The sequence below is a fragment of the Papio anubis genome, chromosome 4, assembly GCF_008728515.1.
Source record: "Papio anubis isolate 15944 chromosome 4, Panubis1.0, whole genome shotgun sequence".
Lineage (NCBI taxonomy): Eukaryota > Metazoa > Chordata > Mammalia > Primates > Cercopithecidae > Papio > Papio anubis.
Window position 1 is genome coordinate 94784912 of NC_044979.1, and position 288358 is coordinate 95073269.

General features: G+C 40.8%; 1 protein-coding gene and 1 long non-coding RNA gene across 10 annotated transcripts; one reads left to right on the forward strand and one right to left on the reverse strand.

Annotated features, from left to right (window-relative positions):
- The first annotated feature begins 18089 nt into the window (after positions 1–18089).
- Positions 18090–35731, forward strand: LOC103882970. Its single transcript, XR_644988.4, has 2 exons — positions 18090–19465; positions 35604–35731. It is a non-coding gene; the product is annotated as an uncharacterized LOC103882970 (long non-coding RNA).
- On the reverse strand, positions 34989–218911 carry OSBPL3 (oxysterol binding protein like 3). Of its 9 annotated transcripts, none has more exons than XM_017956846.3 (24): positions 218590–218889; positions 195567–195611; positions 130422–130666; positions 110009–110125; positions 109798–109851; positions 108797–108910; positions 104156–104323; positions 103438–103561; positions 101596–101699; positions 101300–101392; positions 100025–100181; positions 90980–91110; positions 87569–87676; positions 81117–81251; positions 79609–79702; positions 73410–73660; positions 69365–69502; positions 58524–58587; positions 54955–55033; positions 53407–53551; positions 48239–48383; positions 45252–45378; positions 42803–42925; positions 34989–38744 (listed from the first exon to the last, which is right to left on the reverse strand). In XM_017956846.3, exons 3-24 carry the CDS (start codon positions 130515–130517, stop codon positions 38648–38650), a joined length of 2664 nt encoding a protein of 887 aa, XP_017812335.3. In that variant the 5' UTR covers positions 130518–130666; positions 195567–195611; positions 218590–218889; the 3' UTR covers positions 34989–38647. The 9 variants fall into 9 exon arrangements, 8 of the variants coding, with proteins under 8 accessions (XP_017812335.3, XP_017812336.3, XP_003896233.3 ...); XM_017956847.3 differs by lacking the exon at positions 218590–218889 and adding an exon at positions 202692–203897; XM_003896184.4 differs by lacking the exon at positions 195567–195611 and having other exon boundaries at positions 218590–218911.
- Positions 218912–288358: the final 69447 nt, after the last annotated feature.

Below are 288358 nucleotides of genomic sequence, written 5' to 3' on the forward strand. Positions count from 1 at the left end.
AAAGTGCTTTTTAAACTGGAGACTGTATTGCCAATGCATATTACTAATTACTGCTTTAAAATAAAAAGCTTTATAGAGGGTTAAATATGGTCCAGAATTAAATCTGTTTCTCTTGGTGTCCCAACCTTTTCTTATTCAATTGCAAGGCACAGATACAGACAGGAGAAGAATTGAAATTATTTGGCAGCTAGCAAATGACCAACCAATATTGTCAAATTGAAAGTCTTAATGCAAATATTATTGGACAAACAAGGAAATGTGAAATAATTTGCTGTACCAATTATCAACTGCTGTATAACAAACTACCCCAAAACTTAGTGGCTTGAAACAACCACCACTTCATTATAGCTCACAATTTTGTAGTTTACGGCTTTGAGCAGGGCTCAGCTGAGTGACTCTTCTGTTCCATGTGCACTAACAGGGGTCACTCAGTGGAATTTAGCTGGTGAAGGTGAATGGTCTGGTTTGGAGAGTCTTGGATAACTTCACCCATGTCTTTGCCCATTCAGGATGCTGTAATGCTGTAAGAAAATACCATAGACTGAGTGACTTATAAACAACAAACCTTTATTTCTAACAGTTCTGGAGGCTGAGATGTCCAAGATGAAGGCATCAGCAGATTCGATGTCTGGTGAGATCCTACTTCCTAGTTCACAGATAGTGACTTCTCGATGTGTCCTCACCTGGTGGAAGGAAAGAACAAACAAAACAAGCTCCCTGGGTCTCTTATAAGGGCACTAATCCCATTGATGAGGGCTCCACCTCATGACTTAATCACATCCCAAAGGCTCCACCTCCTGATACTATCACATTGGTGATTAAGTTTCAACATGTGGCTTTGGGGAAACACAAACATTCAGACCATAGCATCTCACATCTAGTGCACTGGCAGGGATGCCTTGGGGGTGGGACTGAACTTGAGGGTTATCAACTAGAGCCCTACATTTGGCCTCTTCATTGCAGTGGTTTTTGGGAAGTCAGACTTCTTATAGCGGAGGCTCAGAGCTCCAAAAGCGAGTGTTCAAGAACAAGAAACAAGTCAGAAGCTACAAGTCTTGTGACTTAGTCTCTAAACACCCAGAACATAACTTACAAACAAGCCCAGATTCAAAGATAGGGGTGGTATATTCTACCCCTCACTCGGAGAAACAGCAAAGAATTTCCAGACATCTTCTATCTGCTGCACTTGTTTTCATGAAAGAAAGTGGCATTACAGGATAGGCGCAGTGGCTTCTGTCTGTATTCCCAACACTTTGAGAGGCTGAGGTGGGTGGATCACTTGAGCCCAGGAGTTAGAGAGCAGCCTGGCCAACATGGTGAAACCCCATCTGTACTAAAAATACAAAAAAGTAGCCGGTGTGGTGGTGCATACCTGTAGTCCCAGCTACTCGGGAGGCTGATGCAGGAGAATCACCTGAGCCCGGGAAGTTGAGGCTGCAGTGAGCTGTGATAGTGCCACTGTACCCCAGCCTGGGTGACAGAAACTGTGTGTCAGAAAAAAAAAAGCCATAAAAGAAAGTGGCATTACATAAACAAAGTTAGTAAAAACTTCTATATTGTTTACCCATTGTTCATGGAGAAACATACATTATTATCAGCATTAAGGAAATTTGTGATGAAGACCAGTAGTCAGCCACCAGATGTCCAATTTACAGAAATATTCAAAGTAATATAATCCAGAGATATACAAACTTTTTTCATCTCATTATCATTATTTTTAAATATTGTCCAGCATCCAAGAGAGCTTTACCCAGCATAGAGAAGTAAAGTCCATACACCCAACATCTTTTTAATGTAACAAATATTTATTAGTGACCTACTATGTGCTGGATGCTATATTAGGTATGAGGATATAAGGTGACCAAGGAGAATGTGCTTCATGCCCTCCAGGTCTGTGGGCTTTGTAGTATAGCAGGAAAGGCAGACAGATAAACAATAAGGATAGAGGATGAGAAGTACAATGATCAGCAGTCCTTGTTAGGGTAAGCTAACTGCTAAAATGAACCCCAAAATTATAATTGCTCAAATACAATAGTAGCTTATTTCCTACTTGGTAAACAATGTAACTAAGGTACTTCTAGGTTTTGGGTGGGGTAGGTGGGGCGGAAGAACCACAGTCCTCATTCCTTCAGGAACCAGGCTGGGGGAGGCTTAGCTCCAGGTTGCTGAGGTTGCCGTGAACATGGGCACCTCCAGAAGATAGATAAGGAAAGATCCTGGAGACTCCCTCATGGGAGATTTTTATGGGAGTGGCACTTTTGGGTACAGGATGCATTCCAACACTCCCAGTGGATGCCTGAAATGGAGGATGGCACCAAACCTGGCCAGGATCAACTGGAACACATTTCTGCTCATGTCTTCCAACCACAAATTCAATGCCTTTTTCATCTTAAGTAAGCACTTATCACACATGGTGGCCATAACATTTGCAGTTTGAGGTGAGATAGCAAAACTAGCACAAATTTCTTTTCCCTTCTTTAGCTTCACAGAGAGATTTGTTCTTGAAATAGATCTTAGCAACTTCGGCATACAATTTTTTTCTTTCCATATTGAGAACTTTCACTTTTTCACTTAAAGGAAGTACTTTACAGCTTCTCTTTGGAATATCCCAATTGGCCGCATCATTACTATTGCACAGAGGGGCCATTACTAGATAAAATAAGGGTGATTGAAATCAAGCACAGCAATGTCATGACAGCCAGTCTGATAACCTAGACGGCTACAAAGTGACCAGCAGGCAGGAGTGTCGACATGCTGGACAAGGGATGATTTGTGTCACTGGAGAGGACAGGGCAAGACAGCATGAGATTTCATCATACTACTCAGAATGGCACGAATTTAAAACTTATGAATTATTTATTTCTGGAAATTTCCATGTAATATTTTTGGACGGAGATTGATCATGGGTAACTGAAACCACAAAAAGAGAGACTGCAGATAAGGGGAGCCTACTGTACCTTCCTTTGGCCAGAAATCAGTCACAGAGTCTCTCCTAATTTCAAGACAGGCTGGAAAATGTAGTCTTTGTGCTCCGGAAAAAAAGGAACTGGGTTTCGAGAGCAGTGGCAGATTCAGCTTTGTACAAAATGATTTTAGAGGGCAAATAGGTGATGGCCAAGCCCGGAGCTTTTTATATAGAATCCCAACTAGGGTAAACCAGACGGCTGAACTGATTTAGTTTAAACAACATATTTTTGGATTGTATAATATATTCTATTTTTTAAAATGAGCCTTTCTTAATCCTACACCTGATTCCAAGAGTCATCTAAGAATACACGGAGAGACTGGTGATAGAGTGGGTGAAGGTGATGTTTTCATCTATAACAATTTATTAGTGATACAACTTCTTAGCTGAGTTATAATTGGAGGGGGAGTATGGGAATTGTATACACATTTGTTGTTTGGTAAGGTCCTTAAAAAGGCTAATTGCAATGGAAAAAGCAATTTGGCAAGGAAAATTATCCTGGCATCTGACTCAATCATGACTGATTGCTAAAAGCACCAGTGTAATAAATGTGTTGTTCTGAATGATGGAAAAGAAAACAGCTCTGGAAGTAGAGCTTCTGTCACCTTAAGCACCTGTGATATCATGAAAGCTTTTGTTTCAAACTGTTGGTAGAAATGGAATTTTTTTTCTAATACTATACGTTGAAACCTTCAAGCTTCTTTTTTTCTTCCCCAAAAAACTGTACCTGTCATTTCTCTCTGAGGCTCCATTTCTGTAAGGAATCTAGACATCCAGTGGGAATGGGCACACAGGGACTTCAGAAATCAAGTCGGCTTGCTTTCTGCAAGTAAATCCATCTTCTTTTGCTAACTTTCTTACATTAAAAAGCAATTTAAAAAAATCACCACCACCCCAAACCAAGCAAATCCCAGTGTCAGTGTGGGCAGCCGACTAAGACATGGCTGTTTGATGATTCTGGAGTTGGTGCAAATGCTACATTTGAGTTCCATCTCTGCCTCCTACTTGCTGTCACCACTTTTCCAAGCCTCCGTTTCCTTATCTGGAAAGTGGGAATAATCACGCCTAGCTCACTGAGTTACTGTGATTAGGTATACCAGCAGACACTTGATAAATGGTAGGTATCATTATTAGTTTCTGACTCCCTGGAATTCCATTCCATTTTACACATATTGGTGAGTGCCTAGTGTGTACCTGAATACATCTGGATTCCTGCCTTTAAGAAGCTTACAACCACTAGAGGAGTGACGTGATGAAAAAGCTTTAAAAGGTCCCAGCAATTCTGACTTGGGAGAGGGAGTTTTGGGAAAACGTACCATGGAAAGACCAGCCTTTGATTAGGGCCTTACAGAGAAGGCTGAGCAAGCATGCTTCAAAGTTCCCCAAATCCATTTCTCACCTCTCCTTCCTCACCAGAAAGCCTGGCCCTGGGTAACACTGGGCCTCCTCTCTAGGAATGATTAGCCTTACATCCCAGAATTAGAAATAGATTGGAGGTATAAATAGCCCCTAGAGGAGTCACAGTGCGATAAACAATACCATTAAGTTATAAATGTCGATGCAGATCCTTTCTTGTTGAAAATACACAAAACGTTTACAAAAATAAAATTAATATGAAATTATTCTACAGCCTTGCTATTTTTAGCTTAGTTAGAACAATGGGCACTGTTAAATTGTTTAGCCTAAAGCTCCCTCCTTAGTATTTCAAATTCAGCCTAAAGGTTGCTCTGAGTATAGTGCACTGTAACCTCACTGGATGTGTTAGGTTACAATTCAGCCAATCACAGGGCCAACTGCTCAACCCAGTGTTGAAATAAGGTGGATGCAGAGCTGAGCCCAAACCAGCTGTTTCTGAACCTCACTCCCCTTTTCTGTACGTCACTTATCTTTTTCTGTCCCTCAGTGTTATCCAGACATGTGGCAGCCCCAGAGCTGCTCCGAAGCTGTTCTGGTTCTAGGAGCTGCCTGAGGCAAGAATCATTCTTTGCTCAATTAAACTCTGTTAAAGTTCATTTATCTAAAGTTTTTCTTATAATAGCACCAAGTTAGATATCTATAATACGCACATTTTGGATTGCTTATTTTTGTCCAGCATGATCCTTTATATATATCATTTCATTGGATCTTTGTACAACTCTATAAATTATTACTGTCCCTATTTTACAGATGGAAAAAAACTGAATCCTAGAGAGGCAGCCTATAAACCTGGCACAATATATATGAGGATTTGAACTCAGATCTGAGTTCCACACTCTAACTTTTGACTACTGCCTAATGGGTAAATCTGGGGAAGATGTCAAACATTTAAACATAAACGTCAAAGTCCATATTTTTACCTTTAGGTAAATTAATATTCATTCACTCAAAACAGATTATTTCTTCTGTTCTTAAATGTTCTCTAGGTTAGTGACTCCTAAAACAACTGCTGTAGTTCAGTCTAGTGATTTCTATGGCCATGATATTGAATTACATTGTGTGTGTGTGCGTGTGCGTGTGTGTGTGTGTATGTTTGCATGTTTGCACAATCAACCTATACTCATTCATTTTGTTTTTAATAAAATCCAGATCCTGCACAACACTTTATTTATTTATTTATTTATTTATTTATTTATTATACTTTAAGTTCTGGGGTACATGTGCGGATGTGCAGGTTACACAGGTATACATGTGTCATGGTGGTTTGCTGCACCCATCAACCCATCATCTACATTAGGTATTTCTCCCAATGCTGTCTCTCCCCTAGAACCCCAGACCCTGACAGGCCTCAGTGTGTGATGTTCCCCTCCCTGTGTCCATGTGTTCTCACTGTTCAACTCCCACCTCTGAGTGAGAACATGCAGTGTTTGGTTTTCTGTTCCTGTGTTAGTTTGCTGAGAATGATGGTTTCCAGCTTCATCCATGTACCTGCAAAGGACATGAACTCATCCTTTTTTATGGCTGCATAGTATTCCATGGTGTATATGTGCCACATTTTCTTTATCCAGTCTATCATTGATGGGCATTTGGGTTGGTTCCAAGCCTTTGCTATTGTGAACAGTGCCACAGTAAACATACATGTGCATGTGTCTTTATAGTAGAATGATTTATAATCCTTTGGGTATACACCCAGTAATGGGATGGCTGGGTCAAATGGTATTTCTAGTTCTAGATCCTTGGGGAATTGCTACACTGTCTTCCACAAAGGTTGAACTAATTTACACTCCCACCAACAGTGTAAAAGCGTTCCTGTTTTTCCACATCCTCTCCAGCATCTGTTGTTTCCTGACTTTTTAATGATCACCATTCTAACTGGTGTGAAATGTTATTTTTAACATTTAAAAAATTATTATGGGCTGGGCACAGTGGCTCACACCTGTAATCCCAGCACTTTGGGAGGCCAAGGCGGGTGGATCACCTGAGGTCAGGAGTTCAAGACCAGCCTGACCAATATCGTGAAACCGCGTCTCTACTAAAAATACAAAAATTAGCCAGGCGTGCTGGTGGGCACCTGTAATCCTAGCTACTCAGGAGGCTGAGGCAGAAGAATCGCTTCAACCTAGGAGGCAGAGGTTTCAGTGAGCTGAGATCGCGCCACTGCACTCTGGCCTGGGTGACAAAGTTAGATCCCATCTAAAAAAAAAATTATGATGAAATATTTGTCTCATATAAAGGTATATAAGAATAACATAATGAACACATGTACCCACTACCCAGTTAAAAAATAAAACTATACAGAATGTACAGAAGTTTCTGTATATTCATGTCCAGTCTCATTATCCTCCCTCTCCCTCCCCCATCACTGCAAGAGGAAACCTCTATCTAGAATGTTTACGTTATTTTTATGAATTCTAGGGGTCTGTGTTTCTAAAAAAGTGAGAAGAGTTGGGTAGCATGACTTTGGTTGGATTTTCAAAGGAAAATGGAGTTGTAGAACTTTTTTTTTGTTTCTACTGAAGTTTTTGTCATTTCTTACAAACTTGTTATAAACCACAGTTGTTGTAGGGCTAAGAAATCTGGGATAAAGTTAAATTAAAAATTTTGTATTATCCAAAATATCTGCAAAAAACGTAAAGACATTTTCCTAGATCATAGTTTAGAGGCCAATTTCCCCTTTTATATCTTCTCTAATAATTCTCCATTATTAGAAAGTGCAGAAAAAATGCTTTTGATGGCTCTCGGGCATGTTTGTGTAATATTTTATTAAGTGCCATCTGCCTTTGCTTTATTAATGTTTTATTAAGAGTCATCTGGTTGTTGCTACTGATCATATAGACTCTGCAATGAATCAGTTCTCGCCCATTAATAAATTATCAAGTTTCATCATTAGCAAAAGAAATTAAACTGAGCAGAACAAAGAGCAGAGGGGCAGGACACCCATGTCCCAAGGCTGCCCCCATCTGGTTTTGTGGTCAGCACAGTTCCTCTACTTCTCTGATCCCCTGTGTTTCATCTGAAAATTAAAGATTAAACCCAGCCTCTGAGGTTACTCAAACTTTAAAATTTGGAGTAAAAAACTCAACTGCAGTGCTGTGGACCCAAAACTCTGGTGTGCAGGGGAGGGAATTCTGCTTAGGACGACTGAGAAACACCTGCTGGGCTGTGCCTGGAGCTAATAGAAGAACGATAAGATTTAGCATAGAGGGAGAGGGAACAGCGTAAGGGGAGCCAGGTGAAACGCCATGGAAGGTGTAAGGGAGGGAAGGGAACTGAGATTGTAAAGATCAGGTGAGACCAGACTGGGGAGGGCTCTGCATGTCAACGGGGAGGTGTCATTTAGAACTTTTATCTACACCATTTTCTCCCTTCTTGCCCTAAGCTCTCTTTAGTCCTTGGGACCCATTCAAATGGGCCTAGCCAAATGGATTGGTATCTTCAGTAAGTTAAGTGTTATCCTTAAAGCAGAGCTTCCCAAGTGGTACAGCACACAAGTGATAAGTGGAACTAGAGATTGAGGTGTCAACCCTTGAAACATGAGCCTCTGGCTGGTTGCTGAATGAACGCTTTTATTTTCTATGTGTGCCATGCTATGACAAAGATTGGGAGCACCACCTTAAAGCAATCTGGTTCACCAAATTAATTTGCTTATGAAATGGCTTTCATCAGCACTTCCAGCAGAAACGGCATTTATATTACATTGTATTATACTGTTTTATTCTGTCATACTGTGGTATGTTAGTTAAGTGAATGAGTGAAGATAAAGAGAGAAAATTCACTCAACACATTCACTGAGCCCCTGGTATGTGCTTGGCACTGTCCTAGGCACTGGAGATACAGCCGGGAACAACAGACACAAACAGACTTAAGTGACTGCTGTCATAAAGCTCGTTCTCTAATGGGCAAAAAATATACTTCTTGTTCCTGGTACAACCTGAAAGGGACCTGGAAGTCGTCACTCAATCCTAACAAGTTAAAAAGCTGGACAGACTCAGTCAACAACTCTTCTTAGAATTGTCAGAGAAATGAGATCATAAGAAAAACCACTGTCTTGGAGACAGACACAGATTCAGAGACTCACAACTTACCAAAGCAGAAACCATAGGAACCATTGCTTGAGTGGAAACCCTGAACTGTAACTGATGAACTGCTGGAAGCTCAGAGTGGACAAGTCTGAGAGTTAGAAACTCTCCACACTTCTGTGAGTTTTACCTCCAGGAGCTCTAACCAGGTTCTCACAGGGAATATCAGAAAAAAAACTCCCTTCATTCTTGCAGCGGGAGGCGGGGAACGTAGCCATTTTGAAACATGCCAGAGCATTCTGTTCTTAATGAGGCCTGTCTTCAAGAGAAACTGCTTCACCAAAGCCTAAACTATTGGGGTTTTATCAGAGCCTAACTCAACTCCAGTCCCCTCTAGCCATTCTGCCCCACATAAGGGGTGGAGGGAACTGAGTTTCACAGCCCAGGACATAGGCTCACTAAAGACTGATTAACAGGACTACAGAACGCCTCCCCCAGCCCTATACCTCACCACCACATCACTAAAAGCTTATTTTCCACAGTTCCTCTTTCTCAGTACATCATGTTCAGCTTTCAACAAAAAAATTACCAGGCGTGCTGAAAAGGAAAAAACAAAACAAAACAAAAACACACACACACAATTTGAAAAGACAAAGCAAGCATCAGCACCAGACACAGATATGGCAGGGATGTTGAAATTATCAGCCCAGGAATTTAAAACTCACTATAATTAATACGGGAAAAGGAGACAACATGCAAGAACAGATGGGTAATTTGGGCATAATAAAATAGATTTGGTCTACGTCCCTAGTTCCTGGCACAGAACTCCTAAAACTCTTGGAACTCCTGCATGATAAGTTTGTTTTTGGTGTTTAATGACATGGCTCTTGGCTAAGGGTCCATAGATGACTTCAGAATGGGACTTGTCCCAGAAAGACCAAACCGTGTGATTAGAGGGTTGGAACTTTCAGCCCTACACCCAAGCCCCAGGGAGGGAGAAGGGGCTGGAGACCGAATTCAATCATCAATGGCTGATGACTTAATCAACCATGCCTACATCATTGAACCTTCATAAACACTCCTAAATGATAAGGTTCACAGAGCTTCCACGTCGGTGAACACATTGAGGTACTGGGTGTGCCTGGAGAGGGCAGGGAAGCTTCATCTTCCTCCCTCCACCCATATCTTGCCCTTTGCATCTCTTTGGACTGTTCCTGAGTTGTATCCTTTAAGGTAAACTGGTAATAGTAAGTATAGCCCTTTCCTGAGTTCTGTGAGTCATTCTAGAGAATTATTGAACTTGAGGAGAAAGTCGTGAGAATCCCCACATTTGCAGCCCAGTTACACAGAAGTGTGGGTTCCTTGGAAACCTGATACTTGCAACTTGTAAAACTCAGCTCTTCACCTGTGGGGTCTATGCTAACTCTGGGAGTTGATGTCAGAATGGGATTGAATTGTTGGACGCCCAGCTGGTGTCAGAGAATTGCAGAATCAGAGAACTGGTTGGTGCCAGAAAACACCCCAGAAGGAACCTGAGAGTAATATAAGCAGAGAGATGAGAATTCTATGAAAGAAACAAAAAATGCGAGAGATCAAAAACACTGTAACAGAAATAAAGAATGACTTTGATGGGCTCATTTGTAGACTGGACACTGCTGAGAAAAGAAGAAATCCTCTGAGCTTGAGTATATATCAATAGAAACTTCAAAACCAAAAAGCAGAAAGAAAAAAGGCTGAAAAAAAAAAAAAAAAAAAACCCTCAATATTCCCAAACTGGGACAAGTGCAAAAGGTGTAACATTAGTGTAATGGAAATATAAGAAGAGAGAGAACCAGGAGCAATATTTGGAGCAATATTTAGAGCAACAATGACAGAATTTCCCCAAATTAACATCAGACAGCAAACCACAGACCCAGGAATCTCAGAGAACACCAAGCAGGATAAAGGATAAAAAACTAAAGCTAGGCGTATCGTATTGAAACTTCAGAAAGCCAAAGATAAAACCTCTTGAAAAAATCAAATACAAGGCATGTCAGGTAACTGTAAATGCTAAAAGGAACAAAATAAAGAAAAGGCCAAAGAGTTACAGGGGGCAACTTTTGGAATTTTTGATACAGTGGCCAAGGAAAGAGTCCCTGGAAAGGAAACCTTTCAGTTAGATTATTATGAGCTCTTGAATTTGTGGTGGACACATTAATGTTTTTGTTTGTTTTTCGTTTTTTGAGACGGAGTCTGGCTCCATCGCTCAGGCTGGAGTACAGTGGCTCGACCTCGGTTCACTGTAAGCTCTACCTCCCGGGTTCACGCTGTTCTCCTGCCTCAGCCTCTTCAGCAGCCCGGACTACAGGTGCCCGCCACCTCACCCGGCTAATTTTTTTTTTTTTTTTTTTTTTTTTTTTGGTATTGTTAGTAGAGACGGGGTTTCACCGTATTAGCCAGCATGGTCTCGATCTCCTGACCTCGTGGTCCTCCCACCTCAGCCTCCCAAAGTACTGGGATTACAGGCGTGAGCCACTGCGCCCAGCCATGTTTTTGTTTATTTAGAGTCTGAAATAGGTCCTTTGGTGCAGTAGGAGTGTAACCAGGCTTGCATCCTAGCTCTGCCACTTACTGGCTGTGTGACCTTGAGCAAGTTGCCTGAGTTTTGGGGCCTCTATTCTACTTCTACAGATTGTACCCCTAGTTGGTATTTATAGGTTACAAAAGGGTACCCTAGAGAGCTTGGAAAAGAGTGTCAAGACTGTACTGGGAGGGCTTACTTGGATGTTCCACACTCACTTGATGTGCAAAGGTCCCAGAGGGCTGCAAAACTGCTCCAGTGCCTGCCTGGCTGCAGGAACATTTCTAAAGAAAGGAAAGGCCAAGAGGAAGGGAGGCAAGGGACTCCTAAGAAGAATCTCTAAGTCCTGTCCCAGTCAATCCTGTTCCAGCTCCACTGGACAACCTGAGCGCATCCCTGATGCAAATGGAGGTAGTGGCCTGGCTATTGTCATCCCATTTGAAAAACTTCACCTGATGCAGTCCCCTCGTCTTCAGTTCACGCACAACAGCCCCTTGTTCATGAGGGCTGCCGGCAGACATAGAATGAGCTGGTGACACGAGCTTTGGGTATCCCATGCCTGGGATGGGAATTCTCCCATGGCTCCTAAATACAGAATCCAAGTCCTTGCATCCTCTGGCCTCTGTCCACCTCTCCCTTCACTCTGTGAGAAAGGTGCCTCGCTGGTCCACCCTGAGTTCCTCAGAAGTGCTGAGTGCCTTCCATAGAGGCTGAATCCGCAGGGACTATTTCTGTTCCCAGCTCTTCATGTGGCTGCCTCTTGCTTATCTTCACATCTCGGCTTAAACTTCTCTTTCTCTAGACAGCATTCTTTGACCCACAGGTTTAAGGTCTCATTTACTTATTCTCATAGCTTTCCTCATATAATTTTCTTAATTGTAATGAATGAACTAGTTGTGTGTTTGTTTACTGTCTGTTTTATGTAGGCTCCATAAAGGGTAGAGTGATGCCTGTCTTTGCTCACTGCTGTGTCCTCAGTGTCTCACACAATGTCTAGTACAGAGCCGGCACTCCACAGGTATCTGTTGAATGCATAAAGAATGAACAATCAACTGTGGCTGTGGGTTAGAGATAACTCTTGGTTCAGTCATTGGCATGGTACCTGGCATGCATTTGGTGCCTAATAAATGATAGCTGTTGATTTCATGGGCATATTTCTTGTCAGATTCTAGTAGTTTCCATCACTAACTTGGTTTTATATCTTTGCAAAGACTGTTGGGATTATAGGAACGGATTTCCATATAGTTCAGTAATATTTCAGAAATCTAGTTGTAGAACTTAGAAAGGTGTTTCTTTCTGACTGGTTCCCTCTTCCTCTGTGTGCTAATACATCTTTTATTTATAAAAGAGGCTGTTCAATGAGATTTGATCTTAACAGACTTTAATTGCTATGGACTTGGCAATTACAGCCAACGAGACACCCAATAGCATTCAAGGACCTATGGGGTTGGGGTGAGGTAGATGTAGTAGTTACTGATTATAGACAATGGGAATTGCATTGTTGTAGAATACCATGCTCTTAACCCAAGGTGGGCGATGCAAGCCAAAACTCAACAACAGGTAAACTTGTTCTTCTCACCTCCATCCCTGAAAAGTCTGTCTTTAGTCTCCTGGAAACTTGTCAGTGACAATAAAAAAATTTTTTTTCCATCTTCTTTTCTTTACAAACTCAATTCCATTAGGCACTTTAAGCCCTTGTATGTAAACCAATTCAGTATTTACTCTTACATGGCTGTTTAAATCATTTGGGCTCTAATTTCGTTTTACGATTTAGACATCTCATGTTATATACATCATCATCTGAAACACATTGAGAAACATTACTTCATAGCTTAGGATAAAGTGCTATTATTAATCTTTTACATTTTAGTGCAAATCATAAATCCAAATATTTGTAGCCTTCATTTTAATATGGTTTATGACTAATTCATTTTAATTGTATTCCTATTTGATGGCAATTCATATTCTTTCATCTACCAATTTGTTATCGGTTCTTATTTTTGTATGTTTTATGGAGACTCAGCTTCAGATACATTATGCAGATCTAACGAATTTTTAAGGCTAATTAACAGTCACAGTCATGTTGTAACTTGTCAGTATAGCTCCCCCTCTCCCCCACCTTTCTAAGAGCCTGTGTCTTCTAAAATAGTGATGCTATGGCCTCTTAGGTTTTGTCAAGTGAGGGAGCTTAAATAAATCTATGAACACATCCCCTGAAAGAATTCTCTCTAGAATCTGGTGCTCTCCTTCTTAGTGTAACTCCACTCGTCTGCTATGGAAAGCTCTTGACCCCTCCTTCCTGAGGTTACCAGAAAGCTCAAATGCTGCGACCACATCTTTCCTAGTTCCCAGCACAACCACATCCTTGCTTTTCCACAATTTCCAATTTCTTTTAAATTTTCCTGTGTTTACATAGAGGTGTGTCTCTTAGATGCACAAATGTCTTTTGAAGGTATGTGAAATCTAGACTGTACAAAAAATTATCCTGTTTCCTTTAGGAGGAGAAAATGCTGTCTTTCTAAGAGACTCCTGTATCAGTACAGTCTGAGCGATGAGGGACTCCCAGGCCCTGCTCGTCCTCCAACTCCTTTCTAACTCCATCGTGGCTGCTCCAAAGAAGTCATCTCTTTCCAAGTCATTTCCTGTTGGTGTCACTCATTTGCCCCTTAACACAAACAGTATCATATTCACTTTATTGGTCTGTCTTCCCTCTCTCCCTCCCTCCCTTCTTCCCTTCCTCCCTTTCTCCCTCGTTTCCTTCCTTCCTGTCCATCTTTTACCTAAAGCCCTCAAAGAAGGCCCACGACCTCCCAAAAGACATCATGCTTTTCCCACAACTTCAATGTTGTGCCCATTTCTGGCTTTAAGATCCCGGGTCTGCAAACTTACTCATGCTTACCAACTCCTTCCTTTTTTAAAAAAAATTTTTAAAAATTATTTATTTATTTATTTATTTATTTGAGATGGAATCTCAATCTGTCACCCAGGCTGGAGTGCAGTGGCACGATATCTGTTCACTGCAACCTCCGCCTCCCAGGTTCAAGCAATTTTCCTGCCTCAGCTTCCTGAGTAGCTGGGATTACAGGCGCGTGCCACCATGCCTGGCTAATTTTTGTATTTTTAGTAGAGACGAGGGTTCACCGTGTTGGTCAGGCTGGTCTTGAACTCCTGACCTTGTGATTCACCCACCTCGGCCTTCCAAAGTTTTGGGATTACAGGCGTGAGCCACCACACCCGGCCATAACACATTCCTTTCTTTAGAGTTGATCCAGATGTGAAACCCAGCCCCTGTCTTTCATTTACACAAATACTACCCACACAAGGCACTTGTATATGGAGGATGTTTCTGAATGCTGGGGGAAATGGAGTTTGCAAGGAAGCAAAACAAGCAACTAAATAATGCATAGTAGGTGGCCCTGGGATTTTGCCATCTCTGTGGTTTCTTTGTCTTCTGGTGATCCATACATACCTTTGGGGTGCCATATTTCACCCGCAGTGTTTCATCAAATTAAATTTCCCAACAAAAACAGTTCCTTTCCCGAGAGGAAGTCCAATACCAAGTCTTATGGTATATTTTTCTCATGCTGTTACAAAATATTATATGGACACATTATCTTCTGAACTCTACCATAAGTCTAGGAAAGCAAAGACCTTCTTTCAGATTTCTTAGTAACTCAGGAAACAGGAAGGTGATGAATGTTGATCATTTGCTATGTCTAGCACACTGCTAGATAATTTTTCAATATATGCTATTTTATTCATTCCTGTACTATAAAATCAGTGTGTGATATCCATTTAACTAATTAGGAAGCTAAAGCTCAGAGATGTTAACTCTAAAATTTGCCTAAAAATCATATTGTTTGGAATGCAAAATCAACACAAACGTGTGAAGTGACAGGATTTGATGATCCTTCAAGCTTGCAAGGAGCTGCTGGGGACACCTTGAGGTTGCTGTCCTTCTTCCCTTTTTTTCTGAGAGACCTGCCCTAAGCAGCCTCTCAGAATCTCTGCTAAGGGCCAGCGCAGTGGCTCATGCCTATAATCCCAGCACTTTGGGAGGTGGGAGGCCGGGGCTGGGCGGATTGCTTGAGGTCAGAAGTTCGAGACCAGCCTGGCTAACATGGTAAAACCCCATCTCTACTAAAAATACAAAAATTCGCTGGGCATGGTGGCGGGCACCTGTAATCCCAGCTACTTGGGAGGCTGAGGTGGGAGAATCACTTGAACCCAGAAGGTGCAAGTTGCAGTGAGCCAAGATCATGCCACTGCACTCCAGCCTGGGCGCAACAGAGCAGACCTCAAAAAAAAAAAAAAAAAAAAAAATGGCCAGGTGCGGTGGCTAACGCCTGTAATCCCAACACTTTGGGAGGCTGAGGCAGGCTGATTGCCTGAGGTCAGGAGTTCCAGACCAGCCTGACCAACATGGTGAAACCTCGTCTCTATTAAAAATACAAAAATTGCCGGGTGTGGTGGCGGGCGCCTGTAATCCCAGCTACTCGGAAGGCTGAGGCAGGATAATTGCTTGAACCCAGGAGGCAGAGGTTGCAGTGAGCTGAGACCAGGCCATTGTACTCTAGCCTAGGCAACAAAAGTGAAACTCCATCTCAAAAAAAAACACAAAAGAATCTCTGCTAAGAAGGAGTTGTGATAAAGAAGAGCTCCTGCGCTCCAGGCCACAGTGGACATGGTGGCGGTACTTCTAAGAAAAGAGAAGTCTTCAAAATGAGAAGATGCAGGGACCTGAGTCAGATTGTGTCTGTCACCAGGCCAGTTCTGGGTTTAACTGTCACTTGTTTTAACTTTTTATTTTGGAAAATTATCAAACCTATACAAAAAGATAGATCAGTATAATAAACTCCCCTGTGTCCACCATCCTGCTCGATAATTATCAACATATGAGCAATCTTGTTTCATCTGTACCCAGCTCCCCATTCCCAACTATTTTATTTTGAAGCAAATCCTAGGTTTTGTCTTATAACCAGGTCTTCGATATGTGATCAGAGTTTGTTTTTATGTCATTTAAAAATTCAATTAAAATTAAATTCTTAATGGATTGCCTTAATTAAAACTTCCTGCAGCAGGCAGAAGTTCTATTAAGCAAATGAGCCTGGTAATATGAAGATCAAGAGGGCACTCTGTCAGCCTCCTTCTCTTCTTTCTTAGGTCACTATTCCCACCTCCTGCTCTTAAGGTGATTTACTTTCTGAAGCAATTGGATGCAAATTATGTCCTTTCATTTCTTAAAAGACTGGAAATTCATTTATATGTGTGTGTACAGATAGTCATAGAAATGGTGCCAAAAAGTAAAAAACCGTGCACCAAAATATTAACAGTGTTTTCTTGGGGTGGTGTGAACCCAGGAAATTTTCATTTTATTCTTTTCTTTGAGCTTATAATTATTAACAATGTTTCTAGTTCTATAAATAATATGTCATATTCACTGTTTTCTATTTTAATAATTGTTTACATGTTCTCTATTTATAAAAGTAATGAATTACTTTTATGATTAAGAAAATGAACAAAAATGCCCACCATTAAAAATATATGAATTCGAAAGAAGCTTGTAGAGAAAATAACACCTTGGCTTCCTTTATACGGGTTGAACTCTTCAGTAAAAATGTAAAATGGGAGAAGTATTTTAATCAACACAATTTGGACACCCTGAAATTGTCCACATAGGCCATTCTCTAGTGTGCTTATGGATCAATCAAAATCTGGTCCCGTATATTATCCGAACCATAGACCACACCCATGGGCTGACCAAGGCTTTTAGGGATGCTTTGGGATGCAAGAAGAGGTGTAGGAAATGAAGGTTTGGAATCGAACCACTGGAAGTTTGGGGTTTGATAGATGGCTCTTAGGGGCAGAAAGGGTATTTGAAAGTAGAGCTCTTCTAGAAAAATGCAGACATACAGAAAGTCACTGGCTCTTTTCGGAGCCGACCCTGCAGGTGATGTCATTGAACAGCAAGCCCACACCTAAGTAAGACTGAGCCCGAATTCCTCTGCCTCCAAGAAGCGCCCCTCACCTAACCTCAGATCATTAGCTCAGCTCAAGTGTTCTTCCAGGCTCTGATGTGAGCGTAGTGTCTCACGGTGTGACAAAAGGAGATTAAATCCTAATGTCCTGTAGTTCCAATTTATTTTGCTTTTTAAAAAAAGTTGATGAAAGCCAGGCACAGTGGCACGCACCTGTAGTCCCAGTCCCAGCTACTCAGGAGTCAGAGGCAGGAGGATTGCTTGAGCCCAGGAGTTTGAGGCCAGCCTGAGCAACAGAGAGAGATCCCATCTCCAAAACAAAAGCAAAAACAAAGTTTATGAAACCATACTTCTTCTTCCAATTTTTCTGATAAGAACATGTATTGTGTGATTTAAAAAAGAAAAACAAATATATTGTACCCTTGAATCCACTCCAGCTTCCCATCTGTTTCCCATAAAGCCTCCCTCTAAAAGGCTGGGAATAGGAACAGAGAGAGAGAGACAGACAGAGAGAGAGAGAGAGACAGAGAGAAAATGGTGGGGCAGAGAGAGAGAGAGAGAGAGAGAGAGAGAGACTGTATGTGCATATGTGTCTGTAGTGGCATTAGAATGGATTATCAAAAGATTTCAAAAAGTCCCTTCTCGCTCAGAAAGGGAATGAGAGATCCAAGCAGAAGGACCAGGTCAGAGCTAGCAATCAGGTCTCAGCCTTCCCAGGGCCTTTGTAACAAAAGGCTGGAACTCAGACATGGAGAGACCAGACACTGGGGCCTAGAAGCCTGGTCAGGGAGCTTCAGACCTCAGCATCAGACCTGAGGCTGAGCAACAACAAAAAAGTAGTCATCAAAGATCTTTAGAACAAATGTATTTTTATTAAGAGACAGGCTAGTGTGAAGTAAACAAAGAAATCACAAATGGAAGACTGTTGCTTTATTTTGTTTTGTTGCACTCTTGTCCCAGTGTGTCCGAGGCTGAGGAGGTCCCTGGTTCACAGGACTTCCAATGCTAGAATCGGGCAAGTCCGGGACAAATTGGTTGTTCCAGGTGTTGGGCCCCAGGGCCCATCGACCTTGCTGGCTGGCGGACGTGCAGGTTCCATCTTGGGGCATGAGACAGCTGCTCCAGCTTCCATCCTTATGCCCATGGGCCAGCCAGCAGGAAAGGGGGGCGAGCACGGAGGGGTGGCCTCTTTCATTTTAAAGGGCCGACACAGAAGCTGCACATACCACTGCAGCTCCTGACTTTCTAGTCAGAATCTAGTTACGTGGCCACTCCTAGCAGGAATCTGGGAAATGCTGTCATTAGCTGGATAACCATGTAACCAGTCAAAGCTTCTCTATCTATTGTTTTGGATTAAAAAGAAAATTAATTTGGAGGGCATCTAGCAAGCTGCCACAGTACTGAACAGATAAACTTCACAACACCTGCCATACCCCACAACTCCCTCCTAAGTGGTCTCCCTGGATAATTGTCATGCTGGTCCCATGTGACCTCCACCTAAGCCTCAGCTGAGTGGACTGGAGCTCATCCCACAACTCAAGTGCAGCCAGCTTCCAGCAGCTGATGAGACAGCCTGATGCAACAGCCTTAACACACGAGGATGTGACTCTTTCCCAAAACAACTGAAAGGCAGATACGGGACACTGGTTAGTCAGCTGCAGAAGCTGAAAGATATCCAGAAAGAAATTAGGCAGCAGAAGCTGTGAGCAAGTAGAAGCCATGAGGTAGGGCAAAGACGTTCAGGTAAGAAAGTGGTTAGTAATTGCAGAATGGCAAAGGCAGAGGCAGCCAGGCCCTGTGGAGAGGATTAACTTGTCCTTGAGAAGGACAAGATAATCTTATTGATAGAAGTGGGTGGGTTCCTGAATAATCCTCCGGCTTCATAAATGTATTAGAGTCTCTGGAGGCCCAGGAGTATGGCTATTCCTACATTCTTACACCTTAATCTCAGTTCCCAGGGTGGGGAAGTGATACATGGTGTGTGTGTGTCTGTGTGTCTGTGTGTTGTGCCATCAATGTGCTTTCAGTAGGAAAAAAACCAGAAAACCCCACTAAAAATGGCCTAACCAGAAAAGACATACATCTGTCATTTCACGTATCAAGACATGCAGAGGAAGAGCAGTTCTGGGGTGAGTGGATTCGGAGGCTCGGCAACATTGCCAGCGGCCTGGGCTCTTTCCACCATCTCTCACTGCCATCCTCAGTGCCCTGAGGCTCGCCCCTTCTTGGCCTCAGGATGACTGCAGAACAGTCCACACAAACAGCATCCCGAGGCTGGAAAGGAGATGCTTCTCTCTTCGGCCCCTTTCTCAGATTGTGGAAAACATTTCCAAAGCTGCCAGCACATTTCACCCTCATCTCATTGGCCAGAACTGTATCCCGTGCGCATTCCGAAGGCAGCTGCTGGCAGGAGCAGGAGTGCTGTCCAGGCTCAGCCTGATCAGGGTCTTGGGGCTGGGAAGGGGCTCTGCCCTGCTTCAAGCACAAGGCTGCCCACATCCAAAGAGAATTAAAGTTCTGCTAATAAGTAAGTAAGAAGGGGGATGAATAAATGGCTGAGGCCGTCTCCAGGATCCCTGGCAGGACGTCCGAGAAGTTGGCTGGCCCCTCTGGCAGGCCCCATGCAAAGGCTCCCGCCTTGTGAAATCACAGCCAGGGCCTAGAGTTACATATTAGAAACTTAATTTTGCCATCTGACACACTGATTAAGTTCTGGGGTATTGATACACCCTAGCCAAAGGTCAGCTTATAAACCAGGATATCAGTTTATTGATTTGTAACATAGGATGTGCAAATCTCTCTCCAATGACTAGAAGACTCATGTTTATCATCTGGTACACAGCAGCTGAAAAACCAAATTAATATTCAGGAAGTTTCTTAGATGAGCATAACCAAGAAACATAACATCCAAGCAAAGGATTTCAGCTGTTTTCTGCCCTTCTCTGTTGGTGCCACACATTTTCACACTCCTACCCCTTCATACATACGCTTCTTGCCTGGATACCTTTGTGGCCCTGCTCTGCCTGAAAAACGCCCATTCAGACCAACTTGAATGTCATGTCTTCTGTGAAACCCTCCCTGAAATGGAACTAACTCCTCCCTTTGTTAAGTTTCCATGCGTTGTAAATATTCACGGGTGGTTACACCCTCTCCCAAACCGGTATAATTCTCCCAGAGAGCATGAACTCCGCAAGGGGCAGAGCAGGGTCTTAGTGACCTTTGTCTACCCAGTGGATGGCATGCTGCCTCTTCTGGAGCCTAGTAGGATCTAGAAGATTGGTTCTGAGTTTGGTGTGTGTAAGAATCACCCAATTGCCTCAAGAATTTGGTTTAAAAAATCCTATTTCCAGCCCCTACCCTCAGAAGGCCTAACTCACCCAGGACTCTGCATTTTAACATGCACGCAAGTGACCTTGACTCAGGGACTTAGGCCCCATTTTGGGAAACATTGGCCTGGTCCATGATGTTTCTTCAGCTCTTGCACACATTGGTCTACTGATGGGGAAATTGTTATGTACCATGAAAAGGGCATCTTTCTCAGATGCACTGAATGGGTAGTGACAAAATCTTCCTCTCTGGTCCCTTTCCAAGGAGATCAACATGACCTCCTGCCCAAGTCAGCGTGACTACAGACAGGCAGGAGAGGTGTACAGCCTAACTCCAGACAGGCATCTAGAAGGTGTGGGTGCTGGAGCTGAGTCTTAAGGGGAAGCAGATGTGGGAGGAGACACTTCTCAAAGAGGAACAGCATGCACAAAGGCATGGAGATCTGGGCTGAGAGTAGTTCAGTCTAACACAGAAGAGCAGTTCTTCCCCCACGGGGAAGCCGTGAGACGTGCAGCTTACAATACTCATAGCCGGTGAATTTATATTCATGACACAGCACCTCATAAAAGAGTAAAAACCACCTCATTCTCCACTAGGAGCATGATAAGCATTTTATGTATATTATGTACAGCTGAGGACTATACATTTCATATAGTATGTATAGGTTAGGTCTGTGTTTCTCGAACTATTTGATCTTAAGGCACCCTTATGCTTTCAAAAACTATTAAGAACCCCAAAGAGCGTTGTTTATGTGGGTTAAATCTATTGATATTTATCATTTTAGAAAATCAAACAGAAATTTAAAAATATTAATTCATGTAAAATATCAATAATAACATATTACATGTTAATGAAAAAACTCTTTTGGGGGGTAGGGGGTGGGGACAAGGCTTCACTCTGTTGTCCAGGCTGGAGTTCAGTGGCTTGATCATACATAGCTCACTATGGTCTTGAATCCCGGGCTCAAGCAATCCAACCACCTCAGCCTAGCAAGTAGTTGGAACTACAGGTGTGTGCCACCACACCTAGTTATTTTTTGTTTTCTGTAGAAATGACATCTTGCCGTGTTGCCCAGGCTGGTCTGAAACTCCTGGCCTCAAGCAATCCTCTCACTTTAGCCATCCAAATGGCTGGGGTTACAGAAATGAGCCACTGCACCCAGCCCAAAAACATACTTTTAATGAAATATAGCTAGAGTCACAAAAAAAAAAAAAAAAAAAAAAAGAGGGAAGAATAGCTTTGCTTTATATTTTCGCAAATCTAATTGATGTGTAGCTTAAAAGAAGACAGTGGGATTCTCACACTTGCTTCTGCATTAACCTGTTGTGCTCTCACATGTCATGTAGCTTCTGGAAAACTCCACTGTACACTCATGGAGAATGAAAGAGGAAAAGGTAAACAGTGTCTTAATATTTTTTATGAAAACACTTGAGGCTTTGCATACCTCATGCATGAGTCTTGAGATTTCCAAGGCCACCCTCTGAGAACTGCTGGCTTAGAGGCTCAGAGCATTCACATCCTGGCTTTATCAAGTACAAGATTGTAGCTGTAAGCAAGTTACCTAACCCAGGGCTCAATTTCTTCCAGTATAAAATGGGGACAGTAAGGGAGCCTTAGAACAGTGTCTCACACATTTATGGAGTGAATGCTCCAGAAATGGCAGCAACCAGTGATGCCTACAACTACCCTCGGGGGTTTGCCCCAGTTTAGAACTGAGGACATGGAGGCTCAGAACAGCTGAGCTGAGATTCCAATGCAATTTCTCTCATTCAAAGGCCAAGCTTGTGACTGCAGTATTATACACACATCACGCTGAAGTGTTTAGAGCAGAGAAGGATTATAAGCAGATTAATGATAAGACCTGATTTTAGAAAAATGACTCCGGTGGCAGCTAAGAGTATGAACGGGTGGGAGTTGGGACTGCAGATGGGGGCTCCATTCTAAAAGTTTGACCTGAGGAAGGGGTTCTGGGGCTGAGGAAGAGGAACTTCATAGGTAGGGTGGGCAGGACTTAGTCCCCATGAACCTGGGGATGAGGGAGGGGAGGAGTCTAGAATTACTCCCAGACTCCTTGTGTGAGCTTATGGATGGTGGTGACATTTGCTGAGACAGAGAAGAGAGGAATGGGTTGGGCATGGGGAAGATGATTTCATTCTTGGATGTGTTGAGTGTGAGATGCCCCAGGGGATTTCCACGGGCAAAGGGAATGTGGATGGTGAGGTCAGGAGAGGTCAGGCGTGCAGAGGCTGCAGCAGACACTGGCGTGCATTCTCTGTGGAGGAAAAGCCACAATTTTGGATAAGCCTGGCCAAGGTGTTTGCTTTTCCGGTGCTCTCATTGCCAAGATTCTATGAGCCTAAGATCCAAAGAGTAGTCTGCCTTTCTTTACTTTGGTTAAATTTCAGGTGTGTGTTTCTTGGAAATGTGACTTTCTTCTATGATGGCTTGAGAGAGGACTTATCCATGGGCGCTGTATTAGTCAGGGTTCTCCAGAGGGACAGCGCTAATAGGATATGTTATCAGAACTAATAGGCTATATATAAAAGGGAGTTTGTTAAGGAGAATTGACTCACGCGATCACAAGGTGAAGTCCCACGATAGGCCACCTACAAGCTGAGGAGCAAGGAAGCCAGCAGTTGCTCAGTCAGAGTCCCAAAGCCTCAAAAGTAGGGAAGCCAACAGTGCAGCCTTCAGTATGTGGCTGGAGATCTGAGATTCCCTGGCAAACCACTGGTCTAAGTCCAAGAGTCCAAAGGCTGCAGAACCTGGAATCTGAGGTTCAAGAGAAGGAAGCATTCAAGCATCCAGCACGAGAGAAAGATGAAAGTGGAAAGACTTAGCAAGCCAGTTGTTCCCACCCTCTTCCCCCTGCTTTTTCTTTTTCTTTCTTTCTTTCTTTCTTTCTTTTTTTTTTTTTTGAGACAGTCTCAAGTGATTCTCTTGCCTCAGCCTCTCGAGTAGCTGGGACTACAGGTGCCTGCCACCACTCCCGGCTAATTTTTGTATTTTTAGTAGAGATGGCATTTCACCATGTTGGCCAGGCTGGTCTTGAACTCCTGACCTAAAGTGATCCACCTGCCTTGGCCTCCAAAAGTGCTGGGCTTACAGGTGTGAGCCACTGCGCCCAGACTGCCTTTTTCTAGCCTCGCTGGCAGCCGATTGGATGGTGCCCACCCACACTGAGGGTGAGTCTTCCTCTCTCATTCCACTGACTCAAATGTTAATCTCCTCTGGCAACATCCTCACAGACACACGCAGGGACAATACTTTGCACCTTTCCATCCAATCAAGTTGACACTATTAACCATCACAGGCACTTATAGATGGTGCTTTGGGTGGAGTAGGTGTCAGCAAACTGTAGTCTGCAGTTTGAGTCTCGCCTGACGCCTGCGTTTTAAAAATAAACTTTTGTTGGAACACAGCTATGCCCATTCATGTACTTATTGCCTCTGGCTGCTTTGGGCTACAACAACAGAGTTCAGTGTAACAGAGACCATGTGGTCTGCAGAGCCTAAGATATGTACTACCTGACTTAAAAAAAATTGCAGATCCTTGGGATACAGCACTGTACCTTGAGTTGCAATTTCACTATTTATTTCATAATGTGCTAATAGCATAGTTCCTGACCAGAAAATACTAAAGAGATATCAACTAAATAATTATCACAATCTCTCTTTCAACATAAAGGGGTTTCAATATTTATTTAATCCATAATTCACTTGTTTTTTTTTTTTTTTTTGAGACAGAGTCTTGTTCTGTCACCAGGCTGGAGTGCAGTGGCACAATCTTGGCTCACTGCAACCTCCACCTCATGGGTTCAAGTGATTAACCTGCCTCAGCCTCCCGAGTAGCTGGGACTATAGGCGTGTGCCACCATGCCCAGTTAATTTTTTTGTATTTTAGCGGAGACGGGGTTTCACCACGTTGGCCAGGATGGTCTCGATCTCCTGACCTCATGATCCGCCTGCCTCGGCCTCCCAAAGTGCTGGGATTACAGGCGTGAGCCACCATGTCTGGCCAATTCACTTGTTTTAAACATGTCAAGCACCCTGTTTTTAGGCTGCCACTTCCTATCTTTCCAGTTCCTTCCTTCTAGCCCTCTGTCTCCAGCAATTCTTCAGCCCCAGGACTATCTGCAATCTATTGATTCTGCCATCTCACAATCCCTCAATATACATATACAATATAATTCTTCCAGATGGCCAAATAATTTCCCTTTTAGGATTAAAAAGAAAAGAATAATTGAGGGTAGATCTTGCAATCTGTAGGTAAGCTCCATGAGGGCAGGGCAGTGTCTGGCACATGTCTGGTGGTCACGAATAGTTGTTGATTGACTGCAGAACATTTCTACCTATTCTCAGTCATAGAGTGGCAGTCTAGAGCTTTAATGATAATCTGTACATCTGCTGTTGGGGTACATGAGATTTGCAGAGCTAAGTGGCCTACCCAAAGTCTCCCCACTAACTAGAGATAGGTTCCCCAAGTCCTATCCCGGGGTTCTTTTCTGTGCACCGGGTTGCCTGTGTCTACTTCAAAGACCCAAGGAAAACTTTGGAATTAAAGAACAAACATTTAAATTAAAGAACAAACATTTAAACTTGGAAGGGAAAGGGGTATTGGAATCATGCTGCTTATATCTTGTGTTGCAGCACAAGGAGGTACCCTTGGAAACACGCAGACACACTCACAGCCTTCACCACCAGCAATGAGTTGTGAGAGTTTGGTCAAGTTACTTAACTTCCAGTCCTTACTGAATGCTTCTGACAAACGGGGATTGTCTAAACGGGGTTGTTGTGAGGCTTTTGGAGTGGGGTTGCAAAACTCACACTACAACACAGAATTGAGAAAAATATTCTGTCATCTTGTCAGTGACCGACCTGGTCCTCACGAGCCCTTCACATATTGGTGAGCAAGAAAAAGTGAACTGAAGTTCGAACTTTGTTTAACATTTAGTCTAAATGGGTACAGAGTTTCAGTTTGGGGTGGTGAAAAAGTTTTGGAGGTGGACAGTGGTGATGGCTGCACGGCAATGTGAATGTGTTTAATGTTGCTGAACTGTACACTTAAAAATGGTTAAAATGGTAAATTTATGTATATTTCATCACAATAAAAAAGCAGCCTAATCTGATCATGTAGACAGTCGGCTGTGGTCATGCACAGTCGCTTCTGGAGAGATGACCTCTCTCTTAATTTCCTGGGTTCTGGCCTCATTGTTCCTCCCTAAGATTGTATTTGGATGTGGTGGGGGCACTGGAGGTGGTGGCTTATGTGATCTGTGGCACAGGGAAGAGCTGAGGGCCTTGGGCATGATTTCCTTGGCCTCCTCTGGTTCCCTTAACCAGCCAAGTACTGCTGGCATCTACTCTCCGACCTTTGTCTCATGCCTCTGGGTTGAGGAAACAACAGATATTGTGACACATCAAAAATTTCATTGTGACCTAAGTTGGGCAGCAGCGTTGTGGGTTATTTAGCATGGAGAGGAACCATGAGTCACACATGCCTCTTGTGTGTATCCACCAGGCATCACAGGGGAAGGAAGGAACATGGCCCCTACCCACATATTTCAAAGACAGTACAAAAGCAATAAATGAAACTCAATGAAAAGCAGCACATCGTTGTAAACTACATGCCATTTTTGAGCTCCTGGAACAATCATGAGATTAGAAGGTGGTGTCCCAGCTATGTGCTGATCAAATGCTGATCCACAAACCATATGGTGCTATCTGGGTCTGAACTACCTGGCGGGACTTGGTAGTACTGGTGGTGGCAGTGGTGATTAGCCAAATCTGAGAATCACTGTTTACATCGATATACCTTTCCTAGTCTAATATTTGTTTAAATTACGGCAGTTAATAAAGAAGACAGCATGCTCTTGGCTCATTAAAGCCATTACAACAGTAATAGTGTCATGGAGAACCAGAGAGGTTTTTTGTTTGTTTGTTTTTTGTGGGTTTATTTTTATTTATTTATTTTTTTGAGACGGAGTCTCGCTCTGTCACCCAGGCTGGGGTGCAGTGGCACAATCTCGGCTCACTGCAACCTCTGCCTCCTGGGTTCAAGCAATTCTCCTGCCTCAGCCTCCTGAGTAACTGGGATTACAGGCACATGCTACCATGCCTGGCTAATTTTCGTATTTTTAGTAGAGACGGAGTTTCACCATGTTAGCCAGGCTGGTCTCGAACTCCTGACCTCGTGATCTGCCCACCTCGGCCTCCCAAACTGCTGGGATTACAGGCGTGAGCCACCGTGCCCCACCCAAAGAGTTTTCTAAAAGCACAGTTGATCATAATTCGCCTTTGGTAAAATAAATGGGAGCCGAAAGCACTGAACAAATTCTATCCTCTCCAAGGCTCTTATGCGTATCTACTTATTGAAAATGCCTCCAAACACTCAGACATGAACTATTCTGGTGAATATAAAGAGCTTATTTTTCTATTTGCCCTGGCTCTTCCCCTGCCCCAGGGACTGAGCCCTAAGAATTGCATCCTGGGGCTCTGGAGCTCTCTCGGGTTCAGCCACTAGGGGGCACTGCAATAAGAGTGGTGCCCCGAGGAGACAGGGCCTGGGATAGTTCTTCCTCACTCTGGGCTGAATTTTTCTGGCAGACTCCACATGTCTCTCTACAGCTGCAGCTCCCGATGGCTGTCCCCTCCTCAGGAGCCCCAGCTACTGCTGGGCAGTACCCCTCCCTACTGTTGCTAATCTCTCGGTGACTTCAGCCTGCTCACAGCCTTATAAGTAGTCCCTTCATTTAAGTCTCTCAAACCATCTGAGTTGGATTCTGTTTCCTGCAGGGGCACCAACTAATAAGCCCATAAAAAGAAATCCTTTACTGCTATCATGTAAGGGGACAGTGATGTCCTGATGTGCTAATCACTGATGGACATTAACTGTGATAATGCTAGTATTTCACTGGTATGACTCAATTTCTAAACTAATGGTTTGGAACTTATACCTTCAAATTGTATTGCCTTCTCAAAGCTGACACCTTAGGATGTTTCAATACCATCATGTTAAAATATTCTGAGGCTGCCTTTAAAGACATTCTTTAGTGCCCACAACACATTATTTTGAATAATGGTGAAAAACAGTCCTCCTTTAATGGCAGATTTGATTCAGTTCAACAGGCAATATCACAATATGCATAGGAAAATTGGCAATAATTTCATTATGTTCATATGCAAATTCCACTGTTATCCAAATGTCTTTTATAGCTTGTTTTTCCTTTCCTTTTAAGCCAGGATCAAGGTTCATGAATTGCTTTTGGATGTCTCTTTTAAGTGTTTTCAGGGATGCAGAGATGTGACTTTATGTCAGTAACTCTGGGGTATAGTGCATTGTGTAACACCATTAATATATCAGTGGAAGCAAATGGAACTAAGGGTGTTTCTGGTATCGCAAAAGACACAACTCAGGTATGGGAGATGAGTTAATTATTTATAAGGGCGATTATGTTGGTTTGAGTAGTAAGCATTTTCCTTTTTCACATTAGGACACACACCTGTGAATGCAGCAGGACGAGCCGCAGACAAACCCCCTCAGACACCGAGTTGAGGAAGGAGGGGCTTTATTCAGCTGGGGGCATCGCCAGACTTGTGTCTCAAAAACCAAGCTCCCTGAGTGAGCAATTCCTGTCACTTTTAAGAGCTTACACCAGGGTTCGTGTGAGAGGGTCGAGATCAATTGAGCAAGTAGCGGGTACGTGACTGGGGGCTGCATGCAGCTATAATCAGAACGGAACAGAAGAGGCCAGGGATGTTCACAGTGCTTTCCCATACAGTGTCTGGAATCTATAGAAAACACAAGCAGTGAGGTCAGGGGTCGATCTTTAACTACCAGGCCCATGGTGCGCTCCGGTCTGTCTGCCTGTGGACTCCATTTCTGCCTTTTAGTTGTTGCTTCTTCTTTCTTTGGAGGCAGAAATTGGGCATAAGACAATATGAGGGGTGGTCTCCTCCATTATTTTCCCCTTTGAGAACTTCACTCGTTAGTGGGAGTTCTCACTTTCATCCTCACTACCCATGTCTTCTTGTAGGACAGATCAATAGTGATTCATATAGTACACTTGTGCTGAAGCATTTTGGTGAACTAAGGTAGCGATGAAGCTTTTTATCATTTGAAGAAGTACAGGTAGCAAACAAGGGAGTAGTAAGCAGGTTCTCCTAGTGCTGAGAACCATTTTCCAAATATGGTCCCAGAATCAAATCCATGCCACACTTTCACAGGCACATGTGCCAGTTTTGTCATATCTCTAACGATGTCTTCAACTACTTGCCCTTGATCATCTATGTGTAGACAGCAATTAGTAAGGTTAAATTTCCCACAGACCCCTCCCCCAGCTGCTAGCAAGTAGATGAGAGCCAATCTATTTTGATAGATAGCATTTCTCATCTGAGTTTCCTGGTGGGCCAGACTAGTCAAGGCTCTGCCAGTTTTATTAGTGATTATTTCTAAGACAGCTTGTAACCGTATGATTCAGGTGAGCATGTAAATGGGGGTCCCGTATCCCCACAAGCCATCTTGTGCCCAAGTAGCGGGCTCACAGTGCTGTATGACTCTCTCAGGGGGCCATTCATCATCTTTCCAATTTCCTATAGCTTTGCTTCTCTTTTCACAGGAAGCATAGACAGGAAAGCCCAGGAGTTCGCCTGTTTTTATGGGCAGTGGGAAGAAGGATGATTTAATAGTGCCAGTAACACAACTACCTGCCCACTGGTTGGGTAATCTGGTGTAAGCTCTATGCCCGCATATCCAGTATAATCCAGTGGGAGCTGTCCACTCCTGGTGGAACTCCGGGTGGGTCCACATGGTTTGCAACTTTGGGAATTTACTAAATGGATTCTTTTTAGTATGGTTTAAACCCCACCAGGTGACTGTTCTTAATTTTATTTTAAAAACTGTAACCACAGGGGGCTCAGCTCAGATGGGTTATAACACACATCAGGCTGGTCCCTTCCTGGGCTACATACCTTGTACTGGGTGGCATTATGCAAACCTGTCCCTTTTAGAGTTCCAGCACACTTATAATAACTATAGAACAAAAAGACAGTTTTAACTTTTTGCCCTACCTTAGTGACCTGATGTATATACACTGAGAACAGTCCTTAGTTTGAGGAAGGTCAGTTGAAGTCCCTACTGTACCAAGTCCAAAATTTAAGGAAAATAAGTCCCATGGTGCGTTTCTTCATGCTTCAGCCATACATGGACCAGTCAGCTTCCGGGTGTGACTGGACCAGGGCTTGTCGTCTTCTTCAGAGTCACTTTGCAGGGATTGTCCGGGCTTGGTCTCACCTCCCAGGTCTCAGGTGCTGCGGGTTTCACGCAGCGAGGGTGGATCCAGGCTGGGATTTCTTCTACTTTCACAGCTGTGGGAGTCGTCAAGACAACAGTCTGGGGTTCTTTTCACCGTGGCCACACGAGGGCTATGTTCTAATCCTTGATCTACACCTGATCACCCTTGCTGTCTTCTGTACCAAGGCAGCCACAAACGCCAGCCCATTGTCCAAGCCGATTCACAAGGGCAGTCCAAACCTAGGGATGAGATCTCCACATTTGGGCATCTTGGTGAAGTCTACTTGAAGATCTTCAAAGGGGGCTGCTCCATAAGCCTGTATGCCGGGCAGGACAGTTAGACCTTGCCTAGCATTGTGCTGCCAGGTGGTGACACACTGCTGTGCCACTGTTTTGGCAAGGGCTGACAGATGCGAGATGTAGAAGTACTGGCCTAACAACTTTTCAAGTGACTCTTGGCCTAGGTGGGTGGTCTCATGTACAGCCAGTATGACTGCAGCTCCTAGCAGTTGTGGCATAGCTACTCTTCCATCTGATAACCGGACCCATCCCTCTTCTATCACCTACCCCGCCTCTGGTTGATAAAATGCCAGGGTGAAAGGGATAGTCAATTGGACTAAAGCACACGTTCCACTCCAGTTATTTGGCAGAATGTCCAGTAAAGGTCCATCACAATACCACCACACACCTGCTTGGGGATGAACAAGGGCTGACTTACTGGTAAGCTCTTAAAAATTCTTAAGCTCACTGCATCCCTTCAGGTCTCCAAGGAACGCTAAGTTTCCTCCCTGTCGTGAGAGAGACGAAGTGAACTTAGTGTTGGAAGACGGAAGCTGGATGGCCCTCAGGGGCTGACCCGCAGGGTGCCTGACTTTGGGATACAGCAGAGAGAGTTTGGCACAACCTATTACTCCAGGCTATCGAATCCTGGAAAAGAGCTACCATGAAGTCCACGCCTGGTCGACTGAAGGACCACCTTAGTGGAAAGGGGATGATCTGGGCCTCTGGCCTGCCATGTGCACAAGCATAACAATTGCTTTTGTTTAACAGGCCAATGGTATATTTGATTCATTCTAACCAGGCATTTGCATCTTGGTATCCTGTCTTAATTGTCAATGTTTGTTTTAAGTCTTTAACTTCTATGATCCTCTAATAAAATGAATGTATGATTTTAGGAAATTACAAAAACTGGTTGGGGCGGTCCATCCTTGCTCTTTAGTGGCCCACAGAATGTTGGACCAACTACGGCATGAAAGCTCTACACTAGGGAGTGAGACTCCTGGTTGACACTGGGGTCTTTGTTGAAATCTCCTCAGATAAAATGGTCCTAATTTACTAATGCCTACTCTGAGGAGAGTCAGGAGGAACAGAGGTACTTTTCTGAAGTAGAGGGCTGTCTTTGACTTGGCAAGTCCCCACAAGGTATAACATAAGGCAAGCATTAAATGCGATAGTTTGAGGCGAAATTGACTTGGTTATGTTAATAACTAGATGGTCAGCAACAGAGCGAGGAAAGAAGATGAGTAATAGAATAGATGAAAGAGTTAAATTTTTCTTAGCTTTAGTTTGGTAGGGTTTTCCCCAGGACTATGGCCCATGACTCTTGAGCAGTGGCGCTTTCTTGACTCGGGTGTGATGAGTCCATCCCTTTTTTGCTGTACAAACAGCAGTCTCGGTGGTTAGCAGCACAAGGTAGGGTCCTTCCCAGGCTGGCTCAAGTTTTTCTTTTTTCCACCCTTCGATGAGAACGTAATTTTCAGGCTGGTGCTGGTTTAACAGAAATTCTAGGGGTGGTACATGTGCTAAAAGACTTTTAGTTTTGAGGGAAAGGAAAGTGCAAGATAAACCAAGTATATAATTTCTAAGAAATTGACCTTTGGTTTTAAATGTGGGGACATCAGCAGCGGACTTTATAGTACCTTGGTGTCATCTTACTGAGAAATTTCCTTTAGCAACTATTTTTATTAGTTTTTAGACCAAAGAAAGCCAAACACCATTTTATATTTGACAATGCTTTCTGTATGACTTTTATACCAGATAAGCTAAATTTCACCTTTATATTAGTGTGTTATTAATGTTAAACTTAGTTTTAATAAAACTTTGTAGACATATTTATTTAATTTTTAATGTCTGACCATAAGGTAAGATTTTTATAGACTCTTTTTAACCTTTTATAATTTTTGTAAAAGAGCAGGTTAGTGCTTTAAAAAAAACCCATTGTGTTTTAACTTTAATGTCCAGTTCACTGAGAAACTGGATGATACCGCTTTAACTTTAGCTCATGTTTACACACAGAATTTTCTTTATAGTTAATGTTTTAAAACTTGCTTAAACCTTCAAAAATTTTTTAACCTTTTAATGTAGGTAAAAATCCACATTTTTATGCCTCTTTATAATCCTTTTACTAAAAGTATATTTTACTTTTCTTATATACCTTGCATATAAACTGTTGCTTCAATAGTTTTACATTCAGGAGGCCTAATTACTTTTAAATTATACAACATTTCTTGCATAAATTCCTTTTTTATAACACACATTTTTTTTTCTTGTTTCACTACTTTCACAGACAATTCTTCGACATGTCTCAACTTTCTGACTTATGCAAACATCCCTTTCTTTAAACAACCAGTTAATTTATTTTAGGACAAGAATTTACTATATAACATTCTTTTTACATAAATTCTACCCCCCTTTTCTCTCTCTCTTTTTTTAACTTAGGATAGTTCTGAACTGGTGAGGTGTGCTCACAATGAGGTTTCCTTTAAAAGTTATTTTTCTACTTTTTTCTGTTAGCAAAGCTGTTGCTGCTACAGATTGAATGTATTTGGGCCATCCCAGGTTACTGGGTTAAGGAATTTTGATAGGAAGGCTATGGGTTGTCAGTGGCCTCAGTGCTATTGGGCTACGCCCTTGTTTACACTGACACAGAGTGGTATTGGGGTGTTATATGGTCATGGAGAAGACCTTTAATTATCAATTATAGGTTCTAAATTTACCTTGGCTTTTAAAGAAATAGCATACACTGTTTTTTTCTTAACTACTTGTATATCTTTCTCTTTCTTCTGTCTCTGTCTCTTCCTCTCTCTCCGTCTCTTTCTCTTTGACTCCCTCTTTGTCTCTTCCTCTCTCTTTTCTCTCTTTGCCTGTTTTCCTCTCTCTCTTTCCCCCTTTGCCTCCTTTCCTCTCTCTTTTCTCTCTCTGCTGGTCTTTCCTTGCCTCTGCCAGCCGCTTCTGCTGCTGTTCTCCTCTCTCCTTCCTCTTCCCCTAAGGGAGGGACCGGCAGGAGTGGAGCTAGTCTTTCTTCCTTGGCTGTCTGTCCCTTTGCCGCTAGTAGTACTGCTGCCTGTCCTCTTAACCACTGTGGGGGATCTAAAACTAGCTGCAACCAAGTATCTAGGTATGGAAACTGATCTGGGTGTCCTGATTTACCAGTTACTTTGTGCCATACCTTTGAAACTAGGGACCTGTCTAGGCTTCCTTCTGATGGCCATCCCAGCTCTAATGCCGGCCAATCTATCTCACACAAAGCCTTAAGCTTTCCAGGTGTCATAGTGATTCCATAGTTCCCACTGAATCCTTTCTTGAAATTCTTTAACATAGCCCCTAATGGGGTAGACTTACCTTGTGTTTTACTCATTTTCCTCTCTCAGGAGACAAAACAACACTCTTACCACAAAGAGGGAAGGGAAAAGGGGGCAAACAGTCACTCACTCCCCAAGCAATTCACACTAAAACCAAAGTCTGGATAAGGAGTTACTCATTCATCAAGCAATTTGAGCCAAGTCAGAACCAAAATCAAAGCCAAACAGTTCAAATCCAAAAGTCAATGCCGAAATCTAAACCAAAACAGTGCAAATCTAGTCAAAATCAAAACCAAAACCAAGGCGCCGATAAAGGCATGCCGTGGGTGATCAGGCCAGGCTTCCACTCAGATGGAGTGGGCAAGTTCCAAGACCGGTCTTACCTGTTGCAGATGTCTGGACTCCAAGCGCCAATTCCTTGCTGGTGTTCAGCTGCTGTGTTAATCCTCCGTGGGGGCCTACCGTGAGCTGCTGTGGCGAGGTGTTCCACCAGGGCAATTGTCCACCCAGGAGTGCTCTCAGGATTTGCGTCACTAAAGCTGGCTGGAGTCCCCTGCAGGGATGCTCCACAGCGCAGGCCTAAGCCACCTAAAGGGCTGCCTCGACCTCCTGCTAATCACCTCACTTGCCCATCAGGGAACCGAGAAATGTAGCAGGACAAGCCGCAGACAAAACCCCTCAGACACCGAGTTGAGGAAAGAAGGGGCTTTATTTGGCCAGGAGCATCAGCAGACTTACAAAACTGAGCTCCCCGAGTGAGTGATTCCTGTCCCTTTTAAGGGCTTACAACTCTAAGGGGGTCCGCATGGGAGGATAGAGACCAATTGAGCAAGTAGCGGGTACGTGACTGGGGGTTGCATGCAGCAATAATCAGAACGGAACACAAGAGGACAGGGGTGTTCACAGTGCTTTCCCATACAGTGTCTGGAATCTATAGAAAACACAAGCAGTGAGGTCAGGGGTCAATCTTTAACTACCAGGCCCAGGGCGCACGCCAGGCTGTCTGCCTGTGGATTTCATTTCTGCCTTTTAGTTTTTGCTGCTTCTTTCTTTGGAGGCAGAAATTGGGCATAAGACAATATGAGGGGTGGTCTCCTCCCTTATGAACAAGACAGGTTTGAGCTGTGTGGGTTCAATTATACTCAGATTTTCTCCTGCCTGTGCCACCCCTGAAACAGTAAGAGCAACCCCTCCTCTTCCTTCTCCTCAGCCTACTCAACGTGAAGCCGATGAAGACAAAGACCTTTATTGTGACCTTTATTCCACTTACTAACAGTATATTTATTTTCCCTCTAATGATTTTCTTCATAACATTTTCTTTTCTCTAGGTTAATTTATTATAAGAATACAGTCTATATTACATATATCGTACAACAGATCTGTTAATTATCTGTGTTGTTGGGAAGGCTTCTGGTCAACAGTAGGCTATTAGTAGGTAAGATCTGGGGGAGTCAAGTTATATGTGGATTTTAACTGCATGGGGTATTGGCACCCCAGCCCTGCGTTGTTCAAGAATCAACTGTAATATGTTCATAGCACTCTGGCATTGACAGAGGGGCTCCTGGGGCTGGAGGTGTCCTGTCTGGGGCTCCAGTTGCCTCAGCTCTCTCTTCCATGGGCTGAGGGGGATCTACAATTGTGGCATGCCTTGGGAATGTTAGGGGAAAGGTATGGTGACTCCATGGGTTCCAAGTGTTTTGTGTCCCAGGATAATCTTATCTCTAACCCCCATCACTTCCAGTAACCTGATGTGTTCCTCCTCGAAAGAGTTCAGGCAAGGGTCCTGTTCTGTTCCCTTTCAGCAGCCAAATAACCTTCCCATTAACCTGGAAAAACAAAGACAAAAGTGGCCTCTTTTCCATGTTATTTATTCACATTCAACTAGCTACATGAGGGGGATAAGCAAATTAACAGGAGCTTTTTGGGGAGGCACAGAGGTAAGGATGGAAGGGTGGGATTAAAACAAAATAATTTTCAGTGGTTAAGTGGAAGATTTACAAATATCTATTTAAAAAGTATCTTCTGGATAAAATAATCAGAAATAAAATAAATTAGCCACTTCTGATCACTGCATTTCCCAAGTCTCTGAAAATGGTTTGCACTTTAGACCGTCATGATTTGCAGATATTTACATGACACAGGTTTCCAACATAGAAAAATGAAGACTGAGTAACAGATTAGTACAATGCAGAGGAAAATAGAGCAAATAAAAATAGCTATCATCTGGTAACAAAAATAGATTTATGCCGGTGTTAATATCAAAATTAAAGACATTCAAACAAATTATGCCAATACATTGGAACCATTATTCCTAAGACTATAAGGACAACTTCTTATTGCTTCTACTCATAACCAAAAGGTCTGCAGAGATTCTGTGGTAGCCAGAAGGCATAACTTGTAGTGTATGTAGTAGGGGCTACATCAAGGATCAACAGCCAAATAAAAACTTTATTATTTTTATTTTAGGCTTGACATCTTTAACAGTAGAACAAGACCACTCATGATAAATCTGGAAGATGTAGATGGAGGACAGTGCTTGAAGCCCAAGCAAATGATTTACTGCAAGTAATTAAAAGCAGAATATGAGAAAAGCAGCAGCGTACATGAAGTAAACATTTTTTAAAAAATTAGTTTGTATATTTCCCCCAGAAGTCTCACAGGAAGCACAGGACACCTGTGTGGCTGTTTGGGCATCCTGGGTACCTCTTGCCCTCAAGCGAACTCCCATCTCTTTAGTTAGGAGCAGAATCCACCTGGCTTCTAGGAGAGGAACTACATGGAGAAGCTGCATTGAGGCTTTTATTATTAATACCTTTGACTCAAGGGAATACCAGCCTTGGGGTGCTTTGGGGCCTGGGGAGGGAACTGATTGGCTCTCCTGCTACACTGGAGACTGTTAGCTCATTTCTGAATGGATTTCCTGCAGCATGGGGTAGTCAACAGCTGTGACAGGAACATCACCTGAAGTGCAGGGTGGTTACCTACACAAAGTCCCATTTCCAAGAATTTCTGTGTAATTCACCAGAACTTTGGGATAGAATAATTAGGGGGTGGGGGGGAAAAAGAGGTTAAAACATGTAACTCAAATGGTACAGTGATTAGCATTATTTAACCAGGAGATTTAAAGTCCAGAAAATTAAATTCTACCTTGGTTCTTCCCAAATGATGCCATGTTTCTGTTTTCTTCCTCTTAAAACTATAAAATGTCCTAGAGACATAACATTCGGGGGAAAGATGCTTTTGAGAAAATGGACAGAAGGAAAAAAGAAGTCATTTTCCCCTCAAGATAGTTTTAAGCTTATAGTATCAGGATCATCACCAAGCTGTTTAAATTTCAGAAAAGCCCTTTATAGATGCTAGTACTGACTAGATTTAAAAATCTGCATATAATTCTGTATCATATTTTAATTCATTCCCACCCCCATCTCAAATAAGATGACTACAGAGGTGATGTTGCTTCCAGTTGTCCTTGGGACTCTAAAACAAAGCATGAGGGCAAGTGAAATAACAACATTAGGATAATTAAAGAATTTCCAAATGCTGCATGACAGTGCTACATCCATTCAGCCTGTACATTTTGCTTTCGTTGCTTCTTTCTTTTTTGAGCCAGTCTCTGGAGCAGGCCAGTTTAACAGCCAAGATTTCTAAGATTCTACATTTACCCTCACACTGTGGAAACTACATTTGTTTTCCCCTTGAGTGCCCTTAAATCTACAGCCTGCTTCCTCATGCCTGTGAGCAGAATTTGGATAAATGCTTGAAATGGAAAGAACAAAGCACACACCAAAGAATCTGACTGTGTCATTCAACTGCTTAGAAATGGAAATGATATTCACATTGTGTTCATCTTGGCATCTCGATAAAATGAATCCCATATTTAATGAGTTGTTTTAAAGTGCCAGTCACGTGCAGATTCCAGAAGGCTACAGATCCACTTTAAATAACTCTCCATTTTGAAAATGCAATATTGTCCAACTGGTTATTTGGTATGACAATGAAAAATCACGCATTCTTTTCCTGTAATTATTTTACTCTTCATTCATAACATTCGATATGCTCTGAATTTCTTTAAGTAAAAGTGTTTTCTGGAGAAATCTTTTTACTACATCATTATACTTGATATTCCATAGGATTGCTATGGACTTTAGAATAAAAGGCTTAACAATCAGGCTTTGGTTTTAATGTCAACTGGGCAGAAGTTGGAATTGCTTTGATAACACAATTCAACTACTACACATATTATTGTAATGTGAAATAACACATTTAAAAAGACAAAGGTTCCCCTTTCAGTAGTTATAATCTGTATTATTCAAGACTGCTGCAAAACTCACAAAAGAATGATACGGATAACAAGAAAGTATAGGAAAGGGGTGAGACACTTACTTAAAGCTTTACCAGAACACAACACAAAGCAAGAACATCAATTCTCTACATTTGTCTATAAGGCAGATGGCAAACTTTTTATACAAGATCTAAAATATGGTGCTTATTAAGAGGTAGAAAATACTAAAACAGCATTTAAGAAAAACGTGTTGAGTTATCCAAAACAATCAGTTACTTTAATAAACTTTTACAAAGTCAAACTGCTGTGTGGAATAAACTATATGTTTTATATTAAACTGGGACATTCCATACTCATAAGGGAGGTGATCAAATGGAGGGTCAAAAAACTAGGAGTAGGGTGGGAAGCAGGAAACAGTCTCTTAACTTCTCAAGGACTCAGCTCTCACTAAGAAGAAATTTCCTACTGTCTCTTTGGGATGCTACTGTGATATTTAATTAACTGGAATTTTTTCTCTTATTAATGATAATTTCTCTGAGCAAGAGGGTACAATTTTGCACACAAGGCAATAGAACTATAGGGAGAAACAAGTTCAAATGTTTCCTTTTCAAGAAGGTGCCATATTCATCTTATATAAAAATATACATTCCATTAATCTTATATACTCTCCCTAACCACTAAAATGCAAATGAAGATATTCTTCAGACTCCAGCACCAGCAGAATTGTTCTGTATGAGCAATTCAAGAGCTGTCTGAAGCAAAAAGATATCTCAGCTACCAAATTAAATGTGGGTGGCTTACGCGTGGGTGAGTAACCCTGGGTATTCTCACTTCTTAATGCACCTGGGAAAGGTTGATTTTTTTTTTTTTCTACAACATAATTTTATAAGGCATAAATTTAATTGGAATCTTCCCTAAACTTTGGAAAATTAGTGCTAAAGCTTCTTTTTTTAACCCACACATGAACATTCAATCTTTCACTTTTATTAAATAGTTTATATATAAAAAGAAATGTCAAGGTGTTCTACATTCATATAAACAATCAGGGTAACATTTGAAATTGTAAAGAAACGCACTGAGGAAAATATAGAATTAATGAGTTACAATGCTAAGCTAAGCACAAGTGATCATCCTAGAGTACTGTTTAAATATATAAACACAGGTTTGTGCCGCTTCAGAAAGCAAGCACGGGAGAAATACACTAACGTTATCTTTCTTCTTTACTTTTTCACCATAAGACAGGATGGTCCAGTTTGGAAAAACCAAGATCTTTTCTAAGTTCCAAATAGGTACCGTTGCTCAACCACGAGTCATCATCGGATTTCCTGTGAAAAAAGAAACAATTTCTTGCAGACTCTTGAAACCAGCGTCATGTCATGTTCTCAAGTCTTTTTCCTTCCTAACCTCCCTGCTTTCCCGATCCTCATTTGCACATGCATTCAGCGTCCCAGAGTGTTGGGACTGGGAATTCTGGGAATTAGAAGTCCAGAAATAATTTTGTTACTTTTTTTTTTTTTTTTTTGAGATGGAGTCTCCCTCTGTCATCCAGGCTGGAGTGTAGTGGCATGATCTCGGCTCACTGCAACCTCTGCTTCCCAGGTTCAATCGATTCTCCTGCCTCAGCCTCCTGAGTAGCTGGGACTGCAGCCATGTGCAACCACGCCCAACTAACTTTTGTATTTTTAGTAGAGACATGGTTTCACTATGTTGGCCAGGCTGGTCTCGAACTCCTGACCTCAGGTGATCCACCCGCCTCGGACTCCCAAAGTGCTGGGATTACAGGCATGAGCCACCACGCCAGCCCATTTTGTTACTCTTGACTTTAACTTCTCAAACTTAGAGGCTGTGATAAGTGGTGCTTCTGACAGAAGGAGGGTGCAGGGAGAGTCTGTCATATACAAAACATGACTTGTATGACTGTCAGCACCTTGGGAATGACTGCACAAAAGCTACACATCAACCAGGTTGTGCATAGGAAGTGGTTAACATTTATTTATTTATTTTTAAAGGAGGCTGGGTGTGGTGGCTCACGCCTGTAATCTCAGTACTTTAGGAGGCCGAAGCGGGCACATCACAAGGTCAGGAGTTTGAGACCAGCTTGACCAACATGGTGAAACCTCGTCCCTACTAAAAATACAAAAATTAGCTGGGCATAGTGGCGGACACCTGTAATCCCAGCTACTCAAGAGGTTGAGGCAGGAGAATCGCTTGAAACCAGAAGGCGGAGGTTGCAGTGAGCTGAGATCACAGCACTGCACTCCAACCTGGGCAACAAGAGCGAGACTCCATCTCAAAAAAAAAAAAAAAAAAAAAAGTAATTGGAAGCCATAAGAAAGTCTGGAAAGATTAGTCCTGATTTTTTATTCTTTGAATAGAGAATATATGACACAGACCAAAATTCAAAGGGCACAAAAGGGTATCCAGCTTCAAGTTTTTATCTTCCCCTCTCTGCCAGCCTCCTGATTCTTCTCCTCAGAGGTAGTGATGTTATCGGCTTCATTCTTTCAGGGAAATTCCGTGTGTGTGTGTGTGTGTGTGTGTGTGTGTGTGTGTGTGTGAGAACACGTACTCTATCCCCTCTCATTCTGACGTAATGTTGCACCAGACATTGTTCTACTCTTTCAGCTTTGACATAATGAAATATATTGGAGATCATTTCCGATTAGTACAATAAGGCAAGGGTCACCAAACTATGGCCCAAGGGTCGAATCCAGCCTTCTGCGTATCTCTGAAATCTGTTTTATTGGAACATGGCCATGTCCATTTGTTTAAATACTGTTTATGGCTGCTTTCAATGCTGAACAGCGGGGCTGCATAATTGCTACTAAATGAATTGAACCTGATGGCCCGTAAAACCAACAATATTTATCATTTGCTCTTTATAGGAAAAGTTTGGTGACTTCAGCAATAAAGGATTCCTCATTTTCTTTTTACACAGTTGTATGATATTCCATTGTATGGATGGACCACAATTTACCTAACAGGTACCCTACTGATGGGTACTTAGGTTATTTCCAAACTCTAGCTCAGCACATGTCATTTTGTATGTGTGTGCGTATAGTTACATTAACAATTCCTGTAATTAGCATGGCTGGGTCAAAGAGTATGTGCATTTGTGATTCTGACTGATATTACCATATGGTTTAGAAGCAAAGTGGAGCGTGCCTGTTTTCCCACACTCTCAGGAATGTAGATTTTTATCACACTTGTTGTCCTATTCCAGTAACACTATGTGTTTAAAAATGAGTCAATCTGTGTATCAGACAGTTCACTATTTTAAAACAAAGAGGCTCAGTTTGGTCTGAGCTACAGTTTCCACTTAGAATTTTCAGTGATTTTGTTGTTGTTCCTCAGTAAGTGTTAATGACAACATCCAAGTCCCCATATTCCTCTCCAAAATCTCTTTGCCAGGTTTCTAATTTGAACAGTCCCATGGAGGACTGCTACTGCTGAACAACTCTCGCTCCTTCTCCAATTTAAAAGTATTTCCCCATCTAATACTATGATAATTTTATAGACAGTCAAAAAGAGAGCGACGGCTGCCCAGCTGAAGCGGCTGCCCTTTTTCATTCCAGACATAATTCCTTCCTGATTGCAATGACAGCATAATCACATTCTGTATCTTGCATTTACATGGTAATGTGTTTCCAGCAGAGCTCCGCAGGCTTCCTAAGGTCATCCTTAATGTCTCATGTTGGATCGAGTTGGTGAATCTCCTTAACTAGTCCTTGAGACAGTTTGGTTACCTACCATTTTTAATGATCCTAAAAAGTACTGTAATGAACATCTTTATAATTGTAGTTTTTTAAAATGAAAACAGACAATGTATGAAAGAAAAAGAACCAACCTATTTAAGGGTGTAATGTGTTTATCTATTAACTGATCAGTAAATCAACTGATCAGTCTGTTAATCTATCCATTTTTCTATTTCTTGCCTTTTTCAAAAAAGAATGTAACATTTCCATCTTATTCTTTAAATGTTTAAATGAAGCCTGAATATTTCAGGATGAAATTTTGGCCAGTTGATTTTCAATCACTGATATTGTGAATTTGTGGAAATGATCAGAAGGGATCTAGTAGAATCTACATCAACTTTAGGGAAAAGAGCATCATATTCTTCGAGACAAAACCTTATTTGTTACTATTTTGATGTTTTGGAATACATATTTTATTACTGCTGCTGTTATTAATAACTAAATCCTCATAAAAGTACTTCTGTTGTCCACTAAAAACAAACAAAAACACAAAAAACATCCCCAAACGATGAAAAGACACTGGTGGCCCTGGAAGGACTTGGGCAGATGGAGCAGAGCAGGAACTTGCTGCTTTTTCACATATGCCTATTTAACTTTTTAAAAAAAAGAACAGAAAAACTAAAATGATATAGGCCCTGGCCTCGTAGTGAGGAGAGTCAGGCCCCATTCCGGGGTATTATACCAAGTCCTTCAACAGATCCCCTCCCTGCCTTAGGCTTTCTCTTCTACTCAGTTATAGGAGGACATGGGGAGGTGAAGGGTTGAAGATCTCTCATACCTCCTTTAAAAATTTAAATCTATTGGCCGGGCGCGGTGGCTCACACCTGTAATCCCAGCACTTTGGGAGGCTGAGACGGGTGGATCACGAGGTCAGGAGATTGAGACCATCTTGGCCAACATGGTGAAACCCGTCTCTACTAAAAATACAAAAATTAGCCGGGCATGGTGGCGTGCACCTGTAGTCCCAGCTACTTGGGAGGTTGAGGCAGGAGAATGGCTTGTACCCAGGAGGTGGAGGCTGCAGTGAGCCAAGATGGCACCACTGCACTCCAGCCTGGGCAACAGGGCAAGATTCTGTATTCAAAAAAAAAAAAAAAAAATTAAATCTATTTTAACAAGACCTTCTTGGCAAGTTATTTTAAAGATAACAGTAAATACAAGCCCAAGTGTATTGGAACTTCTACAATGCAAGAAACAGACTGCTTGGAATTTCCATACTGCTTACCTGTGGAGTGATCGTGAATGATCTCTGTCATGGTGTAAAATGTGCCTATGGGGGTGACCAACCTTAGCTGTGAATTTAATAAGCTGGCCTGGCACTGGCACCCAGCTCTGGCAGGCTCCCTGACTGAGGACCTCCTCTGAAAACTCATTGGTTGAGGCACTGGGAAAGCTCAAGGAATGCAAAAACACAGTCCCTCGTCCTGCCTGAAGTCAGAAAGAGGGAGGCCCTGAAGGCAAGCGCCAGGGAAGGGCCTGGCACAGAGGAGCAGTTCCCCCAGGCGGAAGCAGGAAAAGTCTGGAGAATGCTCTCATCTGGGGACAGCGCTGTTTACTTGCTGTGAACCAGAAGCATAACGTGCTGGCACCACCTATCAACCAAAAACCTACTCAATCCGGGCACGAACCTGAAAAACCGAGGCTGGTGCTCCACGTGATTTTCTTCTAAGACCCGCCGCCTTTCTCTCTGTAGTTGTTCAATCCTCTGCTTTTGTATTTCAGCTTCTTCTAAGTTCCCTTCTTCTAGAAACCTGAGGCATTGAGGAAAAAAAAAAAATGAGAGGATATGAATTCAAGAAAACAAAACAATCATTACTACTCAACTTGTATGTGTCCACAACTGGATATTCAAAATCCGTTCCTATACGTAAGACTCTGCCCCCAACCCTTTAATTAGTATCTTGAAGTAGTCAGAGAAGACATTTTTTGAATTGGTGATATTTACATAATTCAAAAATTATATCTACAAAAAAGAATTTGGGGCAAAGTCTTCCTTTCCTCCTGGTCTCTAATTCCAGCCACCTTCACCCTCCCACCCTAGAAAACCCACTTTATTATTTTCCTCTGCATCTTTCTAGAGATTCTTCATGTGTATATAAACAAATATTAATACATATTCTTACCCTTCCCTCCATTTAAAAAATATAAATGGTAGCATGCTATGTATTCCTTGATTTTTTGTTTTGGTTTACTTTTTATTTAACAATATATCTTAGAGATCTTTCCACGGACATACATAGACATCTTTATTTTTTAATAGCCACATAATATCCAGTTGTGTGGATGTATCTGAATTTAGACAATTTCCTATGGATAGACATTTGAATTGTTCCCAATTTTTTAATGTGACAATGCTGCAATAAATGACCTTGAATATCCACCATTTTACATGAGTAAGTAGGAAAAATCTGCAGGAGAAATTTCTAGAAGTGGGTGAAAGGGTGAGTGTGTAATTTATATATTACTGAACGGCACTTTGTGGGGATTATAGCAATTTTATATTCCCATCAGCAATGCTGAGAGTGCCCTTTTCTCCCATCACCTCAGAATGTATAAAACTTCTGAATTTTTGTCAGTCTGATAGGTTAAAAAATGGGATGTCGACATGATTTTTAAATTTGCATTTTTCTTATTATGACTAAGGTTGAGAATCTTTCCAGATGTTTAAGGGATAGCCACATTTCCTATTTTGTGGACTGTTCATTTTCCTATGTCCATTTTTTCTTTTTTTTTGTTAACACAAGCTTAAGATAAATTTAATTGAAAATGTTCATTATAGACATTAACAATGCTTACCATCCTTTAAATACCATATACGTTATTAATATATAGTGTATATTTCAAATTAACTCCATTCTTAGGTTTGATTTAAGAAACACAATTGTAACAGATTTTATACAAAAAAATACTTCCCGAAAAAAGTAGACAAACTGTATGAAACAGTACAAGCATAATGTGCATGGCAAGATAGCTTGAAGCATTCTGTGTGTGGCTTTCTTTAAAACAAATTAGGGGAATGGGCCCATTTGGGACCTACTGTTACAGCTGACATATGTAAATGGTTTCACATCTTTTTTAGGTGCTTGCTAACGAGTGTTCAATCCCTGCAAAATGAATTTACCTCCGATCTATTACTAGATTTCTAGAGGCAATTCATGATACGAGTTGCAGATATGGACTTCTCTGTTTATCATTTATCTTTTGACCTTATATAGTTTTATTTATTTTGCCATAAAGAAGGGCTTATGTTTGTTTGTTTTTTGGGGGGGGGTGGGTGGGGTCTCACTGAGACACCCAGGCTGGAGTGCAATGGCATGGTCTTGGCTCACTGTAACTTCCTCCTCTTGGATTCAAGCAATTCTCGTGCCTCAGCCTCCCAAGTAGTTGGGACTACAAGCACGTGCCACCATGCCTGGCTAATTTTTGTATTCTTAGTAGAGATGGAGTTTCATCACATTGGCCAGGCTGGTCTCAAACTCCTGACTTCTAGTGATTCACCCGCTTCGGCATCCCAAAGTGGTGTTTGTTTTTAATAAAGCCAAATGTAACAATCTTTTCTTTCCTTGGGCTTCTAGATTTTCAGTCTTAATTAGAAAGACCTTAGGGGAGACATTATTATTTCCATTTTACAGAGTAGGAAACTGAGGCTGGGAAAGATGAAAAGACCTACCATATATCACACACCCTGTAAGCAGCAACCTAGAAATCAGTAGTTAGATCTCAGTGTACCAAAATCATTTAAATCTGAGGGCTCGGGGAGCTGGATGTTGTTCACCCTTTCAAATACACACTAAGTTCTTTATGATTGCATGCAGTAAAACTCTTCAAAATAAACACCTTTTTTTGGCACTTCAATGGAAATGGGGCTTTACGGATAACAAAGGTCATGCCACACGTGGATTCGAGTTGGGCCCCAGCTCCTCTGTGACACAATTGCTTAAAGCGTCCCCACCTCTCAACTCCTGATGACATTTTCCACCTTTCTCAGGTGCCTCTGGTGGCCCGAGGATTGCTAATAAGACTTTTTGTAAAGGGTTTTACATCTCTGGAGAGAAAAATCTTTAAAAAAATCCTTACCTCTGGTCTGGCCTAAATCGAGTGTCAGTAGGTGGTAATAAAGACTTTGACGACGGATCCATTTCATTTAATTCCAGCGCAAACTGTGTGAAGCCATAGTATTGCTCATAGCCTTTCGGCATGGGATCTAAGAAGAAAATAAATCATTCAGCCCTAACTTGCATGTCGCTTATGTTACATTTTAATTCCTTCACCTTTTTCATCTCAGCCTCGCTACAATTTTTCTCTCTCAGCTCCCTTCCATTTCTGTTAAAATATTCTGACTAATGAACAGGCGCTGAACATTTCTCTACACATTTTCTTTTCTATAATTTTTCTTCTGTCTACAGGGATGTAGCCTCCTAAGTGTGTTCAGAAAGCAAATTTATACAATGCTGTGAAGTTTCTGTAGTGCTTAAGCTATGAAAATAATTTGATTTTAAAATAAATATGCTAGGCTGGGCGCAGTGGCTCACACCTGTAATCACAGCAGTTTGGGAGGCCAAGGCAGGCCGATCACCTGAGGTCAGGAGTTTGAGACCAGCCTGGCCAACATGGCAAAACACTGTCTCTACTAAAAATATAAAACTCAGCCAGGCATGGTGGCGGGTGCCTGTAATTCCAGCTACTTGGGAGGCTGAGGCAGGAGAATCACTTGAACCTGGGAGGCAGAGGCTGCAGTGAGCCAAGATTGCACCATTGCATTCCAGCCTGGGTGACAAGAGAGAAACTCTGTCTCAAAAATAAAATAAAAATATTAAATAAACATACTAATATAAGCTCTGGGTCCATTTTTCCTGATTCTCACTCTAGAGAATCTGTTTTTAAGTGATGTCAAATTATTCTGAAACTCTGTTTAGTACCTACAACAGTGCTGAACACATAGAAAGTGGTTAATAAATGTTATTCTTTTCTTCCATTCCTGCCCTTTTTACCAATTCTTGCCTCCCCCTAATCTTACATCTTTAAACCATTAGGTGCATTGCCCTAACTGGAATTCCAGCTTTTCAAGCTAAACATACTCAAATTTATATATTGAATAAATCCAATGTAGACTACTAAGATCTACTTATAGTCTAAGCTCTTCACACATAACAAGAGAAATGCTTTCCAAGAACTCTTCTGCAGACCTTTTCTTTTAAATTAAAGGGTCTCAGTCCACCCCGGTTGGAGTAGTGAAGGATCTCGGCTCACTGCAACCTCTACTTCCAGGGTTTCAGTGATTCTCATGCCTCACCCTCCCGAGTAGCTGGGACTACAGTAGATGCACAGCACCATGCCTGGCTAATCTTCGTATTTTTAGTAGAGATGAGATTTCGCCATGTTGTCCAGAGCGGTGTCGAACTCCTGGCCTTAAGCAATCTGCCGCCTTGGCTTCCCACAGCGCTGGGATTATAGCCTTGAGCCACCATGCCCAACCGGGACCAATTTTTTGAATCTTCAGAAGTCCTCCTTGTAACTAGTCTAATTCTCTGTGTATCCCTAAGCATAAAAATAGTAGCAAAGTTTCCTGTGGTGTCTTGGTCAGCAACCCAGTAACCAGGGAGTAAAGGTGCTTTTTCTTAAAGATGGGCCAGAGATGCTCATTGCCATTAGAGAGACATAAAGTCAAGGAATAATGACAGTAACAAAAATTTAAACCGTGTCACTTTATCAAGGTGGTACTTTAACATTGAGACAGGATGGTAGTTCTCATCTGTGATGCATACTTTAAGCAAAGGAGACAGATTGTGCCATTTGCAAAATCTCATGTGTGCCTCTGAAGCTAGGAAGGTTTCCACTGGTGCCAGTTCATTCTAACTTCATGGCAACCTCTGCAACGGTGGGAGATGTGGCAGCTACCCATCGAAAGAGCCACTGCTGGCTGCCTACTTGACCATCATTTCTCTTTCCTGCTTGCTAACAGGATACTGATTCTGTTCAAATGGCATTGTTCCCTTACTGGCGATTACTCCAAGACATCTAAATCTCTCTTGCCTACCCTGTTGCCCACGACTGGTTCATGGATGGGTCTGAACCCACTGCAGGCTGACATGATGTCAAGTCCTATTTGCTGGGGGATCCTAGGAAATGTTCCTGAGAAAAGAGAGGCACAAGAGAGAAAAGCTCTTTTGTCCTCTCAATACGTGCTTGGTACGCTGTCATGCAGGGGTATGACATTGAATGGTAACAACCATTTTGCATCCATTAGGGGAAACAGCACGGCACACTGGGAGTGGCAGAATGTATCCTCACTGATCCGTGTGCCCTTGACACAGGTAAGTTGCCTATGTAACAACCCTGGGGCCACCCACCGCCTCACTTACTGTTACGTAATAGCACATAGCCTAACAGTTGAAGCCACCAGTCAAATGGTTTTCTGTTTGCTTTTTACCAACCTAAAACATCCTAACAAACAATGGTTTAAAATATGGCTGTGACTTGGAAACAACATAATTTTTGGACTGAGAAGAGGGAGTAAGATGTTAAAGTGTGGTGGGGACATGCTGATGAAAGCTGGGGTTCCCTAGCTCTTCTGCCCATATCTGCTCCAAGAGCTCAGCACCCTCTGGAATCACAGGAGTGATGAGGATGGCTTCTGGGGTTAGGTCAGCCTGGGGATAGCTAACTTTTGTAGGTCTCCTGGGTCACTGCTTTTCCAGGAACACTTTCCTCTTTGTCCTTGCTGCAGAATGACTTCTTGCATCTCACTGATATTCTTTCATAATACCCAGTATAGTTACGCATGCGGACTGCAAGATTCCCTCGGAGAATGCCCACGGATTAGCAATGCTTGTTCTGGGGTTAAGAACCCGGGACCCAGCAGCCCAACAGAGGTGTTGCTATAAGTAAGCATGACAAGTAGGTAAAGACTGGATGAAGGAAGAGGGCCAACACCTCTAACCGAGTTCAAAGCAGAAGAGGCTGGAGATGCTGAACAGACACCGCTCCTGTCCTCTGTGGCTTCTTTTGCCATGGCCACTCACGCACCCACTCGCAGCCTGGGGTCCACAAACCCAGACACTCACTTGCTCTCCACACACAAGCAGAAGAGGAGGAGCCACCGCAGTAGATGCTTTCATGCCATTTCCCAAACAGCCGATGAACTGCGCTTCCACTCCTGTCAAACACTGTGCCTTCAATCTCATGGGCGTTAGTGCTCCAGTATTTTGCCTAGGATTCAAATGAGAGTTGTCGGCTTAGTCCTTTAGCATCAGCTTATTACAGATATTAAGGAAAGAAAAAGGGAAAAGCTAGAGAAAGAACTGTAAGAGTGGTTCCATACTACACATTAGTTTGCTAGCTCTGGGTTCTGTTATACTAACTGACAAATTAAAAATTTATATATTTATCATGTACAACATAGTGTCTTGAAACATGTATACATTGTTGAATGGCTAAATCAAGCTGATTAACATACGTATTACCTTACATACTTACTTATGATAACACTTAACTCTCTCAGTGGCCGGGTACGGTGGCTCACGCCTGTAATCCCAGTACCTTGGAGGCCGAGGCGGGTGGATCACCTGAGGTCGGAGTTCGAGACCAGCCTGACCAACATGGAGAAACTCCATCTCTACTAAAAATACAAAATTAGCTGATTGTGGTAGCACATGCCTGTAATCCCAGCTACTCGGGAGGCTGAGGCAGGAGAATCGTTTGAACCCAGGAGATGGAGGTTGTGGTGAGCCGAGATCACGCCATTGCACTCCAGCCTGGGCAACAAGAGTGAAACTCCATCTCAAAAAACAAAACAAAACAAAACAAAAACAAAAACAAAAACTCTCTCAGCAATTTTCAAGTATACAACACATTAACTATAGTCATCATGTTGTACAACAGATTTCTTGAACTAATTCTTCCCGTCTGAAATTTTGGATCCTTTGGCCAACATTTCTCAATCCTCCCCTCTGCCCCTGGCAAACCCATGTCAACCATCATTCTACCCTCTGCTTCTATGAGACTGACTCTTTTAGATTCCAAATAGAAGTAAGATTATGTGGCATCTGTCTGTGTCTGGCTTATTTCACTTATCCTCCAGGTTCATCTATGTTGTCACAAATGACAGGGTTTCCTTCTTTTTAAAGGCTGAACAGTATTCCACTGTTATATGTTATATGTACCATATTTTCTTTCTCCATTCATCCATTGTTGGACACTTAGGCTGTTTCCCTATCTTGGCCATTATGAATATTGCTGCAATGAACATGGAGATGCAGATATCTCTTTCACATACTGATTTCATTTCCTATGGATATACACCCAGTAGTGGGATTGCTAGATCATATGGTAATTCCATTTCTAATTTTTTTAGGAACTTCCATTCTGTTTTCCATAATAGCTGTGCTAATTTACATTTCCATGAATGGTGTGGGTTTCCTCTTCTCCATATCCTCCTGAACATGTTATTTTTCATCTTTTTGATACTAGCCATTCTAACAGATATGAGGTGATATCTCACTGTGGTTTTAATTTGCATTTCCCTGATGATTACTGATGTTCATCATTTTTTCCTCATATATCTATTGGCCACTTATATGTCTTCTTTTGAGAAACGTCTCTTCAGGTCCTTTGTCCATTTTTAAATCAGATTGTTTTCTTGCTGTTGAGCTCTCTATACATTTTTTATATCAACCTCTTAGGGGATGTATAGTTTACAAATATTTTCTCCTGTTCTATAGGTTGTTTCTTTACTGTATTGATTGTTTCCTTTGCTGTTTAGTTTGATATAATCCCATTTGTCTATGTTTGCTTTTGTTGTGCTTTTGGGGTCATATCCAAAAATAATAACTGCCCTGACCAACGTCATGAAGCTTTTCTCTTTTTGTTTTTGTTTTAGTAGTTCTACAGTTTCAGGTCTTGCTGCAAGTCTTTAGTCTTTTTCAGTTGATTTTTGTATACAGTATAAAGTTCTAATTTCATTCTTTAGCATGTGGATATTCAGGTTTTCCAGCACCATTTATTGAAGAGACTGTCCTTTCCCCATTGTGAGTTCCTGGCACCTTTGTCAAAAACCAATTAATTATAAATGCATGGATTTATTTCTGAGTTCTCTATTTGTTCCATTGGTCTATGTATTTGTTTTTATGCTTGGACTTTGGCTTTAAAAAACTCATACCTTTAGTTATTTAATAAAAATGAATGGTTACCTATCTGCAGTTTGTAACTCAACTTGTATTTGTGTAAGACACATTTGTATTACTACCTTTGCTACATACAATGTAAAAGAAGGCTCAGTTCTCGGCCGGGTCCAGTGCCTCATGCCTGTAATCCCAGCAGTTTGGGAGGCCGAAGTGGGTGGATCACTTGAGGGCAGGAGTTTGAGACCAGCCTATCCAACATGGTGAAACCCTATCTCTACTAAAAATACAAAATTAAGCCGGCTGTGGTAGTGGGTGCCTGTAATCTCAGCTACTTGGGAGGCTGAGGCACGAGAGTCACTTGAACCCGGGAGGTGGAGGTTGCTGTGAGCTCAGACTGCACCACTGCACTTCAGACTGGGTGAGAGTAAGACTCCATATCAAAACAAAACAAAAAAAGAACAAAACCAAGAAAAGAAAAGGTTCAGTTTCTATACATCAAGCGAGTAGCGTGGGTATTCTCACTATGTATTGGTCCTGGTCTGCGAGGCAACCTTGCACTCTATTCTGCTCAGTTCAGCTCAGCTCAGGCCAGCCCAGTCCAGAGGATTTTATACAGTTCCACACTGCAGCCACCAGAGGGAGCTCTAGCGCCCTAGAGTTGATTTTTTTTTTTCCAAATTACCTGGCTGCCCTAAAAGTTTCTATGAAAGAACGGCAAAGGCATTTCTCCATAAATCAAAAAACCCTAGTACTATTTTCAGCTTAAACAGAATCCGTATTTGGAAACCAATAATGTTGAATGGCATTTTCAGGTCAGATTCTGGTCGTTCAGCTTCTGCATTTCAAGGCTGCGGTAAAAATGGTGGGGCACGGAAGTGTCTCAGAGTTGAATTAAAAATTTAAAGTTAAGTTCTCCAGCCATGTAATAATGAGGGAAAAGCAAAAAGATCTTAAGTTTTTTAATTTATTTTTTGATGATACAGGGTCTTACTATGTTCCCCAGGATAGAGTGCAGTGGTGAAAACATAGCTCACTGCAGTCTCAAATTTCTGAGCTCAAGTGCTCCTTCTGCCTCAGCCTCTCCAGCAGCTGGGACTACAGGTGCATGCCACCATGTCTGGTTAATTTTTAAATTTCTTTATAGAGATAGGGTCTTGTCATGTTGCCCAGGCTGGTCTCAAATTTCAGGCCTCAAGTGAGCCTCCTGCTTTAGCCTCCCAAAGTGCTGGGATTACAGGTGTGAGCCATGGCACCCGGGCTCTTAATTTTATTATGAATCAGGTGTCAGATTTTCCCTTAGAGATATCTGCCAACAAATCCAGTGCTGAGAATTTGCTGGAAGCCACCAAGGGACACTGTCACCTTCCACAGGGGAGTGTGGCATCCGCTTGCAGCATCTCTTTCAGCACCAGACATGCCCAGTGTTCATCTCTCATGACTATACAACCCATTTTCTGCATGTAAGTGGATGAGAACCAGGTAGGTGGTAGATACGGGAGTGGAGCATGTGTCCTTGGAGAAAACGTTGAGAGCAATGTGGCTTTCACCTGGGACACAGGTAATATATCCCTGCTTCAGGCTGCCTTTTGTTTCTGTTTGCAGAGAGCTCAGACAAAGCTTTCAAGGTAGGGTCATTTTTATTTTGTCCCACATGTAAGGTCATTATGGGCTTTATGTCAGTCTATAAACCAGTTTGAGGTTATAATAAAGACCCCAATCCACCTCTTCCTAAGTATTCCCTATAGGTTACAGGTGGTGCAGAGAGGCATTGCATGAAGTTCCACAATAAAACCTCAACTCTCTGCTTATTATTTCCATCTTTGTTAAATGCAAATATTCCTTGAGGAGGATCATGTTTTAAAGCTATTTTAACTACATACAATTTTTAAGAGCATGAAGGAATCTAGGAGAGAGAGAAAGCAGGGAGGGCTGCCCAGCAAGGCTGTTAAAATGATAAAGAGACTATTCCATAGTTTTTGCCTCTGGTCAATCTTTCCATTTCTTCTCTGAATGTTTATGGGTCTCTCATGTGTGCCAGATACCATTTCAGGTATCAGGGCTACAGAAGTGAGCAAGATAGACTAGGTTTTGCTCTTCTGGAGTCAAGGATGAGGAGGAGGGTATGGAGAGCAGAAAATAAACACACACAGCAACGATGAGCAGGCTGACTTCAGATGGTGATAAGCACTCTGAAGAAAATGGGACAGGATAGGGAGCGAATGACAGGATGGGGCTAGTGATGGAAAGATCTGGGGACAGCTCCCCAAGCAGAAGGAAATGAAGAAAGAGAAAGAAGGCCGGTGTGGCCAGAGGACAGTGGGGAAAAAGAGGGAGGAAAAAGAGAAGTTCAGGTTGGAGGGGAACGAGGTGGTGTGTGTGTGTATCTGCAAGTGTGCAAGTATGTGTGTGAAAGGGTGGGGATGGGGAGTGTAGCCTGTGCAGGGCCTGGCAGGTCACCATAAGGATGCAGGTTTCAACTCTGAGAAAGACGGAAGCTGTTGGGGGATTTTGCTCAAAGGAATGATACAGCATGAGATTTTTTTTAAAAAAAAAGTCTGTGGTAAACCATACCTAATGTAACATTGACCATTTTAACCATTTCTAAGGGTACAATTCAGTGGCATTAAATACATTCACAATGCTGTGCAACCATCACCACTATCTATTTCTAGAACTTTTTCATCTTCCCAAACTGAAGTTCTATACCCATTCAACACTAATTCCCCCTTCCTCCCTCCTGCAGCCCCGGGTGACCACCATTCTGCTTTCTTTCTCTGTGAACTGGATTCCTCTGGGGATCTTGCAGAAGTGGAATCATGTAATATTCGTCCTTTTGGGGCTTCAAGGTGCATCCATACTGCAGCATGGTGATTTATGTTTTAAAAGGGTCTCTCTGGCTGCTGTACTGAGGACAGACCCTAGTGGCCCCCAGGAGGGGCCACTGCCCTGGTCTAGGTGACAGAGGTGCAGCTGGGACCAAGGAGTTCCAGCATTGCTTGCCTGCTGGCATAAAGGTGAAGGTGAAAAATCTCTCAAATGCCCTGTGCTCTGGGGCCCCGGCTCTGCCACAGCCTTTCCAGGGACAGAGCTCAGAGAGTCACTGGAGTTACCTTTATAAAATTCACTTTGCAGTAGCAGGAATCATCATTCAGATTCTTGATGACAATCTCTCCATAGTGCTCAATCCACCTCTGCCCGCTTAAGATGTTATGGATGCAAGAGGTCACTTTGTTCCACTCAAAATGATCCCCAAAACTAAAAAGAAGGAAAAAGTAGAAGTACCAATTTCCAGAAGAGCCAGCAGTAAATGCAAACAAACTCTGCTCTTTTATAAAATAAGTCATGTCATGCATTACTCATCCCTTTATTCACAGAAGCAACACTGGCTGAGTGTCCACGCCACGCTGGATGTTCTAGGAGCCTCCACTCTCCAAGGAGGCGTGCATACCACAGAGAATGACAGCATTCAGACTCTGCACTCTGGAAGCTACCAGAGGCTTCACTAGAAGCTGGTGGTCTCTTGGAACAGCCCACCCCCTCCTTTGACAGAGGAGGCAGTTCAGAGCCAGAGGGGCTTGTCTAATGTTGCTGAACTAGGAAAGGGAGGCTTGAGGAAGGGATGAAGATTTTATACAATTTGCTGAACATATATTGCCTGCATCCTTTATGATGAGAAAGTATTCAGATATTACTTATGGAATTCAATAATTATGAGGAAAATGGTATTAATAATATGACCAAATACTTACAAAACATATGCAGTGTGCTAAGTACTATTTTAGGTGTTTTATGTATATTATCGGTTTAATCTTCACAACAGCCCTAGGAAGTAGGTGGTTTATTATTCTCTCTCTCTAGACGGGGAAACTGGTGACGAGAAAGGTGAAGTAAACTGTCCAGCGATTTGCTGTCAGTAAGTACCAGAGTGAGCAGGTGAATCTGAGCAGTCCAGTTCCAGAGTCCCTGCTCAGAAGCATCTTGCTTAATAAATAAGTATCAATCACCCCTATCAGATCAAGGCCATACCTTTCTTAAAAGGGATTTTGACAGCAAAGCAGCACAATAAAGGAAAAACACTTTTTTTTTTTTTTTTTTTAAATTTGAGACAGGGTGTCACCCTGGCTGGAGTGCAGTGGCATGATCACAGCTCACTGTAGCCTCAACCTCCCCAGGCTCAAGGGATCCTCCCACCTCAGCTTCCTGAGTAGATGGGACTACAGGTGCGTGCCACCAGTATGCCTGGCTAATTTTTGTATTTTTTCTAGAGACAGGGTCTTGTCATGTTACCCATACTGGTCTCAAACTCCTGGACTTAAGCAATCCGCCCACCTTGGCCTCCCAAAGTGCAGGGATTACAGATGTGAGCCACCACGCCCAGCCAAAACCACCATTCTTAATCTTGTTAGGAAGTGGAAATGAGTTTTTAATAAGCATCTATTCGGGGAACTTTGGTCTCCAGGAGGCATTTCCATTTGAGGGAGAAACATTTTTTAAAAGTGAGCTTGCCAAAAGGAGGAACATTTAAACCTTCTGTCAGATAGATTACAAGAAAAAACACACACTCAGTGCAACTGACGGGGGGGTGGGCATCCGGTTCCCAAAGCAAAATCTCGGCCCTAAATTCCATAAAGTTCCTTAACCACAGAAGAAGAACTTACGCTGGCAGAGTCACATGGGTTGTGCCAATTGGAACGATTTCCATGGATTTGCCCCAGAATTTGTTTTTCCATCTCACATCTGAAATGAAATACCAAATATTACATTTTTAGCAGGAGAGTTAGGTAGATGAAATAGTTCCTAGGCTAGATAAATGATCAATCCCTATATAGTACAACCTCTTCACAACCAAGTCAACTATTATATAGGATAACTTTTCATAAAATATAAGTACCAACCCCATGGGCCCCTGGTGCAGACTCAGGGAAACTGAAATGATAAGATAACGTCCTTTCCATGAATGCGTTAATAGCATGACAGGCAGACAGAAGTGAAAACAAGTAGTTAGCACACAGAGAGGCCCAGGTCATAACTAAATGTATTATAAGGTAAAATGAAACCTGAGAAGAAGGAGTGACGAACATGCTTGGAGAAAGTATCAGAAGAGGCTTGTCAGAAAGGGCCATCTAAATGGGGCTTTGAGGAAAAAGCAGGAGTTCACTGGGCAGACAAAAAGCAATTTAAGGCTAAATAGCTTGTCCAAGAGGACAGAAGTATAGGAAAACATAGTCACGTAGTATGGTTCTATCCTACAGGTCTCAGACTGTCTTATCTAGAGAAGAGTAGAAAGGTTGAGAACAAAACCAGGTGCAGTGGCTCATGCCTGTAATCCCAGCACTTTGGGAGGCAGAGGTGGGTGGATCACTTGAGGTCAGGAGTTCGAGACCAGCAAGGCCAACATGTCGAAACCCTTCTCTACTAAAAATACAAAAATTAGTTGGGCATTGTGGTGGGTGCCTACAGTCCCAGCTGCTAGGGAGGCTGAGGCAGGAACCCAGGGTGGAGGTTGCAGTGAGCCAAGACTGTGCCATTGTACTCTAGCCTGGGTGACGGAGTGAGATTCTGTCTCAAAAACAAACAAACAAACAAAGAAAAAAAAACAAAACGAAAAACAATGGGCTCTCCAAGCCTGGCTAAGAGTCTGGTTTCTGTGCAATGAGTGGAAACAATCAGGCCACTGATGGGATTAGACATGGACCTTGCAAAGGCAATTGGAAGCCATACGGAACAGGAGTAGGAGAGAGGAGAAGCAAGGTGACAAGTTAAGAGGCTACTGCAGTTGCCCAGGGGATAACAAATGGGGATGAAGGGAACCAAGACAACAGACATGGGGAAGTGAGTGAGCCCAGAAATGCTAAAGAAGAAGAAATAGGCACAACTAGGTGACAAATTAGATACAGACCAAAAAAGAATTTATGAACAATGTCAGATTTCTCTAACTTGCATGAATGATGGTACCAACAGAGAAGCCAGGGAAAAGAACAGCAAGAGGATCCCATCTGGCTGCTGCACTGAGGATAGACAGACTACAGGGTGGGAGCAGAGGGGACAGTGGGGAGCCCTGGCTGGGGTCCAGGTGAGAGAGGTGGAGGGGGGGCTGGGACCAGCGAGCACAGTGGGCCTCATATTGTAAAATCGTATTTATATAAAATGCCCCAAACAGGCACATTTATAGGCTGGGGAATGTTGAGAGAAAAGGGGCAGGGTAATATTTGCTAAAGAGGATTCTTTCTGGAGTGATGAGAATGTTCTAAAATTAACTGTGCTGATAACTGCACAGTTTATAAAATTCATAATTCTGTGAATAAAAACCATTGAATTGTACACTTTACACGGGTGAATGATATGGTATACAAGTTGTATGTTCATAAAATCGTTACCAAGAGAAAAAAAAAAGATAGCTAACTGTTTAAAGCAAAAGTAGTAACAATGTACTACATGATTTATGGTATGCAGAAGTAAGATGTACGTCAAAAATGCTAGAGAGGTTGGGAGGGGAAAATGGAAGTATACTTCTGTAAATCTCACTATATGTGAAACTGGCATAATATTATTTGATGATATTAAAAATATATAACATAAATCCTAAAGTAACAACTTTAACAAGAAACAAAACGGGTAAGTATAGCTAATAAGCTAACAGGGGAGATGAAAGAGAACGATAGAAATTATTCAATCCAAAAGGCAGAGAAACAGGAAAAGGAGAACAAAGAACAGATGTGACAAACAGAAAAGAAACATCATGAGGGCAGATTTAAGCCCAGCTACATCTACAATCACAACAAACGGAAACGGTTTACACAACCTACATAAAAGGCAGAGAAATGTCAGGCTGGGTTACAAACCAAGATCTGGGAATCCTAGGCCCATGGAAATAGGTGGATTGCTCAGGAAAAGGCTGATGGGGAAGGATGGCCTAGGAGAAGGATGCTCAGGAAAGGGAAGGATGTAATGTAGGAAGCACACAGAACTACTTTGAGAAGACCCCTCTCATTTAAAAAAAAAAAAAAAAAATCCAACTTTTGGCTGGGCGAGGTGGCTCACGCCTATAATCTCAGCACTTTGGGAGGCCAAGGCAGACAGATCACAAGGTCAAGAGATCAAGACCATCCTGGCCAACATGGTGAAACCCCATCTCTACTAAAAATACAAAAACTAGCTGGGCATAGTGGCTCATGCCTGTAGTCCCCGCTACTTGGGAGGCTGAGGCAGGAGAATGATTGAACATGGGAGACAGAGGTTGCAGTGAGCCGAGATCACGCCATTGCACTCCAGCCTGGCAACAGACTGAGATTCCATCTCAAAAAAAAAAAAAAAAAAAAAAATCCAACTTTTGAAACAACAAAGAGGTGCTTATAGCATGAGTGAGATTTATCAATTAGGAGGCTAGGAACCTTATGAGAATATTTCCAGAGGGTTTTGGTGAGAGAGCAATTTCAATTTTAAACTTTAATAGCAAAGGTGAAGAAAGAACACCATGGTACTTGTCACTTTAAGCTGGAAATACTGATTGCCTCCAGGGAGAGAAACTGAGTGGCTGGGGAAGGGGGTTACAGTATACTGCTTCGTACTTTTAAAGTTTAATAGACTGCGTGTGTGTGTGTGTGTGTGTGTGTGTAAAGGCAACATGTGATATCAGTGGTAGCAGAGAAAAATATTTTTAAAATGTATATGTGCTTACTGTCTAAAAACTTAGGATGCTTATATTTTCCTTCTACAGTACACTTTTTTTTAAATAAATTGAGAGGTTAACAAAATTAATCCATCTAGGAAATGGCTATAGCCTTATTTATTCTTCAGAAGATTTACCCACCCACCCCCAACTCAAAATATAAACTGAACAAAATTTTAGGAACAATCATCTCAAAACTGAAAAGAAGTAAGCAATGTAAAACACGACTTCGGAAATAAAATTTAAGTCTGGCAAAAGCAGAAAACCCCTCTGCTGTCTACACTCTGATAAACGACTGTAAATATTTAGTGTCTCTTGAAATATGTGAGGCATTTCAAATGATTTTTAAATAAGATAAAGTTACAGAAATAAATGGAGGAGGCTCAGATAAACTAAGTGAGAGATGAGCGGCAAGAACAGGTGACGCAGATCCTTCCAACCAGGCCCAAATCCAGGAACCACTTTTGATCTCAGTAAGAATTGATAGCAATTCTTGGATAAAGTAAATAGATAACATATTACACAATATGATGGAAGTAAAATGTATTAGCACATTACCTTGCCAGAAAACAAAATTTCTAGACTCAGCATGGCATGCAGAGATAGGCGGATGGTGGCTGACCTGATGGAAACAAAGGACAGAAAAACAAAAAATGAACTTTTGCGTCTCATGAATTCCATTCTTTCTCCCCTGCACTGAGATGTAACACAGTGTGCAGTGCTGAACTGAAGGAAAAACTTTAGTTTCCCTCAACAAGTCTGTCCTCAAGAGGGCGCTCCTGATACAGTCAGCTCCCACTTGCTCAGGTTGGTCAAGGGTGAGGGGAAGGCCCTTGAATAGAAGCCACCAGAAGCCTCTGTGGGAGGGCGGCCAGGTGGTGAGTGATGAGGATAGAGGCGCATTTTGAAAGACATAAAAATAAAAACAGGGACATGTGAGGATTGCTCATCCATAACATATAATCTGACATTGGCTACCAATGTGTCAACATCTCTGTCAGCTGTTCTGAAAGTAGCTGCAGATGTTTTAATTAAGATATCAAGTAACAAGTATTCTAACATGCAACCCAAATGCTCTTCCTCAGGCTCAGCCAATTTAACTCTTGAAAACTCTGCCTAATAAAGGCCAGCCTCTTTTCAAATCACCTACAAGAAGACCGATGCAAGGTAATTTTTTTAAAAAGAATGTTTCTATTAAAAAAAAAAGGGCGGGGGACACACAATTGTTGAGGAAACGTTAGTCAACTGTTAAGAACATTTTATTTATTTTTTTGTCAAGATAAAAACTATCTTGAGCAAATAAGTAACCTCATTGCAGAAAAGAGAATTCCCTGGAGCAGAGACTGCTTTTTGGCAAGGAGTCATTACTCATTTTATTCATTAATGAAGAGGCTGAAGAGAAAATGGCTCCTCCCTCTATTTCCTCATTATCTCAGTTGCACTCAGGGAACCTTGAGAGGTGTACATGCTGTTATTCTAATTCAGTACTGGTGAAACCACAGTAATGCTTTCAGGGTTGTTTCCAGAAAGTTCTCTGATGTAGCTGATTCCTAGCAGAGGTGTCTTACATTGAGAGTATCTAGCTCAAAGCCTGCACTTTATAAACAAAGAGACTGAAACCAGAAAGATTAAGTAACGTTTCCCAAGCCACACTGATAGTCAGAGGAAAGACCCAGCAGTTTTGGTTTACCTCACTGGTTTTCAAACTTTGCAAAAAAAGGAAAAAAAATGTTTTGAGCAGCTGCACGGTTTTCAAACCCATCTTATCAAGAACCCAGAATACTGAGCCCTTGCTTGAGAAAACAGGTGGGGAGGAAGGGAGGGCAGTGGGTAACAAATCCACAGCTGTTCACCTTCCTAGGACTCTCGGCTGAGGAACATGGTTTGAAAACTACTTCTGTGAGCCAGGCCTCCAGCTGGAGGACTGCAGGGCTGGGAGGATGCGGTCACACACACCACACCCACATATGACTCATGGGATTACAGCCGTGTGGGCCAAAGAAAGGTAGAGACAAAGATGTAAATCATGTAGGTATCTTTCAGATTCCTCAATGAACATAAATGCCAGTTGCAATACAAAGCAGGAGACTCAGATTTGCTGCTCTTTGGTTTGTCTTAGTTCCCATGTGCCTCCTAAGAACGTGAGCCCTTCTGTGCCTGTGGGATTTTCAAGGGCAATTTTCACTTCAAGCACTGACTTAGAAACCTAATCCCATAATGTAACTCTCTGATATTTCCTTTGATGTTGTCTTTTTTCTTGAGACAGGGTCTCACTCTGCCACCCACGCTGGAGTGCAGTGGCACAATCAGCCCACTACAGCCTCGCCCTCCAGGGCTCAAGTGATCCTCCTGTCTCAGCCTCTCAAGTTGCTGGCACTAAAGGTGTGTGCCACCATGCCTGGCTAATTTTTTCACTTTTTGTAGGGATGCGGTCATGCTGTGTTGCCCAGATGGGTCTGGAACTCTTGGCCTCAAGTGATCTTCCCACCTCAGCCTCCCAAAGTGCTGGGATTACAGGTGTGAGCCACCATATCCAGTTGTCTTTTTTTAAAAAATCCTACCACTTGGAGATACTTTATATCAAAAAATGCTACATTCTTCTCCTTTTCTTCACTAGCTGTCTCTCAATGAAAACAGTGGAGCTAGCTTTGAAACCATGGGATCATATAAAACAAAATCAGGGTGCAGTGGCACAGCCCTGTAAGCTACTTGGGAGGCTGAGGCAGAAGGATCCCTTGAGCCCAGGGTCCAGGAATTCAAGATCAGCCTGGGCAACACAGTGAGACCCTATCTATAATAATAATAATAATTAAAAACAACCATAAATCAGCTCAAGACAATCCCCACTCCCCACTTCTCCACCCCACCTGGCATGACCCACTATGGAGTGGAAGGACAGCTATGAAATGTTCCTCTCCCTCATAATGGAGACATATTTTAAAGTGGATTATTATGAAGTAGATTATATTCATCCCACAAAAACAATGTAGCAATGTGGGAGAGGAGCACTACAGCTTTGATGAAGAATTTGGCATCTTTACAGGTATGGCCGAATGTAAACATCAAAGCCAAACACAGTATATAAAAACCATACACCTCTTTTGTAATAATTTTAAACACCATAAAACAGGGATAAATATCCTATCCATATGAACTATAAAAGAACCCCTACTGTATACACACATTTCATAAAAACGCAAACTTGATTTTTTAAACTATTGTGTTAGATAATGAATGAATGTTTAGCAGATTAAGTTTAGATGGGTTCAACACATTTTCTGAATTAAGTCTCAACCTTCAAATATCAGTAACTTTGCTTATTTCTTTATGGCTTACACAGGCTTTTGGGAATGGTTTATTTGGCCCACATTGCTTTTAAGAGTTTTACAAAGCTTTCTGGGGAAATTTACATTGATAGCTTATTATTATTATTATTATTTTGTATATTTCCTCGTATTTCTGGAGCACCTGCCATGTGCTGCACTAGTGTCCAGGAATGAGGGAAAGGTTTTTGTTGTTCCACGGACCTGAGCCCTGACTGCAACATCATCTGCTGGCTGTATGACCTTCACAGCTTTTCCAATCCCCTCAGCCTCTGTCACCTCATCTGTGAAATAAGGCTGATTCCACTGACTCGGCCAACTAAAAGAGAACACATACAAACTGTCCAGGATCGTACGCTGATGTGGATTAGGCAGAGACTATTCTTTGATTTTTTTTTAATGAGTGTATTTTCACTTGGTTCTTACTATCTTCGTTAACCTGATTTTATAAATTAGGAAATAGAGGTTCTGTCCAGCAAAGAGCTTCCCCAATGCCACACCATTAATGAGTGATAAAGGTAGCACTCCAAACCTACGTCATCCTCTTCCAGATCCAGGGCTTGTGTCCCTCCCCAAAGCCAGGACACATCATTAAGGTTCCTTCTCATGGACATTTAGAGAAAAAACCTTTTGAATTTGACCTTTCCAACCTGAGTCTCGCATATTTCTTTGTAAAATGAGGTGTGAGGATCCCTCTTGGCTTCAAAATGCTCTGATTCTAACATCTGATGTTAATGTCTTCTTCAAATCTTAGCATCAAAGGTGGCAGCGGATGCTGGCCAACTTGAAAATATTATACAAAGGCTTTGATTAACTTCAATGCCCATGGAAAAAAGTAATTCACACTTAATCACTAATCTTTGTTGATGGCAATCCTTCTAAAATCTATTAGAGTAGAGAATAATGAGCAGAATCTAACCTGTCTATGTTATTGTAGGATTTTGGTTGAGTCTGTATTCTCCTAACATTTTAACTTAGGCAAAAAAAGGCAGTAGATGCATTTGTCTGAACTGACCCAGCCCTGGAAGAGATGCTCTCTGTTAGCCTGTTGAATAAACCCAATTTAGACATTTTTTTTTAAGCATTCTTCCCTATCACTTCCTCTCCAATCAAAGAAGAGCAATTCTTGATTGGTAAGGATGCCCAAGCATTCAAGGAATTAGTACACATGGTTTTTATTATGCAAGTATTCATATGATAACACATGTATCTATCTTTCTTTCTACAAGTCCCAATACAGTTCCCCTGGCAGTTAAGAATTCTGGTAATTTATAATTTATTTATATATCTGAGGACTTTCTTTACCTTGACCTAATCATTTTTAATTTATGCTTTGAATGCACTTTATATAAGAGGTCAAGGGAGAAGCAGATAGGGAAAGGATGTATTTTCAGTATTTTTGTACTTTGTAAGCTTTTATTTTTCAGATTTAGAAAAGTAGCCCTTCAATACCATCAGTTCTCCCCTGCAACTGCTCCAAGGCATAGCTATCCAGTACTCCCAGGTCCTGACTTCCCTGTGGCAATACAGGGCAATAATGAAAAAGAGGGCAAGTGTCAGGTGAAGAAGTCATCCGGAGAGGGGGACCAAGTGGCCAATCTTTCCAGGTCACTCATCAAGCACTTACTGATTGCCTCCGATGTGTCAGGCACTGTCCTAGTCACCAAGGGTAAAATGATAAGCTAAAGAAACAAAAATTCTTACCCTGATGGAAGTTGTATTTTAGTATGGAAGTGGGTAAGACAAACGACACATAAGAAGCACATAATTTGTCAGTAGTAATGTGTGTTGAGGAAAATAAAGCAGGGCATGGTGATGTGGGGACAGTGAGTAGGAGGGCTGGTTAGACAGGGTGGCGGGGCAGGACTCTAATAATGGAAACCTGTGGGGCTGAGAGAAGTTCGGAAGTTAACCAAGCAGATATCTGAGAGAAGCACGTCCCAGGTAGAGGACACAGCCAAGGCCAATGGCTGGAAAATGCTTGGTACGAAGCAGAAGAAGCAAAGCCAGTGTGGCAGAGCTAAATGACCAGGCGGGGAAAGTAGAAGTGTCTGAGGGTGAGATTTTCGAGGGCGTTGTGGATCATGGCCATGACTTTGGATTTTATTCCAAGTGACTTGGGAAGTTGGTGGAGGGTTTAGAGCAGCTGCTACTTCTGTTTTAAGCAGTCACTCTGGCTGCTGGATAAGGAATTAACTGGCTCTGGAAACAGGAGACCAGTAGTGAGTCCAGCTGCAATAATCCCAGTCACTGATTTTAGTGGCCTGAGCTAGGTGACCAGCACCAAATGGGAGAGAGAGTGAAAATGGCTGGCTGTAGAAGGCAGGCTTCTGAAGGAAGACCCCAGGATTTGCTGATGAGAGGATGTGAGTTATTAGAGAAAGAGCTATTAAGGATGATGCCAAGAATTCTGACCTGATTCTGGGGAGAATGCAGATGTCAATTATTTTCCCTTCTCCCATGTTCAGAGTGAATCACTTATCTCATAAACACATGGCTTCTAGCAAAAAATTAAAAAACAAAAACACATTAAGTGCTGACTTGACCTAGAAATGTAGAAAACCACAAAGCAATGGTTTAGTTGTCTCATCTTTGATTTATTGCTGGTTTTATTTGAATGAATTTACCCTTTGACAGTGTCTTTAAGATGGTATTTACTTATTTAATAGGTAATAAATAACTGCTTACTAGTAGATACAAGGACTATTCAGAGAGGTTACATGAGTGTGCAAGGAGGAAGTGATGGGTGTGGCAAGTATAAGTCTGTCCAAGAATGTATGGACTCAGAGTCTTCCAATAAATAACAGAAAAGGAAGAAAAGCTGAGCCTGTAGAGCAAAGGAAAATATCTTCTTTTCAATCTCTTATATTTTAGTAACTTTTAATAACTGCACTCACCTTTTCTGACACTCTCAAGGGTATGCAGGTGGGTGGGTAAATGGTTAAAATAAACAATGATCTGGACATGTTTCATGTAATTAGGAAAAGCTACTTTTAGACTATAGCTTAATTGCATATCCTTTCAACAGCAAACCTTTCCCAAAGGTATGAGAAAAGGAATGTAGTCAACTGAAATAAGTTTCTGACCCATCTATTCCCTTGATGCAGCTCAAAAACAGTGTGTTAGCTCTGCCGGGCAGCAGGAGGACACAGCAAGCAGGGAATCACCTGCCAGAAGATACTCAGTCCCTGACCAATAAGGAAAGAAGGGAAGTCCTTCCTCTCTGAATTCCTCCTTTTGTGGGTTTGTGTAGAAAGCCAAGGTTGAATTGGATTTTTTGGCACAAAGGAAACCTCTGAGAAGGTGGAAGAGCCAGAGGGTCAGAAGCCAGGACAGGAATGTCTATGACTCACTCCTGATCGTTCCTCTTTCACAAAGGCCACACCCCAGTCTACCACGGGAGCTGAAAACAAAGTCCTATGTAAGTCTGGAGAGACTCTTCAGGGCAAGAATGAACAGCATACACGAAGGGCTGCTTTCACATCCACCGCAGACTCCAGTAGCTCTGAGCACAGTCACTGAGTCCACACGAGAGACCCCACAAAGGGTGAGGGGAAAAGGACGCAGGGATGGAAACAGAGGGGCTGGGTGAGATCTAGCATTTGCTGAGGGGCACTGGGAAGCTCAAATCCTCTAGGCCTTGGTTTCCTCGCCTGTAACTGATCCCTGCCTCACCTTCCACAGAGCGCCATTTTGGAGATCAAGTAAGATCATGAATGCACGGAGCACTCTACACATCTAATACTTGTTATAAGAAAAGTTTTTAACAAGAAATGCTTTCTCTGGTTTCTGACAACATGAGTCATTTTGATATTGTGGTTTTGGGTCTTTTCGACGAGAAACAATAGAGAGGCAAGTTTCAACGGAGTCGAACTCTCAAGCAGCAACGACTTCCACTTGCCTGGCTGCTCCCCACCTGGAACATCCACATACCCAGCAAATCCACAGGATAACAAAATCGAGGGGCTTTGAGGGAGAGACCGCCATCGCTTTCCAAATCAGACCGTTGTCTAGGAAACTCAGAAGAAAAGCCAAGTTGTTTCTTGCCAGGTCCTTAAGCTTGGAGATATAATTTCCATCAACATCCTCCTTAGAAAAAAAGTCCACCCAAAATATTAATTCAGGGGGCTTGCCCAGTTTATTATATTAGTCATCCAGAAACCTGTATTCACTGTAGAGAGGCGCAAGAAAACAAACCTCTAAGCCATGAGAGCTTAAGTATATCAATGACACATAATGGGCAAGGGCAGAGTCATGCTGCCTCCATCAACGTAGACTGTCTCCTGGGCTGGAGGCAGAAAGTGCCATACCAGGTACCAGTGGGAAACAGAATAAATGCTCTGGCACTCTCTTCAGACGTGTTAAATTAGAATAGACAAGGTCAGGAGAGGGAAAGAGGGGCACTGAGTTGATAGGTTCCTGTTGGCCAGGAAAAGGGAGGCTCCGACCCTATACCCTTCCCACTCCTAAGGCAGAGGGCTGCCTGGCGTACTGAATCACACAGGTGCATCTTCACACTGTATACTCACTTAGGATTCTCGGTGGTTTCCCAAGTAATCTGCCTATGGGAAAATCATACCTAGTCACACTGGACAATGCTTTCTGATCCCCAGAGCAGGTCTATTTTTCACAGTAAATGCATATAGTAGCATTCTAGTTTATACATCAGTCTCTTGTAAGCTTAGTGTGAATTTATCCCTGAGATACTCATCCATTCTTAGGTATATTAAAATAACCAACTATCTGTGGCCATCAGGCTAAATTCCAGACAGATGAAGCAGCTCCATGATGATCAGGACTGGTGGTATGACCATGGTGAAGCCAGCTGTGAGCACTCCTGGCTGCCTGATAGCCATCCTCCGTCAGAGACTCACCAGCGACATTAAGGCCCCTTCAAACCACTTGTACTAGAAGTGGAGATACAGCATATCTTATTTGAACATAAGAAAGTATGTATTATAGATACATGCCCTTCTAGTTTTCTTTCAAGTCATTCCTCAGGCTCCTCTCTGCCTTGTCAACACTCCTCTTACTATTCTTTTCCCTTTTTTGTGAAACGGAGTCTTGCTCTGTTGCCCAGGCTGGAGTGTAGTGGTGCGATCTTGGCTCACTGCATCCTCTGCCTCCCAGGTTCAAGTGATTCTCCTGCCTCAGTCTCCTGAGTAACTGGGATTATAGGCATGTGATACCATACCTGGCTAATTTTTTGGATTCTTAGTAGAGATGGGGTTTCACCATGTTAGCCAGGCTTGTCTGGAATTCCTGACCTCAAGTGATTCACCTACCTCAGTCTCCCAAACTCTTATTACTATTTGTTTTTTTTTTTTTTTGAGACGGAGTCTCGCTCTGTCGCCCAGGCTGGAGTGCAGTGGCGTGATCTCGGCTCACTGCAAGCTCCGCCTCCCAGGTGCGCACTATTCTCCTGCCTCAGCCTCCTGAGCAGCTGGGACTACAGTCGCCCGCTACCACGCCCAGCTAATTTTTTGTATTTTTAGTAAAGACAGGGTTTCACCGTGTTAGCCAATATGGACCTCGATCTCCTGACCTCGTGATCCACCCGCCTCAGCCTCCCAAAGTGCTGGGATTATAGGCGTGAGCCACCGCGCCCGGTCATTCTTACTATTCTTAACACTTTATATTAAAAGGCATTGTAGGCCAGGCGTGGTGGCTCAAGACTGTAATCCCAGCACTTTGGTAGGCCAAGACAGGCGGATCCCATGAAGTGAGTTTATGACCAGCCTGGCCAATATGGTGAAACACCATCTCTATTAAAAATACGAAACTTAGCTGGGCATGGTGGCACAAGCCTGTAGTCCCAGCTACTTGGGAGGCTGAGGTGCAAGGATCACTTGAACTGGGAGGCAGAGGTTGCAGTAAACTGAGATTGTGCCATTGTACTCCCGCCTGGGCGACAAAGTGAGACTCTGTCTCCAAAAAAAAAAAAAAAAAAGGCATTGTAGAAGTTCCCAGTAAATATAAGAGCAATAGCCATTTACTGAATATTTCCATCAGGGTATTATTTTGTTTAAGCCTTACTACAACCTATTAGTCAGACATTGTCATTCCTAATTTATAGATTAAAAAAAAAAGGGAGGCTCAGAAAGTTGAAGGAACTTACATAAGGTCACGCATGGAACAAACTGTGGAGTTAAGATTGGAAGCAGGCAGGTCTGCACATCCTACACCCAGCACATCCTAAACTACTAACAATAACCACTTCTCTTTCTTGCTTATTTCATGGAACTAAATGCTAAGTTATGTAACCCTCTTTCTGTCTTTGTGCACAGGTGCCCAGGAGCTCTGATTTCTCCCCACTGTGCCACCATGGGAAACACACAAACAGATCTTGTTTTGGGCCCTGTCCCACCAGGGCTCAGAGGACTGAAGCTCAACTTTACGCAGCTCACGTTACTATTCTTTTCTTATAGCTATTCATCCTGTCCTGATTGTCTGCTGTAGTTTGAGGCTATTTTTGGCCTTTATTTTTTCACAAGAGTGCATATGATACCATGGAAACCAAATTATATTTTCATTTATTCTCATTCTATTTTAGGTTCAGTATTTAAATAACCCAGATGAATTTTGAATCACACAGATTATCTTATCCCCTTTAACTACTGATTTAGCTCCCTACTTCCCCAGTATCAGTCCATGTTTAATTTCTTGTTTTAGCTTCTAACTGGCAAGCTACTGACAGTGTGCTTTGGGTTACTGTATATTCATTTTCCTTCAAGTTCCAGAGAACACTCCTTATCATTTACAGTTAAGATAAGCACTATCATCATAAGTCTCTCAGCCAACCCACGCTTCCCTTCCTCTCCCTGTAGTGCAAATCCATTGATAAAGAGAGCAGCAAGATAAAAGAATATTTTAGCAATCCACCCCCCCTTTCTCCTTAGTTCTCTAAGAACTGGGGGCTGAGAAATGTACAGAAACAATGATGTTTAATGTTCCTAGGGATTTAGGGATATACAGAGAGTGAACGTGTTTGATTGCTACCTTAACAAGGTGGGAGAGGGTATATTTTATTTTTTTAATTTGTTATAATTTTAAAAAAATTTCTTTCTGTGTATCTTAGTAAGAGAAGGTTTTTTAAAATTTTCAATATGTATACACTCTATTTTAGGTAAATAATTCCCTATTGACAAGTATTTTAGATGTTCCCACCCCATATTATTGATGCATGCTGGCATGCATCAATAATGACAGCAAACACTCATATAACATGTATCTTCATGTCTCAGATACTGCTCCAAGTGCTTTGCAGACAGTGTCTCACTGAATCATCACAAAACCATGTGAGGTACATACAACTGTCATCATCTCCACTCTCAAGAGCAAACTAAAGCACAGAGAAGCTATGTAACTTGCCCTGGGTTATAATGCTAGTAAGAGGTAGAAATGAGATAGGATGGATCCTAGGCTGTCTGATGTCTGAGTATTACTGTATGCTACTTCTATGGCAAGAGTGTGATGGAACTTTAGGCTGCATGAGTACAAGGTTGTGCATCCATCAGATGAGGGCAAGGACTCCTATCCGGATCCCTCACCCCCACCCCACTGTGATATCCTAGCACCTGGAACAGTGGCAGGCACATGGTATATATTCTAGAAATAATTTATTGATATGAATGAATAAATACATCAATGAATGATTCCTCTCAAATCAAAATTGAGAATAACACATTTATCTGGTGCTACCCATTCTGCTGGGGGCATTCATGCTCTGGAATAACGATGTCAGTGTGTTAGGGAGCAATGTTAAACCTCTAAATTGAAGGTTGGGCCAATGTTCATCCTTTCAAAATTCCTTGTGCTAACGATTTTAAAGAGAAAGGACACCGGCAATGCATGTAGCCAAGCAAGTGTGCAGAATTACTGGTGGTACCTTTATGCCCCTGGGTGGTGGCTTGGCTTCAGTGGAAGGGAAATCGATCCCTCCCTTTATGTTGAAAAGCACTGTAATTATCTCGGCTGCTTTGAAGCCAGTGAAAGGTAGGAAATAAATATTTCAGAAGCACATTGAATGGGAGACATAAGCAACCCCTCCCAACAAGCACAAAAGGGTGTATATACCTGTTCTGAAAAAAACTGGAAGCCCTTGTCCTCCCGAATACATTCATATGTTTCTCCAAGAACTGGATTAAATGGCTTGCTCCCAGCTCGGTAGTAGCTAGATGCATACGCTGATATGGCAAAGGCTGCCACATACACCTAAGGACAAGAGAAAAGAACGTTGTCACTTCTGTGTCACCAAGAGCTTTATTGTTCACAAAGAACTTAACAAAATAAAACCTCTATGATTTTCTTTCAGAAAGCCAAAGATTTGTCTTTGGTTGTTTAAAAACAACCAAACCAACATAGGTTTAAAATTGTAGGTTTAAATAATGTTTATTTGGGCCCCCAAACAAATTAATCCAATGTTTTCAAGCTGTCCGTTTATCTTGATGCCTAAAAGTTAGGAGATGCTATCAAGACGATGACATTTCTAAACTGGACTACACTGTTTCTGGAAACTGGTAAGCTGCGGCCAGTACTTTTAAGCCTGACAGTATCTGAGGATCTTGATAAGATGCTAAGGCTTTAGGGGTAGAGTGGGGAAAGACTATTAAAAAAGGAGTGTTAAAACATCCCTCCAAAACTCAGGAATCAGCATCATAAATTTAACCATTCAAAATGTGATATTATAGAAACCAAAACATTCATTTTGACCAAAGAAAATCTGAGTCATTTCCTAAGCCTGGGAAACAAGCCACAGGATATAGTGACTTTAAAGTTCTGCTTTTTTGGGAGGAAAAGTGAAACATAAAAAAAAAAAAAAAAAAAAAAAAATTAAAATAAAGAGCGGAAGGAAGAAAAACTTTACGTGAACACGAAGTGAACAAAGTCTCTGGGTGGCCCTCACTGTGAGGTCTTGGCATCTGCAGCGGTTCCCCGTCAGGGCACCAGGGAGGCACATTACCTTCTTTGTCTTTTTTTCCATGTGTGTGAAAACAGTTAAGCCTAAGCAGTGATGGCAAATTTTCCTTTCTAATGTCGGCTAGTAACAATCTCAAGATTTCTTCTTCCCAGCACATTTCATGCAGTTTCTTATACTGAAGAAGAGCTGAGTGCCTTTCATAAATGCTCACTAGTCACATAACCTTCCTTTATAACCTTCTGCTAAATTTTTGGTGCTGCCTATAATAGGGGCCACCTCACCACCTCATGCTATAGAATTCTCTAGAGCAGCTGGATGGCTTATAAAAATCAGCTATACTTGGCTGGGTGCAGTGACTCATGCCTGTAATCCCAGCACTTTGGGAGACCAAGGCAGGCAGATCCGCTTGAGTCCAGGAGCTCAAGACCAGCCTGGACAACATGGCGAAACCTCTTCTCTACAGAAAAGATACAACAGACGTAGCTGGGTGTGGTGGCACATGCTTGTGGTCCCAGCTACTTGGGAGGCAGAAGTGGGAGGATTGATTGAGCCCAGGAGGTCGAGGCTACAGTGAGCCGTGACTGCACCACTGCACTCACTCCAGCCTGGGTAACAGAGCAAGACCCTGTCTCAAAAAAAAAAAAAAAAGAAAAAAAGGCCGGGAACGGTGGCTCACACCTATAATCCCAGCACTTTGGGAGGCCAAGGTGGGTGGATCATGAGGTCAGGAGTTCGAGACCAGCCTAACCAACATGGTGAAACCCATCACTACTGGCCAGGCACGGTGGCTCAAGCCTGTAATCCCAGCACTTTGGGAGGCCGAGACGGGTGGATCACTAGGTCAGGAGATTGATACCATCCTGGCTAACACAGTGAAACCCCGTCTCTACTAAAAAATACAAAAAACTAGCCGGGCGAGGTGGCGGGTGCCTGTGGTCCCAGCTACTCCGGAGGCTGAGGCAGGAGAATGGGGTAAACCCGGGAGGCGGAGCTTGCAGTGAGCTGAGATCCAGCCACTGCGCTCCAGCCTGGGTGACAGAGCCAGACTCAGTCTCAAAAAAAAAAAAAAAACCCATCACTACTAAAGATACAAAAACAAGCCAGATGTGGTGGCACGCACCTGTAATCCCAGCTACTCAGGAGGCTTAGGTAGGAGAATTACTTGAATCTGGGAGGTAGAGGCTGCAGTGAGCCAAGATTGTGCCACTGCACTCCAGCCTGGTGACAGAGAGAGACTCTGTCTCAAAAAAAAAGAAGAAAAAATCAACTACACTCAAGTCAGTCCTACTTGTGACTGCCTGCGTTCTTGAAACCTGGGTGTGTGTTCCTCTCCCTGCTTCTCCACATTGGTAACCTGTGAAACAGTACAGCCACACCGTGTATGGAATGCTGAATCAACCCTTAGTCACCTTCACCATGTAAAATAGAACACAACCGATGAAAGAACCTAGTGCCATGCATGATGCTGTGGGGAAGAGAGACCCAAGGGGAGGCAGAAGGAAGCACTCTCCCTATGGGTTGGCAGCACGAGGGAGAGTCCAGGCAGGGGCATAAGCAGACCTGCAGGTTAGTAAACAAAACCCATGCAATAAGACTCCTGCTTAGTGGTTATGCTGGGGATGAGAAGCCTCTCCTCAAACCTCTGCTCAAGGGCAATTACACCAATCAATCATCTGAATATCCTAAGGGTCTCTAAATTGCCACAGGATGAAACATCTTTAAGAAACTTTCACCCTCAAAGCCAATCATTTCCTTTAAAGAAAAGAGCTGCCCACAAATGCTGACTTTTAACACTTGCCTTAGAAGCTATTTCCAGAAGCTTTGCCTTCCTTTTATTCAGCAAAAATTATCTGGGGACAAGTAACCAAGAACAGTTTAAAAAATACAGCTTGTTTTTGTCTCCTACCCTGATTATCAGTAACAAGAAAGAAAGTCTTTGGGCCAAGTACAGTGACTCATGCCTGTAATCCCGGCACTTTGGGCGCCAGGGCAGGAGGGTTGCTTGGGCCTAGGAGTTCCAGGTTGCAGTGAGGTAGAACTGCACCACTGTAATCCAGCCTGGGCGACAAAGACCCTGACTCAAAAAAAGGAAGTCTCTTTGATAGGGGAGGCCCTGGAGACTGGGCAGAATGACGATGGGATATCCCTCTCAGACAGCAGGTAAGATTTCCCCTTAATCTTCAAATCATAGAAGTAATAATGTTTTAATAAGCGCTAAGACTGCAGAATGCTTAGAATGTAGAAAAGAATAGCATCCTCCATCAATGGGGGGTGTCGGCAGGGCTAGGTCTGTGAAGCCGAGGGGGCACCCCAATTCCAGTGTAGCCAACTGGCAAACGCCCAGGAGAGAGACTCTGCATTTGGGGGACACTGATGTCCCAGCATCCCGTAGAGACAATGACCTTACTGCTCTAAGGGCACTGAATATGAAGAAGCAAAAAGAGGTACAGACACCCACGTTCAAGAACAAAGTCAGTCACAGTCATAGAGAAGGCTGATCTGCCCGAGTCTTGCCCTTTGAGTACTCCATTCCCAATCTCCCTACCCATGAGACGGGGGAAAGATGAGAAACACTTGGAAGCCCTTTTAAAAGCCAGCATGCTGTGACTGGAGCTGATGCCGAGTAGAGAAGATGGGCTTTTCTAAGATTTTTTTTTAAGTACTCTATAAAATAAGAGGGAGAGAGAAAAAAAGAATATTTCTGATGTGAAAACCTCCTCTAGTGAACTTTATTTTCCAAAAACCGAGGAGCCGATGGGACAATTCCAGAAATAAAAACAAACATTCTCAGGGGAAACTTACACTGGATGAGAAAAACAGCTCGAGAAATTAAATTCTGTCCACCCAGGGAAGTAAAAATAAACATGCAGACAGCCCTAAAGACATGTTTTCCAGCCGGGCACATTGGAACAATCAGCTAGAAGGCTTCTGGAGAAAGAGGAAGCACGAACCCACAGAACAGAACTACCCCAGGCACCGAGTGCCACAGAGAAGCACCCCAACCCTGTCTCCAAAACCTGACAAGATGACTGGAAACAGCCAGGCGGAGGAAGCCAGACAGCTCTGAGTAATGAACCTGTCTATAGAACAATCAAAATGAAACCGGAGGGAACAGGGGCTGTCTCTCTGATGGGCCCCGTGAATGGCCTCGTGGCTCGGGGATTGAGGCTGGACAGTGACAAGGGAAGGCTGACTCCTCACCATTCTTTCCAGGGGGCTGGGAATCTGTGCGGCCTTGTCCAGGAGCTCGCTGTACTCCAGCTCCTCGCAGAGCCTCTGCAGTGTGTTCAGGGGCTCGTTCAGTTCCACCGGCATGGCCACCTTGGACAGGTCCTTCCCGATGTTGTTCCTCAGGATGTTCCACAGGCTGATGTTACTGCTGCTCGGGCAGGGTGCCGGCAGGCACGTTCTTCTCCGGGACTTCGCTTCCCCACCACTTTCAAGGACAGGCCCTGAAAGGGAAAGAGGCCTGGTTGTCTCTATAAAGCTTTTCATTTTATTCTATTATTTTTAATCCACGAAAAAAACCTTACCTAGCAAGTACTCAATGTTACTATTAAACTCAGTTGTCCAGAGTATGAAAATCGGCAAAAGAATTCTGAGCAATTAAATACTCAAACTGACACACACTAAAACCCATCGACTTTATTCACAGGAAAGACCTTGAATTGCTCCTCAAAATCTAGTTCCTCGTAGCTCATACACACTTAGAATAAAACTGGAAATTGGATTTCTATGCCTATAGCTGCTTACTGTTTATCAAAACTTGTAAAGTTTTTAAAAAATCACTTTAAATTCTGGTAAAATAATTGTGTTTATTACAGGAAAGTAATACAGGAAATAACGGTCATTTCATTGCTCCACCATCCCAAAATAGCAGCCATTTATATATTAGAGTATCTTCATTTCATGTTTTCTCCATCTGTGTTGTTCATACTGTAAGCATATTTTATATTCTGCTTGTTCAGCTAACAGAGTATTTTTCCATATTATTTAAAATTTTTCTAAAACATCAGTTTTTGCTCAATATCACTAATCATTAGGGAAATGCAAATCAAAACCACAATGAAATATCATCTCATATCAGTCAGAATGGCAATTATTAAAAAGTCAAAAAATAACATGCTGGTGAGGTTGCAGAGAAAAGGGAACACTTATACGCTACTGGTGGGAATGTAAGTTAGCTCAGTCATTGTGGAAAGCAGTTTGGCGATTTCTCAAAGAACTTAAAACAGAACTGCCATTCAACTCAGCAATCCCATTACCGACTATATACCCAAAGGAACATATATTGTTCTACCATAAAGACACATGCACGTGTATGTTCATCACAGCACTATTCCCAACAGCAAAGACATGGAATCAGTTTCAATGTCCATCAACAGTAGACTAGGTAAAGAAAATGTGGTACATATACACCATGGAATATTGTGCAGCCATAAAAAAGAATGGGATCATATTCTTTGCAGCAACATAGATGGAGCTGGAGGCCGTTATCCTAAGCAAACTAACACAGGAAGAGAAAACCAAATGCATGTTCTCACTTGTTAAGGGGTGTTAAACGTTGGTTCACATGAATAAAGAAGGGAACCATAGACACCGGGCCTGCTGGAATGTGGAGGGTGGGTGGAGGGTGGATAGAGAGTGAGGATCAAAAACCTACCTATTTGGGTGCTATGCTTATGACCTTGGTGATGACATAATCTGTAGAGTAAACCACCGTGATATGCAGTTTACCTGCATAACAAACCTGCACATGTACCCCGGAACCTAAGAGTTTTCTTTTAACATCATTTTTAATGACGGTAAAAATATTTTTTGCCTGTATCTTTGATTATTTTCTTAGGATACAAAGAAGTGGGATTACTCTGTCAATAACTCTGAATGTTGTTAGGACTTTTGATTCACATAATCAGACTGCTTTTCAAAAAGGCTGCCCCCAACTTCCCCATTTATCAGTAGCAGATGTGAGCATCCATCTCCTGAGGACTCTTGAGGCTTGTCATTTTCATTTTTAATTTCTGTCAGATGGTCAGGTGGACGGTGTAACCTCCTTGTTTTAGCTTACATTTAAAAGATTTCCTGTGTGGTTTGGAGTGCTTTCACGAGCACTTTTGCTTTGCTGAATTGCCTGCCTTCCTATTTATGTATTAAGACCATACTCTTTTGTTTTTATATTTGTTTTACAATTTAATCCCCACTTGGCATTACCTTTAAATTTGCTCCATGGAGTATTTTGATGAATGACACCCATTTTAGGTATGTCAATCTATCAATCTTTTCCTTCGTTTCATGCACTGAATTTCCTATCCTCCATTGTACCTATTTTCAAATGAAATCTCTTGCATTTTGTTTTTTATTTATATATCAATAAACATACTTTATTGATATATATTTTATTAAACATACATATTTAACATTTACTAATTATAAAGCCAATCACTGAATAAAGGGGCTGCTCTGATGAACAGAAACACATGAAAACAGGGCCACACTGTGCATTTCATGTTAATCTAATCATCCAATTAGCTTTTGAATTTGTTTTGCTTTTTTAAAATTAAATTAAATGTTTTTTGAGACAGGGTTTTGGTCTGTTGCCCAGGCTGGAGTACAGTGGCATAATCTCAACTCACTGCAACCTCTGCCTCACCAGCTCAAGCAATCTTCCTGCCTCAGCCTCCCAAGTAGCTGGGACCACAGACGCATGCCAACATGCCTGGCTAATTTTTTGTATTTTTGTAGATACGAGATTTTACTATGTTGCCAAGGCTGATCTCAAACTCCTGAGCTCAAGTGATCCACCCACCTCAGCCTCCAAAGTCCTGGGATTACAGGCGTGAGCCACCATGCCCAGCCTGTTTTAGTTGCTTAATATGGGTAAATACAACATAGGTAAATAGCTGCAAATGGCAGTTTTAAAATTAATTAATTAATTATTGAGATAGGGTCCTTCTCAACAGGCTCACTCAGGCCGAAGTACAGTGGTGTGATCATAGCTCACTGTAACCTTGACCTCCTGGGCCACGTCAGTCTCCTGAGTAGCTTAGACTACAGACATGCTACATCACTCCTGGCTAGTTTTTGTATCTTTTTTAGAGATAGGATCTTGCTGTGTTGCGTAGGCTGGTCTCAAACTCCTGGCCTAAAGCAATCCTTCTGCCTCAGCCTCCCAAAGTGTTGGGATTATAGGTGTGAGCCACTGTGCCTTGCCTACAGTCATTTTTGAAAACAGTTTTTCATGTAGTCTCAAAAAATTTTCTTTGATTACACTAATCTAAATTTTGAAAGAGTGTTATTCCACCACCATCATAACCACCAATACTACAAACAGCTAACACGTATCTGGCATTTTATTCTGTGACAGGCAGTCTTCTAAGCATTTTACATGCATGATTCCCACTTATCCTTTGTAACTACCACTTGTGGTAAACAGTATTATTATCCCCATTTCACAGATGAAGAAAGTAAGGCATAGAGGAAGTAAGTATCTGGTCCCAGAACACACAACCACTGAGTGGCAGAGCTGGGGCTAACCAAGGAAGTCTGGTCCCTTAATCCACATTCTTAACCACTTAACTTCCCCAAAGTACCCAGCATAGAGACAGATCCTAATATGTGCCCAGCAGCATTGTGGGGAAGAAATTTATAGGAAATAGTCTAAAAATCTCATGTTTACTATAAACTCAAACAATAATAGTGTATCAAGACCTTGGTCCTAACGTAGGCAAAATGATGCTATGAAATGTAAAGGTTATTTCTGGATCCAATCTTTTCAGTAGAGTATTGATGCTTAGAAATATAATCTCCCCCAAACCCTGGGAATGTCTATAAAGAACTGGGGGACACACATTTCCAGTATTCAAACACTGACAAAGAAGAAAGCTGGGTTTTGCCCAGTGCTTGTTCAAGAAAGGCAATGTAGGCCAGGCATGGTGGCTCACACCTGTAATCCCAGCCATTTCAGAGGCTGAGGCGGGTGGATTACTTGAGGCCAGGAGTTCAAGACCAGCCTGGCCAACATGGTGAAACCCTATTTCTATTAAAATACAAAAAAATTAACTGGGCATGATGGTGTGTGCCTGTAATTCTAGCTACTCGGGATGCTGAGGCACGAGAATTGCTTGAACCCGGGAGACACAGGTTGCAGTAAACCGAGATCGCACCACTGCACTCCAGCCTGGGTGACAGAGTGAGAATCTGTCTTCACACACACAAAAAGGCAATGTTAGTTAGCATTCTAGCAACATGGCTGTAGAGCACGATAGAACCAGCTCTAACTTCTAAGCTTTTCCTGGCTGGTGTCAACACAGCATAGCTGTGGTCTTAGGTTCTGAACCATGTCCTCTCTTTATCTTTGACCTCTGAACACTCCATTAACTCTGTACTCCCTATGGCTCCCTCTCTATAAGACTCAAAGAAATGGAGGGCTTCCACATTTGTCAAACCTCCTCATCTACGGTGGGAGCACCACTTTAGTGTGCGTGCTGTTTGCCAAGGGAGTGATGTTTCTTCATTTCTCTTTCAACTTGCCTCCTTGTTTTTCTAGAAAAATAAGTAGCACACAAATTTGCTCTGGTGTTTTTGGCCTTCTTCTTCCAACCCACTGGTTCTTAGACTTTTCCACTAAGGGGTTCATCTGCCAAGAAACATTTCAAACAAAACACCAACCATGATGAGCATCTCACTTCTAGCAGGTGTGATACTGAAAGGATACTCTTCCAAAGCATGGTAAAACTACCTGCTTTCTTCCCCTATACTGCGGTCCCCCAAAAGGTGGCTCTTAAGCATTCAGATAACAATTCATCAGTTCACACATACACAATGAATTGAAGAACACTGAAATATCAAAAAGGTGCCTGGCATGGTCCCTCTCCTCCGTGTAGATATGAAAATAGGTGGTGCTTTGAGTATCCAATGCATAGTGCAGACAAACCTAGAGACTCCAAGGCAAACTGAGTACCAACACTGGTAAGTGTTTGATGCTACAAGGACCCACGCAGGGAACTGTCCAGGTGGGGAGATTCTTTTTAAGGGCACCTTCCTAAACAGGCCAGTCTGCTTACTGAAGTCCTAAATCAGAGCTGTTTAGGGGGCTAGCCAGACACTCCAGATATTCCACAGTTCGAACTAGCATTATGAAATATCTTTCCTGCCCATCATTTCCCTTCTTGGGATCAAGCAGTAATAAAGGGTCATCTTAGGATACCCTGAGGGGTCCGTCCAAGAGGTAGCCATTTGTTACTTTCAAATGTGTTGTTTTGAAGAATCTGAAGCTAAATGACGACTTGGATAATATCTTTTATTATATAAGTCCTATCACATTCCTAAATTATAAAACCTCCCTGATATCTAAGGGCAAAAAAATCATATTCTAACATGTCCACAGAGAGAACATTAGACTGCAAAAGGGATATCTGGGCCAGGCACGGTGACTCATGCCTGTAATCCCAGCAGTCTGGGAGGCCGAGGCAAGCAGATCACTTGAGGTCAGCAGTTCGGGACCAGCCTGGGTAACATGGTAAAACCTCATCTCCACCAAAAAATACAAAAATTAGCTAGGTATGGTGGTGCGTGCCTGTATTCTCCAGTTACTCCGGAGGCTGAGGCAGGAGAATCGCTTTAACCCGGGAGGCAGAGGTTGCAGTGAGCCAAGATCGTGCCATTGTACTCTCCAGCCTGGGTGACAGAGTGAGACTCCGTCTCAAAAAAAAAAAAAGTATCTGTTACGTTTTTTATATTCATATAATTGGCATACACTCACTTTATAAAAATAAAAATTTGTACAAGCAGACAAATTTATTTGAATTAATACATCTTTCACATGTGGGTGCTGTCTCCTCTCCTAGATTATAAAATCCTAGGGGGTGGGGTCCATGTCTTAGTTTTCTTACATAGTACTTGCTAGAGCTCTTTGCTTGTAGCAGGTCCTCTACACCGTTCACCCTTGAACAACACAGATTTGAACTGCATCAGTCCACTTGTATACAGGTGTTCTTCTGCCTCTGCCACCCCTGAGAAGGCAAGACCAACCCCTTCTCTTCTTCCTCCTCCTCAGCCTACTCAACATGAAGATGACCAGGATGATGACCTTTATGATGATCCCCTTAATGAATTGTAAGTATCTTTTCTGTTCCTAATGACTTTCTAAATAACATTTTTTTCCTCTAGCTTACTTTATTGTAAGAGTACAGTCTCAAATACACATAACACACAAAATATGTGTTAATTGAGTGTTAGTAGTTAAATCTTTGGGGAGTCAAAAGTTATACATGGATTTTCATCTGTGTGGGGTATCAGCATATACCCCTGAACCCCCATATTGTTCAAGAGTTAACTATACAACATATTAGTATCCTATGAAAATCCAAACATTTCAGAGATTAAATAATGTAAATCTTACCCAAGGTCTGTCTCTCATTATCTAAATCATTACTGAGATTATCTAAGGAAAGATTATCACTTATGTCGCTGACGTATGAGTCATCATCAGAAATCTATGGGAAAGAAGAAATAACATTCATTAGAGTTCGAATAAACAAGAGCCAGATTTTCATAAAACCCTTACTCCAAATGATCAAACATGATGAGTCCCACACTATAAATACTCTTAGGTACTGTTTTCATAAAGGTCCATATACCAATCTGCCAAGGAGGTGTTCACAACAAATACCTGTTCTTAAAATTCTTATACATTCTGAATTAGTTCTCACAAGAAAAACAGCAAGCAAGCTCAAGACTGTTATTATAAAGATTCTTATTAATTCTGACTGTATTTTTAGAATTTATTAGTGTTTGAGTAGAAGGAGTTACAATTTGTCTTTGAGCTATTTGTGTAAAAAGTATCTTCTATGGGAATTAATACATAAACAAGATGACTATGTCTATATTTAAGGGGTAACATTACTAGTACACACTGACACAAAGCAATATTAACTATAATACTATAATAACTGCTATTCAGGAAAGTATAATTGTTATGCATCAATTTAAAACAAATAATGCTATAAACCAATATTACAATAACCACATTATGAAAAAAATATAATTATTATATATTATAAATCAATGTAGGTTAAATTTCATGATTAAGAAACATACAGGAAGCTAATTTCCTTCTCTGCAGTAGACATATTACATTATTAAATAGGTAGAAGTCAAAATTATTAACCTGTACTTGAAAAGAAATATAGCACTTCGAGAGGCTGAGGCGGGTGGATCACTTAAGGCTAGGAGTTCGAGGCCAGCCTGGACAATATGAGGAAGCCCGTCTCTACTAAAAATACAAAAATTGGCTGGGCATGGGGCGCACTCCAGCCTGGCTAACAGAGTGAGACTGTCTCTCAAAAAAAAAAAAAAAAAAGAGGCCAAGCACAGTGGCTCACACCTGTAATCCCAGCACTTTGGGAGGCTGAGGCAGGCGGATCACCTGAGGTTAGGAGTATGAGTTTGAGACCAGCCTGGCCAACATGGTGAAACCCCAGTCTCTACTAAAAATACAAAAATTAGCCAGACGCAGTGGTGCATGCCTGTAGTCCCAGCTACTTGGGAGGCTGAGGCTGGAGAATCACTTGAACCCGGGAGGCGGAGGTTGCAGTGAGCTGAGATTGCGTCACTGCACTTCAGCCTGGGCAACAGAACAAGGCTCCGTTTAAAAAAAAAAAAAGTATAACAAATTTAACACATCAAGTTACAGAAATGAGAAAATATCCAATGCTCTCTACTTTTACTTTTTCTTCTCACATACAGTATCATTTTTGGGTATGAGTTATGATAGAACTCTCAGAATACAATGACTAAAAAGGGCCACTGAGTTTAGTGTTTCTGATTAAGGACTGTTTACTGAACAGATTAACCAGCAAAGCAACAAGAGAGATTTTTGAGGCACCTAACTGTAAACATTGCTCAAACCTCATTTTCTGAAGAGCTTGGAGATAACAGAACTTCCTGAGCATCAAAAAACTCGGAAAGGGAGTCAGTGATGGAGAGTCTACTTTCATTAGAAAGCTGATGAACTAGAGCTCGGTTTTCATCTCGGGAGTTTTCCTATTTGAAAAACAAAACCAAAAATGTATACATTTAGAAACATTCTCAAGAGAAAGAAAACAAGTGATTTAGTTGCACAATACACAAGGTCACAGGCCCATGCAAATAAGCAACTCAAAGCAGAGGTCAGCTCCAACACTGAAAAGTGAGCCTCATGCCAAACACAAAGTTCTCCCCCAATATGGGCACCTCACTTACAGGCACTATCACTTCTCACACACATGCAACAAATCACAAGGCAAAAAACAACTGTCCAGGTCACTCTGTTCCATTTAAAAAGGGAAAAATTCCAATGCTCTCTGAATCATATCCTCTTATTTGCTACCACTGCTGGATGTTTCTTTTTATACTAAAATCTCCTCTGCATTGCACTGAATGCATGTCCTTGCATGGCTGGTTCACAGCAACATTGCTTTCTTCTGCCTCTATGCTCTCTGAAGGAACAATATGCTGCTTTGGCTTTTGTCAAGGTGTCCCTTGACAAATACACAGTGTGTTTTGGTCCAGAAGCACCCTGGTAGCAGATAATTTATTATTCATGGATGAATGATATAAGTTCTCTTTGTCTGTCTCTTTCCACCCACAATGACTCTGCAAGGAAAGGAAGTCCCCAGTCCTCTTTATAAGCCTCTGTACAAATAACACAACAGAATATCATTGTTTTCTCATCTCGCATGACCCTCCATTCTCCACTCCGCTGGGTCTGGACTTTCCCTCTGGGGAGGACTAAAGTGCTGAGCTGGCCATGGCAGGATATAACAATGAACCAGACAACGTTTGTGGACTGAATGAGTGGTGAGAAAATGCATCCAACACATATCAGACCAGGCCTGTGGAATAGACAAAGTGCTGGCAAAGTGGAAAGATTGATTCTGATTAGGGAGATTTTGTTTGGGGAGGGCTTCACAGAGCTGGCAGTTGAGGAAAAAGAACAGATTCAGGACAGGATGATTTCTTTCAGAGTAGACAGGTAGTAGTAAAACCACTCACATTTTTTATTGGGATAACAAAGGAGTTGCTTCCATATCATCCAGAATAATTTGGGGAAAAGGCAGATTATATCTTGCCCAGAAATTGTCTGAATTCAGGATACACCCCTCAGTCTCATAGGGAGGGGATGCCACGCACAGGAGGGCCAGAGCAGATTTTCGTAATAAAAGGTCCCTTTACAAATTGGTTGCTTCTGTTTGTAAATATGTATCTACAAACTGTTGAAATATATATCCTTTTCCTAAATAAGGCATCTGCCCAAAGTATTAATGATCCTACCCATTTTGATACCCATGTAGCCTTCTGAAAACCTAGCCTCTTCTCTACCCTAACAAAGAGATCACTTTAGAATCTGTATCACAGCTGTTAACTTCAAGGAAAAGGTCTCTCTCCGCAAAAGAGCCAGGCATAAAGCTATCGAGTTTGAAAACATCATAAGGAACAGCTTCTGTAACACTCACTCAAACAACAGAATTGTCCTATGTCTTCTGTGTGCTACTGTCACAAGAGATGCTCATGATTTATTTACTTGTTCTACTCATTAATTTATTACTAGTCACTCCCGCTCTCTCTGTATCTTCCTCCTCCTAGACTGATGGGTCCGAAGGATTTCCTGGCTGACCAACACTGAAAATAATACTCCTAGCCCCTAGCCCTTTCTGGTGTCTTCCTGTATGTACTGAAAACTCATCAGCACTGCTGTAGCTCCAAGTCTCCAGCTTGGTGTCTTAAACAACTCAGGACCTCATTTGTTAAAATATTAACCCAGTCAGTTCAATTCAATAATTTCCTTTCACATATGTAATGCATGACTGGTTGCTTATCTATTGCTTACATTACAAAAAGTTAAATCAAGGATGTCCAACCCACAGCCCGGGGGCCACGTACGGCCCAGGACGGCTTTGAATGTGGCCCAACACAAATTTGTAAACTTTGTTAAAACATTATGAGATTTTTTTGTGAATTTTTTTTTCCTGGCTCATCAGCTGTTGTTAGTTAGTGTATCTTATGTGTAGCCCACGACAATTCTTCTTCTTCCAATGTGGCCTAGAGAAGCCAAAAGATTGGACACCACTAAGTTACAAAAACAGAGAGAAAGGAGGGAAAGGAACATTCACAGTTCACACTATAACAACCACTACAAGCATTTTGATACATTTTTCTTGTGAAATAATCATGCTATTTTCATATCTCTATATATGTAATTGTATAAAGTTTGCCCAAACAACATTGCAAGATAGTATATTTTCAAAATTAAAATGCATTCTGAAAACAAAAATATGTATTCAAAACAGAAAATTAAAAAATGCAAATAAATATCACTTCAAGTCCCATTGTATGAATGTGAGAGTGGATGTGGCCCCTATTAACTTGCTGGTATTTTCATATTAAAATATTTGTGTACAAATTTTATTTTGAAAAACTGGGATAGACAGTCTACATATTGTTTGCTTCATTCACTAACCATTATATTGTGAACATTTCCCAGACCATTCAAAATTCTTTGAGACAATGAACTTTAATTGATAAATATTTTATTATATATTTGTGTCACAGAGTAATAAAATCAGGGATGTTTACAGATTTACAAAAATGGTTTGGTATGTTTGTAAATATATCTTTGCTTGTATCATGTTATTTCTTAGAATCAAGTTTTGGAAGTAGAATTATTAATAACCTTTAAGGCAAAATATATATTACCTAATCACATCAACAAGTAAGGAAACCTCTGTTTTTTCTATATTAAAGGCACTACATACCATAATTTAGAAAACTTTTGAGCTAATCTGTTTTAATTTTCATTAAGCTGAATAGTTACTCCTTTTTAAAAAACAAGCTTGTAGAGATGTTAATGTAGGAAGAGGCTGGATGAAGGGTTCATGGGACCTCCCTCTGCATTTCTTCGTACTTCCCTGTGAATTTACAAATATTGCAAAATAAGTAAAAAAAAAAAAGAAAGAAAGAAAAAGAAAAAAAAGAAAACCCATACCTATCTCCCTCTCTCTCTCTCTCTCTCTCTCTCCCCCCCGCTCTGTGTGTGTGTGTGTGTGTGTGTGTGTGTGTGTGTGTGAGAGAGAGAGAGAGAGACAGAGAATTATGGCCTTTTTCCATTTACTTATTAAAGTTTTAAGTTACTTGATATTATTTGTTCATTGGTTACATATACATTGATTTAGCACTATCTCAGTCTGTCAATTTCACTGAAAATATTTTTCCCAGTCTATTATTTGTCTTTTTTTTTTGACACACATTACTTTTTCCTAAAAGACAGTCAGATCTAATCAACATTTCTTTTGCAATTTTTTTCTATTGTACCCCAATTTAGAAAATCTTCTCTATTCTAGCAGAATATTTACATTAATATTTTTCAGTTTGAATTTTTATATTTAACTTGAATTTGCTTTTGATTCATTTTAGCATGCAATGAAGATTTAAACTTCTTTTTAAATTGCTTTGAGCAGGGCATGGTGGGTGGTGAGTGCCTATAATCCCAGCTACTTGGGAGGCCAAGGCAGGAGGATTGCTTGAGTCCAAGAGTTCAAGGTCAGGCTGGGCAACTCCAAAATAATGGTAATTAATAATAATAATGTAATAAACTTCTTTGAGCTGTGCCAACCTAATTTATTAAATAATCCATCTCTTTGCCATTGGTTTTTGATGCCTTTTCGAACCATAATCTTTATTTCTTTTATATACAAAATAATGTTTATGCCTAAGAGAGTTACTCTGTCCCATTCTTACCCATCATCACCTTATTTTAACTGCTGGAGCTTCAATGAGTATTTTATTTTCTGGCTTGGCATACTGTTCTTCATTATCTAGCAGTGTATACTATTGAGAAAGGAATTGCTTTGGCCTCATTAGATGTGAATTTAAATCCCAGCTCTGTCTGTTACAAGCTGTGTGTCTGGAGGAAGTTATTTAACCTCTCTGAGTTTTAGTTCTGTTGTTTCTCAAATGAAACCACCACCACCCACCTCACAGAGTCATGGTTAGGATTCTGTGAGGTAATGCATTCAAGTGCATACTGATATAGCAAGCAGACAATTAAAAGAATTAAGTTCCCTTCTCTTCCAGACTTTTCTTTAAAAGTTTTGGCCTTTTTTAGTCTCTTAAATGGACATTGGATATAGTATGGTATTACCTCCCAAAGTCACTTGCCCTTTCATTTGGAATCTAAAATAATCTGAGAACTGATAACTTGATAATATTAAATCTTCACATTCAGGAATATAAAACAGGAGAAATTTGGAGGTTGTGGAGTAATTTGATTTTTAAAAAGGTGGGCATTTTAGAATTCAATTAGCCAGGCCCAATACCAAAGATGGGTAATATATGCGGCTAAAGAAAAGGTAACAAAGTGAGCAAAGAAAGTGAGAGTTCTAAAAAGAGAGCACCTTGGGCTGACCCCATTGCTGGAGACTGTCATTTCCCAATAGAGTATCAGAGGTAACAGAGTTACTGAAAAAAAGTTAACTGGAGTCAAGTTTTCAGTCTGGGAGGCCATTTTCACTTACTTTCCTACTTATGTCCTGAAGGCAACAATAACTTTACCTTTGCTGGGAAAGTTAGCCTGAGTCACTCCATGATAAAAGGGATAAAAATAAGGGAAACAGAAAATTTCTGAAAGAGGAAATAGATACAGATGACAACTGCATCTAGACTCAAGAAGGCTGTTTTGGAAGGTGTATTTTTGAAGAATGTTATTGTTACCTCTCAAGGACAGTGTACAGCATTTCAGTTCAGGTATGTTACTTTTAAGATCAGTTTTAAAATATGCATTGTAAATATATAGTTTAAAAACATGTATTTTAAAAGACTTGTGATTTTGGTTTCCTTTCCAAAACACAAACAGTTCCAAGTAGACATGCCAAGCATAAATTCATAAAAGAATAAATGAAGGTTATGTATTTAATTACCTGTTCAATAAGTAAATTGTGATAATACTATTAAAAAGGTAAATAACTGTCTGAAAACATGCACAAACTCCAGAGAATACTATAGTAAGTGGCAGCTGGTCAGTAATGGCTGATCCTGGCCATGACTGGGTCCTGCTTTTAGAAAATGTGCAGATTCAAAAGAGGGCCTGCCCAGGCCTAAAGTCAAGGCGCCGTAAGTAATGTTTAGGTGCTCAATGCTGCAGGTGACAGTTTAGGTCTGGGCTAAAATATCTGAAAAGTGACCTCTTGGGGGGTAGCATTTCTATAAAGGAATGTCATACTTAACCACTAGCATGTGCCTCAGAAGTAGTAGAGCCCCATGAGCTTCTGTCAGACAGAGGGTGAGGCTCATGAGAGCGGATGGGCCTGTTCACACATGGCACCATATGGTCTCCAAATGGGTTTGGTGCCCGGGGCCCTACAGTCCATATACTGACTGACTTCAGCCTCAACTCGCCTCACCACCCAGCACAATGGCTTCCCAAGGAGTGAAGGTGTGTGAAGGGTTTGTTTTTTTTCTGAGGACAGGAAAAGAAGGATGAAGGATTATGATTAAACATTACAAACTTCTTTTAAAAACTTATATAAACACACACCTCTTGTCTATTACCTGCCTTATATTTTTAATTTTAAGTGTACTCAGTCTAATTCATTTCTTAATAAAAATTTAGCATATCTGAAGCAGGCATATAATATAAAAAATAGCTTAAAAACAGTTTTTATTTTCATTACTCTTTCCTACTTATTTTTTGAGTAACCTACTTGTACTTTTCTGAAATTTCTCATTTTAAACATGCAAAGACTATTTTGGATAAACATCCCTAGTCTTGAGGAAAGAACTTTTTAACATACTTTTAACTGACCAAGAGACACTTTAATTGTAATGAAGTATTTTTTTCCCTCAGAGTGTACAGCCGCATTCTATAAAAGAAAAATAAAATTGCAGAAAAGGGAGACGGGAACAGCCACAGAGAAAGGGCTAGAGGGGGAGGAGGCTGGCAGGGAACCAAGATACTGCAGGTCAGAGTAATGTAGGTTTCTACAGTAGTAACAAGAGAAAATGTTTCTCTCTCTATAGTTCCCACTCCAGTACCACTCAGTGAAAGGAGTGACATTTAGGAGCGAAACAGGGTGAAGAAATACAAAAGAAAGAAGAGTTCAGGGGTAGGGAGCAGTTTAAAAATGCAATTAGCAGCATACGCTCAAGAAAGCGTTTGAGCCCAAGACCCCAGTCCATGAGACAGCTGCGGCCAGCACCCAGAGGAGGAGGGCAGAGAGGTGAACAGCACCCACGAGGGGAAGCAGGGAGGCCGTGCAACTGGACAGATGGTATCACAGGAGCGGGTGGCAGCTGAGGAGACATTACCAGACGAGAAACCTACCCACCTCTGCCAGATTGTCACCCGACTTGGCAACAGCGGGGGAGTCGAGGAGCAGAGACTCGGCATGGATTCTGCGTAAGCGTTCTTTAAGATCTGTGTTTTGTGCTAGGGCCTGGAACATGTTAAAATAGTGGGGCTCTGTTAATAAATGGGGATGTTTCAGAAAAGCACAGCAGTGGGCCCTGCAGGAGCAATCTCTAAGAGCTTGATGAAATTCCAGGTGATATGGTCTGAGAGCACACTTTCTGGACTTTTTCCTTGAATGCTCTCCAAGAGGATACTGGTTCTGAGATGCCTGGGAGATGACAAACTGGAGGTTCTGGAAATGATGCTCCTTCTCTTTTCTCATTCCAGACATGGAAGGAGGGTTGGTAAGCGTGACAGAGAGGGAAGTCACAGACACTGTCAGCTTCTGTTAAGACCGGTGGTCTGGAGTCTCTTTGGTCAAATCCCTTCCTAAGGAATCCAGGCTTCTATCAGCTTTGAAGAATACGCTGTCCCCACCCCTTATGATTGGACATATTTCAATGTTACTTAATTATCATACCCATTGAATCAGATATTAGAAAGTGTGCTGGAGGCCGGGCATGGTGGCTCACACTTGTAATCCCAGCACTTTGGGAGGTGGAGGCAGGCAGATTACTTGAGGTCGGGAGTTCGAGAACAGCCTGGCCAACATGGTGAAACCCCATCTCTACCAAAACATACAAAAATTAGCTGGGCGTAGTGGTGCATGCCTGCAGTCCCAGCTACTGGGGAGGCTGAGGTGGGAGAATTGCTTGAACCTGGGAGGCTCACAGACGTTGCAGTGAGCTGAGATCACAGCCTGGGTGACAGAGTGAGACCCTGTCTCAAAAAAAAAAAAAAAAGAAAGAAAGAAAGAAAGTGTGCTGTGTGCTGTGTGCTGGGAAGTAGGACTTTGTGAAAGATTTTTATTCTTTTCCAATATGAGTATTGATTGTTCTATTCATTCTTTAGGACCAAGGCAATTTATTTCAAAAAAGAAATGAGTAAACCTCACTTACCTGCATAAGGGCTTAAGGACCATGGCTCTGGGAATGGGTAAATGTGAGATAAAAAGCGCATCTGAGACTACCCCAGGTCTCCTTTGTATTTCCCTGGGCAGGCCCCATTCCTTATCTCAACCTCTCAACTAGGAGGAAAGTGACTGAAAGGTAAAGGAAGCTACTTCTTTCACGTTGATACTCCTGTGCACTTCATGACCAACTGTTCTCCAATGGTCTGTCTGTGGAAGGGGATAAGTTCTCCTGACTGTCTTCCCAGACACTCACAGGATCAGCTCCATGGGTGCTTGCACGCAGATTCAGCCTATGTGTCTGTGTTCCTGACTCTTTTCTAAGAAGCTCTGAGCCTTTTCCATCCACCAGGGCCTGCAGGACTGACCTGCTGAAAGCACAGAAGGATGTGGCACTGCCTAATCCTCTACCTGGATCTCCAGCAGGGATGCTGGCTTTATTTTTCAGTCCCCACAGAACATATGGGTTATTTGAAAATCCTTGAGGACCACTTAAGAAGCACTGTACAAGAGCTAAGATCACACAACCACATGTAACAATCTCTCTGGAGTACTCATTTTATTCTGGCCAATGTGTCAGTGGTACGGAGGCTAGAATCTTAGTACAGCCTGAAAATTGTGCTATTTTATTAGTTTTTCTTTCCTTTGTAAGCCACAGGCAGAAGAAGAAAACATAGCAACACTGTACATACAGCACCGACATACCCATTCTGATAGCTCTTATATGGTTCTAAAAGTTTTATTTTCAAAAAACAAGTCTTAAACCCAATTGTGAATCCAAGCCAAACAGGAAAGAAAGGATCATTCAGTTTTATCCAAGATTTCCAAAATCATGAATATGGGTGAGAATGAATTCCTTAGTGAGGGTGAGAACGGCCTTGGCCTAGGATACCACAGCCAAATAGGTCTCAGTGGCCAGACAGGCAGATTGACAAGATGAGGCCAGGCTTCTGTGGGAGGAAGCAGGGAGAGGAAGATCACGGGGAAAGGGGCCTTGGAAGCCCATCAGAGGTACCTTTTGTAAATACACTAAAAGCTAGCTTAATGGGAACAATAAGAAACTCAGGGAAAAAAAACAAAAACACTTTGCTTCTGCTTCTGTCAAACCAAAATGGCACCCAGTGTATGGCTGTCTGCTACAATAAAAAGGGGGCGATTCTATCTGTGACCTTAAGACAACATTAAGACTCTTTTTATATATGGAGCAAGCCAATGTTATTTTTAATTTCTTTTGAAGATAGCATACTTGGAATGGTCCATGAGTGAATATTCCTTACATATTCTACAACAACTATACGTGCTACTGGCAAAGGATTTATCACTAACATTATATCAAAAGCATCACTTTTCTTAGCAATACGATGAATAGAAAATATGAATCAACATTTTCTAGTTCTCTCAATGCCTGTGTTGGCTTCTGGTTACAAGATCCTAAAATTCATCTCCCCTACCTGACCTGAAATAGAAAATTCAGTATTGCTTCAGATGGTGATTTCATATGTGCACACATTCTTTCTTTTTCTAAAGTAGGAATACCAAAGTACAGGAAAAGAGTAAAACCAAATCAGTATGATATTTCAAAAGTTCTCTAGCCTCCTAATAGATGTAGGGTAAAAAAAAAAATCCAGATAACTTTATTCAAATCGAGGTAGGACATGGCACTTTAATAGAGCCTAACTATTCTGAAGAATTAATTGAAACTGATGAAAAAAAAAAGAGAGAATGAGTGACAGAATGGCTGAGAATCATTTGGGACCATGTCAGTGATTTTCCTGTTACTATGAAGGTATAGTGATTGCCTGACAGGCACTTTCATGTGACTCATCTCTTTGTAGCCACAGCAGGTGGGGCGGGGTGGGGAAGCTAAATGCCTTGTACTATCCAATCAAACAAAATAGCTCTCATGTCTTTCAAAGAGTAGTAAACAGGATCAGTGCTTTGCAATAGAGAAGGTAAGAGCATGATCTGGAAATTTCACTCTGCCACCTGTCATTTGGAAAGTAAGGCTAAACTTGTGGTGTCTCATGCCAATAAAATTTCCTCCAAACTGTCAGATTTTGTAAGCATTAACAGAAAAATGTCTGTAAGACATGCACACATACACACAAAAACGTACATAAAAATGTTAGAGAAACAAAAAAATTTAGATCAGTCAGAGGAAACCAAACTTAAAGAAGGTATCACTTAATAAAATACTAGCTATTAAGAATTGGATAGGTAAGTTTTGGTGTATAAACAGATTTGATGAAAGGTTACAATATAATTCAGATAATTTGGTTTACTCCTGAATTTTCAACACAACCATGGAAATAGAAATTACAAAACATTCATGAGCCTGGACACATCTCAGGCATTCCTGGATGCAGACATGTAACTTACAGATGACAGGGCATTCTTCAGACCAATGACCTGAGCAGATGGGGAGGAGGAGGCATCCTGCTCCATCAGCTGCTTCAGTTTCTCTCTCTCCGCTGACATGATATTAAAAGCTGACCTTAAAGTGAAGTAAACTATAGAGATATAATCATTATAAAAAGGAATAAGGAGGCATAATTAAAAACAAAATACCGTAAAAAAAACTATCTCTTAGAAATAAGCAAAGTAACAGCCCTGAATATTTTGAGTGTAGCAAATGCACACTCTACCTTGACTTTTAAAAAACACATTTGCCATGTAAAACACTCTAATGTAAATTAAGGCCTCTGGATGATGATGTGTCCACGTAGGTTCATCGACTGTAAGAGATGCAGTACTCTGGTGTGGGATGCTGATGGCAGGGGCACTGTGCCTACATGGGAGCAGGGGGCTATGAACTTTTGGTTCAATTTTGCTGTGGACCTAAAATTGCTCGAAAAAAATTAAGTCTATTAAAACTAACTCCCATTCACACACATCTGGCAATTCTAAGGCCCCTATCCACTATAACGTCTCATGACTTTATGACTTATCATCAGGATATTTTGACATTTGGACTTTGCTTCTGGATCGTCAATGATCTGTGTTTTGTTTTGTTTGTATCCCCAAAGACTGGAAAGGGTTAAAAACAAAGCTTATTGGTTTTTCAGGGGAAATGTTAACACTGCAGCAGAAAAATTAGCACCTTAATCAGGTGACTAATATTAACTATCGGTGAGACTCAGGTGGACCATGTGCCTCCAGGTAAAGTACGCTGAAAAAGATACAACATCTCCTTTGGTGCATACCAGCCAGGGCTATGTAATCCGAATTTGATCATGAGGAAACATCAGACAACCCCAGAATGAGAAGTGTTTTATTTTTAAAAGTTGGCCTATACTATTCAGAAGTGTCAATTTTATGAAACAGAAAGAAAGGCTGAGGAACTGTTCCCAATTAAAGGAGGCAAAAGAGGAATGACAATGAAATTGACTCAAGGGGCAACATGATACTAAAGGCATTATTGGGATAACTGACAGCATTTGAATATGGAAGGTAGAATAGATAAAATTGTTTCAATGCTGTATTTCCTGAATTTGATTACTATACTGTGGTTATATAACAGAGTATTCCTATTTTATATACTACAGTATAAAGCCATGAAGAACAACGTGGTGTATGAATCCTACTCTCAAATGGTTCCAAAAAGTGAAAGTGTGTATGTAGAGAGAGTGATAAAATAAATGTGGCAAATATTTAAAATGAAGTATTTGGGTAAAGGGTATACAGAAGTTCTCTGTATAATTCTTGCAACTTTTCTATAAGTTTGTCATTGTTTCAAAACAAGGTCTTATTGTCTACCTTCTTGCTTGTTAGCCCTTGCAGCTGCAGGACCCAGAATCCCCCAGCTCTAACCCTGGCATTCAGCTACTCTGTTCCTGAGTGAGCACTCAGGTACAATGAGGGCTTAGCCACTATGGCCTCCAATGCCTGAACTGAAGTTTTAAAAAACATTAACACATACAGCAAAAAAAAAAAAAAAAAAAAAAAAAAATCATTATTCATTAGGTTTTGATCACATCATGTACAAATTACTTCCTAGGGATGAGGAAGCTGTTATCTAAATTACTGATCGTGGCTATCACATTTCAATATTATCTTTCCAGTCTCCTTGATTATATTTTGTTTTAGAAGAGCAGGAAGACGGAAGAGACTCAGACACATGTCTTCTCAAATGACCTAGCACATTACTGAATTCCACAGGGCTGCATTTTTAGAGGTATTGTTATTCAAGAGTGGCCTATTTAGTAACACAGAAACTAAATAGGCATTATTGACTTACTTCATTTAATAGCAAAGAGGACAACTAAACCTCTCTATATGTTGTTGCTGAACTTGCCTGAGGTTGTGGCATTTAGTGATGGACATGAAACATCTTAACAAAGTCACAATTTGTGTACACACACACACACACACAATGGTGCTACCTCTGCCAAGAGAAGATGGGGGTCAAATGGAACTAAAATTTTCTAACAATGCCTATGAAACACACTTAGCTCTTTGCTTTAAACAATTTAATTGAGCAAAATAATAGGCAGGACAACAGAGTGACCAAAAGCTGGGGCTCCACCATCAGCCCTGGATTCTTCCCTACTCCCTCATCTATTCACTCCATGACCTTGGATGAGTAAATGATGTGCCTGAACTCCAGTTTCCACATTTGTAAATGGGGATAATAACTTTTACTTTAAATGGTTGTCATGAGGATTGAATGAGAGAGAGAATGCAGGTAAAGCACATAACACAATACATGGTATGTAATAAATAACAAGTGTTACTGTAATAATCATAGTGATACCAATGAAGGAGACACATGAGGATGAAAGTGATGGTGACTGCAGTCTCTTGAAATGTTGGCAGCAGCTCTAGAGGACGCTTTAATCTTTTGCCAGGACAAAGCTTATAAATAATTGCACACAGGGCAGAAATTCTAGGAATGAGGGGTTGGCCAGAATCCATGGAGTCGTAGGAGAACAGCCACAGGAGGAGCGCAGAAGCCACATAGTTACGGACTATATCCTGTGTCCTATTAGATAGGCACTATGCCCCTCCCCTGCCTGCCACACACACAGGATGCCCATGGCCATCTCAGCGGATCCCCCGGGGAGCTACCTCTCCACTGTCCTGTTTATTGCTCCAAATAAAATAAATGTGGCACTCAGCTGGCTGCCACTTCTCCAAATCAATTCCTCTGGCTTCCAGGTGACCCACAGAAAAGCAAGGCTTTCCACCAAATGAGAAGAGTCCTATATAAATTTTTAAAACTGGCAGAATATACAATATTTGGTTCAAAAGGTACAGCTGACAAGATTGCAGCAGGTGTAAGATAAGCAGAAAGAAACTCATATAGTCATAATATTTTATTGTGAGGTATAAAACGCTTCCTAAATCATCTGAAAAAAGGGTTTGGAAGACTAGATCCCCGTGTACTAAATTTCTTAAACGACTATTAAGGCCCACTCAGGACGTTAAAATAGTCATTCACAGCCACCTAACGATCCGCCACGCACAGGGCAACGATCAGAGGTTGCTCATGAGAGACCCCACATTTACATTAATTAAGACACCGGATCCCAAAAGTCAGGAACACTCTCTGTGACAGGAGTGTTTTCTTACTTATTTCTAACACAAATCTAAGCTTACTAAAGACAAATAAACAGCCTTAAAAAATAGAAGATTCAAATGAGTGCATCACATCTATGGTTACCTGACAATAAATAAAGCCACACAGAAAATCTTAGCTGCTCGGAGGTATGAAGGACCTCATAGATTATCAAAGCCACCTACCCACAACACGACCAACTCTTCACATCTCCAGCTTCCCTGCCAAATGGTCTGTTGGCTCATGCTTGTCAGAGTGCTTGCTATCTCCTAAAATGGTACATTGTGCTCTGGGACTTAGAAAGTCCTTCCTGCTGCTAAGACATTTGCCTCAGTGTCTCTTCACTGTCAAACAGGAGGTATTTCCTCTTTCATTGGGTGTTCAAATATCGGAAGGCAACTGTGGCATCTATGTTTATCTCTTTCCCAAATTGTCATTAGCCACTTCTCAGATACCCTTCCTGGACTACGAGAGGTAGGCACAGGTTGAGTCTTTGATTATAAGAAGTCTTGAGTTGCATCTACAGAATGGAACATCATAAGCATCGTACAAGTGACTCTTGGTGGTCACTACTTTTCTGTTTCTAAGGCTTCCAAGCTGTTCTTTTATTGAGTTAGTATGGTGAGACTATAATAGATGGAATGTTTGGATAGTGAGAGTCAATACTGAAGGACAGTTGGACTCAATTTATCTGAGCTCTACTTCTTAATATGCTCCTTCTTTAGCAGTTTCTCAGCATCAGGAAAGAATAGGATCTTGGAGAAAGCAGTTATGAATGTCATGGGCACTGCTCTAGAAAGCAGTGTGGTACAGGAGAAAGAAATTCTCTAATAAGGCCAGCCAGAAGTTAAATCCTACCTCTAACACTTAGTTGCAGCTGCCATTTATATTTTGGACAAATCCTTGGTTTCTACATCTGTACATGTAGATAATGGGCACATCTGAGGAGTGCTTTAAGCAAGGAGAAAACCTACTATCACAGAGCACCTAACAAACAGTGAGACTCATTTTCCCCCCTTTTTAATTGGAAACCAAATTTTAGGTGAATTTTCTTTAAAATGTTAACATTCCTAATATATCTGGGAAACTCTGATCTTCTGTAATCTGCAGAAGTTTCAAACCTCACAGGATGCCCATGATTTTACAATACTTTTCAACCCATATTCCATCCGAATTGATTTAGATACATTAGGTAACTTTACCAAATGGTCCTACTTATGAATCTAATTGCTCAGCACATTTATGCTGAATTCTAATTTATGAACAATAAATTATTTGGCTTTTTTTGTTGAGTCATATATCTGTTTTAGCTTTTTAATCTATGCAAGAGGTGTCATTGTAACACAATTGGCTTTTTATTCAATGCTTCCATAAGCTGAAAATGGCTCATAAAATGACCACTCAATAATTACTACTCAAACACAGAGAAAGAATCCAGGAAGAAAAGAATAGGTAAATACAATTGTGATTTTGTTCTATTTAGCTTTCACATTTGTGAATAATGATTTCCTTCACTTGTAGGAAAAGTGTCCCTAAAACATCATTTGCTTCCCTTCCAAGTCAGAGAACACAGATATCCGCTTCCATTTGGAACATCTGACCCTAGTCCTGTCTTGTTCCTTGCTTTGCCATCCTAAATCTACTCACCAAGTTTGGTCATTTCTGTTTCTGCTAACAGAGCACTCTCTCAGAAAACTTTCTGGTAACAATAAGCAATAGTATGGACTCTATTCAGTGTAAAATAATCAAAGAAAATAACTACAGAATTTGAGAATCAAAAGAGTCAGGACAACTAGTATATGACATTTAACAGGTTATCAAGGGCCAGAGAGGTTAATAAATGAAGTCGAAGTTCCACAGCTAGTCAGTAACAGAGGTAGCCTACTTAGCCAGTATAGAGGGAGCTCCAAAAAAGGCTTATTATTTACATTGTTTCTTAAAGTATGTTTCTCAGAAACTTAAATTCCAGGATGTTAATAGCTGTTGGGAATAGGGGGGAAGATTCCCAAATAACATTGGAAGTCACTGAGTTAAACAAAGCCAACAGATTTTTTTGTTGTTGTTGTTGTTTGCTGCAGGACTTCTCAGGGCCTTTATTATTTACTGTTCTTATGTAAATCCAAAAGGAGACCATAGTCAGCAGTGCTTTCCAAACATTTTTAATCATGAAGTTTTTGTTTCGTTTTTAGAAGTACTGTACGCGCAAAGCGATCCATAAAATGTATTTTGGGAAACGTAAAAACTAATATATGCAACAAAAATTACTTAAGACTTTTAGGTTTCAATACATTTCATTCTCTGCTTCTATGTGTGTGAACATCCACACAAAGACAGAAACATAAGTCAACAACTGGTTCAACAATATGCCATAAAAATCAAACTCTCAGTCTATAATATAGAATAAGGACTTCAAAACTAGGATGGGTGTATATTGGTTCCCTACCATTTGATCTACAAAACCAGGAGAATTCAGATGCATTTAACAAGTTGAAGGTCACAGAGACTATGTTACATCACTGGGATTCTTGCCTTTAGTTCAGCTGCTTTGGAGTTGTAGTCAACAGAATAGTGATGCAGTTGAGAAAGTACAACAGATACTGTCAGTAATAAAACGAGGTTTACACAAGAAGAAAGGTCAAGATGCTTCGAGTCTGAATGTATGGAAGTGAGAAGCCATGCAAGGTCACAGGACTTAGCACAAACCTGAGAGCTGTCTTTATTCTCTGAGGCCCCCACATTACCATCTGTGTAAGAGACTCCCTGAACCAGGAAAAGGAAGATCTTTCCATCTCTGCAAGTGTACTGTAAAACCACAGGAATGAAACAGCTTGTTAGGCTCCCTGCGGAATTTGCTGTCTGTAAGCCCACAGGGCTCAGACGACTGTTGAATAACTGTGTTGGACCTTTCTCCAGGACAAACCTTGGCCCAGGCTAGGTATGTGGCACTGCAGCCAGCAGGTTTTCACAAAGTGGGAAAGACAGAACTGCTGGCTGGGGACCATTACAGACTCTCAACAAGGTGGAGGCCTCTGCAGGAGGACTGGATCAATGGATCCACCCAATATGGCGACCTCTGTCCCACTGAGGAGGGAGCTTCTTCAATGTAGGTGAAACTCAGGACATTTCCTCTGTGTAGGGAGGCATTATCTTCTCATTTTTTTTAAAGTTCATATTATTAAAAAGTAACAATGTTTTATAGGAATTTCCTCCCACAAAATTTAAGATGCCCTAACTGCAGCTGATCATTTTAATTCTTCAAATTCTTTGAAGAGCCTTTAAGGGTGGGCCAGGTAACTCTTGCCATTTCACAGATGGACTGTACAATAGCACAGCAAAATACTGGCAACATTCTAACGGTAATTAGGACAAGTATTCAAGGTAGCAATCTGTATAAAGGATGAAATGACTTCCTTATAACCCACCTTATATCCAATATGTAAGGGAAGAGAGAGCTGAAATAATCAGTAATGTACGAAAGAAAAATATGAAGTAGGAAAGGAAGGCAATAGAGGGAATATCTTTTCTCTTCCCACATTACACACTGCCCTCCTACTGAAACATTTTAAATCCATTTTCTCTTTAAGAAATAATAGATGAAAATTGAAAACAAAGTTAAGCAGAAAGATAAATAAGAACTTATAACTCCAGCCTCCATCACTAAAATGTTGGTATATATCCTTCCAGACTTTTTAGTATACCTCTATGTGCCCGAAATAGAATCATATCTATATATTGCTTTGTAATCTTACATTTTTACTTTACATTTTATGCTGAGGACATCTTTCTATGTCTATAAAAAATAATCCTGGCCACTCCATCTGTAAGAGCAGAGAAATACCAGGTAAGGAATATGGACTCTGGGGTCAAACAGGTGAGAATTCAAGCCTCATGTTGGCTGCTTTATAACTATGTGACCCTCAGAAAGCTGTTATTTTGTCTAAGTCTCAAGTTTCTTATTTATGCAATAGAGATCACAATGATACCTACTTCACAGGCTACAGCTAGAATTAAAATAATGCATGTAAAGTAATTAGCAAATACCTGACATGACAGTTATGTGCTCGATGTTAAGTAGCTATCATTATTAGCAGTAGTGAATATTCTATTATATTACATTTTTGAAAAAACTCAATCTTCTATTGTTTGGCATTTAGATTATTTCTATTTTTTTAACCTTTTATTTTGAAATCATTATTGACTTACAGGTACTTGCAAAAACAGTAAAGTCCCACATACCCTATACCCAGTTTTTCCCAGTAGTTAACGTCTTACACATCTATGATACAATATAAAAATGTGGGAGTTGACATTAGTATAATCTACAGATTTTATTCAGATTTCACCAGATTTACATGCACTGATCCATTTATACGTGTGTGGGTATAAGTAAATGCAATTTTATCACATGTCCACATTCCTGTAACCAGCACCACAATCAGGGTATGGAACTTTTCATCACCACAAGATCCCCTGTGCTACCCCTTTATAATCACACTCCCCTTTACTTCCTCCATCTCCATAATTATATCATTTCAAAATGTTTATGTAAGTGGAAGCCTATGGATACGGTTTGGCTGTGTCCCCCCCGGGAATCTTATCTTGAATTGTAGCTCCCATAATTCCCATGTGTTACGGGAGGGACTCAGTGAAAGATAATTGAATCATGGGGGCGGTTTTCCCTATACTGTTCTTGTGGTAGTAAATACGTCTCATGAGATCTGATGGTTTTATAAGGGGTTTCTCTTTTCACTGAGCTTTAATTCTCTCTTGACTGCCACCATGTAAGACAAGCTTTTTGTCATCTGCCATGATTGTGAGGCCTCCCCAGTCACATGGAACTGTGAGTCCATTAAACCTCTTTTTCTTTATAAATTACCCAGTCTCGGGTATGTCTTTATCAGCAGCATGAACATGGAGTAATACACCTATACTATGTAATGTTTTGAGATTGGCTATTTTCTCTCAGCATAATGTCCTTGAGATCCATCCAAGTTGCTATGTATATCAATAGTTTGCACCTTGGTATTGCTGAGTAGCATTCAATTGTATGGATGTACCACAGTTTGTTTAACCATTCATCTGTTGAAAACCACTTGAGTTTGTTTCCAGTCTTTGGCCAATACAAATAAACTTGCTCTGAACATGGGTATAGATTTGTGTGTGGACATAAATTTTCATTTATCTGGAACAAATGCTCAGAAATGAGTGTTGGGTTGCATGGTAAATGCATGTTTAGTTTTATACAACACTGCCAAACTGTTTTCCAGAGTGGCTACACCATTTTACATAGCTACAAGAAATGTATGATAGATTAAATTCATATGCATTTTCACCGGCATTTGATACTATATTTTCTTTTAACTTTGGCTCTTCTAATAGGTGTGTAGTGATATCTCATCATGGCTTTAATTTGCATTTTCCTAATGGCTAATGATGTTGAATACCTATTTCTAATTTCTGATGTTACAATGCAAAATGGATACTTTGTTTGGATAAATCCTAAGTTAATTCCTACAATGAATTCTTCAAAGTGGAATTACTAGATAGGCAGATTTTTAAAATAGTGGGAAAATAATATCATATTGCCCTCCAGAAAATTACCAATTTACACTCCCATCAGCATCACATGAACTGCTCAGCTTTGAAAGTACTAACTCTCTCTCATTGTCTCCCCTACAAGGTTAAAAAGACAGTTCTTGCCAATACATTCTCCACTACCAGGGAAATAAAATAAAAATTAGGTTTCCCTAAATCTTAATAGAGCAGAAAATGAACCAACTAAGATACCCTCTCTAAGGACATCTCACATTCAGACATGCATTTAACATTTTCATCAAACACATTAGGAAGAAAGAAAACTCATTTACCTTTATGGGCAATATGACACAGATCTTCTTGCATTTTAGAAAACTCTGATGAGGTTTCAGAGCCATCAGAATAATTTTTCTCTTCTCCAAAATCTAGTGTTGACAAATTAGGATTGGAGGAGTGTAGTCTTACTGGGCCAGAAAAAGGTTTGGGGACCTGAAGTAACACCAAAGGGAGATATTTCTTTTCAGATGCAGATTGCTTAGAATATTTACTTGATTCTAAGATTGAAATACAGTAATATAAAACATTTTATAGGTAGGTCTTTCTACTGAGTGATAACTTATTTTTAAAAATGAGAACTCAAGACAACACTTTCCACAGCAACTTGCTTCTTGTGAGCTAAAAATGGGTGAGAAATCACATATTCTTTTGGAAATGATAGAAGCATTAAAGCTTTAGGTTGAAAATGACAGCTAAAGCTGCCAGGCTTTCTCATGTATACTCAATTCCTTCCTCCTGGCAATAATCATCCATGTACCCAGGCAGTTAGTAATGGATAGGTTTAAAATGCTTTCCTTTGCACCTAGGGTTTCTACAAAACAAATGACCTTCATTTGTACATGGAACATTCTTTACTTCCAAAGTGCTTATCTTCAGTCCATAAACTACTTTGAACCAAAGAGTATACAAGAGTGTATCAGGTGACCTAACCAGAAGCTTGAGATTTATGTTGATTCTAAAAGTGTTCCAATTTAATATGCAACAGTTAAGCTGCAAATCTTGGCCTGTGGCTTAGCTGTGCACTGGGAAAGCTCCTCGCATGCATGACACAGTGAATCCTGGATGAGGCATTGGGAGTTTGGAGATAAGAGGCCAAGGAGAATCTACACCATGTCCTGTGCCCAGAGAATCATGCCTGTGGGCTTAGATGGATGACAAATCCATGGAGCATGAGCAGAAGACATAGGTCAGAGCACACAGTAACTGCAGCCACAAAACAAGGCACAAACACAAGCAGGGAAGAGCACAGGCAGGCTCAACAGTGAAGATGGGGAAACCAAAAGCCCTAGAAATGGCAGCAGTCCCTGCAACCTCACACCCTTTTTCCCTTAGAAAATATTCTCTCCCTTGCCCACGATCCATTATGTGCATATCCTAGCACCCAGACAGTCTAAGCGATTCAATTCATCTATCTGCAGAGGACATTGGAAAGAACAACTACAGAATATTCACTCATCTATTCTCCTAGCTGAGTCAAGGCAGCTCCCGGCACATGGTATGCAGAGCAGGGCCAATGAAGAAACCAGTCTGTCGGGGGAAGCAATGGTTACCTGCAGCGTTCCTTTAGCATCTTTGCCAATAGCTCTGGACCGCCACCTCCTTTGTGATCTTTTTTCCTTTTTGGGACTTTCAAAAGCTCCACCCTTTGTTTCAAAACAGGAAAGAGAGCACAGACAGTAAAGTCCACCAAACCGATAAGGATAAATGCTTAGCAAGGTGACTACCTCCATCCCCTTGACTTTGGCTGAAGCAACTGACCACAGCATCCCACTGTTAGTGAAAGGCTGGGAGGAGAAAGGAAAGCAGAAGAGGGCCAGAATGTCAACAGAAGAGGGGTCAGGCTCACCTGGATGGCGTTGATAGCTGGTGCCGAGTATGTTCGATGCAGGACATCCATGCTTTGCAGGAGCTGGCTCATTTCTACCAGGTAGGCATGACAGTGCGCCAGGTCTGTGGGGGAAAAGAGGATAGTGCTCACAATGCTCCACCAGCAAGAGGGATCACTGCTGTCCCCATGCCAGCTACTTTTCCTTATTTATCTGTAGTTGATTTTTTTTTTTTTTTATCTGTAAGGATCGGAAATTTTACTTCCCTTTTTACAGGAAAGGCTGTAGACTCTAGTGGTTAAGGGCACAAATCTTGAGAACCAGGCTGCCTCAGTTTGAATCCACTTAATGAACTGTAACTATTGAGAAAATTGCAAAACTGCATGCCTCAGCTTCCTCATCACAAAGATGGGGATAATTATACACGTAGATCACAAGACAGTTGTGAGAATTAAATGAGTTGATGTTGCAGAGTTCTTAGAAGAGTGTTTGGCACAGAGTAAAAACTAAATAAATCAGCCAACATCATCATCATCATCAAGTTTAATCCTGTAGTAATATGCTGACGCTATCCACTTGTCAGGACCTAATGCACATTAATAAAACTAAAATGAAAGTTGTACCAGTCTCTAAGGAAAACTTTGTCAATCATGGACCTGCCTGAGGATCATAATGAGCCTCTGTAGATGGACCTGAGAGGACATAAGAGGACTCTCCAACCAGATCCCAGTTGCTAACTCAAAAGATAGTCCATAATTTGCCATTCGCTGGATGCTGATGGATGTTTCTGCTAAAGAATACAGGCCCAAATGCCTTAAGCTAGAGGCTCTCACACTTTGATATCATCGGGATCACCCGGAGACCTTGTTAAACCATAGCTCACTGGGCTCCACCCCTAGTTTCTGATTCAGTACATCCGGGTTGAGCCTGAAAATGTGCATTTCTGGTAAGTTCCCGGGTGGATGCTGCTGCTCCAGAGACAAGGCTCCAGGGACTGCTTTGACAAGCTGTCACTCAGTAAAGCTCAAAAGTGATGTTTATTGGAGGGGCAAAGCCTACATGGTCCCAAGGGTGATACTACCTACATTCAACAAGAGATAATGCAATTTTCAAGGCTGCCACCTGGTATCTTTCTCCAACATTGGCTCTCAATCATGGCTACACTTTTAAATCAATTGGAGAAATCTTCTAAATTATATATGCCTAAATCCCACCCCCAGACAATTCAATCAGAGCACTCCCAATCCCACTGTGGATCTTTTCGGTTTTTAGTTCCCTAAGTCAGTCTTAGCTAATTAAGGTTGAGAATGCTGAGTTTCCTTATGGCAGGCGCCTTATCAAAATCACTTGGGGAACTTTGGAAAATTAGTGATACCCGGGCCCTACCTCAGACCAATTTAAAGAGATCATTTGAGACAGAGGACTGGGAATGGGTATTACTGCATTTTAAAAGCCCTCTGGGTGATTCTAATGTGCAGTCAGGGTAGAGAACACCTAAGTCGTGAAGATCTCCATCTGATCACCCCCTCACCTCCAGCACAATGATTCTCAATCTTGGATGTGTGTCAGACTCTGCCCTTGGAGACTGACTTAGAGGCCCATGTGGAAATCAGGCATCAGTATCAGGCATCAATACTGAAGGAACAGAAGAAGAAACCTGTCTGCATGTACAGCCAGGTGAAGATGCAAAGATCTGCAAGGAGAGTGTCTCTTGTTGATGATGGGTGCAACTTTTACAAGCAAAATATGGAAGGGAATGTGGACAAGCAAAGGGGAAGGACACAAATGCACCTGAAGTGTAAACATCAAACCAGTATCATCTAACAGCCACGACAGAAAGCAGAGGTTTCAAGTCACTCTACCTTTGGAGCATTTTTCCATGTCCTCTGAAGACTGTAACCATAATGGAACTCGTGTCTCTCCACCGCAAGAAAATGATACATTGCTTCCAGTTTGAAATAAATTCTGCTTTGATATACTGCTACGCTGTTCCACAGATGACAAAAGCACATTGTAAACGGAAACAGAGCCCAGCAGGGACATGTTAAGGTAAAGGATAACAGAATGAGTTAGTCACTAATGGACACCATTTGCCTATAACAAGGAAGAAGCTTCTAGCTAAGTACTAAAACCTCTGACTATCACCCTGGCTTGGCCATACCATGCTATGATATGGCATGCTTGAATGGTGGACCTTATTTTCTTCTTTTATCACATATTAATAATAACACCAAAATAATAAATGTTTGGAACTATTTTGCAATCCTGCACAGCTATATGCATACCTACTGTAGTTTACAACCAGAAAAGGAAACCAAACTCAAACCAGTCAGGACAAAGCTAGTTCATTCAGAGATGCTAAATTCCTCCTCATTCTTCAGTCACTGTCCCCCGCAAATAATAGATGCTCGTCTGGTCTTGCTTCTGACTCAGTGGGCAAACAGACTAATTAAATACCACCCCAAGCCTACCTGCTTGTCCCTGAAAACCTCTCCTTCTTCGGACTCAGCTCCCAAGATAGGACTCCATGAAAAAAAGCCACCCCGTTCTCAGATTCATTATTGGCAAAACACTCATTACCTTCCTACTTGAAATGGAGTCAAACACCCCAGATGTAGAGTCTGTGACGGTGGACCCTGAGAAAAAGTGATTAACTTCATGTGGAAACATGGCAATTTCATTCTGACGATACATTCTGTGATGGCGAAGTTTCGATACCCACTCATCAAAGACTTCTTCTGATTTGACCTATGATGTATTCAATTGAAAAAAGGAAAAAAGAGAATCACTCACGGGAAGGAACAATTACTCATCAAATTGAGGCCACTCCCGAAATCCGCTTTTTCAGTTGGCACATAATTTCAACAGCCAGGCGCAGTGGCTGATGCCTGTAATCCCAGCAATTTGGAAGGCCGAGGAGGTAGGACCACTTGAGCCCAGGAGTTTGACACCACTCTGGGCAACATGGTGAAACCCTGTGTCTACAAAAAATACCAAAAAAATTAGCCAGACATGGTGGCACAAGCCTGTGATCTGAGCTACTCGGGAGGCTGAGGTGGGAGGATCACTTGGGCCTGGGAGGTTGAGGCTGCAGTGAACCGAGATTGAGCCACTGCACTCCAGCCTGGGTGGCAGAGGGCGACCCTGCCTCAAAAAAAATACATAAATAAGAAAGAAAAGGAATGGAGAAGTAGCCTCTCATTGACTGTTTACATTGATGTGGTCTACAGGAACAAGTTTGAGAAAGAAATGCAGAGTAAAAATGATCTTTACAAAGTATGTATTTTGGCTTTCTATGAGTGAATCCAACTGTTATTTATTTATTTACTTATTTATTTGAGATGGAGTTTTGCCCTGTTGCCCAAGGCTGGAGTGCAATGGCCCGATCTTGGCTCACTGCAACCTCCACCTCCCAGGTTCAAGCAATTCTCCCACCTCAACCTCCCGAGTAGCTGGGATTACAGGCATGCAGCATCACGCCCAGCCAATTTTTTGTATCTTTAGTAAAGACAGGGTTTCATCATGTTGGCCAGGCTGGTCTCGAACTCCTGACCTTGTGATCTGCCTGCCTCGGCCTCCCAAAGTGCTGGGATTACAGGCGTGAGCCACCGCCTGTAATGCTATTTTTAAGAAACCAGAACACTGCCAATCATATTAAGCAACAAATAAATTGATATTTATATTTATCTGCCTCTTAAAGCATTTCTAAGTTCTCTAATCCCAGCTTCTCTATCCCTACTGAAAATATGAGCACCATTTTTCTTTTTAAACTCTTTTCTAATTCAGACTTTTCAGATCAATCTTTTCTGAACTGGAATGAATTAGTAAATTCTTCCTAAAATATTTAACCTTGTTCATCTCTCCAACAAAGAATACATTGCTGAGGAGTATATGTGATATGGTTTGGCTGTGTTCCGTGTCCCCACCCAAATCTCATCTTGAATTCCCACATTTTGTGGGAGGGACCTGGTCAGTGAGAGAGAACTGGATCATGGGGGCAGGTCTTTCCCATAGTGTTCTCGTGGTGGTAAGTGGGTCTCACAAGATCTGGGGGTATTATAAAGCGGGGTTTCCCTGCACAAACTCTTTCTTTTTGCCTGCCACCATCCACAGAAGATGTGACTTGCTCCTCCTTGCCTTCCGCCATGATTGTGAAACCTCCCTGGCCATGTGGAACTGTAAGTCTATTCACCTCTTTCTTTTGTAAATTGCCCAGTCTTGGGTATGTCTTTATCAGCAGTGTGAAAATGAACCAATACAATATGTTAATGAACGTGAAGGTTATTTAAAAGAACATTCCTCCCACTCTCAGAAATAAAGCACTGTACGGCAATATTATTTTTCCAACTTTTTTTACTCTCATACTCACAAACCTTTAGCCATTCTCTCCATAAATGAGCAATTATCAATTTCTAATTTCCATGAAGAATACTGTTTGTAACTAGTAGTTTTTATTTAAAGATATTTCAAACGTTTATAAAAATATATGTGATATATATAAAAAGAATATAACAAGCACCTATATACCACAGATATTTCTTAAAAGTCAATTTTGGCCGGGCACTGTGGCTCACGCCTGTAATCCCAGCACTTTAGGAGGCTAAGGAGGGTGGATCACGAGGTCAGGAGATCGAGACCATCCTGGCCAACATGGTGAAACCCCATCTCTACTAAAAATACAAAAATTAGCTGGGTGTGGTGGTATGCGCCTGTAGTCCCAGCTACTCAGGAGTCTGAGGCAGGAGAATCGCCTGAACCTGGGCGAGAGAGGTTGCAATAAGACGAGATCGCGCCACTATACTCCAGCCTGGGTGACACAGCGAGACTTGGTCTTAAAAAAAAAAAAAAAAAGTCAGTGTGTGTGTGTGTGTGTGTGTGTCAATGTATTGATATTTTCAAAGTAAAAAAATGATAGATACCCATATATTAGAACACTGAGACTTATGAAGCTGTAATTTAAGATAATCCAAAAGGATGCACAGTAGGATAACTTCCAAGATGAAAAGTTCAGGTCAAACTGTGAAAATCCTTACTAATGCCAGAGATGAGAGCTAGGATATGCAAATAAATGCCAGCAATATCACTCACTGAGGAACTGTTAGGTTGGCTCTAGTGTTGATTGTTAGAAGTACCTATAAGACTGGAAGCACTTGCAGGGGCTTTCTAATGTGTCATTTACAGGAAGAAGCAATACAAACAGACTCACACCTACTTGTCTCCCCTAAATTATGTTCTTGAAATGTATTTCATTTCCCAGATGTGGTTAAAAGGAATTTTACAGGAATCTTGTGTCATCCTTTGCTCTGATCTATTCTCAGAGGCCCTTATAAGTCAGTGCCCAAGCACTCATCTGGACTCACTTTTTTATCAGTTAAACAAGGTAGAAGAATAAGAGCACTTTATTAAATAACTGTCCAGGGTCCTGTTCCAGTCTCTCAAGTAGTTCTAGGGTCGTGGGTGAACAGCCGCTTAATCTCTCTGCTATCCAGGATCCCTTATCTATAAAATAAATGGGATCAAACAGCCCACAATTTAAAACTGCCTGACTGAGTCTATTAACTAGAACCCTCAAATAACTACACTTGCCTAAGCTAAGAATCAGAGCTGATGTTCAAAAGAACGAACAAGAAACCAAACAGAACTTAAAGCAAATCACAGAGAAATATTAAACTGCATTTATCACAATATTAGCATTCAATATATTTTAAGGTATTCTAACCCTTTAAAAATTATTAATTCATAATTACTTTTATTTTGTTAACCAGAATAGTGGGCAAATAAGAACCTATTAATTCCTGACCATGTCAAAATACAGAGCTAAGATTCATTGGAAGTACCTGAAGAAATAACCTAAACTATTCTAGTGGAGATCGATCACTGAAACAGAATAAAGGATAGTATTCTTTCTTAAATTTCTTTTTTCTCTTAAGATATAGGCTTTTCCCTCCCATACTTCACACCAGTCATTTGCAGCCAGGGGTGATTTTATTCTCTAGGGAACACCTGGCAATGTCTGGAGATATTTTTGGTTGTCATAACTGGAGAAGGATGCTATTGGCATCTAGAGAGAGGGCAGGGGGGCAGGGACACTGCTCAACATCCTGCTATACAAAGTCAGCCCCCCACAACAAAGCATTATCCAGCTCACAATGTCAATGGTGCTGAGGCTGAAAAACCTTGCTTTACACAATTAGCTACACCCAGAGATACAGTTAGGCTAGGAAATAGTGAAGATTTGACTGTCTTGCCCATTCAACCAACCACAGGTATGTGGTCCACATGGCTCAATCACCACACACATGCCATAGAGAGGACAGGGACACACTGAGACAAGGAGCTCATGATCTCATGCTTTCATTTTCCTAATCCTGGGGCCCCATTCCCAATATCTCAAGTAATTTTCCCAAGTAAGAAAACGGTCTTAGTATTTTCTCAATTAATTTCTAACATTCGGGTACCATCCAACAAGCACATACAATAACTACACTTCCTGAGTTTACACTGGGCCAGGCACTAGGCCAAGTTTTCTACATGCAGCCCGACAAGATGAGTGTTATAATAATTTTCATTTTGTTTTAGGTGAAAAAACTGAGACTTTCAGAGATAAGTAATTTGCCAAAGTTCAATAGCTAGTGAGTAGCCACATCAAGATCTGAACCAGATCTAGATCTCACGCTTCATGCTTTGACTATCTCTACCACCTGCAGGAGAGACAGCACAAGAGGGTAAGCAGCTTTGAAGTACTATTTGGGAATCCACGCTCTAGGGGAAAAATTCCTGACATTTCACTACAATATTAGAATTTTGGTGGGATTCCTATAAAATTAGCCAAAGTGATAAAACAGGGCTCCATGGCCTAAATGTTATATATATTTCAGGAACACATGTTAACCTATAGTAAATGGTTCTTCACTAAAGATGTTACTGCCTGAGTGGAGATGGTTTGCAAACAACATTTTTCATTGTTGACTGTTGTCACAATCACTGGGGGCAGGCTGGTATCTAGGGGATGAGGTGACCAGGAGGCTAAACCTTCAAGCAGTGCTGACAGTCCTGCACAATGACATCCCATTCAAACACCAACACTGTCCATGAGAAACACTTTGGTAACGAAGGTCTTCTACATGTTGGCTGAATACCCAAAAGGCATCACCAACAGTATAATAACTGACAATCCTTCCCCAACATAAGTCAACTCTGCACAGTGGGAAGCAGCCTCACCTTCAGATGGTAGATGTGCTCCTCGGTGTCAAGGTCTATGCATTTTGATGACTTCTTTACAGACATCACTGAGAGCCCCACGTCAATGCAGCCATGCAGCTTCTCTCTCTCTATCTGCAGAGGCACCAAGAGGGTCACTTGGGAACCATGCTGTTAAAAGCAGTAGTCACAACCCTGACACACCCTTCCACACCCACTGACAGTAAAATCACAACCACTGCGACTCCTCAAGCACTTAGCGTGAGCCAGTGCTGAGTTATGTGCTGGACATGCACTGTCTTCCTGAGTCTCTGAGGTAGGAAGTACTCTCCCCATTTTACAGATGAAGAAACTGGGGTACAGAGGGGTTAAGTAACAAGCAGTTTACATAGTCAGGATGTGAGGAAGCAAAAGAGTAAACACTGTGGGTTGACTCCCATAGCAGTGAATTCACCTGTCAACTGCACTGCCTCCCGCTGAATTAGTTTCTGGTGTCTACATTCATTTAGAAGTGATGTATTAATAAAAGAAGTGAGAGCAGGAAGCTGAGAGGACAGGAGAGGAAGAAGGGAGAAGAGCAGGACTCCTTCAAGGGGCAGAACAAATGGTCATTCAGAGCCCTCACACACCAACTGCCCGGGATTAATTTGAAAAGGAACTTCTTCACCCAGGGCCTTCTCCCCGAACCCCTTGGTAACAGTACAAGAGAGAGGGACGCCCTATGTTTTGTTCCTGTTATCTAGCTGCGAGGATGTATTCTCCCACCCGGGGAACTCCTTAGCACAACCTTAAGACCAGAACAGACCTTTGCATGCCCTGAGAGTGTTGGGGGAGCCCCTGCACCTGGACCTGGTGGAGGAACTGAGCCTGCCTGGAACCCAGAGCTCAGACAGAAGTGATTCCCCTCTATGATTTCCAGTTCTGAGAAGAGCTATCCTCAACTATACGCACTCTCATCTCTGAGCTGATGGTTACCCCTTTAGGATTCTCCAATACCACACTGGGCCCACGAAAAGACTTACATCATTTTGGCTCTTGGCATATTTCAAGATTCCTTTGTCCAGATAGAAGAATCTCTGTGGGGAAGAAAGTATTATTAATTAAGACATTCAATTTAGGTGCCCTTTTCTTGGTCTGAAATTACAACTAGAAATTAAATATGAGTGCCTAAGAAACAGGTGCTGAGTGGGGCAGTGTGAATGCAAATAAAGGGGAGGCCAAGAACAACCTTACCTTGTGCCAGCCCTTTAAGGGCCATTTCCTCTTTTTCAGCAAAAATCCTTTCTGAACTGGTGGCTCCTGGGTGTAATTCATCTCCCCTCTCAGTCCTTCCACCACTTCCCAGCTGTCCTGTTCCAACAAAAGAGTTGATGTTAAATGTCTACCTTTTTGAAAAATAATAATGGTAAAAAGCACTGCATCCTATCAGTAAATTTATTCTAGATGGGGAGGCTGGCTGGGTTTGTTGGGGAGAAGAAATCCAAATTTAATTTCCATACAGTCCCTGGGCTTCATAGATTTAATTCTATAATTTAGTGGCATCGAATTTCAGTTTTTTTAAAGCTCTTTTTTGAGAAGAGAATGTTTCTTTCGGTGTTTGAACCTTAATAGGCACAGTTAAATGTAAAGATTTTCCTGTAAGTTCTATTTTTGTTCACTTTGACATTACCATGCAATTACTGTTTGCTCAGCACTAGACTTCGGTCTGAATTTTAACCAAAAGAGAGAGTGTGTGTGTGGTGTGTTGTTGGGGGAAGGAAGTTGGTTTAAGAATTGGCTGAAAAGTATGAGACAATGGAAATCAGTAAATATGACAACTTGGTTGAAATAATTATTTTGTTGAAAATCAGCATCCACAAATTCTAGGTATTTAAATGTACTGGAAATGTAGATGCATTAAAAGTATATTTTTGCAACAAGAACTTTCACTCTTTTTTCCCAGAAATTTGTTTTTTCCATCTTTTTTTGTTTCAAAAACTTTTCTTTCTTTGGCCAATTATTACAAACAGTTTTTACAACTAGTCTTCTACTATTGGCTATTTAGGTTATTTCAACTAATTGAAAAAGAATTTTAAAAGAAATAAAAAAGAAAAACACTAAAAGTTCTGAAAATTTACTTTTAAATACTTAAAAATGAATACATCATTGCTAATCACCTGAAGATAAACCAAAAGTGGCAATAGCTCAGTGACTGGGAGAGTTTATTATTATTATTATTTTTAAATTTTTTATTGGGATATAATTTACATGAAATGCACGAATCTTAAAGAGTATGCCTTGATAAATTTATACATTTATACATATACTTAGTAACTGCCAGCCAGATCCAACAGAAAATATTTCCAACACAGAGTAATTAAGTTTTGACAAGCATGACACTTCAGCTAAGATTTCACCTGGACTAACTTGCTCTGAGTCAAATCTCCAGCCCACAAGCAGGTGCTACAGACAGAAGCCAAGGGCACTGGGAGATGGACAGTGAGTCTGAACCAGCACCAGGGAGCAGGAGGCAGTTAGATTCAAGTCCTGGGACACAAGTGGTCTAATAGGGAGGGCACAGAAACCACACAGGGTCCTGAGTGGCTCTGGCTCAGTTTCTGTGTTGTCCTCAAGTTCAATACATGGGACCCACCTGGTAATGAGAACCCTTTCCTACGTTAGCAACGGAACTCTTTACGTCACGATCGTGATGGGTCTGTCTTCTATCTGATGGCACTTTACTGTGAATCCAATTAAAGGTACATTCCAGAGTTTTAAAATATCACAGTGGTATTCCCAAGATCTGGAGTTGTGAAAGAGACTTCTTCAATGGAAAAAAGCAAAGCTTCGAAAAAAGATCCAGCTTTTAAATTAGATGATTTTTTTTTAAGGAAGGTAGCAATGTTGAATGAGATTTCTTCATAGCAATTATTACCAATTATTCCAAGTCACTTAATTACACTCAGACAATAAATGCATACAAATAAGTGATGGGAAGTCAGATTTCCTATTACTTAAAAACACCAAAAAAAAATCTTACTTGAATTTATTTTAGCTCAGAAAGTCATTCCTCAAAATTTAACACACTTTACCTGTCTAAATGTTAATGAACCTTTACGGTTGTCAAGTTAAAACTTCCACCTCAAATTTCACCCCCTCCAGTGGAAAATACCATTTAATCCCTAGAGACTCCATAAGGACTCCATCTTACTTTTCCGGAGGTTCACCACTTACTTATGATAATATGTACATGAGGTTATATCATCCCTGCTGGACAGTAGGCTCCTTGAGGGTATAAAGGGTCCAGAGTATTTCTGATTTCCCCACAACGCCTAACCTGCTGTCCTGTGAATAGTATGCATCTGATTGGCAAATGAATAAACTTAGTCTTGGAATAAGTCTGCAAACAGATTTATCTTCTTGGAATGTCATAAATTAGTATGCGTTTGAAGTATGCCCAGTATCTTTGAGCCGAATGACTATTTACAAATGAGATACAATGCATCCACATTTGTTAAAGAAGGGGGTGTGGGTGTTGTTGTCATTGTTAAATAAAAATCCAAGACTTAAAATCCTCTGGAAGTACTCTAAGTGGATCAAGTCCTTTTGATTTGTTTATTTTAAGATTCCCAGGCAGAAGCAACCTGCACAGCACTAATACTAAACAATCATGCACATCTGCTCAAAACATTTGATTGTGCACAATGCAAATACCAAGAGGAATCGGACGTTATGGCATCCTTTACAAAACTGAAAAAAAAAGGAGATAAGATCATACCTGTAAGTTTAAAGGAAAACAAGAATTAAATCTGAGAACTATTTCAAAAATTCCTGTTAGAACTGGATTGTTCCTCCTCCTGAGACAGAGTGCATTCCTATCAGTGAGCCACCAAAGAGGGCAGGGAATTAAAGCACATCTGTTGGCCCTTAACATAAATAAACAAACAAAAATAGGAGTTGATTTTTTTTTCCTACAAAATATTGTGTTTTCTTCATTTTATCTTCCACCTAGGGTCAGAACTTGAAACTGTTACCAGGTTGGAAAAGCCAGATTTGAAATATTTAAGAAAGTGAAGACTCTCCTTGGCTAAAAAAGCAATGCAACCAACTCCTTTTCTGGACTTGACATCCAAATCTGACCCCTGCCCCACCGCCAATTCCCCTGTCACCATCCATGAGTCATGAGGCCAACATCTAGCCTGGTGGTCCTCGGTGAGGTTGCGAGTGCTCCCTCCAGGCCACTGTGGAATCCTGGAACCACTTTTAGTTGTGACAATGATAAGGAGATGCCTCTGGCATGGAATGGCTGGGAGCCAGGAATGTTAGATGTCCCACAATGCCTTGGTCTTGCACAATGAAAACGCTGTCCCACACCCCAAAGACTTCCCAAAGTGCCATTAGCCATTTCTGTAGGTGAAATGTACTTAAAATCACTTTAGCATGGAACCGAACTCTGTTTCACATATACATCAACGTATTTTCGCATGGTTTTTATGCACTCTTGGGATGTAAGTGCTGAGTAACTGAGGGAAGACTGTATTTTGTTCTTGTTGGAACTTTACCAAGTGTCTCCCACTATTTTAGAGAACGACGTTGCTGAAGGCCATGCTATTTGAGCTATTAATACAGTATACCTGTATCCTCTCCATTTGCAGTGGTCCCTTTCTATGTATAGGTATATCTGATCACTTCATTATGTCTTCTGGTGTGGTCATGCCTGGGCTTTTACATATTGAAATGTATGTTTTAACATTAACCACATTCGTTGAATTTTCCTTTATATTACAGTAAAGCATGATGCTGACATTTTCAAAATTATGTATTCAAGTAGGTTACATTAATAATGAATTTCAGCTGGACATAGTGGCACATGCCTGTAATCCTAGGACTTTGGGAGGCTGAAGCAGGACGAACGCTTGAGCCCAGGAGTGTAAGGCTACAGAGAGCTATGAGCACACCACTGCACTCCAGCCCGGGTGAAAGAGTGAGACCCTGTCTCTTAAAAAAAGTGTGTGTGTGTGTGTGTATATATATGTAATTTTTAATACATAAAAATTATATACATTATATATATTTACATATATAAATTATATATATACACACACACACAAATTTATAGGAGAGTAAAGCAATCATTAAAATACTGGTCATAATAAGAGGACATTGGTTACGTGGATGACAGGGTAAGAACCACTAATGAACTTGGTGCAAATTCTGTGTGCCGCTGTAAGAAAGAATACTAAGCCAGGACACAGCATATGTGAAATCACTTTGAAAATTGTAAAGGCTTTAATATTTTCTTGTAAGTAAGTCCTGTTGGTTCCATCTTCAAAATGTGTATTTTCTACTTCCTTCCTCTCGATTCCCCAGCCACCATCCTAACCTCGGCTCTCATCCATTCCATTAATTCCTCACTTGTACTAAAGTCAACAACCACTTCTGGGGCCTCGTTGTGTCCTGTCCTTCATGCAATATAAAAATGAGTATGACAAAATGGTTGTCTTTATTTCCACTTTGGCGATTTACTTATATTTTGGCCTCCCAGAATCTTCTCTTGATCTTTACCAACCAACCAAACTCTTCAGGATTTTAGTTTGGTTTCTATCTCCTTCCATGAAATTCCTAAATTATCCAAACCACATCAGTCACATATTCCTGTAAATCACATTATTATTACTGTCCATTACCAAATAATTTAGCAATTAATTAACTTGTAAGGTTTTTTTTTCTTCCCTTTCATTTTTATCTCCAGTGCTTTCGTCTTTTCTTCCCACGCTATCGCAGTGACCATCTTTTCAACCTGCTTAGAATCCTAGTAAAGTACTAAGTATATATTTAGTAGGAACTAAAATATTTCTCCTGGTTTATTCATTGTTGGGGTCTCAAACTGAGAAAATAAGTTCTCAAACTAAGTAAATGGCACTGAGTAGCTGACTTACAAAGAAATATTAGGCTGTATCCACAATTCTGCACAGCATGCTATTTAAATATACAGTGGGGTTGGCTGAAATAATACATAAACATAACAATATAAGCAATAATAATATAAAATAATTGGAGAACACTTTCTAGCTCCATGAAAGTAGGAACCTTTTCTGTCTTGTTCACTACTTAAAATAGTACATAGTAGATATTAATAAATAAGCTGAAAGAATAGAGCAATTACAATAGCTAACACTTATTAAGCATCTTCTATATTTCAGATAATGTGCTAAACACCATACTTACATGATCATGTTTAATTCCTGCACAACCTTTGATATTGGATTTATTATTCTTTATTTTTTTGCATGTGGAAACTGAGGGAGAGAGAATTAGATAACTTCCCTGATGTTATAAAACCAAGTGATGAAGCCACCTGACTGCAGAACTTAAATTTTTAATCATTCTGTCACATATTATAGCATACTGGATTTTTACTGTAGTTTAAGTATGAAAATTCTGATGAAGAAAAAGGAGTAAATCCCATTGGGTAGAAGCACAGTGGAGGGTCGAGACCTTGAGACAATTGGAAGGAGTTAAGAAACAGTGCAGTATGGATGGAGGCAAGTTAGGTCTTCAACCCTGCTCAGAGCTACCATTTTCCCTATCCTGTAGTCCCACCAAACAGGGAAGGGAAATTAGCCTGTACATTTTAAGGCTGCTGAGTCTTTGCCATTCATTTTTTTCATATCTGGAAAGCCTGCCCCATCTACCTCTTAGCCTGGTAAATTCTCATTTAGGCCCAAACCTCCTCCCTGGATGACAGTCACCTTGCACTATCAGCCTCCCTAGCTAGAACATGGGTTCAGTGAGGACAGGGACTGTGTCTTATTTATTACAATACTACTACCTGGGAAATAGGGGCCGAAATAAATATTTACTGAATGAGTCTGCAAAGCAAGGGGGGTATCAAAAGAATCCCCGAGAACCTTCAGGACATGGGACTTTAATAATGTGTGCTGGATTAGAGTGAGTTGGCACTCAGGACAGAAAACAAGAGGGATGTTGATTTCTTTTGGCTAAAGGAACCAGGACTTAGGAGTGTCTCCTGGTGACCCAAGAGTAGGGCACGCATCTTGAGCTGCATATCCTGAGACACAGTACAGGGTAGACTTGGGCCCTTGGGGAAATCAAGGCCCTGCTGACTTAGCCCAACACGGCTGCACTGATGTCTCGTCCTGTGGGGTGTCAAGCTTAAAGGTCACCATGAAGACCAGATGGAGAGAGAAACATGGGAGGGGTTGGGGGATGTGGCCTCTTAAGGTTTTTGCTTGAGTTTCACTGAAGACAGTCTGGCGCTGTCATCTGGCACTAAATTTAGTCTGTTTTACTGAATGTCTGAAAAGTGCCAAAGATAGAAAGCTGCTTTGTGATTGCAAAGGCAGCTAAGCGTTTATTCATGCTCATGTGCTGGCCAAGTTAATTTCCATATTGCTGAGTGCACGAATTGAAAGCACTTCCCTCCAGCACAGCTGTTTCCACAGGCACCTTTCAAATGCTGAATCCTCAGTCACTACCCTTGCAGTGATGTCAGAAATAGAAAACAATTTAAACTTTTATTCTTCTTGCAGCTGAAGAGTGTTGGGGAAGAAAGTTTTGTGGTTGCCTCTCTCAGGCATGGTTGGAAAATGGGTGTCCTGATTACTTGTTTAATCTGTTTATCAGTTTTTTTAAAAATCACAAGGTAATACCCAGCCTTAAATCATATAATTTAATCTGTCTTTCATTCAGGATCTTCTATAGCCTATTAAGAAAGGCTAACGATCATCAGTATTACCTTTCATGATTGTTTTATGAACACTGACAATACTTGTCAATAGATTTTCAATTAATAGAATGACAGCTTTAACTGATGCTAGACCAAAACTGTACTCACATTTCAATCACTGAGAGCTGGAGTTGTTGTTTCTTGTTAGATGTTTCTCAGCTATGGTTGTTTGTTTATTTGTTTAGCACCAGCAGGTCTGATAGCAATGGCAATTTTTAAGAAAAGAAAAAATTAGTTGGGAGAAAGGTAGTGTATGAGCTCTCACTCAGTGCTTCTCAAACGGTAATTTGCATGTCAATCACTTGGAGATCTTGTTTAAAATGCAGATTTAAATTCAGTAGGTCTGGGGGAGGCCTGAGATTCTGCACTTGCACAGTTGAGGCTATCACTACTGCTGGACCATAAGCCCAACTTGAGTAGCCACATTCCAGGACACCAGGCTGTCTCGAAGAATTGGGATTTGACTTGATAGACTCTGAGGGCAAAACCAGGACTAATGGGTGGGAACTACAAAGCCCTGGATTCCAGCTCTGCCTAAAAGGATGGGTTGTCTTACTATCTAATGAGTGCTATGAAAAATAACAAAAACGCCATGGCTGCTCTATGAAAGTCTCTGGAGTGTTCCGTCAGAGGCTGTGGCCACTTGGCAGAGGCACCACAGAGAAGGTTCCAAGACTGGCAGGGAGTTTAGAACAAGTGAGCTATGAGATCCTTTCTAAATCTTCTATCATAAACTCATGTCGGACTAAACAGCAGCATTTGCGTTAGCCCTATAACCTCGGGTACAATTCCTGACTTTGGGATCTAAGTGAGAAGATTAAAGAAAGCAGGAGACTGAGCAATGAAGCTCCCACTTGGGTTCTGATGGCTACATGGGAGTAGCAGTCACTACCCGCCACTGTCACCGTCCCTTCTTTCCCTTCACACAGAGATGTAGCTCTCCAATCTCATGCCAGGGCTAGGGAAATGAATATCCAGATGATTCAGGCCCCAGAATGTTTCGAGTCTTATAACCTGGCTAGCCACAGACCAAAAACACTGGTGCCTGCATTACTTGGATAATGGGAGAATATTCACACAGTCTTTGTGGTGAACCCTTGAGAAAGCGAAGGAAAAGCAGTCCTTGCCAGCAGCTGATACTGCCAACAGGGAGACAAAACCCTGTGGGCTGCCAGTTCTGTCGGTGGCTCCACCTGAGGTCATTCCCATCCTGAGTTTCCAAAGAGAAAAACGCGTTCCAACTGTATTGACCACAGATGGATTTATAGTTAGAACAGCATTAATAAAAACACTTCAGTGCACATATGACTTTTCCACGCTGTTGATCACTCACTCAGCATTTATGGCTACAATTACTTTGGCATGTTTTTAGGCCCCTCAGATATATTTGGAAATCATTAATATTTGTTAAATATTCCCCTAATTGTATCAAGCCCCTTAAAGCTACAAACAGCATCTTCTATGCATTTTTCTCTCCTCCTAATGCTCTGTTCGGTAAGCAGGGTCTCTTGGACTATTAAAGATGAAAACACCCAGCCCATAAATGTCATTCCTCTCTGGCCATGCAGCCCACTGCGGTGGTGATGGGGTTTTTATAGTTGCTATTGTGGTAGTGATTATAGTTATAAAAGTGACAACTACTATTTTCTTAATATGATGTACCTTGTGGTGATTCTATAATGAAACTATTATTATCCTCGTTTCACAGACGAGAAAATTGAAACTCCAAATTAGTTTGTGCAAGATCACAAACTATTAAGAGGCAGAACCCATTTGCAGACTGAGTCTGGAGATCCCACGCAGAACCTCGCAGCTGAGTGTCCACTTTGGACAAGATCACCTAGAAGCACACTAGCACTTAGCTGAGTCCATCCAGGGCCACCTACTGACCCTCTCCTACCAGTCCTGCCTTTCACCCCCACTACTCTCTCCCCTAGCGGAACGAGTCTATCTTTTGCTCCAGGGGCATGTTTCTGCCCTCCATATGTTTGCGGCTTAGTCAATAAAGACAAGATAGCTCTGTCTACCCAAGTGACTCACGGGTCTCTTCTGGGCTTTTCTCTTCCCTTCAAAGTATACCATGACGATTGGCTTTCCTGTACCATCATGGAATACTTAGGTCTCAGCGTGTGACAAAGAATGAGGAAGTCATTTACCCAGCTCTTTCATTTAGAGATGAGGAATCTACGCTGAGTGATTTGTCTGGGGCCATAAAAATGAGTGAGGGGCTTCTGAGGACAAGGACCCAGGTCTTCTGACTCCAACTCATGAGCACATACCATGTGTGGAGGTGAGAAAAACTCCAAAGCAGGCTCCTGTGTGAATGGGACTGGGGCCAGAGGCGAGACATTTTTCCTTTTTGTATCACCCAGGACTGTTTTAATATTTTACCTTTATTATCTTTTAATTAAAAAAAACTTTCAGTAACATGTCACAGAGCCCTGTCCTTTGGTGTCTGAGCATAGAAGAGAATCACAGACTCTACACTTAGATATAATACTTTTGTATGCCAACTACAGGGCATTCACAACTCTTCAAGGAGACCCACTGCTTTGCTGGACAGCACCAGCGGAGAACAGTGTTCTCTCTCACAGAGTGCTCAAAACTATTTTTTCAGAGCTAATTGAAATTTGCAATCAAAGTAGAGATACATTCTGACTAATCAACACACACATGACTTAGAATCACAGGAGTAGGTGGCAGAAGTTTAGCACAATAAACTGTTCTTTATCTTGATCCTAATCAGAAGTGTATTATTTTCACAGTGCTATACAACTGGTTCTCATAACGAGAACCTAGAGACAACGCTAAGATCTCAGAGAACTTTACAAATCAAAGAAGGAATGACTTTAGTGCTAAGTATGTTATAGTCCAGTTTGTAATGGAGCTTCTCTTTAATAGGGTGGTCCCTGCTCAAAGGTCCAAAGCTCATTATCAGGAACTAGAGATACAAAGATGTAAAATCAAGTGCTGGCTCTCAAGAATCTAACTTACATTACAAATGTTAATAAAAGGGATACCACAATGTTGAAAATTTGCAAATGTCAAATGGGAGATTCACACAAACTTGCTGCAGGAGCTCAGACAGGCATAATCTCCAAGGCCTAGATCTACTTGAGCTGGGACTTCCAGAAAAATTGACACACAGTAAGCAGCAGGGTGTCTTAGATTCTTGAGGCCAACTTGATGAGCAGTCACAAACTTTCGTGGCTTAAATAAACAGATATTTATTTTCTAGCAGTTCTGGAGGCCAGAGGTCCAAGATCAAAGTGTTGGCAGGTCCACGCTCCCTCTGGAGGATCTCAGGGGGATTCATTCATTCCTTGCCTCTCCCAGTTTCTGGGGGCTGCCAGCATTCCGTGGCATACCTTGGCTTGTAGCTGCATCACTCCAATCTCTGCCTACACCATCACATCACCTTTTCCTCTATGTCTGTCTTCTCCCCAACGTGTTTCTTATAAGGACATCTGTCAGTGAATTTAGGGCCCACCTGGATAATCTGAGATGCTCTCCTCATCTCAAATCCTTAAATTACATCTGTAAAGATCCTTTTTCCAAATGTGGTAACATTCATAGGTTCCAGCATTAGGATGTGGACACATCTTGTTCTTTTAAAACAATGTACATATCTATAGGGTACATGTGCAATTTTCTTACATACACAGTTTGCATAGTGGTCAAGTCAGGGTTTTTAGGGTATCCATCACCATGTACATTGTATTCATTACCTAATTTCTCGTCCTCCTCCTCCCTCCCCCACCCTCACCCTCTGGGTCTCCGTTATCTAAGATCATTCCACTCTCTATGTCCACCCAAACACATTGTTTAGCATGCACTTATGAGAACATGTCATATTTGTCTTTCTGTGCCTGGCTTACTTCACTTAAGATAATGACCTGGTCCAGTTCCATCCGTGTTGCTGCAAAATACATGATTTCACTCTTTTTGATGGCTCAACAGTATTCCATTGTGTGTACATATCATATTTTCCTTATCCATTTATCCATTCAATCGTTGATGGAAACAGGTTAATTTTATATCTCTGATATTGTAAATACTGCTGCAATAAAAATATGAGTGCAGGTAACTTTTAGATATATTTATTTCTTTTCCTTTGGTTAGATACCCAGTAGATCATATGGTAGTTCTTCTTTCAGTTCTTTGAGAAATTTCCATACTGTTTTCTGATGAGGCTGTACTAATTTACATTCCCATTGACAATGTGAAAGAATTCCCTTTCTTCTGCATCTTCACCACCATGCTGTTCTTTGTCTTTGTATTAATAGTCATTTGACTGATACAAGATAGTATCTCATTGTGGTTTTGATTTGCATTTCTCTGATGATTATGTTGAACATTTTTTCATATACCTGTTGGCCACTTGTATGTCTTCTTTTGAAAAATGTCTACTCATGTTCTTTGCTTGTTTTTTAATGAGATTATTTGTTTTTTGTTGTTGTGGTTGAGCTGTTTGAGTTTCTTGTATATTTTGGATATTAGTTCCCTGTTGGATGCATAGTTTGCAAATATTTTCTCCCATTTTGCAGGTTGTCTGTTCACTGTTTATTATTTCTTTTGCTGTGCAGTAACTTTAGTTTAATTAAGTAGGAAGTGAACATGTTTTTTGATGATTCAACTCACTACACAGGGCACCAGGGACCACTGGGCCAAGATGTGCCAGGAATGTGATTCATCTGAAGTAGGAACAGAGAGGAGGTGATTTAGATGGTGATGTGGGCTTGTGTACAGATGCAGTGGAAAACACAGCTGAACTCGATGGTAGGGCCAGGGTGTAGGTTTTAGAGCGATGTCAGATGACACTAGCGAAGTATTCTGTTGTGCCTCTGTCCTACTTCTTACACTGTCACTTCTGGACCTTTAGTTTTTTCATAGTATCAAATTACTGAAGTAGACTTTCCCCTCCCCAGGAAAGAGCTGTTGAATCGGTCAGTTTAGTTTACATTTGCATCAACAGCTTCTTGAGAACATTCCATTACCTTGTACAGCTGCTACGCCGTGCTCTCAACCGGAGCATGTGGGCCAGGGTTCTGCCTTCCTGCATCTTAAATGTGCCCACTCCCAACCATGAATAAATATATTTATTTTCTTAAGGCATTCCATGTAGTTTTCATCAAAGTAATATTTCTAAATCTCACCCAAATATATTTGCTGTGATTATTCCAGAATTGCAGAATACAGACAGTTCAGCAACTTTCCAGAAGTGTTTTAAGAGTTCAGTTTCTCATGATCTTCAGAGTGTGGAATGCAGCTGACAGTCTGTCATCTGTGGGTGTGGAGAGGAACAAAGAAGTCCTGACAACTCAAATATGTCATTTGAGCCGATACTTTAACCTCTTCTGATATCAAATGTTTGTTTGTTTCTTATAAGACTTACTCTGAGTGGGAATATATTGAGAACTCAGTCTTATTTCTTCAGCCTTCCTACCTTTGAGGTATGTCATAACCATAGGGGTGGCTAAAAAGGTCAGCAGTAAGGAGGAGAAGTAAAAGGCCCAGAAAATGAGAATCTAGAAAACTATAAGAAATATACAGTTAATTATTTTTCTCAGTGGGGTCCACTAGAAAAAGAAAAAGAAAAAAAAAAAAAAAAAAAAAAAAAAACCAGCTCCAGGCAAACGGCGACCCTAAGGCTACTTCAATCATCCACGTTCCTCTTGGCCCTGCATTCATAAAGATGTGAGCTGATGGAGGCTTGTTTAAATAACAACCATTTGTACATAAGGCATGGAACTTGAATAAACTTCTAAAGAAGCCTTCTAGCATCTAAAGAAACCCAGTGTTCTCCAAATAGTTGGTTGCCTGGTCCCCTACCATTTATTAGCCATGGGACTCCAAACAAATCAGTTAATATCTCTGGGCCGTATTTCCTTTCCACAGTGGGGGAAACATTACAGACCTCACTGAGTTGTGCTGAGACTCCAAAGGGTAGCATGAAAGGATATTATGAGCTGTGAAGATGCTATTGGAGAGTTTTCACTTGGAGTGTCCCATGCTGAGTCTTCCTCTGAGAGCAGCCTAGACAAGCCAAGCTGCCTGCCCCTGTACTGTGCCACCCGCCTCCCAGCTGGAAAGAAGCAGGGAAGCAGCTGTGACACTGCCTAAGGGCTCCCAGGACTCCACTGCTCACAAAAGGCTATGTTTATTTGTCAAACACTTACATAGCACTTCCTACTACATGCTCTCCTCAAACTAAGCAATTTACACCTAATAAGAAAACAAGGCACAGAGAGGGTATTAACTTTGAGATCAAACAGCTTATAAACAGCTGGAGATTCAAACACTGGCCATCTGGCTCCAGAGTTCATGCTCACTGCCTCTCCTCTTCTATGATCATCACAGAACAATGTGAGACAACCACGATGCTTCCAAGGTCCCTCCTCCTTGACTGGACTGTCTTGTGGTGTTTATTCAGCCTGTACTGAATACTGAAATAAATTTAGAGATACTAAATCTTAGTATCTCTAAAGACATTATGAAATTAAAAGAAATAAATGGGGCCGGGCGCAGTAGCTCACACTTGTAATCCTAGCACTTTGGGAGGCCAAAGAGGGCGGATCACCTGAAGGCATGGTGGCACTACGGGAGCACACCTGTAGTCCCAGTTACTCAGGAGGGTGAGGCAGGAGAATCGCTTGAACCCAGGAGGCAGAGGTTGCAGTGAGCCGAGATTGCGGCACTGTATTCCACCATAGGCAACAGAGTGAGACTCCGTCTCAAAAAAAGAGAATGAAATGGGACTAAGCATTTTCAATACCCAGACAGCTGAAATAACACCTGGACATTAAAGTGTTAATTCTCTTTTCCCTCCTTGGCAAATTCTTCCCTATTCCACTCACCTGTTTTATGAGTTCTGGCCCTGAGCCCAGAGTGCAGCATAATCTAATACCCTGCATAAATAAGCTCTCATTGGGTGACCCTAGGAGAGTTCAAGTCACTGTAGATTAGCAGGGTGACACGAGTGAATTGCATAATTGTATGGAAACTTACCTAGCAATAGATCTCTCCATTTCAAAACCCCTGCAATCATGAGTGAAGCACTTGTCAATTATTTTGACAGGATTTACTCTCTACTGCTAACTTCTATGCCAAATGCTAACAATACACTTTAAAAATGAATAGAGGCTGTGCTCTCTTTACAACCCATAGTCTTTCCAGTCAGAGTTGATTTCTTATTTATGATGAACTGTTCAGCTGTCCTGTCCTTCATAGCTTCATATATCCCTGCTCAGGGCCTTTTAGTAACAGGCTCTCAATAGATATTGGTTGAAGAAATAAAATTCAAGGCTATAGGACTCTTTTGATAAAGACAAAGCATATTCAGTCATCTTTATCAAGCTAATCTGGTCTCTGGAATGTGTTACTTTGAAAGTTCTAGAAAGGAAATATAAGGGGGCAGTGGGAAAAAGATAAGAGGAAATTGCAATTACTCATATTTTACACATTTTAAAATAGCAATTCTCCCTCCCACTTAGATATTCCTTAACCCACTTAATGTATCTACAAGACTTTGTGAATGGTAATCTTTCTACTGAGCAACTGCATGAATGAATGATTAATTCTAACCCTAACCTAATTCTACTGAGCAACTGCATGAATGAATGATTAAATTCATTCATTAATTTAATCTACATTTACTGAATGTTTCCCATGTGCTAGTCTAGATACTTCTTATTTACTGTTTCATTTAGTTCTCAAAAGTAAGCAAAATTATCCAAACTTAACAGCTAAAAAGCTGAGACCCAGAATGTATTAAAAAACATGGCAAGGTTATCCAGCAGGCAAAAAGCAAAGCCGGTGAGAACACGCATCAGTTTCTAGAGCCAGCATCTTTACTTTTGTTCCAGACGTTCAATAGAGTAGTTCCTTCACAGACCGCAGGTATAGAAGAACATTTATGGATGCTATCATTTGCCAGAATAAATCAATGGGGAAGCCCTTCTTCATTTTATTATAGATCCTCACAACTGTCACTGGAGTAGGGAGCTTAAGAATCTGTGGGCTTTTTGCTCCCGCATGTTCTCCATGTATACCTGGCCATACATTCTCACCTGCCCCAATAGAAGGATATTTGTTGCTGGTTTTCAATAAATTCAGTCCGACGATTTGTATCTTCTACGTGCAAAGCCCTGTCCTAGGTGCTATGAGAAATAAAAGGATGTATACACAGGACCCAGTACTTAAAGAACCATACACTTTTTTAACCAATGAAGCAACTGAAGGAGGAGAGACAATGGCAGTGTTAAGCATGGTATTAGCCAAGCTCAAGGTTCCAAACCAGAACACGGTGAAGGCCTCTCTCAAATCCTGTCGAGGGGCCTGGTAGAACTGGGCTGTTCTACTCCTCTGTTCCTAGTCTCTCATGAATCAACACTAATCAGCCTTTCACCCCCAGGACTGCAAGGAAACCATCTGACAATGACACCAATGACCTCCACAAACCACGGTCATTTTCAGGCATTTTATGTGACCTATCAGCAGCCATTTAAAAATAAGTTAATTAAAGCATAGCAATTCACATTTACTTTGTAAATAATCTACAATGAGCAAATGTTGTTTTTATAAAAATCATTTAAAAATCTTAAAGCAATAAATAAAAATTATTGCTAAGGAAATGACATAATTCAAAAGGGTAGTAAGGTTTCATATGATCATTCTAGCTAAAGGAATAGTGGAGCCAAAACCTGGGATGAGGAAGAACATTGAAGATCCACTTAGAACTCTACAAATAATAGGGTATGATTAAGAAAGTCAGGAGGGACAAACAACCTTTTTTTTTTTTTTTCAAATAAGCAGGGTGCCTTTAGTTCCTACAAGAAAAGTAGATTCCTCTATAGTGAAGGCATGATATCTGAAAAGTGATCTACTTCAAAAGGAACCAATTCTGCAGAGTGTCAGGGTTCTTAAAACAAGGTCATGTGACTTCTGCTTCCAGAACTGGCCAAAGTAAAGGCAGCTTATCTGTAATTATACCAGTTTCTTGAATTTACAGAAGACTTTTCTCCAAAGACTTTCAATGTCTTTTAGCCACTGAAAACACTCAATGTTCTCTTACTGCATTCCAGGGGAAAAGGCGGGAAGAGAGTTTTTCCTCCTTTTTATGAATGGAGAACTGAGACAACCTACGGTTACCTGAAGTTCATCCAATAACACATTATAAAGATTGCAACAGAGAGCTCTTGATTTCAACTCTTCTCTGTCACTAAGGGGTGACAAACACAGGGCCCATGCTGTGCTCTCCCTGCCTTATGCCCAGAAGTCACAGCTAAAAATATGGTAATCTTTCCCCTGAACGCAGACTCAGCTGCAAAGTCCTTCTTAACACAATGCTCTGTGCAGCTACTACCAAGAGATAGACGCTGGCATAGGGGGCGAGAGGGGAAAATCACTTACCACCCAAGCAAGGGCACGGCTTAGCAGAATGGGGTAAGAATTCATCAACTGTTTTCACTTGTTTTAGGTATAGGTTATGCCTAAAGATGTCAAATGTAGCCCAATTATTAAACATTCTATTGTATTCTTCACAAAAGCATTTTGTTAATGCGTGGAGTAAGGCACTTTTTATTTTAAAAGTATATATTCACATGTACAGTGTATATTTTAGTGGGCTTTTGTATAACACTAAAAAGGTATGAGTGGATACATGTATGATCCTGTAAAAGTTCCTGGGAGAAAAAAAGCTAGAACTATTCACTATGAGCATTTAGGACTTTCACAAATAAGAATGAAGGTCAAATTAATGTTAACTATAATGATAAAAACATACGTTTACATTTACTCAGCACCTATTCTGAGTCTGACCCTGGAATAAGTACTTATTTTTCATCCTTACCACAATGCTATGAGAAAAGAACTATTATTATTCCAATTTTATTGATGAAAAAACTGAGGCTTGGAGAGTTTAAGGTCATAGAACCAATTAATGGGTAGATCCAAGATTGGAGAGTTAATGTTCTAATCACTATGCATACCTTTCTCCTCAAATTATCTTGAAGAGATTTTATTGACAGGTTGTTTTCGTACTGACAAAGTGAGGCTTACTGTTTTTAAAATCTCAGGAGCCCCAACATTTAAGTTAAAAGATGATAGAACCCTCCTCCTAGGGTTTTTATGGCCCTAAGTTGTACATTTTGTCTTAGGTCAGATGTAAAACTGAAAACACCTAGGTCTCAATCATTTTCTCCTTCAAGGAAGCAAGCTCTTTCAACATAGATATACAGGTAGGAGAGTATCAATACATAAACACATAGCTCCATGAGATTTTATATGAATAGGTCTGAGACAGGAAGACCAGGTTCAAGTTTAAGCTCAGTTCAAGAAACAAGGACAAGAGAAAATTCAGCTCCAGAAAGAGAAAGAAAGCTAGTGTGGCTGGAGTACAGACTCTCAAGGTCACCTGGCAATACTGGATGAGAATTTAAGTAAAAATGACTTTAAAAAACCATGTCTTCCAGCTAAGATGGTGTTTTAAGTTCATGCATTTAGTGCCCCTTCCCTATTGCCACTCTCCAAATACGGCAAAAACATACAAAATGCCACCCTCACTCCAAATATGGCAAAAATATACAAAATGCCACCCTTACTCCAAATATGGCAAAAATATACAAAGTTATAAACACGTAGGGCTCTTTTTTGTCTGTGCGATAAAAAACAAGATTAAATATTTCCAAAGAAAATGTGGTACATATACTTATGCAGTGGACTACTATTCAGCCTTAAAAAAGAAAGAAATCTTGTCATTTGCAATCACATGGATGAACCCGGAGGACATTATGCTAAGTGAAATAAACCAAGCACAGAAAGAAAAATACTGCATGATTTCACTTACATGTGGAATCTAAAAAAGTCAAACTTACAGAAACAGATAGAATGGTAAGTTCTGGGGATCTAATGTAACACCATGGCAACTATAGTTAATAATACTGCATTATTTACTTGAAACTGGCTATAAGAGTAGATCTTAAATGTTCTTACCACACATACACACAAAAATAACTATGGGGGGGTGATGGGTATGTTAATTAGCTTGATAATGGGTAATCACTTCCGAATGCGTACATGTATCAAAACATCACATTATACACCATAAATATATACAACTTTCTTTGTCATTTATTACCTCAACAAACCTGAAAAAAAAGAATAATGTGGCAAAAAAAGATTAAGTATCTCCATGGATCAGAACCAAACAGAAATGTAAAGTATACTGTAGACAGAGGTGTCCATTAGCCTGTTTCTGTGGGCTAATGGGGTGAAAAATGTCATCAGGAAAAGGCTGGGACTTGAGCCAGGCTCGCTGCTGGAAATCTGAAACTGTGGAGGGGGAAGCCCCCACACCACAATGAAAGAGAGCTTTAAAAATCTGCTTGCCCAGGGAGAGGTGAGGAGGGAGACATAGCCTCACAGCCAGGCACTGGGCTATGCTGTCTGGGGCTTGGTGCTGGGTCCCAGGTATTCCATCATCATCATGGATCAGCAGGCCCTTGCTGCAAATATTAGACTTGACTCTGCACTGGGGTCCTGAGAGGTGGAAAGTTGGCAATAGCAAATCCCTAGATGGGTCAGGGTGAGCGCAGAGAAAGAATACATGGGAAGCAATCTCTAGATGAAGCTCTAAGCTGCAATTCCAAAGCACATGAGAAAAATTAGCACTAAGAAAAATGACCAATAAAATCAACATCAGATGTATCCCCTTAAGATGAAAGGAAGAGAGCAATTTGAAAATGACTTTAAACTAGTGTTTGAAATACAAGTAGGTATTTGCACAGATTATCTTTAGTTATATTTCTTATTCCTCTAATTAAATTTCTTACTATGTAAATCTTGAAGTTTTAAGTGTTTAACTGGTACTCTTCAGTGACGTGACTGGAAACACAGTGTCATCCTTATATTTAGCAACCGACAGACCATCGGAGATGGCTGTGTGCCCTAAGGGAGGAGAGCTTCAAAGGTTCCTGCACCTCTGTAGCACCTTTAAAGACTGAAGCACAATCTTGGGCCAGTTTGCGAAGGCAGAGTGGGTATGGGGGGCCAAAGTGGACCACATGGATGGAAACACTAAGCATACCCTGGGACAGAACACCTTTTTTCGACAGAAGGATGAGAAAGCAGATGGACTAAGAAAATGACCTCTGGAAATAAAACACGGGCTTTATAACCACAGGCTGAAGTTGAAATAAACTTATTAAATTCTCCACCTTCTCTGCCACAGAGGAAATAGAAGTGTCTCCATTTATAAAGCCACATTATATGCATATTAAAGCAGGAGACCCTAAATATAAAAGATGACCATTTGATGAATGACTGACTGATTGACCAAGCATTCCAAGTCAGAAAAAAGTTGAGGCATGAAGCACATTCCTCTTACCCTTTATGATGTAACTTCCAAAAAAGCTTTGTGAAAACCCAGTCAATTCCAAATAACACACTGAAAACAGTTTCCGTAGTATTTGATCTGAGAATTTCATTGTACTGTTCCAATTCCTATGGTGTAATCACCACCTGCTACTTAAAGGAATCATGTTCTCCCCCTTTATCAAAGAAGGACATAACAATCCCTGGGTGTAAGGAAGATGGCACAGGTAGGGGATATACCACATGCTGTTTTAACCCCAACCAGAGTTTTGGCTTAGGGAGAAAAATACTCCTGTGGAAAGCTGACAAAGAGGACAAGCACAGTGAACCTCATGAAACAGAACTCCAGGGAGCCATGATGCATTAGCCAATGACTAATTTTAGTCTTTCCTTTTTTTTTTTTTAGTCCCAGAAGGAACTGATGACAGTGCTGACAAAATTCTCCTTCTTAACCCCTCAGGGGAGATCCTGGAAGGCTTCCCAAATGTCAGACCTGTGGCAAAATCTAATTTTCCTGGCATCACAGATTCATGGGTGGCAAAGCTCCTTATCCCAGGCAACGCTCAGTCTGAGAGACCCCAAATGTGTAGATGTGACTGAGGTGGGAGTTATTTAATTGCTGCTTCCAATTCTGGAACCAAAGACTCTGGGTGATTTCTCAGGCCAGCACTTCCCATGAGGAAAAGGAAATGCCAACAGAGCCAGCAGGTGCTGAAAAGGCTCACAGACCACTTTGGTCATAAATTCAGCTTTCTGACAGCTCATTCTCTCACTACCTAACTGCTGGGGGAAGAATTATAATGATTAATGTGCATTTACTGCCACTGATCTAAAACCAGCAAATTCTGCCAACAAAGATTCATTAGAAAGGAAACCAAGAAACAATATATAATTACCCGACAGTTATTTAGGAGTTAATTATTCAGTCCTTTGTTTCAATTCTTTCTTCCTCCTACTTAATTCCTTTGGACAATTTTTCTGTAGATTATGTTCCCTCATCCATTACAGATATTAAAGCAAGTGAGACTCAAAGCTACTAGCAGGGCAATCTGTGGTTACAAGCTGCCACAAAAGGTGTGATGAAGGGAAGAAAGTTGGGGTGGATATTTTAATTACTTGAAAAATGATGGATGGTTTTTTTGTTTTGCTTAGCAGGATATAAAGCAAAGTGTGGGCTCTGAAGCCAAACAGACTGAGCTTTGGTTCTTTCTTTGCTCCTTACTAGCTGTGTGTCCTTGGGCAAGTAACCTGGTCAGTCTGAGTCAGCTTCCTCATGGGGAAAATGGAGATGTTAATATCTACACTGGAGGACAGTTGCAAGAATTAAACAAAATTATATGAAGAACCAAATGCAGTTCTTCCCACCTGGTAGGCACACATTATTAAAATTATACAGAATTTACTCTCCTCACACAGTCAAGAGATAACCAAAAGTAAATGCTCTTAAACTGAGAAGTAGGATTTCCCAAGTAAATGTGTGCATTTTAACCAGCAAACTTGATGGCTTATATTTGCATATTAAAATTTGCATGAGTTAAACTTTACCTGTCGACTTCCTTGCTTGGAAGAGCAGCTACTTGTGCTCCTTGAAGGTGACACCAACTTTTGGGACACACCAAGGTTCTTCTCATCACTCATCATGGACAGCAAGTCACCTGGCCTCAAGACAGTCAAAATGCCATCAGATGATAAGGGAGCCGAGAGTATGGAAGTCCCCAGTGGCAGGTGGTTTAGCTCTTATCCAAAGTGTTTAAAAAACATTTCGGGTGACCCAAAGGAAACCCTAAAACCTAAAAAAGAGAAATTAGAAAGAAGGTCAGAGGCATCAGATATCATCTCTAATTTGCCACAAATTGTCTGCAAGTGGCTTAAACATACTACAGATTACAGAGTCATGATGTTTAGCTATAGCAGGGGCCAAGAAGGAAAAGAAGTTTTACACCATTCTCTTGTTCGGAATTTTGTATAGGTGGTTTTTCATGTAGCTTTGCAATATGGCAGGCTTAAGAACATCGATATAGAAATTTGAGTCCAGACACATACAAAATCAGTACTATAAAAAATCTTAAAACACAGTAAGACACCAGTTCACACCCACTGTGATAGCTATAATAATAATTTTTTTAATGGGAAATAACTAGTGTTGGAAAGAGTGCGGAGAAATTGGAACCCTCAGACATTGCTGGTGGAAATGTAAAATGGCATAGCCATGGTGGAAAACAGTTTGGTAGCTGTTCTATTTCTCAAAAATTTAAACACAGAATTATCATATGATCCAGTAATTCCAATCCTAGGTATAGATCCAAAAGAAGTGAAAACAGGTGCTCAAAAAGTTGTAGACCCATGTTCATAGCAATGTTATTCATGATAGTCAAAGGTGGAAAGAACCCAAATGTCCATCAACTGATGAATGGATAAACAAAATCTGGTATATACGTACAATGGAATATTATTCAGATATTAAAAGGAATAAAGTACTGATACATGCTATAACATCAATGAACCTTGACAACATTAGGCTAAGTCAAATAACCCAGACACAAAAAAAACAAACATTGTATGTTTCCATATGAAATATCCAAAGTTGGCAAATCCATAGAGACAGAAGGCCAGAATTAGTGGTTACTAGGAGGAGAGTAGGGCGATTGCTTAAGGGCTACAGAGTTTCTTTTTGGTGTGATAAGAATGTTCTGGAACTAGGCCAGGCTCAGGGGCTTATGCCTGTAATCCCAACGCTTTGGGAGGCTGAGGTGGGCGGATTACCTGAGGTCAGGATTTCGAAATCAGCCTGGCCAACATGGCGAAACTCTGTCTCTATTAAAAATACAAAAATTAGCCAGGCATGGTAGTGGGTGCCTATAATCCCAGCTACTCAGGAGGCTGAGGTAGGAGAATCGCTTGAACCTGGGTGGGTGGAGGCTGCAGTGAGCGAAAATCACGCCACTCCACTCCAGCCTGGGTGACAGAGGAACTCCTGACTCAAAAGAAAAAGAAAAAAAGAAGAAGAAAGTTCTGGAACCAGCTAGCAGTGATGGGTACAACACGGTGAATGTACTAAATGTCACTAAATTGTACATTTGAAGATGGTTAAAAATGTGAATTTTATGTATATTTTATCACAACTTTTTAAAAGTTCTTCCTGGTTTTTTGGGAGTGGGGTAGAGGATTTGTTCTCCCAAAGGTTTTTGGAAAAATCTTTAAAAACTACAACATGATATGACAAATAACCGTGGAGGGTAAAGTAGAATTTTCCATATCATCTATGAGCATATTTAAAGAAAAGGGATGATCATTCATTGAGTATATACAAATTACTGCCCAGCACTATAGTAAGGATTCCCACAAGCATTGTCTCATTTAATCAACAGCCTGATGGAAGTGGAGTATCATCACTATTTTATGGAGAAGAAAACTGAGTCTCTAAGAGGTTAGGGAACTTGCCCAATCACATAGCTGCCAAGAGGCTTAATTAGTTTTTCCCAGCCCCTTAACTACGTTGCTGGAAATGAGCACATCCCTCCCTGGTGACCAGGTCTGAGGATAACAGCTGTTGCTCCATCTCTGAGACCTAAGAGACCTGGGGAGCTGGACTAAAAAGAATCAGGAGGGAGGTATCAAGCTCTGAAGAGGCAAAAATCTCATTCCCTCCTATAGCACAGTATCCATTTCCAAGATGGCACAGTGTCTGTGATGGGGAAGGAGACTGAGAAGGGTGGTGGGGGGCGGGGTGGGGGGGCGCCCTCTACAAGCACTCAGCTGGACTGCCACCTGCAGCTCTTTGGGAGTCTTGCCCTGATGGAGGGGTTTCTAGTTCTCAAAGAGGAGAAATGTGGGCCTAGAATCACTGGCTTCTCCCACAGCCCTGGGTTAAGAGTAACTAACATGTTTGGTTTTGGCTTCAGAAAACCAGGACTTTATTTAACACACTAAGTTCAAGTAAATTCTACAGCTTTCCTAAGCATGTTAACATTAAAAAAAAAAAAAAAAAATCCAACCCATTCCGTTATTAATGTTCACATGGTCTAATTATAAAAAGAAGAGTATCATATATTTGTCTAGGAACCTGCTAGTTAACTATGATATCAAACTTGGCTAATTATCATATACTCTTTCCTATGCCTTCATTAACACTTAGTTCTTTAAAAATAAAAAAGAGTATGTTAAAGCAATAAGCTAAAATCAAAACAATGAAAAGAAATACAAAATCTCAGAAAATGAAATTAAGGTGCCCAGAGCCATAGAGCTCAATTCCCATGTTACTTTTAGATAACTCCCAAAATCTCTTTATTCATTTAGTATTGGATCCAATAATAAGTAAGACTAAAAGCAAACCAGCACCAGCCTCTTCATAAAATTAGCCTTACTTGTGGGGGCATGACTAGGTGTACCTGAAGTTAGAAGCAAATGCAGTCTAAAAAGTACCAAGAGAGTACTATAAAGATATATTAATAGTTTGTGGAAAAGCAGTGTTGGCTGTTGCTGTTTGAGAAAGAGAAAAAAAATTAAAAACGTGATGGGAGCCCCATGATGAAGTATGTGTCTGTGCTTGGGGAGGGGAGGGGGCAGCCGCTCCCTGCTGCTATGGCAACAGATTCCACAGTAGATTAGGAATAGTAGCGGAGGGTTTGTGTGTGTGTGTACAAGCTTTGTTTTTGTTTTTTCTTTAAGGCTGAGGTTCTGTTAAACGAGAGTCTGGGATGAGAGGGATGTGTGTGCAATGTAAAGGGAGAGAAACGTGGGCAATAAATGAAAGTCACAGGAATTCTACAACGGCCAAAGCAGAAACACCACAACCCTCTCCTAGAGGCAGCTGATACCGAGTCATCTTTATCTCTTTGTCCTGCAGAATTTTACCTGGGAGGCAACAGCCAGGGCTTACTAGGCCAAATCCAATAGTTATCAAAGTTGGCACTTAGAGCTAAGGGCTCTGCCAGCATGACCCCCTGGTGATCCTTACCCCTGTCTCCTTTCCCCTTCTGGGAAAGAAAGAGAGGGGACCCGCAGCCCCTCCCATGCCCCGCCCCAGGGTGGAGTCTGGGATTGTTGCCCAGGGAAATACATCTATTTCATCCCCCAGAACCTTCCTGCCTAGCCTCATCAGGAATTTGGTTAAAGCCACCAAAAGCAGCCTAAAAAGTAAAAGAAGTCAAATTCCAAGAGAAGGATATATAGTCACATACCATATCATAGGGTTTCAGTCAGTGACAGCCCACATATACGCTGGTGGTCCCATAAGATTATAATTCCCTGTACTTTCTCTATGTTTATTACACAAGTCCTTAGATTGTATTACTGCTGCCTGCAGTATTCAGGACAGTATCACGCTGTACAGGTTTGTAGCCTGGAAGCAGTAAGCCGTACCACATAGCCCAGGTGTGTAGCAGGCTCTGCTATCCAGGTTTGCTAGGTATACTCTATGATGTTCCCACAACAAAGATGAAATTGCCTGTCACATTTCTCACAGTGTTTCCTACCATAAGCAATGCATGACTCTACTTAAAACAGGGAAGAATAAAGAAAGAAGGCAGCAGTAGCCCAAGACTAAAGTATCCCAGGTGCCAAGATGGTCACTTGGATGGAGGCAACTACTGTGTCCACTCTAGGGGATACCACAGGGATGGGCTGGGGTCACCAGAGAGGAGGCCTTGGCAGGATGGTGCATATGAAAGACCCCTGAGTGCTTTCACTCCCCCCGGGAGACCCTTCCATGGAAAACCTCTAATTCAAAGGGTTTATGGGTTTGAACAATATATGATAATTTCCCTGCTCACAGACTGTGAATAATTTAAGGGCAAACATTTATTTCCACTTTATTTTGTATTGAGAAATAACAGATATACTAAAGGGCACAAATCTTAAGTGCACATACAGAATGTTATGCTTGCAAATACTCAAATCACCATCAGCTGGATAAAAAAAAAAAAAACAGAACATTTACAGCCTGCCAAGAAGGCTTCTTGGTCCCCTGGAGCTGATCTTTTTGCAGACTGCTGTCCCTGAGTAAATCTCTCCTGCAAGTACTTGTCAACATGCCTTAAGGATGGAGAGTTAGGACTTCCTCAGCTTACAGGAACAGGTTTTATGGCTACTTTGGTACATTCTGCCTAATGTCAGTATTTGATGTGTGACAGAATTCAGTCTGGGATCTGCTTTTGTTTCAACAACCTACCTGGTGGTGAGGTTGAGGAGGAGAGAACTTATGGCCCTCCCCTTCATCTAAATCACAGAGGCCACCAAATCCAACAGGTGTCAAATACCAGATGCACTTGGGTCAGTTCAAAAATGCCCTGTTTGTGCCTCTGAGATGAGCTTCATCGTCTCTCACCACTGACACCCACCTTTGAGAAGCCGATGGGTCAGGACTGTGTGAAACACTAGTGTTTTGGTGAAAAGTCAAATGGACATATGACATGCAAACATAAGCTGTCCTGGGGCTTCCATTAGGAAAAGAGAACTCTGTTTTCTACCCAGAATGGGGAAGAATAAATGACCAATGTACTGTCAAGTATTTTGGCAACAAAGGCTGATTTTAAGACTCATGTTAGTAGGTTTGACTTAGAAAAGATGACACAATTTGGGAAAAGACGTAAAGGTGACATTACATACAATATACGTGCGCTGGAAGGAGTCAGACCTAGGTTTGAATTGGTTTTCCTTATTACAAACTCTGTACACCTTGACAAATGTATTAAGCTCTCTGATTTCTATTTTTTCCTGTATAAAATGAGGAATAATAATAGCCACCTCAGAAAATTAGAAGGATTTGGCCACATGCAGTGGCTCACGCCTATAATCACAGCAATTTAGGAGATGGACGCGACTGGATTACTTGAGGTCAGGAGTTCAAGACCAGCCTGGCCAACATGGTAAAACCCCATCTCTACTAAAAATACCAAAATTAGCAGAGCATGGTGGTGCATGCCTGTAGTCTCAGCTACTCAGGAGGCTGAGGCAGGAGAACTGCTTGAACCTGGGAGGCAGAGGTTGCAGTGAACTGAGATTGCAACACTGCACTCCAGCCTGAGAGGGAGAGAGGGAAAGGAGGGAAGGGTGGAAGGAAGGGAGGGTGGAAGGAAGGGAGGGAGGGAAGGAGAGAAGGAAGGAAAATTAGAAGGATTAAATAAGAAAACGAGGATACAATGTCTGGCTTTAGAATAGAATAGACACTCAACAGATGTAAAGGCTCATTGCCTCCTCTCTCCTGGCTTCCTGAAAGTGGCAGGTGCAGCACAAGATAAGAAGCTCTACCCCTCCTTCAACTACAAACAAACAAAGATGACAGAATCTTAAAACGTGTGTCCTTCAACATATTAACATCTCCCAAAATCCGTAACGCGAGTGTGAACAGACTAGTGTTAAATCATTAAAGCAGTGTGCTTACTTTGGAAGAAGACATAAATGCAGAAAGATAAAAGCCACAGAATTCATCACCACTAGCTCTCCAAAAAAGCAATATTATCTGGTAGATTGCAAAGAGGGGCATATAACACAGCTACTTATTAATCCATTAGGCCTGGGGGTCTGCACTCAGACACTTGGCCACGTTTTGCTTGAGAAACAGATTTTGCTTCCATAGTTGGAAACGACTTTCACGAAGGCCAGATGGCATGTAATTCCAAATAGTTTGCAATTTCCCAGTAAAATATATAAAGAAATTATGTCCTGAATTAATACTAGGAATTTTTAAAGTGAGATATCTATTTCTGGTCTTCAGTAAAATAAAATTATTCAAATCCTAGATATGCATCTTTTTACAAATGGTACCCTCTGAAACATCCTGATTTCAAAAATGTTACATGGTCAAAAGCAGGGCTTTGGTTACTTGGCTTTAAGCACAACAGACCAGAGATTCAGCATCAGAAGTTTCTGGAAGCAGGTTCTAATCACAACAACTTCAGATACCAATTGGTGATCCTGGACCTCTAAAGTGCTGTCCATGTGTCCGAACTATCTGAACCGCTGGTCTGATCCAAGGGCACCAATACCTGACTGTTTCTGGGAGATGAGTACTAAGGCTCAGTGTCCACACAAGTCACTTCCTTAAAGTCAAACATTCCTCCACAAACCTTTTTTTTTTTTTTTATTTTGGTATCTTATTCTGACTTTTGGCAAGACAGGAGTCAAGAGGCCTAAAGACTCAAATGCTTACTCTGGCACATTCAAATAGAGTATCCATTTCTATTCCCTGCTCCATCCATGGCCTTCACAATCTACTTCTTCAGGGGAGATCAGATTGCTCAGAGCCCAATCCAGCAAATGAAATGCACCTGGATGCATATTTGAAGTGTGCAGCTTCCATGAGACAAAAAGCTGGATAATGGTATCTGGCTGTCAGTTTACGCTGGAAACATTTATTTGTCATCACTGAGTAAACAAAACAACAAGCGCTATAACATCAGTCATTAGACACAATTATGGAGCCTAACAATGAATTCTAGCCCAACCTCTGGCTTAAACAAAGCAAGAACTCCTTCTATAACACAGCGAGATCATCACTGCTTGACCACTTTCTGTGACAGAAACAAGGCACTCCATTTCATTCTTTCTTTTTCAATCTATTCTAGACAGTTTGTCATTATTTAGAGCTGAAATAATGACTCACTATAATTTCACACACTGCTCCTAGATTTGCCCTTGGTAACTACATAGAACAAGACAGAACATTTTTTTAACCATAACCTACCATCCCCACATCCCACCCAGCAAATCTTTTCTTCTCTTGACTAAACAGCCTCATTGTCATCATCATCCATTTCTAATGGGACAAGGATCAAGAACCCTTGGGATCCCAGATGTTCAACTCTGATCACCCTTCAATTTGTGCTTCTCTCACAATGATGCCCAGATTTAAAGACAAGCTCCAGGTGTGGTCTGGACAGAGCAGAAGAGAAGGCAATGACAACCTTCCTGGCCTCAACCACACTGCAACTGTTAATACTGCTGGATTTGCCTTAGCTTTAGGGGAACCTGCATCTCTTTCCAGCTCTCAGTGTTCTTACTGGGACTGTTAGGTCATAGGGATTTCTGAGAAGTTGGGCTTCCTTCTTTCTGAAGTCGACTCCTCTACTTCCTTTAACTAAAATTCAGGACTTGACTGTTCTATTATTATTACCAACATTATAATCATTACTAAATTATCTCATATTAATTTTGACCCATGTCAAGATATTTCTGGAGACCAATGGTCATTGGCTGACTTCTTTGTCATGGCATACATAGATTGCACAGGCATATGAATCCTATACTCACCCAAGTAAATTATACTTGGAGATTTACTAACAAGAAGAGCACCAAGGACATGGAGGTCTCTGCAGCCTGACATTAATTTGTTTGTTAATTAGCATTTCTGCATACGAATTTGCCAACCCACTGTAAATACCCATAACTGTACAATCACCTACAATTTCTCAAAGTGTCCAGATCCACCTTTTTCAAAGTCTTCTGGATCTTACTTACAATGCAGATTTTGCTCCATTTTAGATGAGTTGAACCAGAATGTCTATCTAGGGACGGGCCTGATAATCTCCATGTTTAACACATACCCTGGGTGTTTTTTGCTTACATTAAAGTTTGAGAACATAACTGACTTAGCCTGTAGCTTTCAACCCATCTTATTTGACTCCGAGCCAATCCTTCTATTTGTGTACATGTGATGTGGTAGAGGGTAGGAAGCTAAAACCCTCTTTTATTATCATCATCGTAGTCCTGTGGTTTTTAAAGAGTGGTCCTCAGACTTGCAGCATCAGTATCACCTGGGACCTTGTTAGGAATGCAAAATCTCCGACCCTACCACAGACCTACAAAATCAGGAACTGAGAGTGGGACCCAGGGATCTGTTTTTCACAAGTTCTCCAGGTGACCTGAATGCACAAGTCCAAGAACCACTGCCACAGGCTAATATTACATCCACGGCATAGAATGTTTAGGCCTCTGGTATACAGAAGGTCCTCGAGTAATGTTGCTTTATTTAACTTTGTTATTTAGAAGTTTGGTGATGTTTTTTGTGACCAGAAATATGCCACAGGAAATATGCTATTGTTTTTATCAATTAGCCTATGGTAAAATTAGCTTCATATATATTGTTTCACTTGAAGTCACAGTTTCCAAGAACTTATCAATGAAGATACATGAGGACTTACTGTAAATCTGTCAGTGATTGGAGTAGACCCTGAGTTCTTTTCTGACAAAAATTTTGTCCCACTGCTTAGCTACTCCTTAATCAAGGGATAGCAAGTACCAGATACATGTGCTTCCAGTCTCCACTGCCACACTTCGTCATCATGGCAAAATTCCTCAAACAGCTCTCCAGAAAACTAAAAGACAGAGCTGGCCAGCCGGGCATGGTGGCTCATGCCTGTAATCCCAGTACTTTGGGAGGCCAAGGTAGGTATATCGCTTGAGCTCACGAGTTCAATACCAGTCTGGGCAACATGGTGAAACCCCCGTCTTTACAAAAAGTAGTAGGTTGGTGTGAAAGTAAGTGCGGATTTTGCCATTGGCACCAACCTAATACAAAAATTAGCTGGGCATGCTTGTATACATCTGTAGTACCAGCTACTGGGGAGGCTGAAGTGGGAGGATGACTTGAAGCGGAGGAAGCGGAGGTTGCAGTGAGCCGAGATTTTGCCACTGCACTGCATTCCAGCCTGGGCGACAGAGTCGGATCTTGTCTCAAAAAAAAAAAAAAAGAGAGAGAGAGATGGCCAGGTGCAGTGGCTCATGCCTGTAATCCCAGCGCTTTGGGAGGCTAAGGTGGGCGGATCACGAGGTCAGGAGTTCAAGACAGCCTGGCCAACATGGAGAAACCCCGTCTCTACTAAAAATATAAAAATTAGCTGGGTGTGGTGGCAGGCTCCTATAATCCCAGCTACTTGGGAGGCTGAGGCAGGAGAACTGCTTGAACCCAGGAGGTGGAGGTTGCAGTGAGCCATGATGGCGCCACTGTACTCCAGCCTGGGTGACAGAGCAAGACTACATCTAGGAAAAAAAAGAAAAAAAAAAAGAGAGAGAGAGAGAGACCGAGTTGGTAAGACAGATCTATCCTGCTAAGATGCATTGCCTTATCCTGATTAAGAGCCATGATTTCACAGGACATTAGCTGCAATCTGGTCATCAAAATCAACACATATGGACCTGTCCTTGATCCTCAACACAAAACACCCATGCACCAGGTTCTTGCCAAACATTATAACTTTGAACTCTGTACTGTCCAGACTGTATCATTCAGTGGATCACACTCGGAGTGCATACTAAAATTATGTGAGAAACTTTTAAAAATGCTAATAAACAGACCCTATCCTAGGTCTATTATGTTGAAATTTCTGGTGGGGCCAGGCTTTGGTATTCCTAAACCTCCACAGGTATTTCTGGTGTAGGACCAGGGTTGACAAGGTGCTTCTGGGCTGTGAGCCACCATTAAATGATCCAAAAAGACAAGACAGTGTGTGCACCAAGCTCAAGCCATATCATCTGATAATGGAACTACCCTATTCTGATCTCTAAGAACTGCTTTCCCTGCATTGTCTTCTAGGAGTATGCCCGTACAATGAGATGATTGCTGCCAATAAATAAATAACCAACCCACTGTATGATACTAGAAAATTTTGTAAAGCAGTATAATAAAGACTAAAAGCTGTGGACTCTAACTGCCCAGGTTCAAGGCCAGCCTTACTAAGTTGCTTTAGGTTAAGCTTTTAGTCTCTCTAGATCTCAATTTTTCATTTGCAAAATGGGAATAATCAAAGGATCTCCCTGAAAGGGGTTGTTGAGGTGATTAGATGAGCTAATCCATATAAGACCATTTAGCAGAAGGCAATCACGTTGCTGTAAGTTAGGTAGTGTAGGATGTACTGGTCACCATCCTGCACAACATCACAATGGGTATTTTACTCTTTTAATCAGAAAAATGCGAAGGATACATACAAATATCCATATTACTATCATCCAAAATTAATAGGTCTCCACACATACATACTCACCATTTTTCTGAGTTTTCTTAAACTTAACTTCTTTCTGCAGCTGGCTTATTTTCACTGAAAATTATTGCACACACAAAAACACACGTTCTATTCCACTCCTGCAACATAATTATGCCTTGAACTTACTCGTTCAGATGTTTCTGACTCTCTCCTATTAAAAATGGTGATGCAATGAACAACTTGTATCTTCTCCCCGTGAGGCTGTGATGGTAATTTTCTAAAGCAAGTGGAACTGCTGCATCTTAAGGTAGGACTAGTTTTAGTTTTACTGGATATTCCAAATTGCTATTCAAAATGGTCACACCAACTAACACTGTACAGAGGCTTCTTTTTTTAAAAGTCTCTTCTATGGTCATTTACAAGAGAAAAGAAAAAATAATAATAATAAAGAAAGGACTCTCGAATTCCACGCCTAAACGACTGGCTTATTCTTGGCTTTCAGAGACTGTGAACGGAGCACGTCCCTCTTTGTCTGAGGCACTAGGATGGACAGAGGGTCAAATTGATGGCTCACCACTGATAATCCTCAGTAGCAAGAGATGAGTATTTCTCTGTGCTTGGCTTCCCTCTATCATCACTGTGCTCCAATTCTCTCAACTACGGATGGTTTCCATGTGCAGTGTATTATTGGAGGCCACTTCAAAAACTCTGTGGAATATGACAATGTGTAAATAAATTACCTTTTTTTCTTAAGTTAGAAAGTAAGATAAGGTGCTGTTGGGCTGTTGGCAAGATGTTCTGGTAGTGGTGGTTTTCTCATTGGCAAAAACCGCAATGACTTGTGTACCAACCTAATACTTGGCTTCCAACACTAAGATGCCTTCCATTTCATCTTCTGGGTGAGCCCTATGGCTCCCAGCCTCAACTTGACAGTTCCTATGGCCACAAATGTCCTTCGAACAAGTGAAAAATGAGGAAAGAGTAGACACAAATAATAGCCTCTAGCTCACAGAATCAGAAAGCCACATATCAAAGATACTTGCCAGTGAAGAAAGGAAGAGATCAAGAGAGACCCAAGTGGCCATTGTTGCTTACTACTAGCCTTTTGAAGTTCATCGATGGACAATTCAAAGCTGGTAGGATTCTTGGGAGAGGGCACTTGCAGGCAGATTGGGAGAAGGAGGGAAAGATAATTTCCAAATGATTTTTATGCAAATGTAATACCAGAAGAAATGCTATTGACTCAGATCTTGGTTTTCTACCTTGTTCACAAGAGCATCACCAAACAGATATGTTTATGAGTATCTCAAGTGGACTTTTCAGAAGTCTGACATCCTCCCTAAAAAAAGACAGATGTTTGCTACACATCCACCCGTGTCTGCCAACACATCCACCCCTGTGTCTGCCAACACTCAATACGTGAATGCCCAGGGCTTTGCTCCAATGCTGAGTCCCTCCTCCTGTTCACATGGGCCTCACTACTGGCACATATCCCCTGACCCCTGACCACAGATGTCACTCAGGACAGTGGGTTTTGCTGTAGGGTTGACTTCATCAGGCTGTGTCCTCCCCACTGGCTACCATGTTCTCACCAATTTTTTTTTTTTTTTTGAGACAGAGTCTCACTCTGTCACCCAGGCTGGAGTGCAGAGGTGAGATCTCAGCTCACTGCAACCTCTGCCTCCTAGGTTCAAGCAATTCTCATGCCTCAGCCTCCCGAGTAGCTGGGATTGCAGGTAGGTGTCACCACAGCTGGCTGATTTTTGTATTTTTAGTAGAGATGGGGTTTCACCATGTTGGCCAGGCTAGTCTCAAACTCCTGACCTCAAGTGATCCATCCACCTCAGTCTCCCAGAGTGCTGGGATTACAGGTGTGAGTCACTGCACCTGGCCACTGGATGTTTTCTTAACAGCATGACAAGGAAGACTTACTCCCTCTTCCTATCAAAGAGAATAATTTTGGAGGGGAGAAGTGGGACAGAAAAAGTACAGTTGAAATGTTAAAATGTAACTGTCAACTCTTTTAGTTGTGGTATATGTAGTCAGCCCTCAGTATCTGCAGGTTTCACATCTGTGGCTTTAGCCAACCACAGAGCAACAGTATTCCAGCAATAATAATCCAACAATGAAAATATACAGATTTTAAGACAATACAGTATAGCAACTATTTACATAGCATTTACACTGTGTTAGGTATTGTAAGTAATCTAGAAATGATTTAAATATACAGGAGGATGTGCACAGGTTATGTGCAAATACTTTGCCATTTTATATCAGGAACTTGAACATCCATGAATTTTGGTATTTGCGGCGATCACAGAACCAGTACCCCACAGATACCAGGGGACAGCTATATATACAACAGAATATTATTCAGCCATAAAAAACTAAAGAAATCTTACAATGGGCAATAACACAGATGACTCTGGAAGACATTACACTCGGTGAAATGAGCCAGTCACAGAAGAACAAATACTGCATGATTCCACTTATATGAGATATTTAAAACAATCAAATTCATAGAAACAGAAAGGAGAATGGTGGCTGTCAGGGGCTGGGGGGAAGGGAGAATGCCAGTAATTGTTTAATGGATACAGTTTCAGTTAAGTGTTCTGATCATAATAAACGTGTGTGTGTGTGTGTGTGTGTGTGTGTGTGTGTGTAAAGTTAAGAGGAACTAGAACAGTGTACTGCCAGGCTCATAATCAAGAGTGTTGCACAACCATGCTGGAATAATGCCTGCAGGACTGGTATCAGGAGCAAGCCAAGGCTTGCAAACAGCAGTGGTGAAAACTAAAGGGCTTTGTGGACACATAGCCAGAGCCAGATGCACAAATAGAAGATAAGCTTCTGGGTGTGGAAACTCTCTTCACAAAGCATCCGAGGCCAACAGGATTGCTCCAATCCCACTTGTTTTCCATCTTTTTTCTTAAAGGAGAAGTACTAACAGGAAAGAATAGAATAACCAGAGAGAAGACAAACTTGAAACCCAAGACAGAGAAGAGATAGGAAATGTGCACCCAGCTCTGCTAAATGGGTTCTGGATACCAATTTAGCCCAAACAGATGAAGGAACTGAATGACTTCAGTCTTCATGGGACTTGACAGTAAGCTATGCCGGATGAGGGAGAGTGAGATAGGTATCGGAAAATGAAAATTGGGTAGATCCTGTGAAGATTATTAGAAACAGAAAGGAAATTTCAGAAAAGTCTAGACCAATTGTTATCAACCCTGGCTGCAAACTAGTGAAGAGCTTTTACAAAATACTGCTGCCCAGGCCCCAGCCCAGAGTCCGTGACTGAGGCGGAATAAGCTCCTTAGGACATTCTCACAGGCGTCCAGGGCTAAGAGTCATGACTCCATACTGATGAGTATGGGCTCCAAAACTACTCTCTTTGATAGGAAGAAGGCATAAGTCTTCCTTGCCATGCTGTTAAGAAAACATCCAGTGGCCAGGTACGGTGGCTCATGCCTGTAATCTCAGCACTTTGGGAGGCCGAGGTGAGCGGATCACTTGAGGTCAGGAGTGCAAGACCAGCGTGGCCAACATGGTTGAAATCCTGTCTCTACTAAAAATACAAAAGTTAGCCAAGCGTGGTGGCAGGGACCTGTAATCCCAGCTATTGGGAGGCCGAGGCAGGAGAACTGCTTGAACCTGGGAGGCGGATGTTGCCGTGAGCCAAGATTGCGCCACTGTACTCTAGCCTGGGTCAGAGTCTACCTCAAAAAAAAGAGAAATCACCCAGAGTCACAGCACCATGATCTCCTGGTGAACCAGAAGTAGTAACAGGAAACTGATATAAAGAGGCCTCCCTGCTGTTCTCATCTGCATAGTGAGTCATTCTGGGCTCAGCAGGCACCATCATGGAGCAGGTGGGAGGTTCCATCACTGGGGGCCTAGGCATCATTGGCATATGACCTCCCATGGCAGCCTCATTCCAGGAGCAGGTCCCACTGTCATCATCCCAGGAGGAGGAGAACCCATCATTGACATCACGAGAGGGCCCCTTATAGGAGGTGCTGGCATCATACCAGGGCAAAGAGGAGCAGGGAGACTTGGGGGAAGGTGGGATCATTGCCCCTGCTGGAGAGGGGCAGAGAATGGAGTAGGAGGAAACTTTCCTTGTTGAAGTGCAGCCATGTTTCGTCCATCAGGCTCTGAGCCTACTCTTCCACCCCATTCTGACAGCAGTCTTTCATATTCTCTTTGTAGATACCACTGTAGAATATCTTTTTCACAGATGAAGAGTCATGAGTGAGGTATTTATTGCAGTAGTCACAAGCATACATGGGCATGTTGCTCTCCAGGCCACTGACCACTCTGTTCCTACCACAGTGTCTTGACACATTCATCTGTTGATGGGCATTTAGGATGTTTCCACATCTTGGCTATCATCAACAGTGCTTCTGTGAACATAGGAGTGCTGATACTTCTTATCTTTAAAGTGTTGCTTACTGGCTCCTCTTTTCCTCTCCCAGTTCCACGGGCACTCACCAAAGTTTGGTCCCCCATCCACTTCTCTCTGTGCACTTGAGCTCTTGATCACCTTACAGGCCCCCGACTTTAGTAAAGTCTCTACACGGCTCCCTATCCCCACTCCAGTCCCCAGCCTGGTGTTGGCCCTGGATTCATCACTGGAACAGCAAGCTTATGCTCATTACTCCCTCATGCTGATATTAACATCTGCCACTGGCTTTCCTGACTCTGATTAAGACACCCACACTCTACTAATCCAACCAAACTCCCTCTCCCAGAGCACCCAGTAGTGTAGATTCTATCTCTCCCTGACACTGACCTCATCACCCCTCAATGTGTTTTATATTCTTCTATTCTCAAAACAACTGATCCATTTTAGACCACCATTAGGCCCCGCAGTTGACTCCACATTTTCTCTCCCAGCACTTCAATCCCTATATTCACTCCCTAGTTCAATTTATCTCCAGGCTCTCCTCTGCTCCAAATTCCCAATGCCTACAGGCTTAAGTAAAATAGCAAGGCCTGGCAGGCAAAACCCTCCACTATACAGTTGCATTTTACTGGCTTTGGATTCTGGCTCTACCTCTCACTCACTCTGTAGCTAAATGTCTGAGTTGCTTCGTCATGCAAAAGCAGGCATGAATAACTGTACTAACCTCACAGGGTTTTGTGAAGACTTACTAAAATAATGCATGTAAAACACTCAGTACAGTCCTTGCCAGACATCACTCAGTTACACTTTGGCTGTTATTACTCAAACTTCATCTCTAACAACTCACATATACAAACCCTGCATTCTGTACTCTCTCTTCGTCCTAGTGAGTCCTTCTTCACGGAGCACCCTCCTAACTCACTTTCTCTCTTCTGTCTGTGGCAAAGTCCTCCATCTTCTGAAGATCACTTTCAGCACTGCCTTCTCCATGAAGCCTTTTCTCAACCTCTCTTCCACTCCAAATGGGTTTGTTTCCTCTTGGACTCTGCTTTACTTTTGTGCTACCTGAAAGTATTAGTCACGTTTCCTGTACCCTGACTCACTCTTCATATCCTGACTGCTAGATGTTGGGTCTACATCTCACTTGAGGACTGCATTTTATTCACATTTCTACAGTCTGTGGAAAAGTAACTTACAAAGACTGGCAGCAATCTTTGCTGAGCCAGGGAAAGAGTTCTCTGTGTGAGCACATTTATTTATTCCCATAGGAGCCTTCTGTCTTTACTGTTCACTGGAATCACTTGGGATTACTTATGTATCTCAGAATATTTTAGCTATTCCTTCCTTGTGAGATCTCCTTGCCAGTTTAAGTCTTTGGCCACAAGAGACATCATTTCTCTCTTTTCTCTGACTTGTTTCAGATATTTCTAGTATCATAGAGATGTTATGCCCAAGGCATCCTTCTTTGGTGATTTCAATTCCTGATTCCTGCCACTTTCCATCACTGGCTAATGCCTCTTTGTCGGCTCAGAAAGAAACCCAGAGCTATCAATCTCTGCATTATCTTTTCAGTCTTCTTAAAAATTAAATAATCGGAAAAACAAGTCAAGAGTTTATCAGAAGTTAGCAGAATGAAACATCCAGTGGGTGATTATCTGATTGAATCTCCTTTTTATCAGCACATGTGGTATTCATTCTAAAGTTTCAGTTTCTGAGAAGAGAGCGCCCTCCATAGACTCCATCTGGCCATCCATAATACTGATCCTATTACAATCTTTCTTCCCTACCATGCCCCCTTACCCAGGGATTCATCATTAAGGTCTAGATTTCTCAAAAACTGCTTTACAGTAAAACATCCCCTTCTAAAATCATATTCTAGTCATGAGAACCATGCTAACCATGGTGAGACAGATCCAGTGATGTTATCTATATTCAAGTTTTAGTGTTTCAAGTTTATTTTGCTTCATTCTCATAGGCTGCGCAATGGCAAAGAGCTGCAGGTATTATAACCAACCAGTTGCCCAGGCTTTTTAAAAAGGAAATTACTGACGTTCTCCTCCTGTTATTGGTCTTCTTATCTTTGCTCTGCCTATTGTTCTCCAGCCCATCAAGTTTTTGTTGTTGTTGTTTTTTGAGACACAGTGTCGCTATCGCCCACGCTGGAGTGCAATGGCACGATCTTGGCTCACTGCAAGCTCCGCCTCCCAGGTTCACGCCATTCTCCTGCCCCAGCCTCCCAAGTAGCTGGGTCTACAGGCGCCCGCCACTACGCCCGGCTAATTTTTTGTATTTTTAGTAGAGACAGGGTTTCACTGTGTTAGCCAGGATGGTCTCCATCTCCTGACCTTGTGATCCGCTTGCCTCAGCCTCCTAAAGTGCTGGGATTATAGGCGTGAGCCACCACACCTGGCCAGCCAATCAAGTTTTGACATTTTTCCTTCCCATCAAATTTCAGTTCAACTCTCTTAAACGGGTTAGCAAATCTCTTGCCAAACACACTTGTCCTCAAAAGATGGCAAGAGCCTGCTCCACAAACCAAACTCTGCTTGTCAACACTATCTGTGCTGTAGTTACACGTATACTTTCCACGTCCTCTTCAAGCTCATGGTCTACCTTTCCCCGAAAGGTAGAGATATCACACATCCCCCTCAAGTTCTTTACTTTCCTACCATGACTTCATAGAACTCATAATACATTTGAGGTTTCTTTTGACATTTAGTGTATTTTTACCAATGAACAGGGGTGATAACTGATAAGATCTGATATTTTGGCAAGTTAGCATGCATGCCATGGCTTATCATCCAGCAATATCCACTCTCTCCTTCTTTAATAATAGAACTCTCGAGTTTTAGTTTGGTTCATGGGCATCTAATAAGAGGCTTACACTTCTAGCATTCTTTGCAGCTTGGTGGGGGCTTGTGACTAAGGGCTGCCAATGAGATGTGAGCAGAGCTGTTTGTCTTCCAGGTCATGATCCTAAAAGAGATGCACATGTTCCCTGCCCTTTCCCCATTCCTGAGGGCTGTGAGGTGCTGATAGCTGGACCCAGAAATGAAAGCCACTAGTTGAAGACCGTAGTGTCACCATGCCAGCTAAGGAATAACAATATCTGAACAGTTACATGAGACAGAAATAAACTTTAATCTTGTTAAAGTCACTTAATTTTTGGATCTCTCAGTTACACAGGTATAGTACAAATAACGTTGGCCCTAAGAAGCTGGCATGCCTTAAAATTAGGAACCTTAGGTCACCTCTGTATGTCTTCACAGAAAGCTGCCAATCACCTCTGTCCTGGCCAGCTTTCTGTGCCAGAAACAGGAACCTCTGGCAATAAGAATCCTTTTCATTGTTTGACAAAATAAGGAAAGCTACTACTTTCTTTTTCTTTTTCTTTTTTAAGACGGAGTCTCCCTTTGGTCGCCCAGGCTGGAGCGCAGTGGTGCGATCTCAGCTCACTGCAACCTCCACCTCCCGGGTTCAAGCAATTCTTCTGCCTCAGCCTCCTGAGTAGCCGGGATTACAGGCGCATGCCACCATGCCTGGCTAACTTTTGTACTTTTTAGTAGAGACAGGGTTTCGCCATGTCAGTCAGGCTGGTCTCAAACTCTTGACTTCAGGTGATCCACCTGCCTCGGCCTCCCAAAGTGCTGAGACTACAGGTGTGAGCCATCACACTCAGCCAAAAGCTACTATTTTCGATTTGAAGGTGTATATTATCCTGGCCTAAAATAATCTCAAATTCTCAAAATAGGATAGACGGTAAAGATCCAATCCTCAAATAATTTTCACCTTCTCCAGCAAGCCAGCCCCTTTCATGTTGCATTTGTCACCCATGTGGTCCCAAGAGTCACTACAGATCAGGATGAATCAATGTTCTGAATGGAGAGAGATAAGTCCATAGGTCCTATGACAACTCCTCCATTCCTGAATGGAGAAATCAGAAATGGGCTGAGTTTTCCTCCTCCTTCTGTAGTTTAGTTACTCTTACGTGTCCTTCCACACCTTACAAGGAAGAAATACTTATGAGTAAATGTGGGCTAATAAAGGAAGCTACAAGTGGAAAAACAGGTAGCCAAAAGAAGACAGGCACACTGATGAAAACTCAATTCAGTATACATCCTATAAAGTAACTACTATGTGTCCACTGCTGTGCTAACCCTTCAGTGACGGAAACTAAGTGAAAGAAGCTTAATCCAAGGAGGAAAACCACTGTGATCAGAGCGAGAAGATGTCACAAATGAAATACGCCAGAATACACCCCACGGTGGGCCATCTGGTAGGTGCTGTGGGCAGTCACAAGGGAAGAGCTCGGTGGGGCTGTAGTTGTAAGAAAAAGCTTGGGAAGAGGTGGCCTGCAGGGAGCCATGAAGATGTGGCTAGGGCTTGACTAGGTAGAGAGAAGCATGGAGGACAAAGCTGTGAGCTGGGCAGGGAGGGGCACCTCCTACAACATTTCTCAACCCCAACCCTGGCTGCATGACAGGATCACCCTGGGAAGCTTCTACAAAATCCCAAAGCCTGGTGCCATTTCATACCAACTGGTCCAGATATTGGGGATGAGGCCAGGGCAAGGGCATCCTGAGATGCTCCCAGGTGATTTGGATAAACAGCAAGAGTTGAGCCACTGCTCTAACATAATCTTGCATCCAGAAATGACAGATTAACTCCACAGAACTGCCTTCTTTAATTTTGGTATTTAATTTTGTTTGAGCATCTTATGCCAGGCCTATGTCTGCTGCATCCAATTTATACCAAATTGAAATGCAAAGCAGGATGTGACTTAGCAGTTTAAAGGGTAAGAAAAGATAGCACCACCCAAGAACTTAAAATAACATCTGGTGGTTTGAATTTTATCAGTGGGTGTTGTTACGCTCCCTTAACTGACAACTGCTTGCGGAAGCTTGGTAGAGTTTTAACAATTGGCAACCACAGACAGCATTTCATTACTTATCTAAAAAGACTATCAATTGAGTTACTATGAAATGTGAATGTGAAGTTTTAAAACTTCCCTATTTCCTATAAAAATCTACTTATCATCTTTTCAGAAATGTAAACAGCCAGCTAACAATGCGTAATGCTCTATAAGTGCTAACTGAACACTCTCAAATAACGAGAAACAAAATACCCTAGTGGGTCATGTATCAGATGTACACACTTCAAGTTTGTTTGTCCACTTAACTAAAAATAACCCTGGGACTGAGAATTTAAGCTTAAACCAAATTCTATAAATCTAAGTCCCCAAGATATATTTTGGAGGTATCCTTCCAAAACTGCAGGGGCAATAATAAGCAATTTCTTGTAAGAGAATCACTAATTTAGGGAACGTAGGTGGGGAGAAAAAGGGATACAGGAAGTTTTACTCACTTCTAGGGGAAAGAAAGATTACTGCAAAAAATTTAACCTGAGACACTTTTAAACTAGTACAAACTGGTAAAAAGAGAGACATAAAAGGAAAAGGCAGAGAAAACAGGTTTTAAAAAGGTGGGGTGGTTACTGGTAGACTAGAGCTAAAAAGGCAAGAAAAATCTAAAAGCACCTCTGTTCCCAGTGCTAACAATGGCATGGCTATTTTATTCTCTTCAGTAGAGTGTATAGACTAAAAGCAATTTGAAGACTCTGTCCCATTCTTGTTTTTGTTTTTTCTTAATTGACACGGCAGGTGGCACGTTATTTGTTTATCAAATTGATAACCTGTGTTCCCTCTCCTTCACACTAGCTGCCAGAAGAATTTTACTAAACTTATTTTATCTCAGAAGTAAGAAAACATTCTCAAGTATCCATTTATCAAACTTTAAAAATTTGTGGAAAGATGGATCTTAATTATTTAGGAGTTTACATCTAGTGAGAATGTTACCAAAAAATAATAGTTCACAGGAATTACAAATAAGAAAATGTAAGTCAAAATGTGGGATATAAGTAATGTGTTAAAACTCTAAGCTGGCTTCCATCAAATTAATTTTAAAAATCAAATCCAGCAACCAGGGCCCTGATCTTCCTTGCATATTCCCCTATGTTGCAGATTCACTGCAGACATCCATTGATTGAGGGAGTTTAGCACATTAAGGGCATTCTAATAAACCACTCTGTGCTTACCGTTTTTCATCAAAGAACTCCGAGTACTATGCAAAAGGCAACTCTCCCATCCTCACACCCAAAGACAGAACAGCCCCAGCACAGAACAATGACCATCATAGCTCCCGAAAATGAGAAGCACCCAGTCTCCAGACCCAAGGCAGACGTCAAGGCTTATTTATGGCTTACAGCAAGCTGATGCCAGTTCTGATTCATTACTGGGTGTGGAAGATGTATTTTTCAAAATGACCACACCAATGTACATCCCATCCCACATGCTCCTCTAACAAAGTGACAGTGACACTTCTTCATCAACAGGTGGCTTCTATATTCCCATCCTTCCAATTTGAGTGGCTTCTAATTATGGCAGAAATGATGCTACGTGACTTCTGAGGTTGCATTAGAAATGGCAATGTAACTTACGCTTGTTCTGTTGTCTCAGGGTGTTGCCCTTCCACTCAGCCACCATGATGTGAGTAAGCTCAAGATAGAAAGTAGAGGTAGGCCGGGCGTGGTGGCTCAAGCCTGTAATCCCAGCACTTTGGGAGGCCGAGACGGGTGGATCACGAGGTCAGGAGATGGAGACCATCCTGGCTAACACGGTGAAACCCCATCTCTACTAAAAAATACAAAAAACTAGCCGGGCGAGGTGGCGGGCGCCTGTAGTCCCAGCTACTCGGGAGGCTGAGGCAGGAGAATGGCGTGAACCCGGGAGGCGGAGCTTGCAGTGAGCCGAGATCCGGCCACTGCACTCCAGCCTGGGCGACAGAGTGAGACTCCGTCTCAAAAAAAAAAAAGAAAGTAGAGGTAACAAGGGAGAAGAGACAAGAGCCCAACTCTTAAGGCTGGAATGAACCCCGCAGGATCATGGAAAGAAAAGATCAGCACGCAGACCAGAGCCAGCCATTGGACAGCACAGCCAGTATTGGACAGCATCAGGTTCTACCAGCCAGTAGCATCTACTAGCCGGTAGAACTTGATGCTGTCCAATATTGTAGCTTCCAGCCACTTGCCCCAGTGAGTGCATGAAATGTGGCCAGTGCAACTAAGAAACTAAATTTTAAATTTTATTTCAAATTATTGAAATTTGCATAGCCACAGATGACTGGCATCTACCATACTAGAGAGCCCAGTTTTAGGCCATACCATTCTAAACCACCTATCTTCTCCCCTTTTTCTGTAGCACAAAATGGGCAAACTTAGACACATTTCTGCCTCCTGAAATCTTCCAGGAGTGTCCTGCTCACCTCCTCTAAAAAAGTCAATGGCTGGTGTACATCTGAGTCACCACAAAGTATGATGGCCAAAACTTAAGTGTATGAAATCACATCTGGGTAATTTTCTTTCCCATTTCCTCTATTGTCTGGATAAAATGAAACAAAGGATGAAACAGGCTATTGGTTTTCTACGTGAGATCAGCAAGGTTTTTTAGTAAAAAGCCCAGTGTAAACTTACAGGTACTTCAAACTGTGTCACTACAAGAGATGAGCTGCCCTACAGGACCAGACCCTCCAGCTTATACAGCTTCAAATGGAAATCGTTTAGCAATGGCTCATAAGGACTGCTCAGTATCAAGACAGCAGACTGTCAGGCAAGGCAAAAGACCATACTTCATAACCAAAAAAGTTATCAGTTAAAAAAAATCAGATGCCAATTTTTTTAGTAGATGAAATTATTTACCACTTTCTACTATCTTCAGATGGCAACCAAACTCTACCATCAGCCAGACAGGTGCCTTTCCACAGTGGGCAGGCAGACAGAATGAGAAATCTTTTAAGAGGGTTCCCACACAATTTACAAAGTCTGTAAACAGCTCCACAAAGCTGCCCAATAGCTCTCATTTGACCTGCTGGAAAGTTGTTAATCAGTCAAACAAAGGAGAAACTCACCAAGAAAACAGCTGATTCTCCAACATGTAAGTTTTTCCATAATCTGGCCACTGATTTACCAACTCGAACTTACTTCAGCCACTACCCAATAGAGTTCTATCATTTCAGGCAAAGTCTTTAAAGTTCCCCTGTGGAAAGTAGGCATTCTCATAAATTGCTAGTAGACTAGAAATGTGAGCAACCTCTTTAGAAGACAGTTTGGCAATAGAAAAGTTGTCTTTCAAAAATAAAGGCAACAGATGATTCCAAACATAACAATCCTCAAACATGAAATATTTCCAAACTCAAGGAATATGGCACCCAAAACCCCTTTCTAAAAGGAAAAAAAAAAATCACCATGTTGCTCACCAAACACTAATTTTATTTATTTATTTAATTTTTTTGACGGAGTCTCGCTCCATTGCCCAGGCTGGAGTGCAGTGGTGCGATCTCGGCTTATTGCAGCCTCTGCCTCCTGCGTTCAAGTTATTCTCCTGCTTCAGCCTCCCAAGTAGCTAGGATTACAGGCACCTGCCACCACGCCCAGCTAATTTTTGTATTTTTAGTAGAGATGGGGTTTCACCATGATGTTGGCCGGACTGGTCTCAAACTCCTGACCTAGTGTTCCACCCAGCTCGGCATCTCAAAGTGCTAGGATTACAGGCGTAAGCCACCATGCCCAGCCCATTAAATTTTTAAGAATGAAAAGCCATAGTAAAAAGACCAATGGTTAACAGTACATTGATTAGGAATAAATAGGTAGAGGGATACCCAGGGGAAATTAGAGCTACAGAGTGTTAAAACTATAAAGCCTAACAAAACAAAAATAAAACAAGCAGCATACATCAGAAAGCCAGGCAGGGACGGAGGGAGAAGGCACTCGATGTTTATCATGTTTTCCTGTTATTCTCAATCCATCCTGACTCCCAACCTCGTGACGGTTTTCATCTCTTTTCTGAACCTAAGAGAACAAATACTCTTATGCTACAGAATTACTTTTCAGAAAATGGACAATTTATTTCCCTTTTGTTAAATTCAAGTAACATCAAATTGAATGCTTTACTTTTAAAGCCATGTTTTGTTTGAACCCAGTCTTACACAATTATTTCTGCCCATCATTTATCCATCTTTCTGTTCCTCTCTCACTGTTTGTACAAAGGCATGGCTGAAATAAATGTTAACATTTGTTATCTTCTGCTTGAGCTTTTTTACTTTCTCCTTTGAACTTTTTTTTCTTTTGCCTAATTTTTTAAAATTAGGGAAACATCACTGAAGTAAAAATAAAACAGCAATTACCTTTCTAGTTTGCATGGTTCTTTTTCCATTTGTTCACCCGATCTGTGTTTCTCTCATTTCCCCCAACACTCCCCAACCTCAGATTCTGACTCATATACCTCCATCAGTCTTCTTCATTCCCTGACCCTCTTCTCTGGCTGTGTCTCAATTGTTGGAGATACATTATGTGCCATGCTCTCGGGTGAAAGAATCTGCTTAATATCACTCCTCCCAACACCATCATCTAGTAGGGAAGTGTAGAAACCCCCTGACAATGCAGATAAGAAAAACGTGGTGTTTGGGTATTTTCACTAGAGATGTCAATGGAAATTACCCATGCTGGGATTCCCAGCTGTGCTGCTGTTACACCACAATGGTGACACGCACCAACACACACAAATCAGGTTTACTAGCAGCCACTAAGACATCTTCCATTTTCTCCCATTTCTCTCTCTCTCTTTAGAAAATTAAATAAATAACTCCTATTTGATGACTTAGAAGAAGGAAGGAAGGATGAGTGTGTGGGTAGAGAGAGGGAAGGAAAAAGAATTCCTAGGAATAGAGAGGGCTGCACCCACGTTTGTAACTATATACAATTTGCTCTACCACAGAACTCCAAGAATGCATTCCAGTGACAAGCTTATCTACTACCACAGCACCATGATAGTGGTCCATATTGTGTTTATTCTATAGCAGAAGTCAGTGGTCATGTTTTCCATAGTTTGTCCTCCTGCCTCTTCCTTGTTCTCCATCTTAAGGAGTGTGCATTAGAACAAAATCCACAGAAATCAAATTTTCAAGTTTGCTATATCAAGGATTATCAGGCACCACACAGACTGAGCAATACAAGTAACAGATTTTAAAAACCCAAATATTGATATCCTGGAGCATAGGATATTTTGTAACTTATATATATACACTTATACAGACAGTTTCATCAATTTTTTTGTAATTCCTAATTTAAGCTCTCATTTTTGTGACAGTTCTTAGTAAGAGAACAGACACAGTCAGCTTCTATGTTATGTATCAGCAGACATGACCGTTCTTAGAAACAGCAACTGAAAAAGACTAAAGAATAAGACTTCATGTCTGAGAAATAAAGGCATTACCCTGAACCATAACTATGCAAAATATGCCCTGGCAAGTACCAGTCCCCGAAGGTTCTCTGTGGGAGCCTTTTAGTCATCTTTGGGAAGTCCTGCTCTTACATTCACTCTTAAAGACACCATGTAACATATGTTGGCACATTACAGGCTCTGAGAAATTCTGAAGTTAAACAACAAAAACAACAACAACAAAACCCAAACCTGTTAACTTGGTTGAACTCATTCCAAACCTATTTGATAATGGAATCCATTCTCTGAGGCAACACTTTCCCATTTACCAACATTCCTTCAGCCTGACGATCCTGTCTAGGCTGATCCTAGACAGGATCCTACAAGCCCACAAAATGACTTGCACTCTTACCTATAAAGGTTGGCTTATTCTCGATGCACATAATAACAAGACAGGTGCTATTTCTCAGTGTGTATCAGGCTCACAGCAGCCAGTAATGATACCTGGAAACTCTCTGTTTATAGTTTCATGTATAGACCTGAGAGGTCAACAGAGTCATGAGAAACTGACTGTCACATAAACAACATGGCAATGGTCAGAAGCTGGCAGTGTGCTTTCCTACTTGACCCTATCCTCCCTAAGTTTCCCTCCTTGGTTCTCATGACCACGTCTTTGCCATCCCCAATATCCCACTCCCCTCTCCACTTGCTGTTTAAACTTTACTACCCAGACTCAATCTTTCCTATTTTGGTCTGGAATTACCCCACAGAGAAAATATCTAGATGGGAACATGTGAGTATTTGGAAGACAGAAGTGCCACTCAAGAAAGTTAAAATACTAGGTCAGCTGGATAAACTACTCATAAAAATCTTGTGGAAAATACCTCAGTAATTAAACATTCACACAACTGTTATGTGGGCTCACTTAGAAACATATATGCAAGCAATTAACTTTATATTTATCCAAGCAAATAAGAAAATGGGATCAACATTTAGTACTCACTTAACAAATGTTCACTGATCACTTACTATTGGTCAGGCACAGTTTTAGACACTGGAGATAAAGCAGTGAACTTAGTCTGAAACATTATACAAATATTGCAGCACAGACTAGAAAATTCAGTAATTCCAATTCCTATGATGACCCTGGAGAAAACAGTTTCTAAACGGAAGAAGAATGATTTTAAGGAAGAATTTAGAATCGTATTACAAGGTACCAAGAAAGCTTCTGCATCCATGAGAAGGGGATAGAAAAGGCAACAGACATAAATTTTGTACCTAATATTTCCCAGATACAATGCTAGATGCTCTTACGTATGTCACATATTTAATTCCCAGAATTACCCTTTGATTTGGGAGAGTTTCATTTTATAGTTAAGAAACAGAGCCAGTGGCCAAATTTTTGGAGTATGTCTGATTCCACCCAAATCCACACCTTGTATATAAATACCGAGGTTAGATCTGAAAATGAATTCATGGCCACTTCAAATAGCATTTCCAATATGACTTCATGATGACAAAGAAAAGATATCTCAAAATACGTGTGGGAGAAGGACAGACATCAGCAACACATCAAAAAATAGTATTTTCAAAGTTGGAGGAGTCACACTGTGATTTGGAGTTACTACAAAGCTACAGGCACCAAGACAACGTGTCCTAGCATAAACACAGACATACAGATCAGTGGAATAAGATTGAGAATGTAGACATTAAACCCTCACATTTATGGTCAATTCATTTTTGACAAAAGGGCCTAGATAATCCAAAGGGGGAATAAAGGCCTTTAAAACAAATGGTGCTGGTGCTGGAACTTGATATCTACATGCAAAAGAATAAAGCTGAGCCCTCTACCTCACACTATGTACAAAAATTAACTCAAAATGGACCAAAGACATAAATGCAAGAGCTAAATCTATAAAACTCTAAGAAGAAAACACAGGGGTAACTCTTCCTGACCTCAGATTAGGTGAGGATTTCTGATATATGGCACTTGAAACACAAGCAACTAAGGGGGGAAAAAGTGATAAACTAGACTTTATCAAAATTAAAACATTTTGCACTTCAAAGGGCAATATTAAGAAAATAAAAAGACAATCCACGGAATGAGAGATAATATTTGCTGACCATCTGATACAGGTCTAATATGCAGAATAAAGAACTCTTACAACTCAATAATAAAAAAACAAATAACCCAATATTTTAAATGGGCAAATAACTACAATAAACATTTCTCCTCCAAAGAAGCCACAAAAAATGGCCAATAAGCACATGAAAAGATGCTCATTGTCATTAACCATTAAGGAAATGCAAATCAAAACCAAAATGAGATACCACTAAAATGTTTATATAAAATTAATTAATTAACAGACAATAACAAGTGTTATCAAGGATGTGGAGAAACTGGGACCTTATACAGTTTGATGGGAACGTAAACTTTGGAAAACCTTCTGGCAGTTAAACATGGAGTTACCATGTGACCCAGCAATTCCACTGCCGGGTATAAACCCAGACATATGAAAATGTATGTCTACACGACATCTTACACAGGAATGTTCACAGTAGCATTATTTATAATAGTCAAAAAGTAGAAAAAGCTAAATGTCTATTAACTGAATGCATAAATAAAAAGTAGAATATCCACACAATGAAATATTATTTAATTCATAAAAAGAAATTAAATAGTGAGTCATGCTACAACATGTATGAACATGTAAAACATTACACTAAGTGAATGAGGACAGATTTTTTTTAAAGGCCATATATTATATGATTCCACTTATATAAAATGTCCAGAATAAGCAAATCTATAGAGACAGAAAATAGATTAATGTTTGCCAGGGACTGGCTAGAGGCTGAAGGAAACAAAGTAATATGGAGTTTCTTTTTGAGTGATAGAGATTCATTACATAGTGGTGATGGTAACAAGACTTTGTGAATATACTAAAAAAATTACCGACATATATTCCAGAAGAGTAAATTTTGTGGTATGTGAATTATATCTAAATGTAAAACTCCCTTGAAAACTCCAACAAGAACGTTATGAAAACCCCACCAAGACTGCTTTAAGATAGCAAGCTCAGTTGAAAGCAAATGACCAAATAAAATCAAAATAAAATAAAATCAACCCTGTGATTTCAGATCAGTCTACATAAAGCCTATTAAATCTATACCATCTAGGAACTCATGGAAATGAAAGAATGAAATAGCAAAAGTCAGAGGTCAAATTCAACCTCTACACATTGAAACACCTGTACAAATTATGACAAGACTTGTCAATCCTGCTGCCACATTAGTCATCCTAGAACTCACCTGAGAAGTTGTTGACAACTATATCCAGTAATGAACCTGGGGTCTTCTAAGATCTCAAAGGCTTTCTTCTATCCCAGGAGGCAGCACCAGCTTAGATCTCTGAGCATCTATTTATGTGTAATCCAAGGTCTAATGAAAATCTTTACAGAGTGACTAAAAGTCTAATCTGGATGTGACATGAAAATGACTTTCAAACTCTGAAACAATTGGTTGATCTTTGCTCTACATGCTTGCTTTACATTTAGCAGTGACTCAAGCCCACATTTTTTAAAAAAAGTTACAACAACTCTAATGCTCAGAAATATCATGATGTAGGCTAAAATAGATACACATATGTACACCCATATTCACACAAATCAACCCATCACGAATCCAAAGAATGACACAGGCTAATGAAAAGCCTGAATTGCTCTGTCTGCAGTCAAATGAACAACATGAACAGGGCAAGCACAGACAATCCCAACTTTTGAGAGGTTGAGCTCCAAAAGGTAATTGTAAATCAGCTCTTTGACACTACTCAAAACACATTTTTTCACAGATGTTTGGTCATGTGCCTAGGCCAGCCCAGAGAGGCCTATGCAATGCACTTCAAGCTAATCACGCCTTCCAAGGTCAACTCCAGAATGTGGCTCAGAAGTGGAAGCATCCTGGCTGCAGCAGCAGGAAATAGAAACAGTGTACCCTCTAGGGTACCTCTCAGGTACCCTAAACTGGGGAGCAAATACAGGGCATGGTCCACATTGAGAATTCCATCCTACTCCCACTGAGACATACAAATCCTTCACAAGGGATCTCTAAAGCCTGAGGGAAGGAAGGACCTGTGGCTTCCTTAAGCTACTATCCCAGAGTTCTAACCTCAGTACAATTCTGCTAATTTGGAAATGAAAACAAACATGAGTTCACATTATGGAATTTTTAAGAACTTGCCATTCTTACAGAAAGCCAAATTGCTGGATTTTTCAAAAATGTATTTTATAAGGAAGATACACGAAAAGTAGATTAGTAAAAGTAGATTCATGACTTTTGGCAGTTTCTCAACATCTATGATCAATACAGATTCAATTTTTCACCACCTCTATGTCTCGCACCCAGCTGAGAGGCTGGCACATAGCAGCCACCTCAAAAATGCTTATGGAATCTCTACACTTTTTTTTTTTTTTTTTTTTTTTTTTGAGATGAGTCTCACGTCTCCCAGGTTGGAGTACAGTGGTGTGATCTCGGCTCACTGCAAGCTCTGCCTCCCAGGTTCACGCCATTCTCCTGCCTCAGCCTCCCAAGTAGCTGGGACTACAGGAGCCCACCACCACGCCTGGCTAATTTTTTTGTATTTTTAGTAGAGACGGGGTTTCACAGTGTTAAGCCAGGATGGTCTTGATCTCCTGACCTCATGATCCACCCACCTCGGCCTCCCAAAGTGCTGGGATTACAGGCGTGAGCCACCTAGTTGGCCAGAATCTCTATACTTCTAACATCATTAGTATTGTGAATGCTATTTACTTTTTAACTACTGCAAAGTAATTTACATACAGTGCAATGGGGATTAACAGGATTGGCTTGGCCTCAGAAAAGACATTATTTAGGTGAGAAATAGAAAATAGAAGGTTAAAAAATACAAACTATCTACAAACACTGTACTGTCTGGACTGTGTTACAAAAAGTCCTAGTAGGGCACAGTGAAGTGGACTGGGCAGAGCACAAACTTTGGTGTTAGAAAGGTGGCTTGTCCTTGCCAGCAATGTGACCTTGAGCAAATCTGCTTCCTTGTGCCTTGATATTCTCAACCAGGGAACAATTCCCTCTCAAGGGAATTGTATGGCTGAGTGACCAGGGTGGGAGGGAAATTAAGTTTTCAGTGGATACTGTGGTGCTTTTAGAGTCTGGTTCTACAAACATGACTTTCTCATTAAACAATTAAATACATAAAATGCACTATGTGATTCATCGTTACAGTAAAACCCAAGGGAAGTGTGTAAAATGGCAGGCTAATCTCCCTAGCCCTTCCCCCATTTCCTTATGCTCTCTCCTGGTTCTCCTGTGACTTCCACAGAGCTGCCAGCTCTGCCCTGGTCCTCAGTCTGACCTCATTCTAGCCTGACCACCTGCTTCTGACTCACAGTCTTGCTATGAACTCTGTAATCCCCCAGTCCTGCTTCAGGTTTTCAGGTCAAGGATCTCTGTCCAACCCTGTCCCCCCGACCCAACCTCTTGGTGAAAATGATGGGCCACCCTCTCAGGGAGAACCACAGGGCTAATTCTGATTCCAAAGTAAGCTTATTACCTTAGGGTCGATGCAGCAAACAAACAAAAAAGCAAGTTTGCTTACAGTTTTGGGAGTTGAAGAAAAAAAGGAAAAGAATAAGAAAAAGAAAAAAACATATAAACAAGACCATCAGAGATACTCTACACTATAACCACCACATACCTCCCCCACCCCAACAAACACCCAGAATCAGAGGTGGAACCAATTAAGCAAATCTTCCTCAGTTCAGAACAGCAAATCTAATCCTAGAAGATAGTTTCCATCAATCAAGATAGATTATCTATCTAGAAAGGTCCATCACTAGGCCCACAGAGGAGCCCAAGCACGCCTGCTGACCTCTCTCTACAGAGTGGAGCTCCTCAGGACTGGGAAGTCAGGGCTAGAAGAGCATCTCCACTCCTCAGCAACCTGCTCCTAGAACCAGCCTCTTCCACTCTCAGGGTGAGTCAGTATCCGGGTCTGTGCCTCATGTCTCCCTGGCCACTAGAGTGACCTCAACCAAGAGCAGACACTGTGCTGACCTAGCTGAGCCAACCTGATTCCCTTCCTCAGAACGTGGAAGAATTTGGAAGTTAGACACACAGTGACCTAGGCAGACCCTGAAGACCACTGAACTCAGTAGATGAGTAGGACTGCCAGGGCAGCTATTTTTAACCATGAGAGGAGCAAGCAGGGGTGATTATGGGACACTGGGGCAGACAGAGGGAGGCAGAGACTAAAAGAGAAGAGAGGCTGACAGATAAGAGTCCCAGAGAAATGCAGAGTGTGAGGCACAGAGACAGGCAGATAGACAGCATGAGCATGCAACGACACAGGGGCAGGCAAATAGAAACCCAAAGGAGACCAGGAAGATGGCAGCTGGAGCAGGGCGGGCGGCCAGTTGGGGACAAGGGAGATCCTCATGGGGCTCTGTCCACCAAGTGGGAGGCCCTCCCACATCACAGCGGTGCTTCCTGCTGCCTGCCAGGGGCTCTGAGAGCTGCCCACTTGCACCACTCCAATAAACCTTCTCTTACCTGATCCAGTCTATTTCTCACTTATGAAAGCTAGAAAAACAATTTCAAATATTAACACCTAATGAGAAGCAGCATTGGCAATTTTGACACATGCTGTAGATAAATAAGTTAAAATATCTGGGAAACCTACTTAGCTATCACTAATAAAATTCTATAAAATATTCATACCTTTGAACTAAATATTTATAATAGAAAAAAGTGTATACAACCTCAATGCCCAAGAGTAGAAGAAAAGTTAAGCAAATTAAGACTAGAATACATTTATTTCATGCAGTGAATAATATCACCTTTAAAAATATTTATGGTTAAGAGAAAAATGGTGAATATAGAACTATGTAAAAATGTACATTGAAAATAAAGATCACAAGAAAATACCCAGGGAGATGACAGGAGGCTACATTTGGGTGGCAATGCTAAGAGATTTTTTGTTCCTCTATATGTTGTCTGTATTTTCAACATTTTTATAATGAGAATATATTCAAAATGATATATTTAATTATGTAAAAAAATTAAAATAAAAAGGGGAAAAGTAGTAAGAGTCTAACACCGATACACTTTTGTACTTGTGACTTTTGTATTGCTACAATACCCAGTATGGATTCCTACACAGAACTGGCTCTAAGAATTGCCATCATCTGGCTAAGCTTCTTCCCAGTATCGTTATGGTAACCTTAACTTAGTAAACATTTCCTCAATGCCTTCCCACTTTGTACAAGGTTGAGTTTAATGGCTGCTGATACTCTGATGGGCAACTCACTACTCATTCTTTCTGAGACAGCCAATTCCATTTTTAAATGTTTGGGTGACATGGATTATCTCCAACTTAATCAGGTGCCCTGAGGCCTGTATAAGCAGCTCACCGATCTGACAGTAATCAGAAGGCTGTTAGATGACTAACAAGTTCCCCTTATTCTCGAGATACTTGGACCTATAGATGCTCACAGTTCTGCCTAGCAGTCAGATTTGTCCCGGCTCAGGTGGTCTGCCTGTCTTCCCTTCTTTAGAGAGAATAAGAGTCAACGATATATAGCTGTTACTCTTTTTCATTTCTTTTTTGTATTTATACACAACAGAGACAATGGAGAAGGCATAGCAATTCATCATTTTTATATGTCTTTCTGCTCTTTGTAAGAGCACAGTGGAACTATACATACAATTAACATTCAAAAAATGTTACTAAAGATTTCTAAATGACATGACCACAGAATTAGGTGTTTTAAATACCATGTATATTAGCATAGAGTTGGATTTAAAAAGCCAATAGCTGAAACAGAAATTATCCTGGTAGACTGTTTACAGGCCTACAGCTGTGACAACAAACCTCCCTCAGCCCCTTCAACACCAACCCCAGAAGCACATGTAGAGGGTGGGTGGTTAGCCTTCCGGGCTGACATGGGCATGTACATCTGACTTTGTTATTGTCGTCTGAGTTTTTGGAACACTTGGGGGTGATGTCTGCCTATAATGTGGCCAGATGCCTTTTCAATAAAAGAAATATCCCAATTCCAGCCCAAATACTCAAAGACCCAATACAGTTTCCCCATCTTTCCTTGCTAGTTCTTATTTCATAATAAAATTTGTCTTCCTTTTGAGCAGCCAGTGGACAGGCCTGCTTGAGGCAAGAGGCACTGAAATGTCTCAAAGGAATTCTACAAAGATGGTTTCCTTTCAAGTTTAACTCCTAAGGAATAAATCCTTCTCTGCAAGAGCATTCTCTAGTTTTTCAGGGCTAAACATGCATTCAGCAGTTCCTATTTTGATTGGAACATTTCACTGCTTTTCTCTATCACTGTAGCAGACAGAATCACTGAATTGTATACAAGAGAAAAGCAGGAATAGGCATAGGTTTGACTGATGGTGTATTTAAAGTAAGCTTTCTCCTTTAAATCTCAATGTTGCTAGAGTGAAGAGAGTTGGCTGGCTAGCTATATTTATTTTACCCAGATTTGTGATATGGAAAAGGTTGAACAGAATATCAGTTTTAGTTTCCACGGATCACTATTAAGACAAGATGATATAACTGGAATTAGAAATCTAAAGTTTCATTAAAAGGATCCTTAAATAGCTAGAGATTGAAATCTTATGAGCTTTCAGTTTTGCAATGGTGTGATGAAGAGGCAGACACTACTATCAGGCAGTTCCCATAACAGGGCTTGGTATGCCATGGTAATTGGATCCTATTATTTCTTTGTGTCTAGAACAATTACCCCTTAGGCGTACTGAACTAGGGATGATAGTGACCTATTTGCACCTATAGAAGTAGTGTTTATAAGATGGACTCCGTTTCATACAAAGTTTTCCAGTTTTCAGTTTGAACGTGTAGGGTCATGCCACGCCCCTGATCCATTCTTCAGTGGATATTCATTACCTACAACAAATAAGAGGTCATCTAGTTGCAAATCAGAATCATCCACGAACAATGTAAAGAAAAATACATGCTCAGGACATGCTCTACCTGAAGATTCTAATTCAATGGTCCCAGGATCCAGGTATAAACATTTTTTTAGGCCGGGCGCAGTGGCTCAAGCCTGTAATCCCAGCACTTTGGGAGGCCGAGACGGGTGGATCACGAGGTCAGGAGATCGAGACCATCCTGGCTAACACGGTGAAACCCCATCTCTACTAAAAAATACAAAAAACTAGCCGGGCGAGGTGGCGGGCGCCTGTAGTCCCAGCTACTCGGGAGGCTGAGGCAGAAGAATGGTGTAAACCCGGGAGGTGGAGCTTGCAGTGAGCTGAGATCCGGCCACTGCACCCCAGCCTGGGCGACAGAGCAAGACTCCGTCTCAAAAAAAAAAAAAAAATTTTTTTTTTAAAAAGTTTTCCAGATGATTGAAATGTACAGGATTGAGGACTACTGGCTTGCAAGAGGAAGTCTCTGTGTTACATACAAGGTTCAATTCCCACCACTTTTCAGCTGACATTCCACCTTCCAGCCACGCAAATCTACTTGCAGTTCTCTACAGACTATCTCTGAACCTTTGCAGCAGCCATGCTCACCCTTACTGTGGGCACAGCAGAGTGGCCACTGTATAAGGTCGTAGCTCAAATGAGGCCTTCTTGTCCATTTCTGCCTAACATTCGCAGGCTGGCATGCACCAGGCTGCCCTTGCATATACCTTGTATATACAACACTATTACAATAAAGATATGTACATGCTTCTCTCCTACCTGAACTGTAAGCTCCTGGAGGACCTGGTCTCTGTGATTCTTATGTCCTGCTGCCTAGCAAAATACCTGTCACATGACAGGTACTCAAAAAATTTTCGATGAACTAATAATTGCATCCATGCAAATAAAACCAATGTAGTCAATGTTGTAAGAAACAGACTGCTGGCATTATTTTGAATTGAACAGAAGAAAATTTGAATGGATATAATCACGAATTTTTATTCAAATAGATTTTTTTGTAGTGAGCTTTGGGTTCCAAGAGTTACTTAATCATCCTCAAGCATGCCACAAGAGAAAACGTTTGGGGATCTTTGACTCAGTCAGAACCAGTGCTGCTTCCATCGTATGTCTGGAACTCATTTCAAGAAGATTTGTATGTCTTCAGTTCTAGTCCTAGATATCTCTGAAAGAAAACCCAAAAGAAAGAAGCCAGCAGGGGAATTGACAAAAACGAAGATATATTTTATGTGCAGTCTAGAGTTTTCTGAATAGCATTTTTCTAAGCTACAAGCTTGCAGACCTTAAAATATGACTCAGAACACCAACTGTGATGCCAACGTTTTTATTTTTAGACTTTTTAGCAGAGAATATGGCAATAACTCCAAGCTACTCAGTCTACAAATCCTCTAAACTTCCTCCTAGAGAACAGAATAGCACTTGGCATTTCTTGGGGTATTATTTTACTTGCATATATAGTTATGCTAGTAAAATTTTGGTGACTAAAGAAGAATTAATAACTGAAGCTCTCAATGATTCCCATGATTACTGCTTAAGTTGGCAAAATATCCTTAGGCACAGAAGAAACTTGCTGATGAAAATGTGTATGGGTGGATTGTTCAGTTTTTTTCACAGTGATACACTTGCTTCTAGTTATGTCTGCATTCTCAGACAAGTGGTAAGGGCATAATAACATAAGGTTTACCATTTTGAGAGAGAAAATAGGACCACAGAAAATTCATTGGCATGATAAAAATATTTTACACTTTATACCAACTGTGCTTTGCTGTTCAACACCTGAGCTTCTCACTACCTTATCTCTTTTTGTAAAGAAAAAAATGCTTCTTGAGGTATCATTTATGTGCACCTGATATGGTTTGGGTCTGTGTCCCTGCTCAAATATCATGCCAAATTGTAATCTCCAACATTGGAGGTGAGGCCTGGTGGGAGGTGATTGGCTCATGGAGACAAATTTCCCCTTTGGTGCTATTCTCATGATAGTGAGTATTGTGAGATCTTGTTGTTTAAAAGTGTGTAGCACCTCCTCCTCCCTCCCTTCCTTCTGCTCAGGCCATGTAAGACATGCCTGCTTCCCCTTTGTCTTCTGCCATGATTGTAAGTTTCCTGAGGCCTCCCCAACCATGCGTCCTGTACAGCCTGCAGAACCGTGAGCCAATTAAATCTCTTTTCTTTATAAACTACCCAGTCTCAGGGTATTTCTTTATAGCAGTAAGAGAACAGGACAATACAGCTCCCCTTTTAAGTGTACAGATTGACGAGTTTGGAGCAAATGTATATGCCTATGTAACCATCACTTCAATCAACACCTCAAAGAACATTTCCTCAACCAAAGAGCTCCCTCATGCCCTTTTGCAGTCAAGTCTGACCCTGATATCTCCGATTTCTATCACTACCATCTGGTTTTACCTGCTCGAGGACTTTGTATTAATGGAATCATACAGAATATGCTCTTTTCTTTTATGGCTTCCTTGACTCAATATGATGTTTCTGAGTTTCAGCCATGTTGTTGCTAATATCAGTGGTCCCTTCTGTTTTGCTGCTGAGCAGCATTTTGTTGTATAAATATACCACAATTTATCTGTTCACCAGCTGATGAACATTTGAGTTGTTTCCAGTTTTTAGTTGTTACGATCAAGCTGCTATTAACATTTGTGTTACAGGTCTTTCTCTTGGGTAAACATAAAAAGCAGTATGACGAGCCAGAGGGTAAGCATGTTTAGCTTTAGAAATTGCCAAACTGCCCTCCAAAGTGGCCGCACCTCTTTATACTCCCACCAGCCATGCCTGACAGCCCTGGTTGCTCCACATCCCAGCCAACATTTGCTATTGTCAGTCTTTTACATTTTAGTCATGCTGATGGGTGTGCAGGTATGCCTCACTGTAGTTTAATTTAGAAGGTCTGAAATCTGTTTCATTCAGTGTTTAACTTTTTCCTCTTTCTAAGGAACACAGGCAATGTGGTATACTGAAAGGTCGCTGGATCAGGATCGTTGTCCTAAATTTTATCACCGACTTTGTCATTAAATAGTTGCATAACGCCATAAAGACCATCTATGTCACCTCATTTCTTCCCCTATTGATAAAATAGTCAATTGGGCCAAATGGGGCTTAAATTCTTGTACTAAGTAAAAATGAACATAAATAAGTTTTACCAAAAATATCACAGTACTTTCATAACAGTTAAGCACTTTTTTTTACAGACTGTCCCACAGTTTTCAAAGAGAATTTGTATATTAATATATTCTATTTCATGCTATAATTATCTCCCAAACACCACACTTTGTTTCAAGGAATAAGAATAAATCAACAAAGGAGTTCCATTCAATGGAAGGCTCCCTCCTTGCCTGCTGCTTCCAAGCTAATTTGCCAAATCATGAACTTTCATGTGAACATTAATGCATTCCTTTTCACAGTCATCTGAGCTTCATTCCAAATTGTACCTGTTTTTAAAAACATTTCTGATTCAAAAAGCATAAGTAATCATCCTTGGTCATGTATGTTTTACTCACTAAGCTTTAAATAGTGGAGTGAATCAACTGGCAAATCTTTGCACTTCATCTGATATTCTGCCGTATGCTTATACAATATCTCTTTACTATTGTTCAGCCTTGTATATCTAGCAATGTAAAAAAAAGCCAACCAAATCCCTAAAGTTAGTCTTCACCTCTCTGGGTTCTCATAAAGCAAGGTCACGGTAAAGTAAAGGTGAAGGCATTGTTAATGATAAAGGAAGGAAAACATCATACATTCTTTATGAGGAAACTTTAGCAGTTAGAAGAAAGGGTAACTAATGATCAAAGGTGAGGGAGAAATGCATGGCAAAAGTGAAGGAAATTGGTTTTTTCAGTTCCAAGGAAATATGCACTAAAAGAAAAAAATGTGCAAATAAAATATCTGCTGCTTGTTGGAATATGGGGGAAAAACTCAACACTTTTTATCATCAATTCCTGTCTAAACAAGTTACATATTACCTATCCAAGATTAGGATTACACTTAACAAAGGTGTCCCATCTCTTGTTCTAAAGATACCTCAAAAAATGCCAAAAAAAAAAAAAAAAGAAAGTAAACTTTTTATTGCTGACAGCAAAAAAGACATGGGTTTCGGTGGGAGGCCTATTTCAATATGAACAGGGGATGCTGAGTTGCAGCTAACAAAAGATCACTTATTAAAAATACATATGCAGTGTACTTCAAACGGCCTCTTACCTAAGGGGGAAATGAAGAATAAAGCCATCAATTAGTTGGTCATTAACCTTTCCAGGTTAACCTCTTAAAAAATTGAATGAAAGTTATGGTCCAGTCTTTCCAGAAAGGATTACATGGTTTTGCACGGTCCCAAAGGGTCTGGCTCTCTGAAAGCCTTCTGTGGAGTCTTTAAGGGTTTGAGAACCTAAGTTGAGATGAAGGACTTCTGATTAAATGAATTCATCAGTGAGATTTTGTCACTCAAACTTGACCTATATCCAAAAACAAGAAGGCAAACCTCTCTCCAATCCAAATGCCAAATACATACATGGTAGAATGTGAAGATGATTTTTTTAATGCCAAAAATTATTTAACATTCTCACAGGAAGTACACGTTCAGAGGCAAAAAGTGAGCTGCGGGAAGACAGATGCTCCCCGACATCCATTTCCCAACCATTGCTTCCTGAACATCAAGGTAAGCCAACAAGTCTGAACGGTGATTTGAGGGGTGCTGTCACTTCCTTCCATTTCTAGAACAGGTTTTTTCTAGAAGAAGGTATTCACTGTGGGGCACAGAGGGAGGAGTATGAATGGCTAGAAAAAATGTTTGTGAGCAAACTGATAAATGTTATTTAATTTGGAAAGAATTCAGAAGAAAAGAGATAATTTGGGAACTCTGGGTTATAAGGCAGGTGTCTGTCTGTGGTAGGCAGAATAATATAATGGTCCCCAAATACGTCCATGTTCTAATCCCCAGAAGCACTGAATGTATCTTATATGGCAAAAGGGACTTTGCAGATATGATGGGAAGATTATCCTGGATTGTCCTGAGAGGTCTGATCTAACCACAAGGGCCCTTATAAGAGGGCGTCAGGAGATGCAGAAGGCAGTGTGATGATGGAAACAGAGGAAGAAAAGGAGATGTGATGTGAAGCCATGAGCCAAGGAACACAAGCAGCCTCTAAAAGACAGAAAAAGCAAGGAAGTGAATTCTCCACAAAAGCCTCCCAAAGGAACAATGCCCGTTGACACCTGATTTTAGTTTTCTGACCTCCAGAACTGAAAGAAAACAAAATTGTGTTGGTTTAAGCCATAAACTTAAACAACTTAAGCTTAAAGCAACATAATTTGCTATAGCAGTAATAGGCAACCAATACAGTCTTTCCTAAAAGAAAAAAAAAAAAAAGGAAGGGGATGTAAGGAAATAAAGAGAAGTGTGAAACAGCATATGAAAAAGCATTTTCTGATGAACAACAAACACTTCCATCAACAAGACTGATACTGTCTCAAATGTGGCCCTGAGCCAGCAATATATATGGGGAAGCTGGGGCTTAATGGAAAAACCTGGGCTCTCATCCTCACTCTCCCACATACGGCTGTGTCACTGCGCAAGCACAACCCCTTCGCGTCTCAGTGACTAATCTATAAAACAAAACACGTAGACTAGATGAATGATAACCTCTCCTTAACAAAGGCCAGAGGGCTTTTCCTACAGACTAGTTCACACCAGTGGTCAGTTTTCCCATAAACCAGTTCCCATAAACCATGTCTTATTTAATTAATAAGAATTGAATGGGCACATCTGTCCCAGTTTAAAGCTTCAGCAACTGAGGCTTAACAAGGTCAAATCTGTCCAACATCACTGGAATTTGAATGCAGGCATTTTGGACTGGAGGTCACCTTTTTATCCAGTGTACTTGCAGCATTCTCTGGTAAAGTTTCAAGCTGTGCGCCCAGGGGTCTGAGATAGGTTAGAATGCAAGGGCAAGAGAACACCACCAACACAAACCAGGATCATAAGCATCCTAGAGAAAATGAAAGGGAAAAGGGGGTGCTCTGGTGAGAATGTTTATATTCCCCTGAAATTCATACATTAAAACCTAGTCACCAATTTGATGGCATCGGGATGTGGGGTCTTTGGGAGGTGATTAGCTCATGAAGGCAGAGCCCTCATGAATGGGACTGGTGCCCTTTTAAAGAGGCCCCACAGAGCTGCCTTGTCCCTTCCACCCTGTGAGGACACAGCAAAAAGGCACTGTCTACCAACCAAAACACGAGCCTCCCAAGACACGAAATCCAACAGTACTTCGATCTTGCATTTTCCAGCCTCCAAAACTATGAGAAGTAAATTTCTGATGTTTATAAGCCACTCGATTTATGCTATTTTCTTAGAGCAGCCCAAATGGACTAAGACAGGGGCAAAGACCAAACTGCCTTATATTCAAGCATTTTAAAAGTTGGGCATTCAGGAACGATCTTTCTAAGATCACTTTTTAAAACAAACGAAAACTTTCAAGACTGCAAGTGGTCCCCACGGGCAGACTCCCACTGTTCTGTAAGGCAGAATGCCATGTTACAAACCAGTGAACCGTTTTTCCCCCATATTCAAATTCCACACTGGACCTGATGCTGCTGCAGCAACTCCAGTCTTCGCCGTTCACAGGAGGAGAATGGAAGGGCTGCTGCCCAAAATAGTTTAATAAGGCCAGCAGTGATTCAGAGAGTAAATAACAGGCCACGTACTCAGAAGCCTGCAGAACTGGTACCCAGTTGAGAGGGGGGTTCATTGCTCAAGGTTAAATGGGGGATAAAGAGGACAGGGACATTCAATTACACCTGTTCAAGGGAGAAAAGATCATTAGGGAGAAAAGATCATTAGTACCACCTGCAAACTCCCAAAAAGGCAGTCAAATACGAGGCATTTCAGCTTGACTATTTATTAACACTGTTCTAGAGTCAAAAAAAGAACCAACCCATGAAGGTAAAAAGCAACCTTGCCAACATAGACCCTTTAGAACATTTTCTCTCTCAATGGACTCTGATTTGTTACTGAATAATTTCACGTGCATAAAAATATCTTATGTTTATGAATATTTAAAAAGATGCCCAACATCAGGAGAAGAAAAAAAATCCAGAAAAGCAGCCAGAAAACTTTACTAATAGTCACAAGCTAGTCTAAAATCCAAACAAGATTCACCCTACCATGCAAAACACTCAAATCATTAATATTTCTGATTATGCTTCCATTCCCAAGAAAAACTAGGAATTGAGCAAACTTTAAGCTTGTGTAAAAAATAAATGTTGCATTTCTATTATTTATTTATCTTAAACTCCAGTTGAGGCAAATATTTGCCTATGCTCTCAGTTCTGATGAGAAGTTGATATTTAAATAATTAGTTGATATTTAAATAATTAGCTATGAGAAAAGCAAACCAATGGGTATTTCCCAAAGTTACTATCTGCTTTTGCTATCAAAATTTGGAATTTCAGTCAAATATACAGTGAAACATATATACACAAGAGCTATGCCACTTAGCATAAATAGAGTAAAACAACAAATACTAAGATTTGTTAGCATTAAATCAGTTTAGTCTATAAATACCTTTATAGATGACAAGAGAAAAGCAAAGCTTAAGAATGCAGATAGATCATGTGTTTAACTGCTCTAAAATGGGAATCTGAGAGAAAGTTAATTTTCTCAGCTGGAGCCAAGAGTTAAAGCTTGTAACTGATGGGAAATAAGGTCATATTGGAGCAGTCTTTTACGTGAAAAATTAAATCTCACCACTTCAACACAGGCCTCATTTTAAAAACACCAGTATTAATCATCTCAACAAATTTTTATTCAAATATTACACAGATATGGCATGTTCAACACTGATCTTATTGACAAGTGTAAGCCTGCTTTGCTGGATGTCTCAGAAGCAATAACCTTTTCATTATAATCCTTTCTTGTGTCTTAGTTTTAAGCTTTAATGACAGATAACCGAGCTCCTCAGATCAAAGACACAGTAAAAGCCAGGAATAGAACATAAGTGAATTGAACACTGACAACAACACAAAACAAAACACCTTCATTTACTGCTAGAGTAATAGAGTACCTGCTGTGCCCAAATGGAAAACAACCCTCATATAATGTTATGTGTTATCAAAAACATATCTATCTTTTGGTCCCCAACCACTAGGGAGTAGCACAAAATACATTAGGGTGTCAAGAAGTCTGTCATGCAAGCTGATCTTCTCAAAACCGGCTTAGAAATCAGGATGAAACTCAGCATAACTACTTAGATGGCTTTATCCTTTAAATAAATACTGTAAAATAGAGTTTGCCATACAGCTTACTTTTGAATGGATCTTTTCTGGAAATATTTCACCCTTCAGAAGCAATGTAATGACACAGGTTTGAATTGGGCCAATTTTCAGTTATGTCTTCTATTCCTTGGCTTGGGATTCAACACTCTTGGACTTTTGGCAACAGGCAGATGGAAATGCCAGAAATTATCATTTTGATGAAATGCCTTCTTTCTGGAGGACTTAATTATTTCTACTGCATGGGTTTGTTTCATTTTACATAAGGCATTTTCTTAAAAATTGTATGCAGATATTGAAAATGACTCACAAGGGCCGGGCGCAGTGGCACAAGCCTGTAATCCCTGCACTTTGGGAGGCCGAGACGGGTGGATCACGAGGTTAGGAGATCGAGACCATCCTGGCTAACACAGTGAAACCCCGTCTCTACTAAAAAATACAAAAAACTAGCCGGGCGAGGTGGCAGGCGCCTGTAGTCCCCGCTACTCGGGAGGCTGAGGCAGGAGAATGGTGTGAACCCGGGAGGCGGAGCTTGCAGTGAGCTGAGATCCGGCCACGGCACTCCAGCCCTGGAGACAGAGCGAGACTCCATCTCAAAAAAAAAAAAGAAAGAAAGAAAATGACTCACAAGAACCTTTAGTGGCTTTTCCTTTAAGCCCCCTTTCAAAAAATATGGACAGGGTTGCTCATCACAAGGTTGTTTGTACTAGTAAAAAAAAGGCAAACATAATAATGCATAGAAAATTGGATAAATAATTTGTAGTACAACTACATAATAACCTGTAAGACATCCATTAAAATGATAAAACAGGCATGAGGGAGGCTTTTTAATAAAATAAATAATTGTAGATTCACAAGAAGTTGCAAAAATACTGCAGAGTGGTCCAGTGTACCCTTCACTCGGCACCCACCAATGGTAACATCTTATATATAACTACAATCAAAAACAGGAAATTAATATTGGCACAATACAATTAGGCTACACCGTTTACTCAGATTATGGTAAGCTACAGAACTTACTCACAAACTTACCAATTTTTACATGTACTCACTTTGTGTGCATGTGTATATATCTGTATTGTATATATTTCCATAAAATGTTATCTATATTTATGTAATCGCCACCACAAACAAGATACAGATTGTCCATCAGCAGAGAGAAAACTACAAGGCAACTTCTTACAGTAATAGAAAGGGTCTATATCTTGACCTAGGTGGTGGTTAGGCCATATACTTCAGATTTATACAATTTAGATTATAAAGTATGCTTATATTTTAAAAGAATGAGGAAAAGTTCTTTGATTGATGACACATTAGGTTTTTTTAAAAGTCACAAAACAATGTTTATATATGATTCAATTCTCACATAATGTGTCTCTATGTGCCTGGGGGTGGGATGGGGGAACACCAACATTTAATTTTCTTCTACAAATTCTATTTTATGTATTCTGGCATTTATTTTGCAGAGAGTATGAGTTGCTTTAATAAAGCAGAGAAAAAGACAAAAAAAAAAGGTATGTACTGTATATTCTTGAAAAAGGAATCTTTTTTTATCACCATTTAATTCATTCTTAAGATTTCTTCTGGTTGAAAACTACCATCCTTTGTACCACTCCCCTAAAACACAACCTCTATCAACTCCATAATGAAGGGGCCTTAAGTTACTGGTTCCAGTAAAAGATAAACTTGAAAAGTTCTTCCCCATGAAGCTCAGTGAGTATGTAAGAACATACGTGAAAATTTCAAAGGAAACTGAGACACTGAATACAGGCTGTTACTTAGAGCTAACTTTTCCTCTCACAATCCACAAACATGAATACATTCTTTCAATATAACCTTTAATGACCACAGAATATGTACTAAAATTATGCAAAGGTTATCCAAGACCTCAACATGTACAAGACAAAGATTGTGCTCTTAACAAGGTCAAAACTGCAATGCAACACAATGGGCCAAGTTCTTACACCACCAATGAGAATAAAGTGCTGGGAGTATATGGTGAAGTAAACAGCCAATTCTGTCTAGGAGCGGGAAAGCAGAATGACTGAGAAAGGAAGGACCCTAGCTGTGGGCCTTGAAACCTTCTACTTGGGCTTCTGCCAGGTGGCAAAGAGAAAATGAAAATAGGGTAAAGAGTCACTCTAGTCACAGAGACTGCCTGCAGGCACGAACATTTTGGGGGCCTGCTGTAGAACAGATATGTACAAGTTAGGGAAGATGTGAAGGGATATGATTCTGGAAATGATCGTGAATACTATGATAAAAGTATGTCTGCATTACCCTGTATGCAGTAGAAAACTCAAAGGCTTTTAAACAGAGGACTAGACTGGTATCAGTATCAAAAGTGAGTTGGAATGAGAGAATGGAATAGGAAGAAAAATTATTGAGCTCTTAAAACTATATACCAGGTGAAAAGCAATGAGGTCCTGACTAGGGCGGCAACAGCAGTTGTCATAGAAAAGGATACTGTATTAGTCCATTCTCATGCTGCTAATAAAGACATACCCAAGACCGGGTAATTTATAAAGGAAAGAGGTTTAACTGACTCACAGTTCAGCATGGCTGGGGAAGCCTCGGGAAACTTACAATCATGGCAGAAGGGGAAGCAAACATGTCCTTCTTCACATGGCAGCAGGAGAAATGCCGAGCAAAAGGGGGAAAAGGCCCTTAGATTATAAAACCATCAGATGTAGTGAGAACTAACTTACTATCATGAGAACAGGATGGGGGAACCTCCCCCATAATTCAACTTTCTCCCACCAGGTCCTTCCCACAACACGTGGGGATTATGGGAACTACAATGCAAGTTTTGTAGCAGCTTTGCGTGGGGACACAGTCAAACCATATCAGTAAATTTTTATTTCAATTGTTTAACTATTATGAATGGCCTCATTCTGTATATAATCCCCAATTTGATATTTGGTTCAACATTATTCTTGAGATTTACCTACCCATAAGGATACATATAGTTTTAGTTCTTTCTGCTTTATAGAATTTAATTTACTGAATCCACTATATTCATCCATCTTACTCATGGACATTTAGGTTGCTTCCAATGTTTTGCTCTAACTAACAATACAGCAGTGAACAGAGCATACATAAGATGTCCCAATACATGTGCCACACTTTTACATATCTGGAAATAGATATGCAAAACTGGAGGTTTATGGTGCTATAAGGCATAAAACATAAAACACCTTAAACCTAACTAATTACTTATTACCAAAGCATTCTCCAAGCTGGTTGTTCCAAATGATATTGTCATTAATAAAACATGAGTTTCCACCTTACATATCTTTGCCCATACTTGGTATAGCCAAACTATTTAATTTGAACAAATTTGTGAGTGTAGAAATGATATTCTTCTTCTGGTTTTATATTATGCTTCCAGAATCAAAAGATATTTCCAAAGTAGAATCCATGAATTAGGATGAGGACAGTGAAGGACAGAGAAGAAAACTATGGAGTGTTCTGCTTGGGTAACAAAAGTAGAAATATCTGTTAGGAACTACATTTAATTGCAACCAACAAGATACTTCCTCCTTATCTCCAAGTGCTGGCCTAAATAAACAAGGGCTTATTTGCTATGGGCTCAATGTTTTTGTACTGACCAAACGGGTATGTTGAAACCTAATCACCAACCTGATGGTATTAGGAGGTGGAGTCTTCGGGGGGTGATTAGGTCATGAGGGCTCCCCGCTTGCATGGGATTAATGCCCTTATGAAAGAGAGCCCAGAGAGCCGTCTGGCCTTCCATCACATGAGGACACAAAGAAGGCATCATCTATGATGCAGGCAGCCCTCACCAGACACTGAATCTGCCAGCACCTTGATCGTGGACTTCACAGTCTCCAGAACTGTAAGCAATCCATTTCTACTGTTTATAAATTACCCAGTTTATAGTATTTGTTATAGCAGCCTGAACTAATACATTGCCACATAAAAATCCACAGGTAGGCATTCCAAAGCTGATATGGCAGCTTCATGGTTATAATGACCCAACATCCTTCTCTCCCAGCTTCAATTTTCAAGGTCTCTGTAGGGACCAAGATGGCTTCTGAAACTCTAGTCATCACTCAAATTTGAAGGCCAGAAGAAGGAAAAGTTGATGGGTAAAAGGGCATACCTCCCAGCTGAACAGTTTTGTTTTTGTTTTTTTTTAGGCTTCCTGGAAGTCCCATACAATACTCCTAAATAACATACACAGGCAAGACGGCCATACCTAGGTATACTCACACGGCCATACCTAGCTGCAAGGAAAACTGAATAATGAGGTTTTGTTTTGATGTGTGTGTGTGCTTTTGTTTTTGTTTTGAGAGCAAAACTAATGTGGCCAAAAAAAAAAAAAAAAAAAGATTCTGTTATTAAGGAAAAGTATATAATGGAAGGCAACATTATTTGACACAATAAATGATGTGATTAATTAAGATGCAGAACACAAGAACAAATGAAAGGAAACAGAGTACAAGGGATAGGAATTGGTGTAGAAATAAAGATTTAAGAATTTTTAGCATAGAGATATCAGATGAAATCATAGGAATAGTTAAGATAGCCCAAGGAATCAGCATTGAGCAAGAAGAGACAGTGAGGTAAGTATCCCAGGAAATGCAGTACTTAAGAGAAAGAAAGAGAAAAGATAAATGAAGAAAACTAAGACATCAAGAACATTCAGAGAAGGAAGAACAACACTGTCCATAGTCCAAAGGACCAAGGTCTTTGAGCATGGAGGAGGTATAAGCTACTGGTAACTGTCTGCCCAGCAGCCACTCTCCTGTGCTTCTTTGTGACTAATAAGAATTCCAACTTTGTTCAGCTATTAGGAAGCTAGGTGCTTGAGGAGAGCTTGGGCTCCTCCCCAACCCCAGCTGTAAACCCTGACAATTCTAAACCTATCAGGTAATCCCATTTCCCCTTGCTATTGATTGGCTTAGGCAAGTGTATCTGAAACAATCCTGGCCAATGGAACCCTAAGGAAAGTATGGGAGACAAAAAGTTAACATGTTGCATATTTTAAAAAATTAAACACGCAGGAAGAAAAGACCAAAGAAACTGGGTCCTTGAGGACACGGTCAACCCACTGAATTAAGCAACTTTGGAACTGCCCTAATTTCAGGCTTTTTAAATGTAGTTTCTTCTATTTGGGTTTTCCATTACTTGCAGCCAAAATCATCCTAATAGTCAACAGTTTCAAACATTAACAGACAGGCCAAAATGTTATCAAGAGGCCTTGGGAGACAGTGAAGATTTAGAATGGAATGGCCCAGTTCAGTCACTGAGAAGGGGGAAAAAATCAGTAACAGGGGGCTATAACTAAAGTTAGGAGGGTGGGGGAAAAGGGGAGGGAGAGCATTAGGACAAATACATAGTGCATGCAGGGCTTAAAACCTAGATGACGGGTTGACAGGTGCAGCAAATCACCATGGCACATGTATACCTATGTAACAAACCTGCATGTTCTGTACATGTATCCCAGAACTAAAAGAAAGAAAGAAAAATAAATAAATAAAAATAAAGTTGGGAGAATTTCTTCCTATTGACTTCTGTTTTTAGATGAAATGAAAACAAGGTCAAATGCTGAGAATGAGATTGTGAAAGAAAGTTGTATTCTTGAAGAAAATAATAAAGGTTTGGAATAGCTGCTACAAAAAAAAAGGGAAAGGGTGTGAACTTTGGATCTGAAAATATATATATATATCAAAAGGCTCTGTTAACATTAAAATCATAAATTTGTAAGAAAGCCAATAAGCAGAGTGGTAAACTGAGTACAAGAACAGAAGTAGACTGTTGTGTTGAATCAGAGTTGGAGAAAGAAATAAATCCTACAGAAGATCAGGGGGTGTAGAAATTACTGGTACCAATGACAGATCATCAAAAGGGTTGACTATATAGTCCAGGTACACCGGGGAGAAGTAAAGGGTATGAAATAGTAAAGACCGGACAGGCTGAACAAACAGGGTCCAGATCAGGGAATAAATTCACAATGAGTCTGAAGAAAAGGTTTAGTGACAGAGAGCAGACAGGAAAGACAGGGGCTGTGATGGAGGAAAGGGTATTTCAGAGATAACCATCTCAAAGTGAGAGCAGCAGGGCTTGGCCACTGGAGTGGGCTGCTGAGGTGGTGTGAGATGTCTCTAAAACCAAGGAGAAGAGGAACAGTGAATGAAGATGTCAGGTAAGTCCTCAACATAAGCACAGCGGAGGATAACAACAGGACAGGAGCTCAAAGGCAAACAGGAGACAGCTACAAACCAAAGCTCACACTTCCCACATCGCTCTTCTTAACATTTCTTTCTTCTTTTTTTTTATTTTTTATTTTTTGTGATGGAGTCTCGCTCTGTCGCCCAGGCTGGTGTGTGGTGGCGCGATCTCAGCTGTCTGTAACCTCCACCTCCCGGGTAAACGCCATTCTCCTGCCCCAGCCTCCCAAGTAGCTGGGACTACAGGCTCCTGCCACTACATCCAGCTAGTTTTTTGTATTTTTAGTAGAGACGGGGTTTCACCATGTTAGCCAGGATGGTCTCAATCTCCTGACCTTGTGATCTGCCTGTCTTGGCCTCCCAAAGTGCTGGGATTACAGGTGTGAACCACTGCTCCCGGCCAACATTTCTTTCTTTTAAGGAGAAATCTATTTGCCTTAGCAATAGTTTCAGGTAGATGATCTTTCACATATGTATAAGAAATGTTGCCGTGAACCCTGGGAAAATCCTAAAGATTCCAGTCTATTATCAGATAACTCCTCCTAAATGGTTCTTTCTTCTTATCAATTTAGAAAAACCCTGGAGGAATAAAATGAGAAAAGCGGAGATGAATCCAATGCATCTAGGATATTTCTTAAAGTCTCTACTCCCAACATTTCCCCTCTTTCTACTCCTGCTGCTACCTGCCAGGTTCAGGTAGCAATTATCATCTCTTGCCTACATGACTACAATAGCTCCTATGTAGCTTTCCAAGGTGTAGTGAGCTCTCCCCACTAAATGATGCCACATAGAGTTGCCAACCGAATTCTCCTAAAGCATCTCTTTGAATACTCCTCTCTATGCAAAGACCTGCAATGACTCCTCTTCACCCAGAACACTGGCTTTCAAGCTCTTACAGCACCTGCATCCCGTAAGACAGGTCACAGTATTCCCACCACAAAAATCAAGTAATGACAATCTGTTCTCCCACCTGACCATAATCGCACCTAATAGAAGAGCTCTCTAATTTAGCATAAAGTAACACATTTAGTTATCTGAAGTGTAATACATCATTGCATGGAATTCTAAATGCAAAACTTGTGAACAAATGATGTATAAAATGAAGTCCAACTGTACAGTGGTGGTACTGAAGGCCTCCCAAGTGCCAACTCAACCTTCCTCTCCCCCTTTATCGCTCACATTTTACTCCACGTATCCTAAATGCAAGGCAAGCCAGGCAAGCTGTATAGATATCAGTGTCCACACTTCAGTGTCATTCCAAGAACCCAGGGCTGTGTTTTGCTCACATCTCTCTTTGTAACACATAACACAACAGAAAAGAATAAGCTTTGTTCTGTAAGGCTTGTTGCCCATCTGCTCCAAGTACTTTGGGCACCACCAGAAATGTATGTTGTGTCCAACTGACTCAAGAAGCCTTCCCTTAACAATATCTCAAGATGCTTTTTTTTTTTAACCTCAGAACTTTATAAGAAAACAAAGGGGCTATTTGAAAAGAATGAAATTCATACAATATGGAATGAACTAAACCAAATTTACTAAATAGTCAATCTAAACATAGGCATTCTTTTATACAACTAATATCATGAACCTGTAGTTCTAAATACAGCTAAGGGCCCCCACGCCTAACCACAGCACTAAGTGCACTTGTAGCCAGGAGTGCCTGAAGCCATGTCTGTCTGGTGCCTTTCCAGACACTGCTTCCGTTGTTTCCTGGATTTAGATCCTTCACAGGCCTCTTCTCTGTCCCATGGTAATCTATGCATTCCACGCTGATCACCAACAGAATCAGGAATCCTGCTATCAGGTCTCATCTACTCAACCATACAGAATTTAGAGTCCCTGAAATATTAGGACAAATGCAAAGTATGAAAGCTTCTGTGTTTCTATGGTGATGGCCATTTTTCTTCCTGTTAGGTGCAAGTCTTCAGTTCCTTTTCTGAAACCTTCAAGGCTAGGAATATTCAAAATGGCTTTAAGGTAACACAATACATCTGTCTTTTATTTTATAACAACTCCAGCGGGGCCTAGAGCAGCACCTCACAGTCAGAAACACTGATATTTTTGCATGTATGAACATCCCTATTAAGTGGGATAATGATCATGAATAGCCTCATGGTAGGGCAGGGCAGACTATGCCATCAAATGAACTCCACAAAAAGCCCAAAACCTGTCACTATTCAGATCTCACAATTGTAATTAAGAAACTACATTACAAACAACTGTGTGACACTGGAACTTGAGGAGTTGAGCAGTGCTGTTGCTTCTTCTGCAAAGGTAAGATGCTATGGCAATGCCTACCTGCAAAGGCCGTCCTCTCTCTGGCTCCAAACAGAACACCAACCCAGGGCTAGAAGAAATGCCCAGGTCAAACGGAACCTCAGAAAGGTTTCCCATGTTATGCTGTAGATCATTAAGTACTATAGTCTCTCCTGGCTATGGCAGCCCAGGGGTTCATGAATTCACTAATTTATGTCCCTTCTATGGTTGCCCTGGTGCAGTGCCATGCCCAGCACACTGGCTAGATTCATACTGATAAATCTGACCCTCTCACTCCCCAATAGTCTAGGTCACACCACAGCAAATCATGACACAGTGACTGAGACAAGGATACTCAAGCTATGAGGCAGCCTGTACATATGTGCTTGTACCTTAGAGGCTTAAAGGAAGGACAAAACACATTTCAGTCTGTTCATTTAGTTATTTCATTGCAATGTGAAAAGCAATCAAGCACCATATTCATAAACTGAAGTTTATCACCTCAAATCTTACCTGCATAGTTTCTATATTTGCTTTGGTGGGATATTTTAATGACTGAAATAATAGCATACCTTTCTAAGAAGAGTTCCATTAAACTAGATAAGATCAGAGTTAACACTATAACTCTGTTATCTCTACATATCTCCAAGGAAACCCATATACTATTAGAGTCACGCTAAGAAACAGATTCAATTTTGAAACAGATCAGCAAGTGGAATTTACTAAAATGGAAATGTGACTCTAAGAAAAGCTTTCACGTTCCCTGGTGCAGACTATATCTTCACTATGACAAGACTAAATTGGGACGGACTGCTGAAGATGTCATTATCCAGAGTAAATATCATAAACAGATGTGCCTTTGGTTGCTCCATTTTGAATCTTGATATTTATCATTGTACTCCACCAGATAAGTCAATTTGTGAAATTTACTTATGTTTCATATTAAACACAAATTGGAAGAGACAGTAATAGCTGAATTAAGAATCCTTTACTTAATCTGTCTTCCTAGCATGGACAGGAGACTATAAGTAGTCAATTATTTCCTTTCACAGGCATAGAAAAACCAAGGAATAAATTTAAAATTTTCCAGTCTAAAATAAAAGAAAAATATTTAAGGAAACATTTTTATTAGGGAGAAACCAAAGTTAAAAGTTATCTTGACTTGAAGAGATTACTGGATTCTTCATACTCTAAAATGAGATGTCTGGTTACAATAGCGGCTGTAACACCTCCTAAAGTTATTGTGAGACTTTGAGCAAAGGCTTTTATTTTCTCATTTGCATTAAACTTACCTGATCATTACTGGGACTATGGTGGTAATGTTAATAAGAAGAAACTCCAAATGTTAAAAGTGCCACGGTGGCCGGGTGCAGTGGCTCACGCCTGTAATCCCAGCACTTTGGGAGGCCAAGGCGGGCTGATCAGGAGGTCAGGAGTTCGAGACCAGCCCAACCAACATGGCGAAACCCCATCTCTACTAAAAATACAAAAAATATTAGCCAGCCATGGTGGCACGCACCTGTAATCCCAACTACTCAGGAGGCTGAGGCAGGAGAATCACTTGAACCCAGGAGGCAGAGGTTGCAGTAAGCTGAGATTGCGCCACTGCACTCCATCTTGGGTGATAGAGCGATACTCCGAAAAAAAAAATGCCATGGTGATGTTTAAAAATATAAAATCTCAATAAACCCAATCATCCTCCCTCTTTCAAAAGAGAAGGAATGCCAAAGGTTGTCCTGTATGCACTATTTTATCCAAAGGCTTGTACCACAATATGGTATTTGTATTTTTCTTAACTAGCAAAGTACATAACTCCTCTATAACGCCCTTCTCATTTGCTTTAATAGTGACATTTTAAATGAATGAGCAATGACATCATTCTCAAAAAATAGGAAACAATCATTCTGGCCCAATGGAGTTAACATCTGACTTGCTTTTCCTGATGGATTCCATGACGAGATTTTTCCAATGGAGTTAACATCTGACTTGCTTTTCCTGATGGATTCCATGACGAGATTTTTCCTCGTATTTGAGAAAGCAGCATTCTTAAACCAGAACTGTCACTGCCACGTCATTTGGTGGCAAACCCTATTCAAGATTTGATTACTTGAGTATCAAGTCTTGGGTGGAGTTTACCACCTATATTAAATAATATTATCACTTGATAACAAAGGAACAAATAAAAAAGAAAAACACTTTATTTCAAATCTAGTACCATTCCTCTTCCACATGATAATACTTCCCTCCTTCAATCAACCCTTCTTTTTTCTAGTCTAAACATCTCCATTTAATTCATTTATTCTCTCAGAAAACAGTTTCCAGTTCCTTCTCCATCCTATTCATTCTTCTAAGGGCAGAATCCATCATGAGTATGTGCTCTGACAACCTAAAGCAGTGTCCTGTATATTTATTCATTCAGCAAAGACTTAGTGAAACGAAGTATTAATATTATTCTAAGAATTGGAAATATATCAGTGACAAAAATCACTGCTATCTTAAAGCTTAACATCTCATCTAGCACCTAGAACAAGGCCAGACACAAGGCAAGCACTCACTAAATACTTGTTGAAAACATCCTGCATGAAGGGCAGTATCTGAATTTGAACACAATGATTCCAAATGTGGTTCAATATGTTGAAAGTGGCACACTCTGATACAGTGAAATGATTACTGGCAGCAAAGAAAAAAAAAACTACTACACGTAAGACTCTGAAAAGATGAGCAGTCTAGAGTCCCTTTGCAACTCATTTTATACCTTGAGGACATAACTACATTAATCACAATGTAAGAGGTAAGATGCTCATTGTTCATAAGAGGTTCGAATTATGTCAAGGCTCTGTTCAAAGAAACAGTAGAGTGGAGAATACATTTTAGAGCAATGTATAAACAGTTGATTTTAAACATTTTTATTTCTTAGTACTTGTTCCAGTTAGTATTGTTAAGTAACAAAGTACCCCAAAACTTAGCAGCTTCAAACCACTATTTTATCTGGCTCATAATTTAAATGGTGAAGAGTTCGGGAAAGGCTGGGCTGGGCAGCTCTGGCTCAGGGTCTCTCATTTGATGGCAATCAGATGCCAGGTGGGGCTGGAGCTAGGTGGGCGAGAGTCATCTGAAGGCTCAGCTGGGTAGGTGTCTTAGGAGGCTCCCTCCCAAGGCTGGTAGTCAATGCTGGCTGTCAGCTGGGAGCTCAGCTGGGGTTGCTGGTTGGGTCACCTACACATGGTTTCCCCAGCATGGAATCTCAGAGTAGCCATACTTCGACTTGGCAGTTAGCATGGTCAGAACTAATGTCCCAAGAGAAGTAAGGAGAAATTGCACAGCCTTTTACAACCTCGACTACCAAGTTGTCATATAGTGTTATTTTTGCCGTACTTTTATTAGTTGGAGCAGACACAAACCAACTCGTATTTAAGAGAAGGGAACACAGACCTCACCTATCAATGAAAGAACTTCTGCTCAGTTTTTAAAACTTCCACAGTACTTTAAACGGGTAAGTTTCCATTAGTTAATAAATGTGTTTAGGTAGAAGATTATATTTTAGATATGAGACATTAACAGGAAATAACAGACATTATCTGTTATTTTCCTCAGTACAAGTATCTTGTTTTGTTGAATACGCTAAGCTTAACTGAATGATTAGACTAACAAGAGGGTTATAGAGCTGCTTTTGGACTTTGGACTCTTAAGCAACAAAAGGCCACACGACCAGAGTCCTGCCATTAAGAAGGGCAGGCTCAGGTCCACCTTATCCACTCCATGTGGCAAACATTTCTCCCTCCTCGGCTCACATCATTTTTTATCATATGCTCTGGATTCATAAGCTGAAGTAGCAGGGATGTGTGTGAGAAAGAGAAAGAGGAGAGGGAGGAGAGAGAGAGAAACTGACTCCATCTATATCATTTGCTTTGTGAGGATAAGAACAGCCTTAACTCTTTTTCTAACACAACACCCAGCAGGCATCCAATAAAGGTTTGCTGTTTGACTTGGGCTCAAAATGAAAAGGATAAGCATTATTGTTCATTATTCTCGCCCCTTTCATGTCTTTAAATTGTAAAACAAAGAAAACAATCTGTACCACAGGAGGCTGGACTGCTGAGTTGTAGCAAGGCGTGGAGCTGTCTAAAAACAAAGTCACGGCCGGGCGCGGTGGCTCACTCCTGTAATACCAGGACTTTGGGAAGCCAAGGCGGGCGGATCACGTGGTCAGGAGATCAAGACCATCCTGGCTAACATGGTGAAACCCCGTCTCTACTAAAACTACAAAAAATTAGCCGGGCATGGTGGCGGGCGCCTGTAATCCCAGCTACTCCAGAGGCTGAGGCAGGAGAATGGCATGAACCTGGGAGGCGAAGCTTGCGGTGAGCCGAGATTGCGCCACTGCACTCCAGCCTGGGTGACAGAGCAAGACTCCGTCTCAAAAAAAACAAAAAACAAAGTCAGGAGTGCCCCATCCTTGATGATGGTCAAGTCAAGGTATTGTAGAGAGGAGTAAAACATCAGATGGAGGTCCTAAGTTTCCAAGGTTCCTTCTAAGAAAGACTTTACAATTCCATAACAAAGGATTTAGAAAATAAAAGCAAAACTGAGTTCCTATAAATGTGTGCGATGTCACTATTCACTATCCTCCTGCCAAAAATGTATTAACATAGAAAAAAGACAACTAGGAAATTCTCTGAATAAAGCTCTTCCAGGTAGAGTTCAATGGCTACAGAAGGAATCAGCCCACAGCATGTATGCAGCCTGGCTTTACCCAGGCACCAGAAACCTCCAGAGCATCACTCCCAACTGCTGCTTCTGCTCCCCCGGTGACTACTCCTGAAAGCTGCATATCTTTATTTCACAGAAACTACCTTTCCTCAGTTCCTATCAAGAAATGAATTTCAAAGTAACATTTTTAGCATAATGTTTAATCCCTAACACTATACCAGCAACTTATCTATATGGGTAAGGAGGAAGCCAAATATTGCCAAAAATATCTAGGAATCACTATTTCTGAGTAGAGAGCACAGTATTTATTGAAATTTGAACATTAGAAATATGCTACAAACTAAACTATAATCTGAACACAAGTAATACATGCATGTGTATATATATATATGTATACATACATATCCAATTAAATCACACACAACACACACACACACACATTCATTGCATACTACTCATGTGCCAGATTCTGTGATCAGTGTTGGTGGTTTGACACTGTACAGGGGGACAATATAATGTCCCCAGAGAGCTCCATCCATCCACTGTGTCCCAAAGATGCAGAGATTATATCACAGATTAAGCTTAAAGAATGATTTTTTTAAAATCCAATGTTCATTTCTAAATCTTTTACAAGAAATAAAAAAATCAAACTAAGACAACCTATCATATGCCATACAGCAAGCTCACAGACCTATACAGAAATCCCTTGAGCTGGAGCTAACAAGGACAGATCACAGAGAAACAGTCTCCCTTGGCTACGGAAGACAAAGAGAGAGAGAGAGAAGATTCCCAAGTGGTTTCAAGTCTGGGAACGATAGCCTAAAAAGAAAGTCTTAGAAGACAGATAGGTATTTTCAAATATTTGAAGCATTGCTGTACAGAAGACATGAGACTTATTCTACTTCAGAGGAAATAGGTGAAGTACTTCCATACAGAAGACATTAGACTTTTCTATTAATACTTCAGAAGGCAGACCTACGGCTTACGGGTGGAAGTCAAAGCAAGCAGATTTACCTCATCTTTAAAAAAAAAAAAAAAAAAAAAGACCCTTCTAACAATTTGATAGCTCACAGCTGGAATGGGTTTCATGCAATGATACTGAGTCAATGGAAAAGCTTTCAGAGGCTAAATGATATCCATCAGCAAAGTTGCGTAGATTACAGAATCAGATGGTGTATTGGAATGAGTGATATTCTATTCTATTATCAGCCCTATTCTATTATCCATTCTATGGAAGAGGAAGTCTCCATCTTTTCTTTGAGTAAATAATTCCCAAATCATCTTTTAAAGATCTCAGGATCCTCAATTTTACATCTTGATTTGGTATTTGTCTACCTAGGCTAATATTGAAGCCAGCTAATCTCACTAAGCCCTCTGTCATCAACAGTGAAGAAAGAGATCCGAAGTATCTTAACTGAGAGGGTAGATGGGGCTCTCTCAGGACAAGCTCTTCCGAGGGGTGGATACAAAGTATGTGGCTGAGTTATGAGTCATCACAGGAAATCAGTTGTTCCTAATGACAACACTGCTCCTAATCAACAGAAACAGAAATTAATTAAACAATTTCCAAGAGGAGGTTTTAGATCTGGCTTTTATGATGTTAATGATTTACCAAAAGAGTCTGCATATCATGATTTCTCTGGACTTCTACATCTTTATTTTTTCTTTGTAAACTATGTCACACCATGCACATCTCACCATGAAAACATAGTGAGTAATCTCACCACACTGGGGAGAATTCGTATTAGTAGTTGAGTGTAAATTCGCCTAGAATTTATCAATCTGCTCATTCACATGAACAGAACCACATTTTACACATTGTATAACCTGCCATTTTCATTTAACAATGTATTCCTGACATCTTCCCATAATATGACATACAGACCTACAGCTTCACAGTACTCATCACATACTGTGTTCCACCAATTCTGGAACATACTCTTTCTCATATTTTAATATCTCTGATATTGGGTGTGTCTCACATTTAACAGCCATCATAGTTTACCTGGCAGCATAGTTTCTTTCCTCAGTGGGACATTTTCTTTCTTAGTGGTACATAAATTAACGGGGGATCTTACAATTGATACAGTCTTTGATTCAATGAAGTAGGTTAGCTGAACTGTATATAATCAATCCATTTTAGATGTTAGCAGCAGATACTCCTGATGTCCCCTTGTCGTATTCCCTCCGCCCACCTCTGATTTCAGCCATCGCCATGGTGGGGAGTTCAGAGTAGGGTGGCCTCAAGCTGACACCTCCCACTAAAGACAGCGTAAGTGTCTCTTTTGTCCCCAGAGCCTTCTTTGAAGCTGGGCAGCATCAACTCAGCCTGAAGGCAAGAGTGACCCAGAAAAACAGGAGTACAAATGGCCCAGTGCACAACCTCAAGCAGAGGGGTACAGGGATGGCTGTGTAAATGCTCTAACTATAACACACTCTGTTATTATTGACTTCCTCCTTCCCTGCCTCTCTCCCTGCTCCCTCAGCGCTGCTTCCTAAGATTGCCTCCCAAATAAATTATTTGCACCCAGCTCCTTGCTTCAGGTTCTGCTTTCATGGGAACCCAAACTAAGCCCAGAACTTATGGACCTACTTCAACAGTCTCCAATTTACCGATACTTCATGCTTCAAAAATATGTTTATATGTCAACTGCTTGGAATTTGCAATCCGTTTTTTTCCCCCACAGAAATGCTATTATAAATGATTAGATTCGCAAGCCAGGTCATAAAAAGTATTTGTAGCAGCATGGAGTGCCAGCACAAAAGCTCTTAAGGAAACATGTCATTTTGCCATACTGCCTTTCTTTACCAGAAAAAAACATTGGTAATGCAATTAAGGCTCCAGGAGCAAATATCCATCCACGTTGACATGTACATACAAAAATACAGACAGACAGACAGACACACACACACACACACACACACATTGGTGAAAGCAGATTTCTAGAGAATCGAAATGCCTGTATCAATATTCATTTAAGTCCTTATAACTAGGGCTTGCAACTTGAAATCCAAGAAATATAGAAAAAGTTAAACTCATCAAAGCTCTCAAAAGGGAAAAACAGAAACTATTTAGTTCAATACACAAAACGTGTAAAATTTCTTAGCCGAAGATGATAAGAGTAAAATGAAAGAAAGAGGGTCATTCAGAACAAATCAGTGCAGAATTAAAGTCGTTATGTAATTTGGAACTCAAGTCACCACAGAGGACTGTCTAAAGTCAATGCTCAACAGTTAGAAGTCTGTTACAACATCAGACGAGACTGAACTTGAGTTGAAAAAAAAATTAAGCTTCATATTTATATAAAGCTAAGCCTTAAATCTGAATTAATGGATTAAAGTTGCATTTATATGATATTGTATTAAAGCCCCATTAAATGATCATTTAATATTCAAAACAACAATCTCCTTCCCCACCACCAGCCCCCAAAAAAAGAATCTCCTAAATCAAATTATTGATTATTGTAACATCAAGAGGATGGAAAGTAGGAGAAAAGAAATGAAGAAATTTGAGATTATGGAATTAGACTGAAAGAAATCAATCAAAATCTTATCTAAAAATGTTTGCTAGTGGCCTAATGTAAGTGGATCCTTAAGTGGGGTTTTTTCAAATTTCTTAAAAATAGAAATGCCTTTAAGTGAAAGCAACTCCTTGCTCAAGTAAAAAGTAAATCAAAATCACTTTTTCAATTATATAGAATTTATATGTAACTTCATATTTCTTCTGGTAAAAAGAAAGGGGAAAAATGAAAAACAAAGGTGAACCAAAAAATAAATCACTGTAAATATATACATCAAATCCATGACTACGGATGTGGGCACAAAAAATAAAAAAATTTTAGATCCAAGAAAGAAATCTGGTTTACAAAAGCCAGAAGACTATTAGTATTTATGACTTAAACTTTATTATTGTGCATACACACAAATCCTTTCCCCCTACTCACACACACAGGATTTTTTTTTTCCCCAAGTTCCCCAATTTAATGGTAAAGACATAAGCTTTGAGCTTAAAAGAAAAAATATTCTTTCATTTTGCTCTTCCATGTAAGGCCTGACAAACACACCACAGGGGAGAAACCTGTATTAATGATCCTCATAGCTTGCAATGAAAACTATTAATTTCAGTCTAAACAAACACAAACAGGGACAAAACACTCTAGACATAAACCTGCTGCAGAAGCTCTCCAAAATCACAACACCCACGGTCTTTCAGCTCGAATGAATAAACACTTCCAGTGAGACCTCAAATGTTTTCATTTTTTAAAAACATAAAAAGGAATCATTTTATTCCAACATGAATGAGACTGTAGAGAGCTCTAGTACTGTTGACGGCAACACTTCTTGGGGATATTATTAACCGGATTATAACATCTAATAACTAAAAGGAAGGACAGGGATGAATGTAGAGGGGCCTCCCCATCAGCCATTCTTTCAAGCTTCAAAAAAGGAGCTGAGACTTTAAGTCTTAGTCTTTGAATGCAATAGGCAGGAGGCACTTGAACTACCCAGACACTGAAATGATGCACAAAATTCTGTTCAACAGGCTAATACTTCATGTGGGTTAGGATCTGTAATCTAAACAGAATTAAGAAAAAAATTAAGAAGCTAAGCAGAACATAAGTAGTCCAACTTTTTATTTTAAGGACAGAGAAACTGAGGCCCACAAGGCTCAAGTTTTGCCCAATGTCATGTAATCACTAATCATACACCTGGTTATCTAGGTCTCCTGACATTCAATACAATGCCCTGTAGCAAACTGAAACCTCAGAAACCTCAGAAGATATGATCTAATCTAACATGTCTGAAATATTATTTTTAATACCCTTAAGGAATATCCTGAAACTGGATGAAATTTTAGATGTCGCTCTATAAATATGGAAAGATCCTCATATGAGCCACCTTTGGAGACTAGGTACTCAAATTTTTCATGTATCTCAGTACAGTTCATGCCAGGCATATGTATATTCACAGGCAAAATCCTGCAACATTCTTAACTGTGCATTACATCAACTCTATAGAGATTATGGTAAGGTTACTTCCAGGATTCTAGGCCTGCTCTACCAATATGCAAACCATCCGCTGAATCTATAAACAAGAGTACCATCAAGGTTCCCAGATTTAAAATAGTTCCCTACCCAATTCCCTACCAACCCTGCTCCCCCTCCCTAGTCTCATTTAAAATTGGCCAATGTCTGTAATCTCAGCACTTGCGGGGCAGAGGTGGTAAGATCCCTGGAGCCCAGGAGTTCAAGACCAGCCTGGGCAACACAGCAAGACACTGTCTCTACAAAATATCTAAAAATAAGCCAGGCATGGTGGTGCATGCTTATAGTTCCACCTACTTGAGAGACTGGGGTAGGAGGGTCACTTGAGCCTAGGATTTCAAGGTTGCAGTGAGACATGATCACACCACTGTGTACCAGCCTGGACGACAGAGTAAGACCATGTCTCTAAAAAGTAAATAAATACATACTCTGGGCTTTTGCTAATAATACTATCTTAAAAGATTAAAGCCTTCACTTGAGTAATTTTGCTTCATCACTTTAATTATTCTGGCAACCCATCTATAGCTCAATTCTCAATATGCCATCATTTGTCAGCTCTGCCAAGGAGTAAGCCCAATCTTTCCCAACCAAGCAACTCTTCCCTGGAGTTTCTTTCAAAAAAAATTACACCAGCAGGTTCTAATTTCCTATCTCTGCCAGAAAGGCTGCTCAGAAGTTGAGTTTAAATGTGTCTTATAAAAGTATTGTGTTAAAAAAAAGAAAAGTATTACATATCTGCTGAATTGCAACCGAACTTGAATATTCATCTTAAAAAATGGTTTATTAATTGAGCATTCCTTATTCCGCTCAGTATGAAAACTAAACAGATCATCAGAAAAAGAATTAGGCACATTAGGAAGCAGTCAGATTGTATCAGTGATCAAACAGTTCATAGCCAGGGAAGGAAGCTTACTCTAAACAGAAGCTGCAGATTTGTACCCACTACCTATTTCAGATCCTGGTACAGTAGGTGCCCAATAAATGCTGAACAAATGAATGAAAATAAAACTCCAAGTCACTTAGATCAAGGCACAACTGGAGCTCCATTTAACAATTGGTCAAGGCCGTCTAACTCTCCATTAAATGTTCAACGGCATGAACTAGAAGGAGGCAGCATGTATCCCAGGAATAGCTTTTGCTACAAAATGTGAGACAAAACAGCTCATGAAGAAAATAATCTTCATGGTAATCATCACAATGATGATCAGTAGTCTGGAACACTTCCTCAGTCACCAGATGACCCTTAGAACAAACTCAGAGAAAGGGGTCTAGGTACACTGGAAGTGGCAGCTCCAAACAGGCCCTGCGAAGCTCTTCTTCATCCAAGACTTTCCTTCCTCTTTCATGGTATTCCATTCTTCTACTTTCTCCCAAAACTACCGTTTCCATGTAGGCAAACAAAGTAGTGATAATGTCCAAACACAGAATCACTCAAGCCAAAATACTCTCCTGAGCACCAGGAATCATCTGGCTGCGCTGCAAAGTCTGTCCAAACACTTTGGATTAATTTTTTTTTGCACATTAAGATATTTTTAGACATGAACTTATTTATTCTCTGCACCAAGAGAGACTTACTTTTTAATCCTTTCTCCATAAGGATGTCAAAATCTTTCAGTCCCAAGGTAAGGCATCAGACCAAAATAGCTTTAAAAGTTCTATATGATTATGAATATTTTTACAGCTACTCTCATGCCAAGAATCATCTACACTGCTTGAATTCATATAATCATATCCGCGAGAGACCCAGTTAACCTTGGCATTTCTGCTGCAAACAAAGTGTTCAGACAAATAGCACTCTCTCTATCCCAACCATGTTACTCAGTGCTGCCTGGCCAATTCTCACACAAATCAGAAAAAAAAAAAAGGTGGGGGGACAGAGGGGGCCAAGATGTAAAAAGGCAAGTCTGCAATCCTCCTGACCCCATCTCCTACAAATAAACTTAGGTTCTTCCAACAGTACACTGAAAAGAATTAAAGATGTGGACCCTAAACAAACAAACAAAAAAAGTCATTTTGCATTGAACCTCTCTTTAATTTCAAACCTGGAAATTTTTAGCAGGAATATGATGAGCAAACTACATTACCTAGAAATTATAAAGGTAGAAGACACTTTGAAAGGTTTTTTGGAAAGAGCATAAAAAGTATCCCATGGGGTCTGATAAGTGGTCCTTCTGGCCAAGGGTTCTTGCTAACAGTACTAAAGGAATGGAGTAGAGGGTGCTGCAACAGGGCAGGCAAGGGAAATGTGAACATGCCCTCCATAATCATGGCCTCAAAGATCCATAATGTGCCTTGGTTACTTCTTGATTCTCAATATCTGACCATTTGTCAACTCTGCCAGGGAGTTAGCCTTATTTCAAGTTTCATGAAAGCAGGGATTTTATTTTGTTCACTACTATACATTATTACCAACACTTGAACAGTGTCTGACACATAACAGAATTCCACAAAATTATTTTTGAATTAATAAACTGTTAGAGTTCAATCATTCATGAATTTGCTGAAAGCCAGTAGCAGGTTAATTTACCAGTCAATTCCCCACCAATAAGGAAAAAAGCAAATTTTTCCCATAATGAGTTTGGGGGCTACCATGTCATTTAGCAATTAATCTATCCCAACAACAAAAATATACTGAGCACTTACAATGTGCTGGGAATTTTTCCAGTGCTGGGAACACAGCAGTAGACAAGACACATGTTGTTCCTGCCCTCATAGAGCTTCCATTCTAGTGATTCTCCCTGGCTGTTCTGTGGAGGAGAGACTACTGGGGTGGCCTCAGGGCGTTTGCACTTCCTGTTTTCTCTAAGTAGATGTTTGTGAAATCTGTGCTTCCCCTCTTTCTTTAGGTTTCTGCTCAAATGTCACCTTATCAGAGAGGCCTTTAGCCATTTCTATGTAAAATCAAATAGCAGCACCCCGTTCCCTAAACACTCTAACCTACTTATCCCTGCTTTACTGTTCTCCACAGCACTTACTATCACCTGACATATATATTTATTTGCTTATGATGCAAACTCCATGAGGACAGAGACTTTGTTGTTGTATCCCCTGGACCCACAAGAGGGCCTGACACATTAGTAGGCATTCAATAAATATCTACAGAATGAGTGTTTTTTAAAAACATACAATCATTGAGCTTCTTCAGCACAGCCACTGCTGTGCAGTTTAGTCACTCATCTTTCAGATCTTTTTCACTCAAACTAGTTCTTGGTCCTGCTGAGAAAACCCTGCATTTGTAGCTATGAGATTATGCAAACCCTAAGAGTATAATTTCCACTTTATATTCTATATCACTAATGAAAATGCCCATTTCCATCAGGCCCTGGATCAGTCTCCAAGGAAAATACTCACTGACTTCTCCCAGGATGAAAGTGACCCACAGTCCACATCTGGATGTGAACTCAGTGCTGATTCCCATCATGCATGAACCCACTTAGCCATGAAGGCTTCAATAAAACTGCTCTGTGACTGAAATACTGAAAAGCCTGCCCGACTCAGCCTCAAAGGTGCCACGTGGCTCCCAGTTAACCAACTCTTCCCTGTTCTTCTGAGATATTTCCACACGTGCAAAGGATGCCAGTGGATAGAACTGTTTTATTCATTACGGAATGAGGGCACTCAGAATAGAATACACCTAATTTTTAAAAACCAATCCTGCATTAGTTTTCTCTACTCTGGCTTTATGTCTCACCTACCCATTCCATGTATTTGTTGTTATGAAGAACTGAAGAGTAAAACATGTAAAGCACTAGAATTACCACTTTCATATTTTCACTATCAAATAGCCATCTTCCTTTGTCTTATGCACATGAGGCATATATACATTTATCAGGGAAGGTTTTCTGTTTATAAAGTTAGTCTCATTATTAGACCTAAAACTTTTTGATTCTTTGTATTCTTCCTTGTAAAACAGGCCTTTTTCTATATTTTGTGGTTTTTCCCATCTGTCTTTCAGATACTTGTGTTATCTTAATAAAATTTTATTTTTCAATGGAGATATACTGTTTTGTTTCTTTATAAGAAAAATTCAGGTTTTATCGTTTTTTAACGCTTTTACCCTTCAACCATTATTACTTTCTTCTCATGGAGTTTTTTTAGTCCATTGAAATTCCTTTTTAAAATGCTTTCTCTTTGTTTTACTGAATTTCTAGTTTTTTAATTTATTGTCTCTTCCATCAATTAAAGTGGTAAGATTTTGGGCACATCCCTTTACAACCATGAGTTCTGTCTGCTCATCAATATAACTAGAATAAGTCACGCTATCTGCCTTGCCTGGTGCTATGCAGGTGTAAGACTAAGTAGGTAGAACTGCTATTTAAGCCACTCTAGAAAGTTTCAGTCTCTGTAATTGAATAGGCCCATTGCTTCTAATAAGAGAAGAATTTAATACTCTAAAAGAAGGGGGCCAATACTATTAAGTCACATTAATCCACACTTAGCTGAGACATGGCAGAACAGACAAAAAAAAAAAAAGACAAAAAAAAAAAAAAAAACACCTCACCATCAAATCCAATACCTGCCTTCCAGTCAATTAAAAAAGCAAAAAACAAAAAACAGGATTACAGTTCCAAATGCCCCTAACAAACAAATCCTCAGGTTGCATTAAGCAAAAACTTACCAAGGCCTCAATTACTTCCTTCCTAATGAATTCCAACGTTTCCACCTAGGGATAGAGAGTATGAAACCAAGCTTTAATCTAGGTTGAACAGCTGAAATTTGATCATGGTAATAGGGTACTCAGGTAAGGATCCAGATAAAATTACTAATAAACATGTCTCAAATCACTAAGCTTCAACTGCTGTTATTCAGTACACATTCATTCTAAAAACACTCTAGTATTTTGTTTTTTGTCTTTTTAGTAACAAAATATAGTAAATATAAGTGATTTCTTAAATAATATACTTAATGTTCTCTAATACCAACCACTGAATTATTTTGCTTAAATTCCTGAGTCTCAGCTTTCTCGTCTGTAAAACACAAATGAAAACTGCTTCCTCACTTGGTTACTGTGAGAACAGTAACCAAAAAAGAGGGAGTGCACTTAGATGAATTTTATAAAACCTAAAAAAACATAACTGTTAGACTAGAATTCAAAGTCCTCATGATCTTGTTCTCTCAGGAAGCAATTAATATACTCAATTCCATACTTATTTTTTCAGAAAAATGTTCATTTCCCCCCAATTTTTGCATAAATGTCATCATATACTGTTTTACACATTCTTTTTTCCATTTAACAATAAATTTTGGAGACTGTTCCATATCAATAAAGAGGAAGCTCCCCCATTCTCTATATAAGCCTTTATTTACTTAACATTCTCCCACATTTAGGTTATTTCCAGTCTTTTACTGTCATAATCTTTTGCTCACATATAAGCATATTTGTAAGGTACACTTCTAAAAGGAGAATTGTTGGGTCAAAAAGTATACACATTTTCAATTTTCAAAAAGACCGCCAGATTGTCCACCATAGAGGTTTAGAGCAATTTGCTCCCCTGCCAGCCATAAATGAAGACCATTTCTCCACATGCTGATCAATATAAATCTCTCATCAAACACTGTTGTTAAATCTCAGTCAATAGGATAGTAAAAAACGCTATCTCCATGTGTTTTAATTGCTTTTTCTAATAAGGTTTTTTTGGCTTTTTTTTTTTTTATTGACAGTCTCTCTTTGAATATTAAAAAAATTTATTTCACGCCCTTTAACTTTCTCCCTTTGTATTACTCTGCACATTCTATGATCCAACTACTCTGAGCTATCTGCTATTCCCCAAATGGGCTACATTTTGGGAAACGCCCATTACTTCCAACTTCACCTACAAAACTGTCAAGTTCAAAGGCATTTCAATGTTTATGAAGTGTTCCTGTATTCCTCTCATAGGACTTAATCACTCCTTCCTCAGAGTGCCCAGGGAGCATTTTTAACGCTTCATAATAGCATCACTTCACTCTGCCATGTACACGTATGAACTTCTTGAAGGTCCAGATTATATTCTTCATCTTAGCATTCCCTGTGATATTCAGCACATTCACTCAATTAATGTGGCATGGAAGACTGAATTAAAAAGACTGCATTTTAACTGCATATGTGGTTTTCAACTTCCAAACCAATGTTGTAAATCTAGTGATGGGGATAACAGAATAAAGTGAAGATCCGCAGACTTCTTCTTTGGCCTAGACATCCATATTACCACTTAAATGCTGATCATCTTTTCTCTAAGTTTTTTTTGTTTAATGTTTGTTTTAACACTGAAATTCTGGCTGTGACTTGAATGACTAAAGGACATAACTAAGATCAAAGTATTAAAGGGGATTACAGACTTCTATAATCCATGAATTTTAATTTTTAAACATTCACTAGAATGGCTAAAATAAAAAAGAAAAGAACAAGTACGGACGTAGAGCAACTAGAATATACAGCTGGAAGAAACGTAAATGGGCACAACCATTTTGGAAAACTGTTTGGGGGAATCAATTGAAGCTAAACATATATTAACTCTGTGACCCAGCAATTCTACTCCTTGGTATATACTCAATAAAAATGCACACATTTGTTCACCAAAAGTTATGTATGAGAATATTCCTAGCAGCATTAATCATAAAAACCCCAAACAGAAAAAAAAAAAACCAAATGTTTATCAATAACAGAATGGATAAATAAATTTTGGCATATTAACACAATGCGATTCTAACAGCAATGGGAATAAACAAACTAAAAACACACATCAAAATATGAGTGACTCTCACAGATCTAAAGCGTCCACATGAGTCCATTTAAGTAAGTTACAAAAACAAGCAAAGCTAATCTTACGGTGTTACAAATCAGGATGGAAATTACCCATTGCGGGTAGGGATAGGGACTAGGGGCTATATTAAAGGGACTTCGGAAGAGCTGGTAATAATTTGTTTCTTGTTCTCGATGCTGCTTACACAGGTTATTTATCTTCTGAAAACTCATTAGATTATATGTTGATGCTTTGTATACTTTTCTGCAGGCATATTATACTTTAATAAAAATGTTCCTAAAATAAATCAATAGGTGAAACTTTCAAAAGAAAATATATTCCTTTTAAAATACCTTTCATGAATAAATGTTTTTCTAAATGCTGACATGCTTATCAGCCACTTGTAAAACCCAACTGACTTGCACTGGTTCGACCAAAGAGCCTGTCACTGAAAAGAGAACTTGGACAAAAAATTTTTTTCTATTTCCGAAACAACGCATGAGTCACAAATGGTATTCCAATTTTTTGATTAAGAATAAAGTGAGGTGACCAACGGAGATCAGCTACTGAGAGCAGGCAAAGACTGCAGAGAAAGATAAAAGAAAAGAATTTCCTTAAATAGTACCAAAATAGCTATTACTCTTAAATGAACCTTCTGTTGAACTACTAAGACAAAAAACGATTACTTATTCCAATGCAGATATATGCCTCAGCACCCAGCTTCCCTCCCAATATTATTTTAAAACACTGCACAACAGACAAAAGAGAGTGTGAGAGTACCACAGGAGGAGTAATTAATGGCAACTGCAGGTGTCTGAATAGAGGAAAACTAAGGGAAATGAAGCACAGATCCTTCCACCTCATTAGTCTTCTAAAAATATTCTCATAATACAAAGGCATGCCCCGCTTGTGTGGTATATAAATGAATGAGAAACCTAATCAAAATGTTTTTTATGAATCTTGACCACAACCCACATACAAATACTTTGGAGATTAAAAACAGGAAAATAAATTGATGGTACTAAGCTAGTCAAGTAGAGCAGAAATAAATGCAGAAGCTGGACAACGCAAAATCAAAATATAGTAAACTCAATTATCTGTGCTAATGGAGGCAGATTTTTAAAAATCTTTTCTGTTGGGCTGTAAAATATAGAAGAGGCACTCCGAGACGTATGAACAGTCCCAAACACTTACACTCTTCTGAACCTGGCATTAATTCATTTTTAATTTGATCCCAACAAAACTCAAAAGGAAAGAAAAGGAAAAAGATGTGAAGTCTAGGTGACCACCAGTCACCAGGGGTGACTTCACAGCCAACTTTAAACTTCCTATTGTAAAAGGAAACGCAAAAAGATAATTAACTGAATTTCACAGATAATCCATCACAGTTCATCTCGGTCAATGTACAAAACTGGTTTTACACAGAAGTATCACCAAGTACACAGTCCCTCCAAAAAGAAATAAGAAAAAAGACAGGATACTATCAAGGTTTTAATTACAGCCCTCAATCTTACCTTGCCCACCTTCGGGAAGTGGTACTAATAAGCAGTGAAATTCTCAGAAGGCAGGTAGCAACAAGGAAAACCAGCAAGGGATCTGAATAATTAAACTTCGAAGTAATTTTTTTAAACCTGGAACAATTCTTTGTTCATGTAATTTTTTTTTTTTAAATTCTTCTCCCCGTTACAAAAGGAAGGATTCGAATTAACCACTAATAATCTGAGCTAAGAATGGCACGAAGGGAAAAAGGAAGATACCTTCTTTCCCCCAACAGTAAAGCAGATTTATTAAGGACATCTATGTCTTTAATAAAGATGGTCTTTTGGCTATCCATTCAGCCAAAACCAATCATAAACTGTCTAATACTGGCCTGGTTAGTATTAGAACAGTATCTGACTAGGTTCAGGGAAGAGAGGCTCACCATGATCTAGCCAAGTCTACTTGAAATTAACAAGAAGCAGCATTTGCTGAGGTCCTGCTATGGTCTGAATGTTTATGTCTGCCACAAAAATCATACGTTAAGATTCTCACCCCCAAGGTGATGGTATTCAGAGGTGTGGCCTTTGAGAGGTGATTTAAGAATGGAGTCCTCCTGTATGGCAGTAGCGTTCCCACAAAAAAGCTCCCAGAGAGCTGCCTTGCCCCATCCACCATTTAGAGGACACAACTAGAAGGTGCCATCTATGAGAATGCAGGCCCTCTCCAGACACCAAATCTGCTGGTGCCTTGATACTGGACTTCCCAGCCTCTAGAACTGAATGAAACAAATTTCTATTGTTTATAAACTTCCCCATTTCTGGCATTTTATTATAGCGGTCTGAACACACTAAGACAGGGCCCACTAAGGACTGGTAGTCAGCATAGTGCATTAAACAAGGAGATCTCTCTAAAAGGGCTCAAAGGTCCATACAATAAATGAGTATAACTTGGTAAAGGACTAAATAAACAAATGTATGGATAGCATCGAGCTGGCCATTTACTCATTCATCAAGCATTTATCCTCACTATTCACAACATCATAAAGGACAGACATACATTATTTTTGTCTGCCCAGCCAACTCCCCATTTTGGTACCAGCACATCAACCTTTCTATTGTTTAATAAAGAGACATTCGGTGGTTCACACCTGTAATCCCAGCACTTTGGGAGGCTGAGGCGGGTGGAATACTTGAGGTCAGGAGTTTGAGAACAGCCTGGCCAACATGGTGAAACACCATCTCTATTAACTATAAAAAATTAGCCAGGTGTGGTAGGGCATGCCTGTAATCCCAGCTACTTGGGAGGCTGAGGCAGGAGAACCACTTGAACCTGGGAGGCGGAGGTTGCAGTGAGCCGAGATCATGCCATTATACTCCAGCCTGGGCGACAAGAGTGAAACTCTGTCAGAAATAAAGACAGACAGAAAGACAAGAAAGATAAGACAAGAAAGACAGAAAAGAAAGAAAAAAGAAAAGAAAAAGAAAAGAAGAGAAGAGAAAACAAAACAAAACAAAACAAAACAAAACGCTTGGCCCATGCCTGGCCAGTAACAGCCCTGACAACTCTGGCCCCAGTAGCTGGTTCAGGATCAGACACATGACCCAGGTGGAAACAACCAGAGCCAAGAAGCATCTGTAGAATTAAGAGTTGCTGGGCATATAGGAAACAAGCCTGTAGCTGCTAAGAGACACACAGAGAAAGCCTGCTTGAGAATGAAGTCACGTGAAAACAGGCTAAGACATGGCAAGAAACAGGGCTCTAACAGCATGACTTGAGCCCCTAGGTCCAGCTGTGCCTGAAGTTAGCACTACTCTTGGACGTTTCAGCAACATAAGCCAATAAATTTTCTTTTACATTGTCCTTATGCTGGATGAGTTTCTGTCACTTGCAGACAAATGCCCTAATACAGCACCATTGCTGAATTCTTTTAAAACCCTTAATAGGAATAATTCTTCAGTCAGAGTGCCCACCCTCAATTATAATAAAAAGTTTTTAAATATTTTTGAAATGTAACACTCTGAGAAATGAATATCAACTAAGGTTGTCCCTTATTATTCCCTGCATCTTCAGAACTTTTTGATGACTGAATTATTTCCGTTCACAAAAGAAAATAAGCTTCTTGGCATAACTGATGTTTCACACCCGATCCTAATACCAGATTGTTTGGGCTTTTAGAACACCAAAAACCTGTCTGCTTAGTTCTATTTTTGTGGATGTCAGGAGTTCACAGGATAAAGTGAAATCTGAGGGGTTTGCTGCTTGAATTCACTTCTTTCTTGAATTCATCCTCCCCCATGGAAAGGAAGAGAACCCAAAGAAGCGGGTGTTGGATTCTAAAAGCCTCTTTTCTGCCAACTTCCCCAGAACACAGAGGCCAGTCATGTGGTCAAACCACAACTGCAAAATGCTGATGTCAGCAGTGCCACTCTGGGCGTCTGTAATTGTTTCACCATGACAAAACTCCATTCCAACCAGGCAACACAGACTCACCATGGCAACCTCCACCAAGAATCCGGCCAGCCCACTTTCCCCTTTTTTGCTGATATCTGCCCAGGGCAGACAGCAGCACATTCAGCTGAGTGCACATCTGACTGCCTATGCAAAATGACCTGGGTGAGATGGGAGTACACTGAATCAGACTCTGAGTGGTGGAATCTGCCAGCACGGAGTGGTAAAAAAGGGAAAGGACTACAAGTTCAGAGGACCTTGTCCTAGCCTGGGATTTGCTACCAAAGAGGCGTAACCTTAGATAAACCATTTCACCTTCTGAGGTGTCTATTTTCTTATCTTTAACATGTGAGGAGTGGAAACAGATCAGTGTTTTTCACTGTGGGTAATAAACCATGTAGTGGGTGATGAAATCAATTTAGTGGATCAAGACCAACACTACCCATACAAAAAAATGATTGCAGAGGAGGGACAAGGACTATACAAGATTAGCCTGAGTACCTTGTAGTGCCAAAAAGTAAGGACATGCTAAAAAAAATCCACAATGATGGACTTATGTCGAAGTGATACAGGAGCCAACCGAAAGTACTCCTAATAGCTAAAGCTGGACGACCTTGAGCAACAAAATAAAGTACTACTAAATTATAATCCAAAGTATAGAATAAAGATCAATGGATCCACACTGATTAAAAAAACTGATTGAATAAACTAATGGAGAAGAAACAAATCCAACTCACAGAAGAATGCCAAATAATTTATGTAGCTACACTGCCCTCAAGAAAGTGCAGCGTAACTCCCCACTCCTTAGGTATGAGCTATGCATAACAACTTACTTCCAAAGAGTATAGTATGGAAAGGGGGAGAAAAAAATAACCATATGGTGGAGAAGCCTGACAGACACTACCTCAGCCAGATGAGCAAGGTCAACATGACCAAAACTATAAATCATTCTGAAAACATATACTCTTGATATGATGTGATGAGAATTGCATTTTACCTCTGTAATCTTCTTCCCCCAAACCCATAACCCCAGTCCAATACAAGAAAATCATCAGACCAATCCCAATGGAGACATACTCTACAGAATACTTTACCATACTCCTCAAAGCTCTCGAGGTCATCAAACACAAGGAAAGCCTGAGAAACTATTACAGCCAAGAGGAGTCTAAGGAGACATGGCAACTAAGATAACGTAGAACCCCACATGGAGTCCTGGAACGGCAAAGGACACAAAGGAAAAGCTAAGGAAATCTGAATAAAGTATAGACTTTAGTTATTAATACTGCAACAGTACTGGTCTATTGATTGTGACAAAAGTATCATACTAAGGTAAGATGTTGACAATGGGAAAACCACTGGGGGCATATGGGAATTCTTTGTACTATCTTCCCATCTTTTCTCTACCTCTAAAACTATTCTAAACTTCAAAGTTGTTTTGTGTTGGGGGCTGTGATTAAAACAAGTAAAGTTGGACAAACATTGAGCAATACCTGAGCAGATGATCTCTAAGCTTTTTACTAGCTTTAAAGGCAATGTTTTGGGAAGTATTTTTAATACGCATGTTGTATTAATTAATTTATTGTGCTTTTCTTATTACTTGTAATTGATACTACTGGGCCACTAAAGTGCATGAGTTCAGAAGTACAGTTAGTGAGTTATGGAAACCATTCATTCACTTATTCAACAATAAGTATGTGCTCTGTATTATGTCTTCAAAAAATATTTACTGTGAATGCATGAGGGAAAGGATTCTACATCTCCCTAATTTTGTTTTGTCTAAAAATCATTTGAATAAAATGTAGTATTTTCCAAGGAAAAAAGACAATGTAGAAGGAGCAATAAATCTACAGTAAGAAAATCTAGATACAAGTATGAGCTAAGCTATTTTTGCCCCCAGGGTAAGTCAGTCATCTGTCTTCAATCTGATTTTCCTTAGTCATCCCACAAGGTTAATACCTGCCCTGCCTACCTCAAAAGGTTATTTTGCTGTGAGAAGCAACATATATTAAAGTGATTTACAATTGTGGAAGTGTTATATAAAATAAGGGGGTTATGACAATCTAATAACCAGAATTCTCTCATTCTTCTCGGAATCAGAATGGACTCCAGGCTGGTTAAGACTTGGTCTTTTGCCTACTGAACCAATGCTTGGATTTGCTAAGGGGTCCGTGAACCAGAGTCAGTATCTCCTAATAACTTATTAGAATTGCAGAATCTCAGGTCCCACTAAATCAGAAACCCACTAAATCAGAAACTGTTGGGGGTGGGGACCAGCAATTTGTTTTATTAATTAATTAATTTGTTTGTTTGTTTTTGTAGAGACTGAGTATCATTATTCTGACCAGGCTAGTTTTGAACTCCTAACCTCAAGCGATCCTCCCACCTCAGCCTCCCAAAGTATTGGGATTATAGGCAGGAGCCACTGCGACAGACTCAACTCAGTGTTTTACAGTCCCTCCAGGACACTCCGACACTGCTGAGGTTCAGAACCATTGCCCTCAAGGGTGTGTCCCATTCATGTGGCCCCACCCCTCCAGCTGGCTCCCTGCCCAGCCAGAATGTTGCCTTGCCCTTGTTTCCTCCAAACCCCCTTCACATCCATTGACACCTGGCTAAGTCTCACACAAGTCCTCTGAGAAAGAGGAGAAACAGTACTGTTCAAAAGGATGTGGGAGGTCCATGACTTGCTATAACCTCAGCCTGAGTTAACTAGCTACAGCAAGACCCACAGATCTGACTTCCTACAACATGCGTATTTTCCCCAGACTGGGAAGTTCTTAACCACGAAGAGAAATCCAGCACCTGTGGAGACCACACACTGCACATTTTACAAAAGAAACCAAACTCCCACATCCTGCCCTTCTGGCCCCTAGCATCCGTCAGACAAAGGCATCTTATCTGTGGGTCGGAAAAGGCAGTCATCTAATATAAAGATCTATCTACACCTAACTAGACACACGCAGGAAAATAAGACCTCTGGATGCCACAAACAAACAGGGCTTCCAGGCCCTTAATCAAGGAACAAACGATGCAGAACTGAAAGTAACAAACAAGCTGGAATGCTATTTTGCCCCACAGGATGAAAGACTAGAAAAACAGGAATTACCAGTCAGAAGTATGATGCATTGGCAGGTGTGCATGAAGAAGGCCAGGCAATCCTTTTTCTGAGCGATGTTTAGGCCAAAGACTTTCCTTTTTGACACCCTATTATTTGTATCATTCCTTAATGACACACATACAAAACAAACTTAAAGAAGACATTGGCCCAGAGAAAGACTAAGCTGAAAACCTAATTAGGGTGGAATTTTACACTATGTTTGTGTATATGTATGTTTATAAGGTAAAAGAACTGCTAGTACAAACACAGTGCCTCTCTAAAGAGGTTGGGCTTGTGTGTGCCTCATGAGGCTGATCATTACTTCCCAGGCAAAACTCATATATAAATCACATACATACAAATGTATGTCAACAAATAATCATTTCTTTATTTACCGCCCCTTTGCTTATTCCCCATTCACAGTCTTCTGGAAAATATATGAAAAACATCCCCTAAGTGACTAATACATAAGACAAGCAATACACTGCCACATAGGCAAATTCAGCTTGAGAGACTGAATTTGCATGAACTATCACAACGCCTGTTCGCAGACAGTCTAAATCTGTATTCACAGGCCATCTACATTATCTCAAATTTTTATGGTAATTTTTCCTGTTTCCTATCATCCCTCCTTCCCATAATGTACACACAGAAATCTTCCAATCATACAACACTTAACATTTGTATTTGACTACCAGTTGAACAGATTAACCCATACTACCTTGCTCAAAACATTCTGTGGCTCTCCAATGACCCGAGGATGACGTAGCCATGTACCACCCTTGGGTGCCCATGAATTCTTACCCTACAGCTGCAAGGGATAACCCTGTTTCCACCTTTGCTCATCACTCCCCTCTACCTGAAATGTCCTTCTCTCCCATTTCTCTACCTTTTGAAATTGTATCACACTTCAAGGTCCTGCTCTATTAACACTCTTCCCATGAGATGTCTCCTGGTTTATTCTTTGAAATTACCCTCCCCAACTCAACGGTTATCGTGGAAAAAGTACCCACCCCAGAGAATGATTGTGAGAATTAAATCAGATGATGTTCTTTCAAAAAGTACAGAGAATAGTGTCTCACTTCCAGCAAATACTTCATTTAAGAAACTACCATTATTATTTTATGGTCCTCCAATCTTTGTGACTAGTTACCCTTTCCTTACCTATCTCTTGGTTTACCTTCCCCAAGGTACCACATGCTTCTCCCTTTCTCTCCTGGGACCTGCCTCAAAGGTTCTACAGGTAAGGGCCGCCTTAAGTGGCACAATTTTAACTAAACTGCTGACTCCTAGAACTGATCAACAGCTCTGCCCTCTCTCCTGAGCTATTGCTGGACATGTCTGTACTGATACCACCCATACACTTAAAGCTCAGCATATTCAAAACCAAAAGTATTATCTTTCTCTAAGATCTACTCATCTTCCTATTTGCCCCAGCAGTAGTCAATGGCACCAGAAATAACACAGTCACATAAGCCTGACACTCTGCAGTTACTTTTTGGTTTGCTTTATACATTTACTTCCAAGTAAGTAACACATTTACATGGAACAATATTCAAAAGGTATAAGTTCAACTTCATACCTATCCTGCCTTCCGTTACTCCTTCCTAGGAGAGTCTGATGTTACAGCAACCTCTTTTATAACCTTCAAAAGATATTTTATATTTATATCTATACAGTGAGTACAATTAAACATTTATCAACCAGCTCTCTGGAAAAACAAAAACAAAAATGTTCTCATGTCTTGCGTTTCCTGATTTCCATGGTGTAAATACCCCACTGTGGCTGACTTCAAATTACCAACATGAAGTAATCAGCCAAGGGCTTGGGAAGTCATGTACAGTTGGTTCCCACATGCCGGTGTATACTGGCTTCAGCACACCAAGTTTTTTGCTTTTTTTGAGTCGGAGTCTCCCTCTGTCACCCAGACTGGAGTGCAGTTGCGTGATCTTGGCTCACTGCAGCCACTGCCTCCCGGGTTCCAGTGATTCTCCTGCCTCCACTTCCGGGGTAACTGGGATTACAGGCACATACCAACACGCCCAGCTAATTTCTGTATCTTTAGTAGAGACAGCGTTTCACCATGTTGGCCAGGCTGGTCTTGAACTCCTGACCTCAGCTGATTTGCCCACCTGGGCCTCCCAAAGTGCTAGGATTACAGGTGTGAGCCACAGCACCAGCCTCAGCCCACCAGTTTTAGCTATGTGTGCATATATGTATGAATATATGTCCATGTGTATATGTATATACACATATAAAATATATATATGGATATTCTGTACTTACTTTCTTAACTTCACAATAAATCTCACATATCATTCCGTATCAGAAAATGTAGAGCTGCCTCATTTTTAACAGCTCCATTATTTTTTAATCAGTACTTATTGATGAAAATTAAGTTACTTGCAATCTGATATTTATTCAAATACTGCAAGAAACGATTTTACATATATATCATTTTGTGAATTTTGCATATCTGTAGGATAAAGTTCTTAGGACTGTTATTGCTGAGTCAAAGAGTGCATGCATTTGCAATTTTGACAGATACTGCCAATGGCTCGCTAGTTTGGACCGACTTACATTTCCATCCACGATGTATACAGAATACCTGTTTCTTCAAACCTTTGCCAACACTATTATCACATTTTGTGATGTTTGCCAACCCGATAGGTGAAAAATAGCATTTCAATGAAGTTTTCATTTGCATTTTCTCTTTTTATGAGTGAGGTTAAAGTTTTCATATGTTTAAGAATCATCTGCATGCCATTTCATGAACTATGTGTTCAAACTCTTTGCCTTTACAGTAACTGGCCTTTCTCGTACAGATTTGTTAGAGTTCTTTATATACTGATAAAAGTAGGTCTTTGTGATATGAATTGTAATTATTTTCCTAAATGTGTTGATTGCCTTTTGACATCGTTTTTGAAAATTGACCCCGCAAAAATGATATGTAATCAAATAAATCAATCTTTTATTTTATAGCTTCTGGATTTTGTGTCCTATCTAGAAAGGATTTTTCATCTTATTATTAAAAGTGTATTGTATTTTTTTGTACTTCTAATTGTTTTAAAGTTTTGATCCATGTGGAATTCATTTTATTTTTTGCCTAATTGTACCAACACCACTTATTATCCCTTGTGGAATCATCTTTGCTTTCTCCCTCAACCCTACTCCCAACCCCTAGTTTCTAGGGGCTATCATTATAACTTTCCAGTATTTTGATATTATCTGTCTTTTTCCTCCTCTCACTGTGACCATCCCAGTTCAGGTCTCATCACTTTGTGCCTGTACTCCCAGCCTCTGCCTTTCTCTGTCACCACCAGAACACTTTCCACTAAGATAGCTCTTACCATGTCACTTCCTTGTTCGCTGTTTACAGAATAGTCTTTGGACTTACTATGGGATTTAGGACTTACACCAGTTGGGCCCTAATCTACCTCTCCATTCCTGTATGCTCTTACTTTTCACCATTACACAGTCCTTCTCTTCATCAAACTGGATAGTCCATCAACTCTCAAAATGTTATGCCTTGGCTCATCCTACCTACCACCTCTGCCTAGAACATCCTTCCTACCTTTCCCTTCATCCTTTTTTTTTTGAGATGGAGTCTTACTCTTGTCGTCCAGGGAGTTCAGCGGCACCATCTCGGCTGACTGCAACCTCCACCTCCCAGGTTCAAGTGATTCTCCTGCCTCAGCCTCCCGAGTAGCTGAGATTACAGGTGCCCACCATCATGCCCAGCTAATTTTTGTATTTTTAGTGGAGACTGGGTTGCACCATGTTGGCAAGCTGGTGTCAAACTCCTGACCTCAGGTGATCTGCCTGCCTCAGCCTCTCAAAGTACTGGGATTACAGGCATGAGCCATCGCACTCGGCCCCTTCATCCCTTTCTTTATCTCAATTCTATGTGCCCTTCAAGACGTGTCTCAAACACTCACTTCTCTGCAAAAGCATCTCCCTAACTCCTCCTGAGCTCCTATGGCACTTTAGTATCTTATTTATATAAGTAGAGAAAAGATGGATCGATATATAGAGATACAGACAGATATATAAATATAAAAAACACAATTGTAGGGAGAAGGAGGAGTGCTATAAACGTATATACCCCAAACTGAAGTGAATATTCTTTGAGGTCAGGGGCTGTTGGTTAATTAACATTTGCCTGCTCCCTGCTTCTAGGTAGCACCTTGTACATAACAAATTGTTTTCAATAAAACGAAAATGTCTGGGGCTTAAAACATTAGTGTGCATCATAATCACCTGAAGGGCTAAAACCAGTTTTCTGGACTCCACCCCCAGAGTTTCCAATTCTATGGGTTTGGACCCCACCTAAGTTCTGCTAACAAGTTCCCAGGTGACACTGATACATCGCCTGCAGTTATACTTTGAAAACCACTGCCTCACACCATTCCTCAAACCTCAAAGTAAAAGCCTTTAGAAAACCGGGACAAAATGTGTCCAAAAGTCTCATGGACAGGAAAATCCTCTCAAACTGGGTGTCACTTAGATATGTATAGATTTCATCCCATCTACCCTGTCCAGCTCAAAGAGGCAGTGGCCCAAGGCCCCAGAGGCAGGTATCACAGGAACTACATCCATCCTCTGTTCCTCGGACTGCCAGTCCAATGCTGTTCAGCACACAGAGGGGGTCTCTGGTCAAGGGCGTGGCAGTAGAGGCTGAATGACCTAACTGTACCCCAGTTCTGCTGCTTGCTCTCTGTGTGACCATAGGAAAACTACTTCACCCTCTTTAAGACTGGATAGCCAGGGTTCTTTGGGTGGAAGCAACAGAAAACAATTTGGTAAATGAAGCCAAAGAACATGTATTAGAAAAAAAAACAGTTCAAGGAACTAAGAGGAGGCTGGAGAGGCAAGCCCGGGCACAGCTCTGTGGGATGGAAAGCTACACCACAACAAAGCTGTATGCACAGATGGTCTGGCCATGACACATCTCGCAGCAGACTCTCCATGACCCTCCCACACCCAGAGTCCAGAGAGAGGCATGTGACTGACCTGGCTCACAGGGCCACAGCTGAGGGGAATGGGGCCCCTCCTTCTGGTCCCAGCAGACCATATCCAGAGGCAAGAAGTGATTTATCAAATGGAAATCAGGAAGGGTAAAGGGATGTTGGAAAAACGAAAACAGCAAGTGACTGCCCCCCAGCCTCTGTTTTAACACTGGTAAATTGGAATGATAGTAACCACCTCCTAAGTTGTAAGATCTAAGGAGGTAGTGTAAGTAAAGCACTCAGCCTGGCACATGGGGAGCGCCCAACAGCTACTGGCTGCCACTGTTATCACTGTTATTCATAATTACCTCCACCTTCAAAGGAAGGATGGTTTCCCCTTCCCTAATAACTCCAGCAAGCTCTGAAGGAAACCTCAGTTAATTCTGTATACACCAGGAATTTGCACGAAGCAGCCCTACACCTGAGAAAAACCCAAGTGGGCTTCCCTGTATTCTTTTAGGCTTCACATACTGCTAACCCAGTTTGCCTCAGATGCCAGACAACTGAGCTACACTAGAATCCAGCCAGCAAGTTATTTTAAGCTACATGCAGAGCTATGCTGGAGGGTAGGTTGTTGGGTATCATTCTGTTTCTGCTACAAAGGTGTTAAAAACTCAACTTTGGGGCCGGGCGCAGTGGCTCAAGCCTGTAATCCCAGCACTTTGGGAGGCCAAGACGGGCGGATCACGAGGTCGGGAGATCAAGACCATCCTGGCTAACACGGTGAAACCCCGTCTCCACTAAAAAAATACAAAAAACTAGCCGGGCGAGGTGGCGGGCGCCTGTAGTCCCAGCTACTCAGGAGGCTGAGGCAGGAGAATGGCGTGAACCCGGGAGGCGGAGCTTGCAGTGAGCTGAGATCCGGCCACTGCACTCCAGCCTGGGCGACAGAGGAGACTCCGTCTCAAAAAAAAAAAAAAAAAAAAACTCAACTTTGGATTCCACTCCCATTAGCAAATAAACAAACCGGTGTGTCGCACCAGAGAGAGAAATTCAAAACCTCAAAAGAGGAGTTAAGGCCTCCTCCCACTCAGTTCTACATGGCCTCTAGCAATGGCAGACAGACACAAAAGGGCAGGACTCTGCTCCTCTCATCCTCCTTTGAGGATTCCCCAGCCACATTCTCTTTTCTCCTCCTTCAGCAGCCTGAATCACAACTTACAAAAACAATGAAACTTTTCTCTCCAGGGTCCCAATTAAAAGCCAGACTCACTCCCTTTGAGCCACATCTCCCCACTGTAATTAATGAACTCTCTGCAACTCTTTAATGTTTACATCCCCTTCTAGTCTGTAAGCTCCTTGAAGGGAGGTTTCCACATCTGTTCAATTCATCACCACATCCCCTGCACCTAGCCTGGTGTCTGGCACATGGCATGTGCTTAATATTTGTGAAATGTATGAGCAAAAATCTTAGTGCATGCATTAATTCTAGGGAGGCATCTGCTTCAAATTTAATAGGAGTTGCTGAGATTAAAAAATATATACATACATAAATATCTACACACATATGTATACATATCTGTAGATTAAAATATATATATTAGCTTTAGCTTCTAAACATTTCAGATGACTGTCCACCACAAGTTACTTGGGGAGGGAAAAATATTTTATAAGATGTAAACTATAATTTTAAAGTTCTTGCAACCATTACGATATTTGATATCAAGACAGAAAACCTTTAAAAGTGGAGGTGGAAATCTTTACAAATACTACATTTTAATACATGTTTGGAGAAATGTTACATTAAGGAAAGTATATGACCCACAGAATACTAAAAATAAAGATTTTAGTATTTTAACTGTAGAGGGTAAACAAAATAGCAAACTTTATTTATAGTAACTGTTCAGGGATCCTCTGCCAATCCCGCACTGGATTGCTCATTGCAATTTGATTCTGTTCTGCTTTACATTTAAGCTATTTTTTAACTCAGATCTACTCTCACGCAATCTGAGAAATCACAGATGAGGATTCCGCTAAGATTGTTCATCCAGCCCACACTTGCTCAGAGAACTGGGTTGATTACCTCAGATATTTTTTTCGTAAGTAAACACAGACATATAGACAGCAACATAATTTTCATCTGAAGAAATTTGTATGAAAGAAATTCGCTTCTTGGCTTTAAACCCACACATGATTATTATTGTTCCCTAAGAATCATATTCCACTCTTACTCAAGGGGCCTTGGAGCATCTAGAAACAACCATATTCTAGCTCTCAAACAACAGACTTAGGGAGAGGCGGTTATAAACCAAGTCCAGAGAAAATTCAATTTCAGGGGCACAAACAATGTGACTAAGAACAAGGAAATTACCACTGAGTCTTCTGTATTTTTCCAAGATGAAGGAAATATTTCATCAACTTCACAACAAAATCATTTAGATTAATAACCAAAGAAGCAATTCGTCACACTGCTATTCCATTTATTATTATAAAAGAATTTTTAAATGTTCACATAGCTTAAATAAGTCCAGGAATGATATTGGAAGGCTATAGCCTGCCTGCTATAAGCTTCTGCAAAGAAGCATCTTTGAAAAAAATCAATATTTTCCAATCCTTTCATACCAGAGGAATTCTTTATAAAAATATTATACTCTAGACTTTTAAAAGATGCCTTTGATATTTCTAAACTTTTTATTATGAAAAATTTCAAATATATACAAAAGTATAGCACTGTACTGCCCAGCTGAAATGTAATAGGAGCCATAGATGTAATTTTAATTTCTTAAGTAGACCAAGAGTAAAAGAAAACAAGTTAGTTTTAATTACACATTATTACAATATATTCAAAATATTATTTCAACATGTGATGTTTAAAAATTGAGGTATTTTTACTTTATTTTTCATACTAAGTCTTTGAAATTCAGCGTGTGTGTTATACTTACAGCACTTCTCAGTAAGGACTAGCTACATTTTAAAGGCTGAATAGCCACATGCGACCAATGGCTGCTCAGCAGACACCACAGATAGAGAATTCATCACCTAGCCTCAACCATCATCAGCTCACGGACAGCCTTGCTTCCTCCGTACTCCCCCTCCTCACCCCCAGATTATTTCAAAGCAAATCCTAAAAACTGTAGCATTGCAGCCATGTTCAAAGTTCCTTGACTCTTTTTAACAGTTGGTTTGTTCAAATCAGTATCTAAAAAATCAACTATGGGGACCTCTTTTTAACGACGAGACGTTTTGCTGACTGCAACATAATAGGAGTTACACTTTTAGTAAAATGCTGCAGTCATTTGAATGTTTATTACGCATCTATCTTGTGCCAGGTTCTGTTCTAGCTCAACGACAAAATAGCGAACAGGGCTCGAAGGAACTTCTGGACTACACATTAGGGTCGCATTAGAATCAAACTTTTTTTTAGAAATGCCAGTCCCATCAGCTAGCAAATAGATAAATAAAACCATGGTATATACATATAATGGGGTATTACTAGGCAATCAAAAGGAATGAAGTACTGATACACACTACAACAGAAATTAACCTTGAAAACAACATACTAGGTGAAAGGAGCCAGACACAAAAGGCCACATACTATATGACTCCCCTTATATGAAATGTCCGGAATAGGCAAATCCATACAGGCATAAAGTAGATTAGTGGGTGGGGACTTGGGGAATGGACGGGCAGTATGGGGAATGACTGGTAATGGGTGCAAATGTTTTTTAGCGGGTGATAAATGTTTTAAAATGATGGTGATGGTTGCACAACTCTGAATATACTAAAATCCATTAAATGTTGTACCTTTAAACGGATGAACTGTATAATATGTGAATTGTGTCTCAATAGTGAGTGGTGAGCTATGAGTCTAGACAGGGAAGCAGGAGCTGATTCAGAGAGGGTCTTGCAAATCTGCTTTAAAATGTGAAATATTCATTGATCCATAAAATAGTCACAAAAATTCCATTTGAATTCTGTAACAATTTTAGTACATTTTTATTAACAGCATTACCATAGCTATGAAAAAATAGTACATAACATAGGCAAAATATTTATTCTACAGACAATGATTATTATATGTGTGAATTTGAGATCTCCTTGCAATATCTCCTTGGTCCAAAGATGAGAGCAACCAGAACAGGTGCTTTTCATGGATTTAACTAGAAATTCTATTACTTCATCATAAAATGATGATGGCATATTCTATTGCTTCATCATAAAATGATGATGGCATAAAATACTGTGGATCAAAACAAATTAGAAAACTAGAAAACAAAATGTCACATTCCAATTACCTTTTCACAGAATATTCTAACAAAATGCAAGCAAATATAATTAATATTTTTTTCAATTGAACAGTTACTATAGATAGGACACCATGTTTAGTGACATGAGGAACAGAAACCTAAGGAACACACATTCGCCCTGCCTTCAAGGCATTTAAAATCTAGTAAAGGAGGCAGTAAGTTTGAATAAATTACTAGCACAGGAGGCAACAGGGTGAGAGGAATAGGGGAAGATAAAAGGTAAGAAGTGCTGAAGGAAGGAAGGAAGGACACCAGCAACATACTTTGTGATCAGAAACTGAACTGGGAAGTTTCTCATATTTTAAAAAAACAAATGCTCTGGGAAATTGGGTTTAGAGAGATTATGCTGACAAAAGTAGTCTATGAGTCCAGCTTTGAAAGACTTAGGTTTTCACACGGAGAGACCAGAGAGCTTTCTAGGCAACAGGAGTGCATGGACAAAGGCAAAATCCTTTGTTGATTAATAAAACTCAGACTACCAGTTCACAGGGTTGGGGAATGATGGGATGAGACCAAAGCTGAGCCCAGTCTGCTGGATCGTGACTTCAGGCTAAGGAATCTATGTGCAAGTAAGTAGAGAAAATAACTTGGGGATTGAGTCTGAGATCCACCATATGTTAGTTGCAAAGCAGTTGTGAACTTAACTTTTCCTAGCCTCATCTGGAGACTGGAGGTATAATAACAATGCCTGCTTTGATGCTGCCCTGAGGAATAAATGCAATAATGCACGTACAGGAACGTATGACAGCACCCAGCACATAAAAGTTCAGCAGCTGTTACTACTGTTATTAATGTTATTCACTATATAAGCCACCCACTAATTTTTAACAACATAATTACAGTACTTAAAGAATTTACCTGACCATGAAAACAGAGACAGGATGAAACCCCGTCTCTACTAAAAAAATACAAAAAATTAGCCGGGCGAGGTGGCGGGCGCCTGTAGTCCCAGCTACTCGGGAGGCTGAGGCAGGAGAATGGCGTAAACCCGGAAGGCGGAGCTTGCAGTGAGCTGAGATCCAGCCACTGCACTGTAGCCTGGGCGACAGAGCAAGACTCCGTCTCAAAAAAAAAAAAAAAAAAAAAAAAAAAAAAAAAGAAAACAGAGACAGGAAAACAGAGGTAGGAAAACCCACCTGTAGACAATGTTAGGACAGAATGCACAAGTCCCTAAGATCCTGAACTAAGATGCTGCAAGGCCTCCAGGAAAGGACCAGTGTGAGAGACACTGAGACAACAGTTAGGGTGAGCCTGAAGGTGATCTGAACCGTAGTAACTGGAAAAACAAAAAACAAAAAACAAAAAAATTTCCAGAAGGGGCCAGAAAGCTGATAAATATGTAAATTTAGACAGGAAAGGAATGTGCAGAGAACCATAAACAACTCTCAATTATGCATGGAAGACTTTTTCCACCTAACAGTTTCCATCTTCCCTAGTATCCTACACCTCAATCTCTTCCTCAGGCATTCTAGGTTGCAGGGTTCTCCAACCCTTCCTGGAGTACTCTTGAAATAGAATTAACAAATAGGAAAATACAGTACTGCTGAGAAGTACACTATAAATAAAACTGCATTATCTAGACCCTTATGCGGGGGAAATGTTACACCAGCACCCAAACTGGAATAAAGTAGAAGAAAGAAGGAATCACTAATTCCTTCCCCATCCCATTTTGCCATGAGCCCTTTAGGTGGTACCCATGCCACTCCTCCCCAACTTTTCACCCTCAGTGTCAGTGCAAGAGTGGAGAGTTGAAATGTAGTTGGTTTACTGAAAGCCTACTGCAGAAGCTTTTGGAATTAGTAGCAGTTTCTAACTCTCCAATCTGCATTAGACAACAGAGGAACTAGCTGGTTTCCCAGCACTTTCTTTAAGAGGTATAAAGCATTACTTCAGAGTTCACTTACCACAGTGAGTAAAACCAATCAGATATCTCTTTCGATTTAGATGAAAGGAGGATTTCCTTTCCTTCTGGATTAAAAGTCCCCGATCTACCAAGCCCACAAACCATAAACGCAACCACAAAAATCAATGGCAGTAAGAGTCTCAAGGATTCTGAAAACAGTACAACTAGACACTTGATATTGGCACCAGAAAGTTTACAGCCCAATCTCAGATGGTTTTAATATTTGTATCATTGGACTCTATCATGAGTTAACATCTAATTAAATAATGGGGCAAGAATTGAAGTCAGACTATTAAAAAATCTAGCTCAGCAATTTATTGGTGACCTTAGGCAAGTTCCTAAACCTCGGTTTCCAATTCTTCACCTGAAAAATGGAGATAACCTCACAATACTGCCCAGCAAGATGGTGAAAATTACAGCTTACCGGCAGGGCACGGTAGCTCACACCTGTAATCCCAGCACTTTGGGAGGCCAAGGCGGGCGGATCACGAGGTCAGGAGATGGAGACCATTCTGGCTAACACAGTGAAACCCTGTCTCTATTAAAAATACAAAAAACTAGCTGGGCGTGGTGGCGGGCGCCTGTAGTCCCAGCTACTCACGAGGCTAAGGCAAGAGAACGGCGTGAACCCGGGAGGCGGAGCTTGCAGTGAGTCGAGATCATGCCACTGTACTCCAGCCAGGGCGACAGAGCAAGACTCCGTCTTAAAAAAAAGAAAGAGAGAAAGAAAGAAAACTACAGCTTATGGCAGCAGCCTGGGAATATGTGGCTTATGATGTAACCATTAGCGATTACTGAAAATATATCTCAATAAGAAAACAGTAAATCTTTTGGCTAAGCCATAGCTTTTGATACAAATAAAGCTAAATGTCTATTAGCTGTAATGGTGGAAACCACATTTTAGTTTATTGGAAGAGGTCCAGCACAATAGAGACAAAATGAGCTGGAATCCTAGTTCTGCCAGGATAACCTTGGCAACACTGGTTAACCTGCTGGACCCTCAATTTCCCATCTGGTTAAATATACCTAGCTAACAGACTTCTGTAAATTTAGTGAGGTAATCTACAAAAGTTCCTAGTATTGCTATTTGTTAATTTTCCCAATAGTAATTAAGGATAAAGATGAAAATCAAAATCAGCTATGAAATCCTCATTCCTCATATTTACAGAGAAGGTTTCATTTATTCATTCTATAAATGTTTATTGCAAACCTACTGTGTGTTCTTGACACAGGGGATCAAGTGATGAACAAGACAGACAAGATCTCTGCGTTCCTAGTACTTACACCCTAATGAGGGAAGACAGATAACACAATAATCCAAGGAGACAATTTCAGGGAGAAATTTAAGTTCTATGAGCAACAGCAAACAGGTGACGTGGCTTGGCTAGACGGGAGGGTCATTTAGCTTGGATGCATACAAGCCCAGGCCTGCCTGACTGATCTCCTTTAGCCAGGAGAACCTCACCTTGTATGATACTTGCGGGGTACAGTGTAGATGATGAGAAACCAGGCCTTCGCTTTCACCTATCTGTGGAAGTATCTCTTTTGCAGCTGTAGTTTAAAACGTTTCTAAATGCCCTCATCCCAATACTCAAACTCTGAGGGTCAGAGCAACCCCGAAGGGTCTCAAGCACCTCTGCGCAGTACGCAGACACATGGAAACTGACAACTTCACAGTCCCTTCAGCTCCAAGAGTCCCGTCTGAGGAGACTGGTGGCTTGTGAGATGGAGAAGGACAAGCACAAGTGTGCAGGAGGCAGCAAGCAAGTTGCGTTGCCGAAGGAGGGGCGGCGCGCCCCGGCTTAAGAAGTATCTGGACGACCTACGACAGTGCCCATCAGCGACTCCAGAGGCTAGGAACGCTCCCCGGGAAGCTGGGCAGTGCTAAGGGGCTGCCTGGGAGTATCTGGCTTATGATGACAGTACTTAAAGAATTTACCTGACCATGGAATAAACAGAGACAGAGATAGGAAAACCCAACTGCAGACAATATTCAGAAAGAGTACATTAAGTCCCTAAGACCCTGAACTAAGATTCTGCTGCAGGGCCTCCGGGAAAGGACCAATGTGAAAGACACTGAGATAAGAGTTAGGGTGAGCCTAAAGGTGATCTGACCAGTAGTAATTGGAAAGTCAAAAGAAAAAAATTTCCAGAAGGGGCCAGAAAGCTGATGAATACGTAAATTTAGAAAGGAAAGGAACGTGCCCTGGGCCTCCAGCCCGGCACGGGGGATCTGGGCAAGCCGCGGTTGGGAAGGCGGGCGAGCGGAGCGCCTGCCCCGAGAGCGTTGTCTCAGTCTCACCGGCGCGCCCCATCCCGCGGATGTGGTAAAGCGTCGCGCTCCGCCCAATTAACCAGGCTTCCTGAGCCTCCAGCCCCGGCGCAGAGCCTCCCCGCTGCCCAGGACAGCTCCGCACGCCGCGTCCTCCCGCACCTGCGCTCCAGCCCCTGCGCTCGGTTCCTCCTGGCGGTCAATCCTCTGAGTCGTCCCTCCAGGGACGGAGCCCTAGGGTGGGTGAGACCCGGGTCCTCCCTCCCCGGGAGCTTCAGCCGGCACCGAGGGCGAGCTCCCAGGCTTCGGTCTGCCCCAGGGCCGGATCCTCCCCGGCCGACACGGGCAGACCCCGGTTCTGCAGAGACCCGCGGCGCCCCCCAAACCGCAGCCCTTCCGAGCCCGCGCCGCCGCCTGGGCCCCCTACACCTCGGCCCCATTTAGGCAGGCGCCCCGCCACTCACCTGAGCGCTGTGCAGCCGGAGACACTCCCTAGTTCCCCGGTGCAGGGCTCGGGGGTTAGCGCACAGACCCGGGAGAAGGCAACCCGGCTTCTCCGGTCTCCCCGCAACGTGCAGCTGACAGCTCTCGCACCGGCCGCAGAGGTCGGGGGCGGGGATGGCCACTCGCGGACAGACGGGGCCGGAGCCGCGCTGCGCACCGGCCGCGTCGCGCTCTGGTCCCTTCTCCCGGGCCGGCTGGCGGGCGCCACCAGCACGCGGCCAGTTCTGAGTACTTTGCCCAGAACTTCTCCGCGCGCGCCGCCCGGCGATTAGCCAGAGGAGCGGCGCAGGGGCGGGAGCGCAGGGGAGGGGCCTGCGAGGCCCGGGGGCGGGGCCCCGAGGGGGCGGGAAGGCGGCAGAGTGACGCACGTTCCCACCAATCATAAGTCGCCTTTGGGGAAGGAGGTGGGGCGATGCCCTCGGAAGAAGCCCGCGGATTCCATGACGCAGCCGGGGGACTAGGGATCCCGGATTTCGGACGGGTTGGGAGGGCGGAGGTAGGCGAGTTCTGCGGCGTGGCGAGGAGTGGGGCTCCCGGCGGTCCAGCTCGGTGCCTGCTAGCTGTAGGCGTTCGGTAAATGTTCCTCGAGTGGCTCTTCCTGGCCAGGGAAGGAGGAAGAAGTGAAGGCAGAGTGGGAGGGGCAGGTTTACGAAGAAGGCTCCAGGGGACCCTTGCGTTCGCACAGGCTAGGAGAACTCTACCTCCCGAGGAAGTCAGACTGAGGCAGAGGAGTCGAAAACGGAGGAAATACGTGGGGAGGCAGCACTCTAGGCACGAGATGACAAAGGACAGTATCATTGTGAGACCCGGGGCTCGGAGACCGTGACCCTACCTCCAGAGGCAGCCGTGCAGATACGTGCCGGAGTGATTTTGTTCTCTGCAGTTTATGTGCAAGGGGGTAGGGGGTCGGGAGAGCACCGTCGTTACTATTAAATCTCCCTGAAAGACGGGAAAGTCCACCCGACTTGACTTCTCACTAGCCCAATGGCCTTCTTTGATCCTAGCATGAATGCAAGCAGCTGATTATTTGGGGTCAGTTTGCAGACTGCAAATGTGTCGAGTGCCGCAGGTGGCGGGTGGGAAGGGCATGAGCATTTACTGAGCACCTATTATGTGCCAGGAGCAGTTGCGAGCTTGCAACTGTGAGAAAGGCGTACCAGGCTCCTGTACTCACGGGTCTTGCATTTTTGTGGAAAGGCAGACAATAAAGAAGAGAATATACATATCCATGCACAAAATAAAAGGCTGACGAACTGTTAGTACTGAGAGGAGAGCCAAGCCCAGCTTTCGAAAGTGGTTTAGTGCGTGATGGCGTGCTCACCCTGAGGGGCCTCTAGGCGAGGGTGGCTTTTACCCAGATTCCTGAGCATGGGAAAGGAGCTGCCACACCCAGTCTCGCAAAGAGCGTTCCAGGCGAAGGGAATAGCAAAGACAAGGTATTTAGCCTCCCTGAAGACCCAACTGACCGACCTCACCCAGCTGGGCACCGCGCGTGGCTCGCTGGGCTCGGCGCCTGGCACAAAGGGCTCCACAGTGTTAAATCCCCCTGCCAACCACCACCTGAGGCGCTCGTCGCATTTCCAGTCTCCAAACTGACCCCAATTCAAGGTTTCTGAGACTCTTTCCGGAGCTATTCTGTTCACATTTCATTCACCACGTTCAGATCTCCGCTTTCTGGAACCATCCCCCTCGCGAAATGTCTGGGACTGTCTGTTTCGGATCTGGCAGGCGGCGGGCGAGGGCGGGAGGCGCCAGAGATGCTGCCGAGCAAACCGACTGTCATGCCGCCTGCGTCGGCACACGGAAAAGCTTACTGGAGAAGATTTCAAATCGAGTGACTCCGCGGTTCCTAAACAACCTCGCAAAGCCCGACCAGCGCCAGGTGGCTCGATGGGTAGTGGAAGGACGTGTCTGGCAGGCGCGCGGACAGTCCAAGGAGGCACCTTGCCCACGCCCAGCCCCGCCGCCGGAGCAGCTTAGACTGGGTTTTCCCAAACCTCCTTCCATTTTTCTATAATTCCTCTCTGAGAGAGGCTTGCTCTGCCCTCCTCCTGCCAGTCCCCTTCCTCGTTCAAGCTATTTCTTTTTCTTTTGCTCTCCACCTTCAGCCTCTCCGCCTGTTTCTTTAGCATTGGTTTTTCTGTAGGAGACCAACCTTCAATCTGAAAGGAAGTTATTTGCATAGGGCTTTGTTGTTTACACTAGCATCCCGTTCTGGGCTTTTTCATTAATGTCTTCCAAATCAAATCATAATAGAGTGTACATTCTCTCTCTTTGTGTGTGTGTGTGTGTGTGTGTGTGTGTGTGTGTGTATACTTGAGGCGTTAATTGGACAGGATGAGAGAATTATTCACATTGTGCCTTGTCCCCAAGTAAAGGAGGAATTGTACTGTGGCTTTTCATAGTTTCATTTCCTCTTCTACTCCTAAATAAGCTTCCAGGCTCTCCAGCTCCTAAAATCTAAAGGAAAAAAAAAAAAGTTGAAACCCACGCGGAGCTAATTATTCTTGAAAAAGCTTGTTAATGTTCTAAAATTAGCTTTCTTCTCAGAGTCTTATTTTAAAATAACGATTTGAATGTCTAATAAAGATCAGTGGTTCCATATTAAGAGTTCCTAGAGACCCTCTTCTTTGAACTGTTGAACAAATACTTTTTCTCTTTGGAGACACGCCCACCACAGTGGGAATTTTTCACATTTGGCACAGTGGTCTTAGCTTCTGAAATCGGTAATAGGTAAGCGGGTGCTACCTGAGTTTGCATGTTTTGATAGTAAAGGAAACTGAGGACCTCTAGAATACCTCAGTTCCTGTCTTATGATGACCACCTCATTCTGTGATCACCTTTCCTTGTCTGTAAAATGGAGATAATTAAGTACCTGCTGGACTACAGGAAGAGTTTGATCATCCATTTGCAAACAGTTCCTGCATACAGAGTTCTCAACCTCAGCACTATTAACATTTTAGGTAAAGATAATTCTTTCCTGCTGGAGGTAAGGGGTGGGGAGGGGTGCTGTCTTGTGCATTTAGCAGCATTTCTGGCCTCCACCTACTAGATTCAAGGAACACCCTGTCCTCCCCAGTTGTAACAACAAAAAATCTCCAGACTTTTGCCAGAAGTCCTCTGGAGGGCAAAATCCCCCCGATGAGAACCACTGGCATAACACATAGTAAGTGCCTACAGGAGGCGATATAGGGAAATGCTTATGGATATGGGTTTCTAAGGTGTGAACCTCAGGCAAATTTTGTTTCCTTAAGCCTCATCTGTAAAATGGGAATGATAATAATGCTAACTTCTTAAAGTTGTCTAAGGATTAAATACAATTGTGAATGTAAAAGCAATTTGCACAGTGCCGGGCACATGGTAAACTCAAAATATGAGCTTCTGGTCTCATTTGTTTCCTGTGAAGAGACAGCATTGGGCTAAATTGGGGATGACACATCTTGACTTATTTGCTGCCACTTTCCTCCTGCCTTGTATCAGACATCATTAAGTCAAGGCTGCCTTTTCCGCTGAGTCCAAATAGAGCCTCAGAATCCTTCTCAACACTGCAAGAAGCTGCCACTGATAGGCCAAGATCAGTATCTAAGATAATGCTGAATTGCCATTCTGGGGCTAGATGAACTTTAAGATCCCTAATAGCTTCAGTTTTCTGATACGATTACAAGTGAGGAGGAACTATTGTTTATCACTTCATCAACTTCTTTTATGAAGGGGTGGTGGAGCAAGGCCCAGAAAGTTCCCAGTGTCTTGACCATAATCATACAGCCTATGAATGGTCAGAGGCTAAGTCTCCAACCCTCTTAAACGGCCATCTTTTTGCCACATCTACCGCCTATGGAAAGTGGGAAAAACACTTGTCTAAATCTGAGTTGCCATCCTCTCCAACCTATACAGCCCTACTCATCTTCTTCCTCCTTCACTTTCATCTGAAAAATGAATCAAAGTATTTAGTTGCATATGAACACCTTGTAAGCATTCTTTTACAACTGTTAGTATAATTCTTGACAAGGATTGTTCAAAAATTCACCAATTCCTTTATTAGATTGCCTGCTTTGTATAAGGGATCATTCTTAGCAAGCACTTCAAAGTGAATAAAAATGAATCAGTGAGTGTCCCTTCAGTGCTTTTATAGTTTTCTATATTGGGCAGATCAGATGTGGACATAAATAACTACAACACAAGCTAAAAAATGGAAAATGTCCTGAGAGGTACCAAAAATGTGTTCAGAGAAGAGAGAAATTATTTTGGGAATTAGGAGCTAGAGCCATTTCCTGCATGTCTTTGTTAACATTTTTAACTTTTGGAAAAAAAAAATTCTTATCTATTACAGTAAAGTTATCCTTGTAGAGGAAGTTGCAACATTGTTAGTTTTCCTGGTTCAGATACATTTCCTGCTTAGTTTAAGTCAACATGATCAGTGCAACTAAAAGTCACAGATTATTCTAATTCTAAATTGGTTTTCATCAGCTGTTTACAATTTCTGGGATTTCTGGGCTATTCTAGAGGAGGCTTGCTCACCTTTAGTTTCCTTTCTTTTTTTTTTTTTTTTTTTTTTTTGAGACAAGATCTCACTGTTGCCCAGGCTGGAGTGTGGTGGTGGTGTTCCCAGGCCCAACTAAGTGTTGGGCTGCTGTTTCTCGTGGCCCAATAGTGAGATGCAGATGAACTCAGGATGAAGAGAGTTTTTATTTTTGCAACTGGTTACAGGGAGAAGGCTTGGAAATCATGGCCAGACCAACTCCAAATTACAAAGTTTTCCAGAGCTTATCTACTTTCTAAGTTATATGTCTACATGTAAGTGTACATTCATCTAAGACATAAGTAATTAACTTCTTTTAATCTATAACTAAAGTCTGAGTCCTGAAGACCTTCCTCTGGAGCCTAAGTAAATTTACTTAATCTGAATGGGTCCAGGTGCTGGAATGATTACCCTTATCTTGTCTCCTGCTAAATCATGAAGGTTTGGTGAGTTCCTTCCAACCCCCACAATAAGCTTGTTTGTGGAAGCCTGGGGGGTTTCTTCAGACCCACAATAAAACTTGTTTAATCCTAAATGAGTGCTGTTAAGAATTCCTTCATTATTTTGTCATGCTTTAAGACCGAAGAAAGGCCTAGGCAAAACTCCTGGTGGGCTTTTCTTACACTGGCTTTTAATATTGAACTTATCCACTCAGTCGGTACTGACACAGTTGTTATGGAGGCCTGCATGAGTGAGACCTGGCCTGCCACAGTGTGATCTCAGTTTGCTGCAACCTCTGACTCCTGGGTTCAAGTGATTCTCATGCCTCAGCCTCCCTAGTAGCTGGCACTATGGGCACACACCACCACTAACCACACCTGGCTAATTTTTGTATTTTTTGTGGAGATGGGGTTTCGCCATGTTGCCCAGGCTAGTCTCAAACTCCATGGCTCAAGCAATCTGCCCGCCTTGCCTTCCCAAAGTGCTGGGATTACAGGCATGAGCTACTGCCCCCAGCCCTCCTTTAGTTTCAACAGACTAGCTTTCTTCCAAGCATTTGACATAATCAGGTTTTTTAGCATGTTATACTGTGGCGCGTAGGCTACTTGTAAAAAGGAATGTAACACGGGCTTAGGGACACCAATGTCATACACTTTATTAAACCATGTATTCCCTTCAGGACTGAACTACCTCAGAAGTTGGGGTGAGCATTTAATTATCCTTTAGTTTCTGTCTCTGTAGCACATAGACATCCTATATTATTATCTGCTGTATATCCTAAGTGTAATAATAGTAGCCCATGAGTTTTAAGCATTTGTGTGCCAGGCACTGCCAAACTGGGCTGCCAATTGCCATAGCTCCTGCCACCCTTAGGAGGCCACCTATCAAATCAGAAAGATTTGGCAGAATTGCCAGAACCCTACTCCTTCTGTTACAAGCCACACCAGCAAAAAGTATGCCTTGAATCCTGCTTCTTCCCTTATTACCTCTTTCCCGAATTCATGTCTTACGTAAGTGCATTGGGTTAGTACCTTCTAAACCACATCTGCAAATCTAACTGCAGGGGATTTGCAATGCAATTTTCTCTCTCTGGCCTCTCCACTATAGAAAAGCACATTAGAAGGAAATTGGGTTAGAATTTGAGTGATCCAAGCCCCAGCATTCACCATCTTTTCCTCCAAATCTCCAACAAATATGTTGGCAGAAAAAGTTTTATATGTTATGCTTTGTGGTATGTTTCCTTTTTTATTGAGTAACCCAGAAAACCTTTGTGAATTCCTCCTCATTTCCCATCTCCATATCCACTAACATCACCACTGTAGTATAAACCACCATCATTTCTTGCCTGGAAAATTACAACAGACCAGGAGCCACCATTGCTCCTACTATAATCCCTTCTCCACTCTGAAGCCAGAGTTTTTTGTTGGTTTTTTTTTTTTTTTTTTTTTGAAGCTGGGTCTCACTCCACCTCCCAAGCTGGAGTGAAGTGGCAGGCAGAATCATGGCTCACTGCAGCCTCAAACTCCTAGGCTCAAGCAATACTCATGCCTCAGCCTCCCGAGTATCTGAGACTACAGGCACACACCAACATGCCCGGCTTATTTTTGCATTTTTTGCTGGAGATGGGGTTTCACCATGTTGCTTAGGCTGGTCTCAAACTCCAGGGCTCAAGCTGTCAGCCCACGTCAGCCTCCCAAGATGCTGGGATTACAGATAAGAAGCCACCATACCTGGCCCAGAGTGATTTTTTTTTTAACCCAAATCTGATCATGAACATCCTCCACAGTCTCCCATTGCTCTTAGCATAAAGACTAAACTACTTACATGGTTTTCAACGTTCCATGTGGTCTGACATCCAACCAGCTTCATCCTGTGTCAACTTGCCCCTTCTTCCTTTCCCTTTCTCCACATTGATCTGCTTCCAGGACTTTGTTCCTTCCTGGCATGAGGCACTTGGACAGACGTTTCCCACTCTCTGCTGGAATATGCTGTTTCTTTCTCTCCATTTAGTTAATGCAGACTTCCCTCAGAGCTCCTTCAGTCATCTGTTCCTCAGGGAAGTCCTCCTTGATGTTCACAATCAGGTCAACTCAGCCTATCATTGCTCTGGTTGAAACTAAGTTGTGTGTTTTTTTGGAGTGGTGTGGAGGAGTTGTTTGTTTTGGTAGCACCTATCACCGTTGAAATTATGTTTATTTTTTGTGATTTTTCTGATTAATTTCTGTCTTCTAGCTGGATTGTAGGCTCCACAAGTCAAAGATCATGTATATGTTTAGTCTTCTGCCAACCTAAATAACAAACAGAGAGAGGCTCTCTAAAAGAAAATGATATTTATTCATGGACAGGGCATTCCAGTGGGACTATGTGTGCCATAGTCACCTATATGTGTATTCAGGGAGGTAAAGGCTTTTAAGGGAAAAGTGAAGAGAATTACATTAATTGTTTCTGAGATAATTATCCTTGGCTTCAAGGATCAATAACAAAGGTGGCGCCAGTTTGAGGTTGGACAGGCAGTTGCTGGGTAGACGCCCTTGCAGAAGTATTTTTTTGTGCAAGGTTGTGGTTTCTGCAGTCTTTGGGGATAGTTCTGGGTATCAAGCATACAAGCCTGGGAACTCTCCCTTCATGGCTTTCCCCACCTCTATTTGTCAGAGTTTTTAACACAAATTACTCCATTTTGATTCTGACAACTTTCACACTCTCAGTGCCTGTCTCAATACCTAGCACCTAGTAAGCATTCAAATATTCGTTGAATAAACAGAATCCCAAAGAATAAACTTGAATGGTGGCTGGAGCTGGGGAGATGGGAGGGGGATGCCCACCCCAGGCCCAGTGAGCAGAGATGTTATTGGAGATAACATGCTCGTGCTAAGGTCATAGAGATGATTTTGTAGCAACTTGACAACAGAAAGATGCTGCCTCCTTTAAAGTGGCTATTTTGCCAAGGTCATAAGTTAACTGATTTTTATTTTATCCCTTTCCTCTTCAATATATTTCCCTATTCCTTAAAATGTCCAGATCAACTCTGCCAAATGTATCAAAAGAAATGGCAGAAGTAGGCTTAGTTTGGCTGCCTCCGTCCTGCCATAGCCGGATTCACATAGACCTTTCCCATTTACAGAAATGAAAACTAGGAATCCTCCATGTCTGTGTATAGTGTTACCTTTACTTGAAGTACATTCTTCACCTTTGTGTTAGCCTCTTCTCAACTCCACAACACTGTGGAGCATGATATTCCTGTTGCTGTGGAGTAGGGAATTGTGTGTAAGTCATTTCACGATAACTCTTGAGAGTATTTCACGAAGGTGAAAACTGTGTTTTCACATTATGTTGTGGTATCTCATGTGACTTAAGATGCCTCATATTATATTTATTATATATTTATTTGGGTGCCCATTTTATATTTCCTTCTAAATTATAAGCTCTTTTTCTTATTCTTGGGTGTCCTCTCTTCACATAGCACATAAAAGACATTCATATATTGCTGGTTAAACAACACTGTGGAGATATGAAAAGGCTAGCACAAAGGTGAAAAACTTTTTTCAACCTGTGGTTTCATCAAAAGAAAGTGCCCTATTCCCTGATGCTTATTTCTTACACGCAATTCCCTACTGATCCACAGCAGTTGGAATATCACACTCAGATGAAGTTAGCACTTCAGGGAGGAAACTGTGACTATCTTGCTCTTACTCTTACAGACTGTTAAGATAATAAACTGAATTCCTGGAACCAAAAATAAACTTGTCTATGAAGAGTATATGCTTAGAATTAGACATATCAATACCTATATAATTCTTTTTTTTTTCCTTCCTCAAAGTGAGTGCAACTTGCTGGGACTATGAGATGGGGAAGAAAGTCTGATGATTCCAAAAGAATGATCTTTCAGTGTTTGCTTTGCCCCAGTATTTCTTGCAAAAGCAACTGTACAAAATAACATCAAAAGAATAGCAAAAACAAAAAATAATAGAAGTTAGACAAGCATGGTGGCACATACCTGTAGTCCCAACTACTTGGGAGTCTGAGTGAGGTAGGAGGAGCACTTGAGCCTAGAAGCTCAAGGCTATAGTGGGCTATGATCATGCCTGTGAAAAGTCACTACACACAAGCCTGGGCATTATAAAAAGACCCTGTCTCTAAAATAATATTAAATATAATAGTAATAGGAGTTAAAGAAAATGAATAAAATCGCCTATAATGCTACCTAAAAAAAAAAAAGAGCTGTTTTTATTGTTCAATGTTTCCTTGTAATATTTTTTCATGTAGTTGTATTTTTAGGGTAAATACACACTTAAGTTATATTTTTGATTTAATATTATGTATGTTTTCCTAATTGTTATGTCATGATTATCAACAAAATATTATATATTCATTCAAATGATCATTATGAAGACTATAAAAAGCCCTGAAAAATATGTATAATATCAATTTAACTTGTACCATAACAGAAATAACTGGTTTGAATACAAAAAAACTAGATTTAAGTACTACTTTTTCAATTTAGTAGTTCTTTCATCTTGGGCAAGTAATTTAACCCTTCTCATTTTTGCCTCTTCATTTTAAAAATGAAGTTCCTAATAGCTGCCTCGTAGTTGATTACAGGGATTGAAAGCAATAACATAATCAGCTGAGATAGGTCCTTAAGGAAAGGAAGATATTTATAAAAATTTATTTTTTAGTAATTTCATTTTTAATAAACCTTCCTTTCACAAAGAAACCTAACTGATCTCTCTTTCAATCATGTCATAATGAAGTACCTATTTGCCCACTAGTTCCTTCTTAGGGAAATTTCTAGAGTGGATTTACTGGGTTAAAAGATGTGCCATGAATATGGCTCTGAAAATTGCTTTCCTCAAGCCTGTGCTAGCTGGTGTTGCTGTGGCGATGCTGGAGCCTGTGGCTCTCACCCCATCCTCTCCCACATTATAGAGCCACATTTCTTTTTTTTTTTTTTTTTTTTAATTTATTTATTATTATTATACTGTAAGTTGTAGGGTACATGTGCATAACGTGCAGGTTTGTTACATATGTATACTTGTGCCTTGTTGGTGTGCTGCACCCATCAATTCGTCATTTACATCAGGTATAACTCCCAATGCAATCCCTCCCCCCTCCACCCTCCCCATGATAGGCCCCGGTGTGTGATGTTCCCCTTCCTGAGTCCAAGTGATCTCATTGTTCAGTTCCCACCTATGAGTGAGAACATGCGGTGTTTGGTTTTCTGTTCTTGTGATAGTTTGCTAAGAATGATGGATTCCAGCTGCATCCATGTCCCTACAAAGGACACAAACTCATCCTTTTTGATGGCTGCATAGTATTCCATGGTGTATATGTGCCACATTTTCTTAATCCAATCTGTCACTGATGGACATTTGGGTTGATTCCAAGTCTTTGCTATTGTGAATAGTGCTGCAACAAACATACGTGTGCATGTGTCTTTATAGCAGCATAATTTATAATCCTTTGGGTATATACCCAGTAGTGGGATGGCTGGGTCATATGGTACATCTAGTTCTAGATCCTTGAGGAATCGCCATACTGTTTTCCATAATGGTTGAACTAGTTTACACTCCCACCAACAGTGTAAAAGTGTTCCTATTTCTCCACATCCTCTCCAGCACCTGTTGTTTCCTGACTTTTTAATGATCGCCATTCTAACTGGTGTGAGATGGTATCTCATTGTGGTTTTGATTTGCATTTCTCTGATGGCCAGTGATGATGAGCATTTTTTCATGTGTTTGTTGGCTGTATGAATGTCTTCTTTTGAGAAATGTCTATTCATATCCTTTGCCCACTTTTTGATGGGGTTGTTTGTTTTTTTCTTGTAAATTTGTTTGAGTTCTTTGTAGGTTCTGGATATTAGCCCTTTGTCAGATGAGTAGATTGCAAAAATTTTCTCCCATTCTGTAGGTTGCCTGTTCACTCTGATGGTAGTTTCTTTTGCTGTGCAGAAGCTCTTTAGTTTAATTAGATCCCATTTGTCAATTTTGGCTTTTGTTGCCATTGCTTTTGGTGTTTTAGACATGAAGTCTTTGCCCATGCCTATGTCCTGAATGGTATTACCTAGGTTTTCCTCTAGGATTTTTATGGTATTAGGTCTAACATTTAAGTCTCTAATCCATCTTGAATTAATTTTCGTATAAGGAGTAAGGAAAGGATCCAGTTTCAGCTTTCTACTTATGGCTAGCCAATTTTCCCAGCACCATTTATTAAATAGGGAATCCTTTCCCCATTTCTTGTTTCTCTCAGGTTTGTCAAAGATCAGATGGCTGTAGATGTGTGGTATTATTTCTGAGGACTCTGTTCTGTTCCATTGGTCTATATCTCTGTTTTGGTACCAGTACCATGCTGTTTTGGTTACTGTAGCCTTGTAGTATAGTTTGAAGTCAGGTAGCGTGATGCCTCCAGCTTTGTTCTTTTGACTTAGGATTGTCTTGGAGATGCGGGCTCTTTTTTGGTTCCATATGAACTTTAAAGCAGTTTTTTCCAATTCTGTGAAGAAACTCATTGGTAGCTTGATGGGGATGGCATTGAATCTATAAATTACCTTGGGCAGTATGGCCATTTTCACGATATTGATTCTTCCTATCCATGAGCATGGTATGTTCTTCCATTTGTTTGTGTCCTCTTTTATTTCACTGAGCAGTGGTTTGTAGTTCTCCTTGAAGAGGTCCTTTACATCCCTTGTAAGTTGGATTCCTAGGTATTTGATTCTCTTTGAAGCAATTGTGAATGGAAGTTCATTCCTGATTTGGCTCTCTGTTTGTCTGTTACTGGTGTATAAGAATGCTTGTGATTTTTGCACATTAATTTTGTATCCTGAGACTTTGCTGAAGTTGCTTATCAGCTTAAGGAGATTTTGGGCCGAGACAATGGGGTTTTCTAAATATACAATCATGTCATCTGCAAACAGGGACAATTTGACTTCTTCTTTTCCTAACTGAATACCCCTGATTTCTTTCTCTTGCCTAATTGCCCTAGCCAGAACTTCCAACACTATGTTGAATAGGAGTGGTGAGAGAGGGCATCCCTGTCTTGTGCCAGTTTTCAAAGGGAATTTTTCCAGTTTTTGCCCATTCAGTATGATATTGGCTGTGTGTTTGTCATAAATAGCTCTTATTATTTTGAGGTACGTTCCATCAATACAGAATTTATTGAGCGTTTTTAGCATGAAGGGCTGTTGAATTTTGTCAAAAGCCTTTTCTGCATCTATTGAAATAATCATGTGGTTCTTGTCTTTGGTTCTGTTTATATGCTGGATTATGTTTATTGATTTGCGAATGTTGAACCAGCCTTGCATCCCAGGGATGAAGCCCACTTGATCATGGTGGATAAGCTTTTTGATGTGTTGCTGAATCCGGTTTGCCAGTATTTTATTGAGGATTTTTGCATTGATGTTCATCAGGGATATTGGTCTAAAATTCTCTTTTTTTGTTGTGTCTCTGCCAGGCTTTGGTATCAGGATGATGTTGGCCTCATAAAATGAGTTAGGGAGGATTCCCTCTTTTTCTATTGATTGGAATAGTTTCAGAAGGAATGTTACCAACTCCTCCTTGTACCTCTGGTAGAATTCAGCTGTGAATCCATCTGGTCCTGGACTTTTTTTGGTTGGTAGGCTATTAATTATTGCCTCAATTTCAGAGCCTACTATTGGTCTATTCAGGGATTCAACTTCTTCCTGGTTTAGTCTTGGAAGAGTGTAAGTGTCCAGGAAATTATCCATTTCTTCTAGATTTTCCAGTTTATTTGCATAGAGGTGTTTATAGTATTCTCTGATGGTAGTTTGTATTTCTGTGGGGTCGGTGGTGATATCCCCTTTATCATTTTTAATTGCGTCGATTTGATTCTTCTCTCTTTTCTTCTTTATTAGTCTTGCTAGTGGTCTGTCAATTTTGTTGATCTTTTCAAAAAACCAACTCCTGGATTCATTGATTTTTTGGAGGTTTTTTTGTGTCTCTATCTCCTTCAGTTCTGCTCTGATCTTAGTTATTTCTTGCCTTCTGTTAGCTTTCGAATGTGTTTGCTCTTGCTTCTCTAGTTCTTTTAATTGCGATGTTAGAGTGTCAATTTTAGATCTTTCCTGCTTTCTCTTGTGGGCATTTAGTGCTATAAATTTCCCTCTACACACTGCTTTAAATGTGTCCCAGAGATTCTGGTATGTTGTATCTTTGTTCTCATTGGTTTCAAAGAACATCTTTATTTCTGCCTTCATTTCGTTATGTACCCAGTAGTCATTCAGGAGCAGGTTGTTCAGTTTCCATGTAGTTGAGCGGTTTTGATTGAGTTTCTTAGTCCTGAGTTCTAGTTTGATTGCACTGTGGTCTGAGAGACAGTTTGTTATAATTTCTGTTCTTGTACATTTGCTGAGGAGTGCTTTACTTCCAATTACGTGGTCAATTTTGGAGTAAGTACGATGTGGTGCTGAGAAGAATGTATATTCTGTTGATTTGGGGTGGAGAGTTCTATAGATGTCTATTAGGTCTGCTTGCTGCAGAGATGAGTTCAATTCCTGGATATCCTTGTTAACTTTCTGTCTCGTTGATCTGTCTAATGTTGACAGTGGAGTGTTGAAGTCTCCCATTATTATTGTATGAGAGTCTAAGTCTCTTTGTAAGTCTCTAAGGACTTGCTTTATGAATCTGGGTGCTCTTGTATTGGGTGCATATATATTTAGGATAGTTAGCTCTTCCTGTTGAATTGATCCCTTGACCATTATGTAATGGCCTTCTTTGTCTCTTTTGATCTTTGATGGTTTAAAGTCTGTTTTATCAGAGACTAGGATTGCAACCCCTGCTTTTTTTTGTTCTCCATTTGCTTGGTAAATCTTCCTCCATCCCTTTATTTTGAGCCTATGTATGTCTCTGCGTGTGAGATGGGTCTCCTGAATACAGCAGACTGATGGGTCTTGACTCTTTATCCAGTTTGCCAGTCTGTGTCTCTTAATTGGAGCATTTAGTCCATTTACATTTAAGGTTAAGATTGTTATGTGTGAACTTGATCCTGCCATTATGATATTAACTGGTTATTTTGCTCGTTAGTTGATGCAGTTTCTTCCTAGCCTCGATGGTCTTTACATTTTGGCATGTTTTTGAGATGGCTGGTACCGGTTGTTCCTTCCCATGTTTAGTGCTTCCTTCAGGGTCTCTTGTAAGGCAGGCCTAGTGGTGACAAAATCTCTAAGCATTTGCTTATCTGTAAAGGATTTTATTTCTCCTTCACTTATGAAACTTAGTTTGGCTGGATATGAAATTCTGGGTTTAAAATTCTTTTCTTTAAGAATGTTGAATATTGGCCCCCACTCTCTTCTGGCTTGTAGAGTTTCTGCCGAGAGATCTGCTGTGAGTCTGATGGGCTTCCCTTTGTGGGTAACCCGACCTTTCTCTCTGGCTGCCCTTAAGATTTTTTCCTTCATTTCAACTTTGGTGAATCTGGCAATTATGTGTCTTGGAGTTGCTCTTCTCGAGGAGTATCTTTATGGTGTTCTCTGTATTTCCTGGATTTGAATGTTGGCCTGCCCTACTAGGTTGGGGAAGTTCTCCTGGATGATATCCTGAAGAGTGTTTTCCAACTTGGTTCCATTTTCCCCCTCACTTTCAGGCACCCCAATCAGACGGAGATTTGGTCTTTTTACATAATCCCATACTTCTTGCAGGCTTTGTTCATTTCTTTTTCTTCTTTTTTCTTTTGGTTTCTCTTCTCGCTTCATTTCATTCATTTGATCCTCAATCGCTGATACTCTTTCTTCCAGTTGATCGAGTCGGTTACTGAAGCTTGTGCATTTGTCACGTATTTCTCGTGTCATGGTTTTCATCTCTTTCATTTCGTTTATGACCTTCTCTGCATTAATTACTCTAGCCATCAATTCTTCCACTTTTTTTTCAAGATTTTTAGTTTCTTTGCGCTGGGTACATAATTCCTCCTTTAGCTCTGAGAAATTTGATGGACTGAAGCCTTCTTCTCTCATCTCGTCAAAGTCGTTCTCCGTCCAGCTTTGATCCGTTGCTGGCGATGAGCTGCGCTCCTTTGCCGGGGGAGATGCGCTCTTATTTTTTGAATTTCCAGCTTTTCTGCCCTGCTTTTTCCCCATCTTTGTGGTTTTATCTGCCTCTGGTCTTTGATGATGGTGATGTACTGACAGGGTTTTGGTGTAGGTGTCCTTCCTGTTTGATAGTTTTCCTTCTAACAGTCAGGACCCTCAGCTGTAGGTCTGTTGGAGATTGCCTGAGGTCCACTCCAGACCCTGTTTGCCTGGGTAGCAGCAGCAGAGGCTGCAGAAGATAGAATATTTCTGAACAGTGAGTGTACCTGTCTGATTCTTGCTTTGGAAGCTTCCTCTCAGGGGTGTACTCCACCCTGTGAGGTGTGGGGTGTCAGACTGCCCCTAGTGGGGGATGTCTCCCAGTTAGGCTACTCAGGGGTCAGGGACCCGCTTGAGCAGGGAGTCTGTCCCTTCTCAGATCTCAACCTCCGTGTTGGGAGATCCACTGCTCTCTTCAAAGCTGTCAGACAGAGTCGTTTGCGTCTGCAGAGGTGTCTGCTGCTTTGTTATTGTTTACTGTGCCCTGCCCCCGGAGGTGGAGTCTACAGAGACAGGCAGGTTTCCTTGAGCTGCTGTGAGCTCCACCCAGTTCGAGCTTCCCAGCAGCTTTGTTTACCTACTTAAGCCTCAGCAATGGCGGGCGCCCCTCCCCCAGCCTTGCTGCTGCCTTGCCGGTAGATCACAGACTGCTGTGATAGCAATGAGGGAGGCTCCGTGGGTGTGGGACCCTCCCGGCCAGGTGTGGGATATGATCTCCTGGTGTGCCTGTTTGCTCAAAGCGCAGTATTGGGGTGGGAGTTACCCGATTCTCCAGGTGTTGTGTGTCTCAGTTCCCCTGGCTAGGAAAAGGGATTCCCTTCCCCCTTGCGCTTCCCAGGTGAGGCGATGCCTTGCCCTGCTTCAGCTCTCGCTGGTCGGGCTGCAGCAGCTGACCAGTACCGATCGTCTGGCACTCCCCAGTGAGATGAACCCAGTACCTCAGTTGAAAATGCCGAAATCACCGGTCTTCTGTGTCGCTGGCGCTGGGAGTTGAAGACTGGAGCTGCTCCTATTCGGCCATCTTGCTCTAGAGCCACATTTCTAAGGGAAGTGGACAATAAGTATACATTGAACAAATAAGAGTCAGAAAGACTGCTTGTTTATCCAGTAAGCTGAACCATGTATCCCTTGAATAGGATCGTACCTGGGCAACCGCTTCCCAACTAAGAGAAATAGAAAATCCTAATAGCTCGATACGATGAAGGAGCCTGAGCTCTGGGAGGCTGAACATTCTTCGCTGGATTGACCATTTGTGTTTAGCTGAAGGCTAGCTAGTGTGTGCTTGAACCACAAGCAACTGTCACTTTAAGGAGCTTGAAACCAGGGGAGTACCTCACGTGGGTACTCTTCTTACCAGAGGAAGCAGACCAAAAAGACCTCAACTTTACAAGTTCTGTCCTGATCACTCCCAGAGACTCAATCTGTCATGGTGGGCATTCACTTGTCAGTGACTGCTGTAAGCATGAATGGGCTTATGCCCTAATTCTGGACAACAAGACTGGAAGATAGCTCTGCTCAGAGCTTTGGAATAACTTGTGTCCTGAATAACATGAACTCAGAACAATGTTGGTATGAAACAACTTACATAACACCAGCATTATGTTGTAGTACCTCATGTGACTTAAGATGCCTCATATGATATTTATTATATATTTATTTGGGTAAACAATTATATACTTATTTATATTAGGGAATATAAATGTGGGAATTTATATTCCCTTCTGAATTGTAAGCTCTTTTTCTTATCCTTCTTGGATGTCCTCCATTCACATAGCACACAAAAGACATTCCATAAACTGTTGGTTAAACAAATACATAAATACGTTTTGTTCAAAAACTACAATCTAGGCTAGGTGCAGTGGAGTGGCTCACACCTGTAATCCCAGCACTTTGGAAGGCCAAAGTAGGAGGACTGCTTGAGTCCAGGAGTTTCAGATTAGCCTAGGCAACATAGCAAGAGCCTCTTCTCTATGAAACAATAACAACAACAAAACACTACAATCTAAATCTACTTAACAAGGTAATGGAATTATATTTTAATTGTCTGCTAGGATACTTTAGCTCCAAATAAGAGAAATTCAATTAAAGATCACTTAAACAAGATGTATTATCACACAGCAAAAAGTCTGGAGATACGGTGACTTCGGCCTGGGTTCATTCAGTAGTTCAAACATGTCAGTAAAAGATTTCCTCCTCAGCCTGGATGTACATAGCAGTTATCAATATCATGTCCAGAAATACTCATGTCCAGAGGCAGAAAAGAATATACCTTCCTTGGGCACATTCTATAAGTATGAAAACCTCTCCCAGAAGCCCCCAGCTGAGTTACCTTTGTGTATCATTGGTCAGAAATGGTGCCCATGCGCATCCATACTGAAAGCAGTCATTAGACAAGACACAATTTCTGCCATGACTGATTTAGATCATAGGGTTCATACCTGAAAAAACAAAACAAAAAACTGGAGTTCAATTAGTAAATGTAGAAGGAAGGCAGGTGTGCAGCATAAACCACACAGTTTGCACAGACACTTCACGCCACTCTTATGAGTTAAGGAATTGTGGGAACCCTCCCTACATCTAGGTTCCCAGAGGCCAGTCAAGGGCCAGCCTTGCGAGCAGGCCTTTCTAAGGAAGCAGTCTTAGGCCTGCCATTCATTTTTTTTCTGCACATTTCTACATTTGAAGTGTGGCTTGTCCACAAGTCAAGCCCCATGAGCCCCACTGAAGAAGGAAAGAACTTCATTCTTTCCTTCTCAAGAGCAGGCTGAGCAAGTGCATTTTCAAGTATTTTTTCACGGTCTTGGCTGTGTATTCTTGGCAAGACCCATATGGCTTCTTTTAGGAAATGAAATGACGTTTCATTAGGAAATGCAGGTTCGAATGAGGGAACTGGTGTGGAAACCTTTCTAGGGCTGCTCAAAGGGTGCTAAGCTGTATCAGTGAGGCCTCAACCCATTGTGACTGATACAGCAAGGGGGAAATGGGAAATGGATATCTCACGAATGCAGCCAAGAGTGTTGCTCTATCTCCTTTTAATCTTAAATGGAAAGTAACACGTGTGGGAAGACAGGTGTCAAAGCAGTCCTTCCTGCCCTTTCCAACTCCCTAATTCCCATGTGTGACATTCCTGCCCTTCCATCACATAAGCTTAGAACATTTGTTCTGAATCTTCCCTTCTCCTGCTGGTCTCTTCCCATTTTCTATCAATTTTTCATACAAGGTGGCTCTCGGGTATGTTGTTTCTTCTTCATATGCCCAGTCACCTCTCCAGGACAATCCCCCAACCTCTGTACAGATATCCATTCTGGTCCCCCTACTTCCACTCACATCTCACATCTGCTGGGCTCAGAAGTTCCAGGGTGCTCATCTTCATTTATAATTTTCATCACATAATTCTACTCCTTGAGATATGGCACTTAAAGTCCCTTAGAACATGAGCTAATCTTCATGCTACCTCTTCAAACTCATAACTTATTACTTTTAGAAAGGCATTTGGCTCTCTGTAAGGCCTTATTTATTTCCCCTAATGCTAGGTTTTCATGGAAATCCATCAAGATGGTGTCATACTCATCCCTGCCTTTTTACCTCCTAAAAATGCTGACCATAGTTGAAATGTTAACCTTTCACGTATAATTCAGGGTCATTATTTCTTACATTAATTATTAAAGTAAGATAATGATGACTTCAAGAATTGAGATATTTAAAGTCATTTGTCCTACCACAAACCAACTTCTGATACTTTTTGAGTGCTTATGTATTAAGAAAATAATAAAGATTTACTGAGCCTTTCCCATGTTCTGGGCACGATTCTAAGTGCTTAAGCCTCATTTAATCCTAACAATTTCATGAGGTAATTACCATTATCAACTCAGTTTTAGAGATGAGAAAACTGAGGTGGAAAAGTTAGGAACACCACAAATGTGCATAACAGCATTGCTCGTAACAGCAAAAAAGTGGGAACACCTCACGTGTACATCAAGTGAAGAATGAATAAATACAATTTGGCATATCCATAAAATGGAACATTATGCATAAATACTATTCCATAAAATATAGCCATAAAATGGAATGAAGTACTGATGCATGCTACAACATGGATGAACCTTAAAACTTTGTGCTAAGTGAAAGAAGCCAGATACATAAGACCACATACTGTATGATTTCATTTATAGAAAATGTCCAGAATAAATAAATCCATAGGGATAAGTGGAGATTTGTGACTGTGTGGGGCTAAGAATGGGGGAAACTGCATAATGGGTTCAGGGTTTTACTTTGGAATGACAGCAATGTTTAAGAATTAGATAGAGGTGGTCACTGCACAACATTGAATGTTCTAAATGCCACTGAACTGTACACTTTAAAATGGTTAATTTATTTTTTTGTTTTGGTTTGGTTTTTTGTTTTTTTGAGATGGAGTCTCACTCTGTCACCCAGGCTGGAGTGCAGTGGCACTATCTTGACTCACTGCAACCTCCGCCTCCTGGGTTCAAGCGATTCTCCTGCCTCACCCTCCCGAGTAGCTGGGACTACAGGCATGTGCCACCACGCCCAGCTAATTTTTGTATTTTTAGTAGAGACAGGGTTTCACCTTGTTGGCCAGGCTGATCTCCAACTCCTGACCTCAGGCAATCCACCTGCCTCGGCCTCCCAAAGTGCTGGGATTACAGGCATGAGCCACCGTGCCCGGCCTAATTTTTTAAATTTTACTTTAACTTATTATTCATTTTTCTTTTGAAAAATTGTAGATTTAGAAGGTACATGTGCAGGTTTATTACATGGATATATCACATGGAGATATGGTGAGGTCTGGGCTTCTAGCATACCCATCACCCAAACAGTGAACTTTGTACCCAACAGGTAATTTTTCAACCCTTGCCTCCTTGCCACCCTCTCGCCTTTTGGAATCCCCAGTGTCCATTATATCCACCTTTATGTCCATGTGTACCCATTGTTTAGCTCCCATGTGTAAGCGAGGCCATGCAGTATTTGATTTTCTGTTTTCTGAGTTTGTTCACTTAGGAAAATGGCCTCCAGCTTCATCCGTGTTGCTGCAAAATACATGATTTCATTCTTTTCTTATGGCAGGTTAGTATTCTGTGGTGTACATGTACCAGTACCACATTTTCTCTATCCAATTATTTAATTGATTAAAAGTCATAAGAAAAGGAGAAAGGACTCAACATTAAAAATGCTGCCAAGAGAATCAGTTCATAAGTGAAAGCACATTATTTTCTCAAGGAAGGCACTGATGTCCACTTACAGCAATTTTAGTGGAGGCTGAAGTCAGATTTTTCCCCCATAAAATAAGAATAAATGTGCTCTAGGTGAGGACCAAAGCAGCAACGCTTTTGAGGAAATAATATGAACTTTTTGACATTCTTTCTGACTCTTAAGAAGTATTTTGTGTTTAATTTCTTCTTTTTTCCACACAAGATTTTAATTGTTCTCCTAAAAATACATGAAAACATTGAAAATAAGTAAAAGTTTACAACTAGCAGCTTTATTATGTACTCTTGCGCAATAAGGATTTCATAAAATTTCATTAGATTATGGCTGTCCTCTGAAAGTTGTGATTAAAAGAATGTCCAACATCGTTTTTAAAATATAGCAAAATTCTGCATTGAACCATGTGTAAAAGCAAATTCTATCATCTAATAAAATATTAACACACATTTTCCCAAACAGGAAATTATGTTCCAGAATTATCAAAATGTGTGTTTTTAAAGAGCCAGAAATGACAGAAAATTAGAGTTAGGAAGCAAGGATACATAAGAAGCACCTATTATAAATATGTTCGATTTTCTTAATATGTTACAATAAATCATGAAAATTAGAAAAAAATGGAAATAAAGTAAGCAAAAAGTTTTCAGTAAAGAAAAGAAATATTTGTGGATTGGATTTATTACAATTTTAAAATGGCATTCTTTGGAAAACAATGTTAATCAATTGACTTGGTGTTTGTATTATTTTTTAATTTATAGTTTCACTTTTAAATATTGCAGAACATGTTAATGATTGGTTTTTAAAAATTTTTGTATTTGGTTTCTTAAATTGTAACATCTGTGTATTTTCATCTAGTTATTTTCTTATATATTTTGAGAAAACTTTATAAACTTGACCTTCACATTTTCATTTGACTTATTTTACTCTCAATCCTGTTTTCCCTATTAAGTACTTTAATGCTTTTTTTGTATCATGTATTCATCTCATTTGTATCATTATACATTTTACCCGGCTACATTTTAGCTCAGTTGTTAATGCCTTCAAATTGTTTAACTTTATTGAATTTATACTTTCTTACTTTGAACTGCTGAAGAGTTTTCAAATAATATATTCTGACACATAATTTAAGAATCAAATAATTTTATGAGGTGTTTTCCTACTCTCAGTCTTCAGAAAGATGTTTCTCTTTTTAGTTTTTTGCTTTTGTTTATATTTTCAATTTTCTGTCTTGTTTAATTAGTCCTTATATTGTTTGCTGTCTCATTTTTTTAATAAGAAATCATGCTTACATATGAATTTCATGTTTTCATCTTACTTATATAAATTTCTGAGATACAGATGTAATTTTGTTACATAGATATATTCTGTAGTGGTAAAGTCAGGGCTTTTAGGGTATCTATTATCAGAACGAAGTACAATTGTACTGATTAATTTCTCATCCTCCACTTAAGTCCCACTCCTCACCTTTCTGAGTCTAGTGTCTATCATTCCACACTCTATGTTCTTGTGTACACATTATTTAGCTTCCACTTATAGGTGAGAACATGTGGTATTTGTTTTCTGTTTCTGAGGTGTTTCACTTAAGATACTGGCCTCCAGTTTCATCTGAGCTGCCTTAAAAAGACATGATTTAATTATCTGAAAAATGAATTATCAAATAAGAATTGAATTTCCTTTGGCTCTATTCTCTTTTTGATTGGGTTCTATGATGCACTTCAATAAAATAAAAACACAAGCTAACAGAAGAAGGGCAAGTCTAAAACCTAATTGCAAGTGCTTTTCTCAAATTTGACTGTGTAGGACCTAATGGGATCTCTCCTTATCTATTAAACCCCACCCAGCCCCGGAATGTCTACTTGACAGTGTCTTCTCTGCTTATACAATGGTTAGATTCCAAAAGTGTTTATCAATCTAAAATTATACAGTATCAGTAATTGCACATCTTCACATAGAGTTGATACATTTAAGTCACTTGTATAGATTTCGTCTTATCTATACCATTTTATAAACTGAAAGTTCTTAAGTATATTTCATACCTTGAAAAATAGAGTAAAAGTAGAATTTTAATATACAAAATACAAGGTTTCCAAATAATACCTTGTTTTTTGTTGTTGTTGTCATTGTTGTTGTTTTTTATTATACTTTATGTTCTAGGGTACATGTGCACAATGTGCACGTTTCTTACATATGTGTACACGTGCCATGTTGGTTTCCTGCACCCATCAACTCGTCATTTGCATTAGGAATTTCTCCTAATGCTATGCTCCCCCCAGTCCCTCACCCCCTGACAGGCCTCAGTCTGTGATGTTCCCCACCCTGTGTCCAAGTGTTCTCATTGTTCAGTTCCCACCTATGAGCGAGAACATGGGTGCTTGGTTTTCTGTCTTGTGACAGTTTGCTCAGAATGATGGTTTCCAGCTTCATCCATGCCCCTGTAAAGGACATGAACTCATCCTTTTTTATGCTGCATAGTATTCCATGGTGTATATGTGCCACATTTTCTTAATCCAGTCTATCATTGATGGACATTTGGGTTGGTTCCAAGTCTTTGCTATTGTGAATAGTGTCGCAATAAACATACGTGTGCATGTGTCTTTATAGCAGCATAATTTATAATCCTTTGGGTATACACCAAGTAATGGGATCGCTGGGTGAAATGGTATTTCTAGTTCTAGATCCTTGAGGAATCGCTACACTGTCTTCCACAACGGTTGAACTAATTTACACTCCCACCAACAGTGTAAAAGCATTCCTATTTCTCCACATCCTCTCCAGAGCCTATTGTTTCCTGACTTTTTAATGATCGCCATTCTAACTGGCATGAGATGGTATTTCATTGTGGTTTTGATTTGCATTTCTCTGATGACCAGTGATGATGAGCATTTTTTCATATGTCTGTTGGCTGCATAAATGTCTTCTCTTGAAAACTGTCTCTTCATATCCTTTGGCCACTTTTTGATGGGGTTGTTTGATTTTTTCTTGTAAATTTGTTTAAGTTCTTTGTAGATTCTGGATATTAGCCCTTTGTCAGATGGTGAATTGCAAAATTTTCTCCCATTCTGTAGGTTGTCTGTTCACTCTGATGGTAGTTTCTTTTGCTGTGCAGAAGCTCTTTAGTTTAATTAGATCCCATTTGTCTATTTTGACTTTTGTTGCCATTGCTTTTGGTATTTTAGTCATGAAGTCCTTGCCCATACCTAGGTCCTGAATGGTATTGCCTAGGTTTTCTTCTAGGGTTTTTATGGTTTTAGGTCTAACATTTAAGTCTTTACTCTATCCTGAATTAATTTTTGTATAAGATGTAAGGAAGGGATCAAGTTTCACCTTTCTACATATGGCTAGCCAGTTTTCCCAGCACCATTTATTAAATAGGGAATCCTTTCCCCATTTCTTGTTTTGGTCAGGTTTGTCAAAGATCAGATGGCTGTAGATGTGTGGTGTTATTTCTAAGGCCTCTGTTCTGTTCCATTGGTCTATATATCTGGTTTGGTACCAGTACCATGCTGTTTTGGTTACTGTAGCCTTGTAGTATAGTTTGAAGTCAGGTAGTGTGATGCCTCCAGCTTTGTTCTTTTGGCTTAGGATTGTCTTGGCAATGCAGGCTATTTTTTGGTGCCATATGAACTTTAAAGCTGTTTTTTCCAATTCTGTGAAGAAAGTCATCGGTAGCTTGATGGGGATGGCATTGAATCTATAAATTACCTTGGGCAGTATGGCCATTTTCACAATATTGATTCTTCCTATCCATGATCATGGAATGCTCTTCCGTTTGTTTGTTTCCTCTTTTATTTCGTTGAGCAGTGGTTTGTAGTTCTCCTTGAAGAGGTCCTTCACATCCCTTGTAAGTTGAATTCCTAGGTATTTTATTCTCTTTGTAGCAATTGTGAATGGGAGTTCACTCATGATTTGGCTCTCTGTCTGTTATTGATGTATAGGAATACTTGTGATTTTTGCACATTGATTTTGTATCCTGAGACTTTGCTGAAGTTGCTTATCAGCTTAAGGAGATTTTGGGCTGAGATGATGGGGTTTTCTAAACATACAATCATGTCATCTGCAAACAGGGACAATTTGACTTCCTCTTTTCCTGATTGAATACCCGTTATTTCTTTCTCTTGCCTGATTGCCCTGGCCAGAACTTCCAACACTATGTTGAATAGGAGTGGTGAGAGAGGGCATCCTTGTCTTGTACTGGTTGTCAAAGGGAATGCTTCCAGTTGTTGCCCATTCAGTGTGATATTGGCCATGGGTTTGTCATAAATAGCTCTTATTATACCTAGTTTATTGAGAGTTTTTAGCATGAAGGGCTGTTGAATTTTGTTGAAGGCCTTTTCTGCATCTGTTGAGATAATCATGTGGTTTTTTTCATTGGTTCTGTTTATGTAATGGATTACTTATTGATTTGCATATGTTGAACCAGCCTTGCATCCCAGGGATGAAGCCAACTTGATCATGGTGGATAAGCTTTTTGATGTGCTGCTGGATTCAGTTTGCCAGTATTTTGAGGATTTTTGCATCGATGTTCATCAGGGATATTGGCTAAAATTCTCTGATTTTATTGGTTCTCTGCCAGGCTTTGGTATCAGGATTATGCTGGCCTCATAAAATGAATTAGGGAGAATTCCCTCTTTTTCTATTGATTGGCATAGTTTCAGAAGGAGTGGTAAAAGCTCTTCTTTGTACCTCTGGTAGAATTCAGCTGTGAATCTGTCTGGTCCTGGACTTTTTTTGGTTGGTAGACTATTAATTATTGCCTCAATAAATAATAAATAAATAATAAATAAATGCATGAACTCTACAGGAAGAATTGCAATTACTGATGTTGTATAATTTTAGATTAATAAATACTTTTGGAATCTAACCATTGTATAAGCAGAGAAGACACTGTCAAGTAGACATTCCAGGGCTGGATGGGGTTTAATAGATAAGGAGAGATCCCATTAGGTCCTACACAAAGCCTGTTATTTGTCTATTTAGAGATTCAACTTCTTCCTGGTTTAGTCTTGGGAGGGTGTATGTGTCCAGAAATTTATCCATTTCTTCTAGGTTTTCTATTTTATTTGCATAGAGGTGTTTATAGTATTCTCTGATGGTAGTTTGTATTTCTGTGGGGTCGGTGGTGATATCCCCTTTATCATTTTTTATTGCGTCTATTTGATTCTTCTCTCTTTTCTTCTTTATTAGTCTTGCTAGTGGTCTATCAATTTTGTTGATCTTTTCAAACAACCGACTCCTGGATTCATTGAATTTTTGAAGGGTTTTTTGTGTCTCCATCTCCTTCAGTTCTGCTCTGATCTTAATTATTTCTTGCCTTCTGCTAGCTTTTTAATGTGTTTGCTCTTGCTTCTCTAGTTCTTTTAATTGTGATGTTAGGGTGTCAATTTTAGATCTTTCCTGCTTTCTCTTGTGGGCCTTTAGTGCTATAAATTTCCCTCTACACACTGCTTTAAATGAGTTCCAGAGATTCTGGCACATTGTGTCTTTGTTCTCATTGGTTTCAAAGAACATCTTTATTTCTGCCTTCATTTCATTATGTACCCAGTAGTCATTCAGGAGCAGATTGTTCAGTTTCCATGTAGTTGTGCAGTTTCGAGTGAGTTTCTTAATCTTGAGTTTTAATTTGATTGCACTGTGGTCTGAGAGACAGTTTGTTGTGATTTCTGTTCTTTTACATTTGCTGAGGAGTGCTTTACTTCCAATTATGTGGTCAATTTTAGAATAAGTGCAATGTGGTGCTGAGAAGAATGTATATTCTGTTGATTTGGGGTGGAGAGTTCTGTAGATGTCTATTAGGTCCACTTGGTGCAGAGCTGAGTTCAAGTCCTGGATATCCTTGTTAACTTTCTGTCTCGTTGATCTGTCTGATATTGACAGTGGGGTGTTAAAGTCTCCCATAATTATGGTGTGGGAGTCTAAATCTCTTTGTAAGTCTCTAAGGGCTTGCTTTATGAATCTGGGTGCTCCTGTATTGGGTGCATATATATTTAGGATAGTTAGCTCTTCTTGTTGAATTGATGCCTTTACCATTATGTAATGACCTTGTCTCTTTTGATCTTTGTTGGTTTAAAGTCTGTTTTATCCCAGACTAGGATTGCAACCCCTGCTTTTTTTTGCTTTCCATTTGCTTGGTAGATCTTCCTCCATCCCTTTAGTTCAGGCTCTGTGTGTCTCTGCCTGTGAGATGGGTCTCCTGAATGCAGCACACTGATGGGTCTTGACTCTTTATCCAATTTGCCAGTCTGTGTCTTTTAATTGGGGCATTTAGCCCATTTACATTTAAGCTTAATATTGTTATGTGTGAATTTAATCCTGTCATTATGATGTTAGCTGGTTATTTTGCCCATTAATTGATGCAGTTTCTTCATAGCGTTGATGGTCTTTACAATTGGGCATGTTTTTGCAGTGGCTGGTACCGGTTGTTTCTTTCCATGTTTAGTGCTTCCTTCAGGAGCTCTTGTAAGGCAGGCCTGGTGATGACAAAATCTCTCAGCATTTGCTTGTCTGTAAAGGATTTTATTTCTCCTTCATTTATGAAGCTTAGTTTGGCTGGATATGAAATTCTGGATTGAAAATTATTTTCTTTAAGAATGTTGAATATTGGCTCCCACTCTCTTCTGGCTTATAGGGTTTCTGCCAAGAAATCCGCTGTTAGTCTGATGTGTTTCCCTTTGTGGGTAACCCGACCTTTCTCTCTGGCTCCCCTTAACACTGTTTCCTTCATTTCCACCTTGGTGAATCTGACAATTATGTGTCTTGGGGTTGCTCTTCTCGAGGAGTATCTTTGTGGTGTTCTCTGTATTTCCTGAATTTGAATGTTGGCCTGCCTTGCTAGGTTGGGGAAGTTCTCCTGGATAATATCCTGAAGAGTGTTTTCTAACCTGGTTCCATTCTCCCTGTCACTTTCAGGTATACCAGTCAAATGTAGATTTGGTCTTTTCACATAATCCCATATTTCTTGGAGGCTTTGTTCATTTCTTTTTACTCTTTTTTCTCTAATCTTGTCTTCTTGCTTTATTTCATTAATTTGTTTTTCAATCACTGATATCCTTTCTTCCACTTGATCGAATAGGCTATTGAAGCTTGTGCCTCCATCACGAAGTTCTTGTGCCATGGTTTTCAGCTCCATCACGTCATTTAATGTCTTCTCTGCACTGTTTATTCTAGTTAGCCATTCATCTAACCTTTTTTCAAGGTTTTTAGCTTCCTTGCAATGGGTTAGAATATGCTCCTTTAGCTTGGAGAAGTTTGTTATTACCAACCTTCTGAAGCCTACTTCTGTCAGCTTGTCAAAGTCATTCTCTGTCTAGTTTTGCTCTGTTGCTGGTGAGGAGACGCGATCCTTTGGAGGAGAAGAGGCACTCCGGTTTTTAGAATTTTCAGCTTTTCTGCTCTGGTTTCTCCCCATCTTTGTGGTTTTATCTATCTTTGGTCTTTGATGTCGGTGACTTACAGATGGGGTTTTGGTGTGGATGTCGTTTTTGTTGATGTTGATGCTATTCCTTTCTGTTTGTTAGTTTTCCTTCTAACAGTCAGGACCCTCAGCTGCAGGTCTGTTGGAGTTTGCTGGAGGTCCACTCCAGATGCTGTGTGCCTGGGTATCACCAGCAGAGGTTGCAGAACAGCAAGTTTTGCAGAACAGCAAATATTGCTGCCTGATCCTTCCTCTGGAAGCTTCATCCCAGAGAGGCACCTGCCTGTATGAGGTGTCTGTTGGCCCCTACTGGGAGGTGTCTCCCAGTTAGGCTACATGGGGATAAGGGACCCACTTGAGGAGGCAGTCTGTCTGTTCTCAGAGCTCAAACACCGTGCTGGGAGAACCACTGCTCTCTTCAGAGATGTCAGACAGGGACGTTTAAGTCTGCAGAAGTTGTCTGCTGCCTTTTGTTCAGCTATGGCCTGCCCACAGAGGTGGATTCTGTAGAGGCAGTAGGCCTTGCTGAGCTGTGATGGGCTCTGTGCAGTTCGAGCTTCTCAGCTGCTTTGTTTACTTACTCTAGCCTCATCAATGGCAGATGCCCCTCCGCCTGCCAGGCTGCAGCCTCATAGGTTGATCTCAGATTGCTGTACTAGCAGTGAGCAAGGCTCCGTGGGCATAGGACCTGCCGAGCCAGGCACGGGAGAGAATCTCCTGGTCTGCCAGTTGCTAAGATCATGGGAAAAGTGCAGTATTTGGGCAAAAGTGTCCTGTTTTTCCAGGTACAGTCTGTCATGGCTTCCCTTGGCTAGGAAAGCGAAATGCCCTAACCCCTTGCACTTCCAGGGTGAGGCGATGCCCCACCGTGCTTCAGCTCACCCTCCATGGGCTGCACCCACTGTCCAACCAGTCCCAATGAGATGAACCAGGTACCTCAGTTGGAAATGCAGAAATCACCCATCTTCTGCATTGATCACACTGGGAGCTGCAGACCACAGCAGTTCCTATTTGGCCATCTTGGAACAGACTCCATTTTGTGTTTAATTTCTAAGTTTTATCTGGGTTCCAGAAAGTTGAGATTGTTGGATAACCAATCTTTCAATAACGAGTTCATGCTTCTTGATTAATTCCTTTTATCCTGTTGGTATGATACATGTGTCAGATTGCACACAGCTTTAAGGCCAAGAATGGTTCCTCTATCTTCATCAAGTTCCTGCTTCCCCAGGTCATGCTGTGTACATGAAAGGCTCTCAGCAATGTGTTCCCATTGCTTACAGTTGGCTCTGCCCTCCTAGCCAGTGCAACTCCAGACAGCTCTCTGTTCTCCAGAGAAAGCAAACGGGACACAAAAAACTGTCAGTCACGTATTCCAGCTCCACAAGAGTCACCAGAAACATCCTGGACTTTTTATGCCCAAAGTTGGACAGTAGGAAATTATCCTTGGTGCCTATAGCTGACAGGTTTTTTGTCATGTGGCTCTCCCCGCAGAAGAGAGGAAATCAGAGAAGTGTGGATCGCTCCATTAACATATCTGACTGCAGACCAAATGCATCCCTTCTGAGCGCTCTGAGTATGATCTAACTGGTGAGAAAGTGCACTGAGAAATTCCAGGGTTTGGTGCAGAGTTCCAAGTCCTAAAACACCAAGGCTGGATGAAACTCTCAATTCTAAAGAGTCTCTGGGAACCATACATTAAAAATCAGAGATTCAGTAAATAATTCCCTGAGGACAGTCATCCTCAGTTTCCTGCATACTCATTATTCACTATTCATTTTTATTTCGCTTTCATAAAGTGCTTTGGACTGTTCTTTAAGATGACATTACTCTAAAGTTTTTTCCAGAGACTGCATTCAAGCCTCAGATAACAACATTTGTGTATATTTCTTCAGTAGCTGTTACTCCAGTAAAGAAGGGCTGAATCTAAATCTTCAAGAGAAATTTGAATTTTCCAAGTAAGTTATGTCCTGAGATTGAGTGACTTTTAACAGTTTAGGAGGAAGAAAAAAGTTTCTAATTAATTTTCAGCTGGTTGGGCCCTGCTTCCAGCTCTCTCATGGTTTTCTCAGGAGAGTCTTATATAAAAGGTAAAAACAACCTACCACATGTTTGATTGCCTTGGGCTGCTTGTAATCCAGAAAATTGTTGTTTATGTACTCAATTGTATGCTATAGTAATCTCAACTGGAGTGCTATTGCTTTAGTAATTTAAAAGTACCAATGATGTCAAGTGTCAAGTTTTTGTAAGTATTTAGCTTAAAAGGTCTTTTATTTCTGCCAACAGCTGCTCTTCTGCATCAAGGATCTCCAAGACCATCCCCAGGTTGGAGGATTTTCTAGGAGGAATCATAGGACTCAGTGTATAGTCATCTGCATGGGTATGATTTACTTCAGCAAAACAACACAAAGCAAAACCAATAAAGAGAAAATACACATGGGGTGATGTCTCAAGGAAACTAGGCACAAACAACGAAGAGTCCTCTCCCAGTGGAGTCACACAGGGCACACTTGATTTCTCCAGCCTCAAGTTGTGACAACACACGTGAAGATCTACCAACCAAGAAGGCCAAGGGCCCAGAGTTTTTGTTGGGGAATGGTGACATAGGCACCCTTTGCCTGACATATACTAAAATACCAGACTTCCAGAGGAAGGCAGGTGTACAGCACCAACCACACTGTTTACACAGACACTTCAGGCTACTTTTACCAGTTAAGGAATTGTGGGAATCCTCCCTACATCTGAGTTCCCAGATGCCAGCCTAGGGCTAACCTTGCAAGCAGGCGTTTCCTAAGGACAGCCGTCTTAGGCCTGCAATTAAATCTGTTCTGCACCTCTTCTCTACACTCCAACTGTGGCTTGTCTACATGCTAACCCCACTGAATTAACAAATTTCATTCTTTCTTTCTCAAGAGCAGACTGAGCAGTGCACTTTCAAGGACCTCTTTATAGTCTTGGCTGAGTATTCATGGCAAGACCCACATGGCTTCTTTCAGGAATGAAGCGATGTTTTGTTGGGACATGTGTGTAGTTAGACTGAGGGAGCTGGTGTGGAAACCTTTCTAGGGCTGCTCAAAATGTGTCAAAGACATGTCAGTAAGGCCTCGGCCCAATCAAATAAAAATGAATCTGTGTATTCACTATAGTTTTTGGTTTTATTTTTATGTATTTATTTATTTTGGAGATGGAGTTTCACTCTTGCCACCCAGGCTGGAGTGCAGTGGTGCAATCTTGGCTCACTGCGATCTCCGCCTCCTAGGTTCAAGCAATTCTCCTGCCTCAGCCTCCCAAGTAGCTGGGATTACAGGTGTGCGCCACCATGCCCAGCTAATTTTTGTATTATTAGTAGAGATGAGGGTTTCACCATGTTGGCCAGGCTGGTCTCGAACTCCTGACCTCAGATGATCCACCTGCCTCAGTCTCCCAAAGTGCTGGGATTATAGGCATGAGCCACCCCACCCAGCCAAAACATATTTTCTTTTATACCGTGTTCCTAAAATATTGTTGTTTCAACATGTAACCAATGAAAATATACTAATGAGACATTCCAGTGTAAAATGTCAATAGTACCAAGATTGAGAAACTTTGGTTTAGATACTGGTTGCATCACCAACCAAATATATGGCTTCGAGCTTACCCTTCTGAATATCACTTGATATTCCCACATAAAAATGGGGAGAATAATACTTATGTCACAGTGGTAATACCTAAAACTTTAAAAAGTACTCACAACGGGCCAGACACAGGAAACCAAAATAAGGAGGCTAAAGTTCAGAAAGGTTGGTGAACTCAAGTTGCACCACTAGTAAGTGGCTGAGCAGGATTAGAAACTAGTCCAAACATGATCCTTTACGTGCCTCTGAGCCTCTAGCTTGAGGTGTCTGTGGCTCCCTTGACCATTCAGTTGGAGGGGTCACTTGCCCTTCCATGGCCTCCTTGCACAGAGCTGCTCAGAGTTATGCAGATCCATTGACAAAAACTTGCTCATCTGGATAAAGTGTCAAAAAAGGTGGTAGCCAGGAGGAAATAGTGTGATAGAATTGATGCCCAAATATTTCCAAAGTGCTGTGATGCATTACAATCAGTGGTTAATAGACTTACTGGATGTAAATGGACAATTTAACGTCGCTTCCAGGAACAAAAACCCTGACTCCAGCTTTCCAGAAACACAGGGTGTTTAAGAGTCCCAACACCACTGCTGCCAAAAGTTACAGCTAAAGTGCTTTAGCTGGAAGCTTCTTACTCAGATAGATTCCTTTAACAGAAAACAATGGCTCTGTATACAGAAACACCAAAGGTCCTGTTTTTTTCTTTTACAGATATATATGTCCAATGCTTTTCTCTCTTCAAACCTACGACATTTATTTCATATCTCAAAAAGATTTTGTGAACGAAAGTATAAAACTCTAATTTACATGTCAGATATGGTTCTAATTCTGGACAAACTATCCTATTTCCCTGGATCTAGGAGCCCATATTTACAGGCAATGCCATTCTCTGCTGTAAATAATCATAACAGCAGCCCTTTCTTGCGTGTGTACTATGCCCACATGCTTGACGTGTGCCATCATTTTCATCTTACTGTTGAGAACCCTGAGGCTCAGAGAGGTCTAATGACTTGCCCAATACTACAGAGATAGAAAGTGACAAAGTAAGTTTGAAACAGGGGCTCTTGGCATCTGAAGTCTGACCTCATGCCGCTATACCACAGCAATGACAACTGTGATGCAAATCCAGACCTAGCCTAACAGGTTCAAGGAAGTAAAGGAAATACTAGAAGCAAGATGAGCAATATCATCTTTTGGCTACTTAGTAGGAGGCAAAGGGTGGTTGGTAAGAGGAGCAGGGAATTTGGAGTCAAACTAGACTTGAATCTCATATTCGAGGGTCTAAACCGAGGTTTCTCAATCTTAGCACTATTGACGTTTTGGGACAGATAATATTTGTTAGGGAGTGCAGCATTGTATGCGTTGTAGGATGTTTAGCAGCATCCCAATAGATGTTGGTAGCATCCCCCCACCCCACCCCAACCTCCAATTGAGATGACCAAAACTGTACCCAACATTGCCCAGTGTCCCCAGGGAACAAAAATGGCCCTTTGCCCCAGGTAGAGAAATAATGATTTAAGCCACGTCTTCCAGGCTGCAAAGCCCATAGTCATTCTACTACATCATGTTATCATCCATACATATTGTTATGTATTTTCAAAGCACCATGCTGTTTTTCTTCCTCACTTTATATAATTTCATATTTATTTGTATGATTATTTCATCTGTCTCCCCAATCTACATCAACATATTTGAATGCCAGGGTTTTTGCTAACTTTTTTTCCCCAGGACTTAGTACAGAACTTGGCACATAGTAATTGCTCAATAGATGTTTGTTAAATGGCTAGAGGTAGGGAAGGAAGAAAGAAAGGTTTTCCTGTACTTGTATTTCTGTACTTTGGCAGTCAGTAGATAGCCTTATGTGCCCAACACTGTCACCGACTGTTCAGTGGGTGTGTATTTTCTCCTTGACCAGATTATAAGAACTGATGGGCAGGGACATACACTGCAGGATGTTTGGATCCCATGGCTTCCAGCACCATGTCAACACAAGGGAAACACACAACACATAGTTATTACACCAGAGTAAGTGTAATGCCCCTGGTGGTTGGCAACCTTTCAGAGGCAAAGGATGATTAAGATGTTTAGGGAATGTGATGATTAAGATGTTTAGGGAATGTGGAAATGGGAATATGGATGGAGAATTACCTTCCTTCAGATATTTTAAAAGCCAAGCTGCCATCTACTAAGTTGTTTTTTTCCCAATTTATACTGTCATCACACTATTTGAGAGTTCCCATTTCTCTGCACTCTGGAGCTGACCTAATTTACTGATAGTTTTTGGACCATTGCTTAGGGGATAATTGGGGGGTGTCAGTAGTCTTATGAAAATGTCATCCTTATTTCTCCAGGCTTCGCAATCCTGGGGTTTCCAGTCAGTCAGGAAACAGAATTTCTCTGACTCTCCCACAGTATACATTTTGGCACCCCTCAAAGTTCCTTTTAATGAAGTCTCAGTGTTTCACAGGTGTTTATAGTAAAGGCCTCTTGGGTACTGGTGGTATCACCATTTTTCTCTCTTGCTCTGTCTCATGTCACCACTGGGGCCACCAACACTCATCCCTGTCTGTGTCATAGCTATTGGTGCAAATTATGTCATAATTGGTGACTCTTATACCATCAACATCTTACAGAAATTTTACTAAAACAGCTCCTTCAAATTTTTATCAGTAAAGGCTTGCTAATGAAATTTCAAATCTACAAGAACATAGACTACAATTTTCATTGCTTCCTTACAAGGTTTTCATGTGTCAATATTTATCACTATACACACATAACTAATAAATTATATTCTCCACATAGTCCAGTCTCTAAACAAAGTTAAATTTAAAGAAATAAAGTCTATGCATAAAATGCTCATTAAAAAGCATTTCCAACCCCTGTACGGATCTTTTGAAAACCCTTAAAGGTGCCCCAATTCACACCACACACTCCACTTTTCAAGCTGCTCCAGGGATCTCGCATGCTAACTTACAAAACTCTTCTCAAGCCTCAGTTTGTGCCTGTCTTTCTCCTCTCTCTTCTCCCTAATTTTCAGCTCTGTACTGCGTAGACTAGCTTGGCCTCTCAGTAAATCCTCCCTACTTTCAGGCACATCCCTTTATATGCATTGTCTTGATTCAGTATCTAAAAGCAGGGTGGGAGAAGGCGAAGACTCACTTTAGTGGGTAGAGGGAGGAAAAGGAGAAGAGGAAAGGCAGGAATAATTACATATCAATTAATCTTACTCTATCTACCTCCCATACATTTTTATTTTTGTGTTTTTAATATATATGGGATTTGATGGCTGGGCGCGGTGGCTCACGCCTGTAATCTCAGCACTTTGGGTGGCCAAGGTGGGTGGATCACAAGGTCAGGAGATCAAGACTATGCTGGCTAACATGGTGAAACCCCGTCTCTACTAAAAAAACACAAAAAAATTAGCCGGGTGTGGTGGCGGGCACCTGTAGTCCCAGCTACTTGGGAGGCTGAGGCAGCAGAATGGCATGAGCAGAGGAGGCAGAGCTTGCAGTGAGCCGAGATTGCACCACTGCACTCGAGCCTAGATGACAGAGCGAGACTCTGTCTCAAAAAAAATATATATATATATATAAATATATACACACACACACACGCATACACATATATGGGATCCTACTACATATATTAAACAGTAATTGAGTTTTTATACTTAATGTTAAATTAAAGCTACTGTATTAGTATCCATTGCTGCAGAAAAATTACCCAAAAACTTAGGGGTTTAAAGCAACCAACGTTCATTATCTCACAGTTTCTGTGGATAAGTTTCACATATAACTCACTTAGGTGACCTGGTTCAAAGTGTCTCATGAGACTGCAGGCAAGCTGTTGGCTGAGGCTGTGGTCTCATCTGAATGCTTAACTGGGAGCGAGAGAATCTTCTCCTAAGTTCACTCACGTGACTGTTGCCAGGCCTCAGGCCTTTGCTACCCAGGCCTCCCCACAGAGTTGCCTTGGGACATGGCAACTGGCTTCCTCCAGGGTAAGTGATTCGAGACAATGCAAGAGAGTGCATTCAAGATGGAAACCAAATCCTTTTAATGACCTAATCATGGAAGTGACATCTCATCACTTCTGTTCAAGAAGAGAGCCAGTAAGTCCAGCCCACACCCAAAAAAAATCAGTTATACAAGGGTATAAATGTCAATGAGCAGGAATCACTGGGCACTGTTGGACACTGTTTATGACACATCCACAGCATACCTCATTCTTTTTAACTGCAGCACAGCATTCCAAAATTTGAATGGACTATAATTTTTTAAATATCCGCCATGATTTCTGTTTTTTTTTATTTTGTCTTCACTTTCTGCCTTTCATTTGATTACTTCTACTTTTTTCTTTAGTATTTTAGGATTTATACATTGGTTAATATTAATTCTTAACATTTTCTGGTCAGCATTTTTACCTTGCTGCCTACTCTAAGAATAAGACAAGACTGTTTACACGCTTTTACTCCCCACCTAAATCTTCATTTTCTTAAAATCATCTGCACTCTTAACTCTAGATTTGTGCTGTCCAAAACGATAGGTCCAGACACCTGTGGCTGTGGAGCACTTAAAATGTGGCTTGACTGCATTGAGATGTGCTGTAAGAATAAAATATACACCAGATTTCAAAACCTTAGTATGAAAAAAATGTAAAATCTATTGCTAATAATTCTTATACTGATATTTTGAAATGATAGTATTTCTGATATATTGGGCTAGATAAAATACTTTATTAACAGTAATTTTACCTGTTTCTTTTTACTCTTTTTAATATGGCCACTGGAAAATTTTAAATCACATAAATGGCTCATATTTATAGCTTGCATTATATTTTTATTGGACAGTGCCACTGTGGATTGTGATAGTTTTTATTTTTAACATAAGGCTTTTATTTTCTTAGGAATAATTCCTTAACAATTGCCTTAAGGTTTTCATCCATATTATCAAGAATTATTTGGACTTACATATAAGTTTTACTAGTATCTTTGTTCATTTTCCTTGTGTCCTATGTCTTTCTCTTTCCTGGATTTATTTTTCATTTTGATACCTTCAATTTTGAGTAATTCTTAATGTAGAGTCTGTGAAGGATAAACTTTTCAAGTCCTTACATATCTGAAAATATCTTTATTTTTTTCTCATTCTTGATTTAAATTTTGGCAGGGTGGTGAATTACTCCATTTTCTCGGATGATCTATTTTTGGTGGTTCTGATTCAATATAGGTAATCTGTTCCTTTTTCCTGACTATAAGCTCTCAGGACTTTTTCCTTATTTTTGTAGTTCAGATTTTTTAGTAGGATGTTTCAATGACTAGTTATTTTTTCACTAATTCTGCTAGGTACTTAGCCCTTTTAAAACTGAACTCTTATTTCTTCAGCTATGGGATTTAGAAAAGAAATATTCTATTGATTGTTTTTATGTTTTCAACATCTCTGGATGACCTATAATAATAAAGTTATTAGGAACTTTAGATCTATCCTTCAAAACTCATTTTTTTCTCTTATTTTCCATCATTTTGGGAGAAGCCCTCAGCTCAGTCTTCCTCTGATTTGATTTTCAGTTGAGTCCATTCTTCTATCCTGAAGCTGATTTGGTTTTGTTTGTCTTGTTTTGTCTCCTAGCTTTCATTTTCATTCTGTCAAAAGGGATTGAAGAGGAAGGGTAAGTCAATGCCTGCTCAGTCGGCCATTTTGAATTGCATCTTCTAGTTAATATTTGCTGTTTTATTGAAGATGCCTTTAACATTCATACCTCTAAGGGCTTGGTGACAGAAACCAAGTGTGCCTACAACTCACCCTCCTATCTGAGCTGGGGGACCATTCTTAGGTCAAGCTTGGATACCTCAAATCTCTTCTCTTAGAATTAGTTATTTCTTAGGTATATCTTCCATTTCTCATGCAGATCTTCTGAAACCTGGCTTCACATCAAAATCATTGGAAAGGGTTTTTAAAGTTTTTTTCAAGCAATTTTGTTTGTTTGTTTGAGACAGAGTCTCGTTCTGTCACCCAGGCTGGAGTGCAGTGGTGTGATCTCGGCTCACTGTAGCCTCCACCTCCTAGGTTCCAATGATTCTCCCACCTCAGCCTCCCGGGTACCTGGGATTATAGGCACACACCACCACACCCAGTTAGTTTTTGTGTTTTCAGTAGAGACAGGGGTTTCACCATGTTGACCAGGCTGGTCTTGAACTCCTGACCTCAGGTAATCCGCCTGCCTCGGGCTCCCAAAGTACTAGGATTACAGGCATGAGCCACTGAGTCCAGCCCAAGCTATTTTTTTATTGTGATAAAATGCATATACATACATTAAAGTTACCATTTTAACCATTTACAATGTACAGCTAAGGTACATGTATAGTTCAGTGGTGTTTAGTACATTCACAATTTTGTGCAAACATAGCAACCATGTAGTTCCAGAACATTTTTATCACCCTAAATGGAAACCCAATTTTCAGAGCATGCTTAGACAAATAGAAAAAAAAAAAAAGAAAGGCTCTAATTTACAAGTGCCTGCAAATTGGGGGACAGGGGTGGTTTCTATAGTTGGGGAGAGGTTTTAATGGTAACTGTAATCATCAAAGGGAATTCATAAATGGTCTCTTGTATATGTACTAAAAGCTTGCCCAAACCATAACTAAGTACCATCCCTTAAAGGTGACAGAAAGGTCTTGCGTATTATGCTAGAAACTAGCACTCAGTTCTATGGTGAGCTACAAACTCAGCCACCTGCAGGACTGAAACAAATGATCAACAGATGAAGTGCTGACAATGATATGCAATGGCAATAAATTATACCTTGTTTATTAATCACTGTAGTGTTAATATTCCATTAACTGAAGACTTTTCTACTTGACCATTTTTCCTTGAATTCCAATGGCTACTTCCAGTTTAATGTAAATATGTGAGTGAGACTTGGTTTTGTAAGTTAGTATCAAAAATAAAAACTGCAACTATGTTAAAGCCTAGCGTAAGCATGTATGAACTAATTTCTTTTCTAATCCTTGGACTCAAAAAAAAAAAAGCATCCAGCCACCTAAGGGCACACATGTGTCACCCTTCCCACTTACTATATGTCATCACTTAAAATAAGTTTCATCAAACATCTTTCAGAGTTTTTATACAGTAAATCTGTGGGGACAGGCAACATAGTATTACTGACCCTGATATGTCATTCAGGAGGCTTTTGGCTGCAAGTAATAGAAAACCCAATTTAAACAATAGGGAACATTGTTTATCTCACAAAATAATTGCAAATAAAGACAAAGCTGGTTTTTCCACATAAGGAGGAAGTTAATTAAAATCACTGCCTGACAAGACAGAATTTACTTATCTATCAGTTACCTACAACTTACAAAGACAATGAATAGGGCTCAAAGACAATGAGGCCAGGCATTGTGCCTCATGCCTGTAATCCCAGAACTTCCAGAGGCCAAGGTGGACAAATCACTTGAGGTCAGGAGTTTGAGACCAGCCTGGCCAATGTGGCAAAATCCTGGCTCTACTAAAAATACAAACATTAGCTGGGTGTGGTGGTGCGGCATGCCTATAATTCCAGATACACAGGAGGCTGAGCCACGGGAATCCCTTGAACCCATGAGGCAAAGGTTGCAGTGAGCTGAGATCATGCCACTGCACTACAGCCTGGGTGACAGAGTGAGACTCTGTTTCCAAAAAAAAGGACAATGAACAAGCTAGAATTTGATCATTTGATCATTTTGAAGGATATGCCCTAGATAATGTATATTTTCTATTGGAATACAAATTTTTCTCCATCCCCAAAGATATCATGTGGTAGATATTTGCTTAGCCACTTAGAGATTTTTTTAAAAGAGAAAATATCCATCTTTAGAACTTTTTTTTTTTTAATTCAAAAGACAGGCTTGTGTCTTGCAATTGCTGGATCATAAATTCTAAGAAAAAATAAAAAGCTCTAGAACCAAAGAGAGGATTAGCACATCAGACTCAAAGGGATACTGTTGTGGAGAACATGTCCAGCGTCAGAAGCTGGACAAGCTTGAGCCCAGCACAATAGCACTCTGAAGCCGGACAAAGCACTCAAAACCAGATGGTGAAGCTAAGGTGAAAGTCAGGTTCCTGGTGAGCAGGTCTCAGAAACTGAGCAACGCAGTTGGTGGAAGCCAAAATGGTCAGGAGGCCTCAGAGAGCACTCTGGGGCCCCAAGTCAAGCAAAGGGGACATGTGCTGATGACCCCCAGCATGACAAGCCTTTTAAACAGCCATCCTTTTTCATCGTCAGCTCTGAAGAGGATGGGCTGCGTTTCATCTGCTCCCTTCTTCAGAGTCGCTCCCCACTGTTCCGCACCCTCCTTTGTGCCCAGGACTACATCTGTGATTCCAGACTACTTGTGTTTATTTGAGTCATGAGTTGAGCTAGGTGTTTTCTATTTGCTCGCTTTTTCCCCCGTGGAACATTATTTTTACTTAAAAAGACTACTGGCTGATAAACAATGGGTATTTGGTAGTATGTAACATATGGTTTAGAAGAAGAATATCCAAGTATCTAAAAAGGCTAATAAAATACTTCTCCTTTTCCAATTTCATGTTTGTGCAAAGCCAGATTGTTTCCATATACTTTAATAGATGGTAACAAATTGAATGCAGAAACAGCTATAAAAATCCAGTTCCTTTACATTGTATCAAATTTCTAAAAATGTAAAACAATGCCACTTTTCTCAGTACTTTTTGTTTTCGTTTTGGGAAATACAGTTATTGAATATAAAAATGTTGCTAATGTTAACACAGACTGACTCTGTTATTGGTTGTTTGCATATGCATTAGTAAACATTTAAAAATGTATTAATTTTATGGTACAATATGGTAAATATCATAGAATTTACCCTACATAAGCAAAAACAAACGTTCTTTGGGGTCCTCAATAATTTTTAGAGTGTGAAAAAGTCCTGGAACAAAAACTTTGAGAACTGCTAGTCTAACAAATAGAGAGACAAATGATTCTGAGTTGACAGCAAGCAGAATCATTTTACTTAGCCAGTGAGTGAGTCTGGCCTTTACCAGCAACCCTAGCTCAAGGCAACCTTTGGAGTTTTTACTTAAATTGTATCTGTACTATATTAAATTTAAGGATTGGAGACAGACTTGGGAAATTTGTTGTGATAATTAATTTTATGTGTCAATTTGGCTGGGCCACGATGCCCAGATATTTGGCCAAACATTATTATTATTTATTTATTATTTTTTTTTAGAGACAGAGTCTCACTATGTTGCCCAGACTGGTCTCAAACTACTGGGCTCAAGCAATCCTCCCGCCTTGGCTTCCCAAAGTGACGGGATTACAGGCATGAGGCACCGTGCCTGGCCTGGCCAAACATTATTCTGGATATATGTGTGAGGGTGTTTTTGTGGGTGGGATTAACATAGAAATTGGTGAACTCTGAATAAAGCATATTATCCTCCAAAATGTAGGTGAGCCTCATCCAATCAGTTGAAGGCTTTAATAACATGAAGGCTGGCCCCCAAATAAGAAGGAATTCTGCCAGCAGATGGCCTTCAGACATGAATTGCAATATCACCTCTTCCTGAGTCTTAGCTTGCTGGCCCACCCTACAGATTTGGGATTTGCCAGCCTCCAGAATTGTGTGAGTCAATCTCTTAAAATTAATCTCTTTCTCCAGATACATACACATATCTAATTGGGTCTGTTCATCTGAAGAACCCTGACTAATACATTAGTCTTCTCAAATATAAAGGATTTACAATGCAGCCAATAAATCCTTGGTGAAGAAGGGATTTAAAAAGGGGGAGATAAATTTTTTAAAAGTTGTACTAATAATGTTAATTAAAGTATAAAATGTTGGCTGGGCACAGTGGCTCACGCCTGTAATCCCAGCACTTTGGAAGGCTGAGCTGGGCAGATCACGAGGTCAGGAGTTCAAGACCACCCTGGCCAACACAGTGAAACCCCGTCTCTACTAAAAATACAAATATATATATATATATTTTTTTCTCCCTACCCAAGAAGGAGCTAGCTGCCTGCCGGAACTTCAGTTTGCTGATACTTGACAAGTGGGTGGGTCAAGAGCCAATCAGCAATCAAATAATATCCAAATTTCCATTATTATGGCATGTGTGTGTGTGTATATATATAGATCTCCATATCTAGAGAGAGAGAGAGTAAGCTTTGAATAGATTAAGAGATGTAAGAAAATACATTCCTGTATGGAAGACTAAATATTCAAGGGCATGGTGGCAGGCACCTGTAGTCCCAGCTACTTGGGAGGCTGAGGCAGGAGAATCACTTGAACCCAGGAGGTAGAGGTTGCAGTGAGCCAAGATTGTGCTACTGCACTCCAGCCTGGGCAACATAGCAAGACTCTATATATAAAAAAAAAGTATAAAATGTCTGGAAATAACATGAGTAAACATGTATAATGGTTTATATGACATCAGTCATGGTTATGTATCTAAGGCTATGCCTGGTAAAATCACAAAATAGTCAACTTGCCTTCTACAAGTTTCTCCTGTTTCCTCCTCCCCAACACCCCTTTCAGAGAATTTCTCCAACCCCTAGGGCTTACATTTTTAAATAGTGTCAGTTTCTTTAATTTTGAGAAACTATTTTCAAGTAAGGTGTTAATGACTTTGCACCTCCAAAACCAGATTTACATGTTAAATGAAATCTAAAGAGAAACAAGAATGTTTAACCCAAAAGTACTGAATTTCTAATAGTGGATGTTGAGCACTGTAGCACCTGAGTAGGGGGAGATATCTGGGGTAGAGGTCTTCCTGAGTCCCCTCAAGTTGAGCAAAATAGTTGACTACCTATCCCACTGGTACTTGCCACCTCCTTACAAAGCACTGTCATTGAAGCTGCATAGGTGTGGGAATCCTACCTTTGTATCTGGCATATTGGAGGAAATAATGTGCATGGCAGGTGGCTGTGTGTGGCATAGTGAAGAATTCAGTGGAGCCCTTTGTGGAGTAAAGGACTAGTGGCTGCTATCCTACATCAGCTCATTGGGCCAAGTCCTATGTGGGTACTCTTATGAACCATACAAGTGTCCAAATAATTTTTCCCGAGCAAGAAATTTAGAATTAGCTGTGGTGCAAACAATCAGGGGTAAATATTTTTATTTGTCTCATCCTAATCCAAATACAGAATATCCTTTGTATCTGTGGATTTAATATTTGGAATAGTGAAGGGCCATGCAATATAGTGATTTGAAGTCAACCATACCACCATCTATATGTAATATGCTGTCATAGCACAGTAAGTGGGGTTCAGTGATTTCAACTGTACAAAATGTGTGTTGAATGACTGCAAGATCAATAAAGTGACTGGAATAAGCCTATGCATGGTGTCTTGGATTCTCTTGCTGCTTTATTCAAATCTGTTTGCACTCGTTGGCTTTTAATAGATGATGACTGGTAGCAATTCCACTCTAGCTTAAACATTAATGGTGACAATTCTGGGTCCTGTGGCTGGCTAAGAACTCCAGGACAGAGGGAAGTTTCCAGAAATCTCCTCATTAGTTGGCATGCATTCCATTGATCCAATTCAGGGAGTCTATGCTGGAAAATACTGCGAATGCAGAGCCTTACTCACTGCTTTCTCCCTACCCTAGAAGGAGCTGCCTGCTGGAACTTCAGTTTGCTGACATTTGACAAGTGGGTGGGTCAAGAGTCAATCAGCAATCAAATAATATCCAAATTTCCATTATTATGGCATGTGTGTGTGTGTGTGTGTGTATATATATATATATATCCATATCTACAGAGAGAGAGAGAGAAAGCTTTGAATAAATGAAGAGATGTAAAAAAATATATTCCTGTATGGAAGACTAAATATTCAAGAAAAAAAATAGTTCTTCATATGTTGTTTCACAGCTTTAAGTATCCTAATCTAAAATTTCAAGGGACTTTTTTGTAACTCAAAAAAAAAATTCTAAAGTTGATCCAGAAGAATAAAGAGATTAATACAGTCAAAATAATATTTGAAAAGGTTGAAAAATTATGGGAAAACATGCCTAGCAAAAATATAAACAAACAAAACTTCAAACGAATGAAAGCCCCATGAAAAACCAAAAACCTATTTAAAAACTAAATTCTAACATGAGAACTAACATACAAATCAAGAATCAGAATAGATAGCTAAGAAGCAAATTATAGCATATAAACTAATTCAATTTATTATAAAGGAGACGTTATAAATCAATTAGAAAGAGAATAATCATCCAATTAATAAAAGGAAATTTAATCAAAGGTATTAGGAGAAAATAAATCAACTTAGATTCTTGCCTTACATTATCATCCAAATAAATCCCACGTGAATCAAAGAGCTAAATGTGAAGAAGAAAAATGAAACAAAATAAATAAAAAACAAAATAAACACAAAAAACCACAACAATTAGAAGAAAATACATTGTTTCCAACAGCTAGATAAGAAAATACTTTTTAAACCTAAAGTAAATGTAAAAAGGAATCACAAAAAAAGATTGGACTATCTTAATAGCTACTATAAATAATTATAAGGCAAACAAGTTACAAAAAATGTTTAGGCCCAAATATGCAAAATTTTTCATAATGTAGAAACATTTAATAGTAATCAATAACAAAACTTGCTTTATAGGAAACAAGTACTTTCATAGCCTGTTGGCAGAACGGTAAATTTTTTCAGCCTTCTTGGAAAGCTAATTAGGAATATGCATAAGAAATATATAAAGTCTATGTTCTTTGACCCACTAATTCCATCTACATTAATCTATCTTAAGGTGATAATGATAAAATGATAAGGAAAGAAGTTATGACAGTATACAAAACTATGTCTAAAACTATGTATATACAATCCAATCCAAACTATTCTAAATACACTTAGAAAAAAAAAAGACTGGAAGGAAATATACCATAAAAGATTGTTCATCCAACAAACTTTTATCATTCAGATGGGCTCAACATTTGGGTCTCCCCCAAATTCCTATGGCGAATCTCTAACCCCCAACGTGATGGTATTAGTGGGTGAGGCCTTTGCAAAGTAATCAAATTTAGATGTGGTCATGAGGGTGAACCCCTCATGATAGAATTAGTGCCCCTGTAAGAGATGATATCTCTCTCTCTCTCTTCACCATGTAAAGCCACAGCAAGAAGGTGACCATCTGCAAGCCTGGAAGAGAGTCTTCACCAGAACCAAACCCTGCTGGCACTCTGATCTTGAACTTCTTGGCCTCCAGAACTGAGGGAAACAAATGCTTGTTGTTTATACCACAGTCTATGATATTTTATTACAGTAGCCCAAGCAGATGAAGACATTGATCACTAGCAATATCTCAGTTTGTAAGATTACGAGTGATTTTTGTCTATCCTTCTCACTTTCCAAATTTAACACAAAATTAATGATTTACATCTTAATCTTTATAAAACATAAATTACTCATTAATATATGACTACACCCCCATTGTAAAAGTCAAGCAATTTTAAAAAAAGCAAAACATAAAAATTCTCCTTTAACATTTTATCTTACCAGTCCCCCATAGTGGGTTTGATTTCTCAAAAATAAGCACCAATAGCAGTTTATGGATTTATCTTTCTAGGTACTTTACATTGCATATATAAACATGCACACATATGTAAGGAAAAATGCATACACAGAGGTTTTTTTCAATTCATTGCTTACAAAAAACCATAGGGGAGTTAGATACTTCTAGTATAGGGTTTTGTTTAACACACACAATAATTCAACAGTCGCATAGCTACACAAGTAGTACTTTCCTACCAAATAAACTGCTTAACACCTATTGTCACATGTCTGGCCCTTTACATTTTCATACCTGTCGGCCTCTGTGCTTTTGTGTTTGTCACCCTGGATTTCCTTAATATTTTGTGAAATGCTTTAAAACACCCACACACACACCCCAAATAATAAATATGTTTGCATGTAAATATGTCTAGATATTTTCTACATAGTATTCTTTTCTATATAATATTCAACAGTACACACTGCTTTTATAATCAGAATTTTGAAAAGTACACCTGATTTATTTTAAAAGGGTTTAGATGCAAATTTTCAAATTGCTTCAAGTTTCCTGAATGTGTTCCTGCCTGTTCATTAGCTGTGAAGCAGGAAGTCTCTTAGTCTCTGTTTAATTTTTCATCAAAGATGGTTTGTGAAAGGGTGCAGTGGTGATCTGGAAGGCATTCTTATACTGAATGCTACATCAATAAAGACTCCTGTTTGTACAGTAGAAAAGCAAAATTATTATTTAGAAACTCCCCCTAGGAAACTGCTTTTCACACAGAATGGGTTGTCTAAATGTCAAAGGAATTTCCATAATTTTCATAAATACCTTTCATACCTAGAAAACAGCAGTTGGTTTCAGATTTTGTAAATCAGGTTTGCCTCTACCCCCCAGATATACCTTAAATTTTTTATTATACTCAGTTCCATACATTACTATATTCTGTCTTGTCTTATATTCCAATCATCTCACACCTCATTAGTTTAAATATTTATTTACTTATTTATTTTTTGGAGACAGAATCTCACTTTGTCACCCAGGCTGGAGTGCAGTGGTGCAATCATAGTTCACTGTAGCCTCGAACTCCTGGGCTTAAGCCATCCTCCTGCTTCAGCCCCTCAAGTAGTTCAGATTACAGGTGCATACCACTACGCCCCCAGCTAATTTTTTGTATTTGCTGTAGAGACGGGGTTTTGCCATCTTGTCCAGGCTGGTGTTTAAGTATTTAAGCCTGTATTCCCTAAATATAGTATATGTATACACATAGGTATATATGAATATATTATCTATTGCATATATAACATGACACATTACTTATTTTTATATATTAGATAATATACAATATATTGTTAATATACTTTTTGTATGTAAAGGTTTTATACACATACCCACAGACAAATTAACCCCCCCAGGCACCCACCTGGCTTGGTCTCAGCAGGGTGTTGCAGACTGATCCCAGCAGTCAAGGGTAATTAGAAGTAATTCCAATCTTACTGGTATTTCTCAAATCTCTCAAATATCATTAGAGAGGATCCAATGCATAGCCTATGGTAACAACAAATGCTCTTTCCTTATTCCTCTTCTTGTCTCTCACCACAGAAATCTGTCCAAGAGCCTCTCTTCCTATAGCTCACTCTAGCCCCTCCCCTTTCAAAGCCAATTCCCATCCTTGCTTCTCTGTTCTTCCCCACTGGATTACCCGGGATCTGCAATTTAGGATCCTAGAATGGGCGCAGAGGGGAAGATGGACCAGGAGGTGGAAGGGGACAATCCTATCAGACACCAAGAGCTCCTCAGCACAAGGGAAAAGGGCACAAGAGATGGAATAAGATCTAGATACTTTTGTGTCATAGTATTTTGTACTTGTTAAATATGTCTACAGAGACTATAATTTTCCGATGATTTGTATATACAAGGTCTAGAACTGGGCAGCATATTAAAGCTGGATTTTGGAAAATCAAGGGAGAGATTTTTTAAGGGTTGTTTATTGGTTTCTTTAAAACATTTTTTTAATTTCAATACCTTGTAGGGTACAAGTAGCTTTTGGTTACATGGAGGAATGGTATAGTGGTGAAGTCTAAGATTTTAGTGGACATTGTACCTAATATGTAGTTTTTTATTCCTCATCGCCCAACCCTCCCCCTTCTGAGTCTCCAAAGTTCATTATATCACTCTGTGATATAATGCTTCTTTCGTACCCATAGCTCTCACTTGTAAGTGAGAACATACGGTATTTGATTTTCCATTCCTGAATTATTTCATTTAGAATAATGGTCTTCAGCTCCATTAAAGTTGCTGCAAAAGACGTTATTTTGTTCTTTTCTATGGCTGAGTACTATTTCATTATAACACATTTTCTTTATCCACTCATTGGTTGATGGGCACTTAATTGGGTTCCGTATCTTTGCAATTGTGAATTGTGCTGCAATAAACATATGCGTGCAAGTGTCTTTTTGATAAAGTGACTTCTTTTGCTTTGGGTGGATACCCCGTAGAGGGATTACTAGATTGAGGTAGATCCACTTTTAGTTGTTTAAGAAATCATACTGTTTTTCACTGAAGTTTTGGTAATTTACATTCCCATCAGCAGTGTGTTAAGTGTTCCTTTTGTGCCACATCCACCCCAATATCTACTGTTTTCAATGTTTTTAATAATGGCTATTCTTTCAGGAGTAAGGTAGTATCTCATTGTGGTTTCAATTTGCATTTATCTGATGTTTAGTGATGTTGAGCATTTTTGTTTGCTCCTGCCTATATTGTTATATAATATTATACAATTTCTTATGCAATTACTTCACAAGTTACTGTGAAATGCTCCCTATCAGATATTATATATTACATAATATATAATATATGTCATATTATAGATGTAATATATAATATATTCGTATATACCTATGTGTATGCATATACTATATTTAGGGGATACAGGTTTAAATACTTAAATGCCAGTCTGGGCAACATGATGAAACTTCGTCTCTACAAAAAATACAAAAAATTAGCCGAGTGTAGTCGTGCACATCTGTAATCCCAATGACTTGAGGGGCTGAGGCAGGAGGATATTTGTTAGTTATTTGTATATCTTCTTTTGAGAAATGTTTATTCATGTCATTTGCCCAATTTTTGATGGGATTATTTATTTTTTCTTATTGATTTGTTTGAGCTCCTTGTAGATTCTGGATATTAGTCCTTTGTTGGATGCACAGTTTACAAATATTTTCTCCCATTCCGTAGGTTGTCTGTTTATTTTAATGATTATTTATTTTGCTGTAGAGAAGCTTTTCAGTTTAATTAGGTCCCATTTATTTCTTTGTTTTAGTTGCATTCGCTTTTGGGGTCTTAGTCATGAATTCTTTGCCTAGGCTGAGGTCCAGAAGAGTTTTTCCTAGGTTCGCTTTTAGAATTTTTATGGTTTCAGGTCTTAGATTTAAGTTTTTGATCCATCTTGCATTGATTTTTGTATAAGGTGAGAGACAGAGATTCAGTTTCATTCTTCTACATGTGGCTATCTAGTTTTCTCAGCACCATTTATTAAATAGGCTGTCCTGTCCCCAATTTACATTTTTTGTATGCTTTTGTGAAAGATCAGTTGGTTGTAAGTAATTGGCTTTATTTCTGGGTTCTATATTGTGTTCCATTGGTCTATGTGTCTACTTTTATACCAGTACCATGCTGTTTTGGCAACAATAGCCTTACAGTATAATTTGAAGTCTGGTAACATGATGCTTCCAGATTTGTTCTTTTTGCTTAAGATTGCTTTGGCTATTCAGGCTCTTTCTTGATTCCATATGAATTTTAATATTGTTTTTTTCTAATACTGTGAAAAATAATGCTGGTATTTTGATGGGAATTGCATTGAATCTGTAGATCGCTTTGGGCAGTGTGGTCATTTACCATATTGATTCCTGTAATCCATGAGCATGGGATGTGTTTCCATTTGTTTGTGTCATCTATGTATTCTTTCAGCAGTGTGTTGTAGTTTTCCTTGTAGAGATCTTTCACTTCCTTGGTTAAGTATATTCTTAGGTATTCTATTTTTTTTTGGCAGCTGTTGTAAATGACATTGAGTTATTTATTTGATTCTCAGCTTGGCTGTTGTTGGTTTATAGCAATGCTGGTGATATGTGTACATTGATTTTGGTTTGTTTCTTGAAAAGAGGAGAGTAACATTTACTGAGTGCAAGTTACTGTGGAATGCCCCCTATGAGATATTATTTCACTTAGCTAGTACAACATTGCTGAAAGGAATGTATCATTGCCTCTCTTTCATACATGAGGAGTGTAATGTCACCTTTGGTATATCTGTCCTTTTCTTTCTGGCCAGAGTGAACTGGACCAGAGTCAGCTTTCTCTAGTGTGCATGTGGCATGAGATAAGCCAATCAGATATTCTCTTCCAGGAGTTTGAAATTAAGGTTCAGTGACAGCAGGGGCTGGAACTGTAACTTGTGAGTGAGTTAACCCTCTGAGAGACTGGGTCCTGGTCTGGAGAATCTCTGTTTGCTGACTCCCAAGATAGGACAGGCAATGCTGAGTGTTCACATTCAGCTGTAGAAGCCAGGGGAAAGTTGGTGCCCCTGCATGGAAGGGTTGAGAGACTGAGGAACCTGGTGGAGTTGGGTGCAGAAGGAGGTGACCCAGGAGCACACTGGATGATGTATTTAGAGTAGGGGCAAAAGAGAAGAACCCTAATTAGAGGTGCTGCTGGGAAGATTTGGAGGCAGAGGATGGGTTTGAAGAATTTGTCCAGGAGTATGCAGAGTAACCCCTGCACTGTCCTGCAAACTCCTCAGTAGCCAGATGGGCCTCTTATGTTTTGGTGAGTGCAGGCTGTTTCTGGAGTGGTGCTGAGCCCTGTGTCCATGCTTGTATGAGACAGGAACTGAGGCTGGACAGGGGAATGGCTGGCATTTGGGCTAAATGGGCAAACTCAGGGGTTATAGGAGGTGCCTCTTGGCAGAGGAACAGATAAAGCTGGACAGTAGAGAGAAAAGAAGAAATATGCCATTAAGAGAGAAATAAAGATGAGAGACAGAGTGAAAGTCTTGCTTTGTGGGTGGTGGTGATGTCTTGTTAGCCACGAGTCCTGGTTCTAGTTCTGTCCTGAGGACTAGATGGTCTCGTCATTGCTTTCTGGGAGGCATTCTTGTATACTTATTATACATTCTCTTTTTTAGTTAACCTAGACCAAAATTGAGTTCTGTTAATAGCTATCAAATACCTTAATAATTACAAGAAATCCATGGCACCTAGAATTTAAATAAATTGAGCCAAGTCCTGTGGCTACTTAGCAGTAGGAGCTGGGTTCAGACCCATCTCCTAGCGCTCTCCCCATCACACTCTGAGCAGCCACCCTGGCTGCCTCACTGTTTTGCAAATACACCAAGCTCAAGAGCTCATGCTGATCCTATTGGAATTTGCTCCTCCTGTCACAAACAGCCTTAGAGGCCACTTCCTCACCTCATTTAGGTCCCAATTCAAATGTCACTCAGAGGTACCTACCCTGACAACCTCATCTAAAATAGTCTCTAACTTCTTTCTTGTACACTTGTTATAAATAGTAAGTTTCTAGGCTTTACATATTTATTTATTTTTACTAAAACTTATGGCTACTAAAATTTATATTGCATGTTTATTTGTATACTTTTTTATCTACCTCCCCCGCCCCCGCCAGAATATAAGGCCTTTGAGGTCTGGGATCACCTTTCTTATTCATTGCTGTATTTTCAGTGCATTGACTAGAACTGCACCTGGCATATAGAAGATACCCATAAATGTTTGTTTCATCAGTTCATTAAGCCTAGATCAATGCCATTTTCATGGCCTTACAATATTTTATCACAATCCTAGGAACACTCAGAAAAATCCTACTGGAGTAATCCCAGAAGTCTGGGAGGCCGAGGTGGGTGGATCACTTGAGGCCAGGAGTTCGAGACCAGCCCGGCCAACATGGGAAAACCCTGTCTCTACTAAAAATATGAAAATTAGCCAGGTATGGTGGACACGCCTGTAGTCCCAGCTACTTGGGAGGCTAAGGCATGAGAATTGCCTGAACCTGGGAGGCAGAAGTTGCAATGAACCGAGATGGTGTCACTGCACTCTAGCCTGGGCGACAGAGCAAGACTCAGTCTCAAGGAAAAAAAAAAAAGGAATGAAAACAATCTCTGAAGAGCGTCCATGAAACTTAGTTTCTCATCCTGCAGAGAAGATAGATGTCTGCTGGTTATTCTTCTGGACTGAAAGGATTTGGCAGTTGAGGCAGCGTGCTCTGATCCAGCATTTACAAGAGCAAAACGAAATACGTGTACATTCATTTCTAGTTGTTCTGTGACAGTTTTTCTGGCCTGGGAAAACAAATCTTCAGTGACAGTCAAAGCGCTTTTGTTCCTATGATACCACACTTTAAATTGCAAATGACATCTACCTTGTTCTCGGTTTCATGTTATTTTCTGGGTCTGTTTTAAAAGATTGTTCACTGTGTTCATGCTCACTGTGTCTGGTCGGCCTGAGATGGTCTGGCTTGCTGAGAGCAGCCTGTCCGCACAGCTCTATGGGAGGAGAGCTGCTAGGACCTCAGAATGTCCAAATAGTGGCACTCACAGGAAGTCAGGATGGGCGAGCTGAGGGAGGAAGCAGAGGAATGGGATGTGCTCCCATCTGAGCCTGGCTAGGCTCTTTCAGTGTATCGTTTTGAAACCAGACTGTCAAACAGAGAGTTACTTCAGCTGTGGCTTTCAGACCCTGGCTCCCGTGTAGCCATGTCGATGGTGGCCCCTGACTAGCTACCCTGACACGCATGCTATTTAATCCATTGCTTTTAACAATGGACTAATGAAAGGATGCAAGTAGCTGGAGAGTCAGCACAAGTCCACAACCAATACTGAAAAAATACAACTGAAAAATTTAATAATAATATTAATTTGTACTTGTATGTGACTCATGTTAACTTCTTCACTTGCATAGCACTTAATTTTAATAGATAAGAAACTCACTGTGATTTGGTGGGTGAGTGTGGTTGTTCAGCTAGTGAGTGGCAAGGTCTGGACTCAAACTCAGATCTCTTGACTGCAAGATCAGGGCTCTCTCCACTGCCTCCCTATGTCTGCATTCAAAGAATGGCTTGCTGTACAATTTATTTTCGTAATTATGTTACATTGCCAAAGAAGCAGAGTCTTTAAGAGTCACAAATTCAGAGAAAGCTAAAGATAAATCAGCAGCCTCAAAAAGACAGTTGATAGTTTTTATTTGGTAAATCACAACACGAAGCCAGACCTTGACCCAAGTTTGACGGTAGCCTTGTTTCTAACAAGGGCCGTGTGTGATGCAAGTGAAAAATGCAGAAACTCAGATTTATAGGCAGCCATCTCCATGCCTGGGGAGGCAGTGCCTGGAGCCTTCTCATCTGGCTTGCTGAGTCAAAGTCACTAAGTCTTTCTGCTCCAGAAACCACAAAAGTCACTTTGTTCTTTGACTTAGTCCTGCCAAAATTCAAAACTTGGTGAAATGGTTGAAATGGCCAACCAGATGCCATTCCTTCACCAGACTCCCAATAGAAAATGACGTCGTGAGTTCAGCAGCTCTCTAGCTAATTCCTCAGATTTCAAAGACATTAATAATTAATTATAATTCTCCCTTCCTCCTACTAGCCACTCATGTCAGATAAGGGGAGTCAATGTTTGCTTGAATTATGCAGATAATTGCTGATTCTTTCCACTTGCCTGGGCGTGTTCTGAAAGCCTAAATAACAATTACCACAGGAAGTGGTGACTTTCCCTCTCACCTCCTTGCTTTGTTTATCATTTTTAAAAACGAACTGTGATCAGACAGATATTCCAATGCCCAGAGGCTGAGATGTGTAAACAGAGAAGATGGTAGAAGGCAAGGGCCCTGAGCGTGCTCAGAAAGTGACAGGTGGAAGGAAGGCCTTGGGGAGAGTAAGAAAGCATGAAGACGTCTCTTTAACCTTCCGTTGCCAAGTCTTAAAGTTTGTGATGCAGCAATTCCACTTCTGAGAATTCACCTTTATGTCAGTTAGGGTCTAACCTGGAAAACAGAAAGCTCTCTGAGTGTTCAGAGCAGAGATTGGTTGCTAGAGTAAGGGGTGCACCACAGAGCTGAGCACCACCAAGAAGCCATCTAGCTAACCCCTAGCTGTGCTGAGGGGACCTGGGTGAGAGGTGGTGTCATCCGAGCTGGGACCTTGATGGGCCTGCCGGCAGTGGTGAGGCCAGTGGGGAAAGACATGGCTGCTGGAGCCTGAGCTTCTCCCTGCCCCATAGTCAGTCTCCCATTGCACAAACCCAGCTGGAAACCAACGGACTCAGGGCCTTGTAAAGCTCAGCCTGCATGGGGCCACACAGCCCTGTGACACAGGGCAGATCTGGCGGAGGGCAAGAAATGGATCCAAGAGCTCACCGGCCCAGGGAAGCAACCTAAACAGAAATCATCAATAAGTAAATGTTTGTGAATGGGTAGACAAAGTCACAGATTTTTGTACCTAAATATTAAGTTTGGATTTAAGATAAGTGAGATCATAAGAAACCATTTCAGAAAAAGAAATCCTGGAAAATATACGAGGAGAAGGATAGGTGGAATAAAAGCTAGAGTTAGGAGAAGTAAAAATAGACCATGTGCTTGTTAAATGATAAGACAAAGAGAAATAACCTGAGTCAAAGTAGATAAAACATGTCACGACAAACTACAAATTACAGCTCAAGTTCTCACAAATGAATTGAGCCTCATTTATAAGGGGAGAGTGTCAAAATAATTCCCTGTGAGATGTGACATGGGACGAAGCAGTGACAAAGAATTACAACAGATAAACCTTTATCTTGAGGTCTTACCACACGCTCAGGCACAAATTCAGTGTGCTGAGAGGCTGGAGTCCATGTCCTGATAGGTGATGAGGAATAAAGGATGAAATTAACAAAGAAATAGTGACACGAGGTCATAGTAAAGCTGTGGTATAGGCCTTTGAGGGCATGAACAGAATAAGATCAAAAAGCAACAGGCAACTTGAAGAGAGGATTCCCAAAGGGAAATCCAATTTTTATTTTGCCAAGAGAAGCCTAAACAAACAAAAGTCATATATTGCTGAAGAAATAGGAGGATCAAAAAACAAAAAACAAAACAAAACAAAACAAAACAAAAAATCCCAGAATAAAGCCAGGTGTTTACATTGAATTCATTTAGATAAAATAAAACTCATTACATTGTCCTATTTTTCTCTGTGTGTTACAAAGTGGTATTCGGTAAGCACTGGATTTTACGACCCCTGAATTTCTTCCTAGTTCTAAGATTCTATGATCTTGGCCTGTTTTGTTAAAGCAGTTGTTGTTCTGTGTCAGGCACTAGCTGAAGAGACTGTTAGGGTTAACAGCAGATTTTAATTTAATTGATAATCAGCCAGATGATTGACTTGTCACCAATCACCACCAAAGAACTGCATTGATAATGGGAAAATTCATCTCCTCAACAGTAGGAAAGAGGAAATGTGTTGGCCACACTCTCATCCCCAATGACCCTTCACCATGTTTGTACCAGATGAACTTGACTTTCCTTGACTGAAGCTCTTTGGACACACTTAGCATCTAGCCCAAGAGCAAACAATCTCTAAATTGGTCAGAAATTTAGGGAGTGGCCTGGTGCAAGAAATACTATTCATACAGAAATGAGGGCACTAAGCAGACTCTAGCTCCTTTTGAGAATTTGACTGTGAGATATGTGTGGAAAGGATTTATTTAGTTCCTCATTGTGTTAATGGTGGGGCAGTTGTCAAGCTGGCAACTTCCTGATACCAAAAGATTTAGCAGCTCTCCTTTAGTGGCCCAGTTCAGCAGTGTAGCCCTGTGAGTGTTTCCTGGAAGCTTCATCTCGAGTCTTTCTTTTCCCCTCCCAATGATGCTACAAGTCATTTAATATCCCTTCCTGCTTAAACTGGTTAGAGTGGATTCTGTTTTCTGAAACTTACCAAATGCAATTTCTGCATTAAAGGTATTACAGCCTTTTGGGGAGACAGACGTGTGAACAAATCTGTGAGGGTAATGCATATTCAGGTACATACCCAGTGCACTGGGAACATAGAGGACTGAGTGCCTTAACTCAAGGAAGCCAAGGAATGACTCACACTGAAACTTGAACACTTTCTAGGAGATTAGCAGAAAGACAAGAAGAGAATATTAAAGGTCAAGGGCATGGCAGAGGACATAATATGAGAGAGAAGGGTTGGAGAGTTGGTTAAGGAATAAGAACAATGAGAGAAGACACTGTCCAGGTTGCAGGTTCTGAGTCAAAGACCCATGCATGTTAGGGCTGCACAGAGCTTCAGGCATAATCTGCAGGCAAAAAGGCATTGCCCTGTGTGGTTACAAATGCAAACACTGAAGCCAGAGAGATAAAATAACCAGCTCACGGTTTAACAACTAGTTTCGTAGTCCACAACGGAGCACAGGTCTGATTCCCACGTCAGTGTTGCTTTAGGTAATATTCATGGACTCCTACATTTATCATGTGTTGGTAAATGTTACAACAGAATGGAGAAAATGGGCATATGACAAAATGTTTAGTTAGAAAGAAAGGTGAGGGAGTTGAGAAGTATGAAACTGTTTGTCAGTCCCCTGTGAGTGCCCTGAACCAAGGTGGCCGGAGCCCTTTCTGACTGTTCTGCTCAATGGGCCTTACAGGGCCATCTGCAGGGGGTGCCATGGCACAGCTCTGTCACATCAGCCCTTCGCCTGCTGTCTGCCTCGTGTGGGGCAGTGGTCTGGTGTTGATTAGTCATTGTGGCTCTGTCCTATAAAACAAAGAGCACCTGTTATCCTGGACACTGGAGAGAGGAGAAGGGGGAGAGTGTGGCTAGATCTACCCAAATGTGTGACTGCCTTTGCAAAGACATTCCGGGAACCATGCTCCCGCCTTCATCTCCCACATCTAGGTGCCATTTATCCATCTCTTCACCATCCCTCCCTCCCTTCATATATCTCTTGGTATTCTCTGTATCCATTTATTCCTATATCTACAGCTATTAACATCAAATACTCATCTAGTGCTTACTATGTGGCAGGCAGTGCTCCAAGTGCTTTATGTTGATGAACTCAATTAATGTAGTCCTTACAACGGCCCTGTGATGTGGGTTTTCTCTCATTTTACAAGGAAGGAAACTAGACACATGGAGGCTAAGTCACCTGCCTAAAGTCACACATCTTACATCTACCTGTTCACCTACCTTCATGTTTACATCCCTTCTGTTTCCTCAAACGGTGACTCTCTCATCCCATTGATCACCAGGTTTGTTGGTTCTATTTCCTAAATATTCCTCAATTTGCCCCCTTGGCTCTTATCATCCTACTTCTATTTTACCCAGTATAGGCTTCCTCCCCTGTCACCAGCCACTCCTGGGTTTTGATGATTGTCACAGTTTTCCAGCTAGTCACTCTGATTTCAACCTCCCCTTCCTCTTCCTCCATCCTGCACAAATGTATCTCCAGCACAGGTAGCGTGGTTTTTCTAAAACAGCATTTCCCAAGGGAGCTGTCTCGAGGCTTGAGGAACATCTAGCATGCCTGGCCTTGGACTCCTAGATGGCAATAGCACCTCTCAGTCATTGTGAGAAACAGATGCCCCAGACATTTTTAGACCGCTTAGTTGAGAACCTCTATTAAACACACACACACACATGCACATACACACACAAATCAACTCCCTTAAATCTATTTAAAACCCTCAGATAGGTTTATGTGTTCAACAAATATTTGTTAATCCCTTAACCATGTCACGCACTAGGCTAGGTAGTAAGAAGAGTTGGTGAATAAGCCGTCTTCATGAAGCACACTGTGTAGGAGGCATGAGAGATGCCGAATTGCTGCTCACAGATGCGCTCAGTGTTGCACAGAAGTGTGAGCGGGGGGCAACAAGAGCCAGAGGAACCAGGAACGGCCCCTACAGGATCTAAGATTTAAGCTGCAACCTGCAGGATGAGCAGGACTCAGCTAGTAAAGTGGACAGCGAAGAGAGGATGAGCAACCTGGCCAGCAAGAGCCACGTAGGCACAGTTCCTGATGAGAAGCAGGGCACGTGGAGTCCAGCAACAGAAAGAAACCTGGCGAGGCTGGGGCAGAGTGCTGAGTGGCAGGGGGAGGGGGTACAGAAGGGGGCATGAGAAAGTGGCAGGTCATGCAGGGCCTGGTGTGGTCACTTCAAGGGTACCGGCCTTCATCCCAGGACAAACAAAAGTTGTTGGTTTAAAATCAGCTTTACAGAGGTATAATTTAAAAACAGTAAAATGTCCTTTTGTTGAGTGTGTGGCTCATTGAGTGACCACCACAGCCAAGATACAGCACATCACTCAGAAATTCCCTCCTGCTTCTTTGCAGTTAGTCCCTGGCCCCTGGTAACCACTGTTTCTTGTTCTGGTTCAACTGTTGCTTGTTACAGATTTAAAGAAAGGGGTCTGAAGGATCTGTCAGGCTGCAGTGTGGACGACAGATCAGAGGAGAGCAAGAATGGATGGGAGAGAGCCATTAGCAAGCTGCGGTCATACCCCAGGCAAAAGCCAGATTGTGACAATGGCAGCAGGGATGAAGAGGATGGAAAGGCATGACACATGAGAGAGGCATTTAGGATGGAATCCAGGTCCTCTGCATGGCACCTAAGGCCCCATACCCAAGAGCCCAAACCCATCCTTCCCACTGGAAGTCCGCAGACACTAAGCTCCAGCCAAGAAAGCTACTCCCCACTTCCGGGGCCAACCAAGCTCCTCCACACACCCAAGCCTTCGCATGTGCTGTTCCCTTTCCCTGGAAGTGTCCTTTCTCCCTGCCAGTGCATCGAGTCCTCTTTCATGACCCAGCATAAACGTCCTCTGTTCCATATTTTCCACTTAAGTTATGTCCTTTACATGAAATATTCGCTGTCAGTAGCTAAAAGCTGCAGAGTAGACAGATTTCTAACTCTCTTCTTGATCACAATGTGTAAAAGTAATTTGGAATTTGGGTTTTTAAATACAAATTCTTATTTGTTTAAAAAAATACATACTCTTGATTAATTGGACTGGAATACCCTTAATAAAGGGGCAATCTAATTGATTTTCTAATAGGCTTTTAATTTTAGGATGTTTTAAATTTGCAGAAAAATTATGAAGATAGTACAGAGAATTCTTACATGTCTCACATTCAATTCTCCCTACTAACATTAATTAATTAGTAACATTAGACTTATTTTAGTACAGTATATTTGTTACAATGAATGAACCAGTGTGGATATGTTATTATTAACTAAAATCTGTACTTTTTCCACCTTCCATTTTTCCCTGATGCCCTTTTTCTGTCCCAGGATCTCATTGGGACACCACGTTATGGTCAGTGCTTGTGTCTCCTCAGGCTCCTCTTGCCTGTGGCAGTTTTCCTTGTTTTTGATGACCTTGATAATTTTTCTGTGTTTGTGTTGTTGTTGTTGCTCATTTTTAAAAATTGTGTTAAAATATACATAACATAAAATTTAAAACTTTCGCCATTTGAAGTTGTACAGTTCAGCAGCATTCGTCCGTTCACATTGTTGCGTAGCCATCATCACCATTCATCTCCAGAACTTTTCTATCATCTCAAACTGAAACTCTCTACCCCTTAAATACTAACTCCCCATCCTTCCCTTCCCCAAGACCCCGGCAATCACCATTCGACTTTCTGTCTGTGAATCTATTCTAGGTACTTCATATAAAAGTCATCATATAGTATTTGTCCTTTTGTGTTTGACTTATTTCACTTGATATAATGTTCTCAAGGTATATCCATGTTATAACATGTATTTTATTCTTTTTTAAAGGTGAATAATAATCTATTGTTTGTATACACCACAATTTGTTTATCTCTTCATCCAATGATGAACATTTGGATTGTTTACACCTTTGGGCTATTGTATGTAACTGATTTTTAAATTGTCAAATATTAATCTCACATTACTTCCTAGAAGAAGGCCAAAAACCCCAAAGGTAATAAAATCTGCATAGAAACTGATCCTTTCAGTTAAAAAACACTTTTAAAAATGTACCTTTTGGCCAGGCGCAGTGGCTCACGCCTGTAATTCCAGCACTTTGGGAGGCCGAGGTGGGTGAATCACAAGGTCAGGAGATCAAAACCATCCTGGCTAACATGGTGAAACCCTGTCTCTACTAAAAATACAAAAAATTAGCCGGGCGTGGTGGCGGGTGCCTGTAGTCCCAGCTACTCGGGAGGCTAAGGCAGGAGAATGGTGTGAACCCGGGAGGCAGAGCTTGCAGTGAGCCGAGATAGCACCACTGCACTCCAGCCTGGGTGACAGAGCAAGACTCCGTCTCAAAAAAAAAAAAATTACCTTTTGTGTAGCAGACTCTTTGCCAGCTGCTGGGAAATAAGACAAATAAGACTATTGACATGTCCTAACCAAATGATGAGAAAGAAAAGTAAACAATTTCAGCACTGTAAAATATATATCTATTTAAGGAACCAGGTAATAACAAAAATGGATAATGGTCTACAGAGAAGGGGGATGTGAAATCTTCATAGAAGAAGTGATATTAGAGCAGGGTTTTGAAGTCTAAATAGGAGTTCATCAGGCAAATAAGTGGAAGAATTGTATTCCAAGAGAGGAAACAGCACATGCAAAGTCAGGAAATAATACTGTATTTTGTGTATATGCAAACCATGACCATTCAGGTTTGCTGGTGTGTGTATGTCCAGGTTGGGGGCTTGGGAGGTTGGGCGCTTGTGGTCAAAAGCAGACCCTGATGTCAGAACACCTGGGTTCAAGTCTCAGCATCACCACTTAAAATCTGTGTAAATTTGAACAAAATTCTTTTACATTTTTATTTTTTTCTCACAAGCCTTTGGAAAGAATTGAATGCAATTCTTGACCACACTTTAAAAATTATCTTTCTATAAGGACAGGGAAGAAGGGATGAGAAAATAATGCCATCACCTAAGGACTTTAGTGAATATTAAATCAAATAACTCACATAAAATACAGAGCATCAATGCAGGATTTTTACTCCTCAGCTCAGCTAGGTCCAGGTTCTTGTCTTAGGACCAGGAAGAATTAGGCACGTGGCCATCAAAGAGTGAGTGGAGTAGAATTTATTAAGTGAAAGGAAAGCTCTTAGCAAAATGTGGGGACCCTAGGGAGGTGATTCTCTTACCCAAAGACAGGAAAGTTCTCCCAATATGACTGAGCCTGGGGCTTTCTATGGGCTCAAAATAGGGAGTATGTGCTGACTGGTTTGTAAGTATACAAAAAAGGTCAAAGAGAAGATACCACTCAAAGGTGGGCACGGCAGTGGAGAAAATCAATTAGGAAAGGGTAGGTATATGTAAAATAGATGAAGGATGGGAATTAATCAGGGGAAAGTGCGCCAAATGGGAAGGCAGTTTCTCAATCCAGTCTAAGGTTTTACTTGGGACAATTTCTGGCTTGAAGGTCGGTTTTCACCAGACACCTGTCCCTATCTGCCTAGGCATTTGTCTGCCTTCTGCCTCTATCAGTATTACACTTTCTAGCATGAGGGAGGCCTTCAATAAAAATTATTATGGAGGTAGAAAATGAGGATTTGAAGTGCAGAAGGGCCAGATTAAGAAAGGCTGTGCAGGCCACATTAAGATAAACCTGAAATGTTTCATTCCAGGGCTTGGAGAGGTAGCTGTACCTGGATAACATATGGAGGACAGATGGAAGGCCAGGTGAGAGAGAGGGCAGGGAGAGCAGAGGGACAGCTGTCTCAACAGTCTGGGCAAAAGTGAGGACGCCTGAGTCCAGGCAATGGTAGTAGGGATTGGGAGTCAGTAGTAAAGAATGAATTTGGAAGAACTTAAAGTGGTAGAACTGGTGGAAATTGATGAACACTAAGATATGAGAACAAAGAGATAGGCAAGTGTCTAGGACCACATACAGGGTCTGGCTTGGGTGACTTGGGTGATAGAGGGGCCATCAACCGAGATCGTGGAATAGAAAGAAACTGTGGTTTGGGAGGGTTGTTTGCTCATTAGTGTGGAGATAAACTATGAGCTCAGTGTTTGACCCAATGACTTTGAGGCACCAAAGACTTGGAGAAGGGAAGGAGATGGATAGGGAAGTGGCTATAGATGGGTAAAGGTCCAAGGGAAGAATTGGTTCTATTTATTCATTTATTTATTTACTACCTTTATTTATTTCTTTGGGCAGAGCAAAATTTTTTTTAGTCTTCCTAGCCATCTGTCTTTTGTTCAAAGAGATCTGAGTCAACTTCAGATGAGTTCCAGGAAGTAAGGGAAAGAGACCTGGACATGTTTGTTACCCACACAATGGGTGGGTTAGGTCACTTGGTGGGTATTAACCCAATGATCACAACCAAGGAGAATTTAGCAAGGGGATTTTATTGCTTGCAACAAGTAAGGAAAATACCTGGGATATTTCCTGATGCAGTGCCTCCCCAAGCTGGCTGGGTTGGGTTTTATAAGCATAGGGTAATGAGGTGTGATCTGATTGGATCCTGAATCCTACCTTGTGGTGCTCACTTCTTAATTCAGTCCCCCTCCTCCGTCCAAGCACTTAGGTTCCCCCTGTGCTTGTATGCTTGGTTCATTTGAGCATGCTTAGGTTATGTAACTTGAGAGTCCATGGCAACTGAAAAACAACTCATAACTGTGTTACGTAAAAGTTGAACCAGATTGGTCTGGCATGGATATCTGTTGGCAGCATGAGGGAAGGAGCCAGAAGAGAGGAAGAGGTTGAAGGTGCAGGAGCGAGGGGCATCACTGGGGGCTGGGTGAGATGGAGGCTTAAAGCAGTAATACTCAGTAGGGTCCCCAGTCCTCACAGTTACCTAGGGGCAAAATTGACAGGGAAGCCTTGCTGGGGAAATGAATTGTGCCGATTATTCAATTACCTGCAATTATGAAAAGTGGTGTGATAGTTGGTTCTCTGAGGAGGCTGTATTTCAGAAATAAGATGAATTAGTTGAGCTCTTTGATGAGAATCTGATTGACCTTACCCCTCATTAAGTGAGCTCTGTTCATCCCATAACTCACCTTCTTTTAGGATAATTGATTTAAATTGCAATCGATGGGCTCTCAACAGCAAATGTACAATTGCAGAGGTGGGAAGTGGGGAGTCATCTTCCCTCTCTGCAAAGGAAAGTCTTTCTACCTCCTCTCACTGATCTTGCTTGCTGACCCCAAGTACAACTTGGGGACTTGTTCTTGTCTCCCAAAAGTGAGAAGAGCTAAAAAACCCAATGCTTCTGTTCTGGTTAAAGAATAGCTCTGTCAGCTGCAGTATATTACACTGTGGAAGAGTGTATGCTCTTTATACATAATTATGCAGATTATAACAATCTGTTAGACTCCAAATTCATTTTAAAAAGAGATAGACAGTAGTTTCTCTATATCCCACAGCCCTTTGCTCACCTACCTGTTATGAAGCTTATCATATTATTCTGATTTCTTTTTTCATGTTTATTATCCTCACAGTACTGTAAATTTTTCAAGAGCAAAGACCGAGTACTAATTATTCAATGAATGAGGCCAGGCACGGTGACTGAAGCCTGTAATCTCAGCACTTTGGGAGGCCGAGGCGGGTGGATCACCTGAGGTCAGGAGATCGAGACCTGACCAACATGGTGAAACCCCGTCTCTACTAAAACTACAAAAAAAAAATAAAAATAAAAAATAGAGCTGGGCGTGGTGGCATGTGTTTGTAATCCCAGTGACCCAGGAGGCTGAGACAGGAGAATTGCTTGAACCCAGGAGGCAGAGGTTGCAGTGAGCCAAGATTGCACCACTGCACTCTAGCCTGGGTGACAGACTGAGTCTTCATCTCAAAATAAATAAATACATAAATAATAAAAATCAAAATAAAATCATTCAATAAATGAATTATTCAATGAAGGAGTAAAATTATATTCCGGGGGAGGTGAACACCAGTATATACATACTGGTTGTAACTATATATTGAGAAATGTGTATTTTAACAAAACGTCAGAAGTACACTTGGCGCTAATTCATAAACAATGAAATATGTTGTGGGGTTTTTCCCAGAGAAGCTGTATTTATTAAGAATTTTTCTCACACTTGTAATCCCAGCACTTCGGGAAGCTGAGGCAGGAGGATCGCCTGAGCCCAAGAGTTCAAGACCAGTCCTAGCAACATAGTGAGACGCCATCTCTACAAAAAAATTTAAAAATTAACTGGGTGTAGTCGTGTGTGCCTATAGTCCCAGCTACTCAGGAGGTTGAGGTGGGAGGATTGCTTGAACCTGGGTGCTCGAGGCTGTGGTGAACATAGTTGTGCAACTATGCATTAGCCTGGGCAACACTGTCTCAAAAAAAAAAAAAAAAAAAGAATTTTAAAAACTTTTTATTTTGAACAAAATTTAAGCATACAGCAATGTTGCAAAAACAGCACAGAGTGCTCACACCCAGCATTCAACTTGTTTCCCCAAATGTCAACATCTTACCTAGCCATAGTACCATTATGAAAAACCAAGAAATTAGCATGAGTGTAACACTATTAACTAAATTATGCACAGTATTTGAATTCTGCCAGTTTACCCTCCTTATGTCTTATTCCTATTGTAAGATCTAGTCCAGGATCCCACACTGCATGTGGTGGTCACGTCTCCGTAGTCTTTTTCAATCTGATGGTTCCTTACTGTTTTCTTATCTTTCATGACCTTGACATTTTGGAAGAGTAGTGGTCAATGATTTTATAGATTGTCCATCTTTTGGGTTTGTCTGATGTTTAAAAGTGATTAGATTGAGGTTATCTATTTTTGGGAGGAATACCATGGAAGTGATATTGTAATCTTCTCAGTGTACAGTATCAGGGGCATATGATGCCTGTGTCTTTTATGACACATGATGTTAACCTTGATTGCTTAGTTCAGATAGCATCTGTTGGATTTCTCCATCATTAATCTAAAATCGGGTGAGATACTTTCAGACTATGCTTATAAACTGTTTTTCCTCAAGCATTCACCCACATATTTTAGCATTGATTGGTGGCTTTTGCTTGCAATAGTGATGACTATAGTATTATGGTTATCACTTGCCTAATGGTAATTTTCTATTTCCCTCATTTTTTCTTCATTTCTAAATTAGAATTCTTCTGTAAGAAAGAATTGTTCCTTCTCTTCCTTTTAAAAGTTAACCAATTAACTAACTGGTTATTTCATTAGCAAGGACTCATGGATACTCTTATTTTATTGAGTATAATCAATTCTATCATTATTTACTTTGTTCCTCAAATTGTTCCATCTTTGCTTTCTGGGAGCCTCCTCTCATTGGCTTTTGTGTTCTTTTGACAAGTCCCATCTTTCTGTCAAGCACTTCCTTATTTTTTTTGCATCATAAAATGTTCCAAGCTCATTTTGGATTTTTCCTACCCTGGAATAAACCACTTCTTCAAGAAGCCCTGGCTCCTTACACTGGAAAATGGTTATTGAGAAACCAAGACTTGGTTGCTAAGTTTTGATGGAAGTCTTTTGCATGCTTGCTTGCTTATTTATTTATTTATCTATTTATTTATTGTTTTTGAGACGGGTCTCCCTCTGTCACCCAGGCTGGAGTGCAGTGGCACGATCATGGCTCACTGAAGCTTCAACCTCCTGGGCTTAAGCAATCCTCCCACCTCAGCCTCCCAAGTAGCTGGAACCACAGGCATGACCCACCACGCCTAGCTGATTTTTATATTTCTTGTAGAGATGTGTTTTACCATGTTGCCCAGGCTGCTCTCAAATTCCTGGGCTCAAGTGATTATCCTGCCTTGGCCTCCCAACGTGTGCAGGCTTTCTTAACCAGAAAATAGTGATAGTAGACTAAATTTTAACCTTTTCCTTATGATTCAGTGTCACTATTTCTTTAACAGTTATTGAAGTGATACCATGATGACCTCAAGAACTGTTGAGATATATAAGGCTCTTAACCTTGACAGCAACTGATTCTTCATCCTTTTTTGCTTACTGAAGTGTCATTGCTCCTAGACTGTCTCAGCAGAGACAGGAAATCCATGTATGTATACTAACCCATGTATACACACACATCTGTATTTATTTCTACATCTGTATATCTATGTATGGCTTTGTGTGCGTGTATGCATTTTAAACTATGGGTTTGTATCGAGATACATCTGATTTCAACACACCACCAGAAGGTTCATTCCAGTCTTATCCTTTTCTGTATTTGTAACTTCTAACTTAGCTCTCACTGTCTACATCACTAAGAATTTTTAGAAAGACTACCTCTATGGGGCCAGGCGCAGTGACTCACGCCTGTAATCCCAGCACTTTGGGAGGCCAAGGTGGGCAGATCACTTGAGATCAGGAGTTTGAGACCAGCCTCGCCAACATGGGTGAAACCCCATCTCTACTAAAAATACAAAAATTAGCTGGACATGGTGGCACATGCTTGTAATCCCAGCTACTCCGGAGGCTGAGGCAGGAGAATTGCTTGAACCCAGGAGGCAGAGGTTGCAGTAAGCTGAGCTCACGCCACTGCACTCCAGCCTGGGCGACAGAGCAAGACTCTGTCTCTAAAAAAAAAAAAAAAGAAAGAAAGAAAGAAAGACTACATCTATGGGAGAACAACCCTCTTATGACTATATTTATGTTATTTTATAATGTATATATTAGATTGTTTTATGAATGGTATATTGGTATATTGTTAATTCACTATTCCAAGAGTATTTCTGCTGATTTTGATGTATAAGTTCTAGGTAAATCTTCATAGACTACTTCAGAAATAGGGAAATTAATAACCTTAGCCAAGGTGGCCCCTGATCTTTCAATGCAACCAAGAGGTATCAAACACTATGACCCAGACTCTTTTATAAGCTCAGTGTCTCTCTCCCTGGAAACTGAAACTCAGAGGGCAGATGTGGGAGAAGAAGCTGTTCTAAAGTTACCATCTGTCCTTCAAATGGGAATAATGGTTAAGGAGGTCAATTGTTCGGGACTATTGAGTATCCACAAAGACAGATGTGAGTGTACTCCAGTTAGTTTCCAATACTTCCAAAAACTGAAATACAAAGTATTTCTTTAACTATGACAGGGACACTTGGTCTCATGAAAATGTCCAATGTCAAAATTGATTTTGGTTGGTGTATCTTTGTTTTTAGAGACAAGGTCTCACTATGTTGCTGAGGCTGGAGTGTAGTGGCTATTCATAGGAGAGATCATAGTGCACTATAGCCTCAAACTTCTGAGCTCAAGCGGTCCCCTAGCCTCAGCCTCCCATGCAGCTGAGACTACAGGTGTGTGTCACTTTGCCTGGCTGCTTGATTGGCATATCTCGATGCACTTAATAAATACCAGATCTATATTTGTTTTCCAACCTCTAACTGGTTCCTACTGCCTATTAAACACAAAATTATAATAATAGCTAAAGTTATTAAGAACTTACTGTGGGCCAGGCATGACATGACATGCTTTACATGGATTGTCACATTAATCCTTATAGCAATACTTGAAGTATGTGCTTTTATTTTCCCCATTTTACAGAGGAGGAAATGAGGCCCAGCTCACACAGACAGTGAGTGATTGAGCCAGGCCTGAAATGCAGCAGGCTGGCTCCAGAGCCCATGCTCTTAATCACTGCATTATTGCACCTCCCATCTCTGCTTGGATGTCCCTCAACACTCTAAACTCACGCATAAAAGCAAGCCTACAATCTTCCCTCCAGATGTACTGGAGTTCCTTTGGTATTATACTGTTTAGTCACTCAAGACAGAATTTTAAAAACCACACACAGGCCTAGTGTAGTGGCTCATGCCTGTAATCCCAGCACTGTGGGAGGCTGAAGGGGACAGATCATCTGAGATCAGGAGTTCCAGACCAGCCTGGCCAACATGGCGAAACTTTGTCTCTACCAAAAAAAAAAGTTAGCAGGGCATGGTGGCGTGTGCCTGTAATCCAAGCTACTTGGGAGACTGAGGCACAAGAATCACTTGAAACCAGGAGGCAGAGGTTGTAATGAGCTGAGATGGTGCCACTGCACTCCAGCCTGGGCAACAGAGAGAGACTTGGTCTCAAAACAAAACAACAAAACCCACACATAACATAAAATTTACCATCTCAACCATCCTTTTACACTTTATAGTACTTTGAGTTGCTATTTTATCAACCATTTTAAAATGCAGCTTAGGAGTGTTAAGGGCATTCACATTGTTGTGAAACAGAGCTCCAGAATATTTTCATCTTCCAAATAGAAACTCTACACCGAACAACTTCCCCTTTCCCCTTTCTCTCAGTCCTTGATAACCACAATTTGACTTTCTGTCTCTATAATTTTGCCTACTCTAAGTACCTCGTATAAGTGAAATAATACAATATCTGTTTTTTGATGACTGGCTTATTTCACTTAATATAGTGTCCTCAGGGTTCATCCACGTTGTCACATACGACCGGGTTCCCTTTCTTTTTAAGGCTGAATAACATTCCATTGTATGTATACCTCACATTTTGTTTATCCACTTATTTATTGATAGACATTTGGGTTGCTTCTTCCTCTTGGCTATTGTGACCCATGTTCAATGAACATGGGTGTGCAAATGTATTTTCAAGGCCCTGCTTTCAATTCATTTGGTTATCACCCAGAAGTGGGATTACTTGGATGGTATGGTAGATCTATTTCTGATTTTTTAAGGAACTGCCATACTGATTCCTCCTTTTCTCTAATTCTTCATATCCCATCAGCAACCAGTGCTGTGAATTTTATCCTTTCCTAGCTATGTCTTTTTGCCAGGGTGACACACTTGTCCTTCCACACATGCTAACAAATAAGGCTTGGCAGGATCAAGGCCAGGACTAGGGTGCAACAAGCCAGGCACTCATCTTGGGTGTAGAATTTTTACAGGGGTGTCCAAAAAACTCAGTCAACAAGATAAGGAATATTTTCATGCAATATTTTTAAAAATCAAAATTAGAACAAAAAATTCATCATGAACAAGTGCCAAAATTTTAAATATAGCAGTGCTTTGCTGAGCTATATTGGACCCTGAGGCAAAAGGAAGACTTCATAATACTGATCCTGTCTTTATTTAAAATTTTGTACTAAAATAATTATGTATCTTGCCGTCTAAGCTTTTTGGCACCCCCTTAAATTTTGCACCGGAGGTAAGTATCTCACTTGCCTAACCATACTATTGGCCCTGCCTGGGGTACTCCTGGGTTGTTTAAGATAATTATCTCAGACTAGCTCTTATGTTGGGAAAATGCTGAGGACAGTAGCTGCCTTTTGTATATTATGCCGTCCCCACCGTTATTCACTCACCCTTTCACTGAATGCTTTAGTCATACAAAACCATCAGAGGTCCCTAAATATTCTTTGCTTCTTTGTGCCAGTATTTTGTGTTTATACAAATCCTCTGCCTGAACTGCCCTTCCTCCACTTGATAGGATCCTTGTCCTTCATCTGACCCAGTTTAGCCAGCCCTGAGTCTTCTTCCATACCCCCAGTTAGAATTTACTATTTACTTCCTGTGTTTTATATTTGTTCTTCCATTGTGGCACGAAACGTATCCCATTGCTGTTACTTATTTATTGGTGTGTTGAGAAGACCAAAATGTTTGTTTTAAATTGGTTCTAGAACACTGTTAGGAAGATAACTATGTCTATGTCCTCTTTTACGAGTCATTTTTATTTAAATAATACAGGCAGGGTGACTCCATACATTGGAGGACTTGGGATAGACACAGTGTTACTGCCTAATGGACTGTGAGTTCCCTGAGAGCAGGGATTATGTCTTCTCCATCCTCAGTACCTAGTAGGCATGTGGTAGGCTTTTAATTTGAGTGGAATTTGGACTCCAAGTACTAACACTGTTATATCACCTTAATCCTACTGGTGAGTGGTGATAGATGACAGTCAGTGGAACAAAAGAAACAAAACATTACTATTAAAAGCTGTTTGAGAGATATAGACCAATGGAACAGAACAGAGGCCTCAGAAACAATACCACACATCTACAACCATCTGATCTTTGACAAACCTGACAAAAACAAGAAATGGGGAAAGGATTCCCTATTTAATGGTGCTGGGAAAACTGGCTAGTCATAGGTAGAAAGCTGAAACCGGATTCCTTCCTTACAGCTTATTCAAAAATTAATTCAAGATGGATTAAAGACTTAAATGTTAGACCTAAAACCATAAAAACCCTAGAAGAAAACCTAGGCAATACCATTCAGGACATAAGTATGGGCAAGGGCTTCATGTCTAAAACACCAAAAGCAATGGCAACAAAAGCCAAAATAGACAAATGGGATCTAATTAAACTAAAGAGCTTCTGCACAGCAAAAGAAACTACCATCGGAGTGAACAGGCAACCTATAGAATGGGAGAAAATTTTTGCAATCTACCCAATCTGACAAAGGGCTAATATCCAGAATCTACAAAGAACTTAAACAAATTTACAAGAAAAAAATCAAACAACCCCATCAAAAAGTAGGCAAAGGATATGAAGAGACAGTTTTCAAAAGAAGACATCTATACAGCCAACAGACACATGAAAAAAAGCTCATCATCACTGGTCATCAGAGAAATGCAAATCCAAACACAATGAGATACCATCTCGCACCAGTTAGAATGGTGATCATTAAAAAGTCAGGAAACAACAGATGCTGGAAAGGATGTGGAGAAATAGGAACACTTTTACACTGTTGGTGGGAGTGTAAATAAGTTCAACCATTGTGGAAGACAGTGTGGTGATTCCTCAAGGATCTAGAACTAGAAATACCATTTGACCCAGTGATCCCATTAGTGGGTATATACTAATTAGTGGGTATATACCCAAAGGATTATAAATCATGCTACTATAAAGACATACACACACGTATGTTTACTGCGGCACTATTCACAATAGCAAAGACTTAGAACCACCCCAAATGCCCATCAATAATAGACTGGATAAAGAAAATGTGGCACATATACACCATGCAATACTATCCAGCCATAAAAAAGGATGAGTTCACGT

Coding starts and splice junctions, on each gene's coding strand:
- OSBPL3 (XM_003896184.4), bottom strand. CDS start 130,517: ATGATGAGTGATGAGAAGAACCTTGGTGTGTCCCAAAAGTTGGTGTCA. Junction 100,182..101,299: donor ATGCTAAAGGAACGCTGCAG/GTAACCATTGCT, acceptor GTGTTACTTCAG/GTCCCCAAACCTTTTTCTGG. Junction 55,034..58,523: donor AAATTTTGTTTTCTGGCAAG/GTAATGTGCTAA, acceptor ATTTCATTTCAG/ATGTGAGATGGAAAAACAAA.